The sequence below is a fragment of the Emys orbicularis genome, chromosome 4, assembly GCF_028017835.1.
Source record: "Emys orbicularis isolate rEmyOrb1 chromosome 4, rEmyOrb1.hap1, whole genome shotgun sequence".
In the NCBI taxonomy this organism is placed as follows: Eukaryota; Metazoa; Chordata; order Testudines; family Emydidae; genus Emys; species Emys orbicularis.
The window spans coordinates 28115374-28403731 of record NC_088686.1 but is presented as its reverse complement, the minus strand read 5'-3'; the positions used below and the strand labels follow the sequence as shown (position 1 = coordinate 28403731).

Genomic DNA, 288358 nt, shown 5'->3' with positions numbered 1-288358 from the left:
GGCTAGGACTATAACAGTGTTTAAAAGAGAACTGGATAAATTCATGCTGGTTAAGTCCATTAATGGCTCTTAGCCAGGATGGGTAAGGAATGGTGTCCCTAGCTTCTGTTTGTCAGAGGATGGAGATAGATGGCAGGAGAGAGATCACTTGATCATTGCCTGTTGGTCCACTCCTTCTGGGGCACCTGGCATTGGCCACTGTCGGTAGACAGGATACTGGGCTAGATGGACCTTTGGTCTGACCCGGTACGGCCGTTATTATGTTCTTATGCTTGGCTTATGCTCTAATAAATTTGTTAGTCTCTAAGGTGCCACAAGTACTCCTGTTATTTTTGCGGATACAGACTAACACGGCTGCTACTCTGAAACCTGTCATTATGTTCTTATGTTATGTTCTAACTAACTCTGACTTTTTGTCTATCACTTAATATCAATTAAAATCTGTCTTTTATAGTCAATAAATTTGTCTAACTTTATCTTTACCAGTGAGTTTGTATGAAGTGTGTGGCAAATCTAAGGTCTCGCAAAGGCTGGTGTACATCCACTTTCCATCGCTGAAGTGGTGAACCAATTAATAAATCTGCATTGCTCGTCTTAAGCAGTGCAAGATGGTATATTCCTGAGGTACAATGCTGGGAGGATTTGACTCTGGTGCCTTTCTCTGTGTGATTCATGAGTGGCTCTGGGAGCATTCATGCAATATAGCTGGGCGTGGGGCTCCACATGCTGTTGTGCTGAGTGATCACAGTGCCTGGTGGGGTTTGCTGCTGGTCACTAGCAAGGCATTGTGAGAGACAGCCCAGGCTGGAGAGAGTTAAGGGGGCACAGCGGTCCCACAGTCCCAGGCTATACGCTGGGGGGATCCCGTCACAATACTAACTTCACTGTATATGGAATTTCACTAGAACTGAGTTCACAATAGGCAGATTCCACTGTACCATGATGTGCAAAGGAGGTAGTTATGGAATGTGTTCAACTCATTGGTTAAAAACTACTCCTCTGATTTGTGGTCAGCCAGTGCCAAATATTTAAAATTACTTACAGAAGAAAGAAAAACTACCTTGGACGAAATAAAAAAAAGGAATTGAGTAGCTGAAAATTTATTTCATTCTCAGTGAAACATATGGAGTTTTAAACTTTATACTGTATAAATGTTGTAGCAGTGCTAATTCTAGGAGCTGTTCGCTAGCAAGCAGGCTCTGGGGAATCTGAGGTGCTTTCCTTGATTCCACAGAGCCTTTAAAAAGGGCATAGGCTCCAATTGTCAGTGGGATATGAAGTCAATTGTAACTGTGGTTCAAACTCAGGTTGTAACAGAAAATTACTTTCCTGCAGATACTTTCAGTAGTCCATAGTAAATGAATGTGAGGTTTCAGCTCACATGTAAAAGACACCAGCATGATTAGCACTAATTGGTACCAACAACTGGTCAGAAAACAAAGAAGGAGGGAAAACAAGCAAATTATTTGTATCTATTTTTTAGTCAAATTGTGCTTCAGTGAAAGTTTTGCAACTTTTTGTGAGCTTTTTCACAATTCTCCCCTACTCAATTTTTCTTATAAATTTCATTTTGACAAATTTTCAGACCATCTCTGTGGCACCCTTGTTTGCTGTCATGAAAGGAAGAATGGCCAGTGGTTAGGCTGGGGAAAACCCAGGTTCAGTTCAGTTCCACAAGTGGCCTGCCTCTGTGCCACAGTCTCTCTGACCCTCATTTCCCCATCTGTAAAAGGGGGGTATCAGCACTTCCCCACCTCACAGGGTGTTGTGGGGACAACTACATTAGAGATTGTGAGGGTGACAGGGGGCCATATAAATATCTTAGATGTACAATAGCCCCTCAATACCATCTCTCTGTGGTTTAAAGATGATGCCCCAGGCAGAAGGGACATAGCTAAAACACTAGCAGCAGAAAGCTTATATTAAGATTGGCTGACTTTTTTTGGGGGGGGGGGGAGATCATATGCTGTGACTGTGTAGGAAGCAGACAAATATTTCTTTGCCTTGCCCTAAAATCTGCAAACTCTTGTCCTATAGAACAGTTCTGAGGCTAGATTGCTGTAATAGGACTTTGAGATTAGATAACTATAATAAGACTCCTAGAAAACTAAAGACGATACAATGGAGCTGCCTGGTTATGAAGCAAAATTTCACGTGGGGAGCACATAGCACCAGTGCTCTAGGTTCTACACTGGCTGTCAGTAAATTGCTAGGTGGAGATAAAGGTATTGCCACTGGTAAAAGGGCTAAATGGCTTGGAACTCAATTACTTGAGAGATTGCCTCTCTCTCAGTGTCATACCACCAGAGCTGAGATTAGAGCCCTGCAACCCAACCCAAACCCCATGAGATGAGACTCCAAGTGTCAGGTCCAGGTGGGAAAACAACTGGACCCTCTCACAATGAGTCAACTCTCCAAGTCCTGCCCGTGGGGGTGTCACCACAGGGGCTGCATGCCCTGCTTCCCCTGCTAGCAGCACCTCACTGTGCTGTGTGCGCGGCAGAGTGAGTGTGCCAAGGAGTCGCAGCATGCACATGGTGCAGCAGGAGGTGATGGACAGCAGGAGTGGGGCATGCAGCCACGCTGATCCCATGGGCAGAAGGAGGAGAGCCAATCCCATGGCAGGAGGAGGCATCAGCACTAACTCAGGGTCAAGGGGAAGGGTCGAGATCAGGTCGGAAAATGACTCTACCCTCTTGGATTCAGGATGGGTGGGCTTGGGTCTGGGTTGGGCCTAAAAATTAGACCTGAGCAGACCGAGATGACCAGAAGCCCTTGAGCAGCAGGTCCCTCTACATAAATGGGAGGAGCCTGCTGGCAGACAATCTGCATGGGATCATATCCTGTGTCTTGCTCCTTGGTCCTCCAGAGCTTATAGACACGGTGCACAGTCCATCATCCTTCCGAGTGTTTGAGGAGGGGGTAGGAAGGAATTTGGAGGGAGGGTTATGATGTCACTAGACCTAGCAGAGAGATCCTGCCCAAAATATGTTCAGCACAGGAATGGAGCAGGGTAAGGGAGGCGGAAAAGGGTGGCTGTAAGTCATTATGGTGCCTCCCTATGTCCTGGGGCAAATCGGGAAGTCTACCTGGCGCCTAGAGTAAATTACTGCAGCTTTAGGGCTGCTCTAGCATACACTTGGCTACCATTGCAACCAAGACCAGCCTGAATGCAGTTGTCAACTGACCCCCCGCCCACATCTCCCTGGACCATGCTGGTGGTTGTGGGGGCAATACAGAACCAGTTGCACTGGCTCATCTAAGGAATACCCTTTGCAAGTGACATTCCCTGATGGGAAGATCTGCTGTTTTCAGGGCCCCTTGGCACTGCTGAAGTGGCTGCATCTCAGCAAGATGCAAAATTGTGCCCACTCTCCACGGCAGGATGAGGCACATTGGCAGGGCAAGGTGGGTTGGGCTTAACCCCAGGAAACTTGTGTAGGGAAGCCCAGTACTGTAGCTAGAGCTTAGTCTCCAGGGTCATCAAGCTAGCTCCTTCCTTATTAAAAAGTTATTTTAAAAAGCCCATATGTAAACATCTGTCAGCACAGAGACAGACTCTGCTAAACCTCAGCAGTTTGTAGCAATTAGGCATCTACTAATGGCATTCATTGAGCCCACCTTATGTCCTAATGAGGGGGTGGACACTTCCGTGGTTCACTGCCACATCTATTCCTGCCCTCAGCCTGGGAGGGCTGTATGTTATGACACATACTAAATGGGCCCTTTCCTTCGGTTGTGCAATTGGAAACAATGTCAGTTTAAAGAGGAAATATCACAGACTGGGGAGGGAGTTTAGCTTGTGTTAGTACTAGGAGTATGATCTCTGATTCACACAGATTTAGCTTATAAAAACAGGATGACCTCTAAGGAATTTTTAGTGGAAAATAGCCATCAGGCATCACTACTTGGAGAATGTTTTCAGAATTACCTGCCTCTAGGTGACCCCATCCCTTTTTCTTCTTTCAGAGCACAGTTCTACTCCAGTATATCAATGACATTCATATTTACTTCAAAGTAATACAAATGGCCACAAGTGCTCCAGCAGCCCTTCATTTCCTCAAGCCAGAGTGAAAATGAGAGCAATTTAACACACTGTCCAGATTTAGAGGAGTGGTAGGATGTTGTGTATTGTATAGTATTGACATTGACAGTCTGTGGTGCAGGTGTTCTTTGAAATATGTGGCATTTCTGTTTATTTGCTACATAAGGGTGCAAAAATCTACCTTCTAAATCTAGCAGCTGCTGACGTGGTCTTCCTTGTGCGCCTCCCTTTCTGGGCTGAGACCATCAGGAATAAATACAACTGGCCATTTGGTACTTCCTTTGTCATAGCACCAAACACATCAATCAAGATGAACACATACACCAGCATCTTCATTAGTGGCAATCAGCATGGATTGCTATTTAGTTTTCGTTCACACCCTGAAAAGCAGAGGGAAACTAGAAGTAATGCTCAGGCTAAAGCAATCTGTCTGCTGGCCTAGGTCTCTAGAAGTCTGAGCATCCCAACATTTACATTTTGGTCTGAAATATCTACAAGACTTGAATATCTTCTCTTGCACACTAGTCTTCCCCAGCAAACCTTGGGAAACAACTGCTCACCTGACATTAAACATCATGGGGTTTGCTTTGCCATCTTTAGCAATCATCATCTTTAACTGCCACATCGTTCATCCTCTACGAGAAAACACAAGAGGCCAAGGGACCACAAGAACACAACAGCCACCATGTTGATCTTCACAGTTGTGCTTACATTTCTTTTCTGCTGGACTATCACATTTTTGTTTTCTTATTGAGGAATGGAAGCTGACAAGGGCTGTTCCTGAGACTTGTTCAATTTTGGCTCTTAATTTTCTCCTGCTTTCACCAAGAGTTGCCTTAAACCTGGGATTTATGTATTTGTTGGGAAGTACTGCAGGGAGAAGGTTTTTAAAGTTTATATACAATTTATTCCCAGCTGATTTCCTTGAAAAGGCCTAGCACCTCGAGAGAAATCTTCATATTTTACATCCAGTTTGAAACAAGTTCTTAACACAAGAATTCTGCTTCTGCTTCATTTTGATGTTAATCTCTTTAATATCTGAGAAATGTGACATGAATTGCCCAGGATTAGCTTGGCCTGTAAATATTGAATGCATATTTAACTAGAGTAAATCCCGTGGGTTAATTATTTCTCCATGGTTTTTCAACTGCTATGCGTCCAAGTGAACAAATACCACATTTTCACCCAATATAGATGATTAACACAGTGTCACCCAAGAGAAACTCTTATGCAACAGATATTGGAAAGATGCTTTAAAATCCTCTCTGGTCAGGAAACCCAGCACAGCCTCTGCAACTGAGTAGTTAGCTCACAGGAAGACAAAAATAACAGAATTTAGCTATCAAACACAGGTAGATAGCAAAGAGGGACGTTTCAAGAGTTGATGAGGAGCCCACCAAGTTGTCTTGCATGAAAGTTAAGATGCCATCTGCACTGTACCACAGCAAAAAGGGTAGTTCATCCTTATGTCACATTCTGCTTGGATGGCTTCTTAGAGAGACCATGGAAAAACACCATTGATCTAAGCTGGCTCATTTATCAGTCACAGGAAAGGAAAATCCCTCAAATTGGAAATCAGAACAATTGTCTACCTATGAAAAATTACCAAAGGGTTAAAAATTGTACTGCATCATATCTATTGACCATTTCGTAGAGTTCAGTGTTAACCACTGTATACACCTGAACTGCAACGTGTGAAACTGTACAATGCTTACAAACAGGTAGATGTAAATATGGAGTTGATCCACAGATGGTATACATCTGTGTAGTTCCAAGGAATTATGACAGTTTACACCAGCTAAGGATGTGGCTCTGTTATTTTTAATCTTTGCTATTTTTACTAATAGTCTTAGTGATGTAATGTTTGACAGTTGTTTCTAATATCATTGATACATAAATATTGTACACTACATGAAAGTGTTCCATAAGGTGAGCATACCTGACTTGTTAAAAAAAAAAACAAAAAAAAAAAAACACCAACCACCACACACACAAAAATGGCCTTTTTGGGGGCCAATCTTACAGAGATGTAGGCTGAGATTTTCAAAGTGAACTCAATGGCGCTGAGAACCTAATTCACTTAGACTCTCTTGGAAATCCTAACCTTACGTGTTTGATTATGTAACTTTACTCATCTGAGTAGCCCCAATGAAGCAAGTATGACTACTTGCAGGAGTAGAGTTATTCAGCTACTGGAGTAATTTTCTACATTATTTGTATTACAACAAAGATGAACTGTGCTGTTAAAGAGAATCTCTGACCAAATCCTCAGCTGGTGTAAAGCAGGGGAGCTCACTCTAGTCCATGGAGTGATGTTTCTATGCACCAGCTGAAGATCACACTCTAGTACTTTGCTAATATGACCAAGGACTCCATTCAAAGGCTTGTCAGCTAGACAAGAATTCTTTTGATTTTTCTCCAAAGTCTAGATGGAGAAATCTGTACCTGTTGCATTTGTTTCCATAATAGTTTACTATATTCTTAATATCTGGTAAAGACACCCAGAGCTCTGGATATGCACTTTTATTTTTGTTGGTATGAATCAAAATTAAAATGTACTTTGTCTCATTCTTTCCTTATGCTCCCTGTCTATTGCATTCATTATGTCATCTTATACTTTGATGGTTGGTTCTGTGGGGAAAAAGGCAGTTTTGTGTTTGTACGGCACCTAGCACAATGGGGTCCTAGTCTACAATTGGAGTCCCTAGGTGTTACCACAATAAATAGTAATTATATCCCAAATCGGCACTGGGCAGCAGAGAAATTTCTCTTCAGTCATGTACCCCTGTAGGACAGGCACAAGCTGACAGTTGGGAGATCTGACCCAATTATAGTACAAGGTTATATATTTACAAGCCATAGAAAGAAATATATTATGTGCTTGGAACCAGTCAAACTGCATCACTATGAAAGGAAAATAAGTCTGTGAACCCAGAACAATGCAGAGAGGAGAAAGGGCAAATACAATACAGCTGTATGTGTTCAACAGTTCATGAAATCAGTTTAAAAAACCAACCTTCTACTCACAGCAGTAATTAGCATTTTAAATAAAAATGGCAAGTCATGAGAACGATTCCAATGGTTCTTGGTTAAGAAATCTGTCCAGCTTTCCCTAATTCCATTGATTTGTTGTTTTTTAAATCTTGACCTAATTCATTTCCTGTGGATCCTTTTTCATTTCAGCAAAGGAAGCCTTTTGGAGGAGTTGGGGGAGCCCCACAGCTGAAACCCATCTGATTACTAGACTGGGTTAAGTGATCATGGAATGAGGATTACCTATAACAGTGTGAATTTTACTCATTTTGGCATATTTGAGATCAGTGTGAACTGCTCACTTGTTCCAGTGAGTTATTTGTGAGCAAAAATCTGCTTCTGGTCCACCCAGATAAGTTGCATTCAGTTAAAAATAAATAAAGAAGGGATACTTACTCATGGAGCATCATTGAGAGAAAAGGAAAAGTGGAAAGAATGAAAAAAAAGGTATGAATGGATGTGTCACTTTCCCACTATTCTTGGGGACCTAAAAAGGCAAGAAACTTTCCTCTTTTCGGGCTGACTAACCCTCATATATTCATGTATATGTAGACATCTAAGGGGGAAATGCTTCTTACACAGAATTTAGGGAAAGACTTCCATTGATGTCAATGGACACTGTATCAAACCCTAAATGAATGCCCTGCTTGTTTCAGCTGTACATAGCTATCAAACAGTGTGAGATTAACATGTTTATGAACTGTTTAGTTCTGGGATTTTTAAATTACACGATTTGATTTCCTAGCTTCCTGCAAATACAATGGTTTTATACGGTACTTAGTGGAGTCTCAGATCAATAGATTTAATCCACAATACCAATGAGGGCAAAGCAAAGTGTTTATTTATAAATGCATTAAGCAGATGTAAAAGTCTCTGGCTTCTGGCTCCTATTTCTGCTTGCATTACAGATCATAGAATATCAGGATTGGAAGGGACCTCAGGAGGTCATCTAGTCCAACCTCCTGCTCAAAGCAGGACCAATTCCCAAACTAAATCATCCCAGCCAGGGCTTTGTCAAGCCTGACCTTAAAAACCTCTAAGGAAGGAGATTCCACCACCTCTCTAGGTAACCCATTCCAGTGCTTCACCACCCGCCTAGTGAAAAAGTTTTTCCTAATATCCAACCTAAACCTCCCCTACTGCAACTTGAGACCATTACTTCTTGTTCGGTCATCTGCTACCACTGAGAACAGTCTAGATCCACCCTCTTTGGAACCCCCTTTCAGGTAGTAGAAAGCAGTTATCAAATCCCCCCTCATTCTTCTCTTCTGCAGACTAAACAATCCCAGTTCCCTCAGCCTCTCCTCATAAGTCATGTGCTCCAGCTCCCTAATCATTTTTGATGCCCTCTGCTGGACTCTTTCCAATTTTTCCACATCCTTCTTATAGTGGGGGGCCCAAAACTGGACACAGTACTCCAGAGGAGGCCTCACCAATGTTGAATAGAGGGGAATGATCATGTCCCTCGATCTGCTGACAATGCCCCTACTTATACTGTCCAAAATGCCATTAGCCTTTTTGGCAACAAGGGCACACTGTCGACTCATATCCAGCTTCTCGTCCACTGTAACCCCTAGGTCCTTTTCTGCAGAACTGCTGCCTAGCCATTCGGTCCCTAGTCTGCAGGGGTGCATGGGATTCTTCCGTCCTAAGTGCAGGACTCTGATGAGGTTCAACAAGGACAAGTGCAGATTTCTTTTGGCCCAATCCTCTAATTTGTCTAGGTCCCTCTGTATGCTATCCCTACCCTCCAGTGTATCTACCACTCCTCCCAGTTTAGTGTCATCTGCAAACTTGCTGAGGGTGCAGTCCACGCCATCCTCCAGATCATTAATGAAGATATTGAACAAAACTGGCCCCAGGACCGACCCTTGGGGCACTCCGCTTGATACTGGATGCCAACTAGACATGGAGCCATTGATCGCTACCCGTTGAGCCCAACGATCTAGCCAGCTTTCTATCCACCTTATAGTCCATTCATCCAGCCCATGCTTCTTTAACTTGCCGGCAAGAATACTGTGGGAGACTGTATCAAAAGCTTTGCTAAAGTCAAGGAATAAACACACCCACTGCTTTCCCCTCATCCACAGAGCCAGTTATCTCATCATAGGGCAATTAGGTTAGTCAGGCATGACTTGCCCTTGGTGAATCCATGCTGACTGTTCCCGATCACTTTCCTCTCCTCTAAGTGCTTCAGAATCGATTCCTTGAGGACCTGCTCCATGATTTTTCTAGGGACTGAGGTGAGGCTGACTGGCCTGTAGTTCCCCAGATCCTGCTCCTTCCCTTTTTTAAAGATGGGCACTACATTAGTCTTTTTCCAGTCATCCGGGACTTCCCCGGATCGCCATGAGTTTTCAACGATAATGGCCAATGGCTCTGCAATCACATCCACCAACTCCTTTAGCACCCTTGGATGCAGCGCATCTGGCCTCATGGACTTGTGCTCATCCAGCTTTACTAAAGAGTCCTGAACCACTTCTTTCTCCACAGAGGGCTGGTCACCTCCTCTCCATGCTGTGCTGCCCATTGCAGTAGTCTGGGAGCTGACCTTGTTAGTGAAGACAGAGGCAAAAAAAAAGCATTGCGTACATTAGCTTTTTCCACATCCTCTGTCACTAGGTTGCCAACCTCATTCAGTAAGGGGCCCACACTTTCCTCTTGTGCTAACATACCTGAAGAAACCCTTCTTGTTACTCTTAACATCCCTTGCTAGCTGCAACTCCAAGTGTTATTTGACCTTCCTGATTTCACTCCTGCATGCCTGAGCAATATTTTCATACTCCTCCCTGGTCATTTGTCCAATCTTCCACTTCTTGTAAGCTTCTTTTTTGTGTTTAAGAACAGCAAGGATTTCACTGTTAAGCCAAACTGGTCGCCTGCCATATTTACTATTCTTTCTACACGTCGGGATGGTTTGTTCCTGCAACCACAATAAGAATTCTTTAAAATACAGCCAGCTCTCCTGGGCTCCTTTCCCCCGCATGTTATTCTCCCAGGGGATCCTGCCCATCAGTTCCCTGAGGGAGTCAAAGTCTGCTTTTCTGAAGTCCAGGGTCCATATTCCGCTGCTCTCCTTTCTTCCTTGTGTCAGGATCCTGAACTCAACCATCTCATGGTCACTGCCTCCCAGGTTCTCATCCACTTTTGCTTCCCCTACTAATTCTTCCCGGTTTGTAAGCAGCAGGTCAAGAAGAGCTCTGCCCCTAGTTGGTTCCTCCAGCACTTGCGCCAGGAAATTGTCCCCTACACTTTCCACTTGCACTGTATTAGCATAGATTACAGAAACTTTGATGATTAGCCTTGAAGGACTCAATTAAATATTCTAACAATGTTAAATGCTGTGATAGGAAAGGCATGGAAAATAAATATGAAAGTGTGATAGGCTGCCTGTAATAGTGCCATCATGGGAAGGATTCTTTACTTGAAATGTGCATGTGGGGAACAGCACAGGAGTAAAGAAAGAAGGCAGGAGGGGAGGGTAAGGCTTGTTGTGCTCTGTGCAAGCACTGTAGAAATCACAAGCCTTAAGACACAGATCTTCTTTGAGAAGAACCAATGTTTAGAGGATATTACTGTAAATCTACAGCATCTATTCCATCATCTCCAGAGCTAAATTCTCATTTTGGAAGAAGCTCATAAGTACTGCCAGTCATGAACATTCAAAGATGAGGAGTCAGGTCCAAAAATAATTTAAAAATGGGATTTGGCACTGGCTGACCACAAATCAGAGGAGTAGTTTTTAATCAGTGAGTTGAACACATTCCATAACTACCTCCTTTGCACATCTCTGTCCCATGAATATTTTTAAGAGTTCAAAAATTTTCCCTCATCCCAAAATGGGGATGAAAAGTCAAAATCTCATTAATATCCATGAACCCACCCACCCACCCTCCCCAAAATTGGGAGGAGGTCTAATTTGCCTTAAATTTCTAAACAAGAAGTCATTTTCAGCCAGAAAACTGGAAATTTTTATTTTGAAAAATATCAAAACAAAAGCTTTCTGGAATTCTGAAACTTGACATTCTTTCAAGTTGGGAAATTCATTGAACCTGAGACTGCTCCACAACAGATTTTGTTTTGACAAATTGGCATTTTTTTCCAACAAAAGAACGATTGGTCAAAAGATTCCTGACCAGCTCTAGTGATGAGCAGAAATGAGCTCCAAGTACTCCTTATCCTCCTATCCAAAATTGCTCTCTTGATAAAAGACTAAAGACCAGATCCACAGCGGATATAAACCAAGTTGAAGTTAGTGGACCTATAGCTATATGCAATCAATCAAGGATCTGGCCCTTACAGCAGAGATAATGGACTTGATTTCCACTCCATTGTACGATTTTTTAGATGATGTGACTCCACTGAAGTCAATAGAGTTGCAACAATATAAACCTGGTGTAACAGAATGGAGAATCAGGTCCTATGTATTTTGCTAGGCTTATTTAGCTATAAAGGGCCTGGATAAAAATGGCCTCCTGGGAACAGTACTGTTGACACGGAGCATAAAAATGCCAGTGAATGATACGTTTTCACTGTTTTGAGGTATAAACGATAATGAAATAGAACCTTGGATCATTTTCTGTTGGGAAAGGGAAAATTCGATTAGCATAAGCTTTGAAAAGAGTTGTTGGAAAAGAACTCAAGATCTGATACTTGACTCAAAAAGCCTGGGATGGCTAAGGCAAAGACAGGTGTAAAAATCAATGGAGAGAGAACTTCAAGGTCAGGGGTCTAGCCACAGAGTCTGAACATCGTGGCCCAACCTCAGAAAACCATACTGTTGCCAGCACTGTTTTATCCTTATCTTCTGGTTCAATGCCAGCATGCAGGAGCCCATTCCAGGAAGGTCTGTTGCAAAATACACATGTACGTATACAAAATATTCTGATGTTGAGAATATGACCTGCCAAGGCCAACTTTGTTGTGGCCAGTGGGAACTAATACAATTTTGTCACAAGGATCCCGGAAGTCATGACTACAGCCTGCAGCAGCTGGGAACTGCAGGGTGCTGCTGCCTCCCACGGTGTCATGGAGCTTTGGGGTACCCCCACACCTGAGGCAGGGAACCAGGTGAAGCCCCACGGCTCTGAGCCACGGGTGGATTGGCACCCTGGATTCCAAACCAGCCCCACAGCTGCCCAATGGCTTCCCATTTTGGCATGGATATATTTTTAGTAAAATTCAGGGACAGGTCCTGGGCTTCCGTAAATTTCTCTTTATTGCCCAGGACCTGTCCCTGAATTTTACTAAAATATCAGTGACAAAATCTTAGTCAATTATACATTAAAATCTCCACTATGTTTTAAAGCACCATTGAGTGTAAAAAGGGTGGAAATCTACTCAAATGGCCAAAATTCTTTTGGAGGAAGAGGAGCTGAGCTTAAGGGGGATCATTCCTCTCCCTCTTGCCCCACACATTTGGGGCTGAATGGATGCAGAGGAACACACAGAGGCTAAATGGGGAACCATATGATTGGAGGAGAGCCACTTTGCATAGCACCATCAAGGAGATACCCATGCAAGTCAATATTCTCCTTGTCAGCATTAATTGCTTTGGGTTATTGCTCTGCATCTTCTTCCTGGGCACACTGGGAGCAGGAAGATGGGCTGGGCAGCAGATGGAGACCATACTGCCAGCAAGAATATTACCATGGAGTGAGGTGAGAGATTAGCCATCTGCATGAATCTCCAAGCACTCTGCAGAAGGCCTGAGCTCCATTAAATTTATCTGCAGACCTCAGGATATACACAGAGTTGGCGAGTCAAGCTCAGTGGGAAGGCAAACCCCACAGCTCTAGCTGCTATGTGCCTCAGACAGTTGAAGTTGTCTTAGGATTTTTCCATAGTAAGCCATGACCTGGTCCTAAATGAACACTAGCCAACAACCTCACCAGGCAAGAGCAGAGCAGATCAGTTCAAAGCATGGCTTTGCACTGGCATGTGGTAGAGCAGAAGTTCAGAACAAATTCCTCCTATGCAAGATTATTATGGAAAAAAGGGGGACCATCTTTCGTTTAGAGGCTACTGCCACAGCAGTCAGGCAGTGAAAGGTCTCTTATCTAGCCATACTTCCTGGCAAGAACAGTCAAGGCTTTCTGCCAGTATGACAGATAAGGGAATTGCCTGGAACAGAAAAATATTAACAGCAAAAGATTTAGTAGTGATACGAAAGGATTTTGAGCTGTTCTACTTTGTTTCTTAAGAGAAACACTGAGGATATTGCTTTGCCATCAACTGAAAATAGGGGAAGAACTAAAATAAAATTAATAAATTGCTAAGAAATGGGGTGGCAACAGTAGACCTTAACATTAAGGCACATAAGTTCATAAGCATAAAGAAATAAGGAAATTGATTATAATTTAAAAGTTTGGTAATTTAAGTATGTACACACAATGTGGGCACACAGCCAAGGACAGTGAGATAGCAGTTTTAAGCAGTTTGGCCTATAGCTAGGGTATTGGTAGGCAGATATGGGCAGAGGCCAGGTAAAGGTCACTCCAAAACTTAAGGAAGGGGTCAGTCAGGCATGTTCAGTCCAAAACTAGGCGAGGGTCTCCATACCATACTAACAGGTTTCAGAGTAGCAGCCGTGTTAGTCTGTATCCTCAAAAATAACAGGAGTACTTGTGGCACCTTAGAGACTAACAAATTTATTAGAGCATAAGCTTTCGTGGGCTACAACCCACTTCTTCGGATGCATATAGAGTGAAACATATATTGAGGAGATATATATACACACATACAGAGAGCATGAACAGGTGGGAGTTGTCTGACCAAGTCTGAGAGGCCAATTAAGTAAGAGAGGAGAAAAAAAAAAAAAAAAAAAACTTTTGAAGTGATAATCAAGATAGCCCAGTAAGGAATCAAAAAAAATTGATTGATTCATTTGCATACCATACTAGTAAACATCCCCTAATACTAAAACTTGTTGTGTAACAGCTTTAATGGACAGCCAGATTTAGCAGTTGTGATGGGTCTATAAGTATGGACCAGAGAGGGTGGAAAGATGGTTGGAGGATAGATATGCTAATGATAGGATTGGGAAACAAGCCAATCAGAACAGGCCAAAAACTGTATAAAAGACAGTCAGTCAAGTTAGGAGCAGGAGAAGTCAAAAGAAGGAAGCAGAAGCACTGTTGGGATAGAGCAGAAGGATTCTTAAGGCTAGTCTACACTACTGTGCTACATCTACGCAGCCGCACCAATGCGGCTGCGCCACTGTAGCGCGTCTGGTGAAGATGCACAATTACTCCACCTCAACAAGTGGTGGAAGCTATGCTGGAAGGAAAGTGTCTCCTGCCAATATAGCGCAGTGCTGATGTAAGTTGCTCTAAGTTGATGTAGCGAACGTCGCTCCAGGGGGGTGGCTTTTTCACACCCCTGAGCGAGGTAACTTGCATCAACTTAAGCAGTAATGTAGACAAGCCCTTACACAGAGCCAAAGAAAAGGCGAATACGGAGAGTAAGCATGCTAGTTATAGTACAGAATATAGGATAGAAATAGAGTTAATAAATGTGTATGCCTGGATCAATAAAGATGAGTGTCTGTGGTGTGTATCTACAAAGTTTAGAGTTTATTAAGATTGCTGTCAGTGTCCTGTACATGATGGATCACCATGTGCAGAACCTAACCACTTAAGCCATTCATCTGTATGACATTACAGTATTGGGTACTTTAGCTTGTATACCTGTGCTAAGGGATTTATGTTTATTTTTTTAATTGAGGTTTAGATTAATTGTGTTAGGAAAGACTGGGTACACTAAATAAAGAGAACACTGTTTTGGAAAAGTGCTGCCTGGGTATCAATCCTTTGAGCAGAAGGCTGTATCTGTGTCCTCCCAGGGGTGACCAGATCTAATCTGTTCTGGGGGAATTTCCTGAAGGGCATAGGGAAATCCTGGGTAAACTCTGGCAATTCTACTAGGGCCAGCCCCCTCCTTTCACCTTACAGGAACAGCTTACTGGGTCAACATCTTGGGAACCTGGGATCCCCGAGTCTGTTCTTGGGTTAACAGTAGGGTGTGTGTGCACGCGCGCACACAGATGGGGGCAGATGGCAGCAGAATCCCTACAGCCAGTCCGGAGGATGCTTTTCATGACCTGAAATCAAAGGAGCTGATGAAGTAAAGCAAGATTAATAAGGGAAGGGGATCCTCAGGGCTTCCATTAGACACAGAGGAAGCCCTGGGAGAAGGAGGGAAACCTCTGTCCTTTTACTATAAAGGTGTATGGTAGATTGGGAGTTTCCCCTCAACCCAAAATTCAGGGCACTTCTTCACTAAACTGTCTCTGTGAATCAAGATGAACAGTGCAAGTGCCCAGTCATGCATCAAAGATGCACATTTCATTTGCATGCATGACCTTGTTCACCAAGGCTTAATATTATTTTCTTATGCATACACATGATGCACCCAGCTCATCAGCCTGAGGGGACAGAGTAGTGGTCTAACCATCAATTGTATAACGCAATAGCCAGAGTCCCTTGAGCTAGAAGCTCAAATCCCAGCAGTACCAATTCAGCTCTTCAGCCTTCTGAGTTAAACTGAGAACGGTTATATTTGTACCATGCAGAGATGGAAATAGACACAAGGGGAGCTGATTTAAACAGCTGTCTCTGTGCTGCCTTTATTGCTCTTGCAGCCAAATAGAAACCAAAATGAAAGTGGGAATTTGCACTGAGGAGGGTGAATACAGATATTTAAAGGGACAGGACATCACAGGAACCATCCTGTTTAGAAGAGCCTCTTCTGGGTGAAAGGAGAAAGGATAGTCTGGTGATTAGGGGACTAGCTGGAACTTGGGAGTTTAAGTTCTCTGCTTGTCCAGAGTTTCTGGTGTGACCTTAGACAAGCCATTAGTCTCTCCTTCCTCATCTGTGAAATGGGGATAACAGCCCTTTCCTACCTCACCGGGTTATGACACTAAATTCATTAAAGCTGTGAGGTGCTCAGATACAACAGCAGTGGGGAGGAGGGAGGTCATGCAAGGACCTCCCTCCTCCCCACTGCTAAAGATCTAAAATGCAGAGCTGGTTGGAACACTCAACAAACTGAATTTTTTTTCAAATTATGCTGTTTCATTTGTTGAAATGGATTTTGGGTCCATGCAAGAGTTTCAAAACAGATGCTCACGTGGTGGCTCGGGCACTAGCCTGGTACATGATGAAATGCAGATTCAAGTCCCTGCTCTGTCTGAATCAGTGATCTGGGATGAAAAAAAACACTCTACTCTGAACCAGACAGAGGAGGGACCTCAATTTGGGTTTCCCAACGCCCAGTGCCCTAGCCACACATGCCCACTCTGGCATTTTGACACTTCTCCCGAATTGAAAACCTCAGGTTTCAATTCAAAAACAGGCATTGACAATTTCATGTTGGTGAAAACATTTGAAGGGTTTTGCTTGCATTCCAATTTGGAACGAAAACAAGTCTCAAGACTTCAGAAGTTGCCACCAAACAGCGCTGTTATGCCCTGGTTAGCACCACTCCTTGGCTAAGATTTCCCTTCACTGTCATACAACATACATACTACACTGGTTTGCTGTTGCCTCCCAGAGGAGGCTGCATTTCCATGGTGCTGAATGTATATAGTTTGTGAAGCACTGCAGTTGGCATATAGGCAAAAATATTAGCCATATCAAAGTGTTCCTGAGTTGGTACTCACAGATTAATCATCTACTTGGATCAGCACATCCATCTTTTTAACTCAGGCTGATGACTAGGATCTGAGTAGAGGGTAGGTAGAGTTATTGAGGTATTGCTCCAATCTCTGATCCAGGTGGCACAGTCCCCTGTGTATATTCTGTTTTGGTTTATAATTGTGGTGTTTAATTATTGGTAAAGTAACCATATGCCCTAGTTGTATCAGGACAACAAATCCTGCTACAGGAATCAGACATTTGAATGCACTGGTCAATCTTAATGAAGGCCGAAGAGAAACTAAGTTATTTTCATATTCTTTGTTTGCTGAAAACTCTGATCCTTCTATCATTTTAGAAATTCTCGTTTTAATGAAAACTGGTAGCAGATTGTACTCAAGACAAACTGATTAATAAAAAGCTGTTTAATTAGTTTTTCAGTCTCCTCTGGGACTGCAAGATAGCAACATGCAGCATGTGCTTAAGTGAATAAATACAGTTCAACATACTTGGCTCTTTCATCCAGAGGATAAACGATCATCAGCTTTGTGGAACCATCATACTGTGACGTTGTGCAGTCTATATGGTTTTATAAAAACATAAGAAGTGAATATAATGTAACTGGAATAGTTTTATAAAAATATGATAAGTGAATATAATGTTACTGGAATATGCTTCATGCAAAAGGTCTCTTGTAAGTTATCATTACAAAGCTTATAATCTACTGAGTGTGATCATCCTATTTGTATAAATGTACCACTCTTGTTTCTAAAACTAGAAATATGAAATATAACTCTGAGGGCCTATTGTAATTATGCAAAGTGTGGGCCATTAATAGTGGTTTGGAATCTTGATGACTCCCATTAACCAGGACCATTGTCTGCAGATGGCTGTGTTTACCTGTTAGTCTTCCTGTATGTGTGTGTGCTGGCAAGTGGGTAATGAAGTCTTGCAGTGACATGTGATCATCTCACCTGACCTGGAATCCATCTTTAACCTGGTGCTTTTCCAGTGGGGGGGGGGGGGTGGAAACCCAGAGGGACAAAGGGTTCCCGCCTTATGCAAAAGACATATAAAGGGGTGGAAGAGAACAGAGGGGCCATCATGAAGAATCCCCTAGCTATCACCCGAGCTGGAACAAGAGCTGTACCAGGGGAAAGAATTGTGCCTAGGCCTGGAAGGTGTCCAGTCTGAGAAAAAAAAAACTTACTGAAGCATCTCTGAGGGTGAGATTATCTGTGTTCAGTTTGATTAGACATAGATTTGCACATTTTATTTTATTTTGCTTGGTGACTTACTTTGTTCTGTCTGTTACTAGTTGGAACCACTTTAATCCTACTATCTGTATTTAATAAAACCACTTTCTACTTAGTAATTAATTCAGAGTATGTATTAATACCTGGGGGAGCAAACAGCTGTGCATCTGTCTCTATCAGTGTTATAGAGGGTGAACAATTTATGAGTTTACCCTGTATAAGCTTTATACAGGGTAAAACGGATTTATTTGGGTTTAGACCCCATTGGGAGTTGGGCATCTGAGTGCTAGAGACAAGCACACTTCTGTGAGCTGTTTTCAGGTAAACTTGCAGCTTTGGGGCAAGTTATTCAGACCCTGGATCTGTGTTGGAGCAGATGGGAGTGTCTGGCTCAGCAAGACAGGGTGCTGGAGTCCTGAGCTGGCAGGGAAAACAGAAGCAGGGGTAGTCTTGGTACGTCAGGTGGCAGCTCCCAAGGGGGTTTCTGTGATCCAACCCGTCACACATACCACAATTTATTATTGTGTTTTATTATTAGTTACTGTATTGCTTGCCATAGGATAACAACCCACAGTATCGAGTGCCAAATCACTGCTTTCCCTTTCCTTACCTAATTGACAAATATATACCACTTTTAGTCTTGCTAATCTGACAGTTTGTATTGGAGAGAGGCTTTTCGTACTCAGCTCATCCTTGTTAATGATTCACTAGCACACTTCCACAGGTGACAGAACAAGCCACAGACTGAGAAGTTATTCTCTGGTGCAACAAAATAGTTATTTTATCATGTAAGCCAAAAATAAAGCAGGTCCCGCTAATATGCTAACTAGAACTAGCAATCTTCTCACTATATGCTCCTAGTTTTACACAGAACCCAAAGATTTCACATTCTAGACGTGCAAAGAATTAAGTCACCCAATCAAAAGCTCCCCCAAAGGGGGAGGCCTTTCCTTTGCAATGTGATTGTGTACAACAGCTTGTTCAATGGGGTGGAGCTGATTAGTAAGACATCGATTATGAATTACTGCAATGAATGAAATGAAATGTAAATCACGATATCCCAAGTATGTGACTGTTCAAGGGATTTTGCCAGGTTTATTAATGACACTTTGTGAAATTCAATACAAGTTGTTGTTGTTTTTTAAAATACATTTAATAATCCAATTTATGCAGCATTTTTATTTTTTGCATTTTACTCAGCTAGTTCTGTTTCACTTTAGTTTCTAGTTCTCATGCACTGGCAAAAAGCTGCCATGTTTGGGTTGCAGAAACTGCACATTGAAATCAAGTCTTTCACTGAAGCTTCAAGCAAATGCAAGGAAAGCATTTACCAAAACCTCCCATTATAAGATCCTGTTGTCACTTGCTTATAACTTTACCAAACTGTTTCACATGGAAAGTTTCAGCCCAAGAGTTTGCCTCAGGCAGAATTTTACTGGACCATTTCAAACAGAAATGATTTATCCGTTTCCAAGAATGAGGCTATAGAAAAATATGTTTTGCACATGTTGAAAATGTCACCAGAATTTTTGTTGTTGTTGAGAACTTCTAGATTCATAGATTCCAAGGCCAAAAGGGACCATTGTGATCATCTAGTCTAACACAGGCCATAGAACTTCCCCAAAATAATTCCTAGAGCAGAGCTTTTAGAAAAAAAACATCCAATCTGCATTTAAATTGTCAGTGATGAAGAATCTATTCCCAGTGCTTTGGAGCAGTGATGGGAAATTTGTCAGGGGATGGTGTTTGTTTCAGGGATGTGTCTTTTGCCATCCTCATGAAAAACTGCCCAAACTTAGTGGGGGGTAAGGGGGAATCAGTTTGCACATGGTCCATAGAAACTTGCTAGAGCATCACAGCTAAATTTCTTTAAGATTCCATCTGCACTGAGCATGCTCCAGCCCTGGCTGAGCAGGATTTTCCCTGCAACTGCAGCCCTGTGGGTTGCTGTGAGCCAGGCAGAGGTGAAAGTAAGCCGGTACGCCCCGGTACGGCAGCCCGACTTCCCCAGGGGGCAGGCCCTTTAAATTGTCACCAGAGCCCCACTGCTGGAGCCCTGGGGTACGGCTGCGGGGCCCTGGGGGCTGTTTAAAAAGTCCGGGGCTCCCACTGCTTCTACTACCCCGGCCCTTTAAATAGCAGCCAGAGCCCCACCGCCACTACTCCAGGGGCTATTTAAAGGGCCTGGGGCTCCCCTGCTTCTACCGCCCCAGCCCTTTAAATAGCCGCTGGAGCCCAGGGGTAGCGGGGAGCTCCAGGGGCTAAAGGGCCCGGGGCTCCAGCTGCCTCTGCTGCCCTGGTCCTTTAAATAGCCGCGGGAGCCCCGCCGCTTCCCCAAGGCTCCCACAGCTATTTACAGGGCTGGGGCTGTAGAAGCAGGGGAGCCCGGGCCCTTTAAATAGCCCCCGGAACCCCGGGCTGCTGCTGCTGCTATCCCGGGGGGGGGGGGGGGGGGACTTACCTTACAAGGTGGGCTGCGGCTGGCTCTGACTCCCTCAGCCACGCCCCTTCCACCCTAAGCCCCGCCCCTTCTGGGGGCTAGAGCTGGCCCCAGCATACCGGTAAGTCACTGGACTTACTTTCACCCCTGGGGCCAGGCCTGCATGAGGCACTGAAATTGAAAGTAGGGAGCTCATTTCCTGCATGTTCTCAATAACCGTCCAGACAGCGTAGGGGAGGGAAGCTGCCTGATTTGAGTGCAGAGGTGACAAAAGCTGAACCTGGCAAAGGAGTAGATTCAGAGAAAGAGAAAACAAATTGGGACTGGAGGTTGGCACGCATAGGGAGAAAGCGACTGGAGCTGTGGTAGAGTGGGACTGGCAACTGAAGCAGAGACCTGGACTAACTGGACAAGTCAACTGGAAGCTGGGGAGGGAGACTGAGATGAGAAGCCTGAGGAGTGGAGTCTGGGACTAGCTAGGTGAAAAGAATGGGACTAGGGCAAGGAGCCAGAGCTGGGGAAGAGACAAGACTGGGACAGGTTAGAGGGGACAGAGCAGAAGGAGTCAAGCTTGGGGGAAAATAAGCAGAAGAATCCCAACCCAGGCAACCTCAATTTTGACATTTCCTAACTTTTGAACTCTTGTTTTTTTCAATCTTAATATGTTATTTCAATGTAGTTAATATTCTTAGATACAAGTTTGGGGACTAAACTGCAGTGCTTGTTGGTGTCCCATTAATAATCCCTGGTTTTTCCTTGTAGAAAGAGAAACTGCAGCATTATTTAGGGCAAATGTTTTCAGAGTCAAATATGTCAAGTTCACATTTGCAACATTCTGAGCTTGAAGTCTTCTGCCCTTTACATTATGAACTGATATTAAATCCATCTATTTTCAGTAATTACATTACACATCAATTCTAGAAAATGTGCTTACAATTACTTCCACCAATTCCAGACCGATATTGAGCTATACCAAGCTAGATGGGACCATTCACAGTCACACCATTTATTTCACAAATAGAGCTGCTTTGTCTGTTTATCTACAAGCAGACTCTAGCATAAGGATTTGTTCTCTGTTTGAATTTATCAGTGAATGTTTTCTATAAACATATTGCAGCCTACTGCTTGCTGATAAATGACTAACCTAAGACAGTTGCTTTGAGTATTTGCAGTTGACAATTTATACTGTGTGTTTAGTGACCTAAGGCACATGGTTTCATTTTGTTCACTGATTGGGTGACTCAGATCCACAAAGAGTTTGCTGATTGGCCACATGAACACTTTTGAAGTGAATATGTATCCTCATGGGAGAATAAGTATAATTGTAAAAGGCACTAGTAAGACTGTGTACAATCCTGGTCACTCATGTTCAAGAAAAATGAATTCAAACTGGAACAGGCACAGAGAAAAGCTACCAAAATGATCAGGGGAACAGAGAGCCTGTCTTACAAGAGGAGACAAAGATTTTGGCTTGGTTAGCCTAGCAAAACAAAAATTGAGAGGTGATATGATTGTTTCCTGTAACTCTATTATATGGGTAAACACCAGGGATGGTGAAGACTTATTTAAACTAAAGGACAATATTGGCACAAGAACAAATGGGTATAAACTGGCAATGAACAAATTCAAGTGGGAAATTAGAAGAAGGTTTCTAACCATCAAAGGGGTGAGGTTCTGGAACAGGTTTCCAACAGGAGTTTGTGGGGCGGGGGCAAACAACTTAATTAGCTTTAAGAAAGCTGAACAAATTTAGGAGTGGGATTGTATGATGGGGTTGCTTGGGGTGGGGGCTGGGCTTGATAGCCCTGGGGGATCCTACTGGTGTATTATGTTCCTAAAATCTCATGCTTCAAAGCATCAACCAGTCAACTGCAGGGGGCAGGAAATTCCCCCTTCCCCGCCCCCACCAGGATCAAAGAGAAGTAGTTTCTCTGGTTCTGCTAGCTAGCATGGGCTACCTACCAGTAATGTTTATCCCATTGCATCTTCAAACATGTCTTAGAAGAAACTGATGTTGTTCCATATGGGGTTTTGCCACAATGTCCTTTCACTATTTATCTCTAATTTAGAGCATCTGGTTTTCTGGCCTTCTCTGAGCAGAAGAGAAAACACTTCATGATAAGTGATGTCTAGATGTCCCATTAACATCAGCTCTAAGCCTTATTAAAAAAACCCAAACACTGCTGTTTTGGACAGCTCTAGAAGTCATACTACAACAGCCCTATTGTGATAAGATATGGACCATTACCACAGAATACCATATTACCAAAAGTAACATGGATTCCAATCCAATCCAGTTCCATAGGGAATGAATATTATTCCCATCTTTGGGTGATCTGTGTGAAATGAGGTGATTACTACTTACTGTGGGTAGAGAACTCAGATGAATAGTCCCTGCCCCAAGGATCATATAACCTGGATTAGAAACTACAGATAAAACACACCACAAGGTCAGATGACCAAGCCGTTCTCAGGCCAGATTTATACAATACCAATCACTGTGGTGGCTTTTGTGGTCTCAGCAGCGAAGTCAAGTACTGAATAGGTGCAGAAGACAACACTAGAGATTGTCCCTCTGGGTAGGATTGATACACATTGGCAGAGCACCATAGGGAAGCTTTTAGGGCCAGTTCAAGTGCATCTGGAATCCTGGACACCTACTCAGTTAAAGGCCCCTCTCACATGTAATCAGTCACTTAGAATAGGTCTATACAACAATCAGAGGTGTGATGCAAGTTCATGTAGAAGACTCAAAATAGTTTTGATCTAGCTTGAGCAATGATAGTAGTGTAGCTGCAACACCACCATGGACTAATCTCCTGACGACAAGTCTACACAGGACCCTCAACACCTGTGCTGCCACAGACACACTGCTATTGTTACCCCAAGTAGCTTTGACCTAGGGTGACCAGATGTCCCATTTTTAAGGGGACAGTCCTGTTTTTTGGGACTCTTATTGGTACCTATTATCCCCCACCCCCTGTCCCATTTTTTCCACAGTTGCTATCTGGTAACCCTACTTTGACCTAGCTAGCTCAGGGTACGACTACATGAGCTGCAATCATACCTCTGGATACCCTTAGTTATCCCCCAAACCATGCTTACAATTAAGATAGAGGGGTGCAAAGGCTCAGACAGGCAGCAGCATCCAGGCAGTGGCCAAAGAGAATTGAACAGACAATCAGGGGCAACAGTACCATGCAGGTTACAGTATCTGGGTCCTGGAAGCCTGCTAGAGGAAAGCTAGAGAGGAGAGGACTAAGGTTGCCACTTGTCCAGGTTTTCCCAGGATCATCCTTTTTTGAGGTAGCTGTTGCAGGAGAACTGTAAGTGTGCTTGTGGCACAGAAGCTCCTTAGCAAAGGATCCCCTATTCTTTGCAAACAATTCACCTCAGACCTGACTAACTCATTACACTAAACATCTTAGAATATTTATCCACAAACAACAACATGTCAGGTAGCTACAGAAAACTTGCAACTTGTCAAGATTCATAATCTTTATGAAATGTGTATATGGGTAATATTTACAGAATAGTGTATTTATATTGAAAGTACACTTTATGGACTTCGTGTAAAAGTTAGTCACCAGGGATTAATGTTTCTCAGCAATGGCCCATGCGGGCAGGGGGGAATTACCACCCTGCTGGGTTTAGCCAGTGATACAATGAAAGGATCAATTGTATAGCCTTTCACAATACTAAGACTTCCAATGGGAAACCATCAGAGACAACTGCAAACAATCAAAGCTACTTGAAGATTAAAAAGGAACATTACAGCAAGACAGGGGTTAGCTTTGTCTGTGACTAGAAACAAAAGGCTGTTTTCAGTATAACAAAGAGGAGGGAGACGCACTCTGCATCCATTCATTAAGGAAACCCTTTGTGGAGCTGGAGTGTTTTGATGAACATTTGGATCCTAGTTCTTGGGAAGCCAGTCAGCTCTGCAACAGATTGAACTTTGAGGGAGGAAACTTATATTAACTAGGAAAGGTAACTATTGATAAATGTAGACCCAGGTTCACATTTTGTAATTTTGTTTTGTATTGTAACCATGTGTGTCCATCACTTTCTCTCATTTCTAGTTAAATCTACTGGATTTATTAGAAGTACTCACAAGTGCTGTGTGGTCTGCAGGAATGGAGGTGTCACAGGGCACACCACTCATCTGGGGCTTCCTCTTGCTCACTCTGGGGATTTGCTCTCGAGGCTAACACCCATTCCTGTGGTTGCACATTGTTACACCATCTTGTTCTCTCTCAGGTCTTCAGCTTCCAGCAACCCCAGCATCCTTTTCATGACTCAGCTCTCTGGATAAGTCACTCAGTGTTTTCCCCCCTTCTGGGGTATATCTAAGTCTTTCCTTCAGCAGCGCTAGGTAATCTTCCCATTCACTGCCTCAGTGGCTGGTAAGGGAACCCAGGCCTGCCCTCTGCGCTGGACTCCAGTCCAGGGACCCTACACCCAGCAGTTCTGGGCTTTCCTCTCCCACCCCTTACTGTTCCTTCCCTGGACTGCTTCCTATAACTCCTGGTTCCCCTCCTTACTCTGGGTGTACTAGCTCCAAACCATCCTCCCCAGAGGTGATGGCAACCTCCATGCCCCTGCAGTCTACAAACAGTCCTACCTTTTTTCCAATGAGAAGCTACCTTTTCCCAGCAGCAGCAGCCCATAGGTGTTGCCAGCTTCCCAGTTTTATGGGCCCTGTTTACTCCTGGACAGCTGAAACTACTCCCTGGCTCTTCCTCCAGATGCAGCATGTGGAGTTAATAGAGTACTTGGCCACCATAACCCCTTCTAGTCCTGTGTGGAGATTTAAGGTAAAACTGGGGTATGCTGCACCTTTAGGGACAGAAGATCTGGAATTTCTGATTAGCTAGAGTAGCTAGTGTCAGGGGCTGAATATCATAGGATGAAAACTTCAAAGGGACTCTGGGATCAGGCTGCACCTATTGTTAATCTGCAAGGTGAAGCCAGGGCTGGCATAGCCCAGAGGAGAGTGCTTGAGTGGCTGAAAGGCTGGTGGCGTTAGAGAGAAGACACCCAGCTGGCACAGGCAGGATTCTTTCATGCTGGAGGCAGGGGGTTGCACTGTGACTCACAGCCCTGGGTACTCTGAGACCCATCATAGTGTTCAGTGCATACTGCCAGCTGCCCAGATTGATGGGCTTGGGATCATCCCAGATGTCCTGTTCTTTTCTACCTCAGAGGTGTCAATCTCAGAACCTGACACCCCCTTCCACCCACCAACACTGCCCTGGCTGTCCTGTCTCAGCAAGAATTATGAGGGAAGAGAAAAGAACAACATAACCTCGCTAGGCCAGGACGAAGTCAGGGATTGAGTATCTCCCCTGATCAACAGGCACAACTTACTCGCCCCCCTTCTTGTTTGGTTTGGAGGAGTGACGAGCAGAGCTGGAAAGTTTCCCCTGACAGTCAGGCTTTAAAGTACTGAGGAAGCTGGGGGATGGATGGGGTAGATTGGGTGAAGCACAGCTTCCCTTCTTCTGCTGAAAGCAGAGGGAGAACTCCTCTTCCTCATCCCTGGGTGGCATAGCAACCCTCTCCTGTCCCAGTTTACTTTAACCACACCTGACAGCTTCATGCCAGAGGACTAGGTTTAGTAAGTCAGGTGGAGAATACCTGCACTGCCACCTTCTCCCCCTAAAAGACACCCACGCTTCCACCTCCTTCCACCCTTGAAGCCATGAATATACAACTCCCATTGGCCACCTCTGCACTTCCCACAATAAATCAAAGCAATTCCACCCCCCACTAACTCATTTCCATTTCCAATCAGTTCTGCCCATTCAAGCCAATCCATGTTGTCTCCCCAGAAGAGATTCCAGCCTCCATCAGTTCTGGCCCCAAATCCAATCCATCATCCCCACCCCTACTACATCACACTCTTTTTGTAGCACAGGGTTGCTTTGTGGCTGCTGCTACCCTCTTCTGCATTCCATGGGCCCTCTATCTCCAAAACCCTCATTCTGAGCCAGGTCCCCCTCCTTATCATTCCCCCAACCTGTCTCAACGGTGGTGGCTACAGCTACTCAGTTACTTCACTCTTCCTTCTCCTGCTGAGAAACAGCTGGTGATGCTTGAGCTGCCCAGCTCAGTCCCTCCCTCTATGCCTGTTAAAGGAGCAGCAGGGTTTCCTGCTTCCCTTTCCCCACAGCCTAGGTCTGCCTTCTTGTGGGCCACTTCTCAACTGAGGGTCTCCTGCCACCACTGGCCTCACGGTCTGCTTGACTTGGGCCCGGGAGCTTGCCTTGCACCCAGCAGCGCTGTTGTTGCTCTGTGAAGAAAGGGCTCCAGGCCTGGGAGGCGAGCACTAACTCCATTTCCTGAATTGTTAAAACATAGAAACATAAAATAAGAAATCAAAGCAGCAGCAGCTGCTGCCAACTAGCATTCAAATGTGGAGAGCTAATTGTCTCACAGATGGCTAGAGCAGCAGCAAATGTTTGCGCTTGTGTATCAGCTGTGTCTGCCTCCCCCACTGGGCAGGAATCTGCCACCTCCTGTTCACACTGTCAGAAAGCCTCCATACTGAATTGCACAATGCTGACAGGATCTGGGCCCTATTTTGGTGCTGTTTGCATTCCTGCCAGGAGGTATTTGAACCAGGTTCATTGTGCTAGTGCTTATCCAGTGACAATATCTATTCCCATGCAGTTGATGGCATTCTGCACCCATGGTCTTGAATGCACACATTAGTATGCAGTATCTGTGAATGACCCAGAGGTGACAGGATAGCATAGTATTCACATGTTGAAACACCACAGGATAGGACAAGAGGATGTAAGTGAAACTAAAATAACAAAGGATATTGTCTTCTCTAGGTGGGAACAAAGAAGATGCAACACTCCCAGTCTCTAGGGAAAAGAGAAACACAGCAATGTTCTAACCACTTCAGTGGTGACCCTGACCTGCTCCAAATGGAGCTCTGCATAGGGCCTGTCTTGAAATATGGTAGATGAGATGTAAGGCCACAAAAAGTAGGGAGATGGAACATAAGAACGGCCATACTGGGTCAGAACAAACGTCCATCTAGCCCAGTGTTCCGTCTTCCGACAGTGGCCAATGCCAGGTGCCCCAGAGGGAATGAACAGAACAGGTAATCGGCAAGTGATCCATCCCTTGTCACCCATTCCCAGCTTCTGGCAAATAGAGGCTAGGGACACCATCCATGTCCATCCTGGCTAATAGCCATTGATGGACCTGTCTTTCGTAAATTTATCTAGTTCTTTTTTGAACCCTGTTATAGTCTTGGCCTTCACAACATCCTCTGGCAAGGAGTTCCACAGGTTGACTGTGCATTGTGTGAAGAAATACTTCCTTCGTTTTAAACCTGCTGCCTATTAGTTTCATTTGGTGACCCCTAGTTCTTGTGTTATAAGAAGGAGTAAATAACACTTCCTTATTTACTTTCTCCACACCAGTCATGATTTTATACACCTTTATCATATCCCCCCTTAGTCATCTCTTTTCCAAGCTGAAAAGTCCCAGTCTTATTAATCTCTCCTCATATGGAAGCTGTTTCATACCCTTCATCATTTTTGTTACACTTCTGTGCCTTTTCCAATTCCAATATATCTTTTTGAGATGGGACTACCACATCTGCACACAGTATTCAAGATGTGGGTGTACCATGGATTTATATAGAGGCAATATGATATTTTCTGTCTTATTATCTATCCCTTTCCTAATGATTCCCAACATTCTGTTTGCTTTTTTTTTTCCTGACGCTACACATTGACTGGATGTTTTCAGAGAACTATCTGCAATGATTCCAAGATCCCTTTCTTGAGTGGTAACAGCTAATTTAAACCCCATCATTTTATATGTATCGTTGGGATTATGTTTTCCAATGCGCATTACTTTGCATTTATCAACATTGAATTTCATCTGCCATTTTGTTGCCCAGTCACCCAGTTTGGTGAGATCCCTTTGTAACTTTTTGTAATTTGCTTTGGACTTAACTATCTTGAGTAGTTTTGTATCTACTCATTAGACAAATTTTGCCACCTCAAAAGGTGGAGATGCAGGGGGAATGGAGGTTTGGGGGAAAGAGGAACAGTGTGTGCATGCTGATGTAGGAAAATGAGAGCTAGCTACACAATTCTGTCAAGGATGGGGATGAGCTCAGACAGTAACAAAACTAAAGGATCTATTTCCCCCACCCCAACACATGTTTGAAATACCATTGATGTGAGTGGTAGGAATGCAGTTTTATCAAGGATATTTATGCAGAGCTTTGCGGTCACTGAATTCACTTGAAACTATTTTGTGTTACTATTACTAAATAGATAGCATGTCTGAGGGCAATATTTTAGTTACTTAGCTTACATTTTTATATCAAAGGATATATATTGTTCCATGATCTCTGTTCCCAGCCAAATGATAGGCGAATATATTAGCAAATGCTTATTCAATGGTAATCACCTGAGATCGACATAATGGTTCTTCAGTTTCTTGCAGCTTGCTGTTAAGTGATGTGCTCCTGGGTCTGTTCCCCTCTAAGGGTACATCTACACTGCAATGAAAAACACATGGCACCGAGTCTCAGAGCCCAGGTCAATTGACTCAGGCTGGTAGGGCTTGGATTGTGGGACAAAAAATTGCAGTGAAGATGGTCAGATTTGGGCTGGAGCCCAGGGTCCGAGAGCTCCTCTTCTCCTCCCCCACCCACCCCATTGTGGTGTTTCAGATTCAGAGGCCAGGCTTCAGCCAGAGCCCCAATGTCCACACTGCAAATTTTTAGCCCCCAAGCCTTGCAAGCCCAAGTCAGCTGACCTGGGCCAGCCACAGCAACAGGTCTTTTATTGCAGTGTAGATGTACCTTTGAGGGAAATGCTAAGGTTGAAGAATGCCCAGGAGAGGAAAGATGGTTCAGTGGTTAGGGCAGTAGGCTAAGACTGGGGAGACCTGGTTTCAACTCTCTGCGCTCAGGGCCGGCTCTAGCGTTTTTGCCGCCCCAAGCACACACACACAAAAAAAGTCGTGATTGCAATTGCGATCACCGGCAAGTCCTTTGCTCCAAGAGGGAGTGACGGCCCTGCTGCCGAATTGCCGCCGAACGGCCGGACGTGCCGCCCCCCTCTTCACTGGCCACCCCAGGCACCTGCTTGCTAGGCTGGTGCCTGGAGCCGGCCCTGCCTACGCTACCGCAGGCATCCTGTGGTAGAATCCTTGCGGAATTCATGTAGCATCTCAGTTCCCCAGTTGTAAAACTGAGATAACAGCACTGCTGGGGTGTTGAGGGTACATCCATCAAGAACTGTGATGTGCTCTGATGATGTACTGGGGGCCATAGACAGTACAGACAGCAGCGTAATGCAAAGAAGAAGAAAAAGGCAGAGCCATGTGCAGAGATGACAATAAAATGGCCAGGGTGACTGACATGAGAGTAAGCCAATGAGGTTGCTTCAATCGCAGCAGCTCTCTGTTGAAACACTGGATAAAGCCTATTCCATTTAAGAGCATTTGGAACCAAAAGGGCCCGATCCTCAGCTGGTATCAATCAATCCAGCTGAACTGACTTCACTGGAGCTATCTCACTTACACAAGCGAGGCGCGAGCCCAACACATTTGCTCTTAACCAGGGCTGAATGTCAGTCCACCTTTAAATCAACTGATCAGCAACACCCTTGGAAAGCAAAGTGATTTCATTTCAGTCCTAGGCCCTCTGCCCACCAATTATTTTCCACAAGGTGCCTTCTCTGAGGTAGGCTCTTCTACAGCCTAAACTGCAGTTACTGGTGCTGCAAGCCCAGCACAGAAAGTGCTATAAATGCTATAGGGCCCAAGTTTCCCCTCACCCTGGTTTCACACAAGTGTGACTCCATTGCCTGTAACATGGGCGCCAGGTTTGTATAATTTTTGGTGGTGCCTAGAACGGGTCCAAGTCCCGCCCCCCGACACACACACCTCCCTTGTAAGCCGATACATATTTTTAAAAATAAAGTAAAAATGGACTGGAAACAGTAAGCGTTTAACAGTTTCCCTATATTGCACAATGTGGCGGGGGGATGAGGGCTCGGGCTGGGGATGAGGGCTCTGGGGTGGGGTTGGGGGTGAGGGGTTTGGGAGGAGGCTCAGGGCTAGGGCAGAGGGTTGAGGTGCAGGGGTAAGGCCAGGGATGAGGGGTTCAGGATGCAGGAGGGGACTCAGGGCTGGGGCAGAGGGTTGGGGTGCAGGGAGGTGAGCGCTCTGGCTGGGGGTCAGGATCTGGGGTGGGGGTGGGGATGAGGAGTTTGGGGTGCAGGCAGGCTGCCTCAGGGCTGGGGCTGGAGGAGGACTCCCTCCAGCCCTCTCCCCGCTGGCATCAGCAAACTCTGGGGGAGGGGCCCCCCTCTCCCTGCCAGCCAGGCCTGGCAACGAGGGGTGGGGGGTAAAGGGAGCAATTGCCTAGGGGCCCGGGCGATTTAAAAGGTCCTGGGGCCCCAGCTGCTGCCGCAGTAGCTCTGCCTGCTCTAGGGAAAAGCGTCTCTTGATTCAGACGCTTTTGATATGCCCCATGCAGGTTCCGGGGCGGCTGAGGCAGCAGAGTAGCAAACACCACTGCCTCAGCTGCCCAAGAACCTGCATGGGGCATATCAAAACTGTCTTTGAATGAAGAGATGCTGCAGCTTTTCCCCAGAGCAGGTTTGCTCGGCGCAGCTGCGGCTGCCCTGGGGCTCCTCTGGACAGGTGTGGGACAGGGCTGCGGCCGGCACAGGGCTCCTCTGGTGGGGGGAGGAGCCTCGGGGCTTCTCCGGGCGGGGGGGCTTGTGGCCCCGACGAGGTTAGGGACAAGGGCCCCATTGATTGATCTGCCCTGAGGTCCAGAATTGCTGTCGGTGGGCCTGCCGCCGGCAGCACACTCATCCTGCACCACACTGCATGTGCTCCTAGGGCCCCTCTCCGCCGGCCCCCCACGGCGCTGTGTGCGCACTGCCCAGCGCCGGGGAGGGGAAGAGTGGGAGGATGCGCCCCATCACCTAGTGGCCTGACTGGTGAAGGGTCAGGGCCCAGGGGGAGGGCTGCCATCATGTCACGTGTGCCTCCTCCCTCTGCAGACCACAGCAGCAGCAGCCAGCTCAACCCACTGCGGTCTCTTTTAGCCGGAGCAGTGGAGCGGCGCTGGTGGGCACAGCGTGAAAGGAGCCAGCCAGCAGCTGGCAAGGGAGCACAGCGCAGGAAGCAGCAGCCAGCGGCTGCCCAGAGACACTCTGGGGAGGTGTGCGGGGGCGGCGGGCGGAGCCGGGGGAGAGGCCCGGCCCCAAACATTGGTGGAGCACGGGCACCACGGACCCATGTAATTCACCGCCTATGGCCTGTAATGAAGCTACACCAGATGTACACGGGTGCAAACAATTGAAGAATCAGGCCCATAGCACTGATCTCAGCTGCAGAAGTGTTGTCACTTTGCCATTTTTTTATACATTGAGTTTGTTACCTGGCTGCTTCCCAGCCTTCCAGGGTAGTTAAAAAACTAGACACACTTTTTGCTGCCTTTCCTGCGAAAGAAGAAAGGTGGGGTCTCTACACATTGAAATATATCACCCAATAGTGCTTGACAATGAAGGGCTCGTTGTCAAATCTATCCAACTCCAAACAAAACTGGCTGACCAGTCCACCATTTTTACCTCTCCCCACACCTAAGGCTTCACTGCTGGGTCTCCTCCATAAGACTAGAAGGCAGGTTATAAAGCCTTGCTGTGATGAATAAAAGAGAGTACATGGCAGCAGTCACAGAGTGTGTCTCATGATGAAAGAGCAACCATCTTTATATCCTCTGTATTGTTGCATCTCACTAAACAAAGGGAAACAAGACTTGCTTTACTCAAGTGGATTCTCTTTGATGAGAATGGAACTGTCCTCAAAATGCACTCAAAGTGAGGACTCACAGGCACATGGCTGAATTGTGTTGGGACACTCTTGGGAGCCAAAAATTGAAGCATAGGGACCTTCTATTGGCATGAGAGTTTCAATTGCTTTGTGGAGGACTTCCACACAGACAGCAACCATATATCTTTAATGAAGACATGGCAAGTTGCGGTGCGAGTCTACAGCACACCAGTTTGACCCTGGGGACCCTGCTACCACACACACTAGAACTTCCACAGCGCGCTTTGAAACAGTAGTATGTCAAAGCATATTATGGAACGTTTAGTGGATGGTAGCAGGGCCTCAAGGCTGCTTCATGTACGGCAAGCTGGTGTGCTGTAGATTCAGAGCCCAGATTGCTGTAGAGTAAGCCTCCATGTAGACAAGCCCTTATCTTGGATTAAAGGAAAATAACAAACCCAAGACAGAACTAAGTTGAAGTCTCTATGAAAGAGCAAAGTGAGAGTCTAACACATTAGTTAACTTACCCTTTGCTGGCATGATTGTACAATTTTGTGTAGACACTGCGCAAAGGGTGGATCAAGTGTTTGTGCAGCAGTTACTCTAGAATTTACAACAGGGTCATCTGACCCGAAAACAAAAAGGTGCAGGACATGGGGAAAAAGTCATAATAGCTTCATACATGACAAGGGATTTGGCTAAGAAAAGGGAGTGTCGCTTTTCTCATTTTGGGTCAAAGACTAGAATATGCCATGCAGCAGATCCAGCAGAAAGCTGTTGGGCACAAAACTGCGTGGCACAAATAGGCACGTTATTTTCACACATCTGTTCTTCTACTTTGTGCTCATAAAGGAAAGTTCTGTTCACTCATTCAATATCTCAGTTATTAAACATGGCACATGGACATCCAGGACCCCTCATCACCCTGGTTGGAAATCATCTCCTCCCAGGAGCATGTCTGTAAGGTTAATGTTTGAGAAGTCCGATGGCTTCATAGTTTCAGGAGCTCAAAACTCCATCCTAGTGGGTGTGGAGGATGAAAAGCTCTTGCTATTCCAGCCCATACCTGTGTAAAATTTGGGAGGGGGGCAGTATTCACATTTATTTGTACTGTGTTAGTGCCTAGGACTCAGGAAACCAGAATTTAATTTCCTATTCTGCCACATACTTCTTGTGGGACCTTGGGCAAGCCATTTACTCTGTGCCTCAGTTCCCCATCTGTGAATGGGGATAATAGCACTGTCCTACCTCAAAGATATTCCAGTAATGAAGGCCATGAAACTAAGTACCAAAGATATGCCGAACTCGTCCCCCCGTCCGTCCGTCCCCCCCCCGACTGAGGTGAGAAATTCATTATGGTGGGCACTATATGCAGGCATAGTAAGAAGCAGTCCCGTCCCTGCTACCAAGAGCAGGTAAAGTTTGTCTAAAACTGACAATCCAGAGAAAAAGAAGGGAGGAAGGATGGTCCAGTCGTTAGCGATTTAGCCTGGGACTTGCGAGACCTGGGTTTTACACCCTCTTCTACCACAGAACTTCTGTGTGACCCTGGGCAAATAACTTAGCCTCTTGGTATCTCAGCTCCCCTCCGTGAAATGGAAACAATGGAACTTCCCTACCACCTCACATGGGTGCTATGAGGATAGATGTATTAAGGGACTCTGGCTTTGTGTGGGGACGGATGATTTTCACTCTACTGTTTAGGTTGCTGCCAGTAGTGAGTGATATATACTTCTCCACTCTTTGGTGTCTTACTGGCATAGATGTTCTCTGCCTGCGATACTGAGGTGCCCAGTGTTCTAGCAATATCTAAGCAGTTGTACCCCAAAATTCAGACTGATCTATAAACCTATTTTGTGAACAAATCTTATATCCCATTCAACATACAGAATGTATTAATATGGTGCATTTGGCTACAGGGTAGGAGACTAAAAGCTAGTTAACATTTCTGCCAGGGGGGTATATTTAGATCATTCGTCCAAATTATGCAGGGTTCTAAATAAGCAGCTGAAACACCAGGTTGAGGCCACCACTACTGTGGCAAGGCATTTAGAATTGGATATACACAGGCCATACCTCCATAGCCTGTATGTCTGCTCTTGTGCCACCCTGGGGGCACATACCAGCTGTACTGCCAATAGAGGGGGACTCCCTGAATGGCATGCAGGACTGTGGATCCTATGCTGCAACTGCATGGGCCCCAATGTAGGGGACATGCCTGGAAGAAACAAGAAGTGTCTGGGGCATGGCTATGCCCATGTAATCCCTCACTGGTGGAGTATCCCCTTGGGAAACTGGGAGTAAATTATAGCAGACTTGAGGCTGCTCTAACTTTTGCTAGGGGATGGCCCACTCCCTGATGGGCCTCTGAATCTGGGGTGACATGGGACTCAAAGGATGCCAGTTAGACAAGCATTAGCTATAACTAGACACATCTAATGATGGATTCAGTATTTCCATGATTTTAAACAAAACACAGTCTCGGTGTTGCCAGTTCTTCAAGGCTCATGCTATTTGGTTTTTCTTAAAGCCTGGACTGCTGGAATCAGGAGGTTGCATGAGAACCAGTTTTCATTCAGACAAAGATTTTTCTCTCTCTTGTGGTTGTGAAGAGAAACTTGAGAATGTGAGGTGAGCGCAGCCTGAAGGCTCAGAAATCAGAAGGGAGTAAAAGAAAACCCAACTGATATTTAAAATAAAAACACACGATGTTTAAATTCATCTCATGATTTGGGGGCCCTGATTTGTGAGTTTTGAATGTTTGGGATGGAAAATACTGAAGTCTGGATGCATTTTGTTTGATATAAGGAAGTTGTACAGAAGCATATAAGGTCTTTCAGAATGGTGCAACTATTTGATCAAGAAACAGTAACTGATCGCCCTCTACTGGAAAACTTGAATTATTGCTCTTTAATAGTATCAGAGGGGTAGCCGTGTTAGTCTGGATCTGTACAAAGCAACAGAGAGTCCTGTGGCACCTTTAAGACTAACAGATGTATTGGAGCATAAGCTTTCGTGGGTGAATGCCCACTTCGTCGGATGCATGCTCTTTAATAGTACATCTTAATGCATAAGCCACCATAATATCCTTCTAAGATCACTTCAGTAGGTTTTCCTCTCTTATACTTACGCTGTCAATACAAACATTGCTGAGTTTACACCAGACATTGTGCAATTACTCATCTATTAAATCAATTGATAGATATGGTGTAACATTCTCTTTACATGAAAAAAAGCTGAGAAGATTAATCTCATTGCTTAAAGCAGCCCATGTCCTAGAATGCCTTATTAGGTTGAAACATCAACACTGCAGTGAATTCCATGCATTAGCTGCAGTTGGTTAAGGCCTCAGTTAGGCAATCCTTCCCTATTCAGAAAAGCAGTTCAGTGTATTCATCATCATCAGAAATCCCTTGAAGTCTAGGATGATTTTCTTTCATGGATTGTCCATTTCAAAGTATCTGTGGGGCTGCTGATGGATGATAAGGCCTATTCTGGAGCCACAGACTCTACCACATTGCAGAGGTGTGTTTCCGAGCAGAGCAGGTGAAACTGGGGTATTGGTTCAGGCCATAGCATACTCTTTCTGTCGCTTCCGTTTTTCCATTACATGTAGTTGCATCTGATTCTCAAAGTGCTGAGTTCTCTGCCTCAGCCTCCATTGTCGTCGGTCCTGGGTTATACAGTCCCATGAGTTGATTTCAATGTTGCATTTCCTCATATTAGCCTTGAGGACATCTCTGTAGCGTTTTCTGCTCTCCTCTGGCGCATTTGCCTTGGCTGAGTTGAGAGTAGAAGACTTGTCTGGAATCATCTGGACAGCATGGCCTGCACAGCAAAGTTGATGAATAATAATCATTGCCTCGATGCTCGTAACATTGGCTTGTGAGAGGATGCTGATGTTAGTGCATCCATCATCCCACTTGATTCAAAGAATCTTATGCATACTACATTGATGATACTTCTCCTGCGCCTTAAACTTTCTCCTATATGTTGTCCACTTTTCAGCCCCATACAGTAGGGTGGGGATCACAACAGCTTTATAGACCATGAGTTTGGTTTTGATTCTGATGTTGCAATCTTCAAATACCCTCTTTCTCAGAAGACCAAAAGCTCTGCTTGCACATTTGAGCTGGTACTGATTTTTCCATCAATATCAGCTGTTTGTGAGAGGTGGCTTCCAACATATGGGAAGTGAGAAACATTTTCTAGTGGTTTATCATGGATCTGTATTGCTGGCGCTGAGAATTGTGCACCAGGACCTTTGCCTTCTGGATGTTAAGTGTCAGTCCTGTTTTCTGGTATGCTTCAGCAAAGATGTTGATGATTGCCTGAAGATCTGTTTCTGAGCGAGCACACACGACAGCGTCATCAGCATACTGGAGCTCAGCGACTGAAGTTAGCGATGCTTTGATTCTGGATTAGAAGCAGCCAAGGTTGAACAGCTTGACAGTTATTCAGTAGATTAGCTGAACTCCTATCAGGATCTTAGGGCTTGTCTACACTACCAGACGGATCAACGGACAGCGATCGATCCGGCAGGGGTCGATTTATCGTGTCTAGTATAGACACGATAAATCGACCGCCAATCGCTCTAGTGTCAACTCTGGTACTCCACCTCAATGAGAAGCACAAGGGGAGTCCACGGGAGAGCGTCTCCCATCAACACGCCGCAGTGAAGACACCGCGGTAAATAGATGTAAGTACGTCGACTTCAACTACGTTATTCACGTAGCTGAAGTTGCGTAACTTAGATCGACCCCCCCCCCCCCCCCCCGTAGTGTAGACTGTCCCTTAGTGATCAAATAGAGCATCACAGCAAGGGAGATAGAGAAGAGCGTGCAGCAATGACACAGCCCTCCTTGACACCTGTCTTAACCTTAAAAGGGGCCGTAGTAGATCCATTACAGAGGATTACCATTTGCATGTCATCGTGAAGAAGACAAAGAATGGTAACAAATTTCAGTGGACATTCATACTTCAGAAGGATTCTCCACAACACTTCCCTGTTAATGGAGTCAAAGTCTTTTGTCAGATCAATGAATGCCAGATATAGTGGTCTGTGTTGTTGTCTACATTTTTCCTGCAGATGGCAAGCAGTGAAGATCATGTCAATAGTGCCTCTAGATGGTCTAAACCCACACTAAGATTCAGGAAGAATGTCTTCAGCAAGAGGGAAGATGACAGTTCAGGAGAAGTCTTGCGAGGACCTGCAGTTGCTAACAGAGAGATTCCTCTATGATTTCCACAATCAGCTTTATCTCCTTTCTTGAAAATCGTCACAACCATAGCATCTCTAAATTCATCTGAGATTTTCTCATGGTTCCAGATTTTCAGAACAAGAGTGTGTAACTGTGAGGTGAGTTTCTCTCCCCCCTGCTTGTAAATTTCTGCAGGGATTCCATCATCTCCAGATGCTTTGTTCTTGATCTGTTTAATAATTCTGCACACTTCTCCCAGGGTTGGAGGTATTAGAGTTCATCTCTGATCAGGTGTTGTGGGGTGAAGGTGAAATACACTTCACTGTATAAGCATCCTGGTAAAGCACTCCTGCTGGACACTCATGAAGCTGCTGTGTTTGGAGCCCATCACAGTGCTTTAAGCATTCTGAGTCTGGATAGACTCCAGCACTCTCTCTTTATTTGGCCTCTTTGGCACACTCCCTGTTACCCCTTCACAGAAATCCAGCTGCCCTAGGCCCCCAGGATCAGTTTAAACATATTCTTTCCCAGAGCTCGAACCTTGTGGGCACTCTAGTTTACTGTTTAACTCTTCAGGCACACACAGTTGAAGCCCATAACACAGAGACTTTGCAAAAATAGGATTTTAAGACAATTACTCTTCACTTTAGACAACACAACAAACAGATAGATTCAGACAAAATAATAAATGCCTGCATGCATTTCCTTGCATCAATTTCCTCACCACTCTGACGTTAACCCAGAGAATGCTCCATGGTCCTCTGGGTTGTCCAATATCCCCCACCTGCAGCTCATGGCTTCTAATCCAAATCACAAAGCCTCTTCTCCCGCCAGTTTCCTTTGGCTTTAGCTGGTCCTGCAGTTAAAAAAAGGACCATTTGCTACAAAAGCATGCCTCTTTGTTCCTCTCTCCTGCTTCCTTTGTCACTCATTCTGCAACTCCCTCCTAGCACTAACACCTAGTTTCTTTGTTCCCCCTTTCTGGGGCAATTCAACCACTCCAAACCCCGTCTCTGCAGACAAACTTGGTCAGCCTGGCTTCCCCAGGTGCTTCCACTTAAATGGAAGTCATCAATATTTAATGATGCTCCATTGTCCCTGGTCTAGAAGATACAAGACACAGCCCTGGCAGCAAATGATGGGTTCCATATCCACTGAGGCATTCAGTGATATAGTTATTTCATTTCATATCAACCAGAATTCATAATTTGTACGTAGACACATTCCCCAAATCATCAGAGTGCTTACATCAACTGCTGTGCTGAAGCAAACCCTCAAGTAGGATTACTCACATTTAGGCCTTCTCTACAGGTAAGAGTTTGGCCACTTTATATATACCAGCATAATTAAAGTGCCAAAATACCCATCGTGTAGATGCAGTTATAATGGGTAACGGTGCTTATATGGAGTTTATTCCAGTTTCATGAAGCAAAATAAGTTATATCAATCTAAAGTGCCTGATACCAGTATGACTGCATCCACAATAGGGCTTATACCAGTATATCTATATTGGTAAAAGAATCACACCCCTAACCAACATAGTAATACCTGTATAACTTTTTAGGGCTTGTCTTCACTACCCGCCCGGATCAGCGGGTAGAAATCGATCTCTCGGGGATCGATTTATCGCGTCTCGTCGGGACGCGATAATCGATCCCCGAATCAACACGCGTACTCCACCAGCCCAGGTAGGCGTAAGCGCTGTTGATGGGGGAGCCGCAGCGGTCCATTTGCTGCCGTCCTCACAGCGGGGTAAGTCGGATCAGATACGTCGAATTCAGCTACGCTATTCCCGTAGCTGAATTTGCGTATCTGAAATCGATCCCCCCCCCCCCCCCCGTAGTGTAGACGTAGCCTAAGATCAGGCCTTAGTCCATCATTGCTCCTGTAAGGTATGAAAAGCTATGAAAAATTCCTGTTCCTTACACTATTGTGCTTCACAACACACCTCCCAGAGTATGTCATGTTCATGGCAAGTTTAAATTCAGATTGTTTCCCCTGAGGTAATTGTATTGATCAAGTAATGAGACTAGCAAATTATCAGTAAGTTTCAGGGATAGAATCATAGAACTATAGGGCTGGAAGGAAGCTCGAGAAGTCATCAAGTCCAGTCCCCTAAGATGTGGAAGGACAAAGTAAACCTAGACCATCCCTGACAGGTGTTTGTCCAACCTGTTCTTAAAAACCTCCAATAATGGGGATTCCACACCATCCCTTGGAAGCCTCTCCAGTGCTTAACTACCCTTATAATTAGAAAGTTTTTCCTGATATCTAACCTAAATCCCCCTTGCTGCAGAATAAGCCCATTACGTCTTATCCTACCATCAGTGGACATGGAGAACAGTTGATCACAGTCCTCTTTATAACAACCCTCAACGTATTTGAAGGCTGTTATGTCCCACCTCAGTCTCCTTTTCTCAAGACTAAACCTGCCCAGTTACTTTAACTTTTCCTCATAAATCAGGTTTTCTAAACTTTTATCTTTTTGTTGTTGTTGGTCTCCTCTGGACTCTCTCTAATTTGTCCACATCTTTCCTAAAGTGTGGCACCTAGAACTAGACACAGTACTCCAGCTGAGGCCACACCAATGCTGAGTAGAGTTGGACAATTACCTCCTGTTTCTTACATACAACACTCCCAATACACCCAGGAAAGATGTTAGCCTTTTTCATAGCTGCATCACATTCTTAACTCATATTCAATCTGTGATCCACTATAACCCCCAGATCCTTTGGGTGGAGAAAACAAAAAGACTGTTCATCTGTATTCATCAGACTTACTGGCCATTTGGGTAACTACCTAAATATGTTTTAACAGCTATTCTTAGGACTTCACACTTGATAGAAGGAAGCATCAATAAAAATTCTGGCAGAGGACAGCGAGAAAAAGGGTTATGATGAAAACAGCATTTGAAAACCTTCTCTCTTTATGTCAGTATGGATCTTCACATTAAATGGTACAAGAGGCTTTAGGGGATGATGTAAAGGCAGTAATGGTTAATGTAGGGGGACGTGCTCCTCTGTAATTGCCTCCTGTCAGTTCTGCAGTGTGCTGAGGGATAGTCCAAAGAGACAGGGCCCAGTTTATATTTCCATGTCCACAGAGCTCCTCAAACTTTGGGGACATTTTTTTGAAACAAGTGTCAAAGAGCATTGCATGAACACAGAATGTCCTCAGAGGCACATCACCTCTGGTATTGAGAAAAGGATCTACCTGGTACTAAATTACAGGTCTGACAGGCTAGGTCTACACTACAGCGGGGGGTCGACCTAAGATACGCAACTTCAGCTACGTGAATAGCGTAGCTGAAGTGGCGTATTTTAGGTCGACTTACCTGGCTGTGAGGATGGCGGCAAGTCGACTGCTGCCGCGCCGCCGTCGACTCCGCTGCCGCCTCTTGCCGCAGTGGATTTCCGGAGTCGACGGCAGAGCGATCAGGGATCGATTTTATCACGTCTTCACTAGACGCGATAAGTCGATCCCCGATAGACCGATTGCTACCCGCCGATCCGGCGGGTAGTGAAGACGTGCCCTGAGAAAAGAACAGTAACAAAATAAAGCAACGCTCTGGGACGACGTTAGCCACAGATAGCCAAATTCAGCCCTAGAGTAAAAGGGTGCAGCTTGATTTATTATTGATGGTATTGCCAACGTGCCTAAGTGGCATGGACCAGGACCCCATTGTGCAAGGTACCGTACAGGCATAGAACAAAAAGACAGGTCCTGCACCAAAGACCGTACAATCTAAATAATGAAGTCAATGTAGTTGCACCCCTCTTTACACCAGATGCATTTGGCCCATTGACTTCTTGATCCTAAGGAGGCTGTAATATTAGCACTCAGAGATAGCAGTAGTGAATAGCAAATGAGAAAAGGTTCAGCATCACTTGCAAAGTATTAAACAACAGTGAAAAGCCCAGCAGAAATTGAGCTAATAGCACCTGCTGGAGGCCTTGAGCTAAAAAATGATTTGAGGTCATGAGATGAACTGATTATTTTAGTCCTCAAAATTATGCCATTGGCTCTGGGTAGATAGGAACGTGCCATGTTAGTGCTGAAGCATTTTGTATTGTTCAGTAGTTCCAGGAAATCCTGGGCCCATGTACAGAAGAGTTAAACATTACCAAAAAGGTACAAGACACTAGGAGCTACATTTCCTAATAAAGCAGGAAGTATGTATAAAAGCAACAGGGCTTTTGAATTCTCTTTAAATCGTATTTATTACTCATGGACTGCCATCCTCAGGCATGGCCCTGTACTATTTTTATTTATTGTGTATTCTGGTAGCACCTAGGAGCCCTAATAATGGACCAGGACCCCACTGTGCTAGGTGCTGTACAAACAGAACACAAAGATGGTCGCTGTCCCAAAGAGCTTGAAAAAAGTGGTCTGAAAAAAGTGGGGGGAGGGGTCTATCATAACCTGGAAGCAGCAGCAGCAGGTAAGACCATGCTTAAAGAGTGCTTCTCAGTGACCCGGCTTATTTATTTATTTATTGCTAAATCTGCAACCGCTTGTAGACTCTTCTCTTTGCGCCCTGGAGCTAATGATTTAAGTATAAACAACAGGCTGGTACAATGAGTCACCACATTTCTCCTTACAACTTTGCCATGTCTAATATTTTATTGATCTGTCCCCTTTCCACTCAGATTACCTGGTGCACAGCTTTTCCTGACCTTTTACCAGCTGGGGTCCAGTCCATTACCTAAAGTACTGGACATGCCAGAACACAGATGTAGCAATCCCCTTGTTCTTCCATCCCATCATTTTATAAACACACTCTTGACACACCATTTCTCTGTGGGTCACTGTTTCCCCTCCAAATGTTCAGACTCCTCTTTGGCACAGCATGTTCAGAACATACCACGTTTCTGCTGCTCAAGGGCCTTAAAGCACTGGAGTCAGTATGATGCAGTGGATAGAGCACTAGCCTGGAAAGAGACCTGGCTTCTATTCCCAGCACTGTAACTAGCCTGCTGGTTGGACAAGTCACTTCCCCTCATTTTTCCTCATCTGTAAAATGGGGACAATGATATTTATCTCATTTGTGAAGTACTTTGAGATCTACAGGTGAAAAGCGCTATATGAGAGCTAGGTGTTATTGTTATAACAATGGATCTAGGTACAGAATAAGCTTCACACACACTTTCTTCACCATGTCTGCTGTAGTTTGTCAAAATCAGAGTTAAAATAAAGCATCTCTTCATCACCTTGTCCAATCTTTTTTCACTCACATCAGCATGCACCGTGCTCGCTAACCTCTGGGCTATTGTACACTTCTACATAATACAAACAATCAACCTTTAGAAAATGGAGTGTAAACTTTTATTCCTTTTCTGCAACAATCTGCTCGCTCGTTCATGACTGCAGGAAGAGACCAATATCAGAAGTCTTTTACGGGGGGGTATATCCAACACACTGACACTCACTGGGATACAGTAGTTTGGCTAATTTTTATTTGCTACACAGTGTGCATTTGTGAGTGTACATACACTTATTGTTTGATGAAATATTCCTGATGAAATCTTCATAGACTGTATGCTTGTCAGGGCAGTCAGGGTGGGTAAATTTTTTCAAAACAGCCCATATGACTTAGGAGTCTAAGTCTCATTGACACTTAGTGGGGCTCCTAAGTGACTTAAATACTTTTGAAAATCTGGCCCTAAGTGACTAAAGATGTGGATAAGTGTCTAATGGGATTTTCAAAATCCCCCTAAGGCACCCCCCCAGATGCCTACATAGCTTTGAAAATCTTGCCAATACTACTAGGCCCCTTAAGACACTATCATTGTTCATGACATATTAATAAGCTCAGGAGCAGCTAGAGGTTTTTTGGAAGGCTTCTATACTCACCATTCTCCACCAGATGCAGAAGTATCATATAAAATGATGGGAATCCTTTAAAAAAATAGGCTTAGTGATTTGCTCACAACAAAGGCAAAGGCTCAGGCAGTGGTTCCCAAACTTCCTGTCGCACCCCCCTTGCCACTAATGGAATCTGTTCACACCACCCCCTCCCTTACAGCACAGCCAAGATTCTTCAGCAGAGGAGTTTGGGCTGAAGGCGGAGCTGGGGGCAGAACTAGGGATGGGGGGAGAGATGGGGCTAGTAGTGGAGCTGGCCTGAGGGTGGAGATGGAATGAGGGCAGAGCAGGGGATGAAGTGGAGCTGTGTCTGCAGCCGGAACTGGGCTGGGGGTGGAGCAGGGGGTGAAGTGGACCTGGGGCCAGAACTAGGCTGGGGCCGGAATGGGGGGTGAAGTGGAGCTGGGGGCGGAGCAAGGGGTGAAGTGGAGCTGGGGGGTGAAGTGGAGCTGGGGGCAGAGCAAGGGGTGAAGTGGAGCTGGGGGCAGAGCAAGGGGTGAAGTGGAGCTGGGGCCAGAACTGGGCTGGGGCCGGAACTGGGGGTGAAGTGGAGCTGTGTCTGGGGCCGGAACTGGGCTGGGGGCGGAGCACAGGGTGAAGTGGAGCTAGAGCTGTGTCTGCGGCCGGAACTGGGCTGGGGGTGGAGCAGGGGGTGAAGTGGAGCTAGAGCTGTGTCTGCGGCCGGAACTGGGCTGGGGGTGGAGCAGGGGGTGAAGTGGAGCTGGGGCCAGAACTAGGCTGGGGCCGGAATGGGGGGTGAAGTGGAGCTGGGGGCGGAGCAAGGGGTGAAGTGGAGCTGGGGCCAGAACTGGGCTGGGGCCGGAACTGGGGGTGAAGTGGAGCTGTGTCTGGGGCCGGAGCAGAGGGTGAAGTGGAACTGGGACCGGAACTGGGCTGGGGGCAGAGCAGTGGGTGAAGTGGAGCTGGGGCTGGGGGCGGAGCAGGGGGTGAAGTGGAGCTGGGGGCGGAGCTGGGGGGTGAAGTGGAGCTGGGGGGTGAAGTGGAGCTGGGGGCGGAGCAAGGGGTGAAGTGGAGCTGGGGCCAGAACTGGGCTGGGGCCGGAACTGGGGGTGAAGTGGAGCTGTGTCTGGGGCCGGAACTGGGCTGGGGGTGTAGCAGGGGGTGAAGTGGAGCTGGGGGCGGAGCAAGGGGTGAAGTGGAGCTGGGGGGTGAAGTGGAGCTGGGGGCGGAGCAAGGGGTGAAGTGGAGCTGGGGCCAGAACTGGGCTGGGGCCGGAACTTGGGGTGAAGTGGAGCTGTGTCTGGGGCCGGAACTGGGCTGGGGGAGGAGCAGGGGGTGAAGTGGAGCTGGGGCCAGAACTAGGCTGGGGCCGGAATGGGGAGTGAAGTGGAGCTGGGGGCGGAGCAAGGGGTGAAGTGGAGCTGGGGGGGTGAAGTGGAGCTGGGGGCGGAGCAAGGGGTGAAGTGGAGCTGGGGCCAGAACTGGGCTGGGGCCGGAACTGGGGGTGAAGTGGAGCTGTGTCTGGGGCCGGAACTGGGCTGGGGGTGGAGCAGGGGGTGAAGTGGAGCTAGAGCTGTGTCTGCGTCCGGAACTGGGCTGGGGGTGGAGCAGGGGGTGAAGTGGAGCTGGGGCCAGAACTAGGCTGGGGCCGGAATGGGGAGTGAAGTGGAGCTGGGGGCGGAGCAAGGGGTGAAGTGGAGCTGGGGGGGTGAAGTGGAGCTGTGGGCGGAGCAAGGGGTGAAGTGGAGCTGTGTCTGGGGCCGGAACTGGGCTGGGGGAGGAGCAGGGGGTGAAGTGGAGCTGTGTCTGGGGCCGGAACTGGGCTGGGGGCGAAGCAGAGGGTGAAGTGGAACTGGGACCGGAACTGGGCTGGGGGCAGAGCAGTGGGTGAAGTGGAGCTGGGGCTGGGGGCGGAGCAGGGGGTGAAGTGGAACTGGGGCAGATTGTTGCTATTGAAATATGTTGTGAGTTTGGGAGTCACCACTCCTAGCTCTCCAGTGATAACAACACTAGGAGGTGACCAACACCCAGAAGGCGTTAAACAACCATTAATCAGCAGGGGAGTTGTAAACAAGGTATTTACAATTCTGTAAGAGAGTTGTTGAAGCACAACACAATGGGGCTTGTTCAACTGTATGACTCAGTTGTACAAGACCACACCAGGGGGATTGCTCAACTGTGGGACTCAGTAAGGCCCACCAGGACATGTCTGGGCTAGTGTTTTCCAGGCACATGGACTGAGGATATAAAATAAGGGACAGTGGCATCATGCAATTACCTCTTTCCTCGTTCACCTATGCTCAAGACAACAAGAACCCTCGGAAGACAAAGATTTCTGGGCTTGTTTTATTTGAAGATTGCTTATTTGGGGGGGGGGGGTTTGTAATAGGTGACTTCAACACAAAGTTATAGTTTTAAAATGGTTGTAGGAGTGGTTTTGGGGGAACGGCGGTGCCGATGGAGCACCCTTTGGCACTGGGGCTGTCAATGCCAAACTTGGTGTTGGTATGGGCACCGGAGACACCGATGGTGCCACTGGTGGAGCTGGTGCTGAACCAGCTGCCTGAGCCGACGAACGTGGTGGGGGCCATTGTCTGTGCCGAGATTGTCGTCGGTGCCAAAAATGCTGTCAGTGCCGGAGCAGCAGTCGGTGCTGAGATTGTTGTTGGTGCCAAGGTCAAAAGAGTCGCCGGTGCCGAGGCTGGTGCCGGCAATGGTGCCGCAGCTGATGGCGTTGGTGTGTGGGTAGGTGCCAAGGCGAACTGCGCGGTTGACGGTGGGACGAATGTGGATGAGGCCACCGAAGACTCTGCAGAGCGGTGCCCTTGGATCCCTCCCTGGTGCTGGTGAAAGGCCCTGGGGGTCCAGATGGTCATTGTGGTGGATTCTGCCACTGAGGTGGCCACGCCTGGAGCTCTTGCCTGTCTCGCCTTGACCTCAATCATCGGCTCCTACTCCTCTGAGAGCGGTAGGAGTCAGACTCTGACTCCGAGGTCTCCGAGACAGAAAACCATGGAGGAGCCGAGCTTGAGGGCATTGAGTGTCGAGAGCCTGGGGAGCAACTAAGCTCTCTGTCCAAGTGGGCCGGTGCTGTAGGATGTGGAGAGGGGGAATACCTGGACATCATTGCTGGCTTCCCTCTTGACTGCACCTGGGGGCAGGGTGGGACTGCCAGTGCCAGAGGTTCCTCCCTCATGGGGGGTGAAAACGGTGCCGTAAAGCGCAGCAGTTCCGAGCAGCTTCGAAAGCTTCCGGCATCAAAGGAAGCGGCAGCTGCTGGCCCGTAGGGACCAGTGAACATGGGGGGCCCGGACTCAACTGCCTCGCCTGGGCAGGAGTCGACGTGGTCCTAACAGGGGATCTCGAGCTGTGGCCTGCCAGGGATCTCACTTCTCTAGATTTAGACGGAGATGACCAACTGTCCGGCTTCTTTTTCTTCTGAGGCACTGGTGAGTGACCGCTTCCTGCTCTCCACTGGGCCTCAGGAGGTGCCATGCCAGTACTGAGCGTCCCGGGACGAGTCCTTTCTTGGCCCTGAGCTTGATGATGACGACGGGGTGCTCCGCATTGACAAGGAAGTGCTAGGATCCGAGTCCCCTGAGCCCAGGTCCGAATGGGGGCACAGAGCTGCCTCCATGAGGATCACTTTAAGCCGCTGCTCCCTTTCTTTAAGAGTTCTAGGGCAGAACTCACAGCAGATCTTACAGCGAGCCTTTTGATGACCCTCCCCGAGGCACCGTAAACACGAGGAGTGTGGATCGCTCTTTGGCATGTGCTTCACACAGATCACAGTTTTTAAACCCCAGAAACCACGGCATACCATGGCTCCAGGGAGTCAGAAGGGGGGTAGAGACCCCCCAACAACTCTAATTACTAACTACTAAGATTAACTATGTACAAACAACTGGAGTTGAATGCGCTTGCTAAAGCAAGGGCTATAGGAAGTTCCAGCCTACCGTCACTGGCGATAAGAAGGAACAAAGGGGGTGGCGGGTCGGGTCGGTAGGGCTCTATATGGAGCACCATGAAGGCGTGACTCCTGGGGGTGCCCAGACCGACCTGACAGATGCTGCTATGGGAAAAATCTTCTGGCTACAGTGCACGTGCGCAGGCACACATCTGATTGGAATCAACATGAACAAGCGCTTGAAAAACTAGAACTACTAAAAAAATGGAATTAGTATAAATACCCCCACTACCCTCCCTCTGAAATGGGTTGGGCTTCTTTTGAAAGAAAGTGCCACTTTTTTTTTTTTCCTCGTGACTTGGCAACACTCCCAACGTACCGGCCATAGGCTGAACTGCTTAAAACTGCCATATCAGTCCTTGGCTGTGTGCCAATGTTGCACACACACTTAAATTACCAAACATTTAAACTATAAACCATCACCTTATTTCTTCAGTATATGCTTAATTGTTATGCATCTTAATGTTATGGTCTACTGCTGCCACCCCATTTCTTACCACTTTAGTTAATTTTATTCTGTTTCCCCCCCCTATTTTCAGTTAATGGTGGCAAAGCAATGTTCTCGGTGCTGTGCTTAAAACAGAGCAGCTCAAAACCCTTTGTATCAACGGAAGGCTGAGTTATTTTATGATTATTACTATTTAATTATATAGCGCCAATCCTCAAAGCAGACCCAAGCCTGGGCAAAGGCACCTCCACTATGGATCAGCACCTTGGGAGAAACCGCAAGGATGCCAGAGGGGTAGGTCACCATCAGGTAGGTGGAGTGCTCCAGGAATGGCTCAAGAAGGCCCCCAGTGAATGGGATGCCACACTAATCACGAGAGGCAGGGATAAGTGCCACAACATGGACTGCTCACTGAGATGTGTAAACAGGAGAAAGAAAAGGAAGCAAGGCCCTGCAAGGTTTCCAAACAAAAACGCCAAGATCATCTGCAGCCCATTGAGGGCTGCTTCATGAGAACCAGGATGGGCATCTGCAGCCCCCTGAATGCTCCTTTGTGAGAATCTGAGTGGTCATTTGCAGTCCACCATGGGCTGCTCTGCTAGATCCTGGCTAGACACTACTTTCTCTGAGCCTCAGATTTTGCGCCTTGGGCAGCTGGACATTACTGACAGTCATATTTTGATGCAACGTGTTTAAAGAGTGATTTTTCTCAATATGTTGGAGTCTGATAGGTGCATCAAATGCATTGAAATCACCCAATCAACAAGTCTATGATATGGTCTGAAATGGGGGTCACTTCCAAGTCATATAAATGTAAATACACGTTTAAACTCACTTCTCTTTATTTCATTGCACAAAACCTTTCATTAAAAGGCACAGTCAACTCCATGTCACTTTTAGAATAATGTCTACCTGGATTTCCTGATTGGGAGCCATCTTCTTCTCTGTATAGCTTGAACTTGTTACTTGGCTCGACTTGCAATGGAGGTTGGGGGGATAGCATGTTAACTTTCCAGACTCATCTTTTTGGACCTCAAGTAGCTGCTTGTGCTTAAGACAGCCCTAAAGTTTGCCTGTTACACTCAGATGCTAAAAGGGGCTTAACATCCTGACTTCCTCCAAGTTCCACCAGGATCAGGTCTTTGGAAAGCCTTACACCTGAAGCTCTCTCCCTGGCAAACAGAGTTCACTCCAAAGCATTTACAAATAAGATAATACCACTATTCTCCCTGTGCTAGAGATAGAGCTAATTAATAGCAAAGCATACAATTAAAGTTACTTACCACTTTCCAAGTGCAAGACCCTGTCTTCAGTCACCTCTACCTTTGCCAAACTAACCATTTGAGATTAAATTTGTCATGCTGGGTGTCTGCCACAGCGAGATTTAAAAAAAAATAAAAAATGTTTCAGCAAAACAGCTCAGCTATTTCTGAGAGCGAGCTTAGGGAGAAAATATGTTTTGCCCACATTACAAAAAGTCTTACATCTGTTTAATTACCCGTGAAACCTTAATTCAGCCCCTTTGTGTATTTGCATTGTGATAGTCTTTAATTACATGATCTCATACTATTTTTCCATAGGACCCTTGCTGAATGCATCTGGTCTGGGTATGAATCAGGGTGTGTAGTGAAGGAGGCTGTTGTCTGTAGGACCCCACCTCATTTGTTGCACTAGTTGGAAGGTGTGTAGTGAATGAGATAGGAGATTGCAGGAAGAGAAAAGTTTGTCTCCTGGATAAGAAAATTGAATGCCAGCTTGCAGAATTGGATTCTTCCAAAGAGTTCCTGTGTGAAGCTGGGCGAGTCACTTGAACCAAGGTTTTCAGAGGTGGCCACTAACTGCATGAGACAGCTGGGGCCAGATTTGCAGAAGTGGTGAGCACTCAGGACTGCAAGTGAGCTGTGCTTTGAACATATGAAGTGCTATAAAAATGCAAAGTACTCTGTGCCTCAGTTCCCTAGCTAGACAGTGAGGATAATACCACCACCTATTCTCACAGTGGTGTAGAGAAGATTAATTAATTAATGTTTGTGAAGCACTTAGATGTTATGGTGAGAGCACTATTAACACAGCCATCAGAAAATTAATAATTTTGTATTCATTCAGTGCAGGGTTTGAATGGTGTGCAATAACAAAGACCTGGGGCCAGACATTGAATGTGGAGGAGAATAGTAGTATTGAGTAACTTCCCATTCACCAAATGAAGCAGGGGTTCTATGGGAAAAACAGTATATGGTAAGATAAGGGTGGTTCATAATACATATGTAGAAGAGGGCTGAATTAAGAGGCACAGGCAACCTTAATTCTGGCATTTTCTAATTTTTGAGTGCTTGACTTTGCAACCGTAATACTCGTTTAACATAGATATGCAGCATTAGATTTAAAAAACAACAAACCAACTTAAATCAGATGAAAGGCTAATTGCTTTTACATTTTCTTATAGTTACTTCTGCTTTTTTAAAAGAGAGGTCATTTTCTATATTAAATTTATATATTAGGATTAGAAAACTGACTTGAGGCAGAGTAAGATGTTTATTAAGTATTGATTCCAATCCACAGCTTTTTCCATTAAGTATATTTAACAGAACAGCCTATTTGTATGAGGCTTTTACCATTTTAATATACTAAAATATACATCAAGATTGGTGCAGATAAGTTATGATCTAAAAATAGTTCTCAAATATATATGGAGGGCACAAGTACTTTAAGCAAAATAAAGGAAGATTAAATATTTTAATTCCTTTCATGAGTGGTTTTTAACTTCATAAGATTCGACTGTCTTTGCACTAACAAATTATATACAAACAATGCCACAAAACTACTTTACCAGCAAATATGTAAAAAATATACACATACATATACACACAGTTCCTTTTCTGTCTAAGCTACATTAGGGTGTTTTTTTAAGGAAATCCAGTGTAAATACATGATTAATATTTACGTACTAACTGCAATTAATTTTTTTTTTTAATTTGTAAACAAGATTCATAGCAAGTTAAAATAGTTGAGAGAAATATACATTGTGAAGGCTGGAAATGGATGAGACTGGATGAAAAGATGGGTGTAAAATGATTTAATATATACACATGTTGAAAAAGCTTGTATTGCTGTGAGAGCTGGGATGGTTTGGAATATACACTTAATCTAAATTAATTGCTGGATTTCACTGTTATTTTACAACAAACAAACCAAAAACAAAAATACCCAAAAAACATTTGAATGTACTTAAAATTTGGGTATCACATTTTCAGGGGTCGGGATCAACTCCAGTAACAAAGGAATTTAGCTTGTTGATGTCATCCTGCCATTTAACAGCATTTTGCTTGATCAAGAAAGCCCATCTCACTAGTGACATTAAACACTGATAAACTGTACAATAGCAAACAACAGATGCAAAAAAAAAAAACCCTCACTGTAACTGATCTTTTTAGTGATGAAAAAAATTAAACATGGACATCCACCAAGTATGTAGTCATTGGCGACATGACTACATGTCCCTAATCTATGTGCAAGTAAGTACTGGGTATACTGTATTATTAAAATTGTGTTCTGCTCTGCAATTTAACAACTGCCAACTAATACCTGAAAGGAAATGGAAGCTGCTTCTGAATGGAGCCAGTTATAGGCTCCTCTTAGTCACATGTTTATAAATAAATTTTTAAGAATGATGGAAGTGATCTCTACACCAGGTACTTCCAGGGCACTTGCCACTACAGTGTTAAGAGCCAAGATGCTTAAGAAAATCAAGATGACAGTTTTGAGCCTGACTCCCTGGATAGCATCAGACAAAGCAGTATTAAAAAGTAGCATCGGTCAGTATTTACACCTTTGTGAATACGTATAGGGAAGAAAGCAAAATAGAATTGTCTGTTATTTACACATCTGCACATTATACAGTGTGTTCAGATCTGTTTAAGCTCATTAGGAGTTATGAAAAGTGTTAATAACTATAACAGAGTTTGTTACAATGAAGAGCTCAAGTACAATAACCTTATCACAAACCTCATCATGCTAATGCAGATATACAGCACTGGATTTGGAAGTTTGTGTGCCAATTACATATACACAGATGTATCACCCACTATAATCAAAGTTTTAGTTAAACCTTATCCTGTGTATTTTGTAAAGTGCCCCCCCCCACACACACACTTATAGTAACGAATAGAACATGTGGTGAATCCCTTTTTCTATACCCTATACAATTTTCTGATTAAGAACATAGGGTATCCACATCTGCAACACATTTTAAGACAGTGTCCTAGTTTAAAGGTTGAATTTATTTATTTATTTTTTGTTTAAATTTAAACCTTTCTGTGCTGCTTTTGCAACCTCAACAAAATTCTTCTAGCCTATGAGAACCAAGAAGCTAACCATAAACGGATCAGTTTTACTGAGCAGGTTGAATGAGTTGCAAGCAGTAAACAGACAGCACAAATAGTGAAAAGTGAAGTTTGAAAATTTGAACTATTAAGAGACTTAATGAAAAAGAGAGCTTATAAAAATATAATATACCTTGACAGTGTGGATCTGTGTAGAAATAATATATTCTAAGGGCATCTCCCTGTACACTTTGATTGTGGGGAATCTGCAAATGAAGTAAAACTAAATAGCCATTTCTTTAAATTCAACTATCAAAAATAGTTTATGTATATGATAAATAGACAGAGCTACACTGTCTATTACAGTATATGCCAATTAACTTGGACATACCTTTACCAGCATGGCTGATATACTGGTATACTAGCCTAATAGTTGCAAATGGTAATGACTGCAGCTACAATATACTACTTATAACATAATTCCACTTATGAGGATTCATTCAAGCGGTGTCAAGTGATTATGATGAATTTACCAGGTGTGAAATGCTCACCTGTGATCTTTTAATATAGAAATTACCAAATAATTAGACAAGGAAAAAAATAAACCCAAACCCAAAAACAAACCCCAAAGAAAGATGAAGTGCAGTAAGTATTCTATTTCAGTACCATAGTTCATGTCATTAAATCTTCACAGTTTTTGGGGGGTGGGGAGTGGAAGTTAAATGGCATCTCCTCTCAACTGTGACAAGATGCTTAATTGATACAACCAGCCAGTGACGGGGTACCCCAATTAAGTGGATTCTAGTATATCTAACAAACCCAGCAGTAAAATGTGCCATTTTTAAAACCAATGACATTTTGCTTAAAAAAAACCAAGCAGAAGCTGAATGAATTGCTGCTCATGACATTCAGTTAATCAATATTGTATTATAGGAGTTTTGAAATATACCATGTTGTGAGAATGGCAAAAACAATAGTTTGTAATAATGTAACCTTTAAATAAAGGGAAGATTGTTAAAATATATTCTGCATATTATTTTAAACTAAATTATGAAATTGTATTTTTTGTACTTTGCTTAGGGTACCTCATCTAAACAGAAACCTCTTTCCTACATCAGTTCTATAACTGCTTTATATTTAAAGTATAATTATTTCATGATAGGCATCAGTACATCAGAAGACAAAGAAACTAGTATTTTTCATTTAATAGGTAGTTTAAACAAAGGTAAGACACATTGCATTTTGTTTTTCTTCCCTTAAAATTTTCATCAAATGTTGTCCCTCTCAATACTTTGCATAAGTTTCTAAATCATAAAGGATAATGCACATTACTGTTTATTCACACTATAAAAAAAGCACAATATACAGGCCATATCCTTTAAAGTGCAACACAACAGAACATGTCTGCAACATTCAGGTTCTTCAAAGACCCACAGAAGTAGGAATTTGATATTTAGGAGGGACAATTATTGTTCACAAGCATATGAACACTGAGTGTAATTTCTGAACAGTTACCAAGAGACTGTCCTTGTTGTAAGTGCCACACTAAAAACAATGCTCATGACCCATAAAATTATAACATTCTGTCTGACTTCTTATCATATGGCTTCCATGTCTGATGTCCAAAACGAAATTCTTACTCTTTAGTTACTGAAGAGCATCTATGGAGCTCTTTATTGAAGATAGTTCTTTGAGCATGCTCAAGAAAACTTTTAATATACACACAAAGGGACTGCTGATTCTAATGGCAAATCAAATGAACCAAGAAAAATATGGTAATTGAAATACAGCAAGCATGTTTCTGACTTGGCAGCAAATGCTCCACTGTGTTTGACACTAGCTACCAAATGTTTTGGTAACATGCAGCATGTCCACAAGCAAGTACCAATTTGCTTTTCACTTCTGAACTTTTTGGTTGGATCTTTTGATATTAAATTGTTTGAAAACCTCGTTCCTGAGATGAGCACAATAAAATGAAATGAGTTCCATCTAAAGCTGCCACTGGGACATAATGTGATGTATTTCCAGCATCGTTATTCTCTTGCTGAGTCATATTTAAAATATCAATCCTCCCCAAGGCGCCATTTCTGTGACTCTTCTTGACGCACATCTGGCCGGATTTGGTTTCTCATTCCACCTAAAACATTTGAGGTTGCCTCTGTTGCGACAATCAGAGGTTTCACCACAGCTGGTGGAATTTGGCGGAGGACTCCTCCTACTGCTCCCGTTACCCCTCTGTTCTCATGCTCTCGAGCAGCAGTTTCATATATGGTCTGGGCAGTGTCTGTAATTCCCTTGGGAAATTAAAAAAAAAAAAAAAATCAGTTACCTAAGAAGAAAATCCATCCTCTTCACGTTAAGGCTTGTCTACGTGGTGGGGTAATGCACTCTATGGGAGTGTGAGTTCTAAAGCACACTAATATGCTGCGCATAAATTGGTCTGTGGAGCCCTGCTGTTGTGCACTAATGGTTCCCTAATGCACTTTAATGTAGAACTGTTTCAAACAGCACTATGTAAAAGTGCGCCAGCAGAGTCTACATGGACCGATTAATGTGCAACACATTAGTGTGCTTTAGAACTCAAACCCCCATGGAGTGGCATTACCCATTGTGTAGACAAGCCCTTGCTCAGCAGAAAACTATTTGTGTGTATTACATCAACATTTTACCGTAACTAGACAAGTTTAATATGGTTGTTTTGATATTTTTCTTATTAAAATCTGATAAACATAGGAAGACTGATTTAATATAATTACTTGGGGGAAACTTCTTGGGCAGTGAAGGTAGCAGGTTTGGGCTATTCCAAAATGATGGAACTCACTGAAGCTTCCTCACCTCTATTAGACTCACCTGTCCTCCAACTATTGTTGTCACACAAATGTCACCCCAAATAATGACCAGAATAAAAAAAAAAGATGGACATTTTTACTAACACACAATAGGTGAAACAAACAACTGAACCACAATATAACTAACTACATCACAGCTAATAATTCAACCTTTTAACATGCTGCTATGGTAGAGAAAGACAAATTTCACTTGTTTCATGCACAGGCTGCTGCTTAAATCATAAATGCCTGACATTTAATTTTAGATAGTTTTAGATGCCACAAAATAAGAATAACTCCTACGTCCTTCTAAGGTTGTTGATTTTCACTAGGACAAATCAGCAGAACAATATCAAGGGAGATTAGGTTGGATATTAGGAAAAGGTTTCTAACTATAAGGATAGTTAAGCACGGAAACAAGTTATGTACTGAGGCTGTGGAATCCTCATCATTGGAGATTTCTAAGAACAGGTTAGACAAACACCTGTCAGGGATGGTTTAGGTATACTTAATCCTGCCTCAGCTCAGGGGAAAGGAGCAGATGACCTGTTGAGGTCCTTTCAGCCCCACATTTCTATGATTCCATGAATGCAAATCTGTAGAACACAGATTTTCTATTGACTCAGGTTATAATTCATCTTGTTTGCAAGGTGCCTTGGCCTAATTCTGTTTTTCAGATTTTCCCTATGTGTGAGGCTTTTATAGGGTTTGGTCTAATGAATTAGATTGTATGTTTCAAATGATCTGACATTTCTCGCCAGCTGAAATTTCAAAATAAGAACTTTTTAATACCATCTTACATATTTTGTTTTAACAAGGTTTAATTGCAGTTTGGTCAAAAATAACAGCATTTTTGCATACCTCTTTTACCACACTGTATGCTTTGGCCACACCTTCCCGTAAGTCTACTGGCTGATGAGCTAAGCGATGCCGAGAGAATCGTTTGACCTTTTTTGTCTCAATACAACTAGGACCTGGGGAGACCATGTCATAAGCAGTTTCTGCAGCTGCCTAGGGATCAGTTCAAATGAAAAATAAATTAATATATTCTTAATATAGCATTTGATCACATACCTAGCCAAAACAATTTACAAAAATTACAATGATAATCCAGCATGTACGTTCTTGTTTTTTTTTTTTTTTTTTTTAAAGATATAAATATGCATTTTACATGCATTCCTCCCTCCTTCAGTTGTTACCACAATACTGGCAAAATAGGAGTTAAAAAAGGGCAGACAAACATGGCGTCAGAAGGTTTATATTACACTCCACGTTACATATTAGTAAAACAGTCTCATCACTTTTACACACTGAACCACAACACAAGTCATCAGAAATAACAATTTATGTTCTGCCTCCTTCCCTCTATCTCAATGTACAGAGATAGGAGAACATTAAAACCCCTTTTTTATTTTGTTTCACAGTGGAATAATTTTAAATCAAGGTGATTTTAATCACTGACTTAAATGATCATTTAAATAACTTTAAAAAAAATAATTGATTTAAATCAGGTTGGGGCAGGGCCGGCTCCAGCATTTCTGCCGCCCCAAGCAAAAAAAAAAAAAAAAAAAAAGCTGCGATCACGATCGGTGGCGGCAACTGGAAAAAGAAAAAAAAAAAAAAGCTGCGATCGGCGACAGCAGTTCAGCAGCAGGTCCTTCGCTCCTAGAGGGAGTGAGGGACCTGCCGCCCCCGAATTGCCGCAGGTGCCGCCCCCTCCCTTGTTACATAAACCTTTATACCTTGGAAAGCTGCTAAATGCTATATTCAGATTATTTTATTCTGCTTGTTAAGCTGGTGCCTGGAGCCGGCCCTGGGTTGGGGCTTTGTAAAACTATCTTGAAAATTTATGCCACTGCAATTTTAAATTATTTTATAATAAACTAAATTATAAATGCTGCTTTTTAATTGTCGCTACTGGTAAGGTTTATATCTTATTTGAATTTTACAAAATGGCAGTAGTTGAAAATTGAAAATTAAGGCTCTGTTCCTAAAACACACAAGCAGGTATGTACCTTTACTCATATGAATAATACCATTGACTTCAATGGGAAATCTCGTATGCATAAAGTTAAAAATGTGCGCAGTAAGTATTTGCAGCTTCAGGGGCTAAAATTGTAATTTTAATAAACTCTTTTCTCTTAGTGCATAGAACGGTTTTCATTTCAAAACAAAATTACTTCAGTGTTAACAGCAGAAAGTTATTCTGAGTTTGAAAACATTAATAAAGTTAATGTGAACTTTTTATATACACAGGCCAAAATTTTCAGAAGCAGGAGCCTAAAGCTAGGCTTCTAAACCCATATTTAGGTGCCTATGCTGGGATATTCAAAAGCACCTGAGTGACTCAAGAGCACAAGTCCCACTGATATCAAAACTACAAATCCTAGTGGAAGAGTACAGCTTTGTCCAAGCATTTTGGCTTTTCTGACTCTTGGGACTGGTCTACACTGGAGGGGGGGATCAATCTAAGATATGCAACTTCAGCTACGAGAATAGCGTAGCTGAAGTTGACGTATCTTAGATCGACTTACCTCCTGTCCTCACAGCGCGGGATAGATGGCCGCGGCTCCCCTGTCGACTCCGCTTCCGCCTCTCGCTCTGGTGGAGTTCCGGAGTCGACGGGGAGCGCGTTCGGGGATCGATTTATTGCGTCTAGATGAGACGCGATAAATCGATCCCTGATAGATCGATTGCTACACGCCGCTCCGGCGGGTAGTGAAGACGTACCCTTGGATGTTCAATAGATTAGAAAGGGGTGTTGGTTGCAAATACAGCACAAGCTGTTTGCTTACAATTTTGTGCGGATCTCACAGTAGGGATGAGCCCCTGGGCTTGTCTCTCTCAGCATGGATGAGCATTTTAAGAATAAAACTTCTTAGTGGAAAAAAATTCCTATGTGACATCTAAAATATGTAATTCTACTAACAAGGACAAAATATCCACTTTCACAATTAAAGACTATAAAATGGGAGGAGAATGGTAAAAAAAAGCAACATATACATTACAAATCATAACAGAAATAAAAAAATTATTTTTAAACTTTTTAAAGAATTATTTTTATCTACCCTGATTTATTTGCTGTCAATATTTCTATATTGCAAGTGTTTCAAGTGAAATCAAATAAGCCCTCTGGGTAGAGACCATCTGTTTTCCATTTTTGTACAGCACCCATCACTGTGAGGCCTTGATCCTCAGTGGGGCCTTTGGGGACTACCATAATAATTATTACTAAAAAACTTGTTCTCTTGTCTAACCTCAGATATAATGTAAAATGTACCTGTATGGTTTGAACCATTCTGTTTGTTAGCTCTAAAGCTGCCATTGCAGTGGAAGTACCAAAGGAAGCTGCTCCTCTTTGAAAGCCTCTTACAATACGACCATCCTTTCGGTACTGTTCTATTGGTAACCACACTAAGTCCTTCAGACCTTGAACTGAAATTACAGCCAGAATGCAAAACACATAACTTGTTACATAAACCTTTATACCTTGGAAAGCTGCTAAATGCTATATTCAGATTATTTTACCAGTGTGATATGTATTTGAACAGTAACAGAACTGAACTCACCTAATTGCACTAATGAATGCATAGGTCCTACTCCTCCCAGGATTCCTGGTAGCTGGTTTTTCTTTATGTCATTAAGCCATTCAGTGATGGCATAAGAGAATAGCTTATCCACACCTAACAAACTGTAACAGACAGAGTTATTAGTACTATGAAAAGCAATGATGACTAAGGCTTTTGGTACTGTCTCGCATGACCTTCTCATAAACAAACGAGGGAAATGCAACCTAGATGGAGCTACTATAAGGTGGGTGCAAAACTGGTTGGAAAACTGTTCCCAGAGAGTAGTTATCAGTGGTTCACAGGACAACGAGTGGGGTCCCGCAGGGATCAGTTCCGGGTCTGGTTCTGTTCAATATCTTCATCAATGATTTAGATAATGGCATAGAGAGTACACTTATAAAGTTTACAGACGATACCAAGCTGGGAGGGGTTGCAAGTGGAGGACAGGATTAAAATTCAAAATGATCTGGACAAACTGGAGAAATGGTCTGAAGTAAACAGGATGAAATTCAATAAGGACAAATACAAAGTACTCCATTTAGGAAGGAACAATCAGATGCACACATACAAAAGGGGAAATGACTGCCTATGTAGGAATACTGCGGAAAAGGATCTGGGGGTCATAGTGGACCACAAGCTAAATATTAATCAACAGTGTAATGCTGTTTCAAAAAAAGCGAACACCATTCTGGGATGTATTAGCAGGAGTGTTGTAAGCAAGACATGAGAAGTAATTCTTCCGCTCTACTCTGTGCTGATTAGGCCTCAACTGGAATATTTTGTCTAGTTCTGGGCGCCACATTTCAGGAAAGATGTGGACAAATTGGAGAGAGTCCAGAGAAGAGCAACAAAAATGATTAAAGGTCTAGAAAACATGACCTATGAGGGAAGATAGAAAAATTTGGGTTTGTTTAGTCTGGAAAAGAGAAGACAGAGGGGACATGATAACAGTTTTCAAGTACGTAAAAGGTTGTTAGAAGGAGGTGGGAGAAAAATTATTTTTCTTAAGCTCGGAGGATAGGACAAGAAGCAATGTGCTTAAATTGCAGCAAGGGAGGTTTAGGTTGGACAGTAGGAAAAACTTCCTCACTGTCAGGGTGGCTAAGCACTGGAATAAATTGCCTAGGGAGGTTGGGGAATCTCCATCATTGGAGATTTTTAAGAGCAGATTAGACAAATACCTGTCAGAAATGGTCTAGATAATACTTAGTCCTACCATAAGTGCAGGGGACTGGACTAGATGACCTCTCAAGGTCCCTTCCAGTCCTATGATTCTATGGCTTGAGGGATGTTTTTTCTAGTGAATGAGAATAAGAAAAGACATTTAAACACTAAAATAAGGGGAAAAGTGAAGGCTCAAATGCCATACTCACTTACCCCTGGCAAACTGAGGTATTTGATCTTTGTGCTCTCCCCAGTAAAAAAAATATATATATCTACAATTGCATTCTGGGATATGTTAGTGGAAGAAAACTTGTGGGGAAAATTGATAAAGAAGAAGCACAGCTTCATGTTATTCCTATAGACTTTGAATCAGGAAAGAACTTAAGTATGTGTTTAATTTTAAGATTTTATGGTCAAGTTCAGTACATGGTTAAGAGTTGTTTTGAACAAAGCCATATTAGACATATTGTTCCTGAATTGGAGCCATATTAGACAATTCTCAGTCCTAGTTTTCATCCCATTCACACCACAAATGTCTATAAACAAACAGTTTAAGTGCATTAAAAATGAAGTTTCTCCTTATAAAAATCATTGCAGTATGCTCTGAATTTTAAATATGCTTAATATGAGAATTTGCTTTTTGCTTGGTATACCCAAGTACTTGCAACGTCCACATCCAATTTCCAGAAAAAAAAATCATATTAAAATTTTGTAAACTCACCCATGTCGATAGCAAAGTCTCTTCAACTTTAACTCTGAGCAGTTTAATTGTGCAAGACCAATCAAAATCCCAGCTAACGTACCCTGAAAATTAAATACTTGGTCAATCTAAAAGTCTATCTGCAATACGCAATCTGAAGTTGGGAAATAAATACTTAAGAACTTTGGATCAAACACAAATTTTCTTGAATATATTTTAAATTGCATACATGGAAATAAAACCTACCCCCATATCCCCTATTTATTTTATTACAGCATTTTGAACTATGCCAGATGAAAACTGACACAAGGTGCTTTGGATAAAGAAGCCGCAATACCAACTTAGCAAACTGGTGTAAGGGAAATCTTTGGATGGCACAGGCCTCTCCAGCAGTACGGAGGTGTATCAAGGGGTGCACCCAACGGCATAGCTGGAGCTCTAATGCACTTCAAGCATCCTCAGCTGATGGCATGGTCCCTTGAGGGCCATTCCTGCTGGGTGAAAATGTGCTGAATAACACTTCCTGTGCTGAATAATGGTGAACCAGACCCAAGGATCTACCCTATTGTTCTCACGTAATAGTTCCATGTTATTTAGTTTCACTGAAAGTTTAAATAAGTAATACTTGAGAATTTTCAAGACTACACTGTAGATGGGTAGGTAGCACAAAGGATAGTTCCGCTCATAGAAAGAAAACACACAAAACATCAGTTTTATCAGATAGTCTCTATGTTGTCAACAAACCTGATCCATTGAGACATGTTTGCCATGGTAATCAAGACGTATTGGAACTTCTGATATAAATCGAAATTCTCTGAAATATACAAAGGAAACAATTAATTTATTACAGTGAGAGAAACTGAAACAGGAAATAAATGAAGCCACTCAAAAGGAAAACCAAAGTATGAACCACAAATAGGTGCATGTCACATTATAAAATGATTCTCTTCAGCTTTTTTGTAAGGCATATATCACTGCAGTGCACCTTAGACTGTTGTTCTACTCCAAAATGTGAGCATAAAAAGCAATGTGGCGTTCCATGTTCACTGTTTCAATGACTTCCAGATCAAATTGTAAAAGTTTATATCATCTTTTTCTAACTATCCGCCCAGCAAATTCATCTTGAGATCAGAAAGTCAAGCTGTATTCCTTCTGAATACTGTATCAGCACAATCTTTTCCATGGGCCAATTCTGCCCTTAGTTACACTGGTGCAACTGTATTGTTTTCAGTGCCTTTGCACACATGAAAAGGAGAGCAGAATTTGGCCCAGCAATTGGAATGTAGTTAACCATTCTGTTGATGATGCACGTGCTGGAACAGAATCTAGCTCACTCTCCCACAGCTTGGTTCTGCAGTGCTAACAAAAGTGAAAAGTTAATTGTTATAACGTAAGTAGATATAACTCAATACATAAGGCAGAACTGTTGAATAAGAAGGTGCAATTTCTTCAGTCACTTTTTAGGTCAAAACTACTTTAAAGCTCATCTCATGATATTTTACTACTGTAACCCTCTTCTCTCCCGTAACACCCAGACCCTCCCTTAATTCACGGTCATCCTTGATTGTGTTAATTTTAATTTAGACTCAGCTCTTCAGTGCAGGGACCAGTCATTTTATTTCTTGGTAACACACCTTGCTCATCTATGGTGATGTATCAGAGCTTTTATTGAATTTCATTTTCTTCATATACACGTGACAGTTTGAAAAAGCTAACAGGAAATTCAAGAAATGGTTATTTTTCAATGATACATCATAGTATTATATTTAAGCTCTGGAAAAAAAAGATAATGCCCACTGAGGCTGCACAGAAATTATTGTAATGCCATATTTTATAAAAAGCAACAAAAATGGTAGAATACATGCAGACCTCTGGAAATCTTGCAACCAAAATTTACCTGAAAAAGACTGGCTGATCGCTGAACGGTGTCTCTTCAGGTGAAAAATGATGGTCCTCTCCATTAACCATATCCACAGAATCAACACTATCATTTTGGCTTGTTTGCTTGTGTACTGAGAAAGAAATGACTGGGCTTGGGTCCTTGAAACTGCTGACATGCTTGGGCAAACTACAGGTTACATCAGCACCAGGAGACTTTTTAACTGAGATAATAAAAATTTACATACAGTAAACAAATAATTCATAGTCTTTCACAGTAATTTCAAGCAGCCTGTTAATAAGTGTTTTGATTTGTTTTTGTCTCTAATGAAACAAATCCATGCTGTTACAGTTAAATGCACTGTGATGTATAAAAAATGGTTACTCACCTTCTCGTAACTGTTGTTCTTTGAGATGTGTTGTTCACGTCCATTCCAATCAGGTGTGCGTGCTGCGTGCACTTAGCAGGTCCCGTCGGGTCGGCTGTGGAGCCCCCTGGAGTGGCTCCTTCATGGCGCTCAATGTATGACCCTGCTGATCTGACCCCTCTTCAGTTCCTTCTTACCGGCTACTCCAACAGAGGGGAAGGAGGGTGGGTATTGGAATGGACGTGAACAACACATCTCGAAGAACAACAGTTATGAGAAGATGAGTAACACTTTTTTCTTCTTCAAGTGCTTGTTCACGTCCATTCCAATCAGGTGACTCCCAAGCGCTACCCTGGAGGTGGGGTTGGAGTTAAGGAATCGCTGACTGGAGCACCACCCTGCCGAATGCTGCATCATCTCTGGCTTGTTGGGTGATAGCATAGCAAGAGGTAAACGTACGCACCGATGTCCAATCTGCTGCCCTGCAGATCTCTTGTATCGGGATCTGGGCCAGGAATGCAGCTGATGAGGCTTGTGCCCTTGCTCTTGTGCGGCACCAGGGAAGTCAAGCGGTGTCATGGGTATGGAGCCAGGGAGCGCCAGTGCCGAGGGTCTCTTGTGGTAGAGTCCTTCCTCGGCACCGTGTTGCCTATGGATGCCAGAGCACTCCGTATGGATACGCCCGGTGCCGGGTGCTGGCGGTCTACAGCCAGCTGTGGGCGGAGAGCAGATTCCATTAACAGCTGCTTTAGTTGGAAATCACACTCCTATTTGGTTCCTGGCCGAAAAGCCCTGCAGATTTTGCACCTTTCCATTTGGTGCGCTTCCCCCAGACACTTTAGACAAGAGTCATGGGGGTCACTGATGGGCATAGGCTTATTACAAGCACTGCAGGGAGCCCGGGAGGGGTTAGGGATTGGGGAGAGACCCCCACTCCCAACCTACTATTTATCTATACTAAATTACTATAATACTAACTATAACTGTAATGACTAATAGAAGAACGCTAAGGGAGCACTTGCTGAGCAAGTGAGCACTGTTCCAACGGTAGGAAGGAACTGAAGTGGGGTCGGGTCGGACGGGTCATATATTGAGTGCCATGAAGACGCCACTCCAGGGGGCTCCACAGCCCTCCGACGACCGTGCATGCGCACACACCTGATTGGAATCGATGTGAACAAGCACTTGAAGAACAACAACACTGGATTTTCACAAGAATAGTAATATGTGTAAAATGCTCCCAAGATGTAAAGTTATAAATAGTTCTATAGGTAGCTAAAGCTAACAAATAAATCATTAGAAAAAGGTCAGGAGTAAAAATTTATGGTAAAAAGCTCTTGATGAGAGACTGAGTAAAATTCTCAGAATTTCAAGTAAACCTTTGTAATTTCTAAGCATTCGTAGGCTTGCAATAGCATTCATGGAATTTTAACAGAAACCCTACTGAGAATTACACAGCCTGTATATTTCTGCAAGTTGCACCACGGAAAGTAGGTGATTTAAGATTGTTTACATACATAGAAGAGAATACAATATAGTCAAAGGGGGAAGAATTCTTAATTAAAAAAAAATCCTATTCTCTCATTTTTGGCCAGGTTTACAATGACAGTTGGATGGAAATACTACTTTAACTTAATACTAACATTTTACTACTTGTATATAAATTTAGGATATGATTCCTTCTGCAAGAACTGCATTTAACTTTAAATTAGTAACTATACATACCCTTTAAGAGAGAGGGAGAAAAAAGCATTTGTTTTGTTTATCCATAGCTCCAACACTTTACACATATGCTCACAACTTTTCCGAAGCCTTCACTAATATGCTTCAATTTTTGGGTGCCCAACTCGAGAGACATCTTGTGGTTGGTTTTCAGAGGTGCTGAGGACTTATGTGGGTATCCAAAAACTGATGAAGAAACAGTTACTTACTATAACTGTGGTTCTTCGAGATGTGATGCAGATGTGTATTCCACTTAGGTGTGTACATTCCCAGCACACCGGAGCCAGAGACTTTTCCCTAGAAGTACCCATAGAGGGGCGATGCTCGCGCCTCCCCTGGCTATATGAGGCAGCGCCGCCCTAACCCCCCTCAGTTCCTTCCAATCGAAAGCCCACAGAAGGAGACTCCGATGCAAAGGGGATGGAGGGTGGGTCATGGAATACAAGCCTGAATCACATCTCAAAGAAACACAGTTACAGTAAGTAATTACTTCTTCTTCAAGTAGATCCAGATGTGCTTTCCACTTAGGTGACTCACAAGCAGTACCCCAATCTGGAGGTGGGGCTCTGAGTCTAAGAAATAGGGACTGTAGGACCACCCTTTGGAGGCCTGCATCCACTCTGGAAAATACAGTAATAGCATAATGGTCCTTAAATGTACGTATGGATGACCACCTGGCTGCCATGCAAATGTCCAGTATGGAAACGTCACTGAGGAACGCTATTGCTGTCACTTGCACTCTCATGGATTAAGTCCATAGCCGCGGAGGAGGCGTAGCCAAAGCGCTCTCATACTCAGTCTTGATATAGGATGTTATCCATCTAGAGAGGGTCTGTGCAGAGACCACTCACCCCTTCATGCAGTCCGCATATGATACGAACAGGTGAGGTGAAACATAAAATGGCTTAGGACAGTCTAGATAAAAGGCTAGACATCACCTGACATCCAGAGCATGGAGGCACTGTTCTTCTGGGGAAGAGCACAGCTTAGGGAAAAGCACAGGTAAATACACTGCCTGATTCAGAAGAAACTGAGAGACCACCTTGGATAAAACCTTTGGGTGTGGTCGCAGCGTTAACTTGTCCTTAGAGAACTGAGTGTAAGGCGGTTCAGCCATTAGGGCCTGCAACTCTCACACCCTTCTTGCCAAAGTGATGGCTATTAGGAAAGTGGTTTTCTAAGACAGGAGGGGCAGCAGACAGGACACAAGAGGCTCAAATGAAGGGTCCATCAGCGCCACCAAAACCATGTTTAGGTCCCACAAGGGAACCGAATCTCAGACCGGAAGATACAAGCAGATAAACCCTTTCAGAAATCTCCTCACCATGGTATTGGGGGGAAAAAATGAATTCCCCTGAATAGGGGGATGAAACACAGATATAGTTGCCAAATGGACTCTCAGCAAACTGAGTGCAAGGTCCAATTTCTGAAGATGTAGCAGATACTCTAAGATGTCCTGGATGGAAGCCCTTGTCATTTGGGTCCCGTGGGCCAAGGATCACAGTGAGAATCTCTTCCACTTTGATAAGTAGGCCATCCTAATGGAGGATTTTGTATTGTTGAGTAAGACTTGTTGGATAGCTGCCGAACATTGCTGGAGCACCCACAGAAAAAAATTAGTGGGTGCTTAGCACGCATGGGCAGCCAGCTCCCCCGCTCCCATCTCCAGCGCTTCCCACCTGCTGGCAGCCTGCTGATCAACCCCTTCCCCTCCCTCCCAGTGCCTCCCGCCCGCCGCAATCAGCTCTTCTGTGGTGTGCAGGAGGCACTGTGCGGGGAGGAGCGGGGACAGGGCGTGCTCAGCAGTGGGGGGCAGAACTGGGCAGGAAGAGGCAGGGCAGGGGGGGATCTGGGGTGGGAAGAGGCAGGGAGGGAGTGGGGGCTTGGGAGAAGGGGCGGGGTCTGGGATGGAGCAGGGGGTTGAGCATCCCTAGGACCAAAAGGAAGCCAGCGCCTGTGCCTACCCTGCCGGGCTCTGTCATTTCCAGCTGTTATGGCCAAGGAGGCCACTGATATGGGTAAGGCATTGATGGCCAACAGGACCTGGACCCTACTTCCCAGCTTCGGGGCACATGCCAACCCTGGGAGCCATATTGGTCCATTGGCGGCCCTCGGAGCTTGTCAGGTGATGTGGAGTGGGAAGATGACAATCCCAACTCGGAATCAGAAGAGCCCTGTGATCTTGGGAACATGGGAGGAGTGATGCCCGAGAGAGTCAATAGATGGCCTGATTCATCCATCGCCCAGAACAAGGCAGGAATCGGTGCCCCCAATGAAGGCAGTCCCGTCGGTACCGAGCATGCCAGTGCCATAGGCAGCATCAGTCCTGGCGCAAACAGCGGTACTGGAGCACCCGAGTGCATTGACATTGAGGATGGTGAAGGCAGGGGAACTGAAGAGGGTCCCTGTACTGATTCCAGTACTGGTTTCATCCCCACCACGGGGAGGGGAGCAACTGGATGTGGTGCTGACAAACACAAGGGTTCAGCAGCTGGCTCCATCGGAGGGGCTATAGATGGCACACCCCTGGCCAATGGTAAGGGCAGGACTGAAAGGCAGAGGAGATCTGTTGCTGCCTGGTACGCTGATGACGTGGACACAGCTGGGACTGGCATCTCCGTCATCAGTACTGGACTCAATGGAGGCCAGAACCAGAGTTTCCGCCCTTCCCACTCAGTACCAGAGAAGGGTCCAGAGGTACCCGTACAATACTGAACACTCGATTCAGTCCCAATCCGGTTCGCACTTTTTCTGGGGGAGGCAGAGGCGTCATCCTGCAACCTGGAGCGGTCCCGATTGGTCTTATGACACCTCTTCCTCAGCACCGATGGAGGAGAACAGCTCAAATAGCCAGGGGAAGGGCCATAGCCATGCGGCACAAGCACCACCCTCTATGGGGACTAGTAGGCAAACGTCTCTAACTCCAGCACGCTGAGCGTGCATACACCTCATTGGAATACACCTAAGTGGAATACAACTCTGCATCTACTCGAAGAACACCACAAAATTAGAGAACTCTTCTGAAAGCTTTAGGCTTAATAAATTATGTCTAATATAGTTCTTTAGCAAATATAATAAATTACGTGTATTAGTATACACGCGCGCGCACACACACACACACACACACACAAACAAACGAGAGCGAGAAAGAGGAAGAGAGGGGTAGAGTGTGTGTTTCCAGCTTACTACACCAATGATAGTACCTTCTGGATCTGGAGTCATTAAAACTTCCACTTCTGTAGAAAGGCTAGTGAAAAAATCCTTCAGGAAAAACAAGGCATCCTAAAATAAAGAAATAACGCAATCACGTCAAAGGAAAGGAAACAAATCACCTCAATCTAGAGTTCTCTGAAGAAACCATCCGCAATCCTGGATGTTATGTTTCTGTGGGTACTTGCACATCAATCAAAGGAACAAGAGAATACATTTTAGCATCCAGAGCTCAAGTCCTTTTTTCAGTTGCAACCTAAACCAAACAATGCATTGGCCCATATTGTGCAATGGAGAGCCATGGGCAGAAATGTGGGAATCCCCCTTGCATTGCACAGCACGTGGGGCAGCTGCTTTTGCAGTACTGTCCCAATCCCTTTCCTGGGACTCTTCAGAGGGTGGGGGACATGCATGGTCCCTGCACCAACCCTCACAGAATACAGTCTAGAACTATGTTATTTTTCCTTTGGCCTCTTCTATGTAGCTAGAGGGGAACCGGTTAGAATGGATCCATTGGAACTGAACTACTAAAAAGCTGAGGAGGTCATTATTGGGGACCCCAGAGCCAATGTGGAGGCCCTTGCCTCCAGGGAACACATGGCAGAATGTGGTTCATTCTCCAGGGACTGAAAAAGTGGACATCATGTACTGGGCAAAGCTAAAATCATGGTATAGCAATGTTTCAAATGGGAAATTTTCTTGGCTACTAGATGGCAGCACTTCCATGCGATATTTCTGTTCTTGGTGGATATAGTATGAAACTATTACAGACTATGGCAGGGCAGATTTTAAGAGGCACAAATGGCAGTAAGTTAGGTGTTTATCATCCACTGAAAGCCACTGGAAGGTAGACACCTAAATATCATTTGTACTTTTGAAACTCTCCCCCTCCATAGTCTGCAGAAGTCAGTCAAGGAGAGAATTTCAAACCCATATTGCTCATTTCTATCAAAACCATGTCATTACACTTCTAAACTTTTAGAACTTCTGGGTTTGGGAGGCCTCACATACAGTGGATACTAAACAAATAAAAAACATTCTGATAGAACTAATTTCTACCATCTCTTTTCAGTGCTCTCTGCCATTAATGTTCCAAATAGGTGTTAAGGGTAACAAATGGCAAAGAGCTTGTGGTACAGCAGTCTTACCATGTCATGTGCTTCTAACTAAAATATTATTGACTTCTCTTCTTCACATTAGAATTCAACATTATTGGACTTACTTTCAAGCCAATGATCATTTACTGGGATGACAAAGCTATACAAGTGTTGCCAAAACATAAAAGTGTACTCAAGTGTACTCAAGTCTTTAAAAATTCACTGAATTTTTCAGAAGTCTCACTGAATGAAGTGCAATCTTTGAGAGCATAGCCATTTCTGCAGATATTACTAGTCTCTAAATTAAAAAGTCTAGTCACTATGTTGGCTGGAGCACTAGATAAGCTCAATTGTTAAAAAAAAAGAGATTTTTCATATAAAACGGACAAAGACAAATGTACAAGGACACATGTAGAGCTGGAGGGAATCCAAAGCTACATAACAGAAGGCAATCAAACCCACAAAAGAATTGCATAAAATGTGTATTCGGAGGTTATGAGTGTAAAAGTTATAGTACTCATATTAAATTTCTCCACACAAGCATTTAGAAATTGTACATTGCCACAATCCAAGGGGCACAATGATGCTTCATCTAATGGACAGTGTCTCTAGTATCACCAACCTGGTCGATATTGAGGCGAAGTGGCATTAGTGATACACGTAAACAACATTCCTGTGGGGATCTGCCAGACTCTGGACGGACATGTAATGCTTTAACTGTTAGCTGCAGAACAAGAATGAGACAGAGAAAAACTCAATATATAAAACTCGAAATATAAAAACTCAAACCAAAAACACTGACCAATGAAAAGTGTTCACCTTTCATTCATACTTTGAAATGATTACAACTTCTGTCCTTGTAACATATCTCAATTTGCCAATTATATAGCTAACACAGGATGAGTAACTTATCATGGATTGATGTATGTCTGAAAGTTCACTGGAAAAGGAAAGCTACAAATGAAACAGGTCTCCAAAGCCTCTGACATGAATATACTAGGTGTACATGCCTCCATACGCAGCTGAAATTCAAAGTGTACACACACACACAAAGTGATGCATACTCAAAACTGAAAATACAGTGCAGCTTAAGTAAGCCTGTGTGTGCTAGATCTATTTTAAAATTGCTATAACCTTGAAAAATAGGATAGAATATTATTTGAGATGACCTTTTATACTAAACTCTACCCACAAGAAATTAAGAAAATAGCCTACACTGACATAAAGCTTATGCTATTACAACATTCCATTATCGCATACTTGCTCTTCTGCAATACCATTCTCACAATTAAAACGTTTGGTTACTATAATACCCTATGAATAAGTTTCATAATCTTACCATATTAGAATGTGCTTTTCTGGGCATCTCCTTACTACAGTAGAGATAGAGAAATTTATTCATCTGTGATGTAGCCAAGCGATCTCTGATCTCAAGGTCTTGAACAATAAAAACCTGCCGGGACACCGGCTGCTCCAACAGACTGGATTCACATTCCGGCCCTCCTGGAGGGTATACCTCATGCTGGAATTTCACCTTGGAACAGAAAGGCAAAAGGGGATATTAAGGTCCAATGCATACAAGCCTTTACAATATAACAGTACTGATAAATCTAGGACTTTAAAAATCATGGGTCAGGCTTTAAAATCATGAGATTTTAAAATAAATAAATAAATGGTGGGAGTTTGGGGGTCTGATGTCTGCACTCAACAGAAAAGACTCCTAACCCTGCTTTGTTTGCACATTCATGTTTTAGGATGAAGATTCAATCTGAAGCAAATGGAAAATACAAACACAAAAAGAGAGGGAGAGAGAAGAGGTGTTTTCCACCTATTCATCCTGCCAGTCTATTATTTTCCTCTCAGTCCTAGGGTGACATTTCCCTCACTGACCAACTGTTCCCCATGCGGTCTCCAGTGATGTTCTGCTTCTGCCCTGTCCCAGGAAACTCATGCTCCTTATCCAGTCAACCTCATCCAGCAACTTTCTCTTCTCTTACTTCCTTGTCTCTACATACACCCAATCCCTCCATGACTCCAGCCATTATCCCCCCCGCAACACTTCACTAATCCTGTTTCCCCCTTGCCTGCTGGCAACCTCCCCTCCACACAGTGCTTCTCTCCAGCAACCCCCACTTATTCCTCTCCTCCACTCCTATGCTTCGTTAACCCTCAAGTCATCCTCCTCTTTTCCCCCTTGCACACTCAGCAACCTCCCCTCTCTACTATTTAGTGTAGAATAGGACTGCAAGCACAGCAAATGGAACAGTGACCTCTGGTGACCAGCAAGGAGATTGCAGGCAGCTGAGCCCAAATTCCTGAGGTTGCCTGCAGACAGAGCATGATTGTGAGAATATTTAAAAGTGGCCCCAATCCATGACATTCGTAATAATATTGAGAGTGTTGGCAATGCAGATATCAGCAAATCATCAACTTCTAAGTCAGGTCATCTGACATTTGAGCACTGTTCAGAATCCTTATATTTTTCACACTATGACCCCATTATTTTCAGATAAATATCTTTGCATCAGCATAGCAATTGATTTATGTCCTTACACTGCACTAAAGAGAGAGGAAAGCCTTAATATGCTGTTAGGATTAATATGTAAAGCATCCGCAACAATCTAGAGGGAGCCATTACACTTTGACAGAATCACTGAAATATTCAAGTGGAATCTTTAACTTTTCTTTTTCCCTCTTTTTACCATGGCAATAGGTCCCTAGAAAAGGATAAAATAGAAAACCATCACACATTTTGCTGCACATTAACAGTTAATGGGCTGAATTACTTTAAGCAATACAAAATGTACAAGGAATTTGAAGGATAGAAGTAATTTGGCTTTACATAAAATGAAAATGAAAAATGGTTCCGGCTACTTTAAAAAATATCCATCCATTTACTTTAAACTTACTTAACCAGTAGCTGTTTGTTAATGATATTTTTAATAGCCTCACATTCACCTTTCTAAGTTCCATACTAAAGCTGAGTTAAAAATAATTAAATTAAATGTAACTTAGCATAATTTGGTTATAGCAGTAATAGGCTGTTGTGGCAAATGGTGTTAATGATGCTGTGAGGTGATCAAATATTACTGAATATCAAGTTACGGAGTAACCCCAGGCATCTCAGAGCTAATTCCGAGGGAAATATGTCTACAACCATGTCTTCATAATAGCAATTTCAATTTGAAGTAAACAGAAAGGAAAGTTATATCATGATAAGGATAGCAAAAGTGGTGGGGAAAAAGGATTCTGTCAAAATAAAAATACTTTAAGGACTAAAAGCAAATATTTTAATAACTGTTCAGCTTCCCTCGTTTCAAATATGGTTGCTAAACAGAGTTGCACTATGCCAACCATGCAGCCCTGCAAACTCATTTGGTAAAGAAATTCTAAGTCCATCACTCAGCATAACTGTGTTAATGGACTTCTGCATCTAAGTAAGATTAATGCTCATTTTTACTGGTAAGCCTTCTAGCTTCATGGAGTCAATAGCTCATCATTAGGGTTTATAAAGTCTTTAGAATATATATTATATATGCCCTTGTGTCTGCAGATTTTTCTGTTACTATCTCACCTTGCTTAACTGTATTTCCATTAAGAAGTCTGGGTTCCTTCCTCTTCCCCCACATGTTGTACTACGTCCATGTCTTGTTGGTGTGTGAGAAGGAGAAATATGAGGACTACTAGAAGTGGGAGAAAAAGAGTATTTTTTCTGAGTTTAAATTGAAAGTCAGCCCATACCATCTCTAATCACACAAGCATGCATATTTTACTGGGTTTTACTAAATATTTTTGTGGTCAAAAAAAGAAAATTAACACTGAAAAATTGCTGCATTAATGTAAACTAAAAATATTTCTCTCATTTTCACTGTAATAGTTATGCAAAGCTTTAGGCACTGCAAAATATTATAAAACGTATACACTGTTTCCACTGAATTACCATTAAAAAAATAACTCCTATTGTTATCCAAAATAATATTCATTCTCCTCTAACCTGCTTAATATCCGCAAAACAGACTCCATTCTCCACAACCACCTTCAACACACTCATCCCCAATTAAACCCACTCCCCGCAGGGAAAGCTTGGGAGAATACATTTGACTTTCAATGTACCCTGTAGGTCAACAAATTTGAACTCATTCAGATCAAGGGGTGGGAGAAATACATTCCAGAATTAAATTGAACAGGATATTCATTATAAAAGGAGAGTACATTAAGTTCATCTAACTCTTCGTTTTGAAATCAAATGCAGAATGTGTGGATCTGAAAAAGAAATACTTAGTTACCTAAAGCACTTACATAAAACTTTTAGCTGGAGAAGTAGTAGGTGCAGTCCCAAAATCCTTTCCTCCATAAAGGTGCCAAATAAGAGAGATTTCCTTCACAACATAGCGAACCAAAGGGATAGGAAAATGTAGCGGGGCTTTGCTCATATCTGTCTTTTTTACAGGCAGGCTGAAATGATTGTCTTTTATCAGGATTGCATCATCAACCATTATTTTCACTACTGGCTCCTCCTCTTTCTCCTAAAAAAGTTACACAGGAAAGTGAGTGCAATTCTTAATTTCTTCATTCAGTTGTTTAATTTCTTCAAGATAAATCAGATCAGCGTCCTCTTTGCTTCTATACTATGAAAAATATGGAATACAGCCCCAATAACTGTTCTTGTTTTGGTAATAACAGGTTATATAGGGAAGCTGTAGAATCCATGTATTTGGGGGATTTTAAAAACAGATTAAACAAAACACCAATCACGGATGGTCTAGATATACTTAATCCTGCCTCAGCACAGAGGGGGTGAGGGGTGGACTAGATGATCTCCTGAAATCCCTTCTAGTCCTACATTTCTATAATTCTAAGATTGCATGACCTCCAGACTCAGAACCGCTCTCTCTTGAAAGTTGGCCCCAGTGAGATTACTTTATCTCTCATAGGAGATATCAGGTTAACTGGAAATTGAAAGGAAATAAAATATGACTTCATCCAAACTGAAAAATTAAGTCTTAAAACATAAAGAAGTGCTACTATTATGCTAGTACTGCTGGAGATGGGACTTATGAGGGTTAGCCAAGTGAATGTGGGGCTCAATATCAGAAGTCTAGAGTTGACTCTGGTCTGTCTAGATAAAGGCAATCTATCAGCGATAGTTTAGTGGTGATACTATGAGGGAAGAGAAGACCTATTTTTAAGTGTCAATTCTCTGTCTCAATTTTTTGTGCAGTGGTGAGACAGACACTGGGAGTTAAGAACTGATATTTTTGCTGCTGATGTTGCTGTTTACCCACAGAAACTTTTGTGCAAAGTTTGGTAATAGGGTCTATAACAGCAATGGGAAAAGGCTGGCATTCTTTTTAAATTAAAACTTGGATTTTCTGATGAATGGATACAAGACAAATGCTTGCAAGGATAAAATATCTTGGTAAATACTGTACTTTTCTTATAAGCCTTTTCAACTACACTACATGTTATAAATGAAGATTTGTTGAAATGCCAACACAGGAAAAATGCAAATTTGCTACTAGGTGACAATCATAATAGAAGAGGAGTAAATACTATTTATATATATTCTAGTATATTTGTTGTCATTCCTGGGAGGAACAATGCATGATGTGAATTCTCAGGTTTATTCCAAAAAATTGCTACATATCTTTTATATGAATGGTGGGACTTCCTCCAAAATGGCAACATTTCAATGATAAAATATAAGGAATATTCTCCTCTCTGTACCCCCTACTGACCACCCATCAATGTCAGCAGACAGTTGGTAGAAAGTTACAAAATCTAAAGGGACAGGTCTCAAATGTACTTTCCTCAATCTATCTTACATCTAGATTTCTTAATATTATGAACTTCTTACAGAAACAACAGCTTTGGGTGCAAAAAGAATGCAGAAGTCATCATTTTCAGTAGGTATGTCTCCCATCGCCTCTTTAATCAGGTGGTGAGTGAATGAAGTGTATGTGGGACTTGGCTCTTGTGAGATGTTCCCACTTTCATCTGGAAACAGGAAGAGATCTGAGCAAGCTGGTTCCTGGGTTTGAGATTTTTCATCCAAGATTCCTGATATAAAAAAAGGCATTTCAATGGAAATATCTTTATAAGATACACACAAGATTAAATGACTGAAATTGTGATATTTAGAATAGTTCCAAAATTAAGTGTTAAAAGAATCGGAAATAAAATATGCATATTATACAGCTAATACATTCCTAACATAAAACAAACCCGTCTTTCTAAAATTAATCCACTATTAAGACTCAAAACAATTACAGCACTGATCATCAGCAAAGACTGTATTAATTTTATTATTTTAGTTCACCTTGGTTAAAGAACCCATAGAAACTGTCTGTCTTTACTACATAAAAACTGAAGATCTCATAATCAAATAATTCTTGACATGACAGCAATCAATGTCTAATCTTCCATGCCTTAGCAACAGACTTGAGAACATAGCTTCTCATCTTTCCCATCACATCTTACAATACAATATTCTTAACCAATTTCAAATTGGTATTTAGTTCTTACCATGGGGAAAAAAAAAAAAAAAAAAATCATAGTCCTCTTACATAATCAATTACCTTGTTCTTTCTCCTAATGGTTTCTCCCTAGATGACTCTCTTGAATCTAAGTTTTTCCTTTGATACTGTAGACTACTACGCCATCCTCCTGGACTGCCTCGACTGCTATGAATGAGTTCCTGGTTTCCTACTTGATGTAGTATGTCTTATCCCTTTATGTCTGCCCAGACCCCTAATGCACTAAGTCCCAAAGAGTTAAATTTGTTGCCTACTGTTCTAACTACCTGCTCTTACTCCATTACATATGTCTGAATTTAACCTTAAGTTGCCACTTCTGCAATATTGGCATTAAGACTGAAATCTGATATAAAATTTTGAAGTGTTAAATGTGATTCTAGGCTTCTTCTACCGTTAGTTTGTGGCCTAATGGGGGAAGCAGCTTGATGGGTCTCAATTTCCTCCATAGCATCACTCATCAAATCCCGTAAAATCTGTTGTTCTGCTTCAGCAAGGACTAGTCCTTGGGAAGATGGTCGGCTAGAGGCATCTGCCTACAAACAGAAGAACTATATAAAGTTACAATTATAAAGAAACTGAAGCACTGTGCTTAACAAGTATTTATGAATATGATTTTTGCTTTCATGGTTTGGTATTCCAGTGTGGAAGATAACTGCATTTTAAAATAAACATTAAACTGGGACTATACTCTAGATTACTCAGGCAAAAAGTTTTTAGCAAACGTTTTGAAGGTCTGTAACATCACTCTTGAGTGTGAATACACACTGTATTTGAGAAATGCCTAGGTGTCGCAGTGTTTGAAATAGCCACAGGTGGACAGGCATATATATGTCCTAGAATCTTGTCTTTAAAATGAGAATTAAGTGTATCAGGATGGTATTTAAAGGATTTTGTACTGTTGAGTTTAAATGTTATGAGTGCTAAGAGGAAAGGAAAAATTATTGCCAAAAGCAATTACTGTGAGAACTGCTTCAGAGACATTAAGCCCACTCAATAAGTTAAGTATTTGTGGGAGAAACTCTATAAAAAGTATATATTAATTATTATTACTATGATTATTATTGTGGAAAGCACAGCTAATGTGTCTGATTAGGAAATGTGATGGTGGTAGTATTATGTGAGTAAGTATTACTTTGCCATTTCATACCTTGGTTTTCCGCTTGACGACTCCAGGTTTAATCTCCGTCTTGCTAGGTGGATGCAAATCACCATAACTCGCAATATACTGTATAAGATTCATTAACGCAGCACAAGAGTCTGAGCATGTTCGGATATGGATTACATCACTGGAACTGTGTAGCTCAAAGCGTGGCTTAATCTAGGAAGCAATAACAGATAATGACAGAAATCTATCCAAGATCAATTTAACGTTCCATATGAATAATATACACAGATTTATTGTTAACTAGATTACTTAGTTGTCTGATCATTCAATATAAAAGCTTTAGAAACAGCAATAATTTATAAATTACTTTGGAACCTGAAATCTCACAATCTGATGATGAGAGAAGGGATGTTTTTAAACTGTTAAGTAGGATTTGATCCTAAATGCGATTTAAGCTTTTCAAAATGTTTTAAAATCAAAATGCAAAATATGTATTTTTATCATTTAGGTTTAACATTATTATTTTATTCTTTTTATTTTAACTACTTACTCTCTCCCCATCAGAACCAGGTTTTACTGCTGTGATGGTCAGTTCCAAGAGTCCCATATCCATAACACGAATATAATCTGAAAGTTAAAATGAATATTTTAAACACTGCCCAACATCAAATGTCATCTTAAATTCGGTTTTATTTTATTTTTTAAATCACCAATTATTAATCTCTGTTAAGACGCATAATGAACTAAATTTTCTTAATTTTGGTCTTGTCAACACACTTTATACTTCTATGTTGCCTTACATCAGAGGAGCTCTCTGGGCTCAATCCTCAGCTGTTTCTAGTTTAAACGTGGTGCAGCTGAGAGAAGAGGAGAATGGTGGCTTTAAGCCACCTTTCCATTTCCCCAGTTCTTGGCCAGATGGGGCCAAAACAAGGATTACTCTGCCAGCTAAGAATCAAGTAAAATACTGCACGCCCTGCCCGATCCTGGCCCCCGCCCGTGCGTTATGGAGTAGGGTGCCAACAGGTGGCATAAAACAGTGAACGGATAGATCCTTCTTGGAGCTGAACCGGCCTATCAGTTCTAGGCTAGTGCCCTAACCACTTCCTCAGAAACAGCCCTTTAAATACCTTAACCCATAAGCAAGGCTCTTCATTTCTGCTTTTTATTTTGTTTAAAATTTCCTGTGAATTTATTGATGTTTATTACAAAAATTAAAAAAAAAAAACTAGGTGAAAATCAGCGGAAAATTTTAACTTCAGTTTTCTGGGTAAATATCAGCATTAATACTGGGGGATGGGAGGACAGAAAAAAAGCAACAAATAGAGAAAAGTAAGAATACTTCTGACCTGGATCCCTGCTCCAGAAGGAGAGATGGTGGCTCAGTAACTTGGGTGGCCCAGGTTACTGAGCTGCCACATCTCCTTCCAGAATGGGCCCAAAGTGGAAGAGGTGAAGGAGGCAAGGACACCATCTGCTCACAACTCTTCTGCTTCTGGGCCTGCTCTGAAAGGAGAGACGGTATCACTGTTAACAGGGACGCCCATGTTACCAAGTCACCATCTCTCCTTCTGGAGCAGGAAGCCAGATCTGGAGAGACAAGAGGGTGTCTCCCTTGTTCTGCCCAGGTTACTCAGCTGCCATCTCTCTTTCTGGAGTGGGAAGCTAGGTCTGGGGAATTCTGGCACTTCTTTTTTTACATACGCATGTTCATGCACATGTGTATCTTCCACTACATTGCCTTACTTTAACAGAGAGTTTCACATTTATGCTTAGATGTACATAGTGTTGTAGCTATGTTGGTCTTAGGATATTTGAGAGACAAGGTGGAGGTGTAATATTTTTTATTGAACCAACTTCTGTTGGTGAGAGAGACAAGCTTTCAAGTTACACAGAGCTCTTCTTTCAGTCGGGGAAAGGTACTAAGAGTGTCACAGCTAAATGCAAGATTGAACAGATAATTTAGCAGAAGCAGTTAGTTATATTGTAAGAGACCATTCAAGGTGCAGTGGCCAGTTAACACCCATGTAGTCATTAGACAAAAAAGGGGTTAGTGGGTTATAGATTGCTGTAATAAGCCATAAATCCAATGTCTTAATTAAGACCGTGACTTTTAGTGTCTAGCAAAGTTATGAATTTAAGCTGCCAGACTTGACTTTTGAATATGTTGTGCAGGATGAGGACTGATAGGTCAGATAGAAAGTGATCGCTTTGAGAAAAAATTTCACCCACGGGTGATAGGAAAATGATAAAAGACAGAAATACCCTGTGTAAGTTCATTTGAGATTGTAGTGATTGTCTAGTTTCACCCATATAATTGTTATTGGGGCATTTAGTGCACTGGATGAGGTATACCATGCATAGAAGCCATGGATCTTGAAAGGTATGTTGTGGGGGGATGCTGATCATTGTAGCAATGGAGATATGTCTGTAGGTTTTGCATGTGTACTTGTAGGGTCTGGTGCCGCTTTAAGTTGGTGTCCCCTTGTCTGTGGAAAGCTTGCTTCTGATAATGAGCTTGGAGAGGCTGGGGGGCTGTTTGAAGGCCAGAAGAGGGGGTTCCGGAAAGATTTCTTTCAGGATGGGGTCCCCTTTGAGTATGGATTTTAGTTGTTTGATGATACCCCATATGGGTTCCAGTGTGGAGTGGTAGGTGACAACTAGGAGTGTGTGGACGGAGGGGGTTTTATTTCTGTATTGAACCAGGTTCCATGGAATGGGCCACCCAAATGCTCCAAGAGAACCTGCTAGAGCCATATAGAAAAGAACTTTTATTTCCTTGTTCTGTGACATGACCCTGGACATACAGTTTAAAACAAAACTGGTCACATTTTTCTGCTATACTACATTACACACTCAAGTCTAACTATAAACCCAGCTCTCTTCTCCAGTAGCCTATTGGACTGTTTTTAATATTTCTGTAGATTTCTTTAAATTCTGAAGGCTATATTTATAAGGTTAGCATATGGTTACCACTGCTTCTAAAACACCCTTACCTCTCTGCAGATTCACTGTAACAGCGTTGCACTTGTCAGACAAATGCAAAGCAGCCTCATCCAAGATTATTCTACAGGAGAAAAATGGGAAACAAAAATGCCTGGTTAAAAACTGTGCACGTCACACTCAAAGTAAATTATATGACATTATGTAAAAAGCCAGAACATATTTAAATCCTAAAGTTTTTACTCTCCATTGTAACAGTTTTTAATAATTATCCTTTCATCTGGCTGTAAGGGCATGGAGAGGATTACTGGAGAATAAAATAATTTAAATTTTACTATCATCAGTTTAACCTTTTGTGGGGTTGAAAATTATCCAGGGCTACATGTAGTCTCCCTAGATCAGAGGTCCCCAAACTGTGGGGCTGGCCCTGTCCCCAGCCTCACGCAGCTCTGCTCCCAGCCCCGTGCCAGCCCCCAGCCTTGGCCACTGGCTGTGGCTCCGTTCCTGGCCTGGGGCTGAGGCCAGGGGCAGAGCCGTACCCGGCTGCTGGCCCCCACCACAGCCCCACTCCCGCCCCCAGGCTCACCCCCCGCTGCGGCCCCAGCCTCAGCCCCTCTGCCTCTGTTCACGTCAGTCCCGCAACCCAACTCCCCCACCGAGCAGGGGCCTTGCTTCCGTCCGGGCACAGACAGGGGTAAGGTGGGGGGGGGGGGAGGGAACGACCCTCAAAAGTTTGGGGACCGCTGCCCTAGATCCTTCTGGGAATAATGAGTAGATTCCTTGGAAGGCAGTACAGCTAGGCTAATCTTTCCTTTATCATATTATGGCAGAGGTTTAAAATATTTTTAACAACATAACATTTATTTCCAGAATACAGCACTATTACAAGACCATTTAAAAGGATACCACAATAGGAACAGGCTTTAAATCCAATAAAAATACTAAAGAACCAATTCTCAAGTAAAAATAGGGGAATAACAATATTAATTTAGGATGACCTATAACCATTTTGTATTTCTTTATCTACTATCCCACCTGACCAAAACAAATCCTTGTTCTAGAGATCTGAAGATGCCATCGTGCTCAGCAGCCCACACACAAACATCTGATTTTACAATATTTTTCAAGCATATTTAAAGGTATCAAAACAACAATTAGCAGTGGGACAAACAATCCACTCAAGAACAATGGATTTAAGCAAACCCAGGGATTATATCCAGGCAAAGTATACTACATAGTCTGGAAAAGATGTAATTCTCCACTCAAGGAGAATATTTTCTCCATAAAAGACAGAAAAAATGGTTACTAACCTTTCTGTAACTGTTGTTCTTTAAGATGTGTTGCTCATGTCCGTTCCATGTTGGGTGGCGTGCACACGCTGAGTGCACAGTTGATGGAAATTTTTCCCTCAGTGGTATCTGTTGGGAAGACTCTAGTACCCTCTGGTGCTGCACATGCATGTGCCGGTATAAAGGGCCTGGCCAGCTCTGCACCTTCTCAGTTCCTTCTTACTGGCTAACTCCGAAAGAGGGGGAGGAGGGTGGGTTGTGGAACGGATATGAGCAACACATCTCGAAGAAAAACACTCACAGAAAGGTTAGTAACCGCTTTTTCTTCAAGTGCTTGCTTGTGTCCATTCCACGTTAGGTGACTCCCAAGCAGTACCTTAAGAGGTCGGCTCAGAGTTCGTGGATATGAGGATTGCAACACTGCTCTACCAAACCCGGAATCATCTCTAGCCTGCTGGGTGATGGCGTAGTGGGAAGAAAAAATATGCACCAACGACCAGGTCGCCACTCTGCAAATACCTGGATTGGTACCTGAGCCAGAAACGCCACTGACGAAGTTTGAGCTCTCGTCGAGTGGACAGTGCAGATGGCAGGAGATGGCGTGCCCACCTGCTCATAGCACAAGCGAATGCAGGAAGTGATCCAGGATGAAATTCTTTGGGCCAAAACTGGCAGACCTTTCATTCTGTCTGCTATTGCCACAAAGAACTGCATGGATGTACGGAACAGTTTGGTCTTTTCTATATATAAGGCCAGGGCATGCCTAACGTCCAACGTGTGGAGACACTGCTCCTCCCTATTCTTGTACGGTTTCGGGAAGAATACTGGCAGAAAGATAGCCTGATTACTGTGAAACTGCAATACCTTCAGAAGGAAAGCATGGTGAAGTTGAACCTTGTCCTTAAAGAACACTATATACAGCGGTTCTGACGTAAGGGCCCTGATCTCTGAGATCCTCCTGACCAAGGTAATCGCTACCAGGAAGGCGACCTTCCAGGAGAGGTACGACAAGGAGAATGATGCCAATAGCTCAAAGGGAGGGCCTGTGAATCTTGACAGGACCAGGTTTAGGTCCCATGGGGGAAATGGGTTCACGAATCTGCAGGTATAGTCTCTCTAAGCCCGAGGAAGTGAATGGACATTTTGTGAGGAAAAAAACGACCTACCATCCACCGGAGGTTAGAAGATTGTGATGGCCGCTAGATGTACCTTAACTGATGAGATGAGTAGGCCCCGATGTTTCAGATGAAGCAGATACTCCAGCACAAACTGGAGAGGTGACCTAGAAGGTGAGATGCCTCACTGGGACGACCACACGGAGAAATGCTTCCACTTGGCGAGGTAAGTCACTCTAGTAGATGGTTTCCTACTACCTAGCAATACCTGGCAGATTTGCTCCAAACAGGCCAGCTCTGCTGGGTTTAACCATGGAGCTTCCAGGTGGAGGGCCTTGAGGTTCGGGTAGAGCAATCAGACATTATCATGCAAGATCAGGTCTAAAGGGGAGGAAGCGGCATTGGGGTCACTACTGACAGGTCCAATAACATTTCGAACCAGTGCTGGCATGGCCATGCTAGGGCCACAAGAATAACCTTCTTTCTGTCGTGCTTGACTTTGAGTAAGACTGTGCATGAGAGGAATAAGGGGAAAATGCATACAACAGGTGCTTTGTCCAGGGGAGCAGGCATCTGTGAGCAAGCCCGGGCTGCGCCTGCATAGAGATCAAAACTACTGACACTTCCTGTTTTGCCTGGTTGCAAACAGGTCTCGGAGGGGAGTCACCTGCTGCTGGAAGATGGTCCTGACTATATGGGGATGAAGGGACCACTCATGGTGAGAGGAGAAAGATCTGCTGAGGTGATCTGGCAGATTTTTCTGAGCTCCTGGAAGGTGAGATTGAGTGCTTTACGCAGAATTCCCATAAGCAAATGGCCTCTTGACACAGGGGGAAGAACATGCCCCTCCCTGCTTGTTGATGTAAAACATGGCTGCCATGTTGTCCGTAAGGACTTGCATAACCTTGTCTGCAATCTGGGATAAAAACATGCTAGGTGGACCCCACTGAGCTCTCTGACATTTATACATAAGGCGAGTTCCTCCTGGGACCACAGACCTTGATTCTTGAGGTGCTCAAGGTGAACCCCCCAACCTAGCTTGGATGTATCCAAGATTAGGGATTCTGAGGCATAGGGTTTGACAAAGGGAATCCCAAGCCTACCAACCAGAGGTCCCCTCCACTGATCGAGGGAGGTGAGGACCTGGGCGGGAACTGTAAGCACCAAGTCCAAAGGGCGCTAGAGCCAGCCCGATGGATACCATTGAAGGAAAAATCTCTGTGCATGTGGTGTGCCATACCACCTAACATGGAATGGACATGAGCAAGCACTCGAAGAAGAAATAAAGGCTACCATGGTTATGTGGAGCTTCCATATTTTATGAACACTCTAACTTATACCTGAGAGTAGAAGAGGACTTATCCAGTGCAACGTTACTGGAAATGCTGAAAGTTTCAACCGTAAGTAGAGATCTGGTTGGCAAAAACAAAGGCCTAACAACAAAAAAGGAGAAATTTTTTTAATACATCCTACATATTTAGCAATGCAACAATGCAATCTTAAAGGTTGATCAAGAGAACTATTTTTAGTTATAACATTTTCTTCAAAACAAGCCTGGACAAATATGCATTCTGATATGTAAACTGGAGTATTCCTAAAGAGTATCTAACTAAACAGTTATAGTACCATAAGGAGACAAACACACATTCATTTTATTTACCTGTAATCAAGAGCACAACTCCAGAGGTGTATATGAAAAGTTGTAATGGAAGCTGGAGGATTATATCCCAAAACAGGCTCATCAGAAATATTCAAAAAATATAAAATCTACAATCACAAAAATACAATTATCATCTTTCAATATATGCTATTTTAGTAAACAACATGGATTTTTAAAAGAGATTACCCTTAATACATACGATAACAAAATGTTTGAGAGAGAGAGAGAAAGTGAACGGGAGAAACTCAAAATATTAAGGGGGCATTTACTCAGTAGTTGAAAGGAAGGGAGAGTGTTCTATGTAAAAAGGGCAGAACGTGTGAGAAGGAAACCCCCAAACTGTTGAGAATTAGACAGTAGAAATGGAAACCTTTTAATCCAACCCAACAACTACAGAAGTTCATGTTAGTTCCTACATAAGGATGTAAGAACTTAAGAACGGCCACACTAGATCAGACTAATGGTCCATCTAGTCTAGTAACCCGTCTTCCAACAGTGGCCAATGCCAGATGCTTCAAAGGTATTCAACAGAACAAGGCAATCATCAAGTGATCCATCCCCTGTCGTTCAGTCCCAGCATCTGGCAGCCAGAGGCTTAGGGACACCCAGAGGATGGGGTTGCGTCCCTGACCATCTTGGCTAATAGCCATTCCTCCATGATTTTACGTAATTCTTTTTTGAATCCAGTTATAGTTTTGGCTGTCAACAGCCCCTGGCAATGACTTCCACAAGTTGACTGTGCATACTGTGTAGAAGTACTTCTTTTGGTTTGTTTTAAACCTGCTACCTATTAATTTCATTGGGTGACCACTGGTTCTTGTGTTATGTGAAGGGGTAAATAACACTTCCTTATTCACTTTCTCCACATCATTCATGATTTTATAGATCTCTACCATATCCCCACTTAGTAACCTACGTTATTCCCTAAAGTCTATTTCCCCCCCCCCAGTAATTTGGTCTGAACCACCACTCCTGACAAGTTTTTACTATTAGGGAAATTTTCTCTCGTATCTAATCTTGCCCATCTTTAGTTGAAAGGTCAACATTTCTTGTAATACTATTTGAGTTTACTCCTCTACATTTATTCCTTTCAAGTATTTGTTCTCTCCCTTAATTTAAGCTACAAAAGTTACGTTTCTTCAAACCTCCCTCATTCCATCATTTTCTTTGCAGCTCTTGCCCCCTAGTTTATTGCTATCCTTTTTATAAAAAGGTTCTACCCAAAGGTGTTCCAGATAAGGCTCCCACCTCAGTTCTGTGTACTCAGGAATTTTCTCTCTAGTCATGTGTGCTATATCCTGAACCTCTATATTCACACATCTCAATATAGCCTTTTATTCTACTGCAGTCTGGAATTACAGGCTTATATTTAATCAGTCATTCACTCTTGTTCCAAAGTATTTTATTCCAACTACTACTATTCAAGCTAGTTGTGGGAAAGAGATAGGAGAGAAGTGATTTAAGAAATTAAATGAGCAGATGGAAATGAAGACAGTTATAGGGTTGCAGATCTGAAGTGGAGAGAGTCCCTTAATAGCCTTTTTTTTCAGTTGAGAATTATTTATATTATAGGATTCAGAGATGGACATGAAAGTGGTGAACATAATCAAGCATTGGTGTGTTGAGATCTTTTAGCTAATAGTGAGAGAGCAGTTTGAGGTCAACATTCTGGATTTCCTGAAGTTGAAAGGATAGGATTCAGAATGATCATAGTAGGGGGAATTCATAGATTCATAGATTCTAGGACTGGAAGGGACCTCGAGAGGTCATCGAGTCCAGTCCCCTGCCCTCATGGCAGGACCAAATAATTGTTGCAAATGAAATGGGAAATAATGACACAGATAAGGATTTCACAACAAGATCAAACTCTAGCAATGCTCTGGAGGCAAGAGGGGAAAGAATGTCAAAGGACAGCAATAATGCTTCTGAGAACACAGTAAGATAGTGATATTGAGTCAAACACAAAGCCAAAGGACAAAGATTTTTCATGAAGGATCAGTTCAATCTTTAAAACAAATCAGTAGTAAAACTGAAATTAAGCATGAAATCAAGAAAATTACATTAACCTGACCTGTTCATGCCAACTTAGACCTGAAGGCAATACTCTGTGCTGGAGAGTGGCTCCTCTCAGCCCAACAGCAACTAGAAATTCCTGCATAGAAAAGTTATGCAAATTAGTGTACATTAAATTAGTGTATATGTTTTGAGATTTGGAACTCTGAACTGTGGGTTTTATCTTGTTCCCATTTAAGTCAACAGCAGGACTCCCACCACCTTCAAGGGGGACGTGATTGGGTCCTAAGTCTGAATTCAGAAAGATACTATTTCAAGAAGATAAACACTATGCATCAATAGTTATGTCATTGAAATCATGGTTAACACAGTCTAACCCTTTTTGTAAAATAATATTTTATGAATATCAAACCACTATCATTCAGGGGTGCTGTTCTAAACAGTAATGTGAAGACTAAAATAGGCCAAGAAGCTACACTGTAATGAACAAACAAAACACACAATATTATTTAAAAGGAATAGATTTTTCTAATATAACCACCTATCTGTAAGTACACGTAGCATCTTTTGCCCTGAAGTATCCCAAGGCACTTTACAGATTATATTCACGGGGATCACTCAAAAACAACTGACATGCAACCACATCTAGGGTGGAATCTGGCAGCCATTCTAAGAGGAGAAGCCACAAAGTGACTGACTGACTGACTTTTTTTTTTTTTTAAATAATGTTCTGCAGTCCTTCCTCTTCTGCTTTGTTGATCGTAGAGTCTTTCTGTCTTTTGCTTCAAAAAAGAACTCCCTTGTGCACTGCTTCATCAAAGAGCTTGTTCTCAAAATACTTAGAGAGAGACAATTAAGTGTTCAGTTTGGCTTTCTATTCTACAATCCACAAACATGATCTCGCTATAGTACTGCATCCTATGGTCTATGCCACAAATCTTTAAAAGTCCAAAGATGCATATGACACAAAAGTTACAGACAGTGAGACCTTATGAAGGATCAATTTGGCTATGAAAAAAAACAAATACTATCCTAAGACTTATCAGGAGAGGCATTTCCAGTAGAAATAAAGTATTAATGTCATTTTATAAGGCACTGGTAAGATCTCATTTGGAATACGGTGTACAATTTTGGCTACCCATGTTCAAGAAAGATTAATTCAATTTACAACAGGTGCAGAGAAGAGCTACTATGATGATCAGAGGAATGGAACACCTATCTAACGAGAGGGGACAAAAAGGGCTTGGCTTGTTTAGCCTAGCAAAATGAAGGCTGAAAAGGGATATGATTGTTTTCTATAAATACATTGGAGAAGGGGTGGGAGCAGTAAACACCAGGGAGTGTGAAGAGCTATTTAAACTAAAGGACAATCTTGGCACAAGAAGAAATGGATATAAACTGGTTATGAACAAATTCAGGCTGGAAATTAGAAGAGGGTTTCTAACAATCAGAGTGAGGTTCTGGAACAGCCTCCAAATAGAAGTTGTGGGGGCAAACAATTAGTTAATGTAGTTTTCAGAGACAGCTGGACAAATTTATGAATGGGACTATATGACAGGGTTGCTTGTGATGGGCGGGCGGGGGGGGGGGGGGGGGGGGGAGAGCTTTACGTCTTATGTTCCTAAAATCTCATGCCTCAGGGTTTCAGGTGGTTGCCTGAAGTGGGTCTGGATGGGATTCTCTTTTTCCACCAACATATTCTGTGTTTGTGCTCTGAGGGGGCACTAAGCATTCTTGTTCTCTCTCTCGGGAGCCTAGCTGGCTGGCTCTTGCTCAGAGTCTAACTGACTGCCATATGTGGGGTTGGGAAGGAATTTTCACTATATGTCAGATTGGCAGTGACCTTGGAGGGTTTTCTCTTTCCACTGCAGTGTAGAGTGTGGGTCACTTAATGGGATCATCTGGGTAATCAACTCACTGCTATCATAGAGTCCTTGGACATTGGTGCATCTTGGTCCTACTTATTGTCTTCCTGTGGCACATAATAGTTTAGTCTCCTGAGAGCTGTAATACTTTGGTCTAATTTTGTTTTTTAGTTTTAGTGTGCGGGTACTGGGTGGTGTTGGTGGCTTGTGATATACGGGACGTCAGTGCGACTGGCTGTACCTCATGTTCACCATTTTTACAAGACTATGATAAATTTTGTACAGAGTATGCCTTGTGAGGTATCATTTGGAAACTCATAATATACTGAACATTACTGTCCTGGTAAAATATGTGTATTAACATTGTATGTAAAGTTAGAAGATTCTACTGTATAACATAACTGTAACATGTTCCAAGTTTAAGAGAAGCAAGCCAAAACCAGTTTTTCAAAGACAAAAGATACCTGGCTGGGGCTCCAGTGTATCAGCATAACCAGATGAACTATATTATAGATCATCACCTAGTTAAATGGCCATTCTTCAGCAGGAGGAAGAGTGTAAGCAAGAACTTTGCATACTGATAATAGAACTGGGGGTTCCAGTGTAAACAGAGTGGCTGTTGCCTGAACCTGAGCTGGAGATAATCCTCAAAGAGGGGAGTATGGTATAAGAATGGAGGACGCACACAACACAAATTACCTATCGCCCTTCATCTATACTCACGACAGCTACAACATTTGAAAGACAAAGGAAGCATCATTGAACTAGGGGAGGGGAAGTTCCTGGCTGAAGCAATCCAGCCAGACTGCTGTAAGCCTTTGGTGAAAAAAAACCTTTTTGCTTTTAAGTTCACTTAGCATGTTAAGTTAGGTATTAGTTTGCGTCTTATCTTTTTATTTTCTTTGTAACCAATTCTGACTTCTATGCCTTATTACTTGTAATCGCTTAAAATCTTCCTGCAGTTAATAAACTTGCTTTATTGTTTTATCTAAACCAGTGTGTGTCTGGATTGAAGAGTTAACAGAGACTGTGCATATCATTTTCCATTGATGAAATGAGACTTTATAGAAGCTTGCATTGTCCAGTGGATGCTGGGCAGTACAAGACATACATTTCTGGAGAAAGGTCTGGGACTGGGAATTTGCTGCTGTCACCCTGTATGTAATTCATGAGTGGCTGGCCAGAGCATTTATGTAATATAGCTGGGAGTGATTTTGCATGCTAGAAGCTGTGTGTGAACTGGCTAGGAGTGGTGGTTCTCACAGCAAAGAGTGTAAAAGGCACTCCAGGCTGGAGTATTGAGAAGACACAGTTGTCCAGCAATCCAGATTGTACCCCATGGAATGTCACAATCAGATTAGTTGAGCTTGTGGTCCCTTCTGGCCTTAAACTCTATCTTATGGCTTGCCCTTTCCAATCAGTGCCCAGTTGCAGCTGGAAGAGGGAGACCCCCTATCCCTGTCAGAAGCCACTGTAGCACTTCCAGAGATATGGCTTGGTTGTGGTGGATATCACTAAGGAAAGGCACCTACCCCAGCTGATGAAGATCAATGGTGGCTAGTGGAGATGCCCTGTAGTTAGAGGCAGTGGCTAAAGGGCATTAGGAAGGTGCACAATGATCTGTTGCATCATTCTGGGGTCCATGAAGAATGGGAACTACAGGTCTATTGGTGTCCCAGTGTTGGAGGTTGCCAAGGTCCTGGCAAAGCTTGAAGCCATTGAGCTGTTGAGCCCTTGTGATGGTCTGAAGTTGGCTGCCACTGGAGACTCCCTCTTTTTTCCATCCCACCTGTGTGCCACTATAAGGCCTGGTCTACACTGGGGGGGGGGGGGGGGGGGAGAAATAAATCTAAGATACGCAACTTCAGCTATGAGAACAGCGTAGCTGAAGTCGACGTATCTTAGATCGACTTGGAATCACTTACTTCGCATCCTCGCGGCGCGGGATCGACGGCCGCCGCTCCCCCGTCGACTCCGCTTCCGCCTCTCACCGTGGTGGAGTTCCGGAGTCAACGGCAGAGCGACTGGGGATCGATCATTACCCGCCGATCCGATGGGTAGTGTAGACGTAACCTAAGAACTGTTGGATTCTGGGTGGGGGGGAGCAAAGCAGAGCCAGAGCTCTCATCTTCTGCCCATACCAATGAATGCAGGAGCCAAAGCCAAATGAACTCCTACCAATGCAGACAGTGAGACTGGAAGTAGGCAGGCAAAGACTGCTCTTTAGGGTAAAAGATGCAATATTTCCCTACCAGGCAAAGCTGTCAATGAACTGAACACTAAGCTTATAGCTCTTTGTATTTATCCCTGCCTGAGGTGGGAGAATCGCCTCCACAAATGCATAGCAGAGGTAAAACAGAGCAAAGAATGGGCAAGAAGGCTAACTGGCCAAAAAATACAGATCCTTTAGATAAAAGCAATAGTGATCAGCACAAGGAAGCACATGAAGAATTACGCTGTTATGTTGGTAAATAACAGACATAACCATAAGTAATATTAAAGTAGTTTTAAAGTCTAGTAAAGCATTCAGATTTCAATAGTTATGAAACTAGTAGTTTAAAAATGGACATGGTTCAAAGTTTGTAGTTATTTGTGTTTATCTATGACCTTTAGAAGAAAGTTTGAATTCTTGTAAATGCTTTCATGTAAATTAGGTGTCTGAAATAATCTAGACAATGCACGAAAGCTTAAAGTTGGAAACACAAACCTTTGTGTTGCTCTCCGATTTATTTGACTGGATTTTCACTGCAACAGACAGCATACTTAAACAGTCCACTCCCACACCATCTGAAGAAGTCCTACTGAGACCATCTTCTTCAGAAAAATAAATGGTAGGTTCTAACCAAAGTGGACGCGTTGTGGTAGGCAGTCGTATTTCAGATGGAGGGACAACTCCATCCACCACACCTGTATGGAGATTGTAGCTATGGTTATCCGGTGCAGCAGAGATGTTTGTGATTTAAGTAAAACCATTGGAAATCGGTCTACCCTTACCTGGTGATAAGATCATTTTAAGTCTCCAGCTAATTACCAGCAATTAAGTTTGCCATACTATTAGCAAAAACAGAAACGAGAGCTCAGACATGAGTGATAGGAAAGCTTCTGCTGTTGTACATCCTCTGTCCCTAGAATTTAGTGATTGGGAGGTTGGTGAAGATCATGAGAGATGGTGCCAGATGTATGTCATCCCCCCAACTTAATAGAAGCCCTCACACTGAAATTCCCTAACCCCATTGCCGCTTATTTGAAGTTATATGAACAGGAAACCTTAAAACTGACAGGTCCCACTCTCTCCTCCTTGGCTACAATGGAGCTGTCATCCATGAAGACTATTTGGTCCCTTTAAAATATTTTACTGGCTGACTGCAATTTAGCCAGTCAGGAAAGGACCTAAAACCTACATTAGGATTTCAAGGAGTCCACACAGAATTGTACCATTTTGGAATTACATGGAAATTAACAAATGAGAATGACACTTTTTGAAAAAGAGAGAGTTTCTGCAGATTTGAAAGTTTTGCAGGCCAGCAGTTGCAGAGGTCATTTTAAGCTAGACAGATCCTGAAGCAAACATATTAATTACTGTTATTTATTATTTGTATTACTATAGTGCCTAGGGACCCTAGTCATGGACCAGAACCCCATTATGCTAAATGCTGTACATAGAATAAAACGACTGTCCCTGCCCCAAAGAGACTATATTTAACGGTTAATTAATCTTTACTCAAATTTACATCCATTGACATTTTAAGTTCCTACCTTGATGATATAAACTGAGACTGCTAGAATGAAGACAGATGTAATGTTTGTCTTCAAAACCTTCATATTTAGTCACACAGAATAACGAACCACTGTTGAACTCAAACCAGAATTCACCACGCTTGCCTTCCAGAATATTCCCACCATCCTGCTGATGAAAGAATCAAGAAACATATCGCTGCTTGTGGAATTATTGTTGCTTAGGACAGTGTAATATAACGTGCCACTTGCTACCATACAGCTCTCCTCTCCTTGTATTTAATTTTCCTAACATTAAATATGAAGTAATCAAAATTGTTTAAACATAGAATCACAGTCAGATGAACCCTTAACCATATCGTTAAGAAAGTGATACTCTATCTGAAAGACACTCCTATGACTACTTGTGGAGTCATATGTGCTGTTTGTACAACAAAACTGCTAATAAAGCAATAATACAACAGATAGCACCAAGAGCTCCTGTCAGCATAACAAGATACATTATGCCTGTAAGTAAACCTAAGACTCAGCACAATATTTTCCATTCCTGATACCTCACCTTTACATCTGTGAATATTGACACTAATCCATGATTAACGTTTAGAAGAACAGAGAGAGAGCTCTGTGTGTTCTTGTTTTGCAATTCAAGCTTTTTCTTCCGGCGTGAACGATAGTTTGGATCAACTGTGGAATAATATTGTAGAGTTTCCTCCTCAGATCCACTCTCATCATCTACAAGAAAACAACAACAAAATAACTTGATGTGACAAATACAAAAGTTATCAAAGAAAATTACAAGTTTTTCACCTTTAACAACATTCAATTTCATAGCAGTATTTTGTCTAACATTCTATCCATATCAAAACATTCATTTACACGTTTCTTTGTGGGATATATAATCACTTTATTTTATATCTTCAAGTCTTCCCTTTATAAACTTAACAGTCTCAGGCAACTGTATCCATCTTGTACCACTGTTGTTCGAGAGGTTTTATAAAATACATTACCATAATGAATTGTAGATTTGAATTGACTAAAGCTGTCTTTACTGAAAGTATTGATCATTTGGCTGGCCACTGAGAGTCCAACACCATATGAAATATTCTCAAATGTTTCTACAGGAGATGGAGCTGTGGGTTCCCACAATAATAAATCATTGCTGATCCTAGAAAGAAAGAAAAACACATTATTGTTGCATTATTAAAAATCTGACTATATTCCCACTTGAATTAAAGCTAATTAATGTGCAACAGTCCTGTAACAGATTTCATACAAAATAGTCTACAAAAGGATGAGATGAGCTCAAGAGCACAAATCGCAGTAACATATATTAGTGACAAAGAGATGCTAATAATCTGATCTTTAGATTTTTTTACAAAAATCTGATTATTATTAATTACATGTCAGGCATTTGACTGTGCAGCACAAATCCTTTACATACGCTAATTCAATGGATATGCCAAAGATAGTTACTCTGGTTGCCTCATGGATGTTAAAGAAATTCACAGGATGCACATTCTAGATTTCTTTGCTTAAGACAGTCTTTTGGGCAATCTGAGTTAAAGTTTTGCTTGAAGTGGAAGTGACTTCCCAAGACTTGTCCTATGAGAGGACTGAAGGGGCATGGAGTGCTTAATTAATGGCTGAGGTGTCATGCAGAGAGCAAAGTCAGGCTTCTGAGGGATAGCGGAGGCTAAAAAAAGGACAGGATTTCATATTTTTCAAGGGTAAGGTTAGAGTAATTTAGTGTAAGTACCTGCATATTGATTAGAAATTTAATAAAATTTCGGTTTGTTATTTCACTATGTACTTAAGTGTCAATTTCTATATCAACTTCTCTATTCTTTCAAGACTGGTTCAATTTTTCTTGACGATTTTTGTATGTTTTTATATTGTACATTACTGATGCTAAAATTGTAAATAGTGATATTTTTTTCTCTGCCTTATCGAATCTGCTTTAATTAAAACTAGGGCTGTCAAGCCATTAAAAAAATTAATTGTGATTAATCGCACTGTTCAATAATAATAGTATACCATTTATTTAAATATTTTTGGATGTTTTCTACATTTTCAAATATACTGATTTCAATTACAACACGGAATAACAAAGTGTACATTGCTCACTTTATATTTATTTTTTATTACAATTATTTGCACAGGGAAAAAAAATAGTATTTTTCAATTCACCTAATACAATTGTACTGCAATCTCTTTATTATGAAAATTGAACTTACAAATGTAGAATTATATTAAAAAAACCCTGCATTCAAAAATAAACCCATGTAAAACTTTAGAGCCTGCAAGTCCACTCAGTCCTACTTCTTGTTCAGCCAATTGCTCAGACAAACAAGTTTGTTTACATTTGCAGGAGATAATGCTGCCTGCTTCTTGTTTACTATGTCACCTGAAAGTGAGAACAGGCATTCTCCTGGCACTGTTGCAGCCGGCATCGCAAGATATTTACGTGCCAGATGCACTGAAGAGTCATATGTCCATTCATGCTTTAACCACCATTCCAGGGGACATGTGTCCATGCTGATGACGGGTTCTGCTCGATAACAATCCAAAGCAGTGCAGACCAACGCACGTTCATTTTCATTATCTGAGTCAGACGCCACCAACAGAAGGTTGATTTTCTTTTTTGTTGGTTCGGGTTCTGTAGTTTCCACATAGGAGTGTCGCTCTTTTAAGACTTCTGAAAGCATGCTCCTCACCTTGTTCCTCTCGGATTTTGGAAGGCACTTCACATTCTTAAACCTTGGGTTGAGTGCTGTAGCTATCTTTAGAAATCTCACATTGGTACCTTTGCGTTTTGTCAAAAAGTGTTCTTAAAATGAACAACATGTGCTGGGTCATCATCCAAGACTGCTATAACATGAAATATATGGCAGAATGCAGGTAAAACAGAGCAGGGGGCATACAATTCTCCCCCCCAAGGAGTTCAGTCACAAATTTAATTAACACATGTTTTTTAATGAGCATCATCAGTATGAAAGCATGTCCTCTGGAATGGTGGCCGAAGCATGAAGGGTCATACGAATGTTTAGCATATCTGACACGTAAATACCTTGCAATGCCAGCTACAAAAGTGCCATGCAAACGCCTATTCTCACTTTCTGGTGACGGTGTAAATAAGAAGCGGGCAGCATTATCTCCTGTAAATGTAAACAAACTTGTTTGTCTTAGCAATTAGCTGAATAAGAAGTAGGATTGAGTGGACTTGTAGGCTCTGAAGGTTTGCATTTTACTGCAGTTATGTAACAAAAAAAATAAAATCTACATTTGTAAGTTGCACTTTCATGATAAAGAGATTGCACTACAGTACTTGTATAAGGCGAACTGAAAAATACTATTTCTTTTGTTTATCATTTTTACAGTGCAAATATGTGTAATAAAAAATAATATACACTTTGATTTCAATTACAACACAGAATACAATGTATATGAAAATATAGAAAAACATCCAAAATATTTAATACATTTCAATGGGTATTCTATTGTTTAACAGTTTGATTAAAACTGCGATTAATCGTGATTTTTTTTTATTTAATCGTATGAGTTAACTGCGATTAATCAACAGCCCTATTTAAAACTATATATATATGTATGTGTATATATATATATATATATACACATACACACACACACACACAAAGGGAAGGGAAAATAATCTAATTCAACAATTTTTGAAGCGGAATTTGAAGAGGAATTCACGTAGATTGTGGCAACTGTAAGATCTTAAAACAAAGGTTCATTTGGTGGAAGCAAAAACTTATTTATTTTATTCTCAATAGAAAAGATCTGCCAAACTGTTTTGAGTGGCTGGCTGTTCAAATAGGGTCCTGAGAGGAGACTTCATTGCACTTCTGATAATAACTTAGAATAGCATTTATATAGCACTTTACATTGTTATAGAGCTGTACAAATATTACAGGACAAATTAATTACTGCTGTAGCTACTGACTTAGTTGTTCTTATGACCAATGAATACACTAACCAGAAATACAGATCATACTAACCAAGCAAACTAATGCTTATACTCGCCTATTGTAAAGTTTCTCATAAAAGCTCTTGTCTGGCAGTGTTAAGTGAACTTTTGGTAACATGAGTTCCAATACATAATGAGAATTGCTGATTGCTTTATCCTGAAACTCGGTCATCTCAACTGCATCACCAGGCATCACCATCTGAAAATAAACAAAACATACAATCTCAAATTGTTGAGGGTTATCTGGAACAGAAGCTGCATATAAACCAGAAAGGCAATATTCATTTGTATCTACAATGATTCTGTAAACAGTAAGACTCTGTTTTACCTCTTCGTTTTCAAACATGACCCTACGAGAGGAAAAAGGAGAAGGCTCTGGTCTTCTAAGATCACAGACATCCTTAAGAGAATGAGATCCTCCTTCCTCTTCCTCTTGAAAGTTTCCATCACCCTCTTCTTCTTCAGCTGCGATCCTTTCCAGAATGGAGTGTACAGCAAGTGGGTTTATTTTCAGTACAATCCTTATATTGAAAAAAGCAAGCAAAATAAATTATTAGTGATATATGCTGAGAAATTTTACAGTAGATATCCACTGGAGATGTATATGTGCCTTTTTTATGAGTTAGCCTGTGAAAATGCATTAATACATATAATATGTATAAACTAATACATTAGATGTCCAAATTAATTGTTACATTGCCTACATGTACTATTGTACCTAGAAAGTCATCACATTGTAAACTTTCATCCAAAAAAAGTGTGAGAATCCATTACATTGTCTGGCATAAATCAATGAAAAACAGGACATTCAGAGTTTGGATTGAAATTGCTTCTTTAATTTATGTAGCTACACAGGTTGGGCCTTTATATTATAGATTGTATGAACATCTAACCAGGGGTCTCCCAAGCATTAAACATCTTTTTATGTGACATGAACTACAATATCCAGGCTCAAGAAGAGGTTCAGTATTAGCTCAAATTTTCTGGTTTTGCACCAGCATCTTAACAGTTAAAAATTAATTTTGTGTTAGATTTTCACTTTAAGGGTATAATAAATCCAGAGGTAGGAGAAAAAGTAAAATGAACATGAACAGTGTACAGATGGAAGAATTGTTTAAACTTTTACTCAAATCAAAAATTAAAAGCAATCATACTGCCAAACATCACACACCTGGCAGTGCCATCATGCATTCCCACAGCTCATCGGGATCCTCACATGTTCAGCTGAGCCAGGGAAAGACAGCAATTATTTGTTGTCCAGTTATACAGTTGTGCCTTCATGGGGCTGCTGTGGTACCTGCTGACAAGCAAGCCTCTCTGCCTCCCACTCCCACTGCCCTCTGTACTGAATCCCAGCCAGAAAGAGACAGTAGCACTGTACCAGCAGCACAAGGCGAGGGGCTCAATACTGACTCCAGGCTCCCTCACCATCTAGCTTGCTAAATCAGGGTCTCTCTTCCCTCCCTCATCACTCACACCTCATGCACCTCAGCAGCCCCAGGCACCACAGTACCTACCCATCTCATACGAGTTCTGATGAAAATGCTCCATGCATCCGAGAAGTGAGCCATCCATTCGCTAGCACCTCCAGTCACCCCATTACCTCCAGGCAACTCCACCAGCCATCACCCCCACATAACATCTTTGGACTCTCTCACCACCCAGCTTCCTTTTCCCAGACAGCCCCCACCTGTCTTCCCTTATAATTCTCCATTCACCTAGCTTTTCCCCACCAAAAGTGTAGGAGTTTAATTGGCTCATTCCATCCAGAAGTCATATTATCCACTAATAAAGATCTGTGTTATTTCTGCATGATAAGATTTCTTCATCTCTAGGTTCTATTCAATTACAGGGCTCAATAATGACAAATTCTTACTTTGTGCCTGATGTTTAAAGTAGTGGTCTCACGGACTGTTTGTTTATATTAGTTATTAGAGAAAGTGTTGATTTTAAAATGAATTATGATGAAAAATTAAAGATATTTTACCGTGGCCAATCAAAGTTGTCAGATGATATCATATCTCCATCTATGCCACTGGACACTTGAAAGAACTTTATTGAAGATTCTGTTTTATCTTCTTCAAATAAGCCTTAAATAAGAGAAAAGTTTGTAGAAAGATCAAAAATACAGGGGCCGGAGTCTGCCTGCAGGTATAGCTGAGCAGAACCCTGCTCCATGATTTTAACAATTTTGAAGCTAGTGCTTTTACAATCTTGAGCTGTAGCAACACCAGTAAAACAAGTCACATTTTAAGTATCTCTTTTTGTCCTAACAACAACTACAAACTGTATTACCCAGAAAGACTTTACTTTAACTTCAGTAAGCTTTTGCCTGTATTTAATGGTACATTTCAGCTAGAATCAGAAACCTTAATTATATAATGCAACTAAAAACATTAAACACCAAGCTTAATTATCCGGGATTATGATTCAGTTTTGTATCAAGTTAAGACATATACTTCGACTTGGGTTGAGGTTCTATCATAGAAATACCAGAAACTGAAGTAACACATCTAAAATGCTCCTAAGTGCAAAATGAAAGTTGTATTCTCAAGAGGGCAAAAGTTCTATTTAAAGTTGCAAGACCTCTTTGTCAACCAAATGACTGTTTGACAATTGAAAAGTATAGCATTAATATAACATTCGTACTTCTTACCAGCTAGCTCTTTGAAGGTAAGCTCTAATTTAACTTGTTCTGGAGTTGAACCTCCTATAAACTCAGTCTTGAATTCCATATCTGTACATTCGAGATGAAGGATTTCCTTCTGAAGTGATTTTTTAAACCATGGTCCTCTTTCCTGATCTGATCGTAGGTCAGGTATAGGGAAGCGAACAGAAAGATCTAATGATGGTGAAGCGACTTGCACAGAAATTCTACAGTTTGCTGGTGTACGTGAATCATCCAGAAAAACTTCGGTAAACGCTTTGTGCTAGAAAATACAAGGTGAAAAACAAACTAGAGAAGCAGCATTAAAAATACCAAACAAACTTTACTGACTTGATACAATGGTTATAATAGGTAAAGCTGCATTTTTTTATACAATTTCATACAGTACTGTACATGAACTATAAGAGAATCTGGACCACCCACACTTTTTTTTTGCTAAGCTATTAGAACAGGTACTGTCAAGCTTCTATATTTAAATCAGGATTGAAAAAAATAAAATATTCAGGACAGAGCTATATAGGTATAAAATTTGAACCAGCAGTGCAGGGCTGCTTCTAGATTCCCATTATTGGAAGATCAAATGGGTATTTTGGGGCCCCGCATTTAAAAAAAAACAACAACCTTCCAAGAGGCTAGGGGGTAGTTAGATCCCTGGAAAATCTTGGATTTTAAGAGTTTCAAAAAGTAAAATTTGGCTAATGTGTCGATATTTATAATTTATATAAAAGGATGACGACTCTTCAATCTGCCACTGCCCCACTACTTTACATTGGATGGCTTTGTACATATTCTGGTCAGACAATAATTTTGAGCCCCTTTAAAATGTTCCCTTTGCCTCCTGGTAGCTCCAGGCCTGCCAGCACGCACACAAATTAATTTCACTCACCAGACTAATGTGTTTGTTGTAAGATGTGTACATGTGAGATGCCATCATCTCCACTGTGGTTAGTTTCTGTGGCTGAAGTAAAGAATTTAGTCTGTCCACAATACTGATATCCAGTTCACAAAATACTGGACTTAGCTTGATTTGTAATTCTGCTTTCTGTGGAACAGAGCTCAGTCTTCCTTGACTACCCTACAAAAATAAGTACATCAATATCCTCAATGAAATACTGAAAAATAAGTTACAAAAACAAAGGATGCTTGCAATATACATCTTTCCATGCAACTATCAAGATTAATAAAGTTACCTTTAAAGATTAGAGAAAAAATATTATGCTACAGCATAATGCAACAATGCAGTCAGGTTGGTTTTGTTTTTTTCAATCTTACCTGAGGTCCTCTGTTATCTGAGTGCTTATAATGGAGCTGAAGGCATGAAAGAGGATGTGTATCATTTCCTTTTTCAGAATGAAATGTTAGCAGCTTGAAAATAAAAAATAAAATAATTAATAGATGTAAAACAAACAGAAGAACTAGAGAGCAGGAAAAAGCATAGGCTACCTGGCCCAAGCTGCCAGCCAATCCAGTGTTCAGCTGCTTGTTTGATAGCCACAGATCCAATAAAGAACTACAACTTCTGATTCAGACTGGGGAGACTGCCCAGAAAGCCCTGAGCCTCACATACCACATTTGAGGAGACAGATAGGAAGTGATCAACAAGCACAGGTGCAGCTGGGAGCAGATGGACTATAGTATCTGAATGACAGCAACTAGGGCCACCTCATGAATCCAATATCATATACTCATCTCAATCGGAGTATGAGCAGTTGGGCCAAGAGCAATCACCAAAGAAAACCTGCCCACTGCCCAATTGGATGGGGTGGCAAGCAGCACTTTCTTTAAAATGTTTCAACCTCATTTTCAAAGCAGAGTTCCTTTTGCTTCACACACACAAAACATTAGAGAACTCTACAGGCTTGATCCTTTGGTGGCAGGGAAGAGGACACTGTTGATCATTATCTGAGTTTTCAATTAAAATGTAAGACACGTCTTAACGTTACCCAATCACTACAAAAATACAATAAATTAGTAATCTTAACTTTTCAAATTCTAAGAGTAGTGTAGGATTTCCCTTCTGAAAACCTCTCCAGTTAACATTTCAGCTGCCCTGGTGCTTGGCTAACAAAGGTATTTTTAATTACCTCTGTATAGTGAGGTTGAATGGAGCAGGAGTCGGTAGAGAAAAGACATTCCAGTAGTTCCATATGCCCAATGGACAAATCTGTGCTGAAGCATCGAGAAGCAGACCTTTGTCTTTGTTCATAAGAGACTTTGATGCCAGTACCTATAAATCTGTTATGAGAAATAAAGGTATAAATATGTATAGAATGGACTGCTGTAATCACTTTGAAATTTCAGAAACATCTGGTGTGTGTGTGTGTGTGTGTGTGTGCGCGCACGCACATATATATTAGGGCTGTCAAGAGATTAAAAAAATTATTTACGATTAATCGCTCTGTTAAACAATAATAGAATACCATTTATTTAAATATATTTGGATGTTTTCTACATTTTCAAATATACTGATTTCAATTACAACACACGATGCAAAGTGTACAGTGCTCACTTTATATTTATTTTTGATTATAAATATTTGCACTGTAAAAAACGAAATAAATCATATTTTTGAATTCACCTGTAACAACTACTGTCGTGCAATCTCTTTAACGTGAAAGTTGAATTTACAAATGTAGAATTATGTACAAAAAAAACTGCATTCAAAAATAAAGCAATGTAAATTAGTACAGTGATACTCAGACTGAGGCTCAGGAGCTGCAAATGGCTCTTTAATGTGTCTACTGAGGCTCTTTGCAGCACATGATATTAAAGCTATGTGTGATTTAATTATTAACCAATCTAAGTTATTAACTAATCAGGATGCTTTTACTATGTTATTAACCAACTGTAGAATACTTGGTCAGGACAGTCATTTTCCTGTGATAATAATATATATAATAGTAAATGAAACCATGAATTCACACTACTGTGGCTCTTTTGGGTAACATTAATTGCTAATTTGGCTCTTGAACCACTGAGGTGTGAGTATCACTCCATTAGTACTTACAATAGAATCTGACATTAGGAACCTAGGATAATGGAATCCACCTATTCTTCCTTCAACAGTGACCAATGCCTAATGCTTCAGAGGAACACACAAAACCTCTACAATGCACATACTGTAATTTAGCAATATTATGCCATGGAAAAATTGGTTCCTGACTCCTGCATGATTTTGTTCACTTTTTTTTTTTATTGTGCCCCAACTGACATCCCATTTTGCACTACAAAGAAAAACAAACTCACTCAAAACCACAGACCACTTGCGTAATAAGACTGCTCTATAAACTATACCTATTTCTTAAAGACGCTGTATAAAATAGAGAAATATCCTGATTTATGCTCCAGACACTGTGTGTTTGATTGCAGAACCTGCATCTGTCTTGATCAATCTCGGCATGAAGAGATTTAGGATGAGTTGTGCACACACGGTTCTCTTTTTTCATTTCATTTCATTTCATTCCTGAGATTTTTCATTTTCGAACTCAAACCGTCCAAAACTATTTTAACATTTAACGAAAAAACAAACTTCTAGTACTTCAAATAAAGTATGATTTGATTCCAAATATTTATGGACATAAACCTAAGTTGTCAAAGCTTATTTAAAAGAATATTTGGTTCTTTGTTTGTTGTATTAGTTAATAGGCAAAGTTGTACCTAAGGTGGTCATGAGAACAAGCCTCTGCAAATACTTCTCGGAAGGACAGAAAATCTTCTGTTGAAAACTTAACTGGATCAATCTTTTCTATTTGGGTAAAGAAATCCAGTGCCATTGGTGTCAGCGGGTTAAGGTTCAGTGACGTTTCAGGTGGTGGTAGAGGGTCAATGTGAAGTACAGATACTGAGAAAGTGCCCAGTGCCAGTCTAAAAATAAGTTCAGGCCTGGATTCATCCACTGAAACGGATCTGGATGGAAGGGCTGAAATACAAAATTAAATTTAATTTCTTACTAAAAGTTAGTCTTCAATAGCAACTTGCACATCTATTACATTTACCAACATAGCCTTAAGAAATGCATAAATGTCAAACTACGCAAATCACAATAAGGCGAATTTTATACACTGTAATATATTGAGTCTTTGTTTAATTATAGAAGATTTTACACTTTGTGTAGAACTACTTTTGTTGACATTACCTTCCCTTACCTCATTTCTAAATTTGTCCAAATCCCCCACATAAATGAAGAACAGCCATGTAAACCTCTCACTCACTTTTGAGAAGGCAGCTAAGCAGGAATCTGTGCAATAGACATGTCATGAAGTGCCCCACTCAGCATAACCTTTATAAACTGTACTGTCTAGAGGAAAAGACTACACACTAATTGAAGAAGCAATTAGGGAAAGGTCACATTTTGGTCTTCTGGATTTTGATGCCCTTTTGCCAAGTTTCAGAACAACAATGAAAAATGTCTAACAACAGTATAAAATGACTAGGAAGTAAACACACATTTTTACTTACAAGTCCTTCTTAAAGGAGTTTGGTGAACAATACTGGGTGTAAATGATGAACTTCTTGGTGGTGGTGGTGGTTCTTGTTTATTAGGGTCATGAAAATCACCCCAAGTTGGCTGAAGCTAAAACACAAATATAGCTGAACTCTCATCTGCATAACACAACAGTTCTCAAGGATTAATCTAATACAAGCAGTAACGTATGACCAAAAAACAGTATGCAAGACCCTTGTACATATATGCTATCAAAAGTAGTTTTCCAGCTTGTCATTTTCATGGTATATTAATCAATAGTTTGTCTATTGTTTATCTGGGTGTCAAGCTACATTCTTTAGCTCTGATGATGATCTTCCCCTTGTATTTCTGAAAGGGAGATAACATTGCCCTCACAACTAACACATGTCCCTCTGTTACCCAAAGGAAACTAGAACTGCTCTGCTCTCTATGACCTCCATTCAGCAAAGTAATTAAAAGCATGTGCACAAGAACTGAGTAGGGATGAACATAAACCACAGTAATACTTTGCTGAATTACAGGCTATTACCTTAACTTAGGCAATACCACAACTTTGGGTGCTTTTATTCTGTTCCTGGTCTTGTATATTAAAACACAGAAATGTAGCACAAGGGTGTGTCACAAATACTCCACATAAACTTATAGCAGCTTGGAAACATACATAGCCTATTTCCTGGTCTTTTAGCCAAACAAATTCATAACTTATGGAAATCCCAGGTTTCAAAGCTGCAGCTTGCTGTGGGAATTACTACTGAAAATCTACCTAACTCCTTAATAAAGGAAAGCCAGAAAGTGATTTTATGCATTAAGGAACCATACAATTTGCTAGTTGATAATGCCACTGGAACAGAAAGCTTAATATGTGTGTACTTTCTATTATCTGAGAATTTTTCAATAGGCATTAGCAATAAGGAATCAGTATGAAAAAAAAAAAAAAAAAACACTTTACTCTATGAAGATATTAACTGTAATCAATACTATACCACTGTAGCACTCAATGGAGAACCTGCTGGTGTAGTAGTGTATGTGCTAGTTAAAGATAGGTCTAGATCCATAGTTGGTGGGTCTCCAAGAGGTGGAAGAGAGGAGAGACTGTGAGACATGTCCATGTCAGCCATTGAGAAGAAAACTTCTTCTTCTAAGGAGAAATTATGTATAATCAATGGAGTTTTTTTCTAATTACAAACATTAACTTTAGTTATAATACACCAAATTAATCATAGCTGCAGAAACAAAATAGTCTGGATATGACATTAACTAGCTAAAAGTTTATTCACAGCATTTCCTAGTTCACTTATACTGAAGCCCAATAATAACCAAGGAGAAAAAAAGTTTTTTCCAAAAAAGAGTGCATGACCAAGGCAACACAAAACACCAAATTCCAGCAATGTTATGAGTATACACATAATATAAAATGTTTCCATTTATTTTCATGTTCGGGTTAAGACTGCTACAGGTTGCAGTGATTAATTCACACTTCCCATGCTGAATCAGATATGAATTGACACCTAAAAAAACCAGTAACAAATTATCCATGGGCTCAAAATTAAAAGTAAAGCAGTTCACATTTAATATAAACAATCATAAAATAAATTATATAAGAACAGATAAAATAATAGACTACTGTAAACCTTTGTTAATGGAGCTGTACTAATCTAAGTATTGACATCTTTCAGATTCCAGGTTTCTTCTCCATGAAATTCCTGTCTTAAATCCAAATACATTCCTCCAGTACATGCATGTTTAAACTAGGTTTTATAATAGAAAACCAAAAGAAAGAAAAGAAAGTTTTATAGTATTCTATATTTCACTTAGTTCCTTCAAACGTTAGTTCTGAAAGGGATCTTACAGACCTAGTGTCTGTTTCGTTGTGTATTAGTGTCCAGACTATTAAATGCCCCAAATGAACTATGACTTCAGTCTGGGCTAGTAACATGAATAGGCCTTATATCCTGATTTAAGGGTATAATTAGTGATAGACAATAAGTCTATAAAGGTCACTGTTATTTTGCCCTTCTGAAAGATCAAGAGTGCTTTAGCACTGTACATTAAAAATTATTTTGCATGACATTGATGCTAGGCTGTCTGACATACTGGCATCATGTTTCATACTCACCACGGCTAGAAGGTGTTCTGGTGGTCTCTGTCTCATAAAAGCTCTGCTCAGATGATGCTCCTGCTGACAAAGATTCTTTTCTTAAGTAACGCTTCAGCTCCATCTGAATCCGATACTCATCCTCCTGTTGCATTGGTCGGTTCTTTCTATCTTTATTTGATAATTCTATCCTGCTGGGGCTCTCTGTATTCAAATAGAAGAAATGGAAACATAATTTGTATTTGCTTTCCATTCCGCCATGGAAAACTTCAACAACTAGTCAGAAAACTGACTGACATTTTATGAACTTAACTTCCATTTTCACTTCTCCAAATACAAACCAGCATGGAAAACTAACTCCTTTTCCTTCTGTATTATTACGCCCAAACCTAAGAAGAAGATTTTGAGGTTATGTAGTCAGAATAGTTACAGATTCTGTTTTTAAAAGTTCTAGTCCATGTTGGCTTTAGAGAATTATGGAACATCATCTATAATTTACATTATAACACAAATTGGCCCCATTTAATCAATGGAATAGGAAAATATTTCCAACATTCTTCCAAGGATCTTAAAATCATTACCTAAATTGACATAGTAATTGAATTTGCAGCATTGGGAATATATCTAGTTATACACTTGATCCAGTAAAATAAGTTTTATTTTATACACTAGGATTCCAAAAAGGATTGTACATTTATATGAACAATGAGAGCATCCATAGTTATATTAGATCTGGTCTACACTACAGACCTATATCAACATGAAAAATCCACAGCGCTAAACCCCCTCCTCCTGCGTAGACAGCGTTATGTTGGCGGAAAAGCTTCCGCGGCGCAGCTGCATCAGTGCAGCTGGACTTGATGGACACCACTCTGGTCCAAATTATACCAAATAAAACTGTTTCACTGTTATGTTGTCCTTTTCTCCCTCCACCACTCTCCTCTTCCCCGGACATTTGATTGTATTCTCCACCTGTTAGCGCAGCACAAACTAAGATTTCAAGCTCTTTTTAAAGAGGCTATTACATATCTGTACACCATATAGAACAATGAAGCCTGGAGACCTGATTGCGGCCTCTAGGTCTTATCTTTATGCAAATAAATAGATAATAAATATTAATAATCACTATGTACATAATCCGGGGACTTGCTTATTGTGCAAGCTTTCTTTACTGCTTTCTATCTCATCAAATACACATTTAATATTAATATAATGTTTACTTGCCTGGTCCAGCAATGGCTGCTAACATGTCCAATAGAAGATGTACCTGCCTTGGTGACAGGAATAGGTGTATAGAGTCTATCTCCCCATCTACATCCAACTTAAAAAAAAAAAAAAAATTATAAATTCTTAGAACAAAGACATGTCCCTTAAGCTTCCCCAATCAACTATAAGTCACTAGATAGTGTACAGCATCACTCTATAGCAGTGGCTCTCAACCTTTCCAGACTACTATACCCCTTTCAGAAGTCTGATTTGTCTGGCATACCATCAAGTTTCACCTCACTTAAAAACTATTTGCTTACAAAATCAGAGTACACTATTACTGAAAAACGGCTTACTTTCTTATTTTTACCATATAATTATAAAATAAATCAACTGGAATATAAATATTGTACTTACATTTCAGTGTATAATATACAGAGCAGTACTGACTTCACTAGTGCTTTTTATGTAGCCTGTTATAAAACTAGGCAAATATCTAGATGAGTTGATGTACACCCAGAAGACCTCGGTGTACCCCCAGGGGTACACGTACTCCTGGTTGAGAACCACTGCTTTGTAGGGCAAGTGAACTAAAGTCCTTATTCTCCTTCTTTCACTCTCTCCTCTGCCACCACCTCCTTGCTGCTTTTAAGTGAACTGCAGGTTATATCTGGAAGCTTTGAAGGATATAGTCTTCCTGCAACATCTGGGATTGAACCTTCATATTCTTCCAATTGGGAACAGCCTGAAATTTAACTGTACAGTTGCTTCCAACTTTGGGTTTCATAGCAGTTCTACGAAACATTACTACTGTGCCAATGACTATTTATTTTGTTATGCTATATACACAAAACAAACAAAACCACACAAAAAACATGCACCCTTGGAGGAAAATCCAGGATCTTTATTAAGCAGTTAGCAATTTTGTTTCTTTAATACTCTTGCATGTAATTAATGGCACCAACATAAGGCTTATTTTATGTACTACATACAGAATAGTAAAACTTGCACCTTATGTGGTACATTTCCTTAAAAATTCAAATAATATTTACATAAATACTAGCCTATCTATATTATACAAAATTACTGATTTTCTTAAATAATGTTGGGTTATACCTAAGATTTATTATAAATTGTAAGAGTAACAAAACAAGGAAATTAAACTATTTCTCTCCAGACCACTAGATAGCACCACAAACTGAGCTTGTTCCCAATGTTTGCTGTAGGATTACTCCCTTAGTGTTCATACAGATTTAGGGTCCAATTCTAAAACCCCTTACACTCTCACTTGCTGCTCCACCGTCAAGTGTTATATGTTGGAGAAAAGATTTGCTGGAGCAAGTAGTCTTCATGAAAGATGTCCTGTGATAGGGAGTACCACAACTAACATTTACAAAAGAGATAACATTACTGTAGACACATGACAAGTTTCTTTCTATAGTTGCTACAGTTCATACACGTATTTGATATTTTTGTTAAAAATAAAAAATAAATATTGTCAATTACAGTTCATTAATAATTTCTTCTCTCTCTTTCAGCTTTCTAAATACTTTTTAGTGACATACACCAATGTTCATGCGAAGTCCTCACATAACTAAAGGACATAAAGCAACTAACCAATTACAATTATTTGTACAGTGGTGTGAAAGTCAGGGACCAGACACACCATGTGAGAACAGGAGGTTTAACTCCCACCTCCTAAATAAGCAGTTAAATCACCTGATTGTATGCAAAGCTATTGTACTGTACAAATATAATGAGAACAGTCTTTATGAAAGCTTGTAATGTTCTGAACTTTATGGTCATTGGCCTGGTCTACACTGGAGGGGGGTGGGGGGGAAATCGATCTTAGTTACGCAACTTCAGCTATGTGAATAACGTAGCTGAAGTCAACATACTTAGACTGAGTCAACTGCTGCCGCTCCCCCATCGACTCCGCCTGTCTCTCTCGCGGCAGTGGAGTATAGGAGTCAACGGGAGGGTGCTTGGGGATTGATCGTTGCCCGCCGATGCGGTGGGTAGTGTAGACATACCCATTATGAGATATGTATGCAGACCATGGTTATGTATGTATGTGTATATAGGAAATTGTAACTATAGGGCAACAGGGCAGTGAAGGAGAGTGGGAGGGCACCTCCCAAGAGTCATTTACACAATACAAGAGTAGACCATTAGAGTTAATGGAAAGACATTGAAACAACCTTGCTTCAACACAAGAGGGAATTTTCCCCACTCTCAGGGCTTGTCTACACTTGAAACACTACAGTAGCGCAGCTGCAACAATGGTTCTCCCATAGAATCATAGAATATTAGGGTTGGAAGGGACCTCAGGAGGTCATCTAGTCCAACCTCCTGCTCAAAGCAGGACCAATTCCCAACTAAATCATCCCAGCCAGGGCTTTGTCAAGCCTGACCTTAAAAACCTCTAAGGAAGGAGATTCCACCACCTCCCTAGGTAACCCATTCCAGTGCTTCACCACCCTCCCAGTGAAATAGTTTTTCCTAATATCCATCAGCATAGGCAATCCACCTCCCTGAGAGGCTGTAGCTAGGTTGACAGAAGAATTCTTCCGTTGATCTAGCACTTTCTACAGAGGAACTTAGGATGGTTTAAGTACGCTGTTCAGTGATATACATTTTTCACACCCTTGAGTGATATAAAGGATAGCTCAGTGGTTTGAGCATTGGCCTCCTAAACCCAGGGTTGTGAGTTCAATCCTTGAGGGGGCCACTTAGGGATCTGGAGCAAAATCAGTACTTGGTCCTGCTAGTGAAGGCAGGGGACTGGACTTGATGACCTTTCAGGGTCCCTTCCAGTTCTATGAGATAGGTATATCTCCATATATTATTTATTATTATATTAATTAAGACAACCTAATTTTCTAGTACAGATCAGTCAACATGCCAGGAGAGAAAAATAAAAAGAGAGAAAAGCCTTTTTAAAAGGAAGCTTAAAACTGAAGTTTTCATCCAGAAACGGAGTGACAGTCACTTAGCGGGTGCTGTCTATGAAATACTGGATCTCTTTTATGGCATGGAGTACACCAGAACAGTGTTCAAAGGCAACAGCTATTTTACATTAGAACAGGGATTTTATCTAATGTAGAAGTGTAAAGCCTGAAGTTTGAGTCTTTATGTTTGTTTACTATGTAACTTGTATATGTTTTCTCTTTCTTACTTTATCATCTTTGAATCTGTGATTTTCTACTAAATAACATTTTGTTTATTTTACCCCAAGCAGGTCTCTGCAGCACAAACTGTGGTGTGTATTTATACCTGCTACTGTATTTTCCACTCCATGCATCTGATGAAGTGGGTTCTAGCCCACGAAAGCTTAGGCCCAAATAAATTTGTTAGTCTCTAAAGGGTACGTCTTCACTACCGGCCAGATCGGCAGGCAGCGATTGATCCAGCGGGGATCGATTTATCGCGTCTAGTCTAGACGCAATAAATCGATCCCTGAGCGCTCTCCTGTCGACTCCTGTACTCCAGCTCGGCGAGAGGCACAGGCAGAGTCGACGGGGGAGCGGCAGCAGTCAACTCACCGTAGTGAAGACACCACGGTAAGTAGATCTAAGTACATCGACTTCAGCTACGTTATTCACGTAGCTGAAGTTGCGTAACTTAGATCGATCTCCCGCCCAGTGTAGGCCAGGCCTAAGGTGCCACAAGGATTCCTCGTTGTTTTTGTGGGGAGTGTGTGCACCAAAGATGTCTGTGGGGGGGTGGGGGAGGGGCTGGATTTCACACCTTCGGAGCTGATGAACCAGAGAGGAAAAGTCTGAGGGTCTGGTAGTTACGAACTCACAGTGGATGAATTTAGGGAGACCTAGGATTCAAAGGGCTGTTGGGGTCACCCTGCAAGGAGTAACTAGGCTGGTGAAAGCCAGAACTTTATGCTTGTGGGCAGGCTGCTAGGATTAGGGCTCTGAACCAAAGCAGCACAGCATAAATCAGCTAAGGTAACAAGGCAGGCAGTGACCAAACCCCTTATTGGTCATGGGGACCCCCAAAATGTTACAACTGGCTCCTACTGCCTTTTCCTTTCCTTGGGAAAACTGGAAAGAAGTTTCAAATTATTAAATTGTGCTAGCACTTGAAATTAAATTAAATTCTGTTCATTCCTGAGAGGGTTAAAATCTGGATAGATTTAATGTAAACACCTTATTTAATCCCATATTTAAATAAAGAAGCCAGACCATACATCAGGAGGAAATCTTGGACTAGACGGTATGTTTTGAAGAAGAAAACCAATTGCACATTCTGTATACTTTTTCTCTATTTCTATGAATATATATATATATATATATATATATATAGCCTATTTAATGAATTAACCAAAATCAAAACTGAGCTCACTTTTTAATTTTGCACACCATGTAACATGTATAGTGTTCACTGACTGGTGTTAAAATGTATTTTGTATACAGTTAATGCAAAAAGATGAAGTCAGTATTCAAAAATCAGTAACAGAATGTGATTAGACTTAAAAATCACAATACCATTTACCACACCAACTGATTTGTTCAGTGTTTCTCCCACTACAATGCCCAACACTGCACAAAGCATGCCAGAAATGTGTTCTATTTACGGCATTGGACAGGTCATCAAATAGAAGTGCAACATAGAGTCCTATACTCAGATCTTGAACTAAAGAGGTTTTTTTCCTGCCACCTTTAAATAAACGTAATGATTGACAGTAGGAAATCTTTTGAACTTTAAAATGGTTGCAGAAAAGCACTTAGCTATTAGTAAATCTAGAACTGATAACCACAGAGCTTTTAATATCTTATAATAATTTGTTTCTCTATTTCACACACTGCATTTTCATGATATCTTCCTTTTCAGCAAATGTTGCCACAAGGACTTTATGTCAAGAATTTTTCTTGAATGAAAAAATACAAAGTTCTAAAAAAATCAACCAGCAACTGCAGGATATGTAACAAAGTTCCCCACTGTAGTAGAAACCATATTAAGTAATTTCTGATCTCTGTATTTTATATGTATTCTTTGTTTCAATTAATTGTATTTTCAATTTAAATTTTAAAATAATTTCTATCATTTACCGTTTGTGTACAGGTATCAGAGCACATTATAAACCACAAATGTGAGTACACTTCATTGAAGATGATTTCAGAACCAATTTTATTATTGACGTTAATAGGAATATTCATGTGAGTAACGTTTATACTTGCCTAAGTGCTTGTAGGATCAGGGCCTTATATTTTCAATACTTCTGTTTTGTCTACAGAAGTTTTGGAAAATCCAAATAAAATACCCTACCAGTAGTGACATTTTCCTTTAAAAAAAAACAGCATTATAATTTAATTCACTGTAAATTTTAATCTAAAATTTCAATAGCATAAATTTTCAAATTAGTTTTACAAAGCAAGCCTCAACCTGATTTAAATCAATAATTTTTTTTTTAATTTCAAAATGAGGAGGCTATAATACACAGAGCAAAAAAATAATGGGTAGCAACAGGACTTTTCATGAAAACAAAGCAATTCTCTCAGGAATTACCGCAATACATAGAATTCAAGCTGTCTCTAAGATACATTGCACCTTGTTTAAGAAACAGACATCACTGTATTGTCTGTACTTTTGAAAGTAATTTAAATGAGATCACGAAATGATTTATCATAGCTTCTTTTACAATTTGCTTTGGTAGAAGTTGTGAGTAGGGCATGAAAATGGTCAACATGCCTGTCTACCAAAGAAAATAAGACCCCCCAAAAGCATATTGAGACAAATTCTGCACTCAGTTATGAGTGTGCAACTCCCCCTGATAAGTGTGCACTTGTGAACAGAGCAAATCTGCCCATGGTGTTTAGACATGTATTTCCATGCATTCCACAATGTATTCTCAGCACTCTAGGACCTTGTTGGTTAAAGAAAAGATGTTCTAACAAGGGTTATTGCCTTACCTTTAAATGCAGATAATTTAAAATAAAATTAGCAAAATTAAACATAGCCCAAACCAATTCTTTTTCCTTAAAACACTCAAAACTTTTGCAGTAGGCAAAAACCAAAACCAAATAGCTACTTGACTGTGTCCAGGTAGTTAAAGAATATAAAACTACAGCTAACCTTAGCTCCAGGAAGTACTTCATGTTGCTTTAATGTAAGGCTCAACTTCATTTTACCAATCAGCCTACTAATCTGCACAGGGTCAGAGGGAGCAACTTCTGGCAAGTTTCTGGTTAACTGTGGATGTGGCTCATACACAATTTTTGGGTTCCAGCTAGGGGAAAGCTTTGGTTCCGCTGCCTTTAAAATGCAAGGGGAAAAAGAGGCAATTAGCATGCATCCTAATACGTGTCACAAAGTATACATATGCAAGTCCGATAAATCTACACTACATGTAAATGACAAACAGTTTCACATAAAAGCAAATTTGACATCTGTATTAACAAACATATTTACTAGCAAATTTTAAATAAACAGGTATCAAACGGCACTCAGAATCTTGAAGCGTCAGGAAGTGATGGAATTTTTCTTTGAATAGTAAATTATGGAGAGAAGTCTCTCTCCACAGATTAAGGTTGCAGTGAGATTCCAGTACTGTATGCCCTATTTTTAGTCTTCTATAATTTTGCTCTTCAGACCTCACCATCTCCACTCTTACATAATATAAGTGTTTGACAAAAAATTCACAAGGGTTGCTGGGCTCAGAAGTTTGAGAACCACTAATGTAAATGAGTTAAGAGTGCAATGGGCTATCTAAACATTGTTCCAAGAAGAGGTTCGATTCCTTTGTACTTCAATATTAAGCTTATATGTACATTACAATACAATATATTTTATTCTTCATCAACTCTACATATTTATATGATTTATTTATTTTTACCAACTGTGTAGCTGAACACACTGGAGAGGACTTTGCTGATGCTGGAAACTCATCCCAGAAGAGAGAGACACCTGAGAGCTGAAGTAACTTGTGAGCAAAAGCTGTGGGCTGATGTACATTAATTCCAGAGCATTCATCAGCAGTTTCATCACAGTACATAGTTCTGGGAGACAAAAGCAGGGAAATAAGCATGGTAGGGATGGCATGCACACTTTTACCTTCTATTGTGCCATTTAGCCTATAGTTCATGTTTATATATGCTTTCTCTACATAGATTATTTACAAGGACATTGACTGATATGAAAGGACAAACCACCACTTTCTATGAATGGGTGGAAATCTTGAGGTTCTTGCAGGACACTAGTAATAACAGTTGCGCTATACATTTGAAGTCAATGTGTCCTAATATGAGATCCTACTATTTACTGTTTAATCGTATCTCAAAGTGAAGAAGTTTGCCCTATATTACTGTTTTTGTTTGTTTACATTAAGACATCTGTAACTGCGTTCTAGTCTCATGACTAAAGTATGGTTTTGGAATGGATAAATCTACAACATATGTATTTTATATAGTCTTAAAGCACTACTTGGATGGAACACTTTCCTTTATGTCAGTCATTTCTGTTTAATAAATTAACAGAACTTAAGTTATGCCTAGGACGTCCCCAAAATTCACCCTTCTAAATTTTCTGAAATGAAATTTTATCTATTAAAATACCGCTAAATTGTGTAAATAGAAGAACAGTAGAAATTTTATGAGATATAATTTACAATGGGAACACACACATAATTTTATCTTAACTAAAATAACTCAAACAGCACCACTCTGTTATAACACTTGAATTAGATGTTCTCTCTTCAAAACAGTTTGTGTAAGGGTAGCTTTTAATGTACAGGGGATTTTTAAGGGGGGGGGGGAGTGCAGGGGTTCAGATACACGTCTACTGACCAGTTCTCTCTTGAACTGAACTCAGCAACTGCAACAATGATTTTTTTGTTATTTGTTTAAGAACGAACTATAATTCATCCACATTTTTGTGTATGTAAAAACATTATTTTGTAGTGATTTTAATATTCTGCAAGATACTTTTGTTTTTATCATGGCACCAACTAAAATGAGCTTATTAGTCAAATAAGCTAAATAAATACCTTAAGAACATCTACAATTCACAAGTTTCAATTATTTATACAATTGGCTTTACACTGTATGTGGGTTCTTCTAGCAGGTCACGCAAAAGCTAGATTTCTACTGATCTGGTACATTAGGAAAAAAGCCTTAATCCTGCAAAAGTACTAAATATAGAATTGTGAGGTCAGGTTTTCAAAAGTGCTCAGCATCCACAACTGGGGCCAGATTTTCTAAAGGATTAAGCTCCAATTCAGTCACCTAAATGGAGTGGCCCAATTTAACAATGAGAGCTGTTGGGTGTTGACCATTTAAGAAAATCTAGTCACTCATTTAGGGCATGTCTACACAGAAAACAAAAACAAACAAACAAACAAAAACCCTGCAGCAGCAAGTCTCGGAGCCCAGGTCAACTGATTCAGGTTCACGGTGCTCACGCTGCAGTGTTAAAAATTGCAGTATAGACATTCGGGCTTGGGCTGAAGCCTGGGTTCTGAGACACTCCCCCCTCGCTGGGTTTCAGAACACAAGCTCCAACCCAAGCCTGAAATCTACAGTGCTCTTTTAAACCCTGAAGCACAAGCCTGAAAATTCACTTAAGGCATCAAAAATCAACCACATGGATGCTTTGGACTTCAGAACTATACTATGTGAGGGGATGTGTGCCTGTGTGTAAATCTGTGGATATAAAGGTAAGAGCCATCCAGTTTCTTTTTTTTTTTTTAAATGTTGATTTTAAGCAACACTTACTTCTCAATTCGGATTTCAAGTGCAGACCCACTTTTAGAATTTTCCAGCACATGTTCAATTCTCAAAACAGTATCTAAAAAGGTAACTTTCACTCTTCTTAGAACTGAAGCGAGGAAACCAGAAGACAATACAGTTACACCATGACCATTTAAAATCAGTAAGACACACTGATGACTTAATATATGAATAAAAAGATCAATTCTTCTTTGTTGATTGAAAGCTAATATTTATTTCATTGTTAGAAGTTATTTATAATCCTAATACAATATCACAATTCCAAATGAGAATCTAGTTTTCTATCAGTAAAGGCTTAGCTTCTTCCAGTTGGACATTCAAAAAATGTAAAGCAATCTGAAGAAGATGCAGTTTTGAAATTTCAAAACTGCATCCAATGCCTTCTTATGCTAAGTCTGATTCTTCAAATAAAAACATGAACTGTACAGAAGACCGTTCTACCAGGTTTTTCCTCCTAGGGCTACTAACACCAATGCTGATCCAACTGTCACATGATGTGCTAAACCAGCACTGCCAGAACCAAGACATTCTGCCAGTCAGTCCTGTCAATGAAAGGAATTGTCCAAATTTATACTGGTATGATTGAGAGAATTTGGCTCTAATGAACAGCTGAATCAGCACACTGCAGGAACAGATTTTTGGGGTGGGGTTTTTTTGTTTTTTACTACTGTGGTTTTACTTCCTGCTCTCTCCTCCTGTTTAACTGTTAGAAGGTAGAGTCACTGATAAAAAGTTGAGAGAGAAGAGAAGCAGTTGCAAGTGAGCTCTCATTTTGTAATATCATGGCATGGTGTAGACTAACATAATGTAACTTAAGATGTTAATTCACAAGTGCATAGTAGAGTCATACCTGTTTCAATAGTTTCTGCAAACTTCTCAAGCCCTTCGAAAGGTTGAGACCCTTCTCCTTGTTCATCTGTCAGTTTTTGGCTAAGACATTCTTTTGCAAGTTGCATACTACTGGTCATAAAACTTGACCAATACATAGGCTCTGAACCAGATGCTGTAGAATAAGACAAAATTCTTAAATACATTTGGCCATAAATGTAAAACCAACAAAACCAAAGCAAACAAAAGATATGTTTGGTATAGCTAGACAAAGGTCTGGTCTATACACAAGCAGCACCAGTTTAACTAAATGTCTGATTTTAAACAAGTAGTTAAACTGGTGCAAACCCCTGCATGGACACACTCAAATCAATTTAGAAATGGGTTCTTTCTTTTTAGCTTCTGTTGGTAAGTTTATAGGTACAAGATAAATCAATATAACCAGTTTTAAACCAGTGTAAGTGGGGCCACAGAAGGGTTGGCACTGGTTGAACTAAATCAGTTTTTAAAACAGATTTTTAATTACACTGGTGTGACTTCTGTAGGCAAGACTAGGCATAGACAAGGCCTAAGAAAAAATGTTGTTCTTTAAATGGAGTTAGCTTCCTTAAGGTAGCTGTAATTGAAGATGACTTCCGGGTATTAGGGAAGAGCACCAATTATTAGTTACATTGTGGTAGCAACCAAAAACGTACTGGATTCTGTCCACATCTATAGGAAGACCATCTCTACCTTGAGGCAGCTAACCAGATTTGAAAAGTATCAGAGGGGTAGCCGTGTTAGTCTGGATCTGTAAAAGCAGCAGAGAGTCCTGTGGCACCTTATAGACTAACAGATGACAAAGTGGGTATTCACCCACGAAAGGTCATGCTCCAATATGTCTGTTAGTCTATAACAGGGGTCGGCAACGTTCAGCATGCGGCTCGCCAGGGTAAGTACCCTGGCGGGCCGGGCCAGTTTTATTTACCTGCTGACGTGGCAGGTTCGGCCGATCGCGGCCCCCACTGGCAGCGGTTCGCCATCCCGGGCCAATGGGGGCGGCGAGAAGCCGCAGCCAGCACATCGCTCGCCCGCGCCGTTTCTCGCCGCCCGGCCAGGGTGCTTACCCTGGTGAGCCGAACGTTGCCGACCCCTGGTCTATAAGGTGCCACAGGATTCTTTGCTGCTTTTACAGATTTGAAAAATCACTCAACCACTCAGTCCTCATCTAGCCTAGGATTTAAGGTGTGATTTTAGCACATTAGCTAGTACACGCTAATAGCATGTTTAAAAAGTCTAGCTAGACCAGGCACAGTGCCCTCAACATGTGCTAAACTGGTCAAGTTAAACACTAAGGGGGAGCCTAGAATTTGACTCGACCAGTTTAGCATGTGTTAAAAGCAATGTGTCTCATCTACACTAGACTTTTAAAATGTGCTAACATCACATCTTTAAATCCTAGTCTAGACAAGGCCTTAGACACTGTTTGACACCTTTACAAACACGTTAGTTGATAGAGGTCAATCCTAGGCCTACTAGCTGCCAGATAACACAATTGATGGTCATCTCTAACAGCTAACTTGATAATAGTGTGACATTTGCTCATATTAAAAGTGTAGTTTAGACAAGGCACATCAATTAATTTGAGGTAAAAGCTCCACTGTAGACAAGCCCAACTGAGGCTAACACGACAGTAAAGATACTAAACTGCATCCATGTTAGGACCTCAGTGGTGTTTCAGATGGGATTAGCTACCTCAAGGTAGATAGTTCTGTTTTTAAAAAATCCCTACACCAGGTATTAATCTTGTGGCTGTAGCTGCTTGGTGACAATATTTCTTTCCTACATGCTCCATTTTTAAACAATTAGTGACCGCAAAGGACAACCATACATCCATGCAAAAAAGTAAAATAAAGCTCATTGACAACAGGGGAGAGGAAAAGCAGGACCAGTGAAAAATTCCTTCCTGAACCACACAAAAACAGTGATCAGCTATTTATAAGTAAAGAGCTAGTACAAAGAATTAATAATGTATTACTTTTCACATACTTATTCATAATATTAGCCAGCACCAAACTGAAAGCCATTCCTCTTATTTATTACTGCCTATTATTACCATTCTTTTTAAGATAATATCTTCTTAGATGGACATTAGCAAGTAAAATTAGCCTAAGATTTAAGTTCTATTACAATAAATTAGAATGAAACACAGAACAACAAAAATATATGTGATTTAAAAAAAAAACCTATTCAAATAGGACTTTCAAAGATAAAAAAATGTTCTTATGCCTTTTGTCACTTCTTTATGATGTCTAAAGGCAGCATAAAAGCATTTATCTTTTCTTTATCAAAATTCAGATCCTGAGCAGTGTAAAAGACACTGTGGCCTGTTCTATACTATAAAAATTAAAACAGTTTAAACCCTTAGGATGTTTGTATAAAAATATGTATCCACAAACAAAAATGCCCCAAATAGTTCACACATGGTTAATAATGCATTAGAACAGACTACTTTTCAGCATATTTAATAACAAGTTAAGGCCTAACCAGTCTAGTTTGAACTAGGTTAGTGCCAGTGTGGACACAGACAAGCTGGACGGTTCTACCAGTCCCTCAAAGACTGTTCTGAAGAAGACTTCTGCGTACTAGGGCAATGGTTCTCAATCAGGGGCATGTGTACTCTGGGGGTACACATAGGTCATCCAGGGGTACATCAACTCATCTAGATAGTTGCTTAGTTTTACAATAGGCTACATAAAAAGCACTAGCGAAGTCAGTACAAACTAAAATTTCATACAGATAATTACTTGTTTTTATGGTTCTATATACTATACACGGAAATGTAAATACAATATTTATATTCCAATTGATTTATTTTATAATTACACCTCTACCCCGATATAATGCTGTCCTCGGGAGCCAAAAAAATCTTACTGCGTTATAGGTGAAACCGCGTTATATCGAACTTGCTTTGATCCGCTGAGGTGCGCAGCCCCGTCCCCCCGGAGCGCTGCTTTACCACGTTATATCTGAATTCATTTTATATCGGGTCGTGTTATATCGGGGCAGAGGTGTATACGTTAAAAATGAGAAAGTAAGCAATTTATCAGTGCTGTGACACTTTTGCATTTTTTTTTGTAAGCAAGTATTTTTTAAGTGAACTGAAACTTGGGGGTACACAAGACAAATCAGACTTCTGAAATGGGTACAGTAGTCTGGAAAGTTGAGAGCCACTGTACTAGGGCACAGCACCAAAGGGCTTGTCTACATGAACACTTAGTTCACAGCAAGCTGGGATGTAAATCTATCCCACACTAGGCTACCACAAATTAAGTGTCCTCGCAGACCCTGTTGTCAAGCACTAAAAGCTCCCTAGTGCACACTGATCCACTCCAATTTCAAAGCAGGACAGATCAAACCCACTAGGGAACCTTTAGTGCACAGCAGCAGGGTCCACATGGACAGTGAGCATGTAGCAAATTAGAGTGGAGTAGATTTACACCCAGCTAGTTGCAAACTAAGTGTTTGTGGTAGCCACCAAAATGTGCTTTGTATGCTGGCAGGCCAGATGCCAGGCATTAGCTAAGAACTGACAACCCTGGGGAAACCAGAACAAGTCACCTGTACGTTAGTTTTGCTCAAAACAGGTATTAGTCTTATCAGAATGTATTTTGTGTGTTTAGACTAAGAAATACTTGTAAGTTGCTACATGCATTAATCTTACTTGCAATGTCTGTATTCCATGCTATAAGAAAATATGTAAGTTTTGCTTTATAACTTTGAAAATGCTTGCTCTGAACTTGTGAATTCAGGCATGGGAATTGTCCAGCTGCTTCCTGGGTCCACCCTGAAAGACACTTAGAATTGGTAGATCACTACAACTCTGTCACTCTAAGGGTTTAGATGCTAACTCATTTGTGTGTATATGTTTGCTCACTTTAACCTGTAAATAATTCATTTCTGTTTCCTAGTTAATAAATTTTGAGAGTTTATTACAGGATTGGCTACAGGCTATGTCTTTGGTGTAAAATCTACAGTACCAATTGATCCGGGTAGGTGACTGGTCTCGTGGGACTGGAATCAACCTGAATGTGGTGTGATTTTTGGTGTAAGTGACCATTTATCCATTTATTAAGTCCAGTTTGCCTGGGGTGCAAGATAGACTGGAGAGTCTAAGGGGCCTGTCTGTGACTCCATGGTAAGACGGTTATAGATATCCAGGAGTTCACATTTGTTACTGACTTGGTGAAATTTAATTATAGATCACGGTTTGGGGTGTCTGCCCTGTTTTTAACAGACTGCCCTGAGGTAAGCACTCATGGTTGTGAGCCACTCTAAATAGCATGACAGTGCTTTTCCGTAAAGAGCCTGAAAGAACCCTGTAGCAGGATGGCTCACCCCTTTAAGGGTTGGAGGCCAGGGGGCAGCCAACCCTAGTTACTAAGGAGGGACATCTGAGCAGGGATCAGCTGATTTCCCTAAAGAGCAGCAAGAAGCTGTACAGAGGGGATTCTCAGGGAGACCAAAGGTGGAGTACAGAAGCTGCTGGGAGCAAACAGACTCCAGTAGAGAAAGCTGGGGAGTGAGACTGCAGGCAAGGAAGGCCTGGGAGTGACCTGATAAGGGGTAAACAAATGGATTTGCAAACTTTATTTTGAATGTTTGCTAACTTAAACCAGAACCCAAGAAGGGGTGAAAATGGATACAAGGGTTTGTGAGTTACTGAAGACCCATGAAGGGGGAAACTGAGGGGGAGTGGGGAGCCCACTTGCAGGGCCACCCAGAGGCCACAAGAGGACATATGTGAAGCAGCCACCCAGTGACAAACCCACGGGAAACAGTATCACTATCTCTCCTCATAATAAGTCCATGCCATTGCAGCATCCTCCAGCCATGAGCAGTAATCAGTTCCCATCCAGTCAAGTTCAGCTATCTACTCAAACTGGCCAGTAGGAACTATTGTATAATAGATAACTAATAAAGCACTCTCTTCCATCCACAATTTAATGGGCCACCTATACAATACAGCTTGCCCAGATAGCACAAATGAAACAAAATACAAACTTGTGGTCCTCACACAGCAGCATACCACATTATGGGTAGACCAGTCCCAATTAAGGTCTCTAGAGAATTTTCCTATGACTCAAAAATAAGCAGAAGCAAAAATATGGGAGCATGGCTGTTTGACTATAAAATGTTAGGGACTAAACGGACACATATGAGGAAACATTTCTTTAGTAATTTTAGAAATTACATCTATGTAAATGTGGAAGCAAAGACATAGAACTTCAAAATATTATAGACTTAAATGAAGTAAACTGCTGACCTATTGAAGAATACTTGATAATTATTGTATTCTCTTTTTCGAAGATAGATATGTTAAACAAATAGTGCCCAGGCACAAATTTTTATCCTGTACATGTAATGTTATCAAAAAAATTAAATAAAAAACAGAGAACCGGTTGAAGCAAAACTGCCAGTATAATCTCAAACATTTGAACATTAGAATTCTCCTAATTTATCAATGTAAAACACTGAGCCAAATAAGATAATGCAGTAAACCTACCAAGACGAGGCCTTGGCCTGAAGACCATCTCTAATCCTTTCACTTCTAGTGCACAGTTATCCTGTAGCAATGACCCCCATGGAACAGACAGAGAAATTGACTGGATAAACCCTTCAGTGACTTCCAGAGGTGCATCTGCTGATTCCAGAATCTCATTAAGACACTAAAAGTAGAGAATCCAAAATTACGCTCATATTAACAGAAGCAAAACATTTAAGATATGTTAAAAGGAATTAAATTAATATATTTAAAAAGCTGGAAGTTATCCTCTACTTTGGTTCTGTCAATGATGCATGCTAATTAAGCACTAAACTTTTAATCTAATACAGTTCCAGCTGTGGTTTTTCTTATGATCTATACTACTGAACTGTTCACATAAATTTCCATATGTTGCTAACAGAAATATTATAGTACCGGATCTTAAAGTGTTACCACAAAAATAAAAATTAATTACAGTTATAGGAGAGGCCAGAATAGTAAATTAGTACTTGGTCCTGCTAGTGAAGGCAGGGGACTGAACTCGATGACCTTTCAGGGTCCCTTCCAGTTCTATGAGATAGGTATACCGCCATATATTATTATATTATTATTAAATGGATAAAAACAGTTTGTTCATTGTGAAAAGAATCTTTGATTAGGACACAAGCCAAACAACTAAATTTGATGTAATGCTCATTGTATACTTGTCTGACTGTGACAACTGAGCCAAAAAGATTTATTTCTATTGTACTGCATGTAAAGAGTCTCACTGACTTTAACAAGAGTTGAATCAGACCCTGAAACAGTTCTGGAAAGAAACAATTTGATTTATCATATGTATATGACTGATTACAGTTCAGTGCAGTTAAACCTTTTTCGCTAATAAAAAATAATGCAGTAACTGTAGACATCAATCAACAATGCGAAATGTTTCAAGTAGCAGAAGTATCAGCAGAAAAATATTAGTGTAGATTAGTTAAAACTTGTTGCTAACACAAAAATGAGCTATACATTCAAACTGTGGTATTTCACATGTATTTGAGCTATATGTATGGACATTTCTATATATGAACATTAATAAAATCTAGCATATCAAAACAAATTTTGAATAAGTCTGGCCTCAGATCTCTTTTTACAAACTACATATAGGGAAACAGAAAGGAAAATTTATTGTTATCTTTCCAACTATTTTAAGCAAACTATAAGAAAAAATACAAGTGTATATTTATTACAGTTAAATGGCATTAATAAAAGATAAAGATCCGTTTAGCAAGTGAATGATTAAAAAGTATTTAAAATAAAATTGTAAAACTCCACACATCTACACCAACTGCTGGCTTGATCCTACATCACTGAGGAATTTCCACTGGAGTCAATGAAAATTCAGGACATGGAAAGGCTTTGCGTGGTTAACATCAGAAGCAGCAGAGAAATCAATCATTAAGCATATTTATCTATTCAATCACAAATATTGTGGGCTAAATTCTGACCTGCATTAGACAGTGCAACCCTCTTGAGGTCAAAGGGGTTGAACAAGTATAGTGGAGACCAGAACTTGTCCCTCTGTATACTGTAAACACCAAGACAATGGTGTATATATTATGTATGTTAAAATATTTTTAAAAAGTTAAATGAAACTAGTAGATGAAAAACAAACAGTTCAAAACGGAACAAAAATGAGAAAATAATTAAGGTTAAAACTACTGCCTCCTTGAGGACATGTAGACAGCAGGTTTAAAGTGACTTGAAAAAAAAAGCAGCTGTAGCACTTTCGCAACACCTGTTTTTGCAATCTTTCTGTCATGCATGAGTGAGCCATATCTAAAGAGCGTTAGCTACTCACTAATTTATAGGCCAGAAAACACTGCCCAGAAAAAAAAAAAAAAAGAAGTTTCTCCGAACTGGAAAATGAACATTATATGCAAATTTTACTAACTTTCTTTAGTACAACAAGCACTTTACGTAAATTGCAAGGGTTCATAATGTTTATCTTTCAAGTCTAGTGAAACTAGCAAAGATTGTTTTAATATCCACTAGAGGGCACTGAAATCTTATTAAAACATTAAGTCTGCCCACCTATTACACAAAAACAGCTGCCCTACAGGAACAAATGAAGAAATTAATATTTTGCATTTACAAAGTGTCTTTTATCTAGGGCATCTCAGAAGTCCTTTACATAAAACACTTATAACACTCCTACTATAATATCTATTTTACAGAATAAGACCCCAAGTCTGCAAACACTAACATGCATGCTTAACTAGCAAAGTTTAGTGGTAGTTTACTAGTAGTAAAGTTAAGCACACGTTTACAGGATTGAAGGCTTAAACAAACAAACAAACAAACAAACCAAGGCCTACAACCCAGATTTCACATAAAAGAATTCTGGAATCATGGCATCACATTGAAGCCCATGAGACTGACCCATGGCCTTCCTCGCTGGTGAAAGGCAGTTAAGAGTTCTGGGGCCACATATTTACAGACCTCAACAACTCCCTTGAAGAGAGAAGCTTACGACCTTTGCAACAACAAAAAAGGCATATTCAGATCTGTAATTTGACACAATATACCACCCAATGTCTAATTTCCCATTCCTGAGCAAAGTGATTGAATAGCTTGCAAAACATCAACTCCAAGAACACCTGACCTCTACTACTATTTTGGAACCTGCTCAGCTGGACTTTATACCATAATATGGTTCAGAAACAATTTATGTTTTCTTGGTAGTTGGACAGTCTGTTCATAGCCATGGACAGCTAGCAAACAGTCATATTCATGCTACTAGACCTCCCTAGTATTTCATACAGTCAGCCACTAGATATTAGTGACTTGCCTTAGAGGCAATTCAGAGTTATGTGGAGTTACATTAATTAAGATGGCACCTGATTTATCTCAGACTAGACCTAGATAGTTCTGACAGGCAAGCTCCTATGCCTTCCAAACTCTCACCTATGGCATCCCACAGTCCTTTACCCTCTCCCCCACCTAACTCAATGTTTGTATAAAAACATATTAAAAGATTGAGACTATGCGAATACCATCCAGAGTTATTTCTCCATCATAAAAAGTGCAAAAAATAACAAACTACCTATCCTAGTGTCTCAAAGAAATCAGCACATAGATGAAGACGAAATCCTAACACAGGGGGGAAAAATGATGCTATTGAAAAGAGGAGAGTGTCATAGAATATCAGCGTTGGAAGGGACCTCAGGATGTTATCTTGTCCAACCTCCTGCTCAAAGCAGGACCAATCCCCAACTAAATCATCCCAGCCAGGACTTTGTCAAGCCTGACCTTAAAAACCTCTAAGGAAGGAGATTCCACCCCCTCCCTAGGTAACCCATTCCAGTGCTTCACCACCCTCCTAGTGAAAAAGTTTTTCCTAATATCCAACCTAAACCTTCCCCACTGCAACTTGAGACCACTACTCCTTGTTCTGTCATCTGCTACCACTGAGAACAGTCTAGATCCATCCTCTTTGGAACCCCCTTTCAGGTAGTTGAAAGCAGCTATCAAATCCCCCATCATTCTTCTCTTCTGCAGACTAAACAATCCCAGTTCCCCCCCAGCCTCTCCTCATAAGACATGTGCTCCAGCCTCCTAATCATTTTTGTTGCCCTCCACTGGACTCTTTCCAATTTTTCCCCATCCTTCTTGTAGTGTGGGGCCCAAAACTAGACACACTACTCCAGGTGAGGCCTCACCAATGTCGAATAGAGGGGAATGATCACGTCCCTCGATCTGCTGGCAACGCCCCTACTTATACAGCCCAAAATGCCGTTAGCCTTCTTGGCAACAAGGGTACACTGTTAACTCATATCCAGTTTCCCGTCCACTGTAACCCCTAGGTCCTTCTCTGCAGAACTGCTGCCTAGCCATTCGCTCCCTAGTCTGTAGCAGTACATGGGATTCTTCCGTCCTAAGTGCAGGACTCTGCACTTGTCCTTGTTGAACCTCATCAGATTTTTTTTGGCCCAATCCTCTAATTTGTCTAGGTCCCTCTGTATCCTATCCCTACCCTCTAGTGTATCTACCACTCCTCCCAGTTTAGTGTCATCTGCAAACTTGCTGAGGGTGCAGTCCACGCCATCCTCCAGATCATTAATGAATTAATTGAACAAACCGGCCCCAGAACCAACCCTTGGGGCACTCTGCTTGATACCGGCTGCCAACTAGACATGGAGCCATTGATCACTCATGGAATGCCATTGAGCCCGACGATCTAGCCAGCTTTCTATCCACCTTGTTCAGTGAAGGTGGATAGAAAACAGTGAACTTGTTTGTTCAGTGAAGAATAAACTGATACCCTATCAGTCAAGCCACATATAGTCAAAATGATGCTCAGCCTTAAAATCCTCCCTGATAACGGAGACCCAAATGTCAACAGCTCCTAGAAAATACCTCCTTCTTCTGACAGCTGGCCAAGAGACTGCCAAATATTAATAGATACAGACCCAGCCATAAAGATTCATGTTGTGACTGCCAGGCTGGATTACTGTAAAACTATATCTAGGAATGAATATGCAAGGCCTGAGAAAAATCAGTTTGGTTCAGAATGTGGCAGTCCATGGGCTAAGCAACATCAGCAGAGCAAGATCCTCCCACTCCCACTGCTTCTGTCATTGACTCACAACCAAATGCCGGGTCCATCTCTAGGCCAGGGAGCTATTTATTAAAGCTCTCAGTGGTCTGGGTTTGAGCTACCACTTCTCTCTCCACTACCAGGTCCTTCCATGACAACAGAGCTTCCTCTATTCAAGAACAGTGGAGCTGTCCATAAAGCCACAAAAGAGTTGGAGATGGAGCATTTTTAGCAATCTCCCTTCCGAAGAACTGATTGACCAGCTAGCTTGCCATCTTGAGGCCATGCTCAAGAGCCATCTCTTTGCCTTTGCTTTCAAACAACATTTTTAAAAGCACCCAAACCGCACTCAGTGTTACTGCACATGGGGAGGGCAGGAAAACCAACTGCACCAAACTGTCTATTTATTTTATTGCAAGATGTTCAGACACTATGGCGACAAGTACAATAGTTCCCTATTTAAAATATTAGACTTAACTTTTATTTTTTAAGGCAAAAATGTGATTTAAAAATAAAACAGGTGGCACACGACGAAGGGGAGGGGCTTGGGGCTGATCCCTCAGGAGCAGCGGGGACAGCACCTCTCTTACCCATTTATCCAGAGGGACCTGCGCCAAAGAGCCGGTGCCCTGGTACAGATCCAGGCTGAGCTGCTCCAGGCTGAGTTTCTCCTGCAGGAAGTGGCCCAGGTACCTCTGTAGCAGGTACCTGCAGGCCCTTTTCTTGATGGACTCTGAGAAAGGCCAAGGCATGGTGGCGGGGGGTTGTCACTGGGCTGGAAAGAGGGGGCTAATCGGCTGGGGCGATGGGGGACGGGGAGCTGCCGGGCTCGAGTCAGTTCTGCTAGGGAAAGGGCTCCCTACGGTCCCCGGCCCCCCACTCGCACCCCGTGGGGCCGGACCCCGCACCCTCAGGGGGAGAAAGCAGTGACGGGTAGCTCCATCCTCACTGAGCCGTCGCCGCCATCTTCTCAGCGCCCTAGGATGCGGGGGTGGGGGGGGGGCGGCTGGTGACTTCGGGGCTCCACCGCGGGGGCGCGCGCGCGCACTGCCACCTGGCTTCGATCCGCTCAGCGGACCCGCCGCCTCCTACGAGCCTCTACTCTCCCCTTTCACCAGAACCGAGCGACAGTGACGCCAGCTGACGTTCAAGCGGAAGTGAAGTCACAGAGAGGGGGCGGAAGTGAAGGGGCGGGCATGAGGCGGAAGTCGGAGTGGTTGGCAAAGCTCCTCCTCAGCGGCCGTAGAAGACGGACGAGAGGCGCGTTTGTGGCGGACAGGTGACTGGGCTGGTCCTGGCCTGCGGCACGGGGGAGTAGCGGAAGAGGCGGCGGCTCTAGGGCCCGTCCCGACGCTGTGTTAGGGGTTTCCCCTCCGTATTAAGCCCAGGGTGGAGCTAACGAGGCTTCGCTGCCCGATTCTCCTGCGCGCTGTGCGGCTGTCACCGTGGTGACTGCGCTGCAGGCCCTTTTCCAGGGAGCGGCGGGGCTGCCTGCTGCGAGCTGCTCTTCTGGCCCCTTCTCGTCTCTGCCTCCAGCCCCAGGGAGTTACCTGGAGCGGGGTCGTTCTCGAGCGTGAGGTGCCGTGCTGCACTGGGCGTGCGCGGGTGGTCCCAAGCCCTCTCGGCTGTGGGGTGTGTTACGGTGCTCTAGGAGCTCCCTGCCCCGAGGACAGAATGAGGCTTGGAAAGGGGGTTTGCGTTGCTTTTCATCTTGCATGACTTGCATTTTAGGACTAACGCAGAAAACGCGTCCGTGTGTTCAGCCTTTCTGTGTGCCAACACATGCTACTGACCTTTGTATTAACAAACAGATACAGAGAGAGGCTGAACGAATTGACTTTCATTACAGGCAAACAGCCAGTTTTACTAAATAGCTCATTTAAATATTAGTGACATTCACTTTCACTCCAAGAGTTTGAGCTTTCCTTTGACTCAGTAATTTCCCCCTTCGTCTCTTTTCCCCTTCTTGCACCTGCTGATGCAGACATCAATTCTTGACTCATTGGGGACCAGCAGGTGAGTTGTTTAGGACTGACTCATAACAGGTTATTGTAAAGCAATGTCAGTTGCTTGTGTATTAAGAACACTGCATACTGTGCTTATAAAATATAGATGTGTGCATTATCACTTGCTTTAATACCATAGCTGTTTGTTCACAGAACTGTGAGTTTGTTATGCTGAAACATTGTGGTTAATACCCTGTCTTTTGAGACGCCTCCAATAAAAAAAAAATCCTGCTTGGTCTTCTAGTAGCCCTACAGGGCCCATATCTTCCTTTGTTTTTGAATGACATTGAATGCATCTTAAAATAGTTCTTTCTGTTGCAAAAAAAAAAACTACTGTTTTATACCGTTGATCTTGCATAATAAGCATTTGTGGCCATATAAAATTGAATATGGTGTTTCCATACACAGAATGGAGACTGATTACAATCCCATGGAGTTGTCCAGTAACACAGGGTTTGAAGAAGATTCTGAATATAAGGACATTGAAGGAACAGATGTGAAGGATATGAGACTAGAGGCGGAAGCTGTTGTGAATGATGTTCTGTTTGCTGTCAGCAACATGTTTGTCTCAAAAAACCTTCCATGTGCAGAGGATGTGGCATATATCAATGTGGAGACAAGGGAAAGAAACAGATATTGCCTGGAGCTCACAGAAGCAGGACTTAGGGTAACTTGCTTATCCTTTATAAAGCTTCTTTGTTTACAATAAATAATAATTGAAAGATATCTAGTAAAAATTTTCAGTTGTCATCAAAGCAGCATAGGCTCTTTTCTTTATTGAATAATTTCATACTTCAAAATTCAGCTAGTATGCCATTTCAATTAAACCCAAAAGGGGAGGATTTAACACACTTGTCTTGCCAAAGTGCATCTTACATGCATGGAAAAATGTTAAATTAGAACTGATGCAGTGACCACTATTTGAAGTAAAGCTCTGTATGTTGTAACAGTGTTTATGCCCTGCATAATGGGGGTATGGTATACAATTTTTATTTTTCTGTGCATGGCTTTATCTATGTTTCACTAACACAGGCTGATAACAGTAACTGGTGCTAAAGTGAGGCATTAAATAAAGATAGGAAATTTTGGAACTTTAAAAAAAATAATTTTCTGACAAAATGGCACAACCCTGAAAACTAAGAGCTGAGGCTTGTGGTATCCTTGACATGTGCTCTTAGCCAAAGTAGAGGGTACATTTTTGGCATCCTGTTTAATGAAGTGAGGTAATGGCCATCCTCATCTGTTTTCTCCAATGCCTTTAGTCTAATAACACAACAGAGTTAACCTAGATTATGAAAGCAGGTATTTATCAGAAACATCTACAAAATGATAAAGATGGAAGTAGATAATTGAAATGTTTGGTGTTACAGGTGACTTTTTTTTTTACAGTAGTTCTTCAATCTTCTAGTCCACAGTTGTCTGAGAAAAGGGCACCACAATTGCAGAAGGCTTTAAAAAAAGTAGATGATATAGTATTGTGCCCACATCAGACTACATTTTATAGAACAGACTACTGTAATCTTTACCTTGTCTGTGACTTAATAAGAAACTAACTATTGATTTCTATGCATGCATCTCCCTTTCACACCATTTAAATTGCTTGTGCAAATACTTGTGTGGTGAAATGAGAACTTCCAGCCAAATTCAGAAGTAAGCCTCTATATTTAATGTCTTTGGTGCTCTCAGTTTTATGAGAAAAGAATATTGGAAACTCCTTTAGAGGATGAATTGTTACTAACGTCTTGAGTAGGGAGGACGAAGTATAGGCTTTATTGAACCAACTTCTCTTGGTAAAAGAGACAAGCTTTGGAGCTTACACAGAGCTCTTCTCTTCTTCAGGGCTTGTCTACACTTGAAGTGCTACAGTGGCACTGCTGTATCGCTTATAGGATTTCAAGTGTAGACACTACCTATGTTGATGGGAGGGGTTCGCCGTCAACGTAAGTGATCCACCTCTCTGAGAGGTTGTAATTAGGTTGACAGAAGGATTCTTCTGTCAACCTAGTACTTCTACATCAGGGGTTAGGTCACCTTAACTACATTGCTTGGGGGTATGGATTTTTCACACCCCTGAGCGACATAAATGTGTCAACCTAACTTTTTAGTGTAGACCAGGTCTGAGTGTCAGTTAAATACACTTCACCTTGAATAGTCTCCTACGTTTTAACTATTTATGCTAGACGGTCTGTTCCATCTTGTCTTTAGCTGCGACACTGAGTACCTTTTGAGACCTGAAGAGGAGCTTTGTGTAAGCTCAAAAGCTTGTCTCTTTCACCAGCAAAAGATATTACTTCACCCACCTTTTGTCTGGTATCCTGGGACCAACATGGTTACAACAACACTACAAAGTATAGGTTTGTTGTGTCTGGCAATCCTTCTGTGTAGTGTACTAATATGTGACTAATTTTGTGATTTTTGTGGTTCCCATGATGAAATGATTAACCACAAAAAAAATAACTATTGGTCTCTTTGCAACAGGTGGTGGGTTATGCTTTTGACCAGGCTGATGATGGCTTACAAACTGCGTATCATGAGACTGTCTACTCTTTATTGGACTCTCTTAGCCCAGCATATCGTGAAGCTTTTGGAAATGCACTGCTACAGAGACTGGAAGCTTTGAAAAGGGATGGGCAATCATGATTCAGTCTGCAGTAACAAGCACATGTTGGGGAATGATTAATGATAGTGGGAATTCTTAGTATGAGTTACTGAGATTTTGCTTTCAGATATAGCCAGAAACATATATCAAGCTTCATTTCTTGCCTAAACATCTAGGCTCCTTACAATAGTAGTGACTTGTAAAATATCAATGTTGCTATGGCTCTGCTTTGTCCACAAGGCCACTTTAAGCTATCTTGGTGGACTATAGAAGTAGTACCTTTTTTGTTTAACTCTGCTGTAGATCATCAGTGACTTGCTTTCTACAGCATTTGAAGAAATTTGATCTCTTTGCAAAGCAATATGATCCAATATTTTATTCTAAGAAATATCTTAATTGGTACTGTGCAAATCTTGAATGCCATGTATGGAAGTAGTAATGCTTTCTTAATGTGTCTATCTATAAACTTTAACTCCTTAAAACCAAATTTTAACTACTTGCTCTAGCTAAATTAATGGGAGCTACTTTAGTCCACTTAGAGGATATCTATTTGAGCTCAAATTTTTGTATGCAAACATGAAAACTCTCTGCTTCATTCACAAAATATGCACCTCACAATATCCTATCATTTGAACATTGCTTACTCTGGGCTTGTCTGTACTTAAAATACTGCAGCCGTGCTGATGTAGCTGTGCCACTGTAGCACTTCAGAATCTCCTGTTGGAAATCCACCACCCCAAGAGGTGACAGCTAAGCTGCCCGAAGAATTCTTCCACTGATCTAGTGCTGTCTACACAGGGACTTAGGTCAGTTTAAGTGCACTACTCGGGTGTAGATTTTTGGTAGCCCTGACTGACGTAGTTAAGTTGACCTGATTTCTAGTTTAGACCAGACCTTAGTGTCCTTGTTGAGTTAAAAGCAATGTTCAGTATTACTCAATGTACCCTTGTCTTCAGTAAAGAAAAGATAACCGTTAACATATGAATGTATTATCTAAATTTGCAAATGAGCTAAGCACAGAAGTAAAGTAGGAAGAACAGGTGACATTTTTTTCTTAAATATAGACCATACTAATGTTATACCTTTGGGAGGGGAGGAAGACATATTAGCCTGTTTACTATTCTAAATGTTTGTTTACATGATGTACAGAATATACTCAAGTATTTTTGCTTCAGTCTTTACTTTTTACAGTGCAGTGCTTAGGTATTCCTGTAAGGCTGCCCTCTTCCTCAATTGTACAGTGTCCTGTCCTAAAGAACAGTAAGTATATAATGTCAATGCAGTATATTGGTTTGAAACCTAAGGCTGTAGGAAATATTCAGAGATTGATATTGAATTGGGAGACAGTTATGTATTTTCTATTTTATAAAAAAATACAAAGCTCTTTATAAACTTATTGTGCTACTGTAAGTTTTCAAATGTGTGGAAGAGACTTGTATGTCTGAATGGAAGAGACTTTTTGAAAAGTATTCAGTTGGTTTAAAGCACCAGTACTATTGAACTAACATTATATGATTAAACACTTTTTTGCATTCTTATACTATTCAATATTTATGCATCCTTATTTATGTAATTCTGCCTTTATTCTCCCATGTTTCATGCTAAAACAAAGTAAATGTGAATCCAAAGAGAGGGCTTGATCATCAGCTGTTGTAAATAAACATGCTCCACTGACTTCAACAGAGCTAGACTAATTGACACCAGCTGAAGATCAGTCGCATTAATTTGAGGGACCAGTTAACAAGTTGAGTGTTTGTTATAGTTTTGTGGCAATGATGCTGTAATTATGACTGAGAAGGCACCTACAGTCAAAGCTTCTGTTTCCAAGTGTAATGTTTTTGTTTTATTATCTTCTTAGGTTGAAACATCTCATGTTAATCTTCTGTCCTAAAGTTTAATATATATTTTGGTTAAAAGTATTTTCATGCTCTAAGAAAATTGTTCAACTTTTTTTCCCCCCAGATTTGTGGCATGTGCTTTAATCCTCTATGAGGAAAATGTACTTTGCCAAGTTTATATCTGAATATCTACCCCTGTAACAATGCACCTGACTAGACACTTGAATAAATGCACAAACTTATGTATGATCAGCTTTTTATTCTCCTCTCCCAAAATAAATTGAAAATGTATACCTATATCTTTCTAAACTTGCAAGTCTCAGACACACAAGTCAGGTAAACACACGGTAGCTTAAACAATATCTTTGGTGGCAGTGTACAAATATTATAAGAGCATTTAAAATTGGCACGTTGAATAGTAATGCAGATCAATGTAAAAAAGGGATGGAGATTAAGTACTTAAGAAACATTAGTGAACAACTTCAAGGGTAGTTATTACATTATAGTAACTCTTCACTTAACTTGAATATGCCTATGGCTGACAAGGAATATTTTGAAGCACTTAAAGCTTTACAACAGAAATTATGCCTTCTGTTAAAGGCTTCTTAAACTTGGTGGAAGGCTGCATAAGCCACAGATCTCGCCTGCTTCCCTAGAAATAATTGACTACACTATAACTTGAAAATGAAAAGGGATTCCAGTCATGCACTTAATGGGGTTGGGTATGCTTGTAACATGTGGGAATGCTCTTAAATAGTTATACTAGAAAATGCTGCTTGTGTGAAAAGGCTCAGTTGAAATGCCAATTAACAGTAGACCTTTTCAGTGCAATTCCTTATTTGGTTGCTTTATATCACATACCTATCTGAATCTTTGATCCTGTGCTGCTGGGCATCTGAGAAAGCCATAGATCTGTGAATGGATATACCTTTCATAAGGATGAGAATGGATAGGCTTTCAATTAAATAAAAATGGGAATGGACAGCAAAACACAACCTTGGACAGTATGAAAAGTCTCAAAGATTAGCACTGTTTAATCACTTTGTATTCTCTTAATAAGAGTCTCAAACAGCTGCCTGCTCTAAGGATGTCTGGTAACATTTTAAAGAATGGAGTTGACCTCAAGTCTGCCAAAGCTTTTGTGCCATGCTGAAGAAAGTGCTATGTACTTAGAGCTCCGAATTGTGGATATATCAGGAAGAGAGCCTGCTCCAATTCAGAGTAGTGTTGGAAGGCAAATGTAAAATAGGATAAGATGAATTCATCTTTGTATAAAGAATGATACTGTTGTTTACCTGCTATTGCTGACTATCACTGTGCTTATATGTACTGCATGATCTAAAAGTTACTATGCATACCTCAAGGTTGTCTTTCAGGTATTAGCTTGCATATTACAATTTAAAAAATACTAAATGCTTTTTTAAACACTATTTCTCAAGATTCAGCTGCAACCACCTAATAAGATCAATGGAGGTTGTATGCTAAAGCTCATATCATCATACTTTAACAGTGCAGTCAGTTGTTTGCATTGTTTGTTAAGTTACGTATGCACTGTATCATTTTGCTTAGCTCAGCAAACTGAAACTGCAACAACGGCAGATGCTGTTCTCATTGTAAAACTGCATTATATTAAAAAGTACAGAGGCTAGTGCTGAACTTTTTAGGGACATTGATCTTTCTTAAAAAATGGCTGTCTCTATAGCAACTTTTTGCTATAAATTGAGGACTGCTCAGCTGGAAGGGGGAGCATAGATCAGTGTTTGTTACATTCCCTCTTAGTACCTTGCCTGAGCTGGGAAAGCTAATGATCCAACCAGCAGACTAAATTCGGTGATGAATCTCATGCCACCTGAGGCACGCGCATATGCTAAGAAGAAGTTGGAAGTGACAAAGGAAGAGAAAGACCTGGATGTATTGGTTGCTCACAGGAGAACTATGAGCTGCAGCTGTGAAAAAGGCTAATGCAGTCTTAGGAAGCTTTAGGTGAGGTATTTCCAGTAGAACTAGGGAAGTGATGGTATCATTATACAAGACAGGGGTGAGATGTCCTGTGGAATACTGTGCAATTCTGGTCTCCAAAGTTTCAGAAAGATTAATTCAGACTGGAACAGGTACAGAGAAGGGCTACTACGGTGATGTGAGGAATGGAAAACCTACCTTATGAAAGGAGACTCAAAGAGCTTGGCTTGTTTAGCCCAACCAAAAGAAGGTTGAGTGGAGAGATGATTGGCAAACACAGTAAGCTTGAAAGATAGGGGTTAATTAACATAAATGCTCAATATGGTCTTGTTTCTTCTTAAAGTGTTAGTACATACATACACTAATAACAATTGCTCAGTGGTGCATGGAGATGCAGATCGTGCACTATAGAGAACGTGAATCATGAACAAATCCACAACTGTAAAATGTCTCTCTTGGACATACATATTTATGATTTTAAGGTTGAAGGGACCTCAAGCAGTCACATAGACCATCCCCTGTTCTAAGGGAGGACCATATATTCGTCTGACCATTACTTCTGAAACATGTAATGGTAGTAACCAATTGTCTGATAAGCACAGAGCAGCTTTACCTATCACTGTTCCTCTTCTCCCCTTTTTTCTTAGGCTGGAGGTGTGTAAAAAGTGCAGGGTTGAGGGACTTCTGCCCAGCTTTTATCTTCTACTTAATTCATCTGCAAATCTGCACATGCTAGAACCTTAATTTTTCAAACATTAGTCTTATGAACAACTAGTTTTATGAACTATTTTTCCCAATAGGAAAAAAAATCATAATCAAAGAGATATCTTAATGCTTTCAGTGTAATGGAAACTGCTTTTCAGTGGATAAGAAAAAAGCAATATAGTGCCCTCTATTGCAACTTTGGTACTGTAATCTACTGTAACTGTGAGATACTCAATTTTATGAACTTCAATCCCCAGCTCGTTCATAAAATAGGGGTTCTACCATATTAGTGAAAATGCCTATGAAATACTAACTCTTATTTAAAAAGCACATAAATCCATGTGAATATAAATGCCTCTCACCTATCTCAGATCAGAATTGTGCAAGTACCTTACCTACCTGACACCATACAGTACAACAACCAACTCTAGATTACAGCGTGTGTTATTTTAAAAAGTCAAACTCTGCCTCTATCGTGAGTCTCTCCCCTCTTGTTCCTGAACCGCCTCCACTATCGCTCTGTCGCTGTAGATCTTTGTCCCTCTTTTAGGGGACGGTTACAGGTTCCTGTCCTTTTCCCTTCTGTTCGACTCGGTCTCTGCCTCCCTCGCTATCGGTCTCTCGCCCGGCTTTTCTCTAGACAGCGGGAGCCTCCCTTCCCCCGAGGCGGCCTGGCACCGGCCTCGCCCCCTGCCCGCATCTTGGCCCGGCCCTGTGGCTGCCCGCCCCGGTGCCTGGGCCGGTGCGGAGAAGGACCCTGCCGCTTGGCTTGGTCGCTTAGCAACGGCGCGGCTTCTCCGGCGAGCGCCATGGCGGCGGCGGAGGAGGAGGTGGTGGCCGCGGCCGAAGGGGCCATTCGCAGCCAGAGGGTCTTTCTAAACCATTTGGACTCCTACAGCGGCAGCAGCATCGGGAAGGTGACCGCGGGGTGGGGGTCCCTGGGAGGGGGCTGGGCCGCAGGATCTCTCCGAGCTCCGCTCAAGCCGCAAGCTGGGATACGGCCCCATCGCTGGCCACCCCCGCGGGGGTGAACAACCTGCTGGGGTGTGGCTGATGCCAGAGCCAGGACTAGAGAGCGGCCCGTGCTCCAGCACAAGGTGCTAGCCATCATCAAGAGCACAGTCTCCCTGGCAATACTCCTGGAGCCACATGCTGGTGCCAGGGCACCTTTGCCAGCCTACATGCTTCTTTGGGCACCCCCAATAGAAAGGCACACGCTGAGCTATGATGCAGACAGCATCACCAGGACCATAGGACCTCTTTAATACCCCTATCATCAGCAACCGCTTGCTGGGCTACAAGGATCTAAGCACTATGGGGTGCCCCCCGCCAGTCCTCCCAAATGGGAACCATATGCTAAGGTGCAATGTTAATAGATTTACTTAGTCTTAAAATCTCTCCTGTGCCCAGTGGCACATAGAGCAACCCATTTTTCCCAGCAAGATGTTTGACTCCATCGTAAGTTATCTCCATGATGGCAGCATCCTTTTCAATGGTACTAGGATAAGTCATTCTTTGCCCACCACACCTTCTCTTCCTAGAGTTACCAGGTGTTTGCTTTTCGACCGGAACGCCTGGTCAAAAAGAGACCCTGGTGGCTCTGGTCAGCACCGCTGCCCGAGCTGTTAAAAGTCTGGTCGGCGGCACCGTGGGGCTAAGGCAGGCTCCCTGCCTGCCATGGCTTCGCGCAGCTCCTGGAAGCAGCAGCATGTCTCTCCTCCAACTCCTAGGCATAGACGCAGCCAAGGGGCTCTGCGCGCTGGCTCAGCAGCTTCCAATGGCCGGAAACCATTGCCTATGGGAGCTGCAGGGGCGGCAGCTCCTGCGGACGGGGCAGCGCGCAGAGCCACCTGGCCGCACCTCCACGTAGAAGCTGGAGGGGGGATATGCCATTGCTTCTGGGAGCTGCTTGAGGTAAGCGCCGCCCGCTCCCCCTCCCATGCCCCAACCCTCTGCCCCACCCCTGATCCCCCTCCCACCCTGCAAACCCCTCAATCCCAGCCCAGAGCACCCTCCTGCACCCCAAGCCCCTCATCCCCAGCTGGAGCCCTCCCCCCCCATGCTCCAACCCCCTCCCACCCTCCAAACCCCTCTGTCCCAGCCCGGAGCACCCTCTGACACCCTGAACCCCTCATTTCTGGCCCTACCCCAGAACCCACACCCTCAGCCCGTAGCCCGTACATCCTTCCAAACCCCAACCCTCTGAGCCAGCCCAGTGAAAATGAGTGGGGAGAACGAGCGACAGAGGGACGGTGGCTAGAGTGAGCAGGGGGCAGGGCCTTAGAGAAGAGGTGGGGCATGGGCAGGACCCCATAGGGGGCAGGGCAAGGGTGTTTAGTTTTGTGCAAGTAGAAACTTGGAAACCCTATCTCTTCCCTCCTGGTGTAATCCAATCTTAGACATACCTTGTAATTCTCTGATGACATGGCCAAACCACCATAGCTGTCTCTCTAATTACTCAGTTTGCTGACCTGTGTGGTGCAGCACTTCCACGTCAAAGTCATTGCGGAGAAACTAAATGGATTCTTTGCTTCAGTCTTCACGGCTGAGGATGTGAGGGAGATTCCCAAACCTGAGCCAGCTTTTGTAGGTGACAAATCTGAGGAATTGTCACAGATTGAAGTGTCACTAGAGGAGGTTTTGGAATTAATTGATAAACTTAACATTAACAAGTCACCGGGACCAGATGGCATTCACCCAAGAGTTCTGAAAGAACTCAAATGTGAAGTTGCGGAACTATTAACTATGGTTTGTAACCTGTCCTTTAAATCGGCTTCTGTACCCTGGAAGATAGCTAATGTAACGCCAATATTTTAAAAGGGCTCTAGAGGTGATCCCGGCAATTACAGACTAGTAAGTCTAACGTCGGTACCGGGCAAATTAGTTGAAACAATAGTAAAGAATAAAATTGTCAGACACATAGAAGAACATAAATTGTTGGGCAAAAGTCAACATGGTTTCTGTAAAGGGAAATCGTGTCTTACTAATCTATTAGAGTTCTTTGAAGGGGTCAACAAACATGTGGACAAGGGGGATCCAGTGGACATAGTGTACTTAGATTTCCAGAAAGCCTTTGACAAGGTCCCTCACCAAAGGCTCTTACGTAAATTAAGTTGTCATGGGATAAAAGGGAAGGTCCTTTCATGGATTGAGAACTGGTTAACAGACAGGGAACAAAGGGTAGGAATTAATGGTAAATTCTCAGAATGGAGAGGGGTAACTAGTGGTGTTCCCCAAGGGTCAGTCCTAGGACCAATCCTATTCAACTTATTCATAAATGATCTGGAGAAAGTGAGATGGCAAAGTTTGCAGATGATACTAAACTGCTCAAGATAGTTAAGACCAAAGCAGACTGTGAAGAACTTCAAAAAGATCTCACAAAACTAAGTGATTGGGCAACAAAATGGCAAATGAAATTTAATGTGGATAAATGTAAAGTAATGCACATTGGAAAAAATAACCCCAACTATACATACAATATGATGGGGGCTAATTTAGCTACAACGAATCAGGAAAAAGATCTTGGAGTCATTGTGGATAGTTCTCTGAAGACGTCCACGCAGTGTGCAGAGGCAGTCAAAAAAGCAAATAGGATGGTAGGAATCATTAAAAAGGGGATAGAGAATAAGACGGAGAATATATTATTGCCCTTATATAAATCGATGGTACGCCCACATCTTGAATACTGCATACAGATGTGGTCTCCTCATCTCAAAAAAGATATACTGGCACTAGAAAAGGTTCAGAGAAGGGCAACTAAAATGATTAGGGGTTTGGAACGGGTCCCATATGAGGAGAGATTAAAGAGGCTAGGACTTTTCAGCTTGGAAAAGAGGAGACTAAGGGGGGATATGATAGAGGTATATAAAATCATGAGTGATGTGGAGAAAGTAGATAAGGAAAAGTTATTTACTTGTTCCCATAATACAAGAACTGAATGAAATTAATGGGCAGCAGGTTTAAAACAAATAAAAGGAAGTTCTTCACACAGAGCACAGTCAACTTGTGGAACTCCTTGCCTGAGGAGGTTGTGAAGGCTAGGACTATACCAGCGTTTAAAAGAGAACCGGATAAATTCATGGAGGTTAAGTCCATTAATGGCTATTAGCCAGGATGGGTAAGGAATGGTGTCCCTAGCCTCTGTTTGTCAGAGGGTGGAGATGGATGGTAGGAGAGAGATCACTTGATCATTACCTGGCATCGGGGCACACTGGAATTTTGCAGATAACACTTCTCCAATCTTTAGGACAGATCTTTTCTCAAACCATTCTGTACAACCTGCACATGTAATTCACCATCACTTCCTCTCTGACTTTTAACATTTTAGCATCTATCTTATCATAACCTTTACTTCTCTTCAGTTGGTTTATGACCTCAGTTACTACCTCAAAGGTTATTATTTTTAGTGATATAGGTGAAGGTATTTCTTCACATACCTCAGTGTATGTTAGTGGTTCTATCTGGTTGAGCACAACCTGGAAATGTTCCATCCAGTGGGCTCTCCGTTCTTCCTTTGTGTTTAAAAGTGTACCTTCTTGGGTATTCACAATGCCACAATGGTTAAAAAATTGTGTTGTCAATAATGTACACCATTCATTTCTAGTGTCAATGGCTTTCAAAATACTGGACATTAAATATGTCACAAGTATAACAGTGCTGGTTTTTATTTTGTGTGATTTGCCTTCACCCTCAGAACTGTGTAATTCTTAGGTTTGTTCAATTAAAATTTTACAAAACCTATGTTTCATGATATTTCAGTGAAAACATGTATTTTTTTGTCATCTATTTGGATTTAAACACCATCTCTCATACACAAGCTAGCCATTGTTTGCAATTGTAATGGTTGCAGCTTGGTACTCAAATGTTATTTAGCTGCTAATAAGTGACACCAAGTAGTGTTAGTATAAACAAAAGTGAAACTGACTAGTCTGTTTTAATTGTTTTAACTGAGGCTAATGCAAAAAGCAAACTGTGCAAATAATGACCATGCATTTATATTTAAAAATTATTTCAGTCTTAAAATGCTTCAGTGTAGAGATGTGACAAAACTAGGATAGAAACCCTTTACAACCACAGACCCTAGACTAGGATTTAAAGTGATGTGAGAAGGTGTTATCTAATATGTTTGAAAAGTTTAGCATTGGCAAGGCTGTACATAGGTTAAGCTAGCCCCAAGATTTAACTCACCAGTTTAGTATGTGTTAAAGGCAGTATTCCTTGCTTACTCTAGACTTTTAAAACGTGTTATTTTATTTTAGTCTAGACAAGTTCTGAAGAGAAATTCACATATCTTTGTTCCTTAGGGAAGTAGAGAAATATTTTTTATTATGAATCTTGACACCAGTACTAAATTCTTTGATCCTTTAGCTTCTTACACATGGATGGACAGCTGCACTGTGCCCAGAGCCCCACTGACTTCCTTGGTTAAGGTGTAAACCCATGTGAAGTCATCTGCAGGATTGGGGCCTAATTTTGTACAGTGCTTAGATACCAAGGTGATAGATGCCCTGATTATATAGATATAAATAGATAAATATAAAAAGAAATTTGAGAGAATTCAGATTTGAATCCCTGAATCCAATTAGTTCTCTGGTTCTGGTCCATCCTTGAGTCCAGTTCAGGGTCTGATGTGAACAAAATCTTACAAGACTAGATGTTATCAAGCTCATTCAATCCAAGATGGCAGAAATCTCATGAGAAGCACACACATGGTTTTTGGCACTTTCAAATCTGATTGATTGGTCTATAAATCCCAAACCTTAACTACTGAACACTGCTCACTTCACTCATCGCTACCCAGGTGTTAAGTAATACAAGTCAAGATTTTTAAAGGAGTTTGAAGCAGTGTTTCTTAAATGAAATGAGCAACTATGATTTCCTGCCATAGACATTGTATTTTTTTAAAAAGTGAGCAATTGCTGAAGGACAGCATTGAAAAGCTGATATCTTAATCCGTGAAAAATTACAGTAGAACCTCAACGTTACAAACACCTCGGGAATGGAGGTTCTTTGTAACTCTGAACAAAACATTATGGTTGTTCTTTCAAAAGTTTACAACTGAACATTGATTTAATACAACTTTGAAACTTTACTATGCAGAAGAAGATGGATAGTAGGAGAGAGATCACTTGATCATTACCTGTTAGGTTCACTCCCTCTGGGGCACCTGGCATTGGCCACTGTCGGTAGCCAGGATACTAGGCTAGATGGACCTTTGGTCTGACCCAGTACGGCCGTTCTTATGTGTATTGATATGAAGTGTATTGCTTTATGCTCGTAAAGAGTCTTTTCTTTCCATCCAAGTTTCGTATCCAGTATGAATATATCATCTGCAAAATGTAAGTCTTGCAGCTTATCCTGCCCCAAACAATACCAGTGTCCTTAGCAGCAGCCATCACTCTTCTCATCACAAAGTCTATGACAGTGCAGAAGAGAAGTGGGGATAATATGCAACTTTGCCTTATGCCAGTAACAATCTTAACCCATTCTGTGTCTCCACTTTCTGTCCTGCCCCCCATCACCCCTGGTCCCTGCTGCCTCCGCTGGCCCATCATGCATCTCTACGTCTCTCAGTTCCCCCCTATCGACCTCCACATCCAAGGCTTAATTTGTCCCTGGGCTTGCCAGGACTGAGTAAGTCTGCTACTGTGAAAAGTGATATTTATATGTTTGTTAATATCACTTTTCACAGCAGCAGACTTACTAGCTAGCAGGTCTTTTTAAAAAAGCAAAAGAAACAAACAAACAAAAAGACAAGAACCTTCAGAGCACCTTATTTGTGTTTCTATTCTGGTCCAGTAAAGAATAGAGACAATTGTACATTATTTTTATTATTGAGCCTACAAAAAGATTCAATAAATTACAATATTTGGACATGTGTATGTGCATATTTATTTATTTTTCCTAAAGTTAATTAAGAATTTTAGGAAAAATTGTCAGTGTGGCCACCAGCAAGAGTTGGTGGCCGCAATCTGAGGCCACCAAAAATTTTGTTGAAAACCCCTGTATCTAATGTACCTGAAATAAACACAAATTGTGCATTGATAATGAAGAGGAAAATTGTTTACCCTGTGTACAGATATTAAACTGTGTCTCCTTTTATTTATAGATCATTTTTTTTCTGTATTGTGTGTTGTAGTATTTATCCAACTGTGTTGTTGGAGCATCACTTGAAGAGGTGGGAGAGGAAGAGGAAGAAGATGAAGATGAAATTATGTCAGCTATAGCTGTTACTTTCAGTAAACCAAAGGAGGGAGTCTACCAAATAGTGGGGACTCTTGCTAAGGCACAGAGTATGAAACCAGATTTTGCTCAGGAAACTTACACAGTGAGTAACAGTCTTGTTAAATTGTCAGTAAATAAATATTTGTGTCTTTTTAGGTCACCTTTACGACAAACTTTGGATTACTGTAAACCATAAAAAAATAAATATACATTGTAGACTTGTGGGTATGATTTATATATTTCTAAAATTATTTTCTACATGTTCTTTCAGAAGTACTACATTTGTATTTTATTCTCCCTCGTCCCTGTACAGCCTCTTTCTAGGTCATCTCATCAGCTCACAGAGGGCCTGATCCACAGAACATTGAAATTAAGGGAAAGACTCTCATTCATTTAAGTGTGCTTTGGATCAGGTCCACAATGGATAGACTGACATCTGTATGCTGATGACACCTACTTTTCTACTCCTACCTTGTCTTTCTGCATCCAATCAGATACCTCAGCCTCTCTGTCTGACACTTCCTTCTGTATATCTCACCATCACCTTAACATAGCCAAAACTAAACTCCTTATCTTCCTTCCCCACTCCTTGTCTTCCCTTCCCACTCCTTTATCCATTTCTTTATACTTCCTGGAAATGATGTGTTTATTATGTGAGCAATGTGAGATGTAGGATGGCCTTAACTATTCACTGAAGCCAAGATCTCAGCAGTGACTTGTTATTCTGGATGCCTCAATAGTTGCCCAACTTGAGACACCCAAATGACCAGATTTTGAGAACATGGATGCTTGTCACTTTGGGAAAATAAGGCCCCTTTAAGGTGTTCTTTCGTATGTGGATCTCAAAATATTTTTAAAAGTTAGTAAACATTAGCCCCACTTTACATTTGGCCTAATTAAATAGAGAAATTTGAAACTGTGCTATAAAATTTATTGTGGCCTAGTGAACGATAAGAGTCTGTGACAGGGTGCTGGGCACGAAGTGCTTAATCAGCCCCCTGCCATGCCAGCCCCCATCAAGGGGAATTGATTGGGGCTGGCTGAATAGCCATGCCTGCTTGGCAACTAGAAGCAGCTGCTAGCCTAATTAGCCAGGGGCTATAAAGGCTGTGTGAGGGGAGGCTAGAGCCTGAGAGGGAATGGTGGCTGTGGTCTGTTGCTGACTGTAAAACCCTGTACATAGATAGTACGCTGGTGGTGGGAAAGAACTATAAATAAAATACATGGATGATTGCATCAACCTGCGGCATCCCTGATTTGTTTCTGCCCTCACCAAAACCAAAGGGGCCCACCTGTGCCTCGCTATAGGGTCTGTCTCCTCAGTAATCTGATTTCTGCTCTTAGTTCTACCATGTGTTTCCTATGGAATCTTTGGAAAGTTACTAAAGCTCTTGGTTCCTAGATTTGGTCCTGATCCAGCAAATTGCTTCTTAACGAACCCTGTACCCACACAGAGTATATTGCAGGACTGGGGCCTGAATGTGCTTTAGCTAGGCAGATAGAGGGTCTTGAATGTTACACATTTTACAGAAATGTTGTTTCCTTTTTACAAAAAAGGAGCAATTTTCTCAACTTTTTTAATAAAGAGATTATCTTTTTCATTTTCTTTTTCTGGAATTACAAGGAGGATAAAAATCAGCCTTTTAGTGGTTGCAACTTTAGCTAGGGAGGAACTCTCTCTTCTTTATAAGAGAACACCCAACTGCAGAGCTAGGCCTGGAATATTAGTCCTCTAGTTATAGAATCTAAGGTCTTCACAACCTGAAGAAGAACAGGATGATTTCTGTTGGCTGTCAACTAGCCAACTGGTAATAGAAAACACACAGGTCTTGATCCTGCTTCCAATGAAGTCAATGACACTGGGAGAGAGGGGGAGGAGTGGGTGTGCTTGGGGGTGGGGGCGGAAAGAGGAGGGGGCAGAGGTGGAGCTGGGGGCGTGGGGCCTTGGGGAAAATGAGTGGAGTGGGGGCTGGGGCTGAGCGGGGAGCTTGGGGGGTCTGAAAATTTTAAATCAAAATGGGGGTCCTCAGGTTGCTAAAGTTTGAGAACTGCTGATCTACAGCAATCTGCACCCCAGATTTGCAGTAGGAAATGAAAGTTAAAATAAAAAAAGATTTCTGTAAAAGATTATGGGGTTGTTGGGGTTTTTTCTCTTCAGATCTCTACTCGAGAAGAACTTCTAGGTCACCTACTTGAGTGTGATGTCATTATTTATAACATCACTGAAGATGCAAATCAAATTGAAGAAGCTACTTGGGCCGCTTCTGGTTAGTACAATCAGTAACTGAACAGAAAACTGCCTGTTGTGCAGCAATCAGAATTTGCAACAGATAATTAGTCACATAAATTGAGATTTGTAGTTTGCTATGATATGAAACTAGGTTCCTAGTTGAAAGAGCAGTATGGAGAAATGGTGAACTTGAATTACTGCACCATGCATTGGGTAGGAGACATTCATCCTTTAAAGGAGTCAGTAAACTTTTGATCAAGTAACAAGATAATGGCAGCCAAAAATAAATACAAATGTATTTTAAAGGGAAAGATTAAATCAATGTACATTTTATTCTCAATGAACAGGGTAGCATATTTGTGACACCAAGTGTAAAACTCCATCAAATAAGAATTCTCCATTCACCCTACTGGTCATATTTTGGTTTGCACTCTTTTGACAAGATGATATCTCAAACCTCATTATCAGAAAGATAGCTTCCTTTCCATTTCAGGCTTGTTGGTTTCCTAGCAGCAAAGAAGCATCTTCCACCAAGATCTTTACAGCATCTGGACCACATATTATTTTGGATATGAAATTAAAATGTGAAACTGTTACATTCTGTTTACAGTACAATGCATCCTTTATTAATACTGCTCATGTATAACTTTGGACTCTGTGGGGACACTCTGCAATGCAGCAAGTAGAAGGTATGATAAGGGGGGGGAGGGTAAGACACAGGAAGAAATCTGCAGCTATTTAGATCCTACCATCCTCCTCTCATCAGGCTGGTTAAGGGGCCATGGTGCCTTCTCTACCTCTTGAGCTGGAATAGCCTCCATGGAATGGCTCCGTAGCCACTCCATGACCTGAAAGGGAACATTTATTTCCTCCAAACAACTGCCTACTGCCCAGCTAATCTATTTGGGTTGGTAGCTGGGTGGAAGATTTGCCCCTTTGCAATTCATATCAACATCAAGATTCAGTATTTTGCAAAAACGAGGAAAAGCTTATGCCCAAATAAATCTGTTAGTCTTTAAGGTGCCACCGGACTCCTCGATTTTGTGGATACAGACTGTCAGGGGGTAGCCATGTTACTTGACACCATGCAAGGCACTGAGTATTTTGCAAAACAATTTCAACTATATTTTGACTTAACTTCAGTAGAACCATTATGACCCACCACTTTGTATTATACACCTGACAATGAAACCCATGTTAACTGCTTTACAAAAGATTCCTGCAGTGAAAATGAGAAGGTATTCATACAGCATGTAAGACAAACTATACTTGCATGTTTACAGTGTGTGTGTGTGTGTGTGTGTGTGTGTATGTTATTTGAGTGGAAAACAAATAAACCTTAACCCTAATTATATTATTTAACTCTGGATTAAAATAAGGGGGCTGCATTATTGGAATAATTCTATAATGTTTCTATTCTAACCATGAAAACAATACATATTTTAGTTTGCTATCAAGATCTAAGTGATTCAGCTTTATTCACAAGTGATTTTTTTCACAGCATATAGCTTAAGGGAAGAGATGATCATTCCTGGCAATTTAATCCTATGATATTAGTTTAATTTGCTAAGCAATAAGAAATATATGTTTAATATCAAACTTAATGGAAGTTATTTGCAGAAAAAAGTTATGTCACACTGATATTGTAGTAACTGTTTTTATAGAATATTTTAACTTGAAAACAAATACAATAGCAGTAATGCTGCTTACGGTAAAATAAGCAGTTTGCTTTGATTTTACAGCATTACATGGAGAGGTACTACATTTTGAGAAACCAAAGTTATTTATCTTAGTTTCAACAATAATGACATGGGCACGAAGCAAACCTCTTGACCCAGTAAGTAATATTCATTTTTGCTGAATTTTCTCTTTTCTGTTAAATATTTTAAGCATGTACCCTAGTTGTAATGAACATAGTCAACATCAAACAAACTTATTTTCACTGTTGATTTTTGCACCTATGTCATTGGCTACAAAACTTTGAGTTTATATCTATATCTAGATCGAGACACTGTAAATTAATTAAATAGAACTATTCATGTGTGTGTGGAGTTGCATGTAAAATTTACAGGATTGGAACCATAGATAACCGGGTGTGGCATTTTGTAGCATCTTTTTGAAATTCACAAATTTAAAGTCTTTCTGAAACTGTATATGCTAGTGTGAGAAGCAACTTCAAGATTTTGTTATGCTTGTTTTCCTTTTAAATAGTTTTGAAACATCTACATTTTTAAAAGCATTGATCATTTGATTTTTTTTCCCCTCAAAGACTTTGAGAATTTCTTTATACATGTTTAAAAACTGAGGCTTTTTATATACACAATGTAAATTTTTTAAAAGTACACAGTCATTTTAAATTTATCTTGGTTTAAGCCATGTAGAACTTTTTGAATGTTTTTTCAGGAAAGTAAGACATTTTTCTTAGAGTTGTTTTCCTCTATAGGATGATTCAGAAATTCCTTTTACTGAAGAAGATTATCGCAGAAGAAAACCTCACCCTAACTTTATGGACCATATAAATGCTGAAAAAGTGATTATCAAACTTGGAAAAACAGTTAGTATCTCAAAATAACCTATTTGAATGCAGTTCTTTTTTTTCTTAAACTGAAGAATTCTCTCATCTTAATATAAATTGTCCACAATGTTTAACAGATTTCTGCAAGTATATTAACTCCTTGATAAATGTGAATAGCTCCCAGTGGTAATAATGTGAAATGTGTAAAAATACTGAGACGGGAATTGACCCTTTAGAGATTTAAATGTGTGTGTTTATTTTATATTAATCTATTTCCACTACAAATTCATGCTTTACTTAATCAATGAATAAATCAAACTTATTTCATAAGATGTGTTCATGTATTTGTTATATTAGAAATAGAATTGGAGCTGGGGGCTTTTATGGGGAGAAGACAAGGGTGCTGAAGGATGAAGGAAGGGTGGGGGAAAAGGGAATTTAGTATGTGTAATTTGAAAAGAAGAACAGCAGCAGATAAATTCTGGTTAGTTACAAAGTTATTGTTATGTCTAATTTAAATACTTTGAAGGTTTTCAGATAGATACTATGGCGATGGGACACAAATTCTGAGCAGTGAGTACCTAGATAGACCCTGATCTTGTAACAGACTGTGTTGCCAGACTGCTGTGTCTGCATGGAGCCCCTTTGGCTTGTGTGCACTCCATTGCAGAATCAGGGCCATAGACTCATCCCAAACACCTAGTGTGCATATCACTCGGATCACTTTGCATGTATGTTATATCTATTTCCCCTCACTCTTCATCTGTCTGTCTTTTTTAGATTGCTAAACTCCTTGGGGAAGACACTGTCTCCCTTCATGTTTGGTCACTATTGCCATATAAATAATAATAACGGCAGTCCAATTCCTGCTCTCCTACCTCATACTGAATTCCTTAGAGCATTGTAGAGGTTAGAGCAGAAATCAGGAAACGCAAGTGTGTACTCTAGGGAAAACCACTCATTCTGTATAGATCTGGCCTTGCAAGGTGCTCAAAGCCTCCAAGGAGTATTTAGGTTAGGGCACCATGAGACATGAAAGCACTCATCTCTTTGTAGAGGGAACTCAGTATCTTACAGAGTTAGGCTGTATATAAGCTTGGACATCAGTCTAGTTTGGGGGGGCAAGGGAGAAATGAGGACCTCACCAAAAATGAATATTTGTACTCTGAATTAAGTGTAGCACCCTTTGTTCTGTATGGCACACAGAGAATGGCACTGGAAATCATACTTGGTTCTCATATGGTTAATGACAATACAGAACATTAGCCATGGCATGAGGAGACAATCAACAATGTTGTATAAAGTGACCTGGCAAGCCAAAAAAAATTGCCTTTACTTCCCTGATATGTATGTTGTGAAATTTCCCTCAGAGCACAGTATTACCCATTATAGGGGACGGAGGTTACACCTGACCTCCAAAGTGTCTGACATTGGCTCTTATGAGAAAAAAAAAAAATACTGGAATAGATGGACCACTGGTCTGAATCTGTGTGGCCATTCCTATGTGCTAAATCTCTGCCTAACCAGGCTACTAAAGGTGTTAGTATATAATTACCTTTTAAATAGGTGCATGCATCAGAGAAGAATGTTGGAAAAGCTTTCTTATGGCATTATTATTTTGCCGCGATAGGAAAACTGTTAATTAGTCTGAAAAATAACCAGCAGAAATGGTTTACAATGGCTAGAATGTGACATCTAGTGGTTTTAATGAATATTGCAAAAGACGTTGAAGGGCACTATTTGTCAGTCAGTGACTAGATCTGTTAGACCTGCAGTAGAGGTCTTCCTACGGGATGGGGAGCAGGCAGATACCAGACACAGTGTTGTTCTATAATACTTTAAATACTTTTTATGGATTACAAAACAAACCTTACTTAACATTTGTATTTTATAAGTTTGCATTTGTACACATTGTATTGCTAGTACAGTTTTATTGTTAAACTTAGACACACCAAATAGATTTACAATTAGAGACTTTAAGGCTTGGGCTTGTTTTAATTGGAGTTTTTATACTTTTAATTTTTTGTTTCACTAATGCACCAAAAGTGTGTTACACGTCTCTGTATAACCCCCAAAATTTTATCCCAAGCTGACATTTTTCCTTGTAAGTCTTAATATTAAAGGAGTTTAAAACTACAGCACCAATACTACCTACAATATATTTTCCTATACTTTTTTTATTTTGTATAGTTCTGTTTCCCCATTGTTGTTGCCATGCTCTTAATAGAGGCAAGGCATATACTCCAGATGTTGTGCACTTATGTTTACTTGAGCATCTTTTAACCAGATTGTTCTATTTACAATAGTTGGGGCTTTGATTACTTTTTTTAGATGGGTGCTCGTCTGCCATGATTTTTGGTGCAATCTTGTTTACTGGTATTTGATTAATAAACAAAACCATATTTCCCAAAATATATTTTCCCATTATTTTTTTAAAAGCAACTTAATCTTATTATGGAAGGATTTACCATTACACCACATTTTCATAATTTAAGAACCATTGACTTGGTTAATACTCATGTAAAATAATTTGTTTGTCACATTTAGGGTGACTACATCAAATTTTAAACTTTAAGAAGTACAGTCCAGAGTACTTATATTTAGATTCTTATTATAACTAAATTTAAACATTAGATGTCCTTCCCCCTTAGTATGTACAAATACCTGTATTGCTTTTTAAAATTTTTTGGCTTTAGATATTTGTATGTCATATTTTTGCCATCTTTCCACCATATTTTAAATTTTACCTTAAAAGGTTTTTTTTTTTTTTACATTTGGTTTTGTTTGGTTCTATTTTTTTATTCGTTCCACAAATAGTAGAATGTATTATTTCCTTTGATTTATACCTTCATTTTAGAGGTGCTTCCATATGTATATTTATATACCCCTAAATTTGTTCAAATATTCAAAAAACAAAAGCCAGAAACCATATTTTTACTCTTTTTAATTATGAGGATTCTTAATATTGAAGCCATGGCTATTATTCCATAGGAATAGTGTCCGATGCTTTCAGCTTTATTATTTTAAATACTTACACTAACCTTTATTTTTTTCTAAATTATAACATACACAATTTTTTTTATTAAGCACAAAATGCAAAGCAAAGCAAGCATAAGCAATTAGCCAATTACAAAAAAGTTGTAGCACCATATTTACACTTTAAATTCAAGGTCCATACAGGATAATTTTCAGTGCAATTGGGCATTCCTTTTTCTTTCATAATTTACTGTTCTGAGCCACACAAGAATTTACATACATTAATCATGGCATTTTGTCCCCCACAATTTTAACACATGCTTTGATTTTTACCACATTCTGCTTTGTTTTTAATTTATACATTGGGAAACTTCTTTATGTACACATCCTGTTGATCCAGTATAATTTTTTCCACTGTTTCTGCAGTATATATTCTTGGAATGCACCCTGTTGCTCCTTTGAGCTAGTAGGTGCAGTTCAGCCACCTGCCTGGACAGAGGCCTGCTTCCCTTCTCAAGGGGGTCTCTGTAGAGCGGGGAGAGGGAATCCAGCCCCACCCTCTACTTCAGGTTCCAGCCCAGGGACCCTAATGATAGCAGCAGTTGGCAGCTTTCCCATCACCCCCAGAGCTGCTTCAATTCCTTGGGCCACTTCCCCATGGTCCCCTTTTTCTAGCTTCACCCTTACTTCAGGCTTCAGCAACACTTCCTCTCCTCTAGCTTCTTTCACTGGGGCTTTCCTGTGGGAACTGGATGGAGAGCTTTTAAGCAGTATGAATGGGACCTTGATTGGTTCCAGCTGTCTCCATTAGCCTAACGGCCTTAACAGATTAATTGGCACCAGGTGTCCCAAGTGGCCTGGAGCAGCCCCTTTTTGGCTATCCAGGGAACAGAAACCTGCTCATCCTGAGGCTGATACACCTGCCTTCCCCCACTCTCTTTTCTCCTTCTGGTTTGAGTCCGTCACTATATATATCTATATCTATATATAGATATATATATCCCAACAGACCTACATTGCAAGATTATAGCTTGATGTAAAATGTTAATACGAATTTTATAGTCACAATCGTGGGTAATACATTCTCATGCACATGACTTATGGCACTAAAAAGATACTTTTAGAAGTCCTGAATCCTTTCAAAGGCCCATTAGCCCATATTTCAATGGTCTACGGTAAATATTCCATCTCTAATCTCCCCTGATTCTCATCTTTTTATTCCAGGGATTATTAAAAAGCTATTAGAGTCAACTGATCTGAGAAATATTTCCTGTTTGTTATTGTAAACTTTTAATTATTTAAATATGTAAACTAGGTTCCCTTTATGTAGTATTTTGTCTATAAAATTAAAGATTGACTGACAGTGGTCTTAGTTATATGTTTCTGAAATGTGTTTTCAAGAGATACATTATCCTCATAGTGAAAAAAATAGACTGTCACTTCTGCTTCTATTCCATTAGTAATGATTGCAGGCTATTTTATAGAGTCACATAGATAGGATGTCTAGGATATTCACAGCATGAAGATGAATTTTGTTTCCCCTGGAAATTTTTAAAACTTATCTTAGTTTAAAGGAAACACTTGAAAGTCCTCGCTGTTAAGAGAACCTTCATCTGTCTCTTGCTCCTAATGTATTTATAGAACCTATTTCCTTTAATGTTCCTTGTGATGTGTAACTCATTTTGTGCTTTAGCCTTTCAGATTTTGTCCCTGCATACTTTGCACTATTCTTTTCTATTCATCCTTAGCAATTTGTCCATGTTACCACTTTTAGTAGAATTGCTTTTGATTTTTCAGGTCATGAAAGATGCTGGATGGGAATGTAACAATTTAGTCTCTTGAAAGAAGTTCTCTCAAAAAAGTGAATATAACATGTTAAGATACTTAATTCCCCTCTCTCCTCATCCTCTGTATCCAAAAGAAGAGCTACACTTAGATCATTTTCATGTAGATTTAATTAGCCCCGCTGGCACCAGTGGCCTGTCTTTCTTGATGAATCTCACTTGGATTCAGGATACTTTGGGGAATGATAGTTCCTAGCCTGCTTGTTAGTTTCACTATTGGTTTCTGCTGGCAGTATTAGCAAAAGGCCTATTTCCCCATTAGTAGTTATGTAGGAATTCATCTCACTTCCATGTTGAAGTGATGTAAGTGAACTATTCCATATATAGAATTCAAGTGCAATTTCACGGTAAGTCAACAAAATTTAATTTATAACACTGTTCGTAGTGTTTTTTAAAACTTTCCTGTTTTACTCCACAGAACAAAAACAAATTTTCAACCTATGTTGTTGCTTCAGGACTTCAGTATGGAGCTGAAGAAGGAATATTTCACTACTTTTTTAAGGTAGACTTTTTCAATTTTGGTGAAGTTTAGTTTAATATTGCACAGTTCTTAAATGTAAATTGAAAAGGATTTTAATAACAGCAGTATTACTGTACTCTGAATATCTCTACTAACAAGGCAGAGGACCTGTTCCAATGCCTCTTGAAGTCCATTCCCAGAGTCTGCACTTAAAAGTTATACCAGCATAACTGTTTCGACTAGGAGTGTGAAAAAAAATACACACACTAACTAACATAGTTATTTTGGCAAAACCCCCATTAGCGAGACAACTATACCGACAGAAAAGTACTTCTGTTGACATAGCTAATGTTGTTTGTGGAGATGGTATTACTATGCCGGAAGAACTCTTCATTCTGACAGTTCATGCTGTGTCTACACTGGGGGCCTATACTGGCATAGCTATGCCAATATGGAATCATAGAAATTTAAGGCTAGAAGGGACCTTGAGTGGTTATCTAGTCCAGCCCCCTGTGCTGAGGCAGGACCAAGTAAATCTAGACCATCCCTGAGAGGTGTTTATCTAAACTGTTCTTAAAAACCTCCATGGACTAGGATTTGTGGAAGTAGAGAAAGAACTGACAGGGATTTGAAGGGGATTTCATATTCAAACAGTCCCCTTGTGTGAGCAAGAGTCAGGCTAGCTGTAACCCTAATAACGTGAGATTTGTAGAAGCAAGGATTGTGTGAGGTGAGTGGGAAAGAACTGTATGAGAAGTTGTTGTGACCTTGTGTTAGATAAGTATGGAATGCAGACTATAGTCTAAATTGTTGAGGAAAATAAAATATCAGGAGGATGTACACCTCTACCCCCATATAACGTGACCCGATATAACACAAATTTGGATATAACGCGGTAAAGCAGTGCTCCGGGGAGCCGGGGCTGCACACTCCGGTGGATCAAAGCAAGTTCGATATAACGTGGTTTCACCTATAACACGGTAAGATTTTTTGAGTCCCGAGGACAGCGTTATATCGAGGTAGAGGTGCATGTATAAACAAAATGCAGCTGTCGCCCATTATTGTATGTAACAAAAGGTATAAATGTTTGCTGTAATTGTTTACCTGGAGAGAGACCTGTTTAGCTCTCTCCCTCCACGCAATTGCTAGAGATAATACAGTATCTGACTTGCTGCACCCAACCTGAGAGTGAGAACTCTGTTTTTCTCCAACAGATTCCACAGCCTCCCTTGAAGCCTATTCCAGTATTTAACTATCCTTATATTTAGAAAGTTTTTCTTAACAACTAACTCAAATCTCACCTCCTGCAGATTAAGCCCATTACTTCTTGTCCGACCTTCAGTGGACATGGAGAACATCTGACTAGCATCCTCTTTATAAAACCCCTTAACATATTTGAAGACTGTTTTCAGGTTCAGCCTCAGTCTTCTTTTCTCAAAACTAATATACCCAGTTTTTTTAACCTTTCCACACAGGTCAGTTTTTCTAAACCTTTTTCATTTTTGTTGCCCTCCTCTGAACTCTCTCTAATTTGTCCACATCTTTCTGAAAGTGTGGTGCCCAAAACCAGACCCAGCTGAGGCCTCATCAGTGCCAAATACAGCAGGACAATTACTTCTAGTATCTTACATACAATGCTCCTGTTATCCCAGAATATTAGCTTCTTTTGCAACTGAATCACATTGTTGGCTCATATTCAATTTGTGATCCACTATAGCCCCCAGATTCTTTTGAGCAGTACTACTGCCTAGCCAGTTATTCCCCATTTTGTATTTGTACAGTTAATTTTTCCTTCCTAAGTGGAGTACTTTGCACTTGTCTTTATTGAATTGAAAAATGCTTAAAATAAACACTGATATTATTCCTTGAAATTATATATTTTAAAAAATCTAATTCTGCCCAGCCTATAAATACAGCTATGCCAGCATAGGCTCTGTAGTGTGGACATGGCCACATTGAGTCATTTAGCAGATTTTTAGTTTAAAACCTATTCAGTCATTCCACAGTTTTTGAACTATATCCCAGTATATCCTATGTTGGTAAGAGCATATCTATCATGGAGCCTCAATGGAGTATGCCTGTTGGGGATTAGGTAAACGATGTTTTTTTCAGTATAGTGTGATTTCCCCCCCCCCCCCCCAAAGCTTTCTTCATTTCTATTTTCATTTTATATCCTTTGGGATATAAAATAATAATAATAAAGCTTTCCCCAAACTGAGCAGTTTTGTCAAAAATGCCACTAACTTTGTAGGCTCTTTGTAGGCTGGCAATCAGCAGCTCGCAGAATTGATTACTCAGCTGCGGCTCATACTCACATACAAGAAATTGAACATTAAAATCCAGGATGTACCTAGTTTCACCAGCCGTACATATGTTCCTTTTTGCAACTCTAATTAAATATAACTCTCCTGCTTCATTTGTATTTATTTTCAGACAGCTTGGCTTGGTGAGACTCCTGCAATATCAGTTTTTGGTGATGGAAACAATTTTCTTCCAACCATTCATGTTGTTGATTTAGCAGCGTAAGTATGCTTTTTAGGGATGGCCATCCCTGGAAATGCTTAGTATCCATATATATATACCAAAACCATACCTACCAGTGGAGATTTCAGACAGCTGCTACCAATTTTTTTTTATTTTAATTTTTTTAAATGGACTACAGTTGACTTTCGCACATCATTTTCAGGCAAATGGAGATTTAAATATTTCCAACATGAAATAGGCCTTCTGGAAGTAATAACTTACAGTCACATTGAGGCCATGTTTTCAAGAAATTCCTAGAAGTACCATGTCCAGAACATAGTACCATAAACCGAATGGAACCAACATGGAACTGCACCACAGTTTTTGAAACCAGAATAGAAAGGACAAGTAGCAGCTTGGTGTATATTTTCTAGAGACATTGCTCCATATTCTGAAGTGTCTTGGCCAAACTGAGATATCTAATTATATTATCTTATGAATAAAAATCAACATGAAAATAGCATGCTTTGGAATATTCACCTTCAGAGTTTCCTCATACCCTTTGCCTTGGGGTTGCTTCTATATTATATTTCATGTTAAAGACCACAATATTTTTCCTTCCACTAATGGACATTGATTGCATTTGCTGTATTGCAGGGTGTTACAAAATATAGCTGACCATAGGCCAAAGACTCACTACATTGTGGCAGTGGATGAATCTATACATACTCTTCAGGCCATAGTTAAGGTAAAACAACTTAAGATTTTGTTTCTTTGTCTAGGTATCTTTTTAGTCTTGTAAATCCTTAGTCCTCACTCTGTTAAAAGTCCCTGAATCTTCCGTGAATTATTCTGCACAACAATTTTATAAAAACTAGTCTTGAAATCCTATAGTGCGTACTTCTTTTAAACGAAATGCAAAATGTGGGCCCAGTCCTGCAGTCCATTTTCAGGCAAAATTATTAGTTTCAAAAGGGATTTTGCCTGTGATAAAGGGCTGATGGATTAGACCTTATGTTTTCATCCAGTTCATATATACTGTAATTAGGCAGTGTCTTTTTGAAATTCTTTTTTCCCTTGAATTGTAGGAATATAGTTTGTTCCTTTGTTTAATCACATGCCTTGAAGCAAAATCCAGCAAAGTAACCTGGAAGCTGCTGTGAAGTAGCAATCTGGTGATTTTAACTCTCTATTATTTAAAAGTGCTTTCGAAGTAATTGGCAATTTATTTGCCTACTGACACTGAAAATTGAACATACTGGAACAGAGATTCTCAGATGGTAATCTATGGACTGCAGAGCCTTTGACGGTAGTCTGCAGAATGAAATATTTAGGATTTTTATGTCGTGGTCCATAAAATAGAAAGCTTGCAACACTCCTTTTTTAGTATACAGCCCAGCAGAGGTATTCTACCATGTCTCTAAACTTGAACTAGTACACACGTGTTCTTCAGATTGCTGTGCAACTCAAAAGTATGGATTAGATGAGAACCCAATTTAATGTACAATACTGTTTTCTGACAGTGCATTAGCAAAAATGTTGGACCAGGAAAAATCCAAAAGATTCCAAGAGAAAACGCTTTCTTAAGCAAAGACTTAACGGTTAGTATTTTGTTTCCTTTTTTGAATATCTTCTTTAAGGAAGGGATGTGAGATGAAAATAGAAATTCCATGCAATGTACTTTTTTCTTATTATTTACATCATCACAAAGATATGACACAAAAAATGTCAACAAAAGTGCATAAACTATATTTAGATAAATAAAGTAAATGAAAAAGCAGGTTATAAACCACATAATAGAGAATTATGAGGCATTTTTGCTAGTATGTAGAGCCTGATCCTGAGGCTCTCCAGTGACGTATTGGAGTTGATGTGAGTTGAGGATGCTGAGCACCCAGGGCCGGCTCCAGGCACCAGCTTACCAAGCAGGTGCTTGGGGCGGCCACTTCGGAGAGGGGCGGCATGTCCAGCTGTTCGACGGCAATTCGGCGGACGGTCCCTCACTCCTGCTCGGAGCGAAGGACCTCGCGCTGAATTGCCGCCGCAGATCGCGATCACGGCTTTTTGTTTTGTTTTGTTTTGTTTGGCTGCTTGGGGCGGCCAAAACCTTGGAGCCGGCCCTGTAAGCACCTCACAGGAGGCCTGCACAGAATTGAGCCTTTACAGAGGAAATAAGATGTAAATAGTGAGCTACAAAAATGTTTATTCTGATTAGTCAATAAGATGTGGCAGATGTGAATTGTTTCTGTATTCTTGCAAGCAGCTTGGAGTAAACAAGGTATGAATTGTCAAAGGCACTTTAGAATGTGTCCCTTTAATATTTCAGTGTACGAATAATTGGGTGAATATGGTCTGTGTTATACAGGTCCTTCTAGCCTTAAAATCTATGAATTAGAATAGATTCAGGAGTTAAGAGAGATGGAATTAATGACTGCCGCTTCGTTGGTTACAGTAACAAAATGCCCACAGATGGTAGTCTTCGCAGTATGGAGTTAGGTCTGGGAGAGAGACTATCAAGATAAAAATCATAATTGTTTCCTTAACTCTTTGTCATTAATAACAAACTAGATTATTAAAACTAAAATAAATTTTAAAATTGAATTATTGTCTTTAGGCCTGAATCATAGCCCATGAAAGTCAATGGGAGTCATTCCATTGACTTCAGTGCATTTTGGATTAGGGCCCTTTGTTTACTTTTTGCCCTTCACTCTGCTTAGAAAATGAAAGTTCCACTTTCTGGTTTCTATGCATGATCATAAGCCAGTGGTATAGTGACTGGATTTCCAATACTTCATGGGAATATTTAAATGAAAAATAAAACCTGTTTTCATTTAAATTGTTAAATAATCTTGAAATTATTAATTTTTGGTTTTGTAAAGCAGAACCTCCTACCCCCTCCAATTTTTTTTTTTTAAATAAGACCTACATCTTGGGGTTAGGCTACTTGGCAGTGTCCCTTTAATATCAAACAGGGAACTCTCTGTGCAATTAAATGTACTTTTGCTCCTTTAGCAAACACATTTGGATATGTTACTTGTGAACCTGCGGATGGAAGCTGTATTCTTGAAGGAGAACTTCAACATTAAGTGGGTTGCTCAGACAGGACTGGTGGAGAATATTGGGCAAGTCCTCAAAGAATACAAGCAAAGTCGGGGATTACTGGTAATTATTTCCTGGATGCTGTTTTGAAGTGCTCTGATATTTTTCTAAGAGGAGTGTATAAATATACATTAAGTGACAATATTTGCAATGCTGTTAAGAGATGCAAAATAAACTGACAAATACAATATATTTGGGAACTAAAACTGAAAGAAGGACCGAAGAACTAAGGAGAAGAAATACTTTTCCTGTTGTCCCTAGAACTGAAATCCTGCAGGTGAAATCAGCAGAGGGCTGTGGCTCTGGAATTAGCTCTCTCATGTGATATAACATAATATGGTGACTTTTGGAATGAAATAAGAAACAACTGTTTACTCAGGTGTTTTGATTTTAAGGCTAGTCTACACGAGAAAGGCTTTGCCAATGTGGCTACATTGATATAGCTATATCAGCAGAGACCCTTAGTGGAGATGCAGTGTATATCTGCATAAGGAGATCTTCCATCAGTATAGGTAAATCACCTCCCAACGTAACATATGCTATATTGACTAAAGGAATTCTTTTGCCAGTATAGCTCCAGTTACATGTGGCGGACGGTTACATGTTGCCTCTGCTGCCCACCCATCGGCCCCTCCATGCCCCCCCCCCCCCGTCCGCCCCTTGCTTTGCCCCTTTGTCCCCCCCAGCCCTGCTGCTCCTCCATATCCCCCCTAGCAGGGCGCGTCCTGCTCCAAGAGCTATGCAGAAAACCAGCTCCTGGTCAGAGCACTGAGCTCACCAAAAGCTTGGCCAGCAGGCTCCTCCCTTCCCCCACTGCCTCTGGCTGGGCTGATGCCCTGGGAAATCCCAAGACCCTCCGGCCTGAGGCGCAGGCCAGGAAGAGCCAAGCTCTGCATATGCCAAAGCCCCACATGTTGCTGGCATGGGGAAGCCACTCTGCCCCTCAGCTATGCTCTGGAGTGGCAGAGGGGAAGCGATTTCCAGCGTGTTCACGCCCTGAACCTGCAGGCTCCACAGCAGCCCCCCGGGTAGGGGCTTAGCACCCTCTTCATCCACCCCTCCTTCCCTGGGTTCGCTGAAGCCCCTGCCTTCAGGTTCCCTGAGCCCTGGTGCACAATGCATCCTTAGGGCTTAACCGCTTCCTGCCCGCGCTGTAGCCAGGGGACAGGAGGTGACTGCGTTATGTCAGTGGCCAGCAGCAGCCTGGAGGTGTTAGCTGCCTTTTGACACTGTGCGGTCAGGAAGGGACAAGCTGCTTCCAGCCACATGGGAGTGGTGGGGTGGAGGGGAGATGAGCTCTGCAAAGACACGGACCAGGTCATCCCTTCCCCCCCCCACCACAACCCCTCCCTTGCAGCTGGAAGGCTGCTGCTTGCCACATTCTGGTGTGAATCCTGGTGGCAGAAATCTGGGGGGCATGTGACCCTGTGTGCACACCCCCCGTGTGTTGCCTCAAGAAGATGCGGTGCCAAGTACCAGCAGGGGCGGGTCAGTCCCGGGGACCCAGCCAGGCATAGAGGGCGGAGAGTGCTGGGCAAGGAGGGTCGGGTTGGTTGGTCAAATCCCCCACCCCGGGTGAGAGAGATGAATGGGAGTGCGTGTGTGTCACCCCTCCCCAGGTGTGTGGGGGGGTGGTAGGAGTGTGTGTGTGTCTCCCCTCCCTGTGTGAACCCTAAAGCCTTAAAGATAAGAAGGTAAATAAAAAGAATCCAGCTACCCAGTATTTCTTTTTAACGGGCTCAGTCAACTTGATGTTAATTTGAACGTTTGTACGATTGATTGCCGCTGAACTCACTTGAATACGAGTAATTTTACCATATGTCCCGTATTCAGCATAAGGAAATATGGTCACCCTACTTATGATCCCTGTTTCTTTTTCCAGAGTGTTCAGGATCCATTTTTAGAACTTGCCAGGAGGTGTGGAGTGGGGGGATTTGTGAGCCTGTCAATCTGCTCTCTCTTTTCTCCAGGGGCCCACTGGGAATTACCCCCTGAGTTGGGTCACTGGGCCCTCCTCATTCTTGGAGCCTATCCCTGCTCTGCCTATAGATTCTTGGTCCATTTTTGCCATGTTGGAGTCACAGTTGCTCTGGTGGCTAGGGGATACCACACGCCTGCCTGACTCATAGCACTGGGACCTAACAGAATTGGGGACAGAAGGCTGAGTGCAGGCTGGGCACACATCACTGTCTGCTGAGCCTGGGAAGGCAGTCTCACAGATGGAGCACCATTTGGATTTCATTTGGTGCTTTCTAGGGTGCTTTGCCATATCCAGAAGGTGCAGAGGAGCTGGCAGGATGCACTGCAGCTCAGGCTCCAGGGGGTTCCAACACCCGGCTAAAAAACTGGCCAACGGGGGAAGGGAGGACGATTGCTGCTTACCACTGCCCCAAATTTTGACACTCTTTCCCCCCCCCCAAAAAAACCCCCCAAACCGTAGGCAGATGTCAATGTGGGAGCTAGGGGCGGCTCTATGTATTTTGCCGCCCCAAGCACGGCAGTAAGGCGGCTTTTGGCGGCATGCCTGCGGGAGGTCCGCTGGTAAGGCGGACTCGGCGGCATGCCTGCGGGAGGTCCGCCAGTCCCGCGCCTTCAGCATACCCGCCACCAAATTGCCGCTGAAGCCACGGGACCAGCAGACCTCCCGCAGGCATGCCACCGAAGGCAGCCTGACTGCCGCCCTCACAGCGACCGGCAGGCTGCGCCCCACGGCTTGCCGCCCCAGGACGCGCTTGGTGCGCTGGTGACTGGAGCCGCCCCTGGTGGGAGCTTTAAAAACCGCTCTCCACACATCTCAGAGTCAGAGAAACTGGAGGAAAGCAGGAGCTGAGGGAGCATGACCAGACCATGTGGCTCCAAAACTCTGATCCATCTCTGTGAGCTGCCCAGATGTCAAGAATTGTAGGAGACACTGAGCTCCAGAAATAGGAGGACATCCAAGGGCAGAATTTATACACTGAAAGTTCATCTAAAATAGGTATCCAATTTTATGTTAATTTGTTTGTTCATATATTTTCTACTGGTCCTAGGGGAAAGACCAGTCATTTAAAACAAAAATCACACTCTTTGCTTAATTCCTTTTTATCTTCATTTTCTTTCAGCCAGTCAAAATTTGTGTTCTTGGTCCTCCTGCAGTTGGGAAATCTACCATTGCTGAAGAACTCTGCAAACACTACAAGCTACATCACATTAAAATAAAGGATGTAATTTCTGAAGCAATAGAAAATCTGGTACGTGGGTAACTCTTCTTTAGGATTTATTATTTTGGTTTTCATAGTTTTAAAATGTAAAATGTTTGAAATCATTTAAGAATTAGTTAGAAAACTGTGATTTAGAAGTTGAAAAATGACCATAGGAAATAACCTTCTTCTAGTAGACTGCAATGAGGAATTAAAAATATCCTAACTCCATTGTAGATGCCCAACTGTGGCTGTTGAAACTAATCCCTGCCTTTTCCATTCTTCAGTATCTGCAAAAGCTAAAACATATTTTATTTAACCTAGGTTGTAAAGACATGATCTTGTGACATGCTGAGTACTGAGCACTCCTTATTTTAACTGATTGTAATTAGTGAAGATGGCTCACCACCTCACAGCTTAGGGCCTTAGATCAGCTGCATATCTATATAATAAGATTCCAGGATTGTCACTCTGTGTGTCTTATGTGTGTCACTCTGAAGCCTAGAATGTCTGAGTCAGTGTGAAGCTAGAAAAGTACAGTTGAAAGCTCTTTTTATTCAGAATATCACCATGTTCAATCATCACTAGGATTTGGAGACTGTTACCATCTAATTTTTAAGTTCTCGGCCATTTTGACTTTATGAGTTACACCCGTACTGTTTACACCTATGTCATGCCAAGGGTCCTAGACCATTGTGATATCAGCCCAATCACCACCCTTAGTCTACAGTTATTTGCATGCAAAAATTTCAATGGTTGTATGAAGGAATCTGCACAACTCCCCCTACACACAACACAGCCTCTCCTCCACAACACAACCTGCATACACAAAACTCCAAATACACAGACTGTCACTGTGGCACATTCCCCTCATTTGCCACCCACACAAATCCACACAATCTGCCACACAACACAATCAGCACAAACAGTAATCCCAAACATCACTCTTAAGCCTAGAATGTCTGTTGAATCAATGTGAAGCAATGGAAACAGCTACAAGCATGGTTGAGAGCGCTTTTGGTTTAAAATATCACCAGGTTCAATCATCATTGGGATTCATGGTCTGTTACCATCTACCTGTTAAATTCTGAGCCATTATTGGCTTTTTTACATACATAACTTTATGAATTACACCTGTGTGACAGCACAGGCTTTCAGCTACTAGTCTGATACTAAGATGCAGACAGTGGCCCAAATGTTGTCCTTAATTATACCTGTCTAATACCAAAGGCAGAATTTAGCCAAACTATTTTTGAACCTTTTTTTTTTATATAGGAGAAAATTATTGCTCCTAAAGAAACAGTGGAAACTGAAGAGGTGGGTGAGGAGGGAGAAGAAGATGATGAAGAAGGGGACACTATAGAAGAGGCACAAGAACTCTTAGATGGAGTCAAAGAAAACATGGAGCAGAATGGAGGTAAGGCATGAAAGGATTGATAATGGTAGCCTGGATTTTAGTTAATAGATGTAACTTTTATACAAATGAAAAATCAGGAAATTGATTTGTGCCTGTTCCTTTAGGCCTTATAGCTCCCATTGAAGGCAAGGGTCATGCCCCCTTTTGCAGCATTATGAACCTTAACCTCACTTACCTTTGTGCAATTCCACTGAAATGATTGGGGTTGTATGAGAGTAATGGGGCAGAATTTGACCTAACGTGCCTGTTAAAAGGGCTGCATAAAAATATAAATAGAAAACAATAAAAACATCAAGAAAGAATTTCTACTATTATAATAGCTTTCCAGTGTTTAAAAATTTATGACTTTTGACACTACAAACTGACATTTTACTTACAGCTCTATATTCAGTCTCTCTAGATTCTTGGCGAGAATATTTTCTAATTAATTATATCATGCTTACCTTTCAGATGTGAGAGCCTAATTAATGTCGCTTAAAATAAAAAGCTAGCCAGGTCTTACTGGGTTTCTTGATTGCAACTAACCTTGAAAAAAAAAAAAAACAATTAACTTTTTGTTCTTTGTTTCCCCTCCCTCCCCTTTGGTGAAGGGTAAATAATGCTTACCCATATTTGTAAAATGCTTTAAGGCCTCTGGATGGAAAAAGTGCCATATGAGTGTTTTAATTATTATTTGTGGCTAAAGTCATGTGTGCTTTTGGCCTTGTGCTTCTTAACACTACTGAGGTCTGCAATGATTTCCCATGAAAAAGCACTGTATGATGCATCCTTTTGCCTAATTAATGCATGCTTTGTCTGCAAAGTCATATGCTTTGTGACAAAGTTCCTCCTCTATCTTGGTGGGTCCTGCGCTTATTGGCGGATTTTCTTGCCTCAGAGATTCACCATGTGGGTTGGGGAACAGCCCAGAGACCTTCCCCTCTGGAAGAACCCACAGTCCAGGTCAATTGGGAGGTTTGGGGGGAACCCGGGCCCACCCTCTACTCCGGGTTCCAGCCCAGGGCCCTGTGGACTGCAGCTGTCTATAGTGCCTCCTGTAACAGCTGCAGGACAGCTACAACTCCCTGGGCTACTTCCCCATGGCCTCCTCCAAACACCTTCCTTATTCTCACTACAGGACCTTCCTCCTGGTGTCTGATAACGCTTGTGCTCCTCAGTCCTCCAGCAGCACACTCTCTCACTCTCAGCTCCTTGCGCCTCTTGCTCCCAGCTCCTCACACTCCCACCACAAACTGAAGTGAGCTCCTTTTAAAACCCAGGTGCCCTGATTAGCCTGCCTTAATTGATTCTAGCAGCTTCTTCTTAATTGGCTCCAGGTGTTCTAATTAGCCTGCCTGCCTTAACTGGTTCTAGCAGGTTCCTGATTACTCTAGTGCAGCCCCTGCTCTGGTCACTCAGGGAACAGAAAACTACTCATCCAGTGACCAGTATATTTGCCCTCTACCAGACTCCTGTACCCCACTGGTCTGGGTCTGTCACATATCCCTCCCCCCTGCTCAACGCCAAGGGGTTGGGCAGCTTGGGACGCCAGACAGTGCACACGTGACAAGCCATCGGCGTTGCCATGACGGCTCCCTGCTCTGTGTTGCACATGGAACTGGAAAGGTTGGAGGGATAATAACCATCTGGTCACCCTTGTGTTCTTCTCCTTGTTCCGCTGCATCCATTGAAGAGGGGCATGGTCGGTCATGAGGACAAATCTGCGCCTGAGCAGGTAGTAGCGCAATGTTTCCATGGCCCATTTTACAGCGAGGCATTCTCTCTCCACCACTGCATATTTTTGTTCCCTTGGAAGGAGTTTCCAACTTAGGTATAGAATTGGGTGTTCCTCCTCCCCGACCATCTGTGATAGAACGGCCCCCAACCCTACTTCCGATGCATCCGTCTGCAGGATAAACTCCTTGGTGAAATCAGGGGCTATCAGTACGGGGTTACTGCAGAGGGCAGTCCGTAGGTCTGTGAATGCTTCCTCTGCTGCGTCAGACCATCTCACCAGATCAGGTCCACGGGTTTTCACTAGGTCTGTCAGGGGGCTTGCCCTTGTGGCAAAGTGGGGGATAAATCGTCGGTAATACCCCACCACACCTAGGAACGCCCGGACTTGTTTCTTGCGACTTGGTCGGGGCCAATTTTGGATGGCCTCTAACTTGTTCACTTGGGGTTTTACCAGACCTTTTCCCACAATGTAGCCAAGATATTTGGCCTCCGTAAACCCTACAGCGCACTTGGCAGGGTTTGCTGTAAGGCCAGCTCGCCTGAAGGTATCAAGGACTGCCTCCACCTTCTCCAGGTGGGTTTCCCAGTCTGGGGTATGAATGACCACATCGTCCAAGTAGGCAGCAGCATAACTGTTATGCGGGTGTAATAGCTTGTCCATGAGGCGGTGGAAGGTAGCTGGGGCCCCATGTAGTCCAAAAGGGAGGACAGTATATTGAAAAAGTCCCTCTGGTGTAGAGAACGCAGTCTTTTCCTTTGCGTCTTCCGCAAGGGGAATCTGCCAGTACCCCTTTGTCAAGTCTAGGGTAGTCAAATACCGGGCATTACCCAGACGGTCCACTAGCTCATCTATGCGAGGTATGGGGTATGCGTCGAACTGGGATACTTCGTTTAGTCGCCGGAAGTTGTTGCAAAATCTTGTGGTGCCATCAGGTTTGGGCACCAGCACAATTGGGCTGGACCACTGACTGTGGGATTCTTCGATGATCCCCAACTCCAGCATTTTTTTTACTTCTGTTTTTATTTCCTCCCTTTTTGCCGCTGGCACCCGATAGGGCCTCATTGTTACTCTGGCCCCAGGGTTCGTGACGATGTGGTGATATGTCTCGGTTGTTCGACTCGGTTTTGTCGAGAACACATCTTGGTTCCGGAAGATCATCTCAGACACCTCATTCTTCTGGTCAGGTGTTAAATCGGGAGACACTCTCACCTGTTTGGAAGGCTTGTTTTCCTGGGTTAGGTCTTTTTGGACCGTTGTGCATGCCTCTTGTGCATGCCAGGGTTTCAGAAGGTTAACGTGATAAATCTGTTCTTGTTTTCTGCGTCCTGGCTGCCGCACCTTGTAGGTTAGTTCCCCCACGGGTTCAACCACCTCATAGGGCCCCTGCCATTGGGCCAGAAGCTTGCTTTCTGCCGTGGGTACCAACACCATAACCCGATACCCTGGTTGGAACTGTCGCACTTTTGCCTGGCGATTGTAATGGGTTCGCTGGGCCTCCTGTGCCTTCTCCAAATGTTCCCGTACAGTAGGGGTAACCCGGGCTATCCAGTCTCGCATCTGCATTACATGCTCTATTATATTTCTCCCCTCATTGGGTTCCTCTTCCCAGATCTCTTTGGCGATATCTAGTATGCCACGGGGGGTGACGCCCGTATAATAACTCGAAGGGGGAAAACCCAGTTGAGGCCTGAGGTACCTCCCGGATAGCGAACATAAGGTAGGGTAGTAGGGTGTCCCAATCCTTCCCGTCCCGACTTACCACGTTCCTTATCATAGCCTTGAGGGTTCGGTTAAACCTTTCTACCAACCCATCAGTCTGCGGATGGTAGACCGAAGTTCTCAGAGTATGTATATGGAGCAGCGTACAGAGGTCCTTCATTAGCTTCGACATAAATGGGGTTCCTTGGTTGGTTAATATCTCCTTCGGTAGCCCCATTCGGGCAAAGATCCCCACCAGCTCTTTGGCTATAGTTTTAGAGGCCGTGTTCCACAGGGGGACGGCTTCTGGGTAGCGAGTAGCATAGTCCAAAACAACAAGTATATATTGGTGGCCCCGAGCCGTCTTCTCCGGGGTCCCACTAGGTCCATGGCTATTCGCTCGAAGGGGACCTCTATGATGGGAAGGGGTACTAAAGGTGCCCTCAAGTGAGGACGGGGACTGTGCAGCTGACACTCCGGGCAGGAGGCACAGTACCTCCACACTTCATGTACTCCAGGCCAGAAGAACCGTCGTAGGACTCGTGCCAGGGTCTTCTCTACCCCCAAATGCCCCCCAAAAAGATGACTATGAGCAAGACTTAATACAGCGTTCTGGTGTTTTTGAGGTACTAGGATCTGCTGTACCTTCTGCCCCTGTACTGGTGCAACCCGGTATAAGAGATCCTTCTTCATTATGAAGTAGGGTCCTGGTCCCTGGGTTTTCCCTTCTACGGGGACCCCATCTATTTCAGTCACCTCCTTCCTAATGTTGTCATACCTTGGGTCTTCTGCCTGGTCCTGTCCAAAATTTCCTCTTCCGGGGCTAATCTGCCCAAGATCTAGGGGCCCAGTCTCTGTTGCCTCTACTGGTTCAGAAGCATTAGGGTGGGGGTCAGACTCAGGTGCTTCTCCCTCCTGCGTGGCCTCCTTTTCAGCTGCGCGGGTCCGCCTACCTACAAGAGCGACCCTCTGGCTTTGGGTCAGTATTCAGGTTCCCAAGGCCTTCGCTGCTCTTCTTTCCCTTTTTGTCTTTCTACCCTGTCTGGGAGTGGAGAACAAATCTGGGGATATTTCAGAGAAGATTGGGGGTTGACAGTCTGCTGTGGATGCCTCACCAATTTTAGGGTCCCCATCTTTCTCCAATCCCCCTACTGGGAGTAAGTTTCCAAACCCTGGGAAGTCCCTCCCTATGAGCACCGGGTATGGGAGTTTAGGGACTACACCTGCTGCTACCTCAGTAGTGTTCCCTTGGATCTCAATTTTTACTGGGATGGTGGGGTAGTAACTAACTGTCCCATGGACACGTGTTATCCCCGTACGTTTAGCCTGCAGCAGCTGACTATGCTTCACGAGCTTCCCTGAGATAAGCGTGATAGCACTCCCCGAATCAACCAGTGCCGTGGTCCCTACCCCATTTAGTTTCACTGGTCTGGTATACATATGTGGGGTTAGTGAGACCCCCACAAGGTGGATTAGGGAGCATGGATCTGCCCAGTTCCCCAGGTTACACTGCATAGGCTCCTCAGCATTGGGACACTGTGCAGCTATGTGTCCCCACTCCCCGCAGGCATAACATCTGTATGGAGCCCTAGGTGTTCCCCGGTCTCTTGGTTTGGGCAGTCTAACATCACGATCCTCTTCTCCCTCAGTGCTCCGACTCTTTGTGGCCTCTGATGGGCCTTCAGCCTCTCTCTTTTTCCACCTGGGCCCTCCTGGTGGCCCAGTCACCCGAACTTTAGGGCTTGGTGCTGCTAGTTTAACCCGGGGTTCCTCTTCCTTAACTGGTCGGGTCAGCTCCCTCGCTGTCCTTCGCCTTTCTACCAGGGCGACAACCTCGTCATAGGTGGAGGGTTCATTCTGGCTTACCCAGGCACGAAGGTCTGGTGGTAGTCCCCTCATGTATCGGTCGATGACCAGAACCGCTAGTATCTCTTCCGGACTCCGGGACTCTGTTTGCAACCACTTTCGTGCAAGATGGATGAGGTCATACAATTGGGACCGCGGGGTTTTGTCTTCCTGGTATCTCCAACCGTGATACTGCTGGGCCCGCACTGCTGTCGTTACCCCAGATCTGGCCAGGATCTCTGCTTTCAGCTGGGGGTAGTCTGCCGCAGCCTCTTCAGGCAGATCATGGTAGGCCTTCTGGGCCTCCCCACAGGAATGGGGCAAGGATGCCAGACCACTGATCTCGAGGCCAGGCCTCCCTTAGGGCTGTCCTCTCAAAGGCCAGAAGGTATGCCTCTACATCATCCTCCCGTGTCATTTTCTGCAGCCAATGGCTGGCCCGTATGAGCCGCGTCCCATCATGGCCACGATTCAGCTCTGTAAGGGACTTTACCTGGTTTACCAGTTCCCGCAACATAGCTCGGTCTTGAGCAGCCTGGTCCATCAGCAGGTGATTAGTCTCTTGCTGCAGCCGCTCTGCCTCCTGTTGGGTGGCTGCCTGGACACGGGTAGCCTCCTGCTGGGCCGCCGTAGCTTGTATCAGTGCCCGCACTACGTCATCCATTGTGGTGAAAAAAATAAACCCTCTCCCTTTTTTTTTTTTTAAATCACCCTCCTTCTTCTGCCGCGCTGTGCACCCCAAGATCCCACCGCTAACACCAGTGTGACAAAGTTCCTCCTCTATCTTGATGGGTCCTGCGCTTATTGGCGGATTTTCTTGCCTCAGAGATTCACCATGTGGGTTGGGGAACAGCCCAGAGACCTTCCCCTCTGGAAGAACCCACAGTCCAGGTCAATTGGGAGGTTTGGGGGGAACCCGGGCCCGCCCTCTACTCCGGGTTCCAGCCCACCCTCTACTCCGGGTTCCAGCCCAAGGCCCTGTGGACTGCAGCTGTCTATAGTGCCTCCTGTAACAGCTGCATGACAGCTACAACTCCCTGGGCTACTTCCCCATGGCCTCCTCCAAACACCTTCCTTATTCTCACCACAGGACCTTCCTCCTGGTGTCTGATAACACTTGTGCTCCTCAGTCCTCCAGCAGCACACCCTCTCAGCTCCTTGCACCTCTTGCTCCCAGCTCCTCACACTTCCACCACAAACTGAAGTGAGCTCCTTTTAAAACCCAGGTGCCCTGATTAGCCTGCCTTAATTGATTCTAGCAGCTTCTTCTTAATTGGCTCCAGGTGTTCTAATTAGCCTGCATGCCTTAACTGGTTCTAGCAGGTTCCTAATTACTCTAGTGCAGCCCCTCCTCTGGTCACTCAGGGAACAGAAAACTACTCATCCAGTGACCAGTATATTTGCCCTCTACCAGACTCCTGTACCCCACTGGTCTGGGTCTGTCACAGCTTGTAGCTCACCCAAGGAGTGCATTAATGAGCACTGCTGCATCATCTCTTGTGTGGCTTTGCTTTATTGTTAAAACAATGAAACCTTTTACAATCAAAATATTTTGATTACAGTGGCTTATATATATTTAATTAAGACTTTTTAAAAATGAAGCAAAGGGAAGGGGAGGGAGTTGGAGTCATGATTACAGAAGAAGTAAGAATCTGGGTTTTATTCCCAGGACATTGGGGTTTTATTGTAACGTTTATTCAATGACCTGGGCCAAATCACTAAAACTACTTCGTGCCTCAGTTTACCCATCTGAGTGAGCATAATACCTGTCTCACATGGGTTTTTCCAAGTGTTTTAATAACAAATTGAATATGTGTTTGTAAATCTGTTTGAGACCCTTAGTAAAATCCAACATTTTGCAAACTTAACTGTTCTGCTACATTCCTCTCTCTAAATGTTTTTTTGTTTTGTCAAGTAAACTCAGAAATTAATTCTAGATGCTTCAAGAGACACTGCAAGTCCCTGGCGGTTACCAGTATGTTATACTACTATGTCTCATTTATTTATTTATGTATTTATTTTACTCCTTTGATCTCGGGATAATAGTTAAACTCGTCAAACGTAAACAGTTTTATGGAAGGAGTCTTTCATTTTATACCTGATAATTTTGTGGTGCTCTGAAACATATCAATACATATTACCATAGGTGATTCTGAGTATTATCAAATAGTGATCCCAGGCAGATTGTTAGACATTCTAAGATCTTAACTCAAAGACTCTCTGACAAGTGTATAAAAATGTTAGTAAAATCTTTCAGATGTTCATCTTCCACATAAACTATACATAGGTTAACTCTATTTGAATGCATATGTTAAATTTTCAGGTCGTCTAGATGATCAGTATGTGATTAAATTCATGAAAGAAAAGCTAAAATCTATGCCTTGCAAGAATCAAGGATATATTTTGGATGGGTTTCCAAAGACTTATGACCAGGCAAAAGATCTATTTAATCGTAAGTTACAGAGTTCTGCTGTATTTGTTGTGTATGTATGAAGACTGGAAAAGGGCAAATAAAGTGCCAATCTATAAAAAGGGAAATAAGGACAACCCAGGGAATTACAGACCAGTCATCTTAATTTCTGTACCCGGAAAGATAATGGAGCAAATAATTAAGCAATCAATTTGCAAACATCTAGAAGATAATAAGGTGATAAGTACCAGTCAGCATAGATTTGTCAAAAACAAATAATGTCAAACCAACTTGATAGCTTTATTTAACAGGGTAACAAGCCTCGTTGATGGGGGGAAGTGGTAGACATGGTATATCTTGACTTTAGTAAAGCTTTTGATACTGTCTCGCATGACAGTCTCATAAACTAACTAGGAAAATGCAATCTAGACGGAGCTATTATAAGGTAGGTGCAAAACTGGTTGGAAAACCATTCCCAAAGAGAACAGGAGTACTTGTGGCACCTTAGAGACTAACAAATTTATTTGAGCATAAGCTTTCGTGGGCTACAGCCCACTTCTTTGGCTGCATAGAATGGAACATATATTGAGGAGATATGTATACACATACAGAGAGCATGAAAAGGTGGGAGTTGTCTTACCAACTCTGAGAGGCCAATTAAGTAAGGGGGGGGGAAACTTTTGAAGTGATAATCAAGATAGCCCAGTACAGACAGTTTGATAAGAAGTGTGAGAGTACTTACATGGGGAGATAGATTCAATGTTTGTAATGGCTCAGCCATTCCCAGTCTCTATTTAAGCCTAAATTGATTGTATCTAATTTGCATATCAATTCAAGCTCAGCAGTGTCTCGCTGGAGTCTGTTTTTGAAGCTTTTTTGTTGCAAAATTGCCACCCGCAGGTCTGTCATTGAATGACCAGACAGGTTAAAGTGTTCTCCTACTGTTTTTGAATGTTATGATTCCTGATGTCAGATTTGTGTCCATTAATTCTTTTGCGTAGAGACTGTCCGGTTTGGCCAGTGTACATGGCAGAGGAGCATTGCTGGCACATGATGACATATATCACATTGGTAGATGTGCAGGTGAACGAGCCCCTGATGGCATGGCTGATGTGATTAGGTCCTATGATGGTATCACTTGAATAGATATGTGGGCAGAGTTGGCATTGGGCTTTGTTCACCTGCACATCTACCAATGTGATATATGTCATCATGTGCCAGCAGTGCCCCTCTGCCATGTACACTGGCCAAACCGGACAGTCTCTACGCAAAAGAATTAATGGACACAAACCTGTTGCAAGAATAGGTTCCTGGGTCAGTGTTTTTCTTCAGTGATGTGTGGGTGCTGGTGAGTATTTGCTTCAGGTTGGGGGGTTGTCTTGGGGGGTTGTCTGTAAGCGAGGACAGGTCTGTCTCCCAAGATCTGTGAGAGTGAGGGATCATCTTTCAGGATAGTTGTAGATCTTTGATGATGCGCTGGAGAGGTTTTAGTTGGGGGCTGAAGGTGACAGCTAGTGGTGTTCTGTTATTTTCTTTGTTGGGTCTGTCTTGTAGGAGGTCACTTCTGGGTACTCGTCTGGCTCTGTCAATCTGTTTTTTCACTTCAGCAGGTGGGTATTGTAGTTTTAAGAATGCTTGATAGAGATCTTGTAGGTGCTTGTCTCTGTCTGAGGGATTGGAGCAAATGCGGTTGTATCTTAGAGCTTGGCTGTAGACAATAGATCATGTGGTGTATTCTGGATGGAAGCTGGAGGCATGTAGGTAAGTATAGCGGTCAGTAGGTTTCCGGTATAGGGTGGTATTTATGTGACCATCGCTTATTAGCACAGTAGTGTCCAGGAAATGGACCGCTTGTGTGGATTGATCTAGGCTGAGGTTGATGGTGTGATGGAAATTATTGAAATCATGGTGGAATTCCTCAAGGGCTTCTTTTCCATGGGTCCAGATGATGAAGATGTCATCAATGTAGCGTAAGTACAGTAGGGGCGTTAGGGGACGAGAGCTAAGGAAGCGTTGTTCTAAGTCAGCCATGAAAATGTTGGCATACTGTGGGGCCATGCGGGTACCCATAGCAGTGCCGCTGACTTGAAGGTATATATTGTCCCCAAATGTGAAATAGTTGTGGGTGAGGACAAAGTCACAAAGTTCAGCCACCAGGTTAGCTGTGACATTATCGGGGATACTGTTCCTGATAGCTTGTGTGACATTGTGCAGTCTATATGGTTTTATAAAAACATGATAATAAGTGAATATAATGCAACTGGGATATGCTTCGTGCAAAAGGTCTCTTGTAAGGTATCATTACAAAGCTCATAATCTACTGAGTGTGATCATCCTATTTGTAGAAATGTACCACTCTTGTATCTAAAACTAGAAATATAAAACATAACTCTGAGGGCCTATTGTAATTATGTAAAGTGTGAGCCATTAATGATGGTTTGGAATCTTGATGACTCCCATTAACCAGGACCATTGTCTGCAGATGGCTGTGTTTACCTGTTAGTCTTCCTGTATATGTGTGTGCTGGCAAGTGGGCAATGAAGTCTTGCAGTGACATGTGATCATGTCACCTGAACTGGAATCCATCTTTAACCTGGTGCTTTTCCAGTGAGGGGGGGTGGAAACCCAGAGGGACAAAGGGTTCCCGCCTTATGCAAAAGATATATAAATGGTGGAAGAGAACAAAGGGAGAGAGGAGCCATCATGAAGAATCCCCTAGCTATCACCTGAGCTGGAACAAGAGCTGTACCAGGGGAAAGAATTGTGCCCAGGCCTGGAAGGTGTCCAGTCTGAGAAAAACTTACTGAAGCATCTCTGAGGGTGAGAATCTGTATTTAGTTTGATTAGACATAGATTTGTGCATTTTATTTTATTTTGCTTGGTGACTTACTTTGTTCTGTCTGTTACTACTTGGAACCACTTAAATCCTACTGTCTGTATTTAATAAAATCACTTTTTATTTAGTAATTTGCTCAGAGTATGTATTAATACCTGGGGGAGCAACAACTGTGCATATCTCTCTATCAGTGTTATAGAGGGCGAACAATTTATGAGTTTGCCCAGCATAAGCTTTATGCAGGGTAAAACGGATTTATTTGGGTTTAGACCCCATTGGGAGTTGAGCATCTGAGTGCTAAAGACAAGCACACTTCTGTGAGCTGTTTTCAGGTAAACTTGCAGCTTTGGGACAAGTGATTCAGACCCTGGGTCTGTGTTGGAGCAGACGGGAGTGTCTGGCTCAGCAAGACAGGGTGCTGGAGTCCTGAGCTGGCAGGGAAAACAGGAGCAGAGGTAGTCTTTGCACATCAGGTGGCAGCTCCCAAGGGGGTTTCTGTGATCCAACCCGTCACAGCTTGTAGTCCATCTTTGTGTGGAATATTGGTGTAGAGGGCTTCTACATCCATAGTGGCCAGGATGGTGTTTTCTGGAAGATCACCAATGGATTGTAGTTTCCTCAGGAAGTCAGTGGTGTCTCGAAGATAGCTGGGAGTGCTGGTAGCGTAGGGCCTGAGGAGAGAGTCCACATAGCCAGACAATCCTGATGTTAGGGTGCCAATGCCTGAGATGATGGGGCGTCCAGGATTTCCAGGTTTATGGATCTTGGGTAGCAAATAGAATACCCCTGGTCGGGGTTCTAGGCATGTGTCTGTACAGATTTGTTCCTGTGCTTTGTCAGGGAGTATTTTTAGCAGATGGTGTAGTTTCTTTAGGTAATCCTCAGTGGGATCAGAATGGCCTGTAGAATGTGGTGTTAGAGAGCTGTCTAGCAGCCTCTTGGTCATATTCCAATTTATTCATGATGACGACAGCACCTCCTTTGTCAGCCTTTTTGATTATGATGTCAGAGTTTTTTCTGAGGCTGTAGATGGCGTTGTGTTCTGCACGGTTGAGGTTATGGGGCAAGTGATGTTGCTTTTCCACAATTTCAGCCTTTGCACGTTGACGGAAGCATTCTATGTAGAAGTCCAGTCTGTTGTTTCGACCGTCCGGAGGAGTCCACGCAGAATCCTTTTTTTTGTTGTGCTGGTAGGGAGGAGTCTGTGGGTTAGTATGCTGTTCAGAGGTATGTTGGAAATATTCTTTGAGTCGGAGACGTCGAAAATAGGATTCTAGGTCACCGCAGAACTGTATCATGTTCGTGGGTCTGGAGGGACAAAAGGAGAGGCCCCGAGATAGGACAGACTCTTCTGCTGGGCTAAGAGTATAGCTGGAAAGATTAACAATATTGTTTGGTGGGTTAAGGGAACTACTGTAGTGGCTCCTTGTGGCATGTAGCAGTTTAGATAGTTTAGTGTCCTTTTTCCTTTATAGAGAGGCAAAGTTTGTGTTGTAAATGGCTTGTCTAGTTTTTGTAAAGTCTATCCAGCACGTCCCTCGGCCTGCGCCGCTTCCCGCCGCCCCCATTGGCCTGGGATGGCGAACCGCGGCCAATGGGAGCCACGATCGGCCGAACCTGCGGACGCGGCGGGTAAACAAACCGGCCAGGTCCGCCAGAGTGCTTTCCCTGGTGAACTGCGTGCCAAAGGTTGCCGACCCCTGGCTTAGGAAGAAGTACTGTTGAAAGGGATCTGGGAGTCATAGTTGACCACAAGCTAAATATGAGTCAACAGTGTAATGCTGTTGCAAAAAAAAGTGAGCATCCTTCTGGGATGTATTAGCAGGAGTATTGTAAGCAAGACACGAGAAATAATTCTTCCGCTCTATTCTGTGCTGATTAGGCCTCAACTGGAGTATTGTGTCCAGTTCTGAGCACCACATTTCAGGAAGAATGTGGACAAATTGGAGAGAGTCCAGAGAAGAGCGACAAAAATTATTAAAGGTCTAGAAAACATGACCTCTGAGGGAAGACTGAAAAAAATGGGTTTGTTTAGTCTGGAAAAGAGAAGACTGAGAGGGGACATGATAATAGTTTTCAAGTATGTAAAAGGTTGTTACAAGGAGGAGGAAGAAAAATTGTTTTTCTTAACCTCTGAAGATAGGACAAGAAGCAATGGGCTTAAATTGCAGCAAGGGCGGTTTAGGTTGGACATTAGGAAGCACTTCCTAACTGTCAGGGTGGTTAAGCACTGGAATAAATTGCCTAGGGAGATTGTGGAATCTCCATCATTGGAGAGTTTTAAGAGCAGGTTAGACAAACACCTGTCAGGAATGATCTAGATAATACTTAGTCATGCCACGAGTACAGGGGACTGGAATAGATGACTTCTCGAGGTCCCTTCCAGTTCTGTGATTCTATGCATAGTATTATTATTTGTTATATGTTCACCACCAGCACTGTGCTGATTGCTGTATGACACAAATATAAAAACAGCCCCTTTCCCAAGAAGCTTACAATTAAAGGATTGTACATCACTTCATTTTAGTTAAGGAAGACAGTGTTTTCAAAATATCCATCCTGGCAAATAAATGAATAAATAAATATACAAACATGGAGGGTTCAGTCCTTCTGTGTGCTGAGCTAATGTATAGTGGTTGGGGGGAAATAGTATAGGAGCCTATTCCACCTATGTAAGAATTCCACAGGACTGCTGTAAGAAAAGAGTCCAGCTAATGGGGCAGCCCAAATCTTCAGTTCATGTAAATCAGCATAACTGAAAATCACTGAAGTCAACGGAGATATGTGATTTACACAAGTTGAGGATCTTTCCCCAAGTCTCTAAGCAGGCATTGTCTACACATTAGGAGACATGTCCACCTCAGCCCCCCAAAACAGCTAGTATATGTTCTCTTGCCAGCAGCAGGAGCTGGCCAGCAGATGGTGGGTGTGCATGCTGCTCCTGCACAGAGAAGTAGTAAAGTGTGTCTCATAGCAGAATCCTGCAGTGGCTGGCAGGATCTCTGTGTCAGAAGATGTTCATATACCATAGCTATGTGCAAAATATACAGAGAGAGAGAGAGTGAATGCACCAAGCTAATTTTAAACAATAGAACTCTTTTGACTCTTCTGAATCATGAAGATCTAGCCTCATTTGTGCTTCTTATTTAGAAGTATCTAAACTTTTTTTCTGAATTATTTACCCACCTATCTCAAATGGTGCTGTCAGGATTAATTAGTTAGTGTCATTTGACCATATAAAGAACTGGTACTACATAAAGGACAGGTAATGTTACTAGCACCTCTTTAATTAATGTTAGTAATATAGTTTCTTCAGGTGTCAGTGTTAATTATATTGTACTTTTATTTTAGTTGAAGGTGATGAGGAAGAAGAAGAGACAAGAAGCAAAGTGCCTCGCTATGATAAATTAATCACTCCTGGTAAGTTTACTATACTACAAAGGACAGAGTTTTAAAAGAATACGCTCACCATTAACAAGCACTCCTTCTGTTGCTGGATTTAAGCATATAATGGCCCTAATCTCATTGGAACAAAGATTTGGTCCAGACCTCTAGACAGACAGCAACAGATGATGAAGCACTAACTTCTGAACCAAGCAGCTTCTTCTAGTCATAAATTGAGACACTTGCAGTCCACATTTTTAAAGTGAAAACACAAATAAATCATTGTAATCATTGTGATGCACTATGCTGACCCTGGCAACAGGATCTGCAGGAGATCTAAAAACACAGCTGTTCCAAGAAAAGAAGAGTGACTGTGTGACTCTTGCACTCTCAACCCATGGCTGTGCTGAGCTGGGAAGCATTTTTGTTTGTTTTCTGAGTTTTACTAACTGTTATGCTGTACCTGGTTCTATACATTTCTCACTGAGAAAAGAGATGTGACTGCCTGACTTTGCTAAACTGCTTCACCAATTTACAATAGTATGTATAAAATTAAATAAATTTGTCCCTATTTCCTTTGACTTTAATGGCAGTTTTATCTGAGGTTTAGGGCTTGTCTACACTGGCAATTTACAGCGCTGCAACTTTCTCACTCAAGGGTGTGAAAAAACATCCCCCTTAGCGCAGCAAGTTTCAGTGCTGTAGAGCACCAGTGTAGACAGTGCACAAGCCACGTTAAAGCGCTGCCCTAAGTCTACACTAGCAACTTATGTCGGTATAACTATGTTGCTCAAGGGCATGGAAAATCCACACTCCTAGTAACACAGTTATACTGATTGCCTCCTGGTGTAGACAGCGTGATGTCAATGGGAGGGCTTCTCCTGTCAACATAGCTACTGCCTCTCAGGGAGGTGGATTACCTACACCGACAGGAGAAGCCAACCTGTCAGCGTAGGTAGCATTTTCACTGAAGCTGAATAAAGATATGAATAAAGATTTTATTTTATAAAGAATAAAAATTTGAGACTGTTAAACTAATACAAAGTAAAATGTTTTCACATGCCCTTCCAGTATTTTTCCCTACCACTGTACTACAGATAACAGTGATACTAAATTATATTGCATCTGGCATATTTTATTTTTATGTACTGCTTGGGTGCAAGATAGTTTACTTAATCCAAGCATAGGTACATTTATTTATGAGATTAGAAATCCCAGTCTATAGTAATCCAGTCCTTGAGGTCTTTTGAATAGATGAGTTATTAAGTTTTCCAGTCCTATTTACTACATTGACCACACAATTCACATAGATCTTTTCAGATTTTACTATTTAAAACATTTTGACTGTTGTGTATAGTAGCTTTCTTTGGGGCTTTAGGACTAGATTCTGCCACTGTTACTCATGTTGAGTAGTCCCTTACTCCGCGAATAGTCCCAATGAGTTCAATAAGTAAGGGTGGTAGGATGTGGTCCATAGTTTGGAGTTAAACTTTACAGTTTTTAACTGAGATAACTTTGGAACATCAGGGTTCTTTCCAAAGCACTTTTCTTTACTGTTAAATACTGGTGAATTGCTACAGGTGTACAGTTGGAGACAGAGCATTCTGTAATGCCGTTTTGTATGGAGAGATTTAAAGATTTGACATCTGTTTCTATTCACTAGTAATTTGGAATTTGTTATTCATAGATGATATCTAGTGATAGCAGAAAAATAAAACAAAAATTATGACGTTGCATCTAACTCTCAAAAATGTTTTTTTCCCACAGAATATGTTATTTCATTTAATGCTTCAGATGAATTCCTAAAAAACCGAGTAATGAATCTTCCAGAGAGTGTTGTGGCTGGAACTCATTATACTCAGGACCGGTTCTTGAGAACTCTCAGTCTCTTCAGGGAGTTAAACACTGAAGATGAGACTGTTCTCAACTATTTTGATGAACTTGAAATACGTCCACAGTTTATTGGTATGGAATAAAAGCAAACTTTTATATAAACCATTAGAAACATAGTATATTTTTCTTCCATGGAAATAATACAATATTTTTACAAAGATAAAATGGCATATTTTAATGGTAACTGGAGTACAAATCTAAGAATGTGCTTGCACTACTGCAGGAGTGTTTGTTTACTCTTATAATTTGGGGAAATGTACATCTAACTGCCATTGGCTCATACAATGTACCCATTTTAAAGGTCCACTTTTGGAGGCTAAGTGAACTATCCTTTTATAATGAGAACACAGACCCCACTATTGATGGTCTGGTGAATTAGTACAGTAATGTCCAGTCCTTGATTTTCAATATCATGACTCCCAATAAACCTTTTCCTCAGCTTTGTTCTCACAAGTCATGATTATATATAAATGATCTGCAACAGACGAACATGAAGATGGCTAGGGCACTGGACAGGGAAATCTTGTAATGCTTCTGACTGACTATGACATAAGGAATTTTTGAAATCCCCACCCCCCAAAAAAATTCTTCCAACATACCATCCACAAAACCTGATCACTGGAACTCTTGGGGTTGGTGAATCTAGCCTGATTATTCAGAAACAAAGTGAGAGCAGGATGCCAGCATTGCTTAAAGAAGCTATTTTCAGCCTGTGCACAAAAAAGCTATACCTTGATATGGATAATCACACTAATTATCACCCTGTCTTGAATGTCCCTTTTGTGGACTCAGATTATGAGAACGTTATGGTGGAACAATACTGGTGATACCTGGAGTCCCCAGATGTTTTTTTTCTTCCATTCAGTCCTTGAGACCATCTACAGACCTCTCAAGGTCCCTTCCAGTCCTATGATTCTATAAATATGGTACAGAGATTGTGCTACTTGTATTGGTAGAAAAGACCATGTGTCCATGTTGATCCTTTCAGATCTGTCACACTGACCATGAAGTGTAGTTGCTCATGAGGGATTCCATTTCTTTTTTCCCCTAAGAAGTCCCAGAGGGTAATATTAGGTAATTTTGTGTGTGTCCTGAGGGTTCTTATATTATATTTCAGAAGCATCTATTCTATTGTCCCTCCCATTCAAAGTGTATAGGAGAGCACATGGGGAAATAATGAAAATATTTGAGCTCTGGTGCTCTCCTACCCCAGTTTTTGTGACTCCTTAAGGGTGCGCCTGCACAGGCTAGGGCAATGATCCTCCCAGCCCCTGTTGAAGGACTTGGGGTTGCAGGGCTCATGCTAGCCCTCTAAAAATAGCTGTGTAGATGGTGCTTGAAGTTGCAGCTTGGGCTGAGCTCAGGCTCTGAAGCCTTGAGAGGGTGGTGGGCTTTTATTTTTAGACCACTAGCATGAGCCCCACAAGCTAGAGTCTGTTTACCTGGGCTCAGAGACTCACTGCTGTGGGCTATGTAGATGTATCCTCTGTGTCAGTGCTAATCTCAGCTCTTATTTAAAAAGACAAGTATATTTCTGAGGCTATGCAGCTAAGTATGACTTCTGTAGCATTTATATTGCAGTCTTAACGGTTCACCATTTGAGAAAAATCTTTGCTGGGAAGTGATAGTACTTAGATACCATGCTGATAGAGGTCTTAGAAATACTTTAGAAGGATAGATGAATAGCAGAACTGGAGACCATGTGATACTGAAGTTTCTATCCATGGTTAATACACCTCTACCTCAATATAACGCGTCCCGATATAACACAAATTCGGATATAATGCGGTAAAGCAGCGCTCCGGGACGGCGGGGCTGCGCACTCCGGCAGATCAAAGCAAGTTCAATATAACGCGGTTTCACCTATAACGCGGTAAGATTTTTTGGCTCTCGAGGACAGCGTTATATCGGGGTAGAGGTGTACTACAGTATTGTTGTTAGGGGTCCTGTGGGGAAAAATAATATGTGATCATCTAATTAAAGACTGTCATCATTCATATACACAAGCGGTAAATTAAGATTGTAGACAACCTTAGTTCTGGAGTGTCTTTACTTTGTATATTTAGTATTTTAATTTTTTTTAATGTAATTTATTATTTAAAAAACTGAAAAAAGAGAAATTCCATCCTGTGGTATCATATTGACCCAATCCTGGGTCATCAGCAGGGTTTGGACCTCTAGATCAGAGGTATAGAGCCCTCTACCAGTTGAGGCAATAGAGTAACTGTTAGCAGTAGTATGCTGTTATCTTCTATATGGACCAGCCAATAGATGGGGATGAGACACACACACACACACTTTGCTTGTGGGTATGACAGCAGAGGAAAGCAGACTCAGGACTCCTGGGTTCCATTCCAGGATCTGGGTGTATTCTAGTATTTATAAACCCTTGTGCCCCGGCTTGTCCTTCTTACCCTCCCCCAGCCCCTATCCAAACCCTTCCCAGTTCCTTTGCACCAGCCCTCATCCCCCTCTGTGCTTATTTAACACCCCCTCCCCATAAAAAACCCTACTTGCCTGGACCTTCCAGCTCCTGCAACCCACTCTCCTTCCTGCTTCTATTCACCTCCTGCCACTCCTTCTGCCTCCTGTCCCTCACCCCCTAGCATTCATGTCAGGCTGCTCCATGTTGCCTGGGCACCAGTAGAGGCAGTGTTGAGCACAGAGACAGTCACCCTGCTCTCAGTGCCAGTGTCCACTGCCACAGCAACCCCAGCAGAGTGGAAGAGCAATTACAAGGCACCTTGCTCAGTCTCTGCGGCCTTGTTGCAGCATGCACAATGAATCACTCTGTGGGGATTGTGCAGGTACAGTCTACTCACAGATAGGATCTGTGTGGGGATGGAACATCCTCACTACGGATGGCATCTTGAGAACTGGTTAACAAGTCTCTCCTAAATCTGAACTGCATTTTTCCCTCAGAGTCTCATCACTTGGCCAAATATGGATGAACTTTTGCAGGGATGGTAAAACACACATTCCTGACAGCAGACCACCGCCTTGCCAAATTTCAAGCCCTGGCTCCAAAGTATGGGGGTGCTAGAGTTTCTCAACAAAACAGTTGTAAGAATTTATTTAATAGTGGGCAAAACAATATTTTTTCCTATCTCATTCTCAGAAATGACAGTCATTTTAGCTGAAATGTTATGTGTCAGCCCGAGCAGACACCTGGCATAATTTAACCAAGATGGTTAAAGTTTGACACAGTTTATCACAACTGAAAACAGGTTCTTTATAATGGAAAGTGTTGGCCAACCTTAACTAATATATCAAATATATTTTAAAGGTCTCACAATAATCATTGAATTCCCTTTCCCCCATAATTAATGAGGATACTTATGTTCTTTGTTCTTATGTTTAAAAGATGTAGCAAAGTTTGAGGATCCTGAGAACAAATTTATTGTAAAAGAGATCATCAAAGAAACTGGAGAACCTCGAAATTATGGTTTGACAGATGACGAAAAGGAAGAACTAGAACACAAAGCAGCTGAGGCACGCCTTGCCAAAGAAGCAGAAGAAAATGCTGAACAGGAGCGTAAAGAAGCTGAGGAAAGGGCTGAAAAGTTGGCAAACTGGGAAGAGTGGGTAAGTTAATAAAGTTCTGCACAAACGTAATTATATACCTGTTTTAGAAAATAGCAGTTATGGGACCTCCAGCATCTTATCATTTGACGTCCTTATGCAAAAATGTTTGACTTGGGCATACATGTGATGCTTGGGTCAGAGCTATGCTTGGGTCAGAGCTATGCAGTGTCGTTACATTTCAAAAGCGTGGTATTTGCTCTGTAGTTTCCTATACCAAGTCGCATATTTGTTTTCATATTTCCTTCATAGGATGTATTTTGAGACCCTTGTTAAAGAATTCAAATATTAATAAAGTTACAAGAGAAGCTTTTATGTGTCGTTACCAAAATACCCTTAAAACAAGTTTGATGACCTTCCTCCTCCTAACGCCCTATAAATGTCCAGTGAGATTTCAGATATCGATTGGAACACTCCAGAGGAAGAAACTGAAGAAAAAGGGCTTTATTAGCCCTTACACAAGTGTGCCACAGTGAGTTACACCATCACCTTACCCCTCCTCTGGGGATTCTGCCACAGATGGGCAAAAACTACTGCACCATTGGAGCTGCACCAGATGAAGCTTTCAAGGAGATGCACTGAATCAACATATCTCCTGTGTGCATTGTCCATGCTCCTTTTTGGTTACCTTTGCTCACACAAAAGGCATAAAGATTCCAGCTGTCTTGTGCTGCTATAAATGGTCTCCAAGTGAACTTTCTGGGTGGTTCTGCAAGTTTCAGCCATTGAAAGTGGCAGAACCCAGGAGAATCCAAAGATTCCCTCTTACCAACTTTTCAGTCACCTTATTGAGCCTGTGAAATCAAAATTAATTAACATTATGTCCTTTCTTGCAGGTGCTGAAATGAACTGACAAAATTGAGGGAAATCCTTTTGTGGAGCCAAACAGTAGCAGTAATAAGCTGCTTTATCTTGCCATTTGTAATTGTCTACTATAATATGAGCATTTTCCTCCTCCTCCTCCATCCTGCCAGGAACTTTCCAGTTTACTTTCTTCTCTCATCTTGTCTGCTAATGTCTTGATTGTCATCTTTATGACTCCACTGATAACATTTTGTCAATTATCTGCAGCACTTAACTCTGTCTATAGAAACATAGGAATTGCCATACTGCATCAGACCAGTGGTCCTTTGTAGTACCCTGGGTCTGACAGTGGCCAGTACCAACTGCTTCAGGAAAATAAACCCTTTAGTAGGCAATTATGGGACACTCTGCCCCCCATGGAAAGTTTCCTTATAACTCTCAAGAGTTAGAGGTTGGATTATGCCCTCATTTTAAGGACTTGAATCCCTTCCAGAGCCCTTGTTTGTTTTTTGCTTAATATTTACTTTTATAACCCTGATATTCATGTTATCTACATAGGTTTAATAATTTTTAGAATCCTGCTAAGTGCTTGGCCTCAGTGATACCTTGTGGTCCTGAGTTTTGCAGGCTAAACTGTGTTGAATTAAAATAGTATTTCCTTTTATTAGTTTTGAATTTGAGACCTTGTAATTTAATTCTCTACCCTCTGTAGTGTACCTACTGTAATATCCCCTTTTCGGTCCATCCAGCCTTTTTTCCTCTTTTTTTTTTTTTTTTTTTTGCCTACTACATGCAATAAGCAAGGAACAGCAGTTACCTTAGTCCTCCTTCCCCCTTTATTTTCCTAGCAAGATGGAATGAAGCAGGCAAGGAAGATCAAACAAAAGGAGAAAATCAGGGCAAAGAAAGTATTTGGAGAAAGAAAAGAGGAGAGCAAGGGTCAAAAAGGGCAGCATCAAAGAGAACAATTCCTCCCTTCTGGCCTCATTAGACTGAATACCAGAGGCAGTTCACCACTTTTCAGAGGTTGCGTGATTGGCTACCCATTGAGTAACCTCTTCTCTCAGAAGATGGGTATTCGTGCTAGTGTTAAGACTCTTTTTTCTTACCTCTCCCTATGTTGACTGACTTTGTTGGTCCCTTCTGAGGACAGGTCTACACTACAGGGTTAAGTTGACCTAAGTTACGCAACTCCAGCTATGTGAATAATGTAACTGGAGTCGACGTAGCTTAGGTCGACTTATTGCAGTGTCTACACCGTGCTCGGTCGACAGGAGAAACTCTCCTGTCAACTTACCTTATGCTTCTCGTTCTGGTGGAGTACCGGAGTCGACTGGAGAGCGATCTGCGGTCGATTTAGTGGGTCTTCACTAGACACACTAAATCAACTCCCGGTGGATCGATCACCACAGTGTCGATCCATGGTAAGTGTAGACATGCACACTCTGCTCAGCTGCTTCAAGTGCCCCAGTGCAGCGGTTCCCCTGAGTGGGTGACAGTAGATCAGATCTGGCCAGGCATATTCTCCAGCTCTCTGTTTTGTATTTGGTGCCCTTGATTTAATCTCCATCCATTGAAGACTTTCCTCCTCCATAAGATTGCAAACTTTCCTTCTTGGAGGAATTCTTTTCCCTATCCCACAGAACTTGAAAGATCCTGCTAAAATCACTTTCCTCACCACTAAACTTTTAGCAGGTCTTGGCTTTTGCCTTTTCCCCCTTCCTCTCTTGTCTTATCTGCATAATCTTGGATGCCAGGCTGAGGTGTCCATTTGGGCACTCTGTTAGTGCTTGAATGCACTGGAGTTACTGGTAATATGCTTAGCTCTTCTTGCCTGGGAACCACTGCTAGCTCAACACAGTATCTTAGTCCAGTGTGACAAACAAGCTCCAGTGGCATATGTAAACTGGCAAGGGGCACTCACAGCCATCAGCTCCTGTCAGAAGCCTTCTGCTTTTGTGTTTAGGCAGAATCCCATATTGCTTTCCTTATAGCAGTCGTCGTCAGGGGCAAGGAGAATGTCTCAGAAGTTGGACTTAGCAAAGCATCCCATATTTTGAAACAATATTTGCATCCCCAGCACACTGCAGTTGAAGTATCTGCGAAGTTCTGATATCTTATTAGGGATGAACCAGTTGAATAAATGCCCCAGATTTTGGCAAATTACCTAGAATATCTGAGGATTGGAGCATGGAGCTGGACTGCTCCTCACCCACCCATTCTTCAGATTCCCAAGATACTATGGAAAGTCAGGCAGGATGTAATTTTGTTTTTGCCCAGGTGTCCTTGACATCCTTCATTCTCTGACATCATGAGTGGGCTGTCTTTATTTATAGAACATAACTTTCAAACAAGATCTTTAAATCTAAACCGAAGATCCATTCAATACTGCAGTCCAGACCATCTATCTCTAACAGCCTATAAAGATAAGCATCTCTGATAGCTATAGAAAGGCTTTTCAGTGGACAGTGTAAAGTATGTGATGCAATCAGAAGTCCACTTCTAGTACATACTATGGAATCAGGGATGTCTTCCCTAGTAGGTACAAGAGAATCACATTGACATTTATTCCTGTTTACTTCAGCACACTCTCAGGTTTTGGTTGGTAGGATTCACAAAAGGTCTTAAGGTGAATAACCTGTGAGTGCATGCCCCAGCAATTTTTTTGGTCCTCTGTAGAGTCAGGATATTATATCCCAGAAAGCAGCTCTTATATTTTTTATAGCTTAAATACAGGCCAATAATTCCACAGTGGGTCCTTTTTCATTTTTGAATGTGCTAATGAATCTTTGAGAGAGAATGCCCCAAAACTACTCACTTTTAATGTAGCATTTGTAATTGCTGTAACTCTACTTTGAAATATAGGAGCACCAAGTAGAGCCCTTGCTATCTCTCCATGCATCTTCTTTTTTTTTTTTTTTTTTTTTTTCAGGATTAAGCAGTGTTTTGCTTTCTCCTAGACAGAGTTTATCTAAAAGCATAATGTGGACTCTTATGTTAATGAACCCACTGTCTTATCTATGCACTGTCTAAAGGCTTCAACCACTCAGGAGTGAAAACTCCACACTGAATATAAAGTGAGTGATCAAGTTTAACCTATATAATGCAAAAGCACTTTTGAAATATAAATAACTATCCATCTGCTCTAAGGACAGTAACAAGAAGAAGGCTATATCCAAGACCTCCATTTCCCTCTGGGTAAAAGTTCACATGCTATCTATGTCCATGCTCACAAACCACATCCAAAGTTTGTCAAATGTCACTTCTGAGCTATTACAAGCAAGGTGGGTGAGGTGATATCTTAGTAGACCAACTTCTGTTGGTGAAAGACAAGCTTTCAAGCTTACACAGAGCTCTTTTGTGACCCGAAGAGTCTGTGTAAGCTTGAAAGCGTGTCTGTTTCACCAAAAGGGGTTGGTGCACTAAAAGGTATTCTCACCCACTATGTCTTTCATATGCTGGGAACAACACTGCTGCAACACTGCAAACTCCTAAGGTACATCAACCATGTGGACTTGGAAAGCTGAAGTATCTGCTTCTTTGATTTGGAAGGCAGCCACCTAGACCTCCTCTCACCCATTCAGCAGCCACTACTGTTTGAACCTGACTCTTGCAGCAGTTTTTTAATGTGAAAGAGCTGTCCGCTGAGTTCTCCTGAGTTTCTACTGTTTGCTATATCCACCAATAACCCAGGTTACTGCTGGGAAAGAAAGGCCTATAACAAACTTAAGGCCAACTTCAGCAGCTATAAGAAGGTGCAACTCCATTGGCACTTAAAAAAACCCAAACTTGTATGAGCTGTTCTGTAGAATCATCCAGTAAGATCAAAGGGTTCTCTGTGAAGTTCAAAACAGTGCCCAAAAAGGGCTCAAGAAGTTTCTGGCACGTGCAAAAATAACTGGGTTTTTTTTGCTGGGTCTTGCAAACGTTTTCACCTTTTGGCAATAGGACCAATGGAAAACATCTTCAGACTCAGCCAATCTTAGATGATAGAAAGAGAGGAAAATCAAAAGAAACAGTAGAAGAGAGATGGTCTCATTCTTCACTGGACTGAGTCCTTTTCTTCTCTCCTCCTCCCCTCCCACCCTTGCGCCCCATCCTTCAAATGCAAGAACCACAGGTACAAATTGTTCATACATTTTAAAGAAATGACCAGTATTACTAACTGATCGTGTTTTTCCTACAAGCCACCATTCTAGATTTTGGCAAATGCTATTTAACAGAAGATTGAAATTTTTTAAAATTATTATTACTTCTAGAATAAACGTCTAGAGGAAGTGAAGAGGCAGGAACAGGAATTACTTGAAGCCCAGTCCATTCCTCTAAGGAACTACTTAATGAAGAATGTCATGCCAACACTTATGCAAGGGCTAAATGAATGTTGCAAGATCAGGCCTGATGATCCAGTTGACTTCCTGGTAAGATAATTATTATGTTTTCTCAGATACCTTTGACATGGCCCAAGGGAAAAATGCACTAAAACAGTAGCATCTCTTTGATAGCAAAGGCTTATGAAATCAAAGAAAGAGCCCAGTTCTCTTCCAATTGACACCACTGGCAAATTCCCATTAACTTAAACGGCAGCAGAAGCAGGCCCAAACTCAAATTGCTACTGTTCAGGAGACCAAGAGTTGTTATGAAAAGTAGAGTGTACAGAAACCTAATCTTTTGGACTGGATTGACACCTTAGAAATAGCCCAAGTAAGGGATGGCATGTAGCTGCACTGCCCAGGAGTATGGTAGGGGACTCTCACAATTTGGTCCTGGCTCACCCTCTGTACCAGCTGAGCTGCACTAGCTGATATACTGGGATGGGAGGTTGCCTTCGCACTCCCCACCCACCACACAGGATCTCCAAAGCAGGTTGCTCACGCAGGGAAATAAGGAGGCGCCTTATGCCCCCTTAATACCCTGCACAAACACACAGCCAAGCTCCCAAGTGAGCCATAAAAGAGGATGAGTAGAATTACTGCCATCCTGATGATCTTACCTAATTGTCCAGTAAAACCATAAATAAAAAATATTTGCATGGAGGAAAGGGGAAATATTAACAAATGCTTTCTCTAAGGGCTTGTCTACACTTAAGAGCGCTGCAGCTGCAACCTTGTAACATTAAGGCCTTGGCTGCACTTGTGAGTTACAGCGCAATAAAGCAGCCCCGGGTGCCCTAGCTCAGTCCCCGTCCACACTGGCAAGGCACGTAGAGCACCCTGACTCCGCAGCTACAGCGCTGCTGGTACTCCACCTCGGCGAGTGGAATGTTTGCTGCGCTCCCAGTGTGAACGAGTTATTGCGTTACTGCACTGTGATCAGCCTCCGGAAACGTTCCATAATCCCCTTAAGTCAAGTGGCCACTCTTGTCATTGTTGTGAAATCGGCTGCAGGAATGCGGAAATGCCCTTTCAAAGCTCCGTTTTGAAGAAGCCGGCTGCTTATCAGCTCCGAGAAAAGCAAACATTTACTGTTTGCTTTGAGTGAGTGAGAGGTGGGGGGGGGGGGGCAGAGAGAGGGGTCTGAACTTACAAGACAGCATGCTGACACACTCTTAGCACCCCAAAAACATACTATCTCTCCCCCCAGATACACACTCCCTGTCACACTCCACCCCACCCCACCCCATTTGAAAAGCACGTTGCAGTCACTTGCATGCTGGGATAGCTGCCCATAATGCACCGCTCCCAATGCCACTGCAAGTGCCTCAAATGTGGCCACGCCAGTGCGCTTGAAGCTGTCAGCGTGGACAGACTGCAGCGCTTTCCCTACTGCGCTGTACGAAGGCGGATTTAACTCACAGCGCTCTACATCTGCAAGTGTACCCATGCCCTTAGACTATGTCTACACTAGAGAGGTTGCATTGGTACAGCTGCACGACTGTAAGCTCGCTAGTGTAGCCACTCTATGGCCTTGGCTACACTTGCGAGTTACAGCGCTGTAAAGCCGCCCCCAGTGCTGTTACTCACTCCCCGTCCACACTGGCAAGGCATTTGCAGCGCTGTATGTCTGTGGTTGCAGCGCTGCATGTACTCCACGTCCCCGAGAGGAATAGCGAGTATTGAGCTGCCGCTGCAGCACTGCGGCACCAGTGTGGCCGCCCAATGCACTGTGAATGGCCTCCAGAATTATTTGTCAGTATCCCACAATGCCTGTTCTAGCCACTCTGGTCATCAGTTCAAACTCTACTGCCCTGGCCTCAGGTAACCAACCATGTGACCGACCCTTTACATTCCCCGGGAATTTTAAAAATCCCCTTCCTGTTTGCTCAGCCCAGCGTGACGTGGAGTGCTATCAGCGAATCTTTCCAGGTGACCATGCCTCCACGCGCCAAGCGAGCCCCAGCATGGAGCAATGGCGAGTTGCTGGACCTCATCAGTGTTTGGGGGGAGGAAGCTGTACAGTCCCAGCTGCGCTCCAGCCGTAGAAATTACGATACCTTTGGGAAGGTATCAAAGGACATGATGGAAAGGGGCCATGACCGGGACGCCCTGCAGTGCAGGATTAAAGTGAAGGAGCTGCGGAGTGCCTATCGCAAAGCCCGCGACGCAAACGGCCGCTCGGGTGATCCCCCCCGCGACCTGCCGATTCTACAAAGAGCTGGATGCGATACTTGGGGTTAACCCCACCTCCACTCCGAGCACCACCATGGACACTTCAGAGCCGGGGGGGGGGGAGAGGAGGAAAACGGGAGTGAGGGTGGTGGGGCGGATGGAGACACCCCGGAATCCCTGGAGCCATGCAGCCAGGAGCTCTTCTCAAGCCAGGAGGAAGGTAGCCAGTCGCAGCGGCCGGTACTTGGTGGAGAACAAACAGAAGAGCATGTTCCCGGTAAGTGTTTATTTTTTCGGGAAGGAATTTTTTCGGTGCGGGCTCTTTGGGAGAGGAGGGTTAGGCATGCATGCCTAGATGCGGAATAGTGCATTGATGTGGTTTATCACATCGCGGTAATCGGCCTCGGTAATCTCCTCGAATGTCTCATCCAGAACGTGTGCAATGCGCTTGCGCAGGTTTATCGGGAGAGCCACCGTGGTCCTTGTCCCAGCCAGGCTAACGTGTCCGCGCCACTGTGCCGCGAGGGGCGGGGGGACCATTGCTGCACACTGGCAAGCTGCATATGGGCCAGGGCGGAAGCCGCATTGCAGTAGAAGACCCTCCCTTGCTTCCCAGGTCACCCTCAGCAGCGAGATATCGTCCAGGACGAACTCCTGTGGAAAATGTTGGGACAGGGTGTAGGTGCCCCCTGAAGCTGTTGGCTCTCCCCAAGGCACAGAAACCCAGAGGACAGTGCAGCCCTGAAACAATCAGTCCCCCTTACTCACCATTTTGAGGCTCCCGTGGGATATGTGTGCTCTTTTTCGGACAGGAAAATTATGCAATTGTGTAGAACCTGTGTGTTTTCTACTCTGTCTGGTATAAACAATGCTGCCTCTGTTAAATGTTGCATTTTGCCTATACAGCAGCATCAACCTTGAGACCTCAGCCGTCCCTCTTATTGCCTGCTTAGAGACTGCAAAGACTCAGGAAGAGACCGCAAAAAAGCAAAGAAGACATGCTGCAAGAAGTGATGCGGCAATCTATTAAAGAGAATGAGAAAGCACAGAACTGGAGGGAGAGAGAAAGCAGGATCTGCCAGGAAAACGCAGCGCACCGGCGGCAAAGCACGGAGCACCGGCAGCTAAGCACGGATCGGCTCATAAGCATCCTGGAGCGCCAAGCAGACACTATGCAGGAGCTGGTAGCCATGCAGAAAGAGGAGCAGTACTGCCAACGCCACTCCCCCTACAGCCCTTGTCCCAAAACTCTTTCCGTTGTACCCCACTATCACCTCCAACCCACTTTTCCCAACTTCCGTGTTCTTCACGCCACCCGCTGCCTCCAACACCAGTATCTTCACCACCTAACCCTGAAAACCACGACCCTTACCCTCTGCACTCAACCCCAATCACCATGCAGTATAGCTATCCTGAAGTGCAGCACTCACTGCACAGCACACCAGACAGGACATATGCGAATCTGTGATTGTACCGTTCCCCACTCCACCCCCTTGTTTCTTTTCAATAAATATTTTTTTTTTCTTTCAATAAATGGATTTTTTGGCTTTGAAAACATTCTTTATTACTGCATAAAGTAAAAGACTCCTTAGCCCAGGAAATAAACAGACACTGCAAGTCTGCTTGTCTGCTTAGCAAACACTTATTCCTAAAGATTGGAACTACTGCACTTCACTCCCGTGCAGGGCACCAGATATCACTGCTGGTTTTCAGCCTCAAATTGCTCCCTCAAGGCATCCCTAATCCTTGCAGCCCCGCACTGGGCCCCTGTAATAGCCCTGCTCTCTGGCTGTGCAAATTCAGCCTCCAGGTGTTGAACCTCAGAGGTCCGTGCCTGAGTAAAGCTTTCACCCTTCCCTTCACAAATATTATGGAGGGCACAGCACGTGGATATAACTGCGGGGATACTGTTTTCGGCCAAGTCCAGCTTCCCATACAGAGATAGCCAGCGGGCCTTTAAAAGGCCAAAGGCACACTCCACAGTCATTCGGCACCGGCTCAGCCTGTAGTTGAACCGTTCCTTGCTGCTGTCAAGGCTCCCTGTGCGGGTAAGCGGGATCTCCAAGGATCACAATGGGCATTTCAACTTCCCCTACCGTGATCTTCCGCTCTGGGAAAAAAGTCCTGGCCTGCATCTTCCTGAACATTCAAGTGTTCCGAAAGATGTGTGCGTCATGCACCTTTCCGGGCCAGCCTGTGTTAATGTCAATGAAACGCCCACGGTGATCCACAAGCGCCTGGAGAACCATAGAGAAATACCCCTTCCGATTAACGTACTCGGATCCTAGGTGGGGTGGTGCCAGAATAGGAATGTGCGTCCCATCTATCGCCCCTCCACAGTTAGGGAACCCCATTTGTGCAAAGCCATCCACTATTTCCTGCACGTTACCCAGAGTCACGGTTCTTCTGAGTAGGATGAGATTAATGGCCTTGCAAACTTGCATCAACACGATTCCAACGGTCGACTTTCCCACTCCAAACTGGTTTGCGACCTACAGGTAGCTGTCTGGAGTTGCCAGCCTCCAGATTGCAATAGCCACCCACTTCTCCACTGGCAGAGCAACTCTCAATCTCGTGTTCTTGCGCTGCAGGGTGGGGTCAAGCTCCTCACACAGTCCCAAGAAAGTGGCTTTTCTCATCTGGAAGTTCTGCAGCCACTGTTCGTCATCCCAGACTTCCATGACGATGTGATCCCACCACTCGGTGCTTGTTTCCCGAGCCCAAAAGCGGCGTTCCACGGTGCTGAGCCTGTCCGTGAATGCCACAAGCAATTTCGTGTCGTACGCGTTACGCGGCTCGATAGCATCGTCGGACTCCTCACTCTCACTGTCACTTTGGATCTTAAGGAATAGTTCGACAGCCAAACATGACGTGCTGGCGAGATAAGTCAGCATACGCCTCAGCAGTTCGGATTCCATTTCCCACAGACAACAGATCGCGCTGCACAGAAACCATTGAAAGATGGCACCAAAGGTGGACGGAAACAAAGGGATTTCTGGGATGCGAAGCAATGCATCACGGGGCGTTGGGACAGGACCCAGAATGCCCCGCACCCATGCCCCCTTCCCACAACCCACAGTGCCAGAATGGGAAGAGGTGCTCTGTGGGATAGCTGCCCATAATGCACCACTCCCAATAGCGCTGCAATTGCCGCAAATGTGGCCACGACAGTGCGCTGGGCAGCTGTCAGTGTGGACAGACTGCAGCGCTTTCCCTACTCAGCTGCACGAAGTCAGGTTTAACTCACAGCGCTGTACATCTGCAAGTGTAGCCAAGGCCTATGCCTTAGTGAAGCTATATTGATGGGAGAAGCCCTCCTATCAACACAGCGCTGTCTACACTGGGAGTTTGGTCAGTATAACTGCATCACTCAGGGGTGTGAATTTTCCACGCCCCTAAGTGACGTAGTTATACCAACATAAATTTGCAGTGTAGACCAGGGCTTAGTTAAGGCTTAGAATGAATACATCCGTTTTGTGCTACTGTGGGCAGTATATAATGTCCTTACATTGTTGCTCACTGCCCAATGATGTACAGAACCAGAATGATATGCATCTATAGGGAGCAGAGAGGGCTCTCAGTCTATTAACATCTTAGCAAGAATTATGATCTACATTAAGGAAAAAAAATGAGGCGATAAGATGTACACATTCCTGGATTTTTATCTTTATGGGGAAGGACAATGTGGCCTCAGTAATAGGTGGTACAATCTTTGTTTGCTTGAAGTAATTGTACACTTTGTGTAAAGAGGGGTGATAATATTTAAAAGGTCTTATAGAAATTGATGGCATATCTATCAGGGCTTACAGCTTTACCATCTTGGAGCTATATAATAGCTGCTTGGATTTTGTTTAAAGTGGTGTCATCCTCTAAACTTCTGTTAATTTGGGGAAGTTTAAAATTGAACACTTAGAGTCTGTAACACTGTTAACTTTACTTTTTGTCAATCTTTTGTCTATAGGCAGAATATCTCTTCAAGAACAATCCTGAAATGGAATGAAAGAGTACTGACAGATGTAAAACCCCAACACATCATCACACTAATGAAAAGGCAGAACATTTCTAATGTATTTTACAAAAAAACTGATTACATTGAAACTATTATCTTTATATTTCTTTGTGTAGTTTTCACTTTGATTTCTGACATATTACTTTTATAGCTCATAGTACAGTAGATAGCTTTGCACTCCACTAAATACTCTGTTTATGACATCTTAATTTATGCACATATACATCAGAATATTTGTGCAGATACCTATTTGAAATTGTGGTCCAAAAGAATCCACACCCTATTATCATGGAAGGGCAGCACCGTTGGGTGTGTTCCCTACCTCCCATTCTCTAGTGCAGTTGACATGATTAGCACCACCATCAAATTCTTTTCTGGTTCTATAGCACACTGAAAGAAAGGAACAACGCTATGGGATTCTTTCCCCCAGTCTTTGAAAAGGGGGCAGCAGCTGCTACTCTCCAAGTGTAAAGCTTTTTCCTCTCCTCTGCTTATTAGGAGCCTGTTAAGGCACTAGAAAGGCTTTCAGTCCAGGGGTTTTGAGCACCCTACATGAGGCATAGTGAGCAAGGGGTAATTCTGACCTGGGCTTCACGCCCTCTGCCTGTTACACAAGAGCAGATAGACAGTGGCGCACACAAAGTGCTGCCATTCTGTACCAGATGTGGAAGCATACCAATCCACTAAAGTGACTGAGTAAATGCCTGGTGACCCAATCTGGATCTGCCATTAATTTTCGGTGTTGTTTTGGTATTATCAATATTTGGTTTAATAGTCAAAGGATATTCAATATTTCTGTACCATTAAAGTTTATTAAATTGCTTTAAGATTCCCATAGTGGCAGTTCTTGAAGGAGAATCTAAAGAGTTCCTGGATTGGTCACAGTTAGTTTCTCAACAATAGTTGGATGGCTTTCATTTGGTTATTTTGATTTTGTATTGACCTAATGTATATTGTCAAAGAAAAGGCCAAATAAACTATCTATTTTGAGCTGATGAGGTTTTAATAGTATTCATCTTCAAATATTTTTTATTATAGAAAATGTAACATAATATTATCCCAAAACAGAAAGCATGCCTATGAGGGCTGTTTGAAAAGAAAAAGAGAAACAAAAACATCTAACATTTCTAAAAAGGATGATGACCTATTAATACTACATATAATAACTGCAAAATATTTTATTTTTAATATAGGACTTTATTAATTCTGTGTCCCTATTCAAACACACAAAACCCTTCTTCTGCATGCTACATATCTTGCACAAGGTCACGTGCCAAGTCAGTGACAGAAGCAGGAACAATGTGTGTATTCTAACCAGATAAACATTTTGTGGATCTAAAAATCCCATTGACAGCCAATCTAATTATTCACCTGGGATTCATTTGGAGACAATTTTTAAAGTATCTCATATTTAATAAGTCTTTAGCACCATTCAGACAATCTCATAATGCAAGAGACCTGTGGTTGATAGGAAACTTGATCAAAAGTGGATTTTGGTGTGGTCTTTACTGAGAGTGATTCTTCTTCCCAGCAGAAACTCTACTGCATAAATCCCTAAAGAGACTAATAGCTGATTTGGATAATAAACTGAATTTTCTTTCTTCCTTATGCAGTCCACGTTTATTAGGATTTGTTTATGTGAATAAAATAAAGTTTCATACCACACCACTAAATTCTCTTAAACTGTATTAACCTCACTGCTGCTGAAACGTTAGAAATCTAGGAGGGATTTTTTTTTAAAAAAAGAGAGAACTCGATCCTTCAATTTTCCAAGGTACAAAAACGGAGTTCCATGCAAGATATGCTCGGTGGACCTTCCATATGGCATGACCATATTAACTTTGCTCTGGGTGAAGTATAAAAAGAGAAACCGATTAGGCTGAGCACCGGTATGAGAAGCAGGATGGGTGTCTGGAGTCCTCGTTTTGAATCAGACAATGACTCCCTCTCTCTCTGTGGCTTTGCCTTGTTTACCTATGTGTAAAGCGTGTCCCATCAGACCGTCACCTACTCACTCCCCAGAGAGGATAGGAATCTCCTGGGTGTTCAGTTTCGGGTGCTACGAAGCGGGAAGGCGGTCTGATGTGTAAATCCCGACACGCTGCAGGAGAAGCGCTAGGCACAGACTGACCCCTTGCTACCTAGAGCTGGCTGCAGCTCTGCCAATCACCCGGGACCAGGGAGCTCACTATCAACTGCCTACAACAGGCTGTCTGGAAGCCTGTTCCCTCCACGCCGAGCGCTCTTCTACCCCCGTGGTTAGGGCGAGGCTGTCTGGCTACCGTCACGCGGGGAGGCAGGCACAGCGCCGCTCCACAACAGCACAGGCTCCGCCCTGAGAGGGCTTCCCTGCCTGGGGGGGCGCGACACTGTCCTCAAAGGGAACAGAACGACAGGCTCACCGGGAGCTTCCCCCCACCCCCACAGGAATCGCCCACAAAGCTGCGTTCTCTGACTCTTCTGCGCGTGCGCATCCCCTTCCCGGCGGCCGTTAGAACTTTGTTTTCAAAACCCACCGCCGCTCTCCCTGCCTAGAACTACAAATCCCGTGTTGCCAGCCAGCCGCGCGTTTAGTGGGCATGCGCCGGCGGCTCTGCGTGCCGTGCGTACGAGGGGGGCGCGTCGTTGCGTAGGCCCCCGTTCTAGAACGTTGCTGTGGTAGCGTCCGGGCGCCATGTTAGGAGGAGGCCGGAGGGAAAGAGGAAGGAGAAGCGGCGGCGGCAGCGGCTCGGCCCAACGAACAGCTCCCTCCTCCCTCTAGGGCCCTACTCCGGCCCATATCATGCTCACGGCTTCCGCTTCCCGGCGGGACGAGTAACCGGTCCGGAGGCGGCAGCGGGGGAGGAGGAGGGGGACGAAGAAGAGGCGGCGGCGGCAGCGGGGGAGCCGGAGAGACGATGCCGTTGTAAGTTGAAACCCGGCAGGGTATCTCGAAGGCTTGGGCCTTGTTTCCCCTTAGTCTTCTTCCCCAGCTTGGGGGCTGGCTCGCTCCCCCAAGCCCTTCCTCTGCGTAGCGGGGCTTCGGGCTTTTCTCCTCCCCAGGCCACCAGACTCTTCCGGTGCCGCAGCCTGAGGGGCCGCGGATTCGCAGCTTCCCGGGCTTCGCTCCCCTTGGCCCCTGATCTTTCTGAGGCCCCCTATGATAGGATGGGAGGGCTGAAGGAGCCGTGCAGCACCGGCCCCCTGCCAGACTCTGGAAGAGCCCGTGCGTCGTTCTGCCAGGACTCCCTGTAGCCGGCTTCCTTTCCACTGTGAGGGGCCGCGCGGCCTCCGTGCTCAGGCAACCGTGCGGCGGGGGCCGGCCGGCCTGCCTGCCTCCCTCCCCCGCACACAATGAGGAGTTAAGCGCGGCCTTCAGGGAGCCTCTTCCACAGAAGCGATGCACGTGGAAGGGCTGCTCTTTTACCTCTATTTCTAATGTGTGATTCTTTCGGACTAAGCTGTTGTCCTGCAAATGTTTCTCCAATCCCTTTACTAGACTGGAAAGAAGCAGTTCTGTTCAGGTTACTCTGTAAACCTATGACATTAGCGCCCCCTGCCCTGTGGAAGCTAGTAGCTAGTAGTCCATCGTACTTTTCTCTCTCTACTTCCCACCACCATTCCAGCTCCGAAAAACAGTGGGGTTTTGCATCTCTTGGCTACAGTTCTTTGGAAGAACTAGCACTGGTGCTCTGGGTATCTCTCTCTTTGCAGCAAGTTTGGCAGCCTTGCTTAATGATGGGGCAGTGTAAGAGACAGATGAAGTTTTGCAATTCCTTTGTTTCCTTTTAGCAATTTGAAGGCTCTTGTTTGGCATAGGCCCATTACTGTTGTCTAAATTTAGTGGACACCTGGATATGGGTGGCTAATTAAATATTTTTGAAAGATCTGGTATGTTGGTTTACAAAAGATTTTTTTGATAGTATTGAGGAAAGACACATGATTCAAACTTAAATAAGGAACTACATGCACTGTCTTTTTAAATCCCAAGAATGTTTTTCAAAAGAGCAACACTGTATTCCTGTGACATTAATTTGATTGTAGTAACATCTAAAGACCCCAGTCAGGAGATCCCACTGTGCTAAGCACTATACAAATGTTAGGCACTACCATAATACAAGTAAATAATAAAACTAAGAGTCCCAGTCGTAAACCAGAACCCCCCTTGTGCACAATGAACAAACACAACATAATACACAGACAATCCATGCCCCACAGAGCTCAAAGTCATCTAGGATTTTGACAGTATACAATGTGAATAAAGAAGGGGGCATTCAGTGAGGTAACAACACATCAAGGCTATTTTTTACTATTTGGTTGGCGTGGATATACATTTTTTGAGTTAATACTCAGTTTTTTTTCATTACTATCATTGTGATAAGAGTGGCTGACTATATTTGGTTGGAGGTGTATATAAGATTTTTTTGCAAGGCTTTTATAAAGACTGCAAAAAAGCATGGGTCTCATATCCAGTAGATAATTCCATAATGGGTTTTATATCTCGAGAAAATGAAATTAAGGGGAGTAATTCTTTTTGTACGTACTTTTCCATTTGTGGCTCCATTCTAAAGTTGCACCATTGCACATGTAGGCCTTTGAGTAGGTGAGTCCCAAACTCTTTCACATATAGTACAAGTTTGAGATTATAGATGTTGTTAGGTTATTACCATGGTTTTCTTGATTTATGGGTTTAACTCCAAAATTGTAAAGTCTTTTCCGGATTGAACTTGTCATACAGATTTCCATCCTGAGAACTTTTTTGAAATGGAAAATGAAGGAATTTAATTTATTGCATGGTACAGTTGGACTGCTGTAATATATTATTATTTTATAGTTTGTTTAGGAAGTGTTAGTAATTTTACAAATCATAATTTTAAAAACTTGCACTGTTGATCTCTTAAATGGGAGACAGACCAGTCCTTGCTTACAGACAGCCCCCCAACCTGAAGCAAAAACTCACCAGCAACCGCACACCATACAACATAAACACTAACCCAGGAACCTATCCTTGCAACAAAGCCCGATGCCAACTCTGTCCACATATCTATTCAAGTGACACCTTCATAGGACCTAATCACATCAGCCACGCCATCAGGGGCTCATTCACCTGCACATCTACCAACGTGATATGCCATCATGTGCCAGCAATGCCCCTCTGCCATATACATTGGCCATACCGGACAGTCTCTACGCAAAAGAATAAATGGACACAAATCTGACATCAGGAATCATAACGTTCAAAAACCGGCGGGAGAACGCTTCAGTCTCTCTAACCACTCAGTGACAGACCTGAAGGTGGCAATTTTGCAACAACAAAACTTCAAAAACAGACTCCAAAGAGAGACTGCTGAACTTGAATTAATATGCAAATTAGATACAATTAACTTAGGTTTGAACAGAGACTGGGAATGGTTGGGTCATTACACTAATTGAATCTATTTCCTCATGTTAAAATATCCTCACACCTTCTGTGGGTCATCTCGATGACCATTTCAAAGGGTTTTTTCTCTCTCCTGCTGATGATAGCTCATCTCAATTGATTGGCCTCTTACAGTTGGTATGGCTACTCCCACCTTTTCATGTTCTCTGTATGTATAAATATCTTCTTTCTGTGTGTTCCATTCTATGCATCCGATGAAGTAGGCTGTAGCCCACGAAAGCTTATGCTCAAATAAATTCGTTAGTCTCTAAGGTGCCACAAGTACTCCTGTTCTTTTTTTAAATGAACTTGTTACTCTATCTACTTAGAAAAGACTGACAAGTTTTATTTATTAAAAATCCCTGTAGTAGTGCTTTGTATGATTGTGGAATTACTGGGAATTTAAAATTCATTAGACAGCCATGACTTCAAACAAACTGGTACAATATAAGCAATCAGTAATGTTAATTAATCTCTGAATTTATGAAGTGATACCTTTGACTTCTTTTAGGTCAGTAGTGGCATTAGTTAAAATCTCACTATTTTGAAAAATTAGGATGCTACTTTTCCCTTAATACTTATGCTTTCCTCCTGTTAGGTTAATGCCTGTTTGCATCCATTTAATGGGTTAAATAGGGTTTAATGGGTTCCAAGTGGAAAATAAATCTACTAATGTTAAATGCAAGTAAACATTTTCTCACACACACACACATATATATACACACACACACACACACACACACACACACACACACACACACACACACACACACACACACACACACACACACACACACACACTGGCTCAGTCACTGCTACCCAGTCCACTTTCAGAATGTGTGTAGCTAGAAAAACAAGAAGAAGTCCGGTGGCACCTTAAAGACTAACAGATTTATTTGGGCATAAGCTTTCGTGGGTAAAAAAAACCTCACTTATGCATCTGAAGAAGTGAGGTTTTTTACCCACGAATGCTTATGCTCAAATAAATCAGTTAGTCTTTAAGGTGCCACTGGACTCCTTGTTGTTTTTGTGGAAACAGACTAACATGGCTACCCCCGATGCTTGACACTATGTGTAGCTAGAGTCACCCTAACTTTTCTATGAACTTCTTGTAGATCTTCTTTTAGTTTTGCATGATAGTGCCTGGAGACCCCAATCAGGATTTTGCTTCCATTCCGGGAAACCCTATACAACCAGACACAAGACTTTCCCCTGTCCCAAGAGTTATCACTCTTTCTATTGAGAGCATACAAAAGCTTGTAATACTAAAAAAACAAAATTCAGTAAACAAAAACTCAACATAAAGAATGTTAGCAGTCTGACACGTTTTTATTTTTATTTTAAGGCATTCTCAAACACGAAGATACAAACTGGGATTCTGTTTGCAATACTATTAGCTGAAAGTTATATATCCCCTTTGATTTGATGATCCAGCCTCATAAGCATTTAATTAAGCCTCACAAACACTTGTGTTTAAGGGATATATGGCTGTCACTTAATCCATCACTTTTGTGATACTGTTTCTGGGGTGGAAGGTGAAAGCCATTTAAAGGAATGCATTCAACTTAAATTTTGTTGAGAGCTTTTATAAAACTGAAGAGCATTAGATGTTTCCACAATTAAAATAAAATTATAATGAAATGCTATTTACAAACATGAATGCCTCTGGATTGTCTGAAATGGAAACATTGGGACAGTAAGAACCTGAAATTGACTGTAAACTGGAGACAGGCTTCCTTAGGGCTGGCCTGCACAGAGAAATTGCAGTATAAAAATGCTTCTAAATTGATGCAATCTCTGGGTGTCGAGTTGGCCTCATTTTTATTGTCCTTAATGAGAAATACAAAGAGTGAATGGACTGTGAATAATGGCTATTAAACTGGATTTGTAGAATTCTTTCACTTTTAATAATATAAGTTGGCCTATGAATGTTTACATGATCAAAAAAGATGTTTTTATTGTAATAGATAAAATCACCAGAAGTAGACAAAATGACACAGAAATACATTGGGCTATCTGGTCACTCTTAGCTACTGAGAGTGCTATAAAAATGCAAATATATACTGTCCACATGTACATGTTCCTTGCTGTCAATGTGAGCTCCATTTTGGATTGAGGGCAGTGTCTGACCCTTTGTTTGCGTCAGACTTCACCTGATTCAAGTTGAGTTTTGGAATTAAGTTATTTGTACTTAAACTCAACTTTATTAATTTCATATTTCCAGAAATCTAAGGTTTTTATGCCACTCTGGTCACTATATTATCTAACTACCTAAAACAAAAGATCATTTCTAAACCACTCAGGTACAAAAAGGTATAGTTCTGTGGTGGTTTTTATTAAAAAAAAAAAAAAAAAAAAAAAAAAAAAAAAAAAAAAAAATCAAGGGCTTGTAATTATGATATAAGTAAGTTGAGGTCACATTCAAACTAGTTTGAATTTATTGGGCTTGGAAGAATTTTGCATTTGTGAATGGGCTGAAATCAGGGTTTTATAAATTATGGTATGTGTGTTGGAGAGAAGCAAGTGTACTTACCAGTTTTGTATTTACGCAATTGTTTGTTTTTGTTCCAGTGTCTTATCTCAATGGGCAAGCTTTATTTCTCATTAAGAATAAAATTTTAAAATCAATTGTTCATCATTATCTTCCTAGTCTCTGTACTGAGGATTATACCATAGTCACAGTGCAGAGCAATTGCACTATTTCCCTCTCCCCCCACCCCCCACCCCCCCACTGGAAGAACAGTTTTCTTCTTAATATATCAATTTCAGTCCATCCTGTAGTAACTTTTTAATATGGTAATGTTAAGAGGAATTTTCAGATTCTATGTAACAGTGCCAAGTAGGAAATGTTCCTAGGGGAAATAGCGTTCTGAAGAACATAATGTTTTAAATCCGGTTTCTAGTCCTTATTGTTCCAAAGATAATCTTGTGAGTGTGAAGGAAAATACTGTTGCAATATCTCTCTTGCTAAGTCCTTCTAATGCTGCATACTCCAGTTTGAGTTGGACTCGTAGAGCTTCTATCCACCTCAATTCTACTACAGCTATCACCTTTTAGCAAACAGAAAGCGTTCTCTAATGCTCTGTCACTTGTATATGGACACCAAACCAGTGATTGTCTCTAAGCTAATATGATACTATGTCATTTTGATTCAGATGACACATGCAGAGTTCACTAGAAGTTTGACAGAGATTTTTTCCCCTGGAGCTTATAACATTGCTCTTAGCAGGAATGCAATCTGGTATCTTGTAATGGGTGTGATAAATACCCCAAAACTTGGTTATTGCAGTGTTAAGGTTGCCCAGTGGGGCCTTGTGCCGTTCCAGAATATAGTGTGGCTAAACGTAAACATCTGAAAACTAGGGCATGCCACACCTGCAATGCAACTTTAATTCTGCCTACTTCCGCCAGGAGCTGGCAAAAGCCACTAGGAATGGTTCAGTAAAGGTGATGAAAAAGTTTGCAAACCACCAAGGGAAGTGGTAGATTTTTCCATCACTTGGTGTCGTCAAATCAAGATTGGATACGTTACTGGAAGATGCCTTAGTCAATCACAAATTACAAGGCTCAATATAGGAGTCACTTTAAAATCTGTGAATCTACAGTAAGTAGATATGAAGAAAGACTCAAAGAATGTGCTGTTGTGTTGTATTCCACAGCTTTGAATTCCAGCATTTATCTGCATGCACTCCAGCAGTGTTCACTGTTAGGTATAGCTGTATTGATTGTTGGAGGGATAAGTTGAAGCATCTTGGCATGTGCATGTATACCTTGAGAGAGAAAGTATGCCTCACTTCTGAACTGAATTTTTTAAATTTGCATCAGTAGGGGTGCACAAGCATGGTGGTGTTTTTTTGACGGGATTGTCAGTAACCTGACTGCATATGTGACAGTAGTCTCCAGGGTTTAGTTAAGAGTAATGTCTCAGAAGGAATCTTCAGTGAAAGGGTGTGAAGGGTTGGTAACACTGAAGTCTGAGGTCGCTTGTGTGGAATAAGTCATTCTTTGAGTGCAGGATAGGTATGGGTAGCTTCTGTTTGCTGCACCTCACCTAAACATGAAGGTTTGGCTTAATAAAGAGAAAGGTTAGACTTTGTCCTACAGTGCTCCTGTGCTCTGTTCCCAAAGTCTTCTGCAGTATCTGTGAGGATAGAGTGGTAGTACATGTGGTGTGGCATTTTGGGGCATTGCTTAAAGGAGGCAGAGTTGTACTGCAAGGGTGCATGTACGTACGAACAGAAGAATTGCCATAGTGGGTCAGACCAAAGGTCTATCTAGCCCAGTATCCTGTCTTCTGACAGTGGCCAATGCCAGGTGCCCCAGAGGGAATGAACAGAACAGGTAATCAAGTGATCCATCCCCTGTCGCCCATTCCCAGCTTCTGGCAAACAGACTAGGGACACCAGGCTAATAGCCATTGATGGACCTATCCTCAATGAACTTACCTACTTCTTTTTTGAACCCTGTTATAGTCTTGGTCTTCACAACATCCTCTGGCAAGGAGTTCCACAGGTTGACTGTGCATTGTGTGAAGAAAAACTTCATTTTGTTTGTTTTAAACCTGCTGCCTATTAATTTCATTTGGTGACACCCCTCCCCCCCCCCAGTTCTTGTGTTATGAGGAGTAAATAACACTTCCTTATTTACTTTCTCCACACCAGTCATGATTTTATAGATCTCTATCATATTCCCCCTTAGTCGTCTCTTTTCCAAGCTGAAAAGTCCCAGTCTTATTAATCTCTTCTCATATGGCAGCCGTTCCATACCCCTAATCATTTTGTTGCCCTTTTCTGAACCTTTTCCAATTCCAATATATCTGTTTTGAGATGGGGCGACCACATCTGCACGCAGTATTCGAGATATGGGCGTACCATGGATTTATATAGCTAGCACACAAGGGGGCGAGGATTCCCCAGAAAAGCAGAGCCCCCAGGATACTAGCTCACACAGGGGGAGGATCCTTGCTCTCACCTAGTCACTGCTGTCTCATTCCCCCACCCTGTGCATGAGGCGAGACCCTCTGTGGTCATTGCCCTGAGGGTTGCGGCTGTGAATGGGAGGTATCTTTCCCCAGTGCCCAGTCAGGAAAAATGGAGTGGGGCTGAGGAACGGGTGGTGACTTCAAATGGGAGGGGAGAATGTGGAGGTGATAGGCCTCCTGCGCCGAATCCCCAGCTACATCATTTCCTCTCCCCTAGCTTGAAAATGTTATGAGCAGCTCATGTTAAGAGGATCTGTGTATCAGGAACTGTTTGACCAACCAACCCAACAGCTGGCTTTCCTTTGATCACCATTGGTCCCCTTGTTCAAGAAGCATGATTACAGTATTCTAACTGCTTACAAGAGTCTTTCTTCTTCCCTCTGTTCAATTAATGCTAATTTCCTTGGCAGTACTTAAGTAAAATCTGAGTCTGCATATGCTTTTTAGAGCACTGGAAAAATACGTCTCTTAAACTAGAAATTTTGGTCTCAGGGCTAAACTTCCAGAAGGAGCCCCTGCTAAATGCAGGCAGAGAGCAAGGAATATGCACAAGACAACTTTTCTGAAAGCTGCTAAGAATAGCTCACAGCGCATGCATGCAGCTCAGGTTCAATGACCACAGCATGTTGTTTTGAGCCACCCAATTACTATGGTAGCATATTCCCTGTGAACCCTCTTGCTTGAACAGAGCCAGCCTAGTCTTGCCTGTACACCTGCATTGTGGTCTTTTGGACACATCAATTTGGCATGCTCCAGCCTTGAGTTACAAACTTTGCTTTTTACTTTCAGTCTGGCTTCCCCAAAAGTGCAGTAGGTGCCATACACTAAATAAACCCAAAGCAATTGAGTTCTGTTTGGGGAGGATGAGAGCCATAATTGGAGGCTCAGGTGTGCAGCCAAAAAATACATGATTTTGTAAAATACTGGTTTGGGGTTTTTTTGTTTGTGTTTTATAACGGAGGCTGTATTTTAGATGTTTGAACCATTAGGTCTGCTCACTACCCCCATGAGGCACAGCAAATTTCAAGACAGTCTGCATCAATGTGTGGGTTTTAAGGCACCATGAATAATCCACCTTTAAGCAGAAAGTGATGCTGCACCATAACTTTAGCAGCGTTGTTGCTCTGCTATAATTATGGAGGCACAGATAGCAGCTCCATGGTTAAGGCTGCACAGGATTTTCCTTTTTCATGGGACTTTTCGAATGTGTTTTTTCTCTACAGATTTACTTTTTTATTATATATTTTAAAATTACACATCAGTTCTTTTGAATTTTATAAAGCAAGTGTTAATTTATCTAGTTAAATTAGCATGGCTTTTTATAAAGACTTGAAGTCTCTCCTTTTTTCGAGCTGCTTTCATGAAAAACCAGTGAACAGAGTCCTGAAATTCCTCACACAAGCAAGAATATCACACTTTTTAGTAAACTGGGGTATTGAATAATCGGCATTAAGTACATGAATTGTTAGAGAATGTCAACTAATAATTGCATTTTTCATTATGAGTTAAGGACAGGGATTTTTAACTATATTAGCTAAAATGATGCTCACGTGGATTTCTGTTTCCTATTTTTTGCTGTTTTTAATTAGGTATTTGCTTTTAGTCATCTCAACTACTCTTAGTAAGTGTCTGAATGCTGTATAGGTAATACAGTGTACTACTCATAAAAAGATTACTTTTACTTATGTAGCACCATAAGTGGAAGGCACTTCACAAGCATAAAATAAGAGAAGAACCCTACCCCAGAGAGCTTACAAACTTGTTGATACATGTAACACAATGAATGAAAACAGTCCCAATGGGAGGATGGACTAATGGTGTAAAGAAATATGCCTGAGAATATTTTGTTTTAACTAGGGCTGATGAACGATTAAAAAAATTAATCTCGATTAATCACACTGTTTAACAATAATAGAATACCATTTATTTAAATATTTTTTGATGTTTTCTACATTTTCAAATATATTGATTTCAGTTACAATACAGAATACAAAGTGTACAATGCTCACTTTATATTTTTATTACAAATATTTGCACTATAAAAAACAAAAGAAATAGTATTTTTCAGTTCACCTAATACAAGTACTGTAGTGCAATCTCTTTATCATGAAAGTTGAACTTACAAATATAGAATTATGTACAAAAAAATAACTGCACTCAAAAATAAAACAATGTAAAACTTTAGAGCCTACAAGTCCACTCAGTCGTACTTCTTGTTCAGCCAATCGTTCAAACAAGTTTGTTTACATTTGCAGGAGATAATGCTGCCCACTTCTTATTCACAATGTCACCTGAAAGTGAGAACAGGCTTTCGCATGGCACTATTGTAGCCGGTATCGCAAGATATTTACATGCCAGATACGCTAAAGGTTCATATGTCCCTTCATGCTTCAACCACCATTCCAGAGGACATGTGTCCATATTGATGACGGGTTCTGCTCGATAACAATCTAAAGCAGTGCGGACCGACGCATGTTCATTTTCATCATCTGAGTCAGATGCCACCAGCAAAAGGTTGACTTTTTTTTTTTTTTTTTTTGGTGGTTCAGGTTCTGTAGTTTCCACATCTGAGGGTATGTCTACACTTAGAATTTTTGTGCTGTAAGTTTCACCTGTGATAGGGAACCGGTGAAAGTAAAGCACTGGTTTGTGTACTCACTCAATTCCTCAGGTGTCAGAGAGTGTTTACACTACCAGCACTTCCATCACTGATGAAAGCAGCGCTGTAGGGCAGCTATCCCACAGTGCAGCTCTCTTGATAGGTCCTGTGGGAAGGGAGGTGGGCAGAAGGCATTCTGGGTCCCTGCTCAGTGCCCCGTGCTGCCCTGCTTCATGTCTCAGGAGCCCCATTATTTCCTTGTTTCTTCTGTGGCATCTTTTTTAAAACCTCCTGCTGTCTGGCTGCTTTCCCCGCCACATCTACAAACAAAGGGAAAGGGAGCTTCAAACTTCCCGGGGCTTACAGGGGGAGGGGCGGACGTCCGTGCGTCAGAGCAGCAGAGATGCTGGTCGCTTTTGGAACTGTGGGATATCCTCTGGAGGCCAAAAGGTGTTTACACTGCTAGAACGTGTCTTCACTTTCACAGCACCGCAAAAAGAACAGCGGTAAGAGCTGTATGCCTCTCGTGACGGTGGTTTTCTTTTTGCGATGAAACTTCTGAGTTTCACCACAAAAAGTTAACAAGTGTAGACGCACCTGCGGTTTTAGCGCAAAAAAGGGAGTTTTTGCGCTTTAAATGGTAAGTGTAGACGTACCCTGAGTGTTGCTCTTTTAAGACTTCCAAAAGCATGCTCCACACCTCGTCCCCCTCAGATTTTGGAAGGCACTTCAGATTCTTAAACCTTGGGTTGAGTGCTGAAGCTATCTTTAGTAATCTCACATTGGTACCTTCTTTGTCTTTTGTCAAATCTACAGCGAAAGTGTTCTTAAAACGAACAACATATGCTGAGTCATCATCCAAGATTACTATAACATGAAATATATGACAGAATGCGGGTATAACAGAGTTGAAGACATACAGTTCTCCTCTCGGGAGTTCATTCATAAATTTAATTAATACATTATTTTTTTAACGAGCATCATCAGCACAGAAGCATGTCCTCTGGAATGGTGGCCGAAGCATGAAGGGACATACGAATGTTTAGCATATTTGGCATGTAAATACCTTAAAATTCTGGCTACAAAAGTCCCATGCGAACGCCTGTTCTCACTTTCAGGTGACATTGTGAACGAGAAGCGGGCAACATTATCTCCTGCAAATGCAAGCAAACTTGTTTGAGCAATTGGCTGAACAAGAAGTATGACTGAGTGGACTTGTAGGCTCTAAAGTTTTACAATGTTTTGTTTTTGAGTGCAGTTATGTAACACAAATGTAAATTTTTTTCCAAGTTGCTTTCACAATAAAGAGATTGCAATACAGTACTTCTATGAGATGAATTGAAAACTATTTCTTTTGTTTATCATTTTTACGGTGCAAATATTTGTAATAAAAAAAGTGAGCACTGTACACTTCGTATTCTGTGTTGTAATTGAAATAATATATTTGAAAATGTAGAAAAACATCCAAAAATATTTATTAAATTTCAATTGGTATTCTGTTGTTTAACAGTGTGATTAAAACTGATTAATCGCGATTAATTTTTTTAATTGCGATAATTTTTTTTTTGAGTTAACTGTGATTGACAGCCCTAGTTTTAACAAATGGAAATTTCTGGTTGCAGTCATTTGAGCTGTGCTAACGCTAGCTTTTATTTAACTTCATTATGATTGGGCATGGGAGTGGAACTTAGGACTGCTTGAGTAGAGTTCAGTGGCAGAATTTGTTACTAAAATCATAGAAATTTTGGGGTGGAAGGTACCTTGAGAGGTGATCAAGTCCAGCTCCCTGTGCTGAGGGTGGACCAAGTATATACTGCAGCAAAGAGTCCTGTGGCACCTTATAGACTAACAGACGTATTGGAGCATGAGCTTTCGTGGGTGAATACCCACTTCGTCGGATGCATGTAGTGGAAATTTCCAGAGGCAGGTATAAATATGCAAGCAAGAGTGAGTTAGGCTAGAGATATCGAGGTTAGTTCAATCGGGGGGATGAGGCCCTCTTCTAGCAGTTGAGGTGTGAACACCAAGGGATGAGAAACTGCTTTTGTAGTTGGCAAGCCATTCACAGTCTTTGTTTAATCCTGAACTGATGGTGTCAAATTTGCAGATGAACTGAAGCTCAGCAGTTTCTCTTTGAAGTCTGGTCCTGAAGTTTTTTTGCTGCAGGATGGCTACCTTTAAATCTGCTATTGTGTGTCCAGGGAGATTGAAGTGTTCTCCTACAGGTTTTTGTATATTGCCATTCCTAATATCTGGTTTGTGTCCATTTATCCTTTTACGTAGGGACTGTCCAGTTTGGCCGATGTACATAGCAGAGGGGCATTGTTGGCATATGATGGCGTATATTACATTGGTGGACGTGCAGGTGAATGAACTGGTGATGGTGTGGCTGATCTGGTTAGGTCCTGTGATGGTGTCACTGGTGTAGATATGTGGGCAAAGTTGGCATCAAGGTTTGTTGCATGAATTGGTTCCTGAGTTAGAGTTACTATGGTGCGGTGTGTAGTTACTGGTGAGAATATGCTTCAGGTTGGCGGGTTGTCTGTGGGCGAGGACTGGCCTGCCACCCAAGGCCTGTGAAAGTGATGGATCGTTGTCCAGGATGGGTTGTAGATCACTGATGATGCGTTGGAGAGGTTTTAGCTGGGGACTGTATGTGCAGGGCCGGCTCCAGGCACTAGCCTGGCAAGCAGGTGCTTGGGGCGGCCGCTCTGGAGAGGGGCGGCAGGTCCAGCTATTCGGCGGCAATTCGGCGGACGGTCCCTCACTCCCGCTCGGAGCGAAGGACCTCCCGCCAAATTGCCGCCGCAGATTGCGATCGCGGCTTTTTTTTTTTTTTTTTGGCTGCTTGGGGCGGCCAAAACCCTGGAGCCGGCCCTGTGTATGTGATGGCCAGTGGAGTTCTGTTGGTTTCTTTCTTGGGCTTGTCTTGCAGTAGAAGGCTTCTGGGTACACGTCTGGCTTTGTTGATCTGTTTCCTTATTTCCTCGTGCGGGTATCGTAGTTTTGAGAATGCTTGGTGAAGATTTTGTAGGTGTTAGTCTCTGTCTGAGGGGTGGAGCAGATGCGGTTGTACCTCAGTGCTTGGCTGTAGACAATGGATCGTGTGGTGTGTCCGGGATGGAAGCTGGAGGCATGAAGGTAGGCATAGCTGTCGGTGGGTTTTCGGTATAGGGTGGTGTTAATGTGACCGTCACTTATTTGTACCGTGGTGTCTAGGAAGTGGACCTCCTGTGTAGATTGGTCCAGGCTGAGGTTGATGGTGGGGTGGAAGCTGTTGAAATCATGGGGGAATTCTTCCAGGGTCTCCTTCCCATGGGTCCAGATGATGAAGATGTCATCAATGTAGCGTAGGTAGAGAAGGGGCGTGAGTGGAGGAGAGCTGAGGAAGCGTTGTTCCAGGTCAGCCATAAAAATGTTGGCATATTGTGGGGCCATGCGGGTGCCCATATCGGTGCCACTGGTCTGGAGGTATATATTGTCATCAAATTTGAAATAGTTGTGTGTGAGGATAAAGTCACAGAGCTCAGCAACCAGTTGTGCTGTGGCATCATCAGGGATACTGTTCCTGACAGCTTTTATTCCATCTGTGTGTGGGATGTTTGTGTAGAGAGCCTCTACATCCATGGTGGCTAGGATGGTGTTTTCTGGAAGGTCACCAATGCATTGTAGTTTTCTCAGGAAATCAGTGGTGTCATGGAGATAGCTGGGAGTGCTGGTGGCATAGGGTCTGAGTAGAGGGTCCACATATCCAGACAGTCCTTCAGTGAGAGTGCCAATGCCCGAGATGATGGGGCATCCAGGATTTCCGGGTTTGTGGATCTTGGGTAGTAGATAGAGCCCCGACCGGGGTTATTCTAAGGGTATGTTGATTTGTTCCTGTGTTAGTGTAGGGAGTGTCCTGAGTAGATGGTGCAGTTTCTTAGTGTATTCCTCAGTGGGATCTGAGGGAAGTGGCCTGTAGAATTTGGTATTGGAGAGTTGTCTGGCAGCCTCCTTTTGGTAGTCAGACCTGTTCATGATGACAACAGCACCTCCTTTATCAGCCTCTTTGATTATAATGTCAGGGTGGTTTCTGAGGCTGTGGATGGCATTGCGTTCTGTACGACTGAGGTTATGAGGCAAGCGATGTTGGTTTTTCCACAATTTCTGCCCGTGCGTGTCGGCGGAAGCATTCTGTGTATAGGTCCAGACTGTCATTTCAACCCTCAGGAGGAGTCCATGTGGAATTCTTCTTGTGCTGTTGGTGGGAGGGTATCTGTTTATCAGTGCGCTGTTCAGTGTTATCTTGAAAGTATTGTTTGAGTTGGAGACTGCCAAAGTAGGCTTCCAGATCGCCGCAGAACTGTATCATGTTTGTGGGGGTGGCAGGGCAGAAAGAGAGTCCCCGAGATAGGACAGGCTCTTCTGCCGGGCTGAGTGTGTAGTTGGATAGATTGACGATATTGCTGAGTGGGTTAGGGGTACCACTGTTGTGGCCCCATGTGGCAGGTAGGATTTTAGACAGCTTACAGTCCTTTTTCCTTTTTAGAGAGGTGAAGTGTGTAATGTAGATCTCCTGTCTTATTTTCGTGAAGTCCGTTTGTATGGAAGTTTGGTTATTTATGAGAGTCTCCAGGTTGAAGAGCTCTTTTTTGATGTTTTCCTGTTTGCTGTATAGGATGCTGATCAGGTGGTTCCTCAGTTTCTTTGATAGAGTATGGCATAATCTCTCACTGTGGTCTGTGTAGTATGTAGATATATACTGTATAAATATATACTGTAAAAATATACTGTGTATATATGCAAGTATATACTGTGCTTATTATCAAATGAAGCATGATATGTAATAAGGCTTCAGTGTTTTGGTTGATTGAAAGTAATGAAGACTGGAAAATAGGTAATATGCCTAATATGTTTGATTTGCATAGAAGTTCCATCAAAAGTTCCCTTTTCAGAGCAAATGCATTTGTATGGATGACGTACAGTAGTGTAATGGTTAAAATGTTTTGCATGTTTAATACTCTATGGAAAATAATAAATATAGGACTGATCCTGAAAGCTGGGCTGCATGCTCTTTATGGTGGGAACCCTGTACATGTACTTCTGTTATTACGTTCATAGCACTTCCTGGAGCTATAAAATAAGATATATACAAGAATCTTCATTTCTTTCCACTCTACTGCTTTTTCGCTGGGCTTGTGGGGAGACATGGACTGATTTATCAGTAGCACTACTACTTATGGCTTTTCCTTTTAAGTCCAGGATCTACTGGTACTGTGACTGGGTGCCTGGGATGGACCATGCTGAGAGTGCCACCTCAGGGCAGACTGCAAAAAACAGGGAAGACAGTCCCCCAAAATTGGTGGTTTATTCTATGATTAGATTCACCAAACTAGTAGCAAAAGAGCTTCTGTAGCACCACACTGGTTAACAAGAAGTCTAAGGTCTAGTCTACACTAGTTTAAAGCGGCAGCACTTTAACAGGGCTTGTGTGGCGTAGCTCCTTGCGCTGGGGCACTGTCTACACTGGCGCTTTACAGCGCTGAAACTTGCTGCGCTCAGGGGTGTTTTTTCATACCCCTGAGCAAGAAAGTTGCAGCGCTGGAAAGTGCCAGTGTAGACAAGCCCTAACACAGTCCCCTTTAGGCATTCCAGCACTTGGCTCCCATTGAGACAAACAAGTCTGTCATGAGAAGTTACTAAAAATCCAGTTCACCCTATTGAGATTCTATTAATTCCAAAGGATCAGACACTTACCCCCCAGGTCAATATATATTTCAGATCTTACCCAAATATCACGCTGTCAGCCAATCGTAAGTAAACTAAAGGTTCTTTAAGAAAAGAATAGAGTTGTAAATGGTTAATAGATCATAAACATACAGATGATTAGATCAGGTTTATAGCAGTGATGATATAGCCTGCTAGCTTGCAGAAGTGTCTCTGGTAACTTTCAAAAGATTAGAAAGTCCTCAGTCCATAGTTAAAATACTCCTTTTAGTTGTAAAGCTGCAGTCCAGAGCATTAGAGTAAGAATGAGGCAAAATGGAGATTTATATCCTCTCCCACATGTATGGAAATTTGCTGTCCCAAACAAAGTTCACAGCCTGTGTGTATGGACAGTTACTGACTAAGATGGAGTCCGAGGTCACATGTTCACATCACATGAGGAGAGTTACAGTAGAATCTTAGGGCTTGTCTATGCTGGCACTTTACAGCGCTGCAACTTTCTCGCTCAGGGGTGTGAAAAAAAACACCCCCTTGAGCGCAGCAAGTTTAGCCCTGTAAAGCGCCAGTATAGACAGTGCACCAACACTGGGAGAGCTTTCTCCCAGCGCTCTGCCACGACTACACAAGCCACGTTATTATGTTGCCAGTGTTTACTAGCCCTTCGAGTTAAGGAAGGAGGTTGTTCGTAACTCTGAACAAAGTTTTATGGTTGCTCTTTCAGAAGTTTACAACTGAACATTGACTTGATACAGCTTTGAAACTTTACTTAGTAGAAGAATGATGCTCCTCCTTTTTTTTTTTTTTTTTTTTTTTTTTAATAGTTTGTGTTTAATAGTACTGTACTGTATTTGCTTTTTTTATTTTGGACTTTGCTGCTGCCTGATTGTGTACTTTCCAGTTCCAAATGAGATGTGTGGTTGACTGGTGAGTTCATCCATCACTCTGGTGTTCGTAACTTTGAGGTTCTACAGTATCTGGGTTGGAGGTGTTTCTTCTGTGGCCCATTGTGAGAGTTAAGTATCCTTAATGGGCCATCAACACATAGCTGACTAATCCTGATGTAAATCTGGCTGGGGGATGTCACCCAGGAATACAACACGTGTTTAAGATACAAGTACATAGCTAATATTCATACCGTCAGATACAAAGATACATGCATATAAACAAGATAATCATACTTGGAAAATCACAACTTTTTCCATAGATACCTTACATTACATATTTTGTACAAAATGTATTACAATTTTGTAACAATGGTGACTATTAGTGTGACTAGTTATTTTTGTACAACATTGCAGTATCCATATAGATAGGGACAGATACTCTGATCCACCAGCTTTGTGACATTGCTTTTGAAGGGAAAGATCTTTCTCAGGCTATAGCTATATTATGTAGCTTTTAGCGACATGGCTGTGCCGCTACACCCGTGCCGCTAAAAGCCGCACAGTGTAGCTGCTCTTTGTTGGCAGGAAAGCACACCTGTGGACCAGCACTTTTCGTTGGTAAAACTTTTATCTTTTGGGGGAGAGTGGGGGGAAGAAGGGTTTAACACCCTTGCATGACAAAAGTATTGCTGACGTAGTGCCAGTGTAGGCATGCTCTCAGTCATACTACTGTCAATATAATGCAGCCTAGAATTTCATATGCAGCTTTATGTACAGAATATTCAACTTGGTTTGATTGTACTGAGCCTTAAAAATCAGGCCAAGTTTTAAAAATATTTCAATAGCTTTAAAATTAGTTTACAATTATATGGCCCAGTAGTGTAAACCGCAGTAGTTATGGCTGTAAATTGAATGAATTTTTCAACTTGCTGTCTTTAGACATTCAAATCAGGTCCAAAAATTGTTTTGTGCTGTAACTTAGCCCCCTCCTCCACCCTGCCCACCCCCACCTCCCCAAAAAAGGGTCAGAGACATATTTTATTAGAGATCAAATTTAAACAGAACAAAGTTGAGGTGGTGGACAAAATAAAAATTGTACCTTTTTTTGCTATATGACGTATAATGAAGGCTTTAAAAACAAAAACCTTTAAGTAGGCATGCTTTGTCTAGTCTGGAAGACTTTACAATGACTAGCACTAGTAAAATGGTGACATCACAGTTGAGAAGAGTGAAAGTTGAGCAGTTGGGAAGGGAGTTTTAGTCACTGTTTAAAACGCTCTTGCTTTTTATTAATGCATAACTTCAGTGGCTAATATGTTGGATGAAAGATATACTGCCCCATCAATCAGAGAGTTAACTCTGAAACACACGCCATCTCCTCTTTTCCCTCCACCCCCTCAATCCCTCCCCCAAGAAAAAAAAACCCAAAGATTTTATGAGGAGAACCAGGGAAAACCAGAGTTGATGTTCTTGATGTGGTTAAAAACCCAAGCAGAACATGTATATGTACGGGGAGTGGAATGAAGAGGGATGACCATTTTACATCATAAAGAAGGAAAATGCAACACAAACCAATTTTTGTCAAGTCATCTTAGCTTTTAACCATGATTCTGTGTTTCTTGACATTTGGTGTTTGATTTCTCAACATTAATATTGCATTTACATTTGTTGTATTTTATGGGATTTTTAATAAACTAATAATTGCTGTTGAAGCTAGTAAAATTCTGGATCTGTTTGTCTTAACAGCTTGTGAATCACAAAAACTCAGGAAGGCATACCCCTTAAGCCTGTGTGGGAATAGTAGGGGCTTGTCTACACTTGAAATGCTGCTGTGGTGCAGATGTGCCTCTATAGTGCTTCAGTGTACACACTACCTACACCAACAGGACGGGTTCTCACATCAGTGTAGGTAATCCATGTCCCTGAGACACAGTAGCTAGGGGCTTGTCTACACTTACATTTTATAGCACTCTAACTTGCTGAGTCAGGGGGGTGAAAAATCACCCCCCTGAGCCCAGCAAGTCTGAGCGCTTTAAAGCACTAGTTTGGACAGGCTCCGAGCGCTGCTTGGAGCTAATGCGCCTCATGGAGGTGGATTACCAGGAGCACTGGGAGACCTCTCTCCCAGCGCTCGTGCGCGACCACACTGGCACTTTAAAGCGCTGCTATGGGAGTGCTCCCACGGCAGCGCTTTTAAGTTTCTAGTGTAGACATACCCTAGGTCAGGGAAAGAACAATGAGGGTTAGGTCAGTTTAACTATGCCACTCAGGTGTGGATTTTTCACACCCCTGAGCAATGTAGTTGAGACAGCTTAATTTTCTAATGCAGACCAGGCCTTGAATAAAAGAACTATTGTCTTTTAAATGTGTTTAAACATCACTTAATTACTTCACACTAGCTAAATTTATCTCCCTTAAGTCAATTTCATCTCTTGCTAGCTATCCTAGGCCTTGTCTACACTAATATGTCATGCAGTGTACCATTTGTTTTTCCTAAAATGACTTAACACAAAAGTGCTCCAAGTGGCTTGTAAAAATGGTGAGTATCATTTGGAATAGCCTAAATTTCAGCAGGTTGAAATATTTGTCTGAACCTTTCAGCCTGAAATATTTTGATCTCATTGAGCGGACAGAATTGCTGGTATGGTTCAACTAGTTCTTCCATTACAGCCCCACAATTCACCTTCAGCCTTTTGAAATCTCTTGGAATTCATTGCTTCTGGAAGCTGTGCTGGGAACTGTGGCATAGGTACCTAGAGGAAATTGTGACTGAAGCCATGTTTACACTGCCACTTATGTCAGCAAATCTTATGTCGCTCAGGGGTGTAAATATTCCACCCCTTTAGCGACACAAGTTACGCGGGCATAAGCTCTAGTGTGCACAGCTGTGTCGGCAGGAGAGCTCTCTGCCATCGGCATAGAGCGGCTACGTGAGAAATTTTACAGTGGCGCAGCTGCATTGGTACAGCTCTCTAGTGTAGACATAGCCTGAGATTGTTTAGAGTAGCGTTCCTGTTGATGCATTTAAATTCTTAAATTAATTCAGCATGTTTAGTGTGGACACACTGAACTGTTTGTGTTTACATGAATTTAGTAGCAGATCACTTACAAACTGTTGATTTCTCTAGTCGAGGCAAGGCCTTGGGATTTTCTTTAGTATTTATTGTCATAGTATTTAAACACTTCCTATAAACTAAATCAGCATTGTGAAAATCCCTAGTGAACGTTGAGTTTTCTGCTCCTGCTATACTCCTGGGAGAGACTGCTTGCAGAGTATTAATCATCTTGCCAGTTATGGTAGAAATGTTTTACTGAAGAGGAGGGTCTTTCAGTATGCCCTGAAATTAATCAAGATTTGGATTAATCTTATTCCTGAAAGTTTACTGTTACTAATACTGTTCCATCTAAGACAAGTCATGATAGTAAAAGGTAATTAGGCTATGTCCGTTTCCTGGGAGATGTCCCACTAAAGTTCTCCTGATTAAATGTGTCCCAGATAAAAACAATATATTGTAAGATTTGATGTTTATGCACCAGTTTCTGCAGTGGAGGAAAGCAGCTAACTAGAACATCAGATGTAACAGTTGTGGAGAGCTGGAGGATTGTATGGTACCCCTGGAGCAGGTTCCTGTTCTTACAAAATCCATGATAGGCTCTTCCCTGTCCATACAGAAAGGACAGGGCTTTACTTTTTTTAAAAAGGTCTTGTGGGGAAAATAATAAAATCCATGCAAGAAACTGCATGGAACTCAAATTATATAGTTTAAGAATGAAGGCCAGGGCCATTATTGCCTACAAGACTTTAACCTTGACTTCAGTAAGCTTCAGAGGGTCCTGTGGCACCTTTAAGACTAACAGAAGTATTGGGAGCATAAGCTTTCGTGGGTAAGAACCTCACTTCTGAAGAAGTGAGGTTCTTACCCACGAAAGCTTATGCTCCCAATACTTCTGTTAGTCTTAAAGGTGCCACAGGACCCTCTGTTGCTTTTTACAGATTCAGACTAACACGGCTACCCCTCTGATACTTCAGTAAGCTTATGATGCCAAATCTGATGAGCAGACTGCTAAGCCATTCTCTGCATCAGAGCCTAAATACACCATTAGTCTGTAGATCAAATACTAAGCTTGAAAAATGTACCCAGTGCTTACTAGTCCAGGCAATAAATCTAATTATCAGCAAAACTTTGCCAGTTTCACCAAATCACATGCCCCTTGCTTGTCAGGTACCTCTTGTGACTGAAGATCCTGGTCGTCTCTGAGTTTGAACTTGGAGCTTCCAACTAAGGCTACTTCTCCCACCCACAAACACCAAGTAAAACAATTTATGCTGCCCTTCTCAATGCTGGCAATTTCTTATTAACAGTCCGTTTATGCTGACTCCACAGTTGGGTTACATGAGGACTCCTACACAGAGAGCCCTTTACTGGCATAGTAGTGGCTAAGGTTTCCTGCCTCTTGGACTGGTCTCCAGCCTACCTGAAAAAGGGAGCAGGGGGCTGAGAAGCAGGGATGCTGCAGCCAATCTGAAGACCAACAGCAGTGGGACTCCTGCCTGCATCACTACAACAACATAAGAATGACCATATGGGTCAGACCAGTGGTGCATATAGCCCAATATTCTGTCTACTGACAGTGACTAGTGCCAGATGCTTCAGAGGGAATGAACAGAACCAGGGCCGGCTCCAGGCACCAGCCTGGCAAGCAGGCGCTTGGGGCGGCCGCTCCGGAGAGGGGCGGCACGTCCAGCTATTCGGTGGCAATTCAGCGGACGGTCCCTCACTCCCGCTTGGAGTGAAGGACCTCCCGCCGAATTGCCGCCGCAGATCATGACTGCGGCTTGCTTTTTTTTTTTTTTTTTTTTTTTTTTTTTTTTTTGGCTGCTTGGGGCGGCCAAAACCCTGGAGCCGGCCCTGAACAGAACGGGGATTATGGAGTGATCCATCCCCTATTGTCCACTTCCAGATCCTGGCAGTTCAGAGGTTTAGGGACACCTAAAGCATGGGTTGAGTCTCTGACTACCGTGGCTAATGGCCATCAATGGACTTATCCTCGATGAACTTATTTAATTCTTTTTTGAACCCCGTTACATTTTTGGCCTTCAAATCATCATCTTCTGACAACGAGTTCCACAAAGTAACTGCGTTGTATGAAGTAGCACATCCTTTTTTTTTGTTTTTAAACCTGCTGCCTATTAATTTCATTGGGTGACCCCTGATTCTTGAGTTATGAGAAGGGGTAAATAACACTTCACTTTCTCCACACATTCATGATTTTATAGACCTCAATCATCATCTCGTTTTTTGAAGTTGAACAATCCCGGTCTTTTTAATCCTTCCTTATATGGAAGCTGTTCCATACCCCTAATCATTTTTGTGGCCCTTCTCTGTACCTTTTTCAATTTTAATATATATTTTTGGGATGGGGCAGCCAGAACTGCACACAGTATTCAAGATGTGGGAATACCAGGGATTTATGTAGTGGCATTATATTTTGTCATATTTTCTCTTCCTTTTCTAATGGTTCCTAACATTGTTAGCTTTCTTGATTGCCACTGCACACTGAGTAGCTGTTTTCTGACAACTATCCTTGATTATTCCAAGATTTCTTTCATTTCTGGTAACGGCTAATTTAGACCCCATGGTTTTGTATATATATATTTTTGGATTGTTTTCCAATATGAGTTACTTTGCTCTTATCAACACTGAATTTCATCTGTAATTTTTTTGTTGTCTGGTCACCCAGTTTCGTGAGATCGCTTTGTAACTCTTCTCAGTCAGCTTTGGACTTAACTATCTTGAGTAATTTTGTATTGTCTGCAAACTTTGCTACCTCACTCTTTACCCCCCTTTTCCAGGTCATTTATGAATATGTTGAACAGACCTAGTCCCAGTACAGATCCTTGGGGGAATCCTACTACAGTATTTCTGCTTTCCATTGTGAAAACTGACGGTTTATTCCTACCATTTGTTTCTTTTAACCAGTTACTGATCCATGAGAGGACCGTCTCTCTTAGCCCATGACTGATTACTTTGCTAAAGAGCTTTTGGTGTGTAACCTTGTCAAAGCTTTCTGTACGCTATTTCAGCTGGATCATCCTTTTCCTCATGCTTGTTGAATCCCTCAAAGAATTCTAATAGATTGGTGAGGCATGATTTCCCTTTACAAAAGCTGTGTTGACTCTTCCCCACCGTAACATGCTCCTCTGTGTCCGATAATTCTGTTCTTTACTATAGGTTCAACCAATTTGCCTAGTACTGAAGTTAGTCTTAGTGGCCTGTAGCTGCCAGGATCGCCTTTAGAACATTTTTTTTAAAATAGGTGTTGCATTACCTATCCTCGAGTCATCTGGTAAAGATGGAAAGAGTCCTGTGGCACCTTATAGACTAACAGACGTTTTGGAGCATGAGCTTTCGTGGGTGAATACCCACTTCTTCGGATGCATCCTTCCTTATATGGAAGCTGTTCCATACCCCATGCATCCGAAGAAGTGGGTATTCACCCACGAAAGCTCATGCTCCAAAACGTCTGTTAGTCTATAAGGTGCCACAGGACTCTTTGCTGCTTTTACAGATCCAGACTAACACGGCTACCCCTTTGATACCTGGTAAAGATGATGATTTAGGAGAGAACATTTGTGTGTGGAGGTCCTCTGCTGACAGTACCCACTCCAAGCAGATTCTGGCTTTTTTTCTTGCTACTGTTTCTAGCCCCTGTTACAATTCTTCATGCCTCTCTTTCGCCTGCATGCACTGCTGTTTGTTCTTTGTTCTCCTCATCCCCCAACCTATCAGTACTTACATTTTTTTTTAAACTGTTAATTTATATTTTAGATTTATAAAATTAGAAATTATGGCTGCAAATGATTTTGGAATGTGATCACAAAGGGATATGTAATTGGCAGCAAAAACGTATGGCTGGTTGTAGGGTTGTGCATGGTGGCATAGATTGAAAATCCTTGTTTGAAACCGTAGACGAAGCAAATAGTCCTATATGAAAATTCTGTATGCATGTGTGAGTAAACTTTCAATGCTCATAGTTTCAAAACCACAGTTTCCTTCAAGGTGGGCTTCTTAGATTTCAGTGAGATCTGTACAAATCAATTTTGATCAAACGTGTGGTCATTGTCTGGTTATGCATGTGTAAAACATTTGATGAAGCTGTTTGAGTTCTACCTGTATAACAAAATTTCTCAAACATTTGGCTTACTGTTTCAAAAATTAACTTGTGCTGAAGTGAACCATGGAAAACTTTCAGTGCAAACATTCATTTCTCAAGTTATGAGCAATTGGAAAAGGAGGGAACATGGGGGCTGGGCTGTAAGGGAAAACATATTGCAACTTAACTTTAGTGGATGCTGTCAATTTTGCTGTAATATAAGCCAGAAGAAGTTAATCAGATCCAGAGAAATTTGATGGCTAAATACTTAACAAAAATATTAGTTTACCTCTTGTAGCCTGTCAACTTTGTGGCTTCTAAATAAGAGTCCCTGAAGTCTGCTGTTGAGCTGCTGTTTGTCTTGCTCATCAGGGTGGATTTGATTTAAATCGTGATTTAAATAACTAGTCAGGAAGACTCAATTCAATCATGGATTTCTACGTAAAAGTGCATTCTTGTTATAACCTTAATACATATTCTTCACAACTCCGAGATAGATATAGGTTTCATTTTTAGAAGGTACACACTATACATTTTTAAACAGTGATTTATTTTGAAAAAATTTCAGATTAGTTTTACAGCTATATCAGGAAATGAATGATTGGTTATTTCATTCACCAAAGGTAATTGAAGAAGATATTTATGAAGTCAGTTGGACGTGAACTATCTCCAATTCAGCAGGTTAATCATTAATATTAGGAGGAGAACATCACCAGACAGACATTTAAATTGTTTTATTTAACTAAAACAACAACGTTGTGTATTCTGGATTTTTTTCTTCAACAGCAAACATATATTTTAACAAAACAAGCATATTAATTTTTTAATTTAGTTAAACATTCAAGTTTTTTTAAATCAGATTTGTTTTTGGTAAAATTGTTTAACTAAAATAGTTAAATGAAATATTAAAAAAAACCCCAAAATTAAAATCGACTGTCAGCTAGGTCAACATGAGAAACTTAAAATATTGGGCTCTGCAGCTAACTCAGTCGTCTTCACCTTCATTTTCCTGTTTGTTCATAATTTGGAAAAGAAAAACAAGCTTTCCTGCTTTTCCAGGTCTCAAACGATTTCTCAATTTGGAATGAATTAATCCAAAGGAAGAAAATATTCTTTCTACACTGGCAGAAGAAGCTACTGCTGTTAAAAGTGAGATTATCACTTCAACAGTCTCTGAATCCAAGTGCTTAAGTGATTTCCACCAGTTCACTGTGTGAATTTCTTTAAAACATCATCAGCAAACATATATTTCTTGAATGATTCTTATTCCCAAACTGGGTCTCTTGAACGGCCTGCTGCAATTATAGATTTTCCCTTCTAGTGAGAGAATGGTATGGTAGATCTCAAATTAATGAAGGCTACACTCAGACCTCAAGACTTCTGGAATATGCTGCTCAAACAGTTTCACTTTTGTTTCTACTATCTGTCCCTCCCTTCTCACATTTATCTCCAGATTTCTTCTCCTTGTCCAGTTCTATTCCGCCTCCAGCAATCTTCTATTCATTGAACTTTTTGAAACTTTGCACTTTTAGAGAGAGGTAAGGGATTGACTCTGTGTACACAAATTTGCAGAGGAACAATAGGGTTGAGGTCTGTCTCTCTCTCTCTATTGCTGTTAACAAGCATGTTATCTCTGGAGACACAAATCCATAGTTTGAGAACTGCAAAACTAAGCATCTCTGGTGGTATCTTCTAGACTGAGCACTGAGTCCCATTGGGTAGATAGAAAGATTAACCTAAATATCTATACAGAAGCCCCTGGAACTCCCTAATCCATGAACTATTGGAACTCATTTACAAAACTTTTCTTAAACATTACATGAATATATTGTCTCATACTATCGAATTAGAATTTATAATCCCTATTCCATGATGAGATATCTTTGAGCTATAATGTATCTTAATTAAAACTATCTTTAGATAGGTTTTTTCCTGAAAAAGCATTTTATCAAAAAAATCCGATTGAAATTTAAAAAATCGATTTTTTTGATTTTTTTTTAATGATTGATTTTTATCCACCCCGTTGCTCATATATGTTCCTGAGAATAATCTTTTAGTCAAAACATCTTTTCACTGCTCATTGTTCTGTTCTTTAGATATGACAGTTTTGGGTCAAAAATATTAATTCTGTTCACTAATTTTAATCTGAGTGACTATTGTTTTTAAGGAACTTCAGTCATCTGCGCTCAAGGATGGTTATATATTTCAGGATTTTCTTTATAGACCAATTACCAAACAATTCTGTATTATGTAATAAAACTTGATCATCTTTTAAAATAATAATAAACTGTTCTACATAATCAGCTCAAATTTAATTAATTGGTTCTTGATTTTGTTTTGTAGAATTCTTTTGAAGTTGTATTTTTTTTTCCTGATTCTGAAGTATATGGTCGACCACATTTGCCCTTATTTGTTTATCTTAAAACTGTTCCTGATGGCAGATTTCTCTCATTCTTATCATTGAGGCCTTGTCCATGCACACAAATTGCACCGGTTTAATTACAGTTGTTTTAAAATCAATTTAATTATACTGGTGGACATGTACATTGGTTTACAACTAGTTGACGTTGATTTCAAAAGTACTTTAAACGTAAAGTATTTAGGGAGCAGATCTGAGTAAGGTGACATTTTATAGTAACTTTTCACAGTAATAATCACTCCTTGATCAAGAGTAGATTAAAATCATTACATAAACTCACTTTAAAATGACAACTTAATCTGGTTATGGGGTCTAATAGCTGCAAATAAGATTTATCCTGATTTTTCCTTGATCTGTCTTTGTGTTGATTATTCGATGATGAAAGAAAATAGAAATTGTCATGTTTCTGACAGTAATTTTATCTAATTATCTTCTAGTCCAGTTACAAACCAGGGATCACAACAAACACAGCAACTACAGAAGCATTATGGCATTACCTCACCTATCAGTTTGGCTGCCCCCAAGGAGATTGACTGTATACTTACCCAGAAATTAATTGATACTCTAAAGCCCTTCGGTGTGTTTGAAGAAGAAGAGGAACTACAGCGCAGGTGAGTGAATGTTACAATAGTTGCTTTCTAATGTTAAAGTGTATTTCAGTGAAATGAAAAATCATATTTAAATTTAGTTTTCAAAATTAACAACATTATTGAAAGAGTCTGGACTCTTTCTTCTCAACAGTAGGAATCAGTGAAAAATCCCTCAGAATGCAGAGCTCTAACAGTTTTTTAGTGTCCCTAAGTTAAGGCTAGTCTTTGTATTTGGAAGTGTAAGTTTATGTATTCCCTCTTCTAGTATTAGTCCCATTTACTTTCCTCTATAGTTTTCCTGTTAAAACATTCTGAAACTTTGCGTCTTTCTACTGTTCATTACTGCAGGAAACATGTGAACTTGAGCAAATGATAGAAAGTTAACATCTTTGGTATGCACACACTTAAAAATGTGTGTACAGCTCATGCATATGTGTATCCCAAAGAGCCCTTATTGGCTCAAATTACTGAAATATTTGTTTATTCAACTAGAATAAAAAAAAGTGGAAATATTTGAAGACTGTATTCATTTCTGTAGCTGTATTAAAACAGATAAGATCTGTTATTAACTTCCAATGTACTCTATTTACCTTTTTATGTAACGATGATCAAAATCTTAGTAAAGCTCATTAGTTTGTTATAATTTTATTATTTGTGAATTCTGATGTTGTATCAACAGGATTCTAATTTTGGGGAAGTTAAATAATCTGGTAAAGGAATGGATACAGGAAATCAGTGAAATCAAGGTATGGATGTATTTTCCTTGTAGAGTTACTTGTATTAAAATTTCTTGCATACAAGATAATTCCAGCATGTATTCCTAGTTCAAGAGATGTATTTCACTAGAAAATAAAAGTAAGATTAATGTTCTTGATTTCACTTCTAGTAAACACTTACTAGATAGGTGTGCAAGACTGAAACTTCTGTGTTAATGGATGTTGAGATATTTTATATTTAGCTGCTGCTTAATTTTCAAATCGGAGGGGGCAGCTATTCATCTACTCAAGTGGAATTGGAATTTATTACATATTCTTATTAAAAACTGGATTTTAACTTCATGCTTAAAATTATCAACACAGTTTTATCTGATCATTTGAACTGGTGGTAGGGAGTAATAAAGTTCTTTAGAGACTGAGATAAATACAGGTTTCAGAGTAGCAGCCGTGTTAGTCTGTATCCGCAAAAAGAACAGGAGTACTTGTGGCACCTTAGAGACTAACAAATTTATTTGAGCGTAAGCTTTCGTGGGCTACAGCCCACTTCTTCGGATGCATAGAATGGAACATATATTGAGGAGATATATATATATACACATACAGAGAGCGTGAAAAGGTGGGAGTTGTCTTACCAACTCTGAGAGGCCAATTAAGTAAGAGGAAAAAAAACTTTTGAAGTGATAATCAAGATATCCCAGTACAGACAGTTTGATAAGAAGTGTGAGAATACTTACATGGGGAGATAGATTCAATGTTTGTAATGGCTCAGTCATTCCCAGTCTCTATTCAAGCCTTAGTTGATTGTATCTAGTTTGCATATCATATTTTTTTCTCTTACCAACTCTGAGAGGCCAATTAAGTAAGGCAACTCCCACCTTTTCATGCTCTCTGTATGTGTATATATGTCTCCTCAATACATGTTCCACTCTATGCATCCGAAGAAGTGGGCTGTAGCCCAAATATGCTCAAATAAATGCTCAAATAAATTATGCTCAAATAAATTTGTTAGTCTCTAAGGTGCCTCAAGTACTCCTGTTCTTTTTGGGATAAATATATTATGTGATAGAGCAAAATATAAGATCTTATTGTTTACATTGAGCTATTTTAACTTTTCTGAAGAGTTAAACTTCATAGGAACTTATTTAAATTGGCACCTAATTACTATTTTCACTGTTACTTTCTTAGTGCAGTAATGGTTTTTAAAATGTTTTTACAACGCTCTTTGAAATTGTCAGGCCATACTTTTTAAGCCACTCTCATTTTCTAGTTCTTAGAGATATGAACTTGAAAATCACATTTCTGTGTGAATTTTTACATAATATATTTAAGACCAAAGATGACTATAACTGAAAGCCTTTTTTCAACTTACTTTGTGTGTAATTGATTTTACTGTTTTCTCTGTATAGTTGGTTTTCCTTGTGTGAATGTCTACTCAAACATTAAATAGAAGAGGAAAATCCTTAAAATAAAAGTGAAAAATGAATGTAAAACCAAAATTGGCAAGTGGGGCTTAGGTTGCATGGATTTGGTAGTTTTTAATATTATACTTGCCCATCTTGTTGATGATTTTTGTCTTGGATACATTTATATTTAGTAAGTTTCTTAGAAGTAAATCACAGTTGAAAGAAATAACTGTATAATGTTGTAAACATAATTCATGGTTAATGCATACTAGATCAGATACACCTTAGTTTTTATGCAATAGACTGAGTTCCTGTCTGTCTCAGATGTGCTAAATACGTTACTACAGCAAGTTTAAGCAGAACACTGTGTCCACAAACAGTCTTTCGACTGTTAAATCCCAAGTAATAGAATGGTTACAACTAGTGTCATCGAATTTCTAGCACTAGAGTACGTATTTGTCACGTTATGTACATAGTTCCTGAGTATCAAATTATTACCTCCTGTCTGCCACCAAATTCCATTATTGTGACCTAGCATTGATAATTGGATAACTTCTGGCTATTGGTGTATTTATTTAAAATTAGAACCAACTATCATAACAGGAATAAGCTTTAATATATGCAATTTAACATCTATTTTCTGAATTACTTTTGTGTGCATTGTTATGTTTTCTCTTGTAACTGTTGTCCATTGTCTGAATGTACTTTGCTTATAAAATAACTAGTTGTATATTTGCTCCATTAGAATCTTCCACAATCTGTAATAGAAAATGTTGGAGGAAAAATTTTTACGTTTGGATCCTACCGACTAGGGGTGCACACAAAAGGTAAAATTTACCTTGCTGCTTATGAAAAAAATTATATATCTGACCTAATGAAGTATTTATAAAATGTCATATGTAAGACATGAGAAAAGTTACGTTGGCTTTGAAGTATCATGTGGCCATGGTAAGTATATGATTTCATTTGGTGCCTCAAGGAGGGAGAGTCAGTTCAAAGTAAGATCCTGGAATCCTTTCTGTTCAAGGTCTGGGAGGTAGAAGGGCTAAGTCACAAAGAGATACATACAAAAAAATTATATGAGGAATGGGTATATCTGGATTCTCAGGACTTTAATGTACAGTTACTGAAAATTGTTGTAAACCTCCCTTACCAAAGAGAGAGATGTAGGTATTTTCAATATGTCCAGTGGTTGTAAAGACACATTAATTGTTACTTTTGGAGCACATCTTGAAATATATTATACTTAGATTATAGCTGTATGAAGGATGACTATTGCACTTTCCTTTGTTGATAGAATGTTATGTTGTAGGCTATTGCTGGTATTCTCTGTGTATTTGTATAGAGTGTCTGTAGCCTCATGGTGTTTATGAACATGTGTTTTAGGAGCTGATATTGATGCATTGTGTGTTGCACCAAGGCATGTTGACAGGAGTGACTTTTTCACCTCATTTTATGAAAAACTGAAACTACAGGAAGAAGTAAAAGACTTAAGGGTATGTTGGTCCTCTACCAAAGAGTTGTTAGGACACAAATGATGATGTAAAATTAGTGAACAGAAAAAATACAGAATAAATAAGTAAGGCAAAAGTGGTTTACATCTGTTAAGAGTAGGAAAGACGGCAGTCAAATCCCACAGGATTCACACCACGGTTTTAGTTGACATAAACTGAAAATAGCTATAACTTACCTAATAAAATGGTAGCATCTAACTTCTACTGTGTATTAAGATTTATGTCAGTTACTTCTATTTATTGCCATCATTTTGAGTCTGAAGGAGAAGAAATGTCAATATAAATTCTAATGTCGTAGTAATCATTTAAATTTGTCATTGTGTTATTTGTGGATACTCTTTTCCATGTTGACAATAATACTGAACATTTATTTTTCCAGGCTGTTGAAGAGGCATTTGTCCCAGTTATCAAACTGTGTTTTGATGGGATAGAGGTAAGGTTAGCCAGCTGTCTTTGAGTCTTGTTTTACTATAATCATAATCAAAACATTAACACTTCTAGGGTTCCCCGTGATGTGTGTAATTCCTATTAGAGGTATATGTCAAGGGGACTGCTTGTGTGAACTGCTGATCACACAAGGCTGCCTTTTGAATGTTGCAAGTATTAATACTAATAGAGTACTTTTTGTCTGTAAGTCAATGACAAATTGTTACGATGTTTTTTTTAACTAGTATAAGCAAAAATTAACACTTAATTGTCCAGTCTTCAAACTCAAAATTACTTCAAAAATTAAATCTATTGCTAAAAGAGAACAAGGTGATCCTTTTGGTCCCAATATTTTCAAACTCCAGTTAACATCTCTGACTAACAACACTGCCAGCTTCTGTCTTCGCCTTGGTCTTTTGGCTCCTCTCTTTCTGCTTACCTATTTCAATGAAACACAACTTTTTGCAAGTGGTGGTTGCCTTTTTCTAGGCCTCTTAACAGAGATGGTGGGGGTTTCCAGAAATTCATTGCCTTTCAGCACCATTCCTCACAAATTACAGGACTTTTTTTTTTTTGTTAGGGGATGTTGTTGTATGGACACAAGCAATTAAACTCAAGATAAGATTTATTAAAAACAGAGAAAATAGTAAACGAGAGTTTGCTAGATTTATATCTAGATTTACATTTTAGGTATGGTATTTTCAGCTTAGTTACTGAAAAAACAGAGGTGAGTGGCTTACATCTCTTAAAAGTAGTCTCTCTGACCACCTATCAATCCATTAGTTTCCTTTGTTGATAATATGCCAACTCTGTGCCTCCAGAGATCTCTTATCAAATCCCTTTGACTGGGTTAGGTTATCCACTGGCAGGTAGTTTAGGAGGTTCAGAATCCTTTGCATGGGAATACTCTCTCATCTTTTGCTCTTTTGAATCACAACTCCTCCCCCAGCCCCCAGGTTTAGCTCTGAGTTATGCTCCTTCATCCTGTATCCCTTCTAGTCAGGTCTGTCTCCTGCCCCCTGTTATGAGTACAGGAAGAGAGTGATTTCCTCCACGGAGAAAATTCCTCCTCCCGCATCTGGAAAGATTTTCCTCTCCCTTTCCCGGTCTCTTATGCATTGAGAGTTGGGGTTGTGAGTCAGAGATCCCAATAGCTGCTGCAGGTTGGGGCACTGGTATTGACACTCCTGCTGTTGACTCTGGCTTCTGTATTTCTTTACAGATGCTGTTTTGGTTTGGACTGTGTGTGGGGGATTGGGTTATTTCTCTTTCTCCTTGCAAGCCTCTTTTATTTGTGTTTTCCTTGACAAATGCTCGATAGCATGAGTCTCTGTAGAAAGGTGTTATAAATAAATAGAATATCTCCATTAATTTATATTTATCTCCTAGAACTGGAAGGGACCTTGAAAGGTCATTGAGTCCAGCCCCCTACCTTCACTAGCAGGACCAAGTACTGATTTTGCCCCAGATCCCTAAGTGGCCCCCTCAAGGATTGAACTCACAACCCTGGGTTTAGCAGGCCAATGCTCAAACCACTGAGCTATCCCTTCTCCCAGGAATTGTGTTCCTGCCCACAATTTAGCTTGCCTCTGGATTAGTGTCTGACTTGTTTCATTTTGCATTAATACCTAAAGAGGTAACACCTACACAATTGCCCCAACATCTCCAAGCCTCTCTAGAGTTTTGTGCCAGTAGCATGGCAAATGGTTTTAGTCTTGGAACTTTTTGGCATAGGTGCTTCTCTCATAGTGTCTGGTTTGACAGTACCACATGTGGTTTGACTGCTCTATGTTCTGTCCTTCTATGTCACCATCTCTGAAAAAATTCCCCATTAATTTGACCTCCCACTCCCAGCAGGGATTTCATGCCTCTATGCTAGTCAAAGGTCAGCAAGACACGAGCACCAGTGTCTGAATTGGTAGCATATATGCTACACCACGTGTCAGTCTCTGCTGGGCACAGATAGCTGAGATATGTGACCCATTTTTAATTTTCCTATTAATTTCCCTTCTCCAGAAAAATAAACTTAGACCATAGCTCCTTTGTCACAGTATCAGAATAATTTAAAGCAGTTTGTGTCCACTTGTAACTGCACTTTACTCATTTTTAAAATCAATCTTATGTAGAATTACCCTCATGTAACACTAACAAGGTGGCTTCTGCATTTTTTCCATTTTCAGTTGTATACCCTGGGCACCACAAGACTTGAGAAGCTTCTACAAGAGTAGTGTTTGGATGCCACAGACACTCAAACTTGTAGTGGCACACTTACAGGACTGTGGTTATATAAGGGACATGCAGTTCCCCTAGCCGACTCAGTTTTTTCCACAACTAGCTCTATATGCAGGATCCTTGATGCATGATTAAAACCCTTAACCTTCCTTTTATGTGTTAGATAATTGTGGGGGTTGTCTATACTACAGTGCTATGTCAGTATAACTTATGTCACTCAGGGATGTGAATAAGCCACCCCCAAGCAGCATAAGTTACACCAACCTAAGCACCGGTGTGGACAGTGCTATGTCCTGCCGACATAGCTGCCACCTCTTGGGGAGAGCTCTATCCCATCAGCAGAGAGCGTCTTCACCAGACATGCTATAGTGGTGAAGCTGCACCACTGTAGCACTTCTATGTAGACTAGCCCTTAATAATTTAATTATAGTACTTTTGATAACCATTAATGTAGTTTTTGTCTGGGTCCATTCTCAGCTTTTGTCTGGGTACCATGTCATAGAGTTGGTGCTCAGTCTACCTTGGGGAGAGTTATTCAACATACCAATACTACTAGGGTCTGTCATTCACATCCTAGACGTGGAAGAATAGACAGAACTACCCCCGGACTTTCTTCTTGAAGGGAAAGGGCTTGGCATCAGTGCAAGGCCCAAAAAGGCAGAACAAAAAAGTTGGTGCTCAGACCAGCAGTGTCCTGGTCCGTTTCAAGGGCTCCATAATATCTTACTTCAGAGGCATTTCATGTTAAGTGTAAGTCAGTGGTTCTCAAAGTTTTGTACTGGTGACCCTTTTCACATAGCAAGCCTCTGAGTGCGACCCCCCCCCCCCTTATAAATTAATAACACTTGTTTATATATTTAACACCATTATAAATGCTGGAGGCAAAACGGGGTTTGGGGTGTAGACTGATAGCTTGCGACCCTCCTTGCAATAACCTTGCGACCCCCTGAGGGGTCCCGACCCCCAGTTTGAGAACCCCTGGTGTAAGTGCTGGAGAGTCAGCACATGCTGCCTTCTGAATCTGCCAGTATCATCCATCTAGTGCTGCAAGTATTTTTAGTTCTGAAAATGTCAAAGAAGATTTTGTGTGTGTCTGTTGCCAGGCCTTCATCAGATCTGTTGTATCCAGAATACCAGGAGGCTTTGGTTTTCCTCTAAATCCTGAGGCATAAGGACAGGAGGAAGTGGAACTCCGTGCTCTAGGTGCTGAGCGAAACTTCCTCCCTAAGGAAAAAAAGAGAAAATACAGTCTCGGATATGGTGAAAGTGTGCTTTAGTACTGCTGTCCCTAGTGCCAGTGGGGCCGCTGGCCTTCCTTGTCACACTAGTTTCCTCTTACATCTTGCCGTTTATGTTGAGACCTTTTCCAATGAAATAACATAAAAGGGGTCTTCCTCACTTCTGACTTTTCATTCACAGAGATGAAAACTGTAGGCTGGTACTTGTAAAAATACTGTCTCTTACTATTAACTTCATCTATCCTTTAATATTTTATTTGAGAGAGATTTTTGTTCAGTCGTTTTAAAAAAATCTGTGTTCAGCTTCCATGTCAACTTCCAGGCTGAGTGTGAAACTGCATTTTGAAGTTGTTAGTTGAAAGCAGAATTCGCAGCTTAATCGAAGCTGATACTTTTAGCACAGTACACTGAAATTCCAGCCACCAGGGACGAGCAGAATTTTAAATTTTCAACTTCGTATATTGAGAATTTATTTTTAAAGCACATTCTTCAGAATATATAGGAAATGTCCTTTGTCAGCCTTTGCGTGATAGACTAAGGTCTACTTTATCTTTTTTCCTGTTTCATAATTCATTTATTGGGGCCAGAACTTGTTGTAGATGTGTTGAAACTGCTGTCACTGAACGTCTTTGGCTTTCTATTCTTTCCTTGGCTCTGTGTGATGCTCCTAGGAGGACTGAACCTTTTTACCAGCCAGAATAAACTTATTGTCAGACAGCATGGAAGAATTAAAAGCACAGTCTGGGCAAGTGAAACTTGATGTGTCAGAGATACGCTTCTGGCCTACGTTTAAATCCTTGTTGTGTTGACTTGGCTCATCCAGTCTGAGGTTGGGAATGCAAACTTTCCTCCCTCCTTAGTTGCCTTGTAAACATCAGCGAATGATATTTGTCCTATATAACACTTAGAGGCATATATACATATACTCTGGTTCTGATTGCATGTGATTGCAGAGGTCTGCCCTTTTGGATCCAGTTGCCATCTGGAAGCTACGATTAGTAATGATGCTTGTTATGGCAAAAAAGGGAGAAACTTATGGAAAATATGCAGAAGTCACTCCTTTTTAAAAAGAAAATTCATGATGCCCTGATGAATAAGTGTTTTAAAAGTGGGGGGAAGTAAAATCTTTCATTTTACACTAAAAACTATTTAAAACCATTTAATAATACTTACAGTTTAAACACACTGAAAATATGTATGTCACTACACTGTATACATATAGTGCCAAATTTGTGTCTTTTTAAACAAACCATGCAGAGCACTTACCCATTTGATGGTTTGCCAGGATTTCAGACCGTGACTTTTTTTTTCTGTTTAAACAAACAAAAAAAGTTTAAAAGTCACAGGAGGTGTAGCCATGACAAATCAATAGCCTTAATTAGTAACATGTAAGCTGCAGCAACTTCAGTGCCAGGCAAATTATTTACTACTTTTCTGCAATTCAATGATATTTGCAAGGAAAATTGTCTCAGACTGGTTTCCCTATTCAACTTCAGGTTAGATGAATTGGGTCGTTTCTTGCATCCTAGAGTTGACTTAGAGGTAATATCGTAGGAAGCAGGGCGGATGCTGAGAGCATTTCTTTAACACTTATTAGGGGTAAACGCATTCAGGCTTAGGCCATTTAGTTTGTGGAAAGATTAGTTACCCTAAAGGGAATAAGTGCTTTTTTGTCATGATAGAAAACTTGATTAAAATAATGCACTAAATAACTTGATTGAGGGTTAAAAGTAAATTTGTGGTTTTTTGGATTTTTTTTTTTTAGATTGATATTTTGTTTGCAAGATTAGCGCTGCAAACTATTCCTGAGGATTTGGACCTTCGAGATGATAGCCTACTTAAAAATTTAGACATTAGATGCATACGAAGTCTTAACGGTATGTATAAAACTGGATTTTTAAGTATCAGTTTCTCTGTCAAGTTAGTGTCTAATGGGGGGTGGGGGAGAGAGGCAGTACAATAAGTATGTAGCTGAGTTGCAAAGTTTAAATGAACTCATGGTGGCTCAACTTGCCTAGATTTAAAGTAACTTGTGCAAGCCAATACTATGATATGGCATTTTGAAAAATTGGCTGTTCTTTCTGTTAGATTCTTATGCCTTCTTGTCAAATCATGTATTAAACATTGAAGCCTAGAAACTTCAAATTGGGTTGGTTGTGGAGGTCTCACCTAGCGCACAAGCCACTTATTCATGAAATAAATAAATAAATATAGAGAGAGAGAGCAGTCTCTCTTCCATGGCAAATGAGGAATGTCAAAACACTACTGATTTGAGGCCTACCTATTATCAGGATTACTTGCCAGGTCCTGTCAGACCCTCAATAAATTTGGCAAAGTTTTTATAGTTGATCTAACTTCTGAGGTGTGAAATAAGTATTTTCATTGACGTATCAAAATGTAAGTGTGGATGAAAATTGCATTTTTATATAATGCAACTGTGCTGCAACTCTGTACCCGGGGTCACATGTTTTGTCACAAAATAGGCATAAAATCTGAAGTGAGGGCTCTTTGGTTTCTGTGGCAAATTGGAACTTCTGACTGCTTCAAGTAAATTTAAAAAAAATAGGCATTTTATTAGGTTAAATATGGAATAAAAATGTAATCGGGACAGTATTCTTTGTTCTATTAAAGTCAATTTTATTTGGCCTTCAAATTTTCAGCACCATTGTGCCTTCTGCTTGTGTGAAATGTCTTGGTTAAGGGGCCTCGAACTCCTCGCTCCCACCAACTAGCTGTCTCCCTGAGTTTACCAGCAATAGTTGCCACCATACATTAACTAGAGGAGTTTTGCTAAAATTGGTGAAGCAGTTAAAGTTAGTACTATAATGCATCTGTGAGCTTCAGAGTTGGTACTCCATTGAGTTAATGTATAGTTTATATCTCTCAGAGCTGTTGTTTGAGGCTGTTCCTTTGCAAATTCACCACTGCAATGGTTCATGTTTGGAAGATTTCACAACCATGAGGGCTATAAGCTTAATTTTTCAACGTGATTGTTTATATTCTGCAGTCCAATTTTATGTCAAATTCCATAGCAATGAAATTGCTTAAAAATCTGGTCCTAGTTATAAGAAGTCAGTGTGCGACATCTCTGCTCTTCATATTTCTGTTTGTATACTGCTGTTATGCAGGTACCTCCCTTTTTGTATGTTGTTTTAATTTTTATTAGGGCTGTCAAGCAATTAAAAAAATTAATCGTGCAATAAACCGCACTGTTAAACAATAGAATACAATTTATTTAAATATTTTTTGGATTTTTTAAAAATTTTAAATATATTGATTTCAGTTACAACACAGAATACAAACTGTACAGTGCTCACTTTATATTTATTTTTATTACAAATATTTTCACTGTAAAAATCAAAATAGTATTTTTTCGATTCACCTAATACAAGTACTGTAGTACAGTCTCTTTATCATGAAAGTTGAACTTACAAATATAGAATTATGTAAAAAAAATAACTGCATTCAAAAATAAAACAATGTAAAACTTTAAAGCTTATACGCTAAACATTCGTATGTCCCTTCATGCTTATCTGGCACGTAAATACCTTGCAATGCCAGCTACAGAACTCCCGTGCGAACGCCTGTTCTCACTTTATGGTGACGTGAACAAGAAGTAGGCAGCATTATCTCCTGCAAATGCAAACAAACTTGTTTGTCTGAGCGATTGGCTGAACAAGAAGTAGGAATGAGTAGACTAGTAGGTTCTAAAGTCTTACAATGTTTTGGTGCAGTTATGGAACAAAAAGAAATCTACATTTGTAAGTTGCACTTTCATGATAAAGAGATTGCACTACAGTACTTGCATGAGGTGAATTGAATAACACTATTTCTTTTGTTTATCATTTTTACAGTGCAAATAAAAATAATATAAAGTGAGCACTGTACACTTTGTATTCTGGGTTGTAATTGAAATCAATATATTTGAAAATGTAAAAAAAATCAAAATATTTAATAAATTTCAGTTGGTATTCTATTGTTTAAAAGTGAGATTTCAACTGTGATTAATCATGAGTTAACTGCGATTGACAGCCCTAATTTTTATATGAATTATCCTTTCTTCCCCAAAATGCTGCTGCTGTACAACATAATAAAAAGCATATGAAAATGTATTAAAAGCAAACACCCTTTTCACATTCAAAACATAAGTGAGCCAAGTGTGAAACGTAATTTCTTGTTGTGCTAATCTTTAGTAGATTTGAAGGTGGGGTGAGGGCAGATTCTTTATCGTTAACCATTGGAGGTAACAGGTGCTTTCTGTTGGCCAGGTTGCAGGGTAACCGATGAAATTTTACATCTAGTACCAAACATCGACAACTTCAGGTTAACACTGAGAGCTATCAAACTGTGGGCAAAACGTAAGTTTAGTCTCAGAAAACAGGTTCTCAATAAATTCTTATCAGTGGTGACTGATGATGATGATGACTAACTCTCTTCTTCTGTCTTTTTCCCCCCCTGCATCAACAGGCCACAACATCTATTCCAATATACTAGGTTTCCTTGGTGGTGTTTCCTGGGCTATGTTAGTAGCAAGAACGTGCCAGCTTTATCCAAATGCAATAGCATCAACTCTTGTACATAAATTTTTCTTGGTATTTTCTAAATGGTATGTTTTAATTTTAGATTACACTAAAATAAAATTGTTTGTAGACACTGAATTTTAGTCTTGTTTCTATGGCATTTCTTCAGCTGGTATCAGGTTAAGTTGGTAGTTTACAAAGTATATTGCTGCCTCTGTTTTAGTGAATTGTGTTATATGGTGAGGTAGAAAACATAGCCTTTTGTTAAAGGTTATATGACCTACTACTATAGGAGAGTCTCATCTTATGCGCATTTAACATGTGCGAATTCAGCTTTGTGCGGTCAGCAAAAACAAAAAAGAAAAATAACAATTTAAATACTGTACCTGTAGTGCGGGTGATTCCTCCCGCCATTACACTCAATGTAATTTTGACTATACGCGATTTTCGCTTTACGCGCTGACAGCGGAACGTAACCCCAGCGTAAGATGAGACTCGCCTGTATTTAGCCTTTTAAAAAAACCACAAACACAAAACAAAATTTTGCAGGTTTTTAACTGGAAGGTTTTAAAATATTTGTGGTAACTCAGGACCTCTGTCACTTTTCAGATGTGACCCTTGCATAGTCCTAAATCCGAAAGAGTACGAAAATGTTCAAGAATTATTGTATATTCTGAGATATTAAGGAATGGTGGTAGTGTGCAAGGGGATTGTTCATTAAAATGCAAAGTAAATTTGGCAAAACATGTAACTTGCAGAGAATAGTTGGCTACAATTTCCCTGAAGGATTGTATCTCTAACTTTGAGCTGTATGTTCCCTCGTGTGAGATGTTGAGGGAAACTTTCTAAAATCCTTGTACAAAATGACAACTAGATACTAAGTTCAGCATGTCTGCTTTAACTTGCTAACATGAAGACCATTATTACAGTTCACTTTATCTGAAAGTCCAGTGGCTTCATAGCGTCTGATGGCCCTGGTATTTTTAGGGGTTTGATTTCTAAGTAGCAAGTTGTTGACCTCATGTCACATGATGCTGATTCAGCAGATTGATTGAAACCCCCTGTTTATAGGGTATTGTACACTCAAAGCATATGCATTGCCAGTTTTATGTGAGGACTTTAAAAACTGTTAATCATGTGCATTGCCAAAGAGCATAATGCACAAATATTGAGAAACCCCATTGCAGGTAATGGTCACTTTTATAATAATTTTAAAAAAAACCTAATTGGTGGCTATTAGACTATTAAATGTACTTCTTAATTGGCGGTGTTCTATAGGGTTAAGGGCATCTTGAAGAGAAGAAGTGTTGCATTTCATTTAGAAAGTGTTTCATTCGGCATGCTTTTTCTTTAATAATCTGGATGGAAAAAACCTTTAAATTTAGTGCATGTAGTTCATAATAACTAATCATACAGCAATGTACCATAGTCACAACTGATAGTTTCTTCCCTGGATTGTCGATGAACAGAACTAGCATGAAGACAGAATTAGTAGTACATCTTTTCAGAGGTGATTCTTTCAGTAATTCAGCCAGAGGTTATGCGTCTATTACAAGGTTCTGTGGCCTGCAGTGTTCAGGAGGTCAGACTAAATGATCAGGATGGTCCCTTCTGACCTTAAAGTCTGAATATAGTTGAAGAGCAATTTAAAGAAGTTTGCTTTACAGCTACTTGTTTTTTTCATTCCCTTAATTAAGAGGCTCAGAAAGTGCTTTGTGCTGATGTGTTGGAGCAAATTGTTATAAATCCATGTAAAGTCTCTAGCTCAGCGACTAAAAACCGACAGTAGACTGACTTGACTTCAAGGGAAAAAAAAAAGTCATCTGATGCTGTGCCAGGAGGGCAAAATGAAGAAGAATCACATTCAAACGTATTGTATGTTTTACAAAATAAGTCATTATGTCCATTAGTCTTATTCAGTGCTACAATCTTTTTAAACAGGGAATGGCCAAATCCAGTGCTATTGAAACAGCCAGAAGAATGCAATCTTAATTTGCCTGTATGGGACCCAAGGGTTAGTGTATTATTTTTTCCCCCCTATAAATTACACTGTACAGTAGAGTAAAATCAACTGCTTAAAGAAACCCAGGGAAACTTTATTTTTAGATTATAAATGAACTTAATGTGTGGATATTACATTTTCTTTTTGGTAACTTCATCTATAATTCTTCTATATTGCGCAGAACATAATGAGTTTACATTCTGTAAACTACGTTTAAACTCCAGATTTCTCAGTAACTATACTTCTTGTCCAACTTCAGCAGTACGTGATCTAAATAAATGCTTGCTAAATGCTCCCTGTACAATTTTTATATAAATAGATGCATACACTAAAGCAATTTGTTAGAACATTGATCACACTTCTTTACGACATTTCACTTTCTGGGTGATTAATTAACTTATTTTCAAAATTGTGTTTTAACTGCTGTGGTGTATTTGTTGTAAATTTTGCAATAATATGTCCTTTGTGGTTTGGACCAAAGGGGAATACAAATATTAAAAAAAAAACAAAAAAAACTAACTTTGCCTTTCTTTCAGTTACCATTATTTTGACCTCTCTACTTCATAGCATCTCCATCATTTATATTTTTCACTTTAAAAGATGAAAAACATGCAAGGACTCAGAATAACATCCTATGCTAAAATTAAAACTATTATTATTTAAGGTGTAAATAGGGGGTATTGTCAGATGGCAGATGTACTATTTCACCAATCGTGAAATGTTCTTAGGGTTCATCTTGGAGTGGGGGGGACCAGCGTGAGCACAATAGGCTTGAAGGCTGTACTTCATGACCTATGTTTTTAAATATATTTTCTGCTTGCTTTGACAAAAGTCTACATTTAAATAGCGTCTGGGTTGTGATGTAAAGTAAGATTAAAACAATGTTCTTAAGACACCCTATTGTTCCTGTTGTAGGGGTTTGAGGTCAGTGTGTGATGTTACGAACCATATGTGCTGTAGTAGCTAAACAAAACAGGGTAAGTTAAGGACAGGGTTTCAGCCTTAACTTTAAATTTACAACCTGACAAAACACAAGATCACTAGCTTAACATTATTTAAATGTAGTTTTGTCTTTGCTGTTCCCTTCTTTTATTTCCCCATGTGCTGGTTTTTAATAAAGGATATATTAACACAAGTGCTGCTTCCCTCAGGATGCACAGAGCCTTTCCTTTTAGACTGGCTCTTTATTTTCAGTAGTGTTATAGGTATAAATCATACATCATATTTCAAAGGGTTTCAAGACAGCTGTTTCTCTGAAGGTGTCCAAGGTGCTCAAGTGGTAACGTGGTACCCGTGTTTCAGTATGATCACAGCTTCCATTGCAGATGTAGTAATAATAATAATAAATTCACCACTAATCTATTTCAGTTGGTGTTTTTTAGCTTTAAAAACTACCCAGTATCAACAGTGAGGCATGCTGATAGTTTATGATCTTCCCTGTTCTATTTGAGTTTGGAATAACTTCCACAATATAGTTTACCTGTAGGAATATGCAGACAAGATGTTATCCTTGAGTATTCTCAACTTCTGTGCACAGTTGTTCAGTCTAATTTGTATACTAAGATCTCATTTGTATCGTTGGAATTTGATTCATTTTAGCAAAGAGAAAATTCCAAATTTTTTTATTTTGTGTGTGCTTGAAGAAAACTGATTGGCTGTTGTTATATATAGGTAAATCCCAGTGATAGGTACCATCTTATGCCTATAATTACACCAGCATACCCACAGCAGAACTCTACCTACAATGTGTCCGTTTCTACACGGATGGTCATGGTTGAGGAGTTTAAACAAGGTAAGTATTATCTTATGCTCTTATATATTCCAAAAGACTTTAAAATAATTCCATCATAGGCACAACATTGTTTTGGAATAATTAGTTGACAACAGGCATCCTTCCTAAAGCAACTGATTCAGTCAGTTGTCTTTGCTTCATATTTTGTCTGTAACTTTGAAATTTAATAGAATATTTATAAAAATTCCTATTTCTTCCTTCCAGAAATTGATCATTATTAATTGGAAAGTAGCATTCTCTGTAAGTGGGAATCACAGCCTGACAATTGGTTCTTTCTAAGCTGTTTCAGGGGTCTTAAGTCTGCATTACCATGTGGAAGACTACAGTGCAATTCTGTCATCTTTGCTGGCAGGTGCTAGTGGTACTAAAGAGACAGTATGCTTAGCTCTTTAAGAAAATTGGGAGAATGGTACCTTGCCTCAGTTGAGTTAAACCTTCTGACAGTCAAAGGACATTTACTGAGACAGTCTTGGCCAGGCAAGGCCTTGATGCACATGGGGAAATACTGATAATTCTCATCAGAGTGTTGTGCTCACTCTCCCATTTCTAATAGTCATCTGTCGCAACACGTAACCCTCATCCCGAAGAGGATTTAAGCCCTATAAGGAAAACCTTTTCCTCTCCTTTCTGGGTTTAGCACATTTCCTCTGCGGCATGTTCAGCCTTATTCCAAGGAAGTGAACAAGAACCAGGAGAGAATAAAATTCTCTGGTGGTGTAGAAGAGCTTTGCAATACAATAGTCTGGTCCAATTAACCTTGTAAGAAAATTTGTAACAACACACACTGAGTAGCTGATGACTATACATACAAAATATCACTGGGAGCAAAGTTTGTTGGAAGAGAAGACCATTGGATTAAAAAAGAGCAAATTAGCACTTAACTTGAAATAACCTTTGCTTAGTTTATGGACTGTTTTTGTGGATACTTGGTGTGGATCAACTGTGTGAAAAAGATTTAAATGTGTTTTTATAATTCAGGTCTTGCTATCACAGATGAAATTTTGCTGAGTAAGGCAGAGTGGTCCAAACTTTTTGAAGCTCCAAACTTCTTTCAAAAGTACAAGTATGTATTTTATGGCATGGCAGACATGTTTAAGTTTTTTATCATTTACAAAACAAAATTAATGGTACTTTATAGACAGGCACTTGCATCAGTAGCATTAAGTATGGTTGAACACTTCCATTAGAAACCTTTAAAGTGTTATATCCTTTTTAAAAAAAAAAAAAAACCCTGAAAGTTCTCCGTTTTGTTGGAGGGTATTTCTCCTTGTTGATTTTGAGATCAGTTTTGCCTCTTACTTGAATTTTTGATAAGAAACTTAAATAACATGATTATACTGCTTTTCTTCTTTTCCATAGTATAATTGATCACCCTGCTAGACCATGATCAGATATGCAGAATGTTACTGGAGAGCTATAGAATTAGTATGTTAAAACTAGGATACTTGAGTTAGAAGTTAGTTTGACCAATTGTTGAAATGTTCTAAGTGGTGGTAATGAGCTGCTATTGTCGATAGAGAGATTCCCAAAATCAAGTAAAGTAAAATGAAGTCTGCCTCCCCACAAACAAAATATTTTTTTGAGGAAATTAGCCCTGGAAAGTAGATATTTAAGACTGTTCCACTAGAAAGATGTATTTCTTTTACCATAATGGTAAACAATATAAATTTTAATAATACAATATATCCTTTAGTACATCTGGCAGCTCAATGGACTACTAAAGTTTTTATTAGTTTTTCCTCAGTAAGAAATAAAGCTCATCAAGGCTTCAGAATATATTAATCCTTATTGCAGCTAGTTTATTTCTAACTGCCGTGTAATGTCTTTACATTAGGGAAAAGATGTGCAGAATTTTTATCCTTAAACATTTATTTTTAAGAGAAATCTAGGAAATGAGTTCTTGAGGCTTAACAGACATTTTAAGGGTTCCTACTGGTATGTTGTGGTTGTAGGGGAGAAGCTTGTTTAAATGTATACTGGATTTGCTGAAAAAATGTAATTTATAATAAATACAGATTATTAAAATATATGGACTACATTTTATTTGCCCTCAATTTTGTTGGAGACCCACTTTTGGAGTTAAGATTAAATATTTTCTATAATTCTGTTCCTGTTTTGGGTGGTTATGTATTAATCTAAACAAGATTGAAATATACAGTTTTCCCCCATTAAAAAAAGACTGATGACCATCATAATGTGTCTGTGTTTTGTTTCTGTATCTTTTGCATGATAAAAGCTTTAAAACACCTGAACAGCTTTTATGTTGTATCTTGGAGATTCAGTTTGAAAACTTTTAATGGATTTCATTAAGGTGATTTCATTTTTTTATAACATGAATTTTTGTTTGCACTCCGTTGTTAGCACTACCCTCTAAAAAGGCTGAAAGTACATCCCCTTCCAGTTTGCCAAATGCTCTCTCCCAGTTTTGAAAGTAACAGACGCTAACAGGGCTGAGTTCACTTGAAATAAGACCCATTTAATATAGTTTTATATCCTGGCATGTGCACCAGCATCAGTAATTACAGCAACACTGCAATGGACGTAGTCACTGCAATCAGTGAGTGCACAAGCTTTGTGGGTTCTACTTAAAATGGCTGACTTTCCAATTTCTTGACTATGGAGTGGTACATGGAAGCCTGTTAATATTCAGAATTGGGAGGACTTTGAAAGTAATTACAATGTATAGAAGAGATTTATTGGTCTTTTAAAACTTTGATTAGTCACTTTTAATAACTCTAAATACAAATGCATTATCAATAATAATAAGAAACTTGGGCTACTTTGGCCAATCCTTTTGATCTGAAAACTAGATTTTTTTTCAACATTGTTTTTATCCTTGTACGGTTCAAACCTCTTATTGCTGAAACTTAAAAATGTTCGGTGCTGTACAAGACACAAGATGACATGGTTCCTGCCTTGAAGTTCACCTTTTAAAATAATTTCTCAAACCTGTTTGACTCTTACCCCATAAATGTATAATTTAAATACGTGTATCACTGTTAATGAGAATTGCCTTGCTAAACAATACGTCAGCAGCAGAATAGACAGTTAATTTCTCCCAAATGAATTTTTAATTTAAGTGAATTCCAAATGGTCTAGAGAACTTTGGGGGTTACTATATATCCTGAATTGCAGGGGTTTCGAAATAGAAAAAATTGTCTGATTTGTCTGAATAGTTCACAATACTTGCATCAAATTTGAGAGGCCAGAGCTCAGGCTGTTTGCACTTGTTACTGTTTCCATTTTCTAGATGGGTGAACTGTGTTAAGGAGACAACAGAAAACATCACATCTGGACTGTGTGCCTGTACAAAAATTAACAAACAAAAAGTTACCAGCATGGTAGAACATCTGACTGTAGTTACATGACAAAGTGAAATGGTTCGGACTCTTTCCATATTAGAGTTTAAAAATAAAAAGTGTATGGTAATAAAATACTCTCCATATACAATGACTTTAAACACATTGTACAAACTTCAGTAAACAATATCAGTTGTAGTAAATAAAAAAATAGAAAACTTTAAAAGGGGTACTTTACTTATTAATGTATCTTGTGCACATAATAGGACTTACATTTATTAACTAAGTATAACTAAACCTAGATTTGGAGAAACCTTATTTAAAGTAGGCAAGTCCAGATCGGTACCCTCAATTGTTCATTACAATATTTTTTCCAAAACATTCTGAATAAAAGAGGCACAATAGGATGTATGGCTTTTGGCTTTTTATGTGATTATGGATATTAAAAATGGAGTGCAGTTCACTACATTTTCATTCAGTAGTCTTGATTTTTAAAAAATTGTTCAGGAAGAGGCATAATGGAAGAAAACTCAAATGTTTCTAAAAGAAATATACTGTACTTCCCAGTAGTGGTCACACTGCTAAAAAATTATTGTAATAGCTGGATTATTTTCTTCTGACCTCATGGTAAAGCAACAAAGATATTGTAAATTTAAAAGAATTATGTAAGAATATCAGGGATTGAAAATTACAATAAGATGTTACTTGCTATTAGTCATAGGACCCATGACAACTTTTAAGGTCCAATGTTTTGTGAAGCACCAGTGGCTAGAAACTAATACTTTCTCACTGGAAAGCTGGAAATACTAGATATCCTGTGATGAAATTATTTCTCACCCTGCTATGCAACACAAAATCCTACCTTAATCACAAAATCTGGTTATCTTGATTTTTCCCTTCCTTCTCCTCCTCAATTCCAACCTGCGTTCACTGACCCTGTCTAAACAAGGATTGTTAATAGACTTGAGTTTATTTAAAATCTGGATTTCAGTAACTGTGGTTTAATTATTTAAGAGATTTATAATCCGAATATGAAGCATCCTTCACTAACGAGTCAAGGATTTTAGATTTATCAAGCTGTTTTCATAGAGTTGTTCTTAAAGGCCTTTAAAGCTCCTTTAAAGAGCAGCTTCCAACAAACCACTAGAAAATGAGTGTTTTTAAATACCTGGAAATATGTCCACTTCACTATAAAAATCTATTACTAGTAAGGTTCATTTCCCATTGTGAGAGATCCTGTTGGTGTGTCAAGTAGAACAATTTAAAAAAATCTAGTACTCATTAAGAAGAGTTAGTATTAAAATTACATAACAGTATAAAGTCAGATAACATAGTAGTAATATTTAAAAGAACCTCATTTTCTGCTTCAGGTGCATGAATTTTTGTGCAATAACATTGCTGAATTCATGGAACAGCACTCCGAAAAGGATCAGTTATCGTCTGTAACTGTGACGCTGCACATTTCTAAGTAGTGTTTTAGTTCTGTGGAATTTAAATGGCTTATTAGTGGTTACTCACAAGTATGTTTTTAAAAACTGATAGCATTGTTTTACTAAGCACATTTCTTAGCATCAAGTGCTTCATGATAATACTAACATAACCAAATGAATCTTATAGTAAAATTTCATTTTAGCCACTTTAAAAAGAGAATAAATTTCTTCCTCCATTCCCCCTTTCGTTTCATAAAGTACAAGCCTTTGAATTATATTAGTCCAGAATATTTTTAGCCCATTTTCCCCCTTAGACCAATGTAAGGTATGTGTGTGCATATTGATTGATCTGTTGGTTTTGAGTTACTTTTATAGTGACTTGTGGACCTGCAAGTTTTCCCAAGATTTTGTGGAATAGTATCACGTTTCACTATTATTGACCTCGCAATTTTCTGGACAGTCTTATTTATCCACTAACTTAAAAAAAAAAATCAGTGTGTGTAACCATGAAATATACTATGATATAGCCCCTAATCTTACTGGTTTAAAAAAATTAGGCCCCAATCCGGAAAAGATTTAGGTATGCATTAATTTTACACTGTGTGAGTAAACCTAGTCTGTGTATAAATTTACGTGTCTAAATTTTTGCAGGTTCAGGTCTTAGGCATGTAGGGTGGAGCTTTTGAGATCATTTTACAAGATCTTGAAATTATTATTCCATTAATCTTTTAAAAAAAAATAACCAAAATTTAATTCAATCCTTGTCTTTAAATGAGGTTCCCTTGCCCATCCACCTCCCTTGAGCTTAACTGTTCTAGTTCTTCCTTCATTAAAAATATTTTGGAGTTTTATGCAGTTAGAGATTTTTGACTCAATATATTGAAAACCTGTAAATATAGTGTATTATTCTAGAGTAAATCCCTGAAGTCTCAGATTAATGGGGAGAGGAAAGACTCTTTAGGAAGCTTCAGGAAAAATTGTTTGGAAAAACTCTTAAAGTTGACACTACTTATATTACATTTCATGGCTATATTTACCTTTTTGATAAAATATTCAAACCAGTGTATCAAATCAGTCATCTAGCTATGTCTTGAGAAATAAGGTAATTGTGACTAAAACACCAGACTTTCCTATGGTAGAACTCTGAATATTTGTTTTTTATTTTTATTTCTTTTGCTTGCACAACGTGAGTAGCCTTCTGCAATTGGCAATTTAAGTCATAGTCTCACTTAGTTGAGATTCTGGCTTAAGTGCTACTGTATTTCCATGCATTTATTACCCTTTTGTTGATATTAATGCAGCTGTGGACATCAATGTGAGTTGAAATTTTTTTGGAAAAAAAAATCTAATACCAGACTCCTCTGCAGCCTCTTGTAGATTGTTTAAGCTCTTTATTATAAGGTGCATATTATTTTTAACTGTTTATTTTATTCTTCTGTCTGGGTTTGTAGCTTAAACTAATAAGGATGTTAATAACTGTGAATGTCCAGTGTCAGACATACATAGAATAGCCTGTTGTCTTTATCTCCAAAGGCATTACATTGTACTTCTAGCAAGTGCACCAACAGAAAAACAGCGACTAGAATGGTGAGTATCATGCATGCTGTTGTTGTTTTTTTATTAATTCCCCAAATTTCAACATAATTTTATCCAACCAACCTGGGATGTAAATGAACAAGTAATACATATTTTACAAAAAAAATTAAGTGAAGATTCTGTGTTCCAGAATTAAGTAGATGAAGACAATTAATGTTATTGCTCATCTTTCATTAATCCAGAAATTCATTAAGGAAACAGAATGAAGGAGAATATTATTGGCTGCAGTACTCTATTTAAAAGGACCTGCAAAGGTTTAAAAAGATATTACCTAGAGTTTTATGATGTATGGAGAAGGCCTGAATAGCTAGATCTCATTCCCTCTCCCCTGGTTTTTATTTGGGGTTCTCAGATATTTGAGTTCTCTCACCTTAGTTGAAGCGGCAGAGGTGTTGAATCTTCAACAAATATATCTTTTTCTCACATGTTTAGGCATTAGAGTAAAATAGCTGTTTAAAAAAACAAAACAAAAAACCTTCATCTGAATATAAATTCATTTCTCTCTCAATTTTCTGCCTTCAGCCTTTCCTGGCTAGGGTAATATTTGATTTCTGAAGACTTACCAATGCATAGTATCTTAATTACTACACCCAGCAAAATCTTTCATTGTTAGTGTCATTTTGGGCACAGGCAGTTTGGACAAGGTCATCATAACTTCAAGACAAGATGATGTGGAATTCCACTGAACAAAGCTACTTGGCTTTGTTGGAAAGTAATATTAGAATATTGGTCTGGAGTGAGCTTGTCTGGCCGAGTATTTAGTTACTTGGTATTTCCAGATATTGGTTTAACCAGAACAATTTGTTTTTTTTCCTCCCAGAAGTGTGTTGTATTTCAGGTATTTTTAAATTGCCACTTATTAAGGTTTTTTCATTCATTCAGGGTGGGCTTGGTGGAGTCAAAAATCCGTATTCTAGTTGGAAGCTTGGAAAAGAATGAGTTCATTACACTGGCTCACGTGAATCCTCAGTCATTCCCAGCACCCAAGGAGAATCCTGACAAGTAAGCCAAATCCTCGCTCCTTAATGCAATAATTGAAGGATATTTTATCCAGATAACTGTAAATTTACCATTTACGTTATTCAAATCATTTACTGAAATGGATGAACATTTAATTAAAAGTAAAGTTAACTAATGACTTAAGTTGTCAGCAATTATTGTAAAACTTGGCATCCCCTTACGTGAAAATCACTTGGCTTTTAGACAGATACTTTTGTAGCAGTAGGAATACCTTAATGGGGTGATACAACTTTGCTAATTAGCACAGTATATACTGTGCAAAGTTGCCATAATACTAACCTGGGTATTCCCCTCTTGTGCTGCAATTGTCTGAGTGACTATTAGAGGGGGTCATCAAATATCAGGGTTGGAAGGGACCTCAGGAGGTCATCTAGTCCAACCCCCTGCTCAAAGCAGGACCAGTCACCTGTTCCCCATAAACCTCTTCCTTGTCCACTATCGTACCTTCCTCACTATTCACAGTAGGGGCTTGTGACTCGGGCTTCTTGGAGATCTCCACGGTGCTGTGGGTGGGCGGAATCTCTGCAGAGTATGGCATGCAGCTCTTTGTAAAAGCAGCAGGTCTGCAGCTTGGCACCAGCTGGATTGTTGATCTCCCTGGCCACCTAGTATGCCTGCCACAGCTCCTTCTATGCAGCACTCCTGCTGGTCACTGTCCTACTTCTTCTCTTGTATCCCCTGAGAAATCTGCTCGTCGATGTCAACATTTCTATGGCTGTTTCACAGCCTCTTCTCCCCACAGACCCAGGAGATCAGATAACTCCTGTCTACTCCAGGCAGGGCCATGTCAGCAGTGCGTAACCGGCATGGTCAGCTAGGTAGTTGCACAAACAGATCCCTGGGGATGCCTCACTGACGTCAGTGTGGACTGGTCAGGGAAGGTGTATGGTGTGCTCTCATCCTCAAGAATAGGGGACTGTTCAGAAAGCTACAAGTGAAGACTTCCTTTCCCAGCTGGTGGATTACCATTGGGAATATTGAAATGCCAGTAGTGATCCTGGGGGACCCAGCCTACCCCTGGCTCATGAAACCATATGCTGGCCTCCTTGACACCACCAAGGAACAATTCAACTACTGGCTCAGCAAATGGAGAATGACAGCTCAATGTGCTTTTGAAGGGTCGCTGGCGTTGTTTACTCACAAGATTGGATCTCAGTGAGAAAAATATCCCAATGATTATAGCTGTGTGCTATGTCCTGCATAATATATGTGAAGAAAGGGGGAGAAGTTGCCATCCAGATGGAGGGCAGAGTGAAGAGGCTGAGGATGTTAGGGAGATTCCCAAACCTGAGCCGGCTTTTTTAGGTGACAAATCTGAGGAACTGTCACAGATTGAAGTGTCACTAGAGGAGGTTTTGGAATTAATTGATAAACTTAACATTAACAAGTCACCGGGACCAGATGGCATTCACCCAAGAGTTCTGAAAGAACTCAAATGTGAAATTGCGGAACTATTAACTAAGGTTTGTAACCTGTCCTTTAAATTGGCTTCTGTACCCAACGACTGGAAGATAGCTAATGTAACACCAATATTTAAAAAGGGCTCTAGAGGTGATCCTCCACAATTACAGACCGGTAAGTCTAACGTCGGTACTGGGCAAATTAGTCGAAATGATAGTAAAGAATAAAATTGTCAGACACATAAAAGAACATAAATTGTTGGGCAAAAGTCAACATGGTTTCTGTAAAGGGAAATCATGTCTTACTAATCTATTAGAGTTCTTTGAAGGGGTCAACAAACATGTGGACAAGGGGGATCCAGTGGACATAGTGTACTTAGATTTCCAGAAAGCCTTTGACAAGGCCCTCACGAAAGGCTCTTACGTAAATTAAGTTGTCATGGGATAAAAGGGAAGGTCCTTTCATGGATTGAGAACTGGTTAAAAGACGGGGAACAAAGGGTAGGAATTAATGGTAAATTCTCAGAATGGAGAGGGGTAACTAGTGGTGTTCCCCAAGGGTCAGTCCTAGGACCAATCCTATTCAACTTATTCATAAATGATCTGGAGAAAGTGAGATGGCAAAGTTTGCAGATGATACTAAACTGCTCAAGATAGTTAAGACCAAAGCAAACTGTGAAGAACTTCAAAAAGATCTCACAAAACTAAGTGATTGGGCAACAAAATGGCAAATGAAATTTAATGTGGATAAATGTAAAGTAATGCACATTGGAAAAAATAACCCCAACTATACTTACAATATGATGGGGGCTAATTTAGCTAGAACAAATCAGGAAAAAGATCTTGGAGTTATTGTGGATAGTTCTCTGAAGACATCCACGCAGTGTGCAGAGGCAGTCAAAAAAGCAAACAGGATGTTAGGAATCATAAAAAAGGGGATAGAGAATAAGACGGAGAATATATTATTGCCCTTATATAAATCGATGGTACGCCCACATCTTGAATACTGCGTACAGATGTGGTCTCCTCATCTCAAAAAAGATATACTGGCACTAGAAAAGGTTCAGAGAAGGGCAACTAAAATGATTAGGGGTTTGGAACGGGTTCCATATGAGGAGAGATTAAAGAGGCTAGGACTTTCAGCTTGGAAAAGAGGAGACTAAGGGGGGATATGATAGAGGTATATAAAATCATGAGTGATGTGGAGAAAGTAGATAAGGAAAAGTTAAGTACTTGTTCCCATAATACAAGAACTAGGGGCCACCAAATGAAATTAATGGGCAGCAGGTTTAAAACAAATAAAAGGAAGTTCTTCTTCACACAGCACACAGTCAATTTGTGGAACTCCTTACCTCAGGAGGTTGTGAATGCTAGGACTATAACGGCGTTTAAAAGAGAACTGGATAAATTCATGGAGGTTAAGTCCATTAATGGCTATTAGCCAGGATGGGTAAGGAATGGTGTCCCTAGCCTCTGTTTGTCAGAGGGTGGAGATGGATGGCAGGAGAGAGATCACTTGATCATTACCTGTTAGGTTCACTCCCTCTGGGGCACCTGGCATTGGCCACTGTCGGTAGACAGGATACTGGGCTAGATGGACCTTTGGTCTGACTCAGTACGGCCGTTCTTATGCTGCCTGCTGAATTTGAACAGCCGGATACAAGGACTATTATAAGAGCTTAGTGCAGCGCTATATGGCTCGTGGAGGATTTGAAAGACCATTTTAACAGTGAGAGAGTAGTGTGTGGTATATTCTACCTGGCCCCTGCCCTTTTGTGGCCTTGTAGGAATTGTGTGGTGGTTGCTGTACACGTAGGAATGTAACATTATCAGTGCACCTATTTGTTTTGTTTGTGAATGATCTTCTGAGTTGTATGACACTGTGCAGATAATTGATTTCTTTCAGAACTGCTGAGCTCTCAGTAGCGTATGCTGTGAACTAATAAAGATTATTAATAGAATTTTATTCCATACAAAATCGGTGCCAAAAAAACCCATGCAATTTTAAAACAAATACATTAAAAACTTAAAGCTCAATGAATTAAGAGAACAGCCTGATTTCTTCAAGTGATAGTCCCTATATGTATTCCAAACGTTGTACAGGCACCAGAGCCAGAAGGTTTTCCCTACCAGTGTCCATTGTCCCACACATACGTCGTGCATCTCCTCATGTTCACAGTTGAGGGCATAATAGGCCATGCAAGTTGACACTTCTCAAGTTCTCTATTACTACTGCATGGCCTGAGTCAGAAGCCCTGTTCCTTTGCGCTCTTAGTTTTTACTAAGAGAGTGACTTCTTCCGTTGTATATAGTTGTTCATAGTTCTTTGCAGTTCTTCTCGTAGTTAGTAGTTGTAGCGTTAGTAGTAGTTAGTGGTAAGTTAGTTAGTCATCCCCGTTCAGAGACAGCCCCTTCCCTTGGGGATTATGCCCCTGTCCCAGGGTTCAAGAACTCTGTATCCTGCCTGCGCTCCTTCTCTGAGCAACAAGCACCAGAGGGGTGTCTGTTGCCTCAGCGAGACTCAGATCATGGCACAGTGTTCGATCTGCAAGTTGTTTCTGCTTCGGACCTGAGAAGTCGAGATTTCCACTGAACTTATGAAAGGGAAAGAATTCATGTCCACTACAGCTATATATACACCAACAAAGGCTTTCACGTGTCTGTATATATGAAGCTTGTGATTGTCTTTAATGTCCCGTGGGGTGGAGTGGTAAGAGTAGTTCTGCAAACTATGATGCCACATGGAATGTTGGGGGGAAGGGGTTATTGGGATTTTCTGGTATTGAGTTCTCAATGGGTTGCAGGGGGAGGCAAGCCCAGGACTGTTGAACCTGCAGGTTCACCAGTGTCTATAGCATCTGTTTGCTGCCTGAGCAGCCCCATTATGTCCTGGTGCATCTCCTCCTTTTCCTGCTGGGACTCTTGGACCTTTCTCCTCTCCACTTGTTCCTTCTGCAGGCTATCCTCCGTGTTCATTCTCCAGGTCCTGTGTTCATTGTCCCTTGCAGTACTGGCTTGCAGGATCTCATTGAACATGTCATCCTGAATCCCCTTCTTTCTCCTCCTCTTCCTTATCTGGTTCAGGAGTTCCACAGGTGTGGAGGGGGAGACCCTGAAGGCCACAAAGGCAGCAGAAGATAAAACAAAGAGGTACCATTGTTAGTGTATTCACTACAGAAAGCAAAACTTAAGATGCTGAACTCACTCCTCTTGCTTCCCTAAAGTTTTAAGCACTAGATTTTCACTTCTCTTTGGGACTGCGTGTGCACGGCACCAGTCACTGCACTAGCCATGGTGAGTATGGCTGCCAGAGGTTGGGGAAATGAGGGAATTGCTTGGTTGCATGATTCTAGTAGCAGAAGGCAATGGCACTGAATACTGGCACCATTTTCCACAGGTGGTGGTGATTTTAGCTGATATCTCACTCCTGAGGGTAACAAAGGCAGAGACAGCACAGCTGCTGCTGGTGTCCCGAAGCTTCCCAGGCCTATATGCTGGTAGCCTGTGTACTACAGTGGTGCCCGCTGAAATTATTACTGAGTGGCGTATGAAAGTGTTTTACCATGGAGCAAGAAATAAGGCAGCCCTCCCTCTAAACCTTTGGCAGAGGATTACAGAATACCTCCATGGAAGTTTCATTGAGATCTCCCAGGAGCATTCAAGGACATCCCTGTGTATATAAACAAACTGCCCTGCATGGCATGCCCCTCCACCAACTCTACAGGGGGATGAAAAAGCTGATAGCAGCTCTCCCCTTCTTGGTTGAACCACTACTTCTTCTAGCATAAGGAAATGAATAAATAGTCAAAATACTATGCTCTGCTACTTTGGGGGTGCTGTCCATGTAATTGAATATTTATCTACATACTTTTACCTAAGATTCCTTCCGTGCATTGGGCTTACCTGTGCTTGACCGGGTGGTCTGTGATGGTCTGTCAGAATCTGGCTTGCTGCACCGCTGGAGCCCCCCAGTCACCTGTTCCCCATAAACCTCTTCCTTGTCCACTATCGTACCTTCCTCACTATTCACAGTAGGGGCTTGTGACTCGGGCTTCTTGGAGATCTCCACGGTGCTGTGGGTGGGCGGAATCTCTGCAGAGTATGGCATGCAGCTCTTTGTAAAAGCAGCAGGTCTGCAGCTTGGCACCAGCTGGATTGTTGATCTCCCTGGCCACCTAGTATGCCTGCCACAGCTCCTTCTATGCAGCACTCCTGCTGGTCACTGTCCTACTTCTTCTCTTGTATCCCCTGAGAAATCTGCTCGTCGATGTCAACATTTCTATGGCTGTTTCACAGCCTCTTCTCCCCACAGACCCAGGAGATCAGATAACTCCTGTCTACTCCAGGCAGGGCCATGTCAGCAGTGCGTAACCAGCATGGTCAGCTAGGTAGTTGCACAAACAGTGGAGAGCTGCTAGGTGTGCAGGTAGGGAAAGGAATTTCAAAAATTTGCAGGGATTTAAAGGGGAGGGAACTTCTGATCTCCATGACCCCTTGGGCAGTGGAGTTCACAATGTTGACCAGAGCAGTTAGTGTGGGTCATTGTGGGACAGTTTGGGCCAACATAACGAATGCTGGGTCGACATAACGAATGCTGTGTCTACACTCGCCCTGTGTTGACCTAAATACATTGACTCTATGCCACTCGGGGAGGTGGTGATACTGTGTTGGTGTAAGGGTCAGTACAGCGGTGGGAGACTAATGCAGACATATGCACAACTAGGTTGATGTAAGCTACCTTGCATCAACCTAACTGTGTAGTCTAAACCAGACCTAATAGTTAAACCGTGTTCGGTGCCGGTTTTAGGGGAGTTACTGCTGACAAACTTTTCTACCAGTGGGTTAATTTCCAAGTGTAAACAAAGTTTATACAACTGAGTAGGGCCCTACCAAATTCACGGTCCATTTTGGTCAATTTCTCGGTCATAGGATTTTGAAAATTGCAAATTTCATGATTTCAGTTATTTAAATCTGAAATTTTATGGTGTAACTGTAGGGGTCCTGACCCAAAAAAAGGAGTTGTAGGGGGATTGCAAAGATATATCGTAGGAGGGGTGGTGGTACTGCTACCCTTACTTCTGTCTGCGCTGCTGGTGGCGGCGCTGCCTTCAGAGCTGAGCAGCTGGAGAGGAAGCTGCTGGCTGGGAACACAGCTCTGAAGGCAGAGCCACCACCAGCAACTGCGCAGAAGGATGGCATGATATGATATTGCTACCTGCAGAGCTGGGCCCTCAGTCAGCAGCCGCCACTCCCTAGCTGCCCAACTCTGAAGGCTGCAGTGCAGAAGGGTGGCATGGTATGGTATTGCCACCTTTACTTTTGTGCTGCTGCTGGCAGGGCACTCCCTTCCGAGCTGGGTGCCCAGCCAACAGCCGCTGCCTTCAGAGCTGGGTACCTGGCCAACAGCTGTTGCTCTCCGGTCACATAGCTCTGAAGGCAGCACAGAAGTAAGGGTAGTGATACTGTGACCCCCTCCTCCCCCGCAACTCCCTTTTGGGTCAGGACCCCCAATTTGAGAAATGCTGGTCTCCCCTGTGAAATCTGTATAGTATAGGGTAAAAGCACACAAAAGACCTGATTCCACAGTGGGAGACCAGATTTCATGGTCCGTGATGCGTTTTTCATGGCCATGAATTTGGTAGGGCCCTAAATATGAGCCACAACTTTCAAACCTGGATTCCTAAAATTTTGCTCCTAAATTCCTTTGAAATCAATTGGATCTGGCCTTGCTCTGAACCAGTCTTTATCAGGGCACGTCTTCACTACCCGCCGGATCGGCGGGTAGCAATCGGTCTATCGGAGATTGACTTATCGTGTCTAGTGAAGACGCGATAAAATCGATCCCCGATGGCTCTGCCGTCGACTCCGGAAATCCACCGCGGCAAGAGGCGGTAGCGGAGTCGACGGCGGCGCGGCAGCGGTCGACTTGCCGCCATCCTCACAGCCAGGTAAGTCGACCTAAAATACGCCACTTCAGCTATGCTATTCACGTAGCTGAAGTTGCGTATCTTAGGTCCACCCCCCGCTGTAGTGTAGACCTAGCCTCAGTCTGCCAGTGTCTCTTTCTAGATTTCATACTTGACAAAGTAGAGGCTTCTTGAAGTGATGGGGAGCCTTCTAAGACTAGTTCAGTTTACAAATTTCCAGGCTATCCAAATGTATTACACTTTATAGTCAACCCTCAGGGATATTTCAGTACCTTAAAGATCAAAGCATTCTACAGTATTCAAATAATTCTATACAGCATATTTAATAAATTTTTATCACAAATTTGGATGTGGAAACATCATTGAAAATGTGACATCTCATGCATTGGTCAATTCGTATCTGTATTGCTCTTTTAATTTGTCTTTTAGGTCTGATGTCCGGTTTGGAAGAGCAGTCCTTGCATTTTTTTTGTTAAATAGTTTAGACCCATATCATTTGAGGATTGTAATGACTAATCACTCTACCAAGAGTGGGAGAATATATATAAGCAGTGCTTGAAAAGAGGTTACTTAGGGCATGTGTACACTATACAGCCATGTCACTGCAGCACGTGTAGTGAAGATGTTCTATGCCAACGGGAGAGCTCTCTCATAAGCCTTAAAAACCACCCCGGTGAGTGGCAGAAGATGTGCGCTTATGCTGCACCCAACCAAAGAGAGCGAGAACTTTGTTTTTCTCCGACACCTGCGTGACTTGGGTCGCTCTGGGGGGGTGGAATATTCATACCCCTGAGCGACATAAATTTTGCCAACGTAAGTGGTGGTGTAGATGTAGCCTTACTTGTAACTGTAGTTCTTTGAATAGATTGCAGATAGACCCATGACAGCACCTTCCTTCTCTGGAATTTAAGCTCTTTAAACATTAATGGGGGGGAAAATGAGGACATTTGGACCCAAGGTCCTTTATCTACCTTTACTTCGATATGTGTGGATCCACACAAGTGCATGCATTGCTCCTACCAGTTGCCCTTTGCTAGAGGATTCTGAGCTTACATGCCAAAGCATGTAGTGAAAGTCTTAAGTGAAAAACTGTGTAGGCAAACTACAATTAAAGGCAAGTAAGTCTGAAGTCTTTTGTGTAAACAGACTAAACTTGAAACTGAAAAAGCAAATCTTAAAGAAGTGTTTTGTATTAGCCATATACCTTTTAAAATATGGTTAATGACACTGATTAGTAGGTACACCGCTACCTCGATAACACACCACCCGATATAACACGAATTCGGATATAATGCGGTAAAGCAGCGCTCCGGAGGGGCGGGGCTGCGCACTCCAGTGGATCAAAGCAAGTTCGATATAACACGGTTTCACCTATAACGCGGTAAGATTTTTTGGCTCCCGAGGACAGCGTTATATCGAGGTAGAGGTGTAGTATGAAATTGACCTTTTTGTTTACTGTTATGGTTTAGTAGGAGTTCTGAATAGTTGGATCTCTGGGTACTTTAATCTTATTTCATTGCCAGTTGAGCTAAAATGTAACCAACCACATTATCAAATTTTGCAGCAGTGTTACAAACCACATCATCTGAGTTTTAGATTAAGTAACTTAAATTCATTCTTCCAATATTATATGATTCTTTTTATAAAACTTTTCAGGGAAGAATTTCGTACAATGTGGGTGATTGGTTTAGTGTTTAAGAAGACAGAAAATTCTGAAAATCTGAGTGTTGATCTTACATACGACATCCAGTCTTTCACTGACACAGGTAAGCTTGGCTTCTCTAAAAGCTTGAAATTAATTCATTTGTGCTGAATGTATGATTATGTGGCCTTTATTTCAAAATATTCTGCCATGGGTCTAGATGGAAGGATATAATATTGGTGTTTTTCTTGCTTATTGGATGTATAGAAAATTAGTAGTAAAACTTTTGTTTCAATGGCTTCAGTATGTTAATTCTGGAGACATTTGGCAGGACAATCAACTAGGCACCTTTACATTTGGGACATAACTGACCAATTTGGTCATAAGAATTTAAATTTTTCAGAAACTGTACCTCATTTAAGGCATAATTTGCAACATACTTTTCACTGAAAAAGGTAAAAGTTTTATTAAATGATACCTATAACTTTTTTAATGTTTCTTATTCAACATAGTAAATTACATGGCCTTAAGTGATAGTATAAACATTTATACTTTATCAACACGTGACTTAAGTATGTTACAATCTAATGGAAAATGTATGTTTCAGTCTAAATCTTTTTCCATGTTTATATCTGTTACTGAAAACAGATTAATAGTAGAACCTAGGCAATATACCTTGTGCATTGCTGCGGTTAATGCAATATGTTGGAGCTCATACTAACTAGTAAGTTTTTAATTCATTCCTAGTGTTGTATGACTATATTCAGAGATGTTACACAACACAAAAATAAGTCATGCTAACGTCACAATCTATTTAAAATACTTTTAACAAACCAAAAAGGACAACATTGGTGGAAATTTGCAACATAACATCTGGAGAGTAAAATTAAGAATATGGCAGTGTTCTGTGGAAGACTGATTAGATGTATTGACAGTGTTATTTTGAAGCAATATGACAAAGATTTAAGTATAGTTTCACAACTTCCATAGTGTGTGCGATAAAGCATTTCTTAACAAACCTCTGTCTATGGGTTCCCAAGTTGAGGCTTATTTAGTGAATACTATGAATTTGGCATACAGTAATATAGTTGCAGTGAGTGTTAAATATAAAATGTGGAAAAGTATCTTAAACTGGACTAAAATAATGTAATGAAGTTGCCTTAAATGTGGAAGGGAGAGAAACCACACACCCCAACATGAAATGCAAGATTCAGCCATTTGTAAATGGACCTCTGGATGTTTCTCCCAGTCAAACATAAAAATGTTTAAAATCTCTAGTTTAAACATCAAACTAGTTTGATTTGAGATATTTGTGTAATAACTTGCATTCTGTAATCCCTTAATTTCTCTTCCCTTTGTTTCCCTGTCCTTCCCCCTTTTAAAAAAAAATGAGCAATTTTATTTAGATTTCATACATTTTTTGAAGGGAGTTGTTTGAAAATCTTGGTGCTTCTATGTGCAGGTAACATCTGTTCTCAATCAAAAGGAAATTACTTTTGTTCTCCCAAAACAGTGACTATAACCTGCTTGATTAAAGATAGCGAATGCTACACTTGTTTGATTTGACTAGAAAATGTAGACAGGCTGATTAGCACTCTTCCTGCTTTGAGTTTTTAACTTTCTTGCTTTACAATCTAAAATCTAATCTAAAAGCTCTGCCCTCAACTGGAATGGCAAACATACTCTTTACAAATAGATCCTAAATTCTTATCGCTATGAAAACAGCATTCAAAACTTACATTTCTGAATGCTCTCTGAATATCTCAGTTGTCAAACATGGAGGTCTATATGTAGAATTTATAGACTATATCCAAACCAAAACTTTTAGTTAGCGTTTTAACAAATATCTCCAAAAATGTTCCTTTCCTAGGTATGGGGAATCTTAACCAGATGTTAATCTGGAAATGAACAGCGAAGAGATTCATCCAGCTCCCCATTGCTGTATAATCTTTCAGTGCTTACTTTCAGTACTCATCCCACCTGACACACACTACCAATTTCAGCTTTGAATTTACTCCTTTCTTATTATCTGTTGGTAATATGCTATTGGGTGTATATTGATTTTATGTAACTTTTAAATTATTTTGATAGGAATACACACTAAAGATACATTCTTCTTCAAGTGTTTGCTCATGTTGATTCCATTCTAGGTGCATGTGCACCCACATGCACAGCTGTCAGAGACTTTTGCCTTAACAGTATCCGTAGGGTTGGCTGTGGCACCCCCTTTTGTGCCGCACTCATGCGTCAGTATATCAGGCACCACCGGCCCTAAGCCCTCTCTCAGTTCCTTCTTACCGCGCGTGGTGGTTGGTCAGCGCATCTCTCTCCCTTGCATCACAAGTGGTCTGGTTGCTTTCCTGTTCAAACTTTTGTGTTCCATCTGTAAATAGTTTTGTTTTATTGTAGATTAGTTAGTAAGTAGCTGTTAAGTACTGTAGTTAGTCAGTTAGGGTTCCAGCAGGGACTTTGCCCCAGGCAGGACATGCCCCGGTCGTGAGTTTTAAGCCCTGCGCTGACTGTAATAGGCCTATGCCTGTTAGTGACCCGCATGGTAGCTGTCTGAAGTGCCTGGGGGAATCCCACGTTAAGTGTCGCATCTGTAAGAACTTTCGTCCCAGGACACAGAAAGAACATGACATTTACTTGAGGGCCCTCCTCATGGAGGCTGTTCTTCGGCCAGCCTCGGAGCCGGCCCGGCCAGACACAACGCCCAACACTTTGGCCTCAGTGTGTAGCGTACCCCCAGCACTAGGCTCTACCCCACACCAATCCCCTTTGCTGGTGCCCAGGAAGAAAACTAAGAAGTGGGACCTGGCACCGAGCAAGATGGACCAAGGGGCATTGTACAAAGGACCCTGCCAGGGCCACCTGCCCACGCCAGAGCTGAAAGGGGGCACGTCCCCCAGGGGACCTCCTACCCCCCTAAGGGATCCGCCACCGACTTCGGGGAGTGGTAGGGGATCCAGACTGATGTCGGAGTCAACGCCTTCCCAGCGCCCAGAGAGCAAAGGACTCTCCCACTGCAGCCGGCACCGCATCAGCGATGGACCCAGCAAAGGCTCCCTACAAGGGCAAGCCAGCCATGAAAACCTCCCAGAAGGCGAGTGAACGCTGCCAGTCTCCGGAGCCGAGGCAGAGCCCTTTGTCACCACATCCCTGGTCTCTGCATTAGCCCAGGTCACCGGTTCACTGCCACAGATCGCCAGCACTGCACTCCCGGTTTCCGCCCTCGCATCAAGTCGCACCCAGAGGGAAGCGCCAGTCGCCATATAGTCGGCACCAGTCATCTTTGTGCTGACCCTCTCCATACCGACGATCACTGTCACCGAGACCTCGGGGACGCTCCCCAACAGAGTGCCGCTCCCCCTACTCACCTGCCCTGGTCACTGGAGGAGGATTCTTCTGGCACGGAGAGGGAGTCCAGCCCCTCACCAAAACAGCACCGTCGTGACTGGGCTCTTGAAGTTGCATCCACCTCAGTGATGCCATCCTGGCAGCAGGGCCAGTGTCCAGCGCAATGGTCTTACTGGACTGCCTGGGGCGTGCCGGTTATGCCGATGCCCCCATCTCTGCCTGAGATGCGGCCAATTGGGTGGTCGCCTCAGCAGTGGACATGAGGTGCAGTTCCTGGCTTCAGACCGCAGGCCTATCCCAGGAGATGTAGTCCTCGATACAAGATCTCCTGTTTGATGAAGTTGGGCTGTTTGCAGAACAAATGTGGTGCAAGGCTGTACAGTCTGAAGGATACTTGGGGTTGCATATGTCTCAGTTGGCGAGGAAGCAATTCTGGCTGCCCCCGCCGCCAAGGCCTTGGCAGCCTCAGCAAGTATCTACTACGAGAAGGGACACTGGTTTTAGTCGCCTCTGCCCCTCCTCCTCCCGGTCACCTGCGCAGCCTGGCCCAGCGAGACACCACAGGGACCAGAAGCGGGCGTTTTGAGGGTGCACTTGAGAGCAACACCTTGGTCACCTCCCCGGATCCGCCCCATCTTTTTCTCAACCATCTCCGTCTCTACTATTCAGCCTGGTCAAGAGTCACCTCGGACCGCTGGGTGCTAGAGATTGTTGCTGGACTACACCCTCCAGTTTTCAGCCACCCTCCTTCCCATCCCCCCCTCTTCCCCATCCCTCTTCAGGGACCCTTCTCATGAGCAACTCCTCATTCAGAAGGTAGACAACCTCCTACAGCTGGGGGCGGTAGAGGAGGTCCCTCAGGAAATGAGGGGGGAAGGTTTCTACTCCCGTTGTTTCCTGATCCCAAAAGCAAAAGGGGGCCTAAGACCCATTCTGGACCTGCAACAACTTAAGAAGTTGAAGTTTTGCATGGCTTCACTGGCCTCCATCATCCCCTCCTTGGATCCGTGAGACTGGTACGCCACTCTCGACTTGAAAGACGCTTATTTCCATATCTCTATTTTCCAAGGACAAAAGCGGTTCCTCCATTTTATGATGGCCAGCGCCATTTCCAGTTCACGGCACTTCCCTTAAAAAAAAAAAAAAAAAAAAAAAAAGAGTTCAGCTATTTCCAGGAATGAGGTTAGAGGGAAATAGGTATGTTTTGCAGTGTTTAATATATATAAAATATTATTTGAAGAGCTCAGGATTTGGAATTGAAATTTGTGAGGCACGTAGTCGTGGTGTCAGGAGGTCCTTTTTGCTTTTCCTATGAAAATACACCTACATATGACCAAGTTATAAGCCACTAAAAATTGCTATTTGCATATGCTCAGAGCTTGTTATAGACTTCTGCTGAACCTCTGAAGATTTCATCTGCACTGAGCATGCTCCACCCCAGTGAATTTCCCTAGTGCCAGCCTCATTATGCATGTTCCTAAGCACAGCTAGAGATCCTTATGGACAGGATGATGAAGCAACAGTAGCAGCAATTGCTGCAATCACACCTTTACCTAGGTGAAAGATTAGCCTAAGAGAAGGCATATATTAAAGTAAAGAAGAGCTCAGTTTCCCCTCCTCTACTAAAAGCAGAGAAAGAGCTCCTTCCCTTCTCCCAGGTTTGGGAGAGCAGTATGCCTTTGCAGCTCCCTCGCCTCCTTAACTGCTCCCACTTGTGTTTATCTGCTTTGATCAGTGGGGAACATAACGGCCATACTGGGTCAGACCAAAGGTCCATCTAGCCCAGTATCCTGTCTTCCGACAGTAGCCAATGCCAGGTGCCCCAGAGGGAATGAATTGAACAGGTAATCATCAGATGATCCATCCCCTGTCGCCCATTCCCAGCTTCTGGCAAATAGAGGCTAGGGACACCATCCCTGCCCGTACGAGCTAATAGCCATTGATGGACCTATCCTCCATGAACTTACCTAGTTCTAGTCTCTCTTCCACGGACTGGTGTTAGTAATTCAGTGCACTTCTTAGCACTTGTTATGCAAGATGTAATAATCTTAATCTAGAGGTGGGAAAACGTCATTCCTTCCAATTTTTTTAATAGATGAGGTAACAGCAGGGTTGCAAAAGTTCACTTCTAGTAAAGCAATAGAATCCAGAAGCCAGATTCTGTACTACACCTCACAGGAGGAGAGTGGGAGGAGGGGTTGCAAATGGCTGTAGGCAAACTGTGTCTCCTAGAATTTGGGCTACTTCAGGGACCAGTGCAGCCCTTGGAATAAGATAGGCTGCATACATTAGAGCCATTCTTACACAACAGCATATGGGCTTCTCCATAGCCAAGAATTAGTGGAGCACTACAGCCATCCCCCTCAATATGCAACTTTAATTCAGCCCCTTTATAAATATCCATTTTAATACTGTGACCATGTAATTAACTAATTTGTTCTACAGGACCCTTCCCTTATTGAATGCATAGGATGGACAGTCAGTAAGGTAGATGATTGGAAGAGTAGAGAGAGGATCTCATGTTTAAGATCCTGATTTGGGTACACTTCAGAAAATACACTGAGTGGCAAGTGTGGGGGATACCCGGGCCCGCCCACTACTCCAGGTCCTAGGCCAAGGACCTTGTAGGGGGCAGCCATGTACCGCATCCCCTCCAACTCTTCAGTATATTTACCTGTACCACTTTCCCATGGTTCCAGCACATTCTTCACCCTTGCCTCAGGGCCTTCAGCATGCCAGTCCTAGCAGCCTGCCAGGAGCTTCCTTTGGCTCCCCTGTTCCTGTCCAGCACTGCTCTGTCCAGGGTGCTAGCTTCCTTCTGCCTGCAAGGCACTCAGTTCCTCCCTCCTTGAGTTCCAGGGAGTAACTGACCCTGCTGTGGCCTGCTGCTTGTTTTATATGAGCCCGCTGGGCCTTGATTTGGCTGCTTCTCACAGCTTCTCTTTTATTGGCTGCTTCCTGCACGTTCTCTGTAGGGCTTTGTTAACCCCTTCCATACCAGTGTAAGGTGGCCGCCCCATCACAGCCTTCTTCCTCAGGAATGAATCTTTCTGTCAGGTTTGCTCCCTCTGTCTTGGGGTTGGGGAAGATGAGGTGCATTGATGAGATGGAACAAGATGAGAGCTCTGGGATGCATTGAGGTGGGATGAGACTTTGGGGGGGGGAAATGTCTCTTGACTCTTTTGAGATTTTTAAAAAACGTGGGTGTCTTATTTCATCCCTTCATTATTTTGTCCATCAATTAGGCCTACTATCTGCTATAACAATTTTGGTCCATTAATTTCAGGACCGATATCTCTTGTTTATTAAGTTCAACCTCTGCACAGTCCTTGAATCATGTCAGTAGACCTCTTTTTGTTTGGACTAATTCAGTCTGTCTGGTTTTCTTGCACTTGTTCATAGCATTCATTACTGAAAACAGCTTGACCTATTTTCCATGGTTAATTCCCAAGCAGGCAAAAATTTATTATTGTGACATCTTATGAACTTTCACATACTTTTTACAGTTGAACTTACAATTAGGGTAAATTTTTAGGCCCAATAATCACAGCAGCACCTAATGGCCCCGATCATGTTTCAAGGCCCTTCAGTGTCAGGCACTGATAGAAACACAATAACAACATGAAGAGCAAAATAAATGTCTTAACTTTAATTTATATCAAGTTAGACGAGAAACCTCTTGACTCTACTTGGTTCCATCTTTGAATTTATTCTTCCATAAATTCAATAAGGAGCTCACATACTTTTAAAATACTTTTTCAGTCCCATATTTCAGAGAGGAAATTTACATTTTAATGGATTTTCCTTTTTTTAAAAATAAGCAAACTCAAATACTTTACTTTCTTATCAGATGTGATGCAATTGTCAGTGCAGGAGGAAGGGCTGTTCGTTTTTTCTCAAGACTGAGGAAATATTAGTCTTCTTGTTAAGTGATACTCTGGAATGCCAGTCCTTTCTTCCAGGGCAAATAACTGCATTTTCCACAATGTTTCAATATGTCGTCTTATTCTTCTAATTGTGTAGTTTATAGGCAAGCAATAAACAGCAAGATGTTTGAGATGGATATGAAAATTGCTGCAATGCATGTAAAACGAAAGCAACTTCATCAACTACTACCTAATCATGTGCTTCAGAAAAAGAAAAAGGTAAACCTATAAATTACTGACAAACATAACTAATGTTATAATATAATTAATTACATTATAATTTAGTGATTCCCAAAGGTCTTTGGTGTGCTAACAAAATAACTAAAACCCACTTTAAAAGGGCAATTTTACTTGTGTAACCTACACAAACTTTCTAACCTATCTGGTACAATTAATACTGTATTATTTGTACATATGTTTCATGCATGCCTTTCTTCCTACCTCCTGAAAGTATCTGCTTCTGATTTCATCTCTTCTCCTTAAAATCATGCAGGTATGACATGATGATTTTTGTTGGAAATACTAGATTAAACAGATTTTTAAGTTTGATTAATTTGAATTCAAAGCTATTTTGCTACTGTAATTTGGAAGCCAAATTAGGGAAATATTTACAACACGGCACTTCCATGATTAACAAAGATTATCTGATGCACACAAATTTAAGAATTTTGTTTTTCTAACATCTCCCTGTTGTACTAATAGTTTTGAGATTTTATGGCCTAGACACAATTACTAAATTACTCTTATGACTCAGTAGAATGTTGAGTGCTTTGCTGCTGCCCTTTGTAGCTAACATACACATATTTGCTCGTATAACTAAAGCTGTGGGTTAGAGAATGCTTTCAACAGTTAATGTGACTGACTATATGCTCTGGCCTAAAACTTGAAAAGGGTCTCCACTTGACAGTTTTTTCTGTCTTAGATATAACCTTTTACTCCTGGATGGGAAAGATTTAAATGACAGTTAATGAATCTTGAAAATTGGCTGCTATACTTGTACAGCAAATTTTTAGTAAGGGGCTGTTTTCTGTCTAAAGTTGTTTTCCCCTTAAATGCATGGCAGGCCTATGTGATCATATATCAGAAGAAGGGCAGCCTGCACAACAGCATTTCATGAAGGGCAGCAGCAATTTAAGTTCAAGCTATTTGGTTAGTTTGAGCATGATTAATTGCAACAGGAAAGAGTGTTTATGGGCCAAGTAACTAATGCAAAAAGTCCCTGCCTCATTCTTTGAATGTAGTCTGAGAGCAATCGTATATTAAAGCTGACTTGTAAAAAATAAGTCTTTTTGGAAACATGCATGTCATGGTTATGTATTGCTGTTTTCTTGTCTGCATTCATATAAATAACCCAATATACGATTAGTATCCTTTAAAGCCATTGTCACCATTTAAAAATCTCTTTAAATTGTGTAGCAAAGTTTGCACATGGTAGACTGAAACAAATCCAGTAGGAATCTAGTTGGCTGGTATCTTGTCTCCAACATTAGCCAATGCTGGCTGCTTCAGAGGAAAATATAAACCTCATACAGTGCATCTAATTAGGCAGTTCTGGAGCATGAACAGAAACTTGGTGATCAGCATGAGGATTGATAGCCTTGTTGATAGATAAAAATGACCCAGACCACAGGTCAACTTCCTAATTTCTTTGAGTTCTTGATTCTGTACGCTTGTATTGATTGAAACTGAGATATTATCATTCCACAAAATCAAAGAAACTTGAAATGAAGCTGGAATTCTAGATACACAGGTAGTACAGGAGAAATTGGTCTTGTATGTTACATTATCTGGGCGCAGATGATGGATCATTCAAGTTCTGGCCTTAATTTTGAACATAGGAATTAAGAGGTTCTGGTAGCAGGCCAGTAGAACCTTTGCATGTAGAAAAGTCTGAGGACTCTGCACATCTCTATTTTGTATGACTTTTAGAAGCCTTTGTATTTGAGGTTCAAGCCACTCAATGTAGTTGGTTTTGGTTTGCTTCTTTTGTGTGCCTTCTAGAACTTATCAATGCTATTTTTCTCTAAAAATGCTCTTTATCTATACAACTGATGTCAAGACAATTAACCTTACATTTTTTTAGATATCGTCAATTTGAGCTCAAGCTAATTCATTTTCACAAAATTATCAGTATAATTGAAATACTGCTTCATTGACTTGCGACTGATTCTCAGTCCTTAATGGGATAAGTAACACCTGTGATTTATTGTCTGATTGGTTGTAGCATTCAACAGAAGGGGTCAGACTGACAGTCCTGAATGACAGCAGCTTAGACTTATCTATGGACAGTGATAACAGCACGTCTGTGCCTTCTCCTACTAGTGCTATGAAGACAAGTCCATTGAACAGTTCTGGAAGCTCTCAGGGGTAATGATTTTAATCTTAACCTTCGATATTCGAGTTTATGATCCTCTGAAAGTTACATCTGTTAGAGAACGTGTGTTTACTGTGTATGTTGCAAGAGGGCATATTATCATTATTTATCTTAGACTTAACTTATCTGTGGGGGGGGAGGGAAATATCACTGCACTATGTCTTCATGTCTACAGCTAATAAAAAGCTTTTTCATTTGCTCTGTTAGATTCCATTTCTAATGATACACTCTTTTCCAGTCTCTTGCTTTCTTTGTTTGACAACATGGTCACTTTCATATCCTTATGTTAATTTGCAAAATATCTGATGATAATGTGGACTTTCTACAGCTATGCAATATACAAATTGAATTATAAAACATTGAGTATGATTTAGAAAAAAAGTAGCTAGCTTTTCTTAATGCCTGTGACAGCTGCTCTTTAATCATTCTCATTTGTTAAACTATTCCCAGGATTTTTACATTACTGAGCACTCTTCTTGAAGGGGGGGGGAGGAAAGAAAATGTATAGTTAAGCATACTGTCATGGTTCTCAGGGCTGAAATCTAATGTAGCCTACATTTTGGTTTTTAACACATCATGCCCCCATCCTTTTTGATATAGCAAAATTCATTATAATGCCAAAACCAAGGCTGCAATCCTGCTAAATCCCAATTTCTTGATTAGGCAATCCATGGACTGAGTTTGTAATGATGATGTGCATGTGATGATATGGGATATTAACACATGCTTATCATGCCAGCCTTCTCCACTTGGCTTGCTCTATTGTGAAGATAAAGGGGATGATAGATTTAAAAAAAAATAAAAATTGGAGGGCATTATTTTGTTTCTTCCCTTTCAAATAGCTTTAAAAACTTTATTGAAACTTGGATTATTTCATATAAAATTAATCTTCTCCTGTACTATTTCACATAGTACAGGTTTATAACAGTAATGTTGCTAACACTGTTTTGCTTACCTTCACATTATATTTCATAAAATTGCAATGATATAGTTTGGCCTTTTCTAACATCGTAGTGATGATGCTATTGGCTAAATCATGTCAATGCAAGTCTTTGGCAGTGCTGATGCTATATGATGAAAGGTGAATAGTATGATACCATATGCATATTTTAATTGTCAGTGTTATCCATTTTGCCTTTTCAATGTTTTAGCAGAAGCAGTCCTGCTCCAGCTGTAACAGCAGCATCCGTGACCAACATACAGGCTTCTGAAATCACTGTGCCACCAACCATTTCCAGTGAAAGCTCAGGGGGTAGGGAAAATTCCATACTATATTGTTAGCATTGATTTCTAGAGAGTATCTTACTAAAGATGTATCATCGTAATTTGGAAAATTTAAATTTACTGCATGTTGTATCCTTATTTCATTGAACTGATTTACACATTAACCATGTCCTGTAGGATTCAGGATATTTTGATATAATGATCAAAATAGCCATAATATACTAGAATTTCAGTAATCTACATTTGTCAGTTGCAAATCCTCTAAAAATGGAGATTCACGTTTGCTGTTCATAATAGCGACACAGTTTTGCTCAGGGCAAACCCAGTATAGATGATGGCTGTGCTCCCAGTTAGGCCAGTGAAGGAGAGAATGGCTAGGTACTGGCTAAAGCCCTAACAGTGCCACTTTCTTGGGTACTTCTACTCCCTAGTACAATTAAAACTTGAATGAGGATGATCTGACTTCACCACTTTTTCCTGCGTCATAAATCACAATTGCCTCCAATGTAAGCAACCTTGTCTTTAGCCAGTGCTAGAGATGGTCAGGGGTGACGCTACTCTGGATTTTGGAAAAAGATCTAAACAAGAACAGTCCTGATTTGCTAATTCACGCATCTCAATCAGCTATGTGGTGTGACCCATTCATGCTGATGAGCAGTCACTATTATAATTTTATACTTAGCTTGTCATTCTAAAGATGCCCAGAGAGCTACACCAACTGCATATGTGCAACCATCTTTGGTTATCAGATTGAGTCAGCTAATTAGTTCACTGCATGTGATACAACACTGAGAGAAAGGGGCATTTTTTTCTCATGAATGCCTACTCGTAATGTTCTTACACAACAGAGACCTTCCAGTCTCCTTTAAGGTTTTCCCCAAACTCAGACACAGTAAACTGCAGGATATTCAATTTATCTAGTTAGACTGATAAAGTCAAAATTTTAATTATTCTTTGATTTTAAACCTGTGGTTTCAGGTAGTCTGTGTTCCAAATCTGATGCTCGGACACCAAGCTATTTGTTCAACTCACTCAGTGCCAGTGGGGTCAGATACAGAAATCAAGAAAACAAACTACTGTGGAACTGATGTCTAACTTAAATGTAAACGTTGAAACTATTTTAAAATGTATCCTATTCATTTCATAGGTACTTCAAGTGAAAGCATTCCTCAAACTGCCACACAGCCAGCCATTTCTCCACCACCAAAGCCTACCATCACTAGAGTTGTTTCCTCAACACGTCTGGCAAACCAATCACCAAGACCATCAGGGAACACAGCAACAAAAATACCTAGCCCTGTCGTAGGGGTGAAGAGGACATCTTCCCCTCATAAAGAAGAGTCTCCCAAGAAAATAAAAACAGAAGAGGTATTTTATCCTTGATCATAATTGTATCCACGCATAAGAAATATTAGTATTATCGTTGCCAGCTCAGAGAGTTGGTACATGTGGTACTGCAGTGAGACATCTTGTTAAATTGTGTGCGTCTTTCTGCTCTGGCTGGATAACCCTTAATAAGAACATGCAAAATAAATCAGTTCTGTTAAGTGTCGGTAGGCCATCTTTATGGTGTTAGTGTTAAATGAACTTTAAGAACTTGTTTCATACATGTACTTTATGCTAATGTATTTCAAGGCACTTCACAATAAAAACAGAACCAAGGGTAAAGGATAGAAGGTAATCAAGTTTAATCAGTTGAATCTGGCCCTTCATTTTGCGATTCTGTCAATAGTGAGTTGCAGATTTGAATTGTGATAACTTAAAAGCCTACTCAGTCTTGAGTTCATTTTTTATTACCCATTACACAGGCTTTATATGATCGGTCAAAATGTATTTATCTTATTTCTGGAATTTGACAGAAAATAGTTCAACAAAATCTTTTTTTAAAAGATAAGCAACGTTGACAGAAAAGGAATTACCTAAAAAAGTTCTAAGTAATTTTCTTCCTTAATTACTTTGTTTAAAGTTAAATAATAAACTGAACTTTGCCATGCAACTATCACTTTTATTGACTATTATTCTTAATTGTTAAGTCAATAGGTTAAAATATACTTACGAATGCATGAACAAACACACTTTTGTTGTTTCCAAAGTAAGAGAGACACTTTCTACATTTTTAAGAGTGCAGTTATCAAGAGTTTTAACATCCTGTTTACTGCCTATTTTAAGAATTAAGGCAGAGATTTTCAAAAGAGCCTAAGGGAGTTAGACAGACAGCTCTGCATTTCAGTGAGATTTGGATACCTATACCTGCTTGGGTCTTTTGAAAATCTCAGTGTAAGGGAATAAATATTTAAGGACAAAAGAAATTTAAATGTGATAATTTTGTGCAAGATTTCACCCATTTTAAAGTCTGTTTGTTTTTTTAAACTTTGCATGGGGCTTCAACGCTATGGCAAAGGGCACCAAATATAACTGAATAATTTATTTTGTCAATAGAATACATTTGTATGTTAAAGGTGGTATCTGCATAAGTCTGGGGTGTCCCCATTACTTACAAGTGGCAGAGCTATGAGTGAAGTCATCCCATGCAATTGCTAATAAAACTCTTATACTATACCTTCAAACATGCTATATACACCTCTACCCTGATATAACGCAACCCGATATAACACAAATTCGGATATAACGCGGTAAAGCAGTGCTCCGGGGGGGCGGGGCTGCGCACTCCGGCGGATCAAAGCAAGTTTGATACAACGCGGTTTCACCTATAACGCGGTAAGCTTTTTTTGGCTCCCGAGGACAGCGTTATATCGAGGTAGAGGTGTATGTGACATATTCTACAGAAAATGTTTTTCAAACATTTTACTTATTTGAGGAAGAAGTATCAACAGCAGTTTTATCTCCCTCTACCTGTTAACCAGACTGCCTTTAGCATGATTCTAATTATACAGGACCTTGGGAAAGAACTTCAGAAATTGCAGGTCTGATGGCTTGAGACTTTCCAGGCCTAGGATCAAATTCTGTACCCCCATTGAAAGTGGAGAATTATACCTGCCCATTAGGGTATAGTGTTCATTAGCCTAGATGGTTTGGCTTAAACCTCTCACTGGTCTGCGACTGAATGTATTATCTGTTCTTCACCTCGGACATTTATGTTTTATGGGGAGATTACATTGTAAAGAAGAGAAAGGAAGATCCAGGGAATTACAGACCAGTCATCGTAACTTCCATATCCAGAAAGATGATAGAACAAATGATTAAACAATCAATTTCTAAGCACTTTGAGGATAATCGGGTGATGAGTAATAGCCAACATAGATTTGTTAAGAACAAATCTTGCCGAACCAGCCTAATTTCTTTCTTTCTTTAATACAGTTACTGGCCGAGGGGAAGCTGTACATGTGATACATCTTGATTTTAATAAGGCTGTTGACACAGTCCCACATGACCTTCTCATAAGCAAACTAGGGAAATGTGGTCTAGATCAGGGGTTCTCAACTTTTTTCTGAGGCTCCCCAAGATACTATAAAAACTCCACGGCCCATCTGAGCCACTACAGCTGGTTTTCTGCATATAAAAGCCAGGGCCAGCATTAGGCAAGCGGGGCAATTGCCTGAGGCTCTATGCCACAGGGGCCCCCGTGAAGCTAAGTTGCTCAGGCTTTGGCTTCAGCTGCAGTGAGTCTAACGCTGGCCCTGCTTGGAGGACCCCTTGAAACCTGCTTGCGGCCCCCCAGAGGGCCTCCGGACCCGTGGTTGAGAACCACTGGTCTAGATGAAATTTCTGTAAGGTGGGTACACAAGAGGAAAAACTATATTTAGAGTAGTTATCAATGGTTTGTTAAACAGGGAAGGCATTTCAAGTGGTGTCTTGCAGGAGTCTGTTCTGGGTCTGGTACTATTCAATATTTTCATTAACGATTTGGAAGATGGAGTGAAGAGTACACTTATAACATTTTCAGATGTCACCAAACTGCGGAGGGGTTACAAGCACTTTTGAGGATGGGATTAGAGTTCAAAAAGATATTAACAGATTGGAGACTTGGTCTGAAATCAACAAGATGAAATTCAATAAAGACAAGTGCGAAGTACTGCACTCTAGGAAGGAAAAATTAAATGCACAAATACAAAGTGGGGAATAACTGGTTTGGCAGTGATACTGCAGTAAAGGGTCTGGGGATAGAGTGGATCACAAATTGCATGAGTCAACAATGTGCTAGTGCAAAAAGGGCAATTGTCATTCAGTGATGTATTAACAGGAGTGTCAGATGAAAGACATGGGAGATAATTGTTCTGCTCTAGTTGGCACTGGTGAGGTCTCAAGGGAGGTTGTGGAATGTCCATAATTACAGGTTTTTAAGAGCAGGCTAGACAAAGATCTGTCAGGGGCAGTCTAGATATGCATAATCCTGCCTCAGTGTGACAGAGTGGACTAGATGTTCTCGGGAAGGGACATGGAGACCTAGATAGTCACAGAATCCAAAATCAACAGTATTGAAACCAGAATTGTTTGAAGCCAGAAATTTCTTAGGTCATTTGTTATACACCAAACAATAACACACATACTAAACACATTCCACACTTTGTCCTTAAGAACACACAATTTTACCACCGGTGTTTGTAAATTCTGCTTGTGAAACTGGTTTATCTTGAGTTCCATTAAAAGTTTTCTTCTTGTCACTTTATTTTTTCTGCCTATTTTAATGTACTTTACTAAAAGTTTTTGTTTTAACAGGATGAAATAAATGAAGATGCTAGTTGTCTTGATATGAGTGATCATGATAAAATGGAAACTAAGGTATATATGACTCTTTAAATTTTTTAACAGAGTGGAATATATTGTGTTGCCCATACAAGTTAGACTATGCATATTTCTAGCCATTGCTGTTAGTGTTGGCAGGTGTTGTTGTGCAGGCTTCTTCCATAAGGCAGTGTTCATTTAAAAGCTCCTGGGTTGCTTGCAAGCAAATGCTGATATTGCACTAATTTTCAATTGCGTTATATTTTTAATATTCCACTTTAGTCTGTTAAATTCAAACACCTTTCAGTTACGACTGAAAACTCTGCTACTGCAATACAAATAATAACTCATTGCACCACCTAGCCCTAAAGCTCCCTCTTACATTTTGTTCCATTTAATTCTGACATGGCAGTACATGTTGATTTTCTTTCAGATGCCAGTGTTGCTTAGTCTAGAGGTATAAGGACTAGCTAGTTCCATGGTTCTGTGCCAACAACTGGCTGTACACAGTGTAATTTGTGACTTCAAGTTGGAATTTTTAAAACGTTTTGCATCATAAATGGAACAGACAGTATAGGTGGCATGTGTGCTTTACTTGATTTACAACCAGGCTCCCATATAATCCACAGTAAACTAGTCTAAACTCTGTTTCTTGGCCCCTGCGTTCCATTGGCAGTCTTATATGTCAGATCGGAGGTTCTTCAGATGCTTCATTTAAAGTGAAAAATCAAGGTCGTTAATGGATTAAATAATTGGTACAGAAGACCCTGTTTTGATGATAAATTGAAATTAATTTATTCTGTCCTCAAATTTTCTCTTTTAACATGCTGAAGATTTTTATTGACTATGTATAACTGTACCATAAGATACCAGGGTGGATAGGGAATTATTAGAATTATGTACAATAGTTTGGGGTTGAGGTGAAAGCATATTGACTGGTATTACTGCTACAATGGAAACTAACATCTCCATTTTTCAGAGTTCTCCCATTGAGGACATTTCACATCTCAGAGCTATTATTTCAGCCTGTTTGCAGATTTTGGAAGATAATACTGCAATGTTTTACATTTGGTTAATGTTTTTAAAGTTTTCTCTTCAATGGAAAAGGGCTAGAGCAAAGAATGGAATCTGCGGCAAATGCTGTGACTTTACATGTTCCTATGCTTATAGTGTACTTTTTACAGATCAAGGAGCTTTATGATATGCTAAATAGAATATGAAAAAAAAATCCTTAACACTTTATTTTGAGTTGGACCAAAAAAATGCTGAGATAATTTCTTGTTTAAAGATTTCCACCCACATGGATCCAAATGTGAAAGATTCCTGGAAAAGTTGTAAGTGACAAATCAGGAACTATGTAAATTAGGCGAGCTACAGGGCATTCTAATAGGTAACCAATGAATTTTTTTGTTGTACAAAAATGTTTAGTGATGCACTGGATAGTCCTATCTGCTTCTGTATAATATGCATATGCCTGATCCTGCACTGAGATGTACATAGACAGATACTTGTACCAGTGCAGAGCCACTCTGGTTTTGGTGGAGACTGCCTGTGTGCAACTCATTCTGGGATACATTAGAATGTTGTTTGTGTAGCTTCTAAGGGATATATACAAGCAGTTGGTTTTTTTTTTGTTTTGTTTTTTTTTTAAGGAACAACTTGATGCAGAAGCAAATATTTCTTCTCAAACAGAAACTGTTCAGACAGTGGCATCTCTGCAAGCTCCTCAGGTACTGACATTAAAGAAGTGTCATATTATGAATATTCTAATCATGATGACCTAATACTGAGATTAAAGTAAATCCAAATGTTAAAAATAATGACAGCAAAGAAATATATAATGGAACATATAGATATCTGTATGGCAGGTTGCTTGTGCTTACTTCACAACATTCACATCTTACATATATATTTTATTTCTTAGTGCCTGTGTTGCTTGTTAGAAAAGCTGGACTAACTCTTATCTTTTCTGTCAAACACAACTGAGAACAACACTTAATGTATGGCTCACTTTTTTTCTTTGTTCTGCCCTTTATGATGTAATCTAAGAGGGGGAGGACTTCTGTTTTAAAACCAAACAAGTCAGTTAACTAATTGCTATTCAGAGACAGCTGCTTAAGGCTCTCAAATATATGTTAAAAAGAGAACTTCACATGTTCTACTACCTGCATGTTGCTTCTCAATAGATACCCTGAAAAGAATGGGTCTTCAACTATACAGTTATCTAGCACCATAATTAAGTTTTTCCTTTGTTTACAAATAATACGGAATTTCAGTTCTAAAACAAGGCTTAGTCTACACTGGGGTTTTAATGCACTATTGTTACTCCATTAATGTAGCTGCACCATGGCAAACCTCTTGTAGACATGTACTTGTTTAAATAGCTGCACTGCTGTATAGGTCACTTAACTTGATTTGAAATGGGGTAAGCAGTAAACAATCTTGGCACCTACATAATTTGTGACAAACTAGGTTTTATGTATTGTAGATGCCCAGCAAAAAAGATAAAATGGTCTGCTTCACAGAAATCAGCATCTTTATGGCTCACTTAGTAACAAATATTGAAATAAACGAAAGTTTTCAGTTGTCCAAGACCTATGTTCTTTATTAAGTTTCTGTAGTTCTGACATCTCAGAAAATGATTTGTTGCAATCATGGCAGAGATGCAGTTTGGATGTTGCAAAATTCTGGTGGGCTGTATCTAGGTCTGTAGTGGGCAACCTGCGGCCCGTCAGGGTAATCCGCTGGCGGGCTGCGAGACAGTTTGTTCACGTTGACAATCCGCAGGCACGGCTATCCGTAGCATCCAGTGGCCGTGGTTCGTGGCCAGTGAGACCTGCAGGAAGCAGCGTGAGCCGCAGTCACATGCTGGCCGCCGCTTCCCGCATCTCCCATTGGCTGGGAATGGCAAACCACAGCCACTGGGAGCTGTGGGCCGCTGTGTCTGCAGATGATCAATGTGAACAAACTGTCTCGGGGTCCGCCAGCAGATTACCCTGATGGGCTGCGGGCCATAGGTTTCCCACCACTGATCTAGGTCTTGCTGCATCTGTCACCATATTTCCCAGTTTTATCTGCTTTGCACAGAGTAAGTCATAGAAGCGTGCTCCTGCTTATTCCTGTCAATAATTCAAAAGCTCTAGAAAGTTTGGCTACCAGGAGCCAGAACATAGGAGTAAACTGAGGGAAAAGCACAAGAAAATGTTTGAAGTGAATAAAGATACAACAGCTATTGTGTACTGTCTGAGCTCTGTTTCTGTTACACTCACTGCCATATCCATCACTATTACCTCAGTTCATTTATAGGGGAAGGTCAGTAAACACAGTAGTCATCGTACTGTGCACTGTTTTTCCCTGTGCACGAAAAAGCTTGTGTGAATTTTGACCATCCGAACATATAAGAAATAAACTTTCCTAATAAATTCTGAAAAGCAGTACAAAATAATTTGATCACCATGATGTCTAAAGCGATATGGTCAGGAGAGGGGCAACTGAAAATTATTTTAAATAAAAATTTGACAATTAAATATAGAAAATACAGGGTTTCTTAAGCATATTGGTAATTTATATCCTTTTTGTTCATAATAAATCTTTGGATTCCCGTGTTCTTTGTTTTGCTCCCTTGTTTTGTTTTATGTTAATGAGTTGTGCTGCATTAGTTTTAACTTTCTTTAATATTTTTCATTTTTTTCCCCACAAATGAGGAGAAGCCAACTTGGTTCATCTTTTTCTCTGAGTCCAGTTTTGAGCGTTAGAAATTTTCTTATTGCCATCAAACAGTAGTATACTATTTGCAGTTCTTTAATATGGAAAGCCTAACTGATGTTAGGCAGTTGTTGTTAGCACAAACTTTTTGGCAAATCTTTTAAATATGGACACAATATAATCAATTAGAATTTTTAGATGTAAACTGTTTTTAAATTCTTACTCGCAGTATGAGCATTGATTTTTCAAGTGTGCGGTTTAGTTTGGTTTCATGAACAAACTACAAAATCCTGTACTTTATCAGTATCAGCAGTGTAGATTCCTATTTCTGAAATAGGAAATTATGATAAATAGGTTACAGTTGTACTTCGTTGTGCCTCTCCATAAGGCGGGATCTCAGATATCAAATAGTTTAAAGTCATCCTAAAGAAGAATGAAAATTCAGATAGCATTTGTAGGACTTGTGCAATAAACCTATGTGTGGGAATTTTTCAAGTGTTATTGTTGAGCTCTATTTTTCCTATTTCATCAACTTGTAGAAAACTAAATGCATGCTATGAGAGGGACTATTATAAACATTCTTTCCTTAACTATCACATTTTCTGTTGGCTAAAAGTTGTAATTAACACTATTTTTGGTATATATTTCTGAATACTCTTATCAAAATATATTACAACATAAATCTTTAAAACCTGGTGCTCAGATATTTGCTTCTTGTTAAACTAATATTTTTGGTGAATTAAAATACATGTAACATTTTTCCTTTTTCCTCTTTCATGTCAGAAAACACCCAGTACAGACCTTTCAGATATCCCTGCTCTCCCTGCAAATCCTATTCCTGTTATCAAGAATTCAATAAAACTGAGATTGAATCGGTAAAAACAACCTCAGGGGTCCATAAACAATATCTGCCAACTCAACCTGTTGTCTTCTAATGCTAAAAAAGGCGAATGGAGGGTGCAAGACTAGAACATGACTGCAAATGGATTTAGGTATATTTTGTGCACTTCCCTGACTGGGCTGTAATCACCACCTCTTTGGAAGTCCAGGTTAGTATGTGAAGCCAGGAGTACTTTTAATGTGTTAGCAACAGTTGCATTAAATATTTCGAAGGATTACTGCCTTTAAAAACAAACATGAACACTATTTGTAGCCATAATTGACATTCTGATTGGATTTATGTTTGATGCATTGTTTGAAAATTTTGAGCTAAAACTGGCATAAGAATCCCTTGAATGCACTTTTATGTACCTTTTTTTATTGGAGTATGACTAATTTTAGATATTCAACTGATATTCTTTCATTTTTATTGAAGAGATTCTTCAGTACTAGTAATCTGCGAATTGGATAACATTCTATGATATACTGTGCATTGAAGACAAAGTGTACAGTATATCTAGTTAAATTACCATCAAGCAGCAGTAAACCTTTAAAATAAAATGTCAAATCTTGAGGTTATATGACATATGTTGAGAAAATAATTGGGAAGCATTTGGTATTTGATGGGACATGATTAAGATGTGATCTATTTTTATTTATAGGATTATTTTATGGTGCATACAGATCAGCGATCAAACAGCAAATACACTTTCCTTTGACCTAATCAAACTCCTTACTCCCTTGCTGATCCCCTTGCCATATTTCTTGGAAAAAGCTTTTGTGTTTAATGTTTTTTGCAGCTTGTATGCACAAAATAGGACAAAGGTCAAAAACAAATGTTTTGTTTTTGTTTTGTTTTTTTGTTTGTGTTTTTTAAGAACCTAAACTCATGATATTAGATAAACCCAATACTTTGGGGCCCAAAGGCACAAACACCAAATTTTGACCCGTGGCTAAAACTTCAGAGTGAATAAACTGTGCCTGTGAAGCATAACACCTGTCTTGATGGCCTTTTGACCACTAAATATAAGATAATTTTTGTACACTCCATAAAAGTCCTGTCTGCATTAAAACATTTCAAATTTTAAATATAAAGGCAAAAAAAATTCCCCAACGATTTTAATCTTTTTTATTTCTAGATGGCTTATCAAAAATAGTAGTTTTACATACTGAACAACACTGAATTTTTAACAATCATATTTCTAGAAAGCACTTGACATCTAGCAAGCTCTCTTTACTCCTCCTACTTTTTGTTCTGTAGTCCTAGCAAAAAAGGATTAGCAGCAAATCTTTTCTTTAAAAGAACTGAATCTCTCATGATTAAGCAGCAGAACATCAGTGTTTAGGAAACATGAGGGATGTTGGTGATAATACCAGATGTAGATAACAAACTTTGTTATTATTACTTAGTCTGAAATAACTGGGATGGTAAAAATCATCCTTCCCATACTTTCTGATTAGCATGTTTTATGAATTTCCTCCTCCCATTGTGCACCATCCTATTACATGTGCTTCTTTCATGTTAAAATTAAATTACTTACACTCTGTCCCCATATCCTTCTAAATTAATTTTCCAAAGTCAGAGTGTAGCTTACTTTTTTTCTTAGGCTGTGCAGTAACTGAGGTTTTTCTTTTTGCCATTTGTCTAAGATGTCTAGTATACAATATTTCTCTTTCCCTTGCCCTGTGCAGCCTGCTGTCATCCACCTCAAAAAAGGTTATACTAACAATTGAAGTGTACAAGGTGTCTGTGTATTTTGTGTAGTTATGGAGTTTAGATCGAAATTGCCAGGCACAAATTTAGTTTTGTCATTTTGTTTACACATTGGGAAATCTTTTTTTCATTTTATTAAACATTTCATGGAACTGCACCCAAGTTTTGCCAAGCTGGGAACTTGGAATCTTTCTGTATAGTGACTTTTTAATTCTAGTTTTCATAACCTGGAGATCAGACTGTTGCTTTCGCATGATGTACGTAGTGTCTCATGACTGGAGTTTGCTTTGTTTTATAGTATCTGTACTCCTTGTATTTTTCAAGAGCTATTTTGTAAACAGATGATGTATTTCTCCATTGAAAACACAATAAAAAACAGCACAATCCCACATTTGCCTGATTTTCTTCAAATGTCCAAAATTGCTTTTCCTGTTTGTTTTTATTCCAGACTTGTCAGTTAAATTACTTAATTGTTTCTGCTGATATAGAATGCAATGCTGCCTGAAAAGAACAATACACTTTTAAATTGTCTGGATTTAAAAAATGGCATTTAGCAGCATGCTAAATTTTAGTCTGTTTTTGGAAGAAAAATGTAAATTGCTATTTTCTGTCGTTGCTTAGTTTTAAAAAGAGCAAATCCATTTGAATAGCAGCCTGTTCTTGTTCCCTGACTTGGGTGCCTGCCTCAAAATCTTAAAGACTGGGGTTGGCAAAACTAGAAAAATAGCATATATAATCAGTATATGTAGACTATTTTTTTTTTTTTTTTTAAAAAAGCTTGATCTAACTTTTTATCCTCTAAGGCAGTGGTGGGCAACCTGCAGGCCACATGCGGTCCATCAGGGTAATCTGATTACAGGCCACGAGACATTTTACTGATGTTGACCATCCGCAGGCATGGCCCCCCCCCCCCCCCCCCCCCCGGCAGCTCCCAGTGGCTGCAGTTCACTGTTCCTGGCCAATGAGAGCTGTAGGAAGCGGCGGCCAGCACGCTGATGGGCCGCAGGTTGCCCATCACTGCTCTAAGTAAAAATATTAATTGAAACAGTCATGGTATACTCTGTAAAACTCACCATGCTTCCTGTCTTGGAAGCAGTTCATTATATAAATGATCAGCAGATGGCACTGTTTCTCTTGTTTTTCTTCCACTGACTCCAGCATGCACTGAAACTACAAATTCAAAAGGTGCCAGTAGCTGTGCATTACTTGCTTGATCTTATTAGCTTGCGGGCCCAATCCAGCAAACATTTAGAAATGTGACCTAAATTTGACTTAAATGTGTACTGTTACTACTGTGCTTTTAATAAAAATAGCTCCTAATTTCCACAACTAGTATGCTTTTGGGTATGTTAGTTTGAGTTAGGCTTCACTGAACTAGTGATTGTTGGCTAAAATTTTGCTTTTATATTGTGGATCAGTGAGTGCTCTAGACCACTATTTTACACTATTTCTTATCACACCTTTTGCTCCTCCAAGAGCTGCATAGCATTGCCTCTGGTGGTAAGTGAGCAGTAGCTTTAAGTAGTAATCGGAATATAAAAAGAAAATAACTAAATGTACCCTGAAAAATCTAACTGTTCTTGTGCTTCATTTTAAGTGCTATGTTTAAATAAAAAAAACGGCTGAACAGTTCTACAGCTGAAATAACAAAACAAACTTGTGAGAGAGTACACTGGACTTCACTTTAAGCCAAAAGCTACACTTGTCCATTCTCAAATCCCAACTAAATTTAACAGTGAAAGGAAAATAGCTTTTTGGTATGTAAATATTTGTTCCTTTAGTTTATTTTCTTCCATTTACATTCTTGGAAAATATGTGACTACTTATAAAAGAATTCTCATATGTTCAAATGGTCACTACAGCTTAATCATTTTAATTCCTTGGAGTTGTCCACCTGAAAAGCATCTTGTGACCATTACTATAGGTGAACAAACAATTCATTGGAAGTCACGGAATTAAGTAAATCTCCACTTCTACACTCTTCCATAAAAATAATAAAGAATACGCCCCGTAGGTGCATGTTTTCAAAGATCCCAATGTTCATGCTATAGAACATAGCAGTAATAACCATTTTTTATTTAATCTTTAAATATTTTTTTAACTGTTCACTAGAAATAAAGCATGGATTTGTTGATAGAGACAGATGCAATTTCATATGTGTACAAGGTTCAAACTAATATTTGAAATATCTATAAACATCAAACATCTGCCACTGTCATCACCAAAAAAATGTTAACTTTGATATCAAACTTCAGAGAGCATGCATTATTATTTAAAAAACAATACAGTGAACTGTTGCTGGATGTCCCATCTGTTTATTTGGATATTTAAACTAATGGTTTTTTAATAAAGTTTAGTCATATTCTGTTTTCACTATATTCTATAATGCAGTTTTTTGGGCAGGGGTGGAGGTTTCACATCTAGAGAATTGGGTCAAGTCACATTCACTAAACTTATTCTGCATGTCTGTATATACATAAGTCTAGTATTGTAGTCAAATGTTTCTAATTCATCTAAGTGCAAGTAAGAAGCTCCTACATGTGTTTTAATGAAAAACTAACAAAATAAGCTTTTACAGATATTGAATGAGAAAACTAATTCAAATAAAACCACCTCTTGATGGATGAAAAAACTGTGCTTAATGGTATATGCAGATATTCTCAAACTCAGTGTTCCAGTAAATTACTGTTTTAAATAAGAATTTGTACCCAGATGAGACTTTCAGCTGTAATGGAAAAGAATAATAAAGCAAAATGCTATTAATGTATGATGGTAAAAATTCAGTCTTAGTTGGCTAAGCTGAATATTTTTTTTTAACAGAGAAAAATAGCCAGTACATTTAAACAGCCCCATAATTCCAGTGACCCATACAGACACTGGACATCTCACAAGCTAGCATATCTTATTTGCCTCTTGCCTCTAATTTGTATGTTTTATTTACAAGCTAGCAATTCTCATTTTATGAATACATTTTACTTTTGTCCTTTTAAAAATAAATTTTCCTGATAAGGCTACTCTGGGTCACATTTTGTGTAGTTCAAAAAAAATCTTCAATTGATTTAATGGATACACAGATTTATTAGAGTTCACTGAAAACAATTATCTTCATATTATGGTATAAGTTTGCTTCTATAGTAATAATATGCAGTCCTAAGGCATTTAAAACATAAAATACTTTCTTTGCATGAATGGTGAATTATTAAAGTTGAAAGGTATATTAGATCATGTAGCCCTGACTAATATGACAGTTCAATTTGAGCTGCAAAATGAAATCAATTGAGGGAAGTTTCTGGAATTTGAAGTTGAGGAATATTCTTTAATTGATTTTTTTTTTCAAAATCAGTCAATTTTAGATTGCTCCTAAATTAAGACCTTTGGCATGATAAAATGTATATTTTTAATACATTAAACAAAAGCAGTTTTTTATGGTTTCAGTTTCTTCTGCTTCAAATACCCTCTTTACAAACTTGCACACTGCATGGTGCCTGGTACTCTTTGCCTTCCAGAAATATGGCATGAGCACTGGTCCTTGTTTATGTTCTCAGTCTGCAATGGAGCTGTTAATAAAGAGATTGATGATAAAGTTGTTGAAAAGAGACAGTTGGATGGGACTGCTCCTCATGAGTGACAGAGGGCATGCTCTACCTTCACAGCCAAGAATGCTGCCCCCAGCAGAGAGCCGGCCATGCCTGGACACTGTGCCAAGACTGTTAGGTGCACGAGGAGAGAAGAATCTTCAGCTATACTGCAGGATTTCTATCAAGCTTTTAACTTTCTTGCATCCATTTTAATTTGGGCTATTTTTCACACACTGGTTTTTATTAGTTTCATGGTATGAGAGAAAATTTAGTTTCAAATATGACACACATGCCATTCTAAATGTACAATCCTGAAATATTTTTGAGGTTGCTCTGTTAGGACTTTAAAAATTTTCCATTTTGGTCCTGTTCAGTGAAGTAAAACTCTGTTCCCTTGTTAAGGCTTAAGCTAACATTTTGGGCTTTTATGGAAAAATGCATTATTCATGTACTCAATCTAGATATTAGCTTCCTTAGGAATCTCCCTGCCGAGATGTGTCATAAGCTTGATTCAACTCGATGACATGGTTGGAATAAGAGTAGCCTAGAATGATGGATGGATGTGCTCAGTGTCTTAGCCACAGTTTATTGTGAATAATTTTAATCCATCACAATATAAGAATGGCAAGACTGATATAACATTTGGTAGTTTGTCCATGTTTGTGCAGCCTTATGTATGTGTACTAATGGTATTTCTAGCTGTTCTTAATCTTCACTCTGAGGAGGGCACAGGCTTTGTGTTTATTCTTGATCAAATTATTCTGACTACTAGAAGCAGTGTGTCTGCTAGGAACATTTTTACAGTATATATTAGTTGTAACCATCTGAGGAGAAATCTACTTTCCTTATTTTCAGGAATAATTAGTCGGGGGTTATTATACCCACTTCCAATCTTATTTAGTGTGTTGTCTTTTTTGTTTGCAGGAGGGAGCGTCTTTATGTTCTTCCGGTTTTTGTGCTAACCTACTTTGTGCGGTGGAAACTCATTCTTTGAGACAGAATGGCACAAATAACAACATAAGACAGAAGTATTCTAATGTTATCCTAACAGGAGAGCCTAGCCCTGACTTGGAAAATATACATTATGATCGCACAAAGGGGGGCAAAGATTTAGTAGTTTGCTTTTAAAAAAAAAAAAAATCTGTAGATTCCTACTTAGCATGCCCAGAAGTGATTTTTTGCAATTACATCCTTGTACACTTCTTCCTAACCCGCTAACAGTTACGATTTCTACAAAAGGACTGTGTGCATGTAAAATTTGAAGCATGTACTTTTTTTGATTTATAGGCTGGCAAAAAAGAAAATTTACATTTTTCTCTTTAGTCATCAGAAAAATCCTAATGAATTCCTTTTTGCAATAGCTCAATATGGCTGAAAGGATTTCGCTCTTAAGTTTCCGTATTTTACATCTTGGCTAGGATCAATCATGTGAAGTCTTAGCTCCAAGAAAACATTTCAGAAATCTTTGAGCATGTGAAAACAGGTTTGAGTCCCAAGAATCTCAGCTTTACTTACTGAGGTTCTACCAATCACCTGCTATAAGACTAAAGAAACCCAAGGAATTTTTTCTATTGTGGCTATATGATTCTCATTTCTACACTTATCCGTCCTTTGGAGATCTGGGATCTGCGTTGTATTCTCCAGTGTTGTTGCCCCTAAAACCTGTCTAGCCAGAAGTGCACCAGATGTTCTCCCTTTTGCAGATAAAGTCTAAACAGCAAGTTTGGTCTCCTCACCATTGGTTTCTTTTTGAGCAGTGAGAATACTTTGATTTGATTACTGTGGGGTGTATTTAAAAAAAATAATGATGCATGAAATTCAGTTTGTGTCTTTACAGCCACAGCGCACAGTTGCTTTTACTGTCTGGCCCAACAATCATTAAAAGATTAACATAAAATTGAGGATTATTTTCTCAAAAATAAGTTTCTAGTTTGGTGTTATTTATGTAAAGTGAGGAATTTATTTACTTATTTGTTTATAACTTTTATGTTTTTGTGTGTTAATTTAGGTTCTGTCACATTATTTGTTTCATTTAGTCATACATATAGTAGATGCTAAAACTTAGAATCTGGACTCAAACCTCTTGATATCCAAATATGGGTAACTTTTAATTTCTATAATTTATATTGATACATTTTGTTAAGTGTTTAATTTTATCTATGGGGCAGTCAACTACTTGTCAGTGTTTTAGCAAAAATTCTGTACATTTCTCAGCTGCATCAGCTTTTCTTTGCACAGTGTAACTTTCCTCTTATGCAGTATTGTCTATAGAAATGTGTGTAGTCTCTTCAGAAGTAGCTGATTGTTCAAATTCTGTGTGAATAAAAGTTACATTTTTGTTTCAGGGTTCAAAATATGTTGGATGCCATGCTATGCCATGCCTTACATCTGGGGGCAAAAGTGACTTAAAATGTATGTGTACTATCAAAATTTAAACATTTCTTTGGATTCCCTACTTTCACTGGGAAGCAGCATTTTCTAATGATCAGTGCACAACACTGCGTCAGGAGATTGGGGGGGGGAATCTAGTCCGGAGATGGGCACGAACATATAAGCTTGACTGGGTCACTTGATCTTTTTCCTCAGTTTCTCCATCAGTAAAATGAGAATAATGTTTCAGACCTTCCTCACAAGAATGTTGAGGTCTAATATTTGTGAAGCATTTTGAGAATCTTCATAAGGAAGATGCTGTAAAATTATTATTTGAACCCTACTGTACATGTAATACACACCAGTAGGGGCTCTGTAGTCTTAGATTTACCTGGTTTTGTATCTGTAAATTCAGATGTGTGTCATCTGATATATGAATAATAGGTACATCCTCCCAGAGAAGATAAAAACTGAGATTGGCCAATTCAGTACTGCTTTACCTTGGTGTTCATTAAATCACAGCTCAGCCTTATCTCATGGTGGTTTTCTCCTTTCAGGTGAGATCTTGAAGTTAAGCTAGAGTTCTTTAGATAAATAACACTAGTTAATTTTTAGTTACCACTATAGTCAGTTACCACCTGAATTGTTTAGTCTGATGTTGTATTCCTTCCTTTTGTGTATCTGTAATCTTAAATTTCAGCCTTACTGAGGGTGCTGCTGTAATAAAATAATATAGATCTTATCAAAAGTTAACCATGGCTGGTTTCCCTGTTTAAATCACATTTTTATATTGTGAAACCACATCTAAGAGCAGGTTTTTCCTCATGTTTTCATCAGTGTATAAAAATGTGGGGGTTTTGGCATGATACAATACACTAATTGTACTTCTCAGAATTAATTTGGAGTATACAACTATCATGCTTCTAACAAAACAGAGCAGGAGGTGTAGACGTATTATATGGTGAGACATACAGTTTTCAATGTACTGGAGGCAGGGCTTTCTGTTGTATTCCAGATAGTGAATCCACTCTTCCAGCTCCACGAACACCCAGATGGATCTAAGATTTCCTTTTTGGTGATGCTTTGTTGTTAAGGTTTCGGTCTGACCTTACAGGGATGGGTGGGGAATTATTTTATGCCACACTTTATTAGGAAAAATTTCTATTTACAAGGTATGCTCTGTAGACTGAAAGAGGATGGTGGGGGGCTGAAGGGAGTAGAATGTTGTCTTGGTCGTCAAGTAAATGTAACTTTCCTGAAAGTCAAAAATACTGAAGTTTGGGCAGTGTCTGGTAAGTGACTGCAGTGAGGATGGCTTCCCATTAGTACAAAACTTTTGCTTGGTGTCATGTTGATCTAGGCTCTTGGGGGTATGTCTACACAGCAAAGAAAAACCTGTGGCTGGCCTGTGCCCGTTGACTCTGGCTAAGGTGCAGGGTTGTTTCATTGCTGTGTAGACTTCCAGGTGTGGACCCTCCCACCCTACAGGGTCCTTGAGCCTGAGTCAGCTGGCACAGGCCAGCCAGGGGGGTTTCTTTGCTGTGTAGACCTACCCCAAAGGATTAGGCAGAAGCAAAACTCAGTCCAGAAACCAGTGAGTTTTAATGCTGAAGTGTCATGCTGTCTGCAGACTCGGGCCTGGTCTACACTGGTAATTTACATCAATATAGCTACGTGTCTCGGGTGTGAAAAATCCATGCCCTTGAGAGACGTAGCAATACCAATCTAACTCCCGGTGTAGACAGCAGAATGGTGGAAGAATTCTTTTGATGACCTAGCTACTGTCTGTTGGGGAGGTGGATTACCTACGCTGATGGGAGAATCTCTCCCGTTGGCGTGGTACTGTCTACGCTGAAGTGCTACAGCGATTCAGCTGTGCCACTATAGCGGTTTAAGTGTAGACAAGCCCTCAGGCAGGTGTTACTGGACATGGTTCACATTTGTATGGTAACTTCTTTAATTTTGGGGAAAGTTTAGTTCTGGAGCACAACTACATAGCAATTTTTAAAAAAAATCTGCCATTACGTTTTTCAGGCTCTTAACCTGACCGCACTTCAGTTTCCCCATCTGTACCGTAAATATCATCTTTGACTACGTTGTAGAGCACTTTGAAATCTGTGGACAAAAAGAGCCACGTATTTTTTTACAAAAGACAGGAATGAAGAAACAAGGAAATACGTTGCTAGCAACAGATCATCTTACCACTGTTGTGAGTGGGACTACTTCCATGTTATAGAGCTCATTGGAATTAGGTAAAAAGTAGCTCATGCTTAGCCCCATGTGCATGAGCAGTGATCCTACCAGAAATGGTAGGACCCCTGCAGCTGCAGTTTTGGCACCTTTGGCTGAACCAGCCCGATCTATAGTAGTGAGGCATGAGGCTATTTCTGCTAAGGACTGAGGGGGCAGAACCATATTACATCTGTTCAGGCATGAGATTCACCTATTTTATGGCTTGCACTTTGGATTACAGTACCAGCGGGGCTTTGAATGCTGTTTAATCAGCTATGGTTACCCATCACCAAATTGGGGGAGAAGCATAGGAGATGGTCTTCCATTAATCAGTGATCCCTCCAGCCCATTAAGGCACTGAAAGGAGTTCCTCCCTCCAGTCCTTTGGTAAAAGATTAATGCCTGTAGTCTCAATACTAAGACATGGGTATCCTCGGAGAAGTAAAAGATTCTTATTTATTTAGGCATTGGTGATGTGCTTGGCAGATACTAAATTCAAGCTCTTCCCCATAAAACAGTCAAGGGAAAGCAATTCCAGTGCCCATTGATCAAATATTACAGTATATAAAAAAATCTTTACTTAAACCCCACGTACATGCTGGTAGCTGCCATAGGAAATTTCCCCTTAGTGTGTACAAATACTGTAGGATGGACTATTTACGGCTAGGACTCAAGATACAATATATGTCTTGCTACCAGTTCTCTTAAAGCTTTCTAATGGTTTTCAAGCTATAAACTGTGGTGACTGGGTCTGTACACAGTTGAATATGTATGAGTTTTTATTTAAACAGCCATGTATATTTCCACTGATAAACTAGAAACTGAAATATGGACAATGCTGATATGAGAAGCCGTTTGTCCAATTGACTGCCTTGGCACTGATCCATTTTTCTCATTGTCTTTATAATATTTTATATAAGCACCTTTCATCTGATGATCTCAAAGCTTTGAGCAGACATTAAGTCTCATGACACCCCTATGAGCTAAATAAATATAGTAGTAGACGCATATATTAGATGGGTAAATAAAGATAGAGGTTATGTCCTGCCCAAGGTCACCCAGTGATTCAGCAGTAGAGCTGAAAATATAAGTGATCACTTACTCCTAATTTCTAACCATTAGATCTTTTATATCCCCTGGATTGTTACAGCCAATGACCAGTCGTTCATATTGGGAAAAGTCATATCAGCAAATTTCTGTGGTCCAAATGCTGGCAACGAATGTAGCTCTTAATCATGTAGAGCTCTGTGAATCCTTGCTGTTTGTAGCCTCGTTAAAATAACAACCCCACGTTTTACCCAGTTTATATACCAACTATCATGGAAGAGCAAACCGTTCTTGTTTTGATGCATTCTGTTTTTTGACAGCACAGTCTCGCTTCTATTTCTGGTTATTGTCTTTACTGAATGCAGAAAAGAGAGAGACTGCAATTTAAATATAATCTGAGTCAGGAATTGGATTAGCAGTAATTGGGAATGGGGGAAATAAATAGAAAAATGAAGGCCCATGTAAGATGACTATAGTTGTTTAAACAGATGTTTTACATATGAAATTTTCTTGTTCTGTATCGAATTCTGGACTGGGCAGACCTTGTCATATGTTAGTTATAAAAAGAGCACATCCTGTTTAGCAGAATGATGGCTCACTACGAAATGAAACTAAAGCAGTATCTTTACCACCTTTATAGCACACTGCCCTTCTTAAAAGTCCTCATCTTATCCTTCCTTTTTGGGAGTCCTTGTAGCATAATAGTTTTTTTTGGAGGCGGGTATTATATTTTATATATCCCTCATTGTAGGCTTTGACCCTGACTGTTCTTGTTATCAGTAAAATGGCTAACCAAGACAGTTAGCCTAATTGATCAACATAAAATTCACACTCCCTGCATCAATGTCAAAAGACCCTTTTATTAGATTATAGCTAATAGTTAACATCTCCTGTCGCCTCATGTTCCCTTTTAAAGCAGGCTTTTGTAAGTATTGTAGAATTAAATGCATTTTTTTTTACACTTACATCTTTTACCCAGGAATTTCCAGGCACCTTACTATATTAACCCCACAAAGCTTCTGGTTATTGCTTTTATGCCCACGGATCTGCGCAGGGAATATAACCTGGAGACTGGCTAACATCTGGGCTGTTAGGTCACTGTAAAGCATTGTGGCAATGAGAAAGGAGGGTTCAGTGACTGTTGGTAAGAGAAGCTGCTGGGTTGCTGTCTGCAACCAATCCTGTCCCACCTCCTCTCCCCTATCCTGTTCCTTCCTTGGTCCAGGAAGCAGGACATGGCCTGAGGGCAGGGACTTTGTCCCGGAGCTGCCCTGAGGTTGCTTATTTTATTAAACATGAGTGTGTCAGTTATAGTATGATCATAGCGAGATTCCTTTAATGAACATTAGATAACACTGCACAAGCAGTTGCTGCCTTACATCAGGATTGTACACGATCTTCTCCATTTTTAGAGGATGACAGACTTCTTTTGTTTTGATACTTGGCAATATATAATGTATGCATATATATATATCATTAGTGAAATACATCTATATATATCATATACATCTGTATACATCTAGATATAAATATATCTATATATATCATTAGTGAAATACAGCTATTTCTGGTATCAAGTATTAGAGGGGTAGCCGTGTTAGTCTGGATCTGTAAAAAGCGACAGAGTCCTGTGGCACCTTATAGACTAACAGTCTATAAGGTGTTAGTCTATAAGGTGCCACCGGACTCTTTGTCGCTTATTTCTGGTATGGCAGCCAAGTAGTGCACACAGTGCTGCACAGCAATGAGGGAAAATTGCCCTGGATGGGGTCATTAATGTCCTGACTAAAGCACAACTAGGAGTTAACACAAGATCTTACCTGACCTTATGGTACCCTACCTACTGTGGAAGGATGGTGGTCTATGCTGATCCTGCTGGGAGTTGAGCTTGTAATGTCCTTGGTTAGTATAATTTTTTTTTTTTAAAGGGCAACCTTAAAAGTAATTTAGATAAAGAAGATAGAAAACACATTGTATGGCACAATCCTGTACTGCAGTCTCTACATGGCCTATCTGGTCTTTTCCATCTTTGATTTCCATGATTTGATATCTTTAGTATGCTGAATTAAAAGCAAAGAGGGAGAGTCTATGGTAGCAATTAATGATCTGATGGCAAACTTCAGGGAAGAACAAAGGCTAGCGAGGGGAGTTGTTGAGATACCACATATGAGGCACGCTTCTCCTGTGCTGTTGCTGTGCATTTCTCTTGTATGCAAATATTTCTAGGCAGAGCTCTTGCTATTGATGACTTTTATCTCTAAGTGATTTACCAATGTGAAGTACTTGTTCAGATGTGACAAAAGATGGGACAGTGGTGCAGCATGATTCTGCTGCTCGTAGTGAGGATGCCTCAAATAGCATCAGGCATTGAAAGTGGTTAACTACAATTCAAATATAATTATAAATTTCAAAAGAAATACTTCATCCCAGAGAATAGAACTCTGCCTTCCTAAACCTTGTGAAATAAATCAAATGAATGATAAAGGCACTGCACTTTTGAGAGACACTGGCTGATATGCTACGGGTGATGCAATGTTAGGGGCTTTTAAAATAAATTAATATATACTATCTGCGGCTCTAGGTGCTTGTACAAACATTGAACAGTGTACAAAGCGAGACGTTAAATGCCCCCATTGCAAAGACTTGGCTGTTCAATCCATCTCTTAAAATAAAACTTGCCCATTTAATCAAGCTTTCAAAAACCAGCTTTCTTTGTCAAATTATTTCATATACTGCAACCCATCTTCTCAGTAAAAATCCTGGAAAATTGATGAGCCTTGTATCATGACCTGAAGATAAAAACATCCAGGCTCCATCAAATGGGAAGGTGAGGGGAGTAATTTCCCATGATGAGGGCCCGTCATGTCAAATACCTTGCTACCAGTTCCTTTCCTTTGAAAGTACTGGGATGAGACACTTTTAATATTTGACTCTTAAGATAGTAAATCCCACCAATTTTTCCTGGTTACTCATGGTAATTTGCCTGATTTTTTTGGTAGCTATGTGAACACCGATAACCACTGAATGCAGATGTTTTGCTGCATCTGTTGATCTGCATACAATTAATTTTTGTTTATATACTTAATCTGATTGAACCAAGTCTCCTCGTATCATTCCACACAGGTGATCAGACTGTGTCTACTATGTGTATGAGTTTGTATACACTTCTCCATAATTGCTCCATACACGGTCAACTTTGACAAACACTCCCTCTCCAATACTCTGCTTCTAATTAACAAGT

The 288358-nt window shown here is 41.1% G+C and overlaps 5 protein-coding genes across 8 annotated transcripts; 4 read left to right on the top strand and 1 right to left on the bottom strand.

Moving 5' to 3' along the window:
* The first annotated feature begins 3385 nt into the window (after positions 1-3385).
* Positions 3386-4964, top strand: BDKRB1 (bradykinin receptor B1). The gene is given in 7 exon segments (XM_065402618.1): positions 3386-3408; positions 4066-4185; positions 4187-4378; positions 4380-4428; positions 4431-4522; positions 4524-4702; positions 4705-4964. Coding segments are annotated over 7 exon segments (915 nt in total).
* A 48721-nt stretch (positions 4965-53685) lies between these two features.
* ATG2B (autophagy related 2B) lies at positions 53686-125651 on the bottom strand. Its single transcript, XM_065404472.1, has 42 exons — positions 125490-125651; positions 120339-120501; positions 114816-114968; positions 113951-114053; positions 112075-112237; positions 111315-111494; positions 105239-105339; positions 104040-104218; positions 102907-103061; positions 101917-102031; positions 101116-101377; positions 99543-99693; positions 98731-98823; positions 98345-98533; positions 97447-97720; positions 96778-96880; positions 95119-95311; positions 94847-94989; positions 91810-91967; positions 91362-91534; positions 90824-90974; positions 89775-89974; positions 85261-85341; positions 83190-83296; positions 82870-82962; positions 79179-79249; positions 76733-76809; positions 76225-76395; positions 75469-75610; positions 74399-74601; positions 72841-73067; positions 72116-72224; positions 69881-70075; positions 69164-69265; positions 67438-67516; positions 62164-62368; positions 61011-61080; positions 60288-60370; positions 58403-58524; positions 58114-58268; positions 55695-55844; positions 53686-54299 (listed from the first exon to the last, which is right to left on the bottom strand). Exons 1-42 carry the CDS (start codon positions 125649-125651, stop codon positions 54069-54071), a joined length of 6237 nt encoding a protein of 2078 aa, XP_065260544.1. The 3' UTR covers positions 53686-54068.
* Positions 125652-126095: 444 nt separating this feature from the next.
* Positions 126096-131588, top strand: GSKIP (GSK3B interacting protein). Of its 3 annotated transcripts, XM_065402635.1 has the most exons (4): positions 126120-126178; positions 126884-126915; positions 127314-127572; positions 129384-131588. In XM_065402635.1, exons 3-4 carry the CDS (start codon positions 127315-127317, stop codon positions 129543-129545), a joined length of 420 nt encoding a protein of 139 aa, XP_065258707.1. In that variant the 5' UTR covers positions 126120-126178; positions 126884-126915; position 127314; the 3' UTR covers positions 129546-131588. The 3 variants fall into 3 exon arrangements, with proteins under 3 accessions (XP_065258705.1, XP_065258707.1, XP_065258706.1); XM_065402633.1 differs by lacking the exon at positions 126884-126915 and having other exon boundaries at positions 126096-126178; XM_065402634.1 differs by having other exon boundaries at positions 126126-126915.
* Positions 131589-134815: 3227 nt separating this feature from the next.
* On the top strand, positions 134816-192127 carry AK7 (adenylate kinase 7). The gene is made up of 18 exons (XM_065403897.1): positions 134816-134923; positions 141145-141333; positions 143389-143497; positions 145203-145297; positions 145904-146014; positions 151214-151297; positions 153689-153777; positions 154376-154466; positions 155242-155319; positions 156731-156880; positions 159919-160047; positions 161272-161413; positions 168997-169125; positions 175271-175339; positions 177071-177268; positions 180561-180781; positions 185842-186000; positions 192089-192127. The coding sequence occupies exons 1-18, from the start codon at positions 134816-134818 to the stop codon at positions 192125-192127; spliced, it is 2190 nt and encodes a 729-aa protein (XP_065259969.1).
* Positions 192128-194980: 2853 nt separating this feature from the next.
* PAPOLA (poly(A) polymerase alpha) lies at positions 194981-276278 on the top strand. 2 transcript variants are annotated; one of them, XM_065404370.1, is made up of 22 exons: positions 194981-195041; positions 221719-221892; positions 222551-222617; positions 224736-224817; positions 225377-225486; positions 225884-225937; positions 231166-231277; positions 233669-233758; positions 233868-234006; positions 235862-235934; positions 237594-237714; positions 238693-238777; positions 243977-244030; positions 244922-245041; positions 254043-254152; positions 261409-261530; positions 263536-263678; positions 264840-264937; positions 266057-266277; positions 269587-269649; positions 271245-271322; positions 274081-276278. In XM_065404370.1, the coding sequence occupies exons 1-22, from the start codon at positions 195034-195036 to the stop codon at positions 274174-274176; spliced, it is 2220 nt and encodes a 739-aa protein (XP_065260442.1). In that variant the 5' UTR covers positions 194981-195033; the 3' UTR covers positions 274177-276278. The 2 variants fall into 2 exon arrangements, with proteins under 2 accessions (XP_065260442.1, XP_065260441.1); XM_065404369.1 differs by having other exon boundaries at positions 264837-264937.
* Positions 276279-288358: the final 12080 nt, after the last annotated feature.

What these genes read in the sequence shown, in the direction of transcription:
- AK7 (XM_065403897.1), top strand. Translation starts at nt 134,816, where the DNA reads ATGGCGGCGGCGGAGGAGGAGGTGGTGGCCGCGGCCGAAGGGGCCATT. An exon ending in GCGGCAGCAGCATCGGGAAG is followed by an intron (nt 134,924 to 141,144) that starts GTGACCGCGGGG and finishes TGTGTGTTGTAG; the next exon opens with TATTTATCCAACTGTGTTGT. An exon ending in TCTTAAGCAAAGACTTAACG is followed by an intron (nt 155,320 to 156,730) that starts GTTAGTATTTTG and finishes TTGCTCCTTTAG; the next exon opens with CAAACACATTTGGATATGTT.
- GSKIP (XM_065402633.1), top strand. Translation starts at nt 126,096, where the DNA reads ATGAGGCGGAAGTCGGAGTGGTTGGCAAAGCTCCTCCTCAGCGGCCGT. An exon ending in GGCGCGTTTGTGGCGGACAG is followed by an intron (nt 126,179 to 127,313) that starts GTGACTGGGCTG and finishes TTCCATACACAG; the next exon opens with AATGGAGACTGATTACAATC. An exon ending in TCACAGAAGCAGGACTTAGG is followed by an intron (nt 127,573 to 129,383) that starts GTAACTTGCTTA and finishes TCTTTGCAACAG; the next exon opens with GTGGTGGGTTATGCTTTTGA.
- ATG2B (XM_065404472.1), bottom strand. Translation starts at nt 125,651, where the DNA reads ATGCCTTGGCCTTTCTCAGAGTCCATCAAGAAAAGGGCCTGCAGGTAC. An exon ending in AGGTCCCTCTGGATAAATGG is followed by an intron (nt 120,502 to 125,489) that starts GTAAGAGAGGTG and finishes CTCTACTTTTAG; the next exon opens with TGTCTTAATGAGATTCTGGA. An exon ending in GCCATTGCTGGACCAGGCAA is followed by an intron (nt 104,219 to 105,238) that starts GTAAACATTATA and finishes GAATACAGAGAG; the next exon opens with CCCCAGCAGGATAGAATTAT.
- PAPOLA (XM_065404369.1), top strand. An exon ending in AAGAAGTAAAAGACTTAAGG is followed by an intron (nt 225,487 to 225,883) that starts GTATGTTGGTCC and finishes TTATTTTTCCAG; the next exon opens with GCTGTTGAAGAGGCATTTGT. An exon ending in AGAAAATAAAAACAGAAGAG is followed by an intron (nt 266,278 to 269,586) that starts GTATTTTATCCT and finishes TTGTTTTAACAG; the next exon opens with GATGAAATAAATGAAGATGC.